General features: G+C 42.9%; 2 protein-coding genes across 3 annotated transcripts; one reads left to right on the forward strand and one right to left on the reverse strand.

Moving 5' to 3' along the window:
• The first annotated feature begins 28,527 nt into the window (after positions 1-28,527).
• LOC137348193 (SH3 and cysteine-rich domain-containing protein 2-like) lies at positions 28,528-132,865 on the forward strand. 2 transcript variants are annotated; one of them, XM_068013528.1, is made up of 12 exons: positions 28,528-28,706; positions 82,738-83,038; positions 92,514-92,611; positions 95,424-95,505; positions 102,363-102,475; positions 104,738-104,816; positions 105,392-105,453; positions 109,408-109,505; positions 115,888-115,939; positions 121,152-121,289; positions 124,865-125,003; positions 127,382-127,448. In XM_068013528.1, exons 1-11 carry the CDS (start codon positions 28,617-28,619, stop codon positions 124,979-124,981), a joined length of 1,230 nt encoding a protein of 409 aa, XP_067869629.1. In that variant the 5' UTR covers positions 28,528-28,616; the 3' UTR covers positions 124,982-125,003; positions 127,382-127,448. The 2 variants fall into 2 exon arrangements, with proteins under 2 accessions (XP_067869629.1, XP_067869630.1); XM_068013529.1 differs by lacking the exon at positions 124,865-125,003 and having other exon boundaries at positions 127,382-132,865.
• An 89,610-nt stretch (positions 132,866-222,475) lies between these two features.
• Positions 222,476-260,789, reverse strand: LOC137347997 (P43 5S RNA-binding protein-like). Its single transcript, XM_068013068.1, has 8 exons — positions 260,676-260,789; positions 260,490-260,590; positions 253,305-253,378; positions 252,397-252,477; positions 250,681-250,916; positions 249,515-249,568; positions 244,673-244,834; positions 222,476-222,601 (listed from the first exon to the last, which is right to left on the reverse strand). The coding sequence occupies exons 1-8, from the start codon at positions 260,787-260,789 to the stop codon at positions 222,476-222,478; spliced, it is 948 nt and encodes a 315-aa protein (XP_067869169.1).
• Positions 260,790-276,925: the final 16,136 nt, after the last annotated feature.

The raw sequence follows: 276,925 nt of genomic DNA on the forward strand, positions 1-276,925 counted from the left end.
AGGTTAATACTGTTACAATTCAGAAAGCCAGGTGGTGAAGGACAGAACCAAACTAATATTTACACACTTTTACACACATTCTAAATGTGCACCTCTTAAACCCACAACCACAGTTTCAGTCTGTTCCTATTTATAGCAGCACAAGTGAATCTCCAGTTAATACCCACCACCTGCATACAATTAAATACAATTAACAAATAATACATTTATATAATTTTGAGTCAAATACACAGAGCTCCACCAATGGATAATTCCACTGGCCCGTGTAATACTGTATCATACAGACCAGGAAAGTCCCAAGTTCAATTACCAGGCTGTGCTGAGTTAGCTCCTCCTGGGCAGTAGAGAGGTAGAAGTGCTAATGTTGGCCTCAGTACCCTCAAACATTACTGTTCTGCTGATTAAGTCCCACAAGAAAGTGTGAGAATGGGGGTAGGGGTGTATGTGTGGCATACATATGCATAACATAAGAAATAGGAATAGGAGTTGGCCATTCAGCCCCTTGAGCCTGCTTCACCATTCAATAAGATCATGGCTGATCTTTGACCTCAGCCCCACTTTCCCGCCCTATCCCCATATCCATTGATTCCCTTAGTGTCCAAAAATCTATTGACCTCAGCCCTCTCAGAATCTTACCTCTCATCCTTCTAAATTCCATTCTTCTAAACTTCTACACTGTGCATATGCGCGTGCATGTGTGTGAATGTGTGTGCACGCAAGTGTAGACGCATGTGGTGTGCATGCAATTGCACATTTGAATGTCATGTGTGGGTGTGTTCAGGCATGCATGTGTGGCGTGAGCGTGTGTGGCGCATGCATATTCTGTGAAACTCCTCATGATCCAATAGTTGTCTTACACCATCTACACTCTCAAATCAAGGATGGACATGATCCAATAGCATATTTGAACTGTGCCCCATCAGAGGTCACTTCCTGTAGGGGTTAAAATACTTCTTAAAAAAATAGTTCTCAGCATTGTCAAAGGCAAAAATCCAACCCTGAGCTTGGAATGGGTGAGCTACACATAAAATGAACAGTTAGAGGAAATCTGCCAACCTGCTGTCATCTCAGTAGAAAAACATAAATATAACCTTTTTTTTCATCATCCTCAGAAATAATCTTCACTCTTTGTATGTACATGGCTTTGCATTTTCTCTCTCTCTGTCTCTCTTTCTCACACACGCACTATCTCTCTCCTTCTCTGCCTGTTTGACTTGCACTGATTTTGGTGGCTGCATCAGAATAATTTTTTTATAAAAAGACACTGGCGTTGCTATAAAAAGCAACACCGGTTTGGTATTTTTAACTCCGCCATCTCTCTGCATCATTGGATACTGGCACGGTTCCATTCCTCAGAGATATCAGCACAGATGACAAGAAGTCTGGAGGTTGCAGCAAGACTTGAATCCTCTGCCTCCTTCATTTTGAAGTGAAATTATTTAACACTAAGTTGTCCCATCAATTTAAATGATGCACAGGTTAAGCCTGGTTACATTTTAGTAATCACACTTGCTGCATTTACATATACTGCACTTATAAATGAGCAACAAAGACCAGGGTGTTCAGGGTGTGGTCAAAATGCTGGATCTCCCTCCCTAACAGCACTGTGGGAGTACCTTCACTATACGGACTGCAGTGGTTCAAGAGGTGGGTCACCACCATCTTCTCAAGCGCAACTAGGTAGAGGCAGTATGTGCCGGCTTTGCCAGGATTAGCCGTATCCCAAGAATGAATTTTAGAAGAACTACATATAACGATCAAAGCAATTAATGCTCCACCTCCCATTCTCCCCCTCTCTACCCGGGCCCATATCCCACATTCTACCCTCCATAAACTTGAGGTCATCCAAAACGCTACTGCCCATGTCCTGACTTGCACCAAATCCCATTCATCCATCACCCCTGTGCTCGCTGATCTACGCAGGCCAATTGGTTAAACAATACCTCAGTTTTAAAATCCTCATCCTGGTTTTCAAATCCTCCCCCACCCCCTCCATAGCTTTGCCCCTCCCTATCGCTGTAATCTCCACCAGCCATACAGCCCTCCAAGATATCTGCACTCCTCTAAATCTGGCCTCTGAGCACACCTAATTTTAATTTTTCCACCATTAGTGGCTGCACCATCAGCTGCCAAGGTCCTAAGCTCTGGAATTTACTTCCTGTACCTCTCCGCCTCTCTACCTCTCTATCCTTCGTTGATAAACCTTAAAAACTACCTCTTTTCAGTCACACGTCCGAACATCTCCTATGTGGTTCAGCATCAAATTTTGTTGAAAAATGATCCTGTGGGACATTTCACAATTTTAAAGGTGCTATATAAATGCAAGTTGTTGTTGTTTTCTTTGTAGCCTGACCTCCCACCCACACTCCTGTTAGGTAAGGCTCCCCATTGTGAGAAAATGATCACAAAGTTTATCCTTTATTGTCAATTAGCACCAGGAAGGGTAGTTTGGTGCATAAGCTGGCATGGAACTGTGGTGAACCTGCCAAAACCTATTTGTAGTAGAACTCTGATGGCCAGGAGATAAAGGAGAATTCATCCCATTAGTCATGGCTAGATCTGAACCCTATCTAGGAGGGTGACATACTTAATCCCTCCTTTCATGCCATTTTCTTGCTCTCCAATCTCTAGAATAACAAGCAGGAGCTGAATCATCTCAACACTATCAATGAATGCTGTCTCATCTGCTTCTGTATATGAGGCGTGTGTGAAAATTGTTCCGGCACAATGGAGGGAGGATCTGACTGCTCCACACTGCCAATAAGAAATAGAACTGATATACTGCCCTTACTTTAATGAGCACAAACGCTCCTTTTAAAATTGAACCCATATAAATGTAAAATGAATACAGCACTTTGCCAGGATGGAACCAATACTCCAGTGATATCAAAACTGCTCGATTGTCGTGACAATGATATTCACTTCTTAGGCCAGATGGTGAGGTAACTTATTCCGACAAGACTGAAAGTGACGACCTCTCGAAAAGGTCACAGTTTTGCTGAGTCACAGAACATGATTCAGGACCTTACACAGGCTTAAAGATGGATTACTTCCTCAGATTCCTCTGAAACAAGCACACACGGTATTTTTACACTTTCATAATTAAGGATCTTTATTTAATCTTTAAGCTCTGGCTTATTTGCCTGCTTTTATATTCAGCAAGCCAAGCACATTGTGAAAATCACAGGCACTATCTGCAAACTCCAAAGAAAGCCAATATTTGATCTGTTTTTCCCCTACTGCAGCATAATTATTTTGTAACTCTTGCATTTTTCATGCAAATTTCAGCCTGTAATCATCACAATTCATTTTGTCAAATTTAATCTGAATTGAGTCCATCCTCGACCTGGGGTTCATTCTGAGTGCCCTCACCTGGCGTTAACAGGGCTGTAATGACCCCAAAATGGGATCAGTAGCCCTACCGCCTCAGTTAACACTGGCGATGTGGCCAATACCATTTTAAAAGGAGCCCACTGCCAGCTGTCACAAGTACCCACCTGATTCAGGTAATTGGTCCCTTTTTTTTTAATGGGAAATGGGGTTCAATGCAATGTCCTTTCAGATTAATGGGTGCAAACCAGAAACAGCAAAGAGAAATTAAAGGTAACACAGGACTCCTATGATGCAAATAGGAGCCCGATTGCTATTTTAGGTTGGGACTGGTTGAAGTCTGCATGTTGCTGGATTCAATCAGCAATGGAAGAGGCCGAGCAAAAAGTAAGATTTGAATCATTTCTGTGATTGTCACAGAAATAATCTGGGTCACTACCAGACCGGGACCCCTGCTCTCCACAATTGTGACCCTCTGTGACCTACCTTGCTGGTGGCAGCCCCGGCCTGATTTTCAGGCTACAACCTAGCACGCTGTGTCAGGATGCCTGTGGAGCCCTGCAGCTCGCCTGCTGTACTTTACAAAGGCGAGAGCCTCTACGTCACTGGGGGCTGCTTCATCATTGGGATGGGGTATCCATTAGCGCATATTACCCTATTCCCCCCACAACACCTCCAATCGTCAAAATCTATCCCCACGCCCCCACCACCACCTCTCTTCTTGCAAGCCTACTCCTGGGAAGAAAAAGCAGTTTCTCTGCAGTTCCAACTCATTACCCTAGAATGGTTGTCACATTCAAGGAGAGAGTCAACATTCAGGAAAAGGGGAGAGAGTTACAGCTTACTCGACAGGCCAACTGTATATGAGATGCAAGAACCTGTGGGAGATTAGGATAATGTTAATGAATGCTTTGCAATTTCTGCTATCCTTTGGGTTATTTTGCAGTATGTATATATTATATTGCCGTGTCAGCTGTGGATCAGTCAGTAGTAGCCTCAGAGTCATGGGTTCATGTCCCACTCCAGAGATTTGAGCGCATAATCAAGGTTGACACTCCAGTGCAGTACTGAGGGACTGCGACACTGGCAGAGGAGCCATCTTTTGGATGAGACGTTAAACCGAGGCCCCGCCTGCCCTCTCAGGTGGACGTAAATGATGCAATGGCACTATTTCAAAGAAGAGCAGGGGAGTTCTCTCCGGTGTTCTGGCCAATATTTATCCCTCAACCAACATCAAAAAAACAGGTTATCTGGTCATTATCGCATTGCTGTTTGTGGGACCTTGCTGTGTGCAAATTTATACAGTGACTTTCACAACATCGGGATGTCCCAAAGTGCTTGATTACTCTTTGAAGTGTAGGAAACATGGCAGTTAACCTGCACACAGCAAGATCCCACAAACAGCAATGAAATAAATGATCAGATCATCTGTATTAGGTGTTGGTTGAGGGATAAATATTGGCCAGGATACCGGGTGTCTTTAAATATTGCCGTGGGATCTTTTATGTTCACCTGAGAGGGCTGACGGTGCCTCGGTTTAATGTCTTATCCAGAATATAGCACGCCTGACAATGCAGCACTCCCTCAACAGTGCACTAGAGTTACTGCAGGTAACGCTTTTTTGTTCAAATTGTGTGTCTCAGTGCTATTGCTGATCATGTTCCTCCAAATGCACTGACGTACCTTCACGTGTCAACGAGTTTTCCCAATGAGTGCCCCCCAGCCACACCTCAACACTCTGAGAAGGCACAGTGCAAATATAACAAGTTTTAATCAGCTTCTTATATCATTTCACACTTTTGGATAAGGTTTAAGGAAGAACAACTAATTAGCTATTTTAAGAAGTGCGGGAGCTCATATTTGGAACCGATTTCATGCTTTAAAAATCTGTCTCCCATGAAGTGCTGTAAATGTTTGTAAATGGAAAATCAGACAAAATGGTTGAAGTTCAGTTCCCGTCTATATGTTGAGAGAGAGGGAAAGAAATATTTTATATCACAAATTTGTAAATTCTACCCCAAAACTTCTCCTTTAAAATAGAAGGAAACTTGAGGTAGTGTTTTACAACAGAACAATACAGCAAAAAACAGGCCATTTGGCCCATTGTGCCTGTGCCAGCTCTTGAACTATCAAGTTAGTCTCACTGCCCCGCTCTTTCCCTATTGTCCTGCAAATTCAGTGACTGCCAGCAGGAAATTCGAGGCTGACCCTGACATTTTTTTTTATTCGTTCATGGGATGTGGGCGTCGCTGGCCAGGCCAGCATTTATTGCCTATCTCTAATTGCCCTTGAGAAGGTGGTGGTGAGCTGCCTTCTTGAACCGCTGCAGTCCATGTGAGATAGGGACACCCACAGTGCTGTTAGGAAGGATATTTCCAGGATTTTGACCCAGCGACAGTGAAGGAACGGCGATATAGTTCCAAGTCAGGATGGTGTGTGACTTGGAGGGGAACTTGCAGGTGGTGGTGTTCCCATGCATTTGCTGCCCTTGTCCTTCTAGTTGGTAGAGGTCGCGGATTTGGAAGGTGCTGTCTAAGGAGCCTTGGTGCGTTGCTGCAGTGGATCTTGTAGATGGTACACACTGCTGCCACTGTGCGTCGGTGGTGGAGCAAGTGAATGTTTGTGGATGGGGTACCAATCAAGCGAGCTGCTTTGTCCTGGATGGTGTCGAGTTTCTTGAATGTTGTTGGAGCTGCACCCATCCAGGCAAGTGGAGAGTATTCAATCACACTCTTGACATGTGCCTTGTAGACAGGCTTTGGGGAGTCAGGAGGTGAGTTATTCGCCGCAGGATTCCTAGCCTCTGACCTGCTCTTGTAGCCACGGTATTTATATGGCTATTCCAGTTCAGTTTCTGGTCAATGGTAGCCCCTAAGATGTTGATAGTGGGGGATAGTAGGGCAATGTTAATGCCATTGAATATCAAGGGGAGATGGTTAGATTCTCTCTTGTTGGAGATGGTCATTGCCTGGCACTTGTGTGGCGCAAATGTTACTTGCCACTTATCAGTCCAAGCCTGGATATTGTCCAGGTCTTGCTGCATTTCTACATGGACTGCTTCAGTATCTGAGGAGTTGTGAATGGTGCTGAACATTGTGCAATCATCAGCAAATATCCCCACTTCTGACCTTTGGATTGAAGGAAGTTCATTGATGAAGCAGCTGAAGATGGTTGGGCCTAGGACACTACCCTGAGGAACTCCTGCAGTGATGTCCTGAAGCTGAGATGATTGACCTCCAACAACCAAAACCATCTTCCTTTGTGCTAGGTATGATTCCAAGCAGCAGAGAGTTTTCCCCTGATTCCCAATGACTTCCGTTTTGCTAGGGCTGCTTGATGCCATACTTGGTAAAATGCTGCCTTAATGTCAAGGGCAGTCACTCTCGCCTCACATCTTGAGTTCAGCTCTTTTGTCCATGTCTGAACCAAGGCTGTAATGAGGTCAGGAGCTGAGTGGTCCTGGTGGAACCCAAACTGAGCATCACTGAGCAAGTTATTACTAAGCAAGTGCCACTTGATGGCACTGTTGATGACACCTTCCATCACTTTACTGATGATTGAGAGTAGACTGATGGAGTGGTAATTATCCGGGTTGGACTTGTCCTGCTTTTTGTGAACAGGGCATACCCGGGCAATTTTCCACATTGCAGGATAGATGCTAGTGTTGTAGCTGTACTGGAACAGCTTGGCTAGGGGCACAGCAAGTTCTGGAGCACAGGTCTTCAGTACTATTGCCGGAATATTGTCAGGGTCCATAGCCTTTGCAGTATCCGGTGCCTTCAGTCATTTCTGGATATCATGCGGAGTGAATGGAATTGGCTAAAGTCTGGCATCTGTGATGCTTGGGACTTCGGGAGCAGGCCGAGATGGATCATCAACTGGGCATTTTTGGCTGAAGATTGTTGCAAATGCTTCAGCCTTATCTTTTGCACTGATGTTCTGGGCTCCCCCATCATTGGGGATGGGGATATTTGTGGAGCCACCTTCTCCAGTTACTTGTTTTATTGTCCACCACCATTCACGGCTGGATGTGGCAGGACTGCAGAGCTTCGATCTGATCTGTTGGTTATGGGATTGCTTAGCTCTGTCTATCGCATGCTGCTTATGCAGTTTGGCATGCAAGTAGTCCTGTATTGTAGCTTTACCAGGCTGACACCTCATTTTGGGGTATGCCTGGTGTTGCTCCTGGCATGCCCTCCTGCATTCTTTATTGAACCAGGGTTGGTCTCCTGGCTTGGTGGTAGAGTGGGGGATATACTGGACCATGAGGTTACAGATTGTGGTTGAGTACAATTCTGCTGCTGCTGATGGCCCACAGCACCTCATGGATGCCCAGTATTGCATTGCTAGATCTGTTTGAAATCTATCCCATTTAGCACGGTGATAGTGCTACAGATGTTGGATACTGATCAGCAACAGGGATTCCAAGACTAATATTTACTCTCCTTGGCCCAGGAAAAAGGGACATCCTCACTGACACACCTGTCTGCTAACAGTGAACTAGGCCCTTGTTCGGAGAAGTTCAGGTACTCACCACCTTTACACAGGAAGCAGGTAGGGTAGATTGGGAGAAACTATTTCCACTGAGTTTAGATGAGGGGGCACAGTCTAACAGTCATGCATTTCAGGACTGAAATTAGGAAACATTTCTCCATGCAAAGGGTGGTAAAGGTTGGGAACTCTCTTCTGCAAATGCCAATTAATGCTGGATCAATTGTTAATTTTAAAATGAGTCAGACAGACTTTTGTTAACCTAAGTTATTGAGGAATATGGAATTAGATGGCAGATCCGATATGGGGTGGGATTTTAAGAGCCCGCTGCCGATCTCAGCGGCGAGCTCAAAAAATGGCAGCCCACCCACATAGGCCACACGCCAAAGAGCGACGGCGATCTTAAGCGTGGAAGCTCATTTAAATAGCAGGGGCGGCCTGACACCGCCCCCCCCAGTCACATGGAGAGGGCGGGCTGTCGATACCCGGCAATGGTGCAGCTGCCTGTGCTCAGGCGCTGGTGCCATTTTTAAAGGGCAGCCATCCTGGCTGGCATATTTAAATTTTTTTAAGAAAGATCCTACAAAATAAAATAAATAAATTTCTTATGCTCCTTTCCCACCCCCCCCCCCCCCATAAAACAATTACAATATCTTTTTGCCCTTTCACCTCCCAAAACACTTGCCTTTTACATCTGACCTTCCCCACCCACCCCACAAACTGCACAACGTTTAAGGTTCAACCCTTCCCTTGGAGCCTCACTGCCACCGGGAGGATCGGGCCTGGCCCTCGTGGCGCGAGGTCCATGGCAGACCTCATCCGGAGCCATCTTCAGGCCCCCCTCCCCCACCCCGCCACAGAACCAGACGCCTGGGGGAGAACAAAATCCAGCCCAAGATCTCATTGAATGGAGCCGGATTTGGCTCGAGGGGTTAAATGGCCTCTTCCTGTTCCTATGTTCCCAACTGGGACCATTTACATAATGTATCATGTGGGAATATGATGTAATGGCAATAATGGAAACATGGCTTAAAAATGGTGAGGACTGGGCACTTAATATACAAGGATATAAAGTGTTCAGAAAAAATACAGAAGGAAAAAGGGAGGTGGGGTGGCAGAACTGATTAGGGAAGATATTGCAATGCTGGAAAAGGATGATATCCTTGAAGGGGCAAGGACAGAGTCCATTTGGTTAGAGTTGAGGAGCAAAAAGGGTATGATCACGCTACTAGGGTTATTCTATAGGCCTCCAAATAGTGAGAGAGACATGAAGGAGCAAATCCGCAGGGAAATCACAGAGATGTGCACGACTGGGGGACTTTAATTACCCACATATCGATTGGAATAATTTTAGAGTAAAGGGTAAAGAGGGGGAGGAATTTCTAAAATGTGTTCAGTATGTTCTCAGCCCAATTAGAAAAGAAGTATTGCTGGATCTGGTGCTGGGAAATGAGGTGGGCCAAGTGGACCAAGTTTCTGTGGGGGAACACTAAGGCAAGGGTGATCATCATATCACAAAGTTTAGACTAGAAAATGCAGAAAATCAAGGAATGAAATAAGGTAGAATGTCTAGATTGGAAGAGGGCTAATTTCAGAGAAGGGATCTAGCCAGGGTAGAATGGAACCAAAGACTGGCAGGAAGAGCTGTATTGGAACAATGGGTTATCTTTAAGGAAGAGATGCTTCAGGTACAGGCTAGCAACATTCCAACAAGGGTGAAAGGTAGGGGAACCAAGAACAGGGTTCCTTGGATGGTGAGGGAGATAGAGATGATGAAACAAAAAAAAAAAAGAGGGTGCATGATGCATGTCAGATGAACTCATCAACTGAGAACCAGGCCATATACAATATGTTGAGAGGGGAGGTGAAGAGGAAAATAAAACTGACAAAGAGAGGATATGAAAATAGAATGGCAGTCTACATAAAAGGGAATGCAAAGATCTTCTACTGACATGTAAATGGCAAGCAAGTAGTAAAAGGAGGAGAGGAGCCTATTAGGGACAGAAAGGGTAATATATGCTTAGAGGCACAGGTCAAGGCTTAATATATAATATTCTTAATGAGTATTTTGTATCAGTGTTCACTAAGGAAATGGAGACTGACAAGATTTCAGTAGAAGCAGAGAGAGTATCTGCAATGGATAGGATAAAAATTGAGAGGAGGGAGGTACTAAAAAGGCTGGCTATGCTTAGGGTAGATAAGTCACCTGGTCTGGATGGCTTGCATCCCAGGTTGCTAAAGGAAGTGGGGATGGAGTTAGCAGAAGTGCTTGTCATAATCTTCCAATCTTCCCTGGAAACAGGTGAGGTACCAGAGGATTGGAGAGTGGCAAATGTGACACCCTTATTCAAGAAAGGGTGTAAGGACATTCCTAGCAACTACGGGCCAGTTAGTTTAAAATCAGTGGTGGGTAAGGTTTTAGAAACAATAATCAGGGAAAATATCAACGGGCACTTAGAGAGGTTCAAGTCAAGTAAGGATAGCCAACATGTATTTGCAAAAGGCAGATCATGCTTAACAAATCTAATTAAATTTTTTGATCAAGTAACAGAGAAGGTTGATGAAGGGAATGAGGTGGATGTTGCTCATATGGATTTTAAGAAAGCATTTGGTAAAGTACCGCAAAAAGGCTGAGTAACAAAACTGAGGCTCATGGAATAGGAGTCAGTGTCCAACTGGATAAAAAAAAAATTGGCTTAAGGACAGAAAATAGTGAGTCGTAGTAAATGGTTGCTTTTCAGACTGGAGAATGGTAGACAGTGGTGTTCCCCAAGGGTCAGTGCTGGGACCATTGCTTTTTTTGCTAAATATAAATGACTTGGATCTTGGAATAGAGAATAGAAGCTCAAAATTTGCTGATGACACCAAACTTGGAGGTGTGGCAAACAGTGAGGATGATATGAACTGCCTGCAACAGGACATAGATAGACTAGCAGAATGGGCAGACAGGTGGCAGATGGAATTTCATACTGACAAGTGTGAGGTGATGCATTTTGGCAGAAGGAATAGGGAGAGGCAATATATACTTAATGACATAGCTTTAAAGAGTGTGCAGGAACAGAGGGACCTGAGTTTTCATGTGCATAGATCTTTGAAGGTGGCAGAACATGTTGAGAGAGTGGTTAGTAAAGGGAACTTGGGCTTCATAAATAGAGGTATTGAGTACAAAAGCAGGGAAGCTATTCTGAACCTTTATAAAGTTCTGATTAGGCCCCAACTAGAGCATTGCATCCAGTTCTGGTCACCACACTTTAGGAAGGATGAGAGGGTGCAGAGGAGATTTACCAGAATGGTTCCAGGGATGGGGGATTTTAATTACAAGGTTAGGTTGGAAAAGCTGGGTTTGTTTTCCTTAGAACAAAGGAGATTGAGGGCAGATTTAATAGAAGTGTACAAGATTATGACAGGCTTATATAAGTTAGACAAAGAAAAACAGTTCCCATTAACAAATGGTACAAGAACTGGGGGATACAGATTGAAGGTTTTGGGCAAAAGATGCAGGAGGAATGTGAAGAAGCACTTTTATGCACAACGGGTGGTAATTACCTGGAACTCACTGCTGACAAGGGTGGTGGAAATGGAGATGATCAATAACTTCAAGAGGAAGTTGGATGGCCACCTGAGTGAAATAGACTTGCAGGGCTGTGAGGATTGAGCCAGGAAGTTGGATTGACTGCATAGCTCTGTGGAGAGCCAGCATAGACTCGATGGGCTGAATGGCCTCCTTCAGTGCTGTAAATGATTCTGACTCTAGAACAATACATATATTTATTCACAGGCTCAAAAGTTTCAATTTCTTATTTTTTTTGGCCTTAAACTAAAACTAGGAACTTGATTGGTTCTCAGAGGGTTAAAAGTCACACTCCAACCTCATATTGTTTTAATTAATTAATTAATTTTAATTAATTAAACAATTGGAATTAGTTTAAAGTCTCATCTGAAAGACAACACCTCTGATAGTGCAGTATTCCCTCAGTACTGCACTGGAGTGTCAGCCGAGGTTGTGTGCTCAAGTCTTTGAACCCAGGAATCATTTGTTCCAATTGCACAATCACATAGTGAAACTCCTGGGGGCTGTTGTGCTTGAAAAATGGCTCCAGTTTAAAGGCCTGCTCAGGTCTGCAAATGAAACCTGACCCAAGCCCGACAGAACCACATCCGACCCGAGCCCGACCCGGCCCGAGTCATTTCATTTTTTCCCGGGCCCGACCCAACCACTGGAATATAATCAACTTTATTGAAGAGGTTGTGCTCTACCTTGGATGGAATCACTCACTGCAGACTAGTGCGTAGTGTTTCCCGTCTCGACGACCTGGCTGTCACTGTGTCTAACCCGACCCGAGCTCGAATGCCGGACCCGGAAGAGCGACCCGACCTGACCCAAACCCGACACATGTTGTCGGGTCCCATTGGGTTTGGGTTGGATAGCCATGCTCTACTCCAGTTACATTGTGGCTGGATTTCAGTGCTCGGCAACACTGCACAAATAACTGTGCACTGGTGGGATTGCGTTACAGCTAGATAGCAGAGCTAAGTGCTGATTACTCCCTCTTAAAGAGTAAACCTTAAGAAATCCAGATCAGCTTTACCTCCATGGAGTAAGATTAATCTCAAACGGTGCAATGGATCTTTGTTAGTTGACTTAAGCGCACCATCTTATACTTGTATAGAGTTATGCTTTATGTTGAGTTTTGAGTTGTAGATAAAGATCTCACACCATTGCTACTGTGACATCCTGGAGATGCTGGAAGTTGCAGCACCATTTCATGATATAAGAACTGTTGAGAACAAGACAGCTGAAGAACCATTGACATATAAGACAATTATGACTTAGTAAGGTGACATGTTTGAAAGCCTGAGTTGCCTAGAGCACATCACATCAAAGTCGACCGAGGTGTGAATCCAGCAATGCGTCTTCTGCACAGGGTTTGGGTTCTATTGAAGAAACCTCTGAAGGAAGCAATTGATGAACGAGTCACATCAGAGGTGCTACCTCCTGTGAGTCAGCCTATATCCTGGCTATCAAGAATGGTGATAACTGCAAAGTCAAGCTGAGAATCTGCACTGATCCTGGAGATTTAAAAACAAGCAATAAGCAAGTCTCGCTGTCCACTAGCAACAGTTAAAGAAATTGCTACAAGCAGAACAAAGCCAAGATTTTCTGTTAACTAGAGTAGATGCCAATGGTCACAGTTTGCTTTGCCGAACCTCCAGGGTCTTCCATATTCAACCATCAACTCTGCCAGAGGCCGGGGAACATGTCCAAATTTATACAAATGACCAGGAGGTCATCTGGGGTCAGTGGTGCAACCTTTCAGTGAGTAGAATCTGTGTGTCACCTCATCATTTACACCAATGTAACAACTGAATGGGAAATCTCGCCTATTATATCCTACAAAAGCAAGGAAGTTATGATGAACCTTTAAAAATCACTGGTTCAGCCTCGAATGGGCATTTTGTCCATTTCTGGTCACCACACTTTCGGAAGGATGTGAAGGCTTTAAAGAGAGTGCAGAAAAGATATACAGGAATGGTTCCAGGGATGAGGAACTTCAGTATGTGGATAGATTGGAGAAGCTGGGGTTGTTCTCCTTAGAGAAGAGAAGGTTGAGAGTAGATTTGATAGAAGTGTTCAGAATCATGAGGGGTCTTGACAGAGTAGATTAAAGGCCTGCTACCCGACCCGAACCCAACGGGACCCGACGACACGTGCCGGGTTCGGGTTGGGTCCGGTTGCACTTCCAGGTCTGGCGTTCGGACTTGGGTCAGGTCGGGTCGGACACGCTCTATCACAGGTAAGTGGCTCCACTGTTAATTTAATTTTTGGACTACAAAGGTGGTTTTGTTACAGTTATTTTAAGCTTATGCAGATCAGCAAGAAAGTGAAAAATGGAAGGTAAGTTAACTGATGGTCGGGTCGGGTCGGGTCGGGTTGGGCTGGGCGCGGGAAAAAATGGAAGGACTCGGGCCGGGTTGGGGTTGGGGTCGGGATCAGATGTGGTTCTGTGGGGCTTGGGTCGGGTTTTTATTTGCAGACCCGAGCAGGCCTTTAGAGTAGATAGAGAGAAACTCTTCCCATTAGAGAAAGGGTCGAGAACCAGAGAACACTGATTTAAGGTGATTGGCAAAAGAACAAATGGCAACATGAAAAAAACACCATTTTAGGCAACAAGTGGTTAGGATCTGGACAGCACCGAGAGTGTGGTGGAAGCAGATTCAATCAAAGCTTTCAAAAGGGATTTGGAGAAGCAACTGAAGAGAAACAAATTGCAGAGCTATGGGGACAGGATGTGATAGTAGGACTAGCTGAGTTGCTTTTGCAGAGAGCTGTTATGCATTTGACAGGCCGAATGGCCTCCATCTGTGCTGTAACCATTCTACGATTCTATGACTCTATCCTGCACTATGTCCTGCTGACTCACCACATCTGTGCTCACTGACCTACATTAGTTCCCTGGTCACAATGCCTCAAATGTAAAATTCTCATCCGCCTCTCCCTATTTCTGTAACCTTCTCTGGCCCTACCACTCCCCACCCTCAAACTCTCAAATGCTCTGACTCTGCCCTTTTGTGCATCCCCAATCCACCCTGGTCCCTTCCCTCATACCATCTGTTGTCCGTGCCTTCAGCTGCGTAGACCCCACGCTCTGCAATTCCCTCCATAAATGCGTTTGCCTTTCCACCTCCCTGCCTTCCCTTATTGCTCTCCGTGAAACCCACATTTTGTGACCTAGTTTTTGGTCACTCTTCCTAATGTCTCCTTCTCTGGCTCAGCAGCCAATTTTTTGATTATGCCTCAGTGAGGATGTTGCAAGTTGCTGTTACTTTTCCGCCAGCATGGGTACTTGAAGTCTATGTCACCGACTAATAGTGTGGAGAGTAAACCCACACTGGATGCAGAGAATGAGTCAATTAGTGAAAGATAACTCACAAGGCAGCCCTGCAAATTCATTCTATACTTAAAGCATATGGTAGAATATATATTCCAATGACGTCAGACCATTATGATTCTCAGATGATTGTACCAATATTGTTACATTTGCATGCCTTTAAAACATAAAAAAAATTCTGTCTGAAACAATTTAGGGTTTTTTTGTAAACTTCCAAATTTTCTTCAACCAGTCCTTTTAAAGCTTTCCATTAATTATTTATTTACTGTGAATCAGATGCTACAATGTATGGTCCTGCATCTTCAGCAGAGGTTTGATCAGTCAACCCTTTAATGATGTCTGTTCTTCTATTTCAGCAGCTGGTGATTCCAAGCATTTCCTCAGCATTGAGTTTTCAATTAACACCAGTCCTTGCTGAGGTGAGTTTGTGTATTCCTGCTGAGCCAGTATATAACATCTCAGACTTTGTGACGATATGTTCAATTCCAACAGGAGCAGAGTGAATTTTCTGCAGTTGAATTTGAACTAATTCACAGGGGCACTAATTTGACACAAAGTTGGTAAAGGCACTCAGACAGACCCCACTTGGCTGATTGGAAAATCAAAATGTCACAATACAACAAAGTGAGAGATACTTTTCTGAGATTTAGGTTAAGGGACATAATTGGGACAGAGCAGAGGGATTTGACATTAATGCATGCTACACCTGACTTGAAGATGCAGCAGGGGGTACAGTTGAGACAGGGGGAGAGGGCAATTGGGAGGGATGGAAGGAGCAGGGCGATTGGGAGGCAGGGGATGACCAGGAGGGATGAAGGACTGTGATTGGTGGAGCAATTGGGAAAAGGTAACACACCTCAGGCCCAGAATGCACACCCACGCCACACAGCATGTTGGCACTTAGCTACCTGTTTTCCACCTGTAAAACAACTCCCGTCTTCAAAATTGTAGGCGTGTGAATTGGAAAAGAAACAAACCAAGATTCATCAAACACCTGTCTCTTGCAAATGATGCCCCTTTAAATGCTAAATCACAAAGCATGAGCTCATTTACAACAGCTTCCTCCCGTGTTCTGGCAGCAGGACATTCACCAGCTGTTTGCCATAAATAATCATTTCCTACAATCTTTAGCCTGATACTAATTATTTTCCGTTACATGGTTATTTTACTTATTTCAGGAAATGTGCTCATCCAGGGCGGAGGTGGTCAATTTTCCTTTTAATATAGTGACACACATGTGAATGCCCAAAGCCTATAGTCCAAGATATTACTAAGGTTAAAAACAGTCCAAGTGGGAGACTAGGTAGATTAATGATGAGCTAATGCTAAATTTGGAGTTTTAAGGATTTTAGGCAGTAAGGAAACATGTGTAAAGTACATAAATCCATAGCAGGAAAGAGTTAGTTAGAAGAGGTTCATTCAACACAGTGAGGATACAGGGAGGTAGAAGAGCAGCAAAAGCCAACATCATTGCAGCTTCAGAAGATCAAAAAGCAAAACTTCAGAGAAGCACTGACCATAGCACTGATTGAGAGTTTGGAAAAAAATGCTGGAGAGAGAGGGATTGGGCCAGATATGAGAGAAGAATAAATCTGTCAGCTGACAGGCTTGCATCTGTACACTGTTCAGAAAGAAGAATGGAAGAACTTGCATCTTCACAGGGGCGGCGCAGTGGTTAGCACCGCAACCTCACAGCTCCAGCGACCTGGGTTCAATTCTGGGTACTGCCTGTGTGGAGTTTGCAAGTTCTCCCTGTGTCTTCGTGGGTTTCCTCCGAGTGCTCCGGTTTCCTCCCATATGCCAAAGACTTGCAGGTTGATAGGTAAATTGGCCATTATAAATTGCCCCTAGTATAGGTAGGTGGTAGGGAAATATAGGGACAGGTGGGGATGTGGTAGGAGTATGGAATTAGTGTAGGAGTAGTATAAATGGGTGGTTGATGGTCGGCACAGACTCGGTGGGCCGAAGGGCCTGTTTCAGTGCTGTACCTCTAATCTAAACTAAACTGTGTTTTTCAGAACCTCAGGACATCCCAAAGCATTTCACAGCCAAAAAAATACTTTTAAAGTGTAGTCACTGCTGCAACATAGGGAAATGACCAATTGCCTACAGCAAGGTCCCACAACAGTGTTGAAATAAATCACCAATTAATCTGTTTTAGTGATGCTGGTTGAGGGTTAAATATTGGCCAGGGAAATGGGGAGAAATCTATTGCTCTATGAATAGTGACATGGGATCTTTTACATCCACCTGAAAGGGCAGAGAGGGCCTCGGTTATCATTTCATCTGAAAGTTGGTACTGCTGACAGTGTAGCCTTCCCTCAGTTACTGCACTGGAGTGTCAGCTGAGATTATGTGCTTATATCTCTGGAATTGGGCCTGGTCCCACAGTTTTCTGACATACAGATGACAGGGCTAACACTGAACCAAGAACTGTGAGACTGAAGCTTTTCCGTTGATTTTTCCTCTAACAGAAGGTTCAATAAGTCTTCTGTAACTTTCCTGCATTTACCTTCACAAACTAGGAAGGCGATTTTCAGAACTTCCCTCGGGTAGTTAAATGGGTTGGGCCAGATGTTCTCTGAATGTACATGGTCTGCAGAAGAAATTGGGCTGGATGGACATTGCCTAATTTCTAATGCTTCAAAATGCCTTAATCCCAATCTCAAAGCAGGACTCTGTTTACTTTGCTATTGTCCATTATATAGCCTTTCTGACTGAAAGGAAACATTTAGCCTCAATTAGCACAGAACTGGGGAGACATACATTCTGTCCACTCCCAGCTATTGGAAGCCGTGTAGGGAGTGTCCAACCTCATTGCATATAGCCTTTGCAGCTGGAAATAAAGAATGTACCTTACACCTTTTAGGACATCCCAAAGCACTTCTTGGACAATGAACATAAATTAGCAGGCAGAGAAAGGATAACTGGTATCCCATAAAGTGGCTGGATTCAGCACAGGTCCCAAAGGCAAAAGAATCATGCCACCCACTAATGATCTGTGCTCGGTTAGCAAGACAGTAGTTGGAACGTACATTTTAAGGACATTGGGCATAGGAACATGGGAACAGGAGCTGGCGATTAGCTCCTCGAGTCTGTTCCTCCGTTCAGTAAAATGATGGTTGATATGTGACCTAACTTCACATGCCTGCATTTGAACCCTATCCCTTAATATCTTTGGTTAACAAAAAACTATTAATTTCAGTTTTAAAATTAACAATTGATTTAACATTGATTGCTGTATGTGGATGAGAGTTCCAAACTTCTACCACCTTTTGAGTGTAGAAGTGTTTCCTAATTTCACTCCTGAAAGGTCTGGGTCTAAATTTTTAGACAATGCGCACCCCCCCCCCCCCCCCCCCAAATCAGTCCTAGACTCCCCAATCAGCAGAGATAGTTTCTCTCTATCTACCCTGCCTGTTCCTCTTAATATCTTGGAGATTTCAGTCAAATCACCCCTTAACATTCTAAATTCCAGAGAATACAACCCAATTTGTGTAATCTCTCCTCATAATTTAACACTTGGTGTCCAGGTATCGTGCTGCCACTGCTTCAAAGGCCAAGGGACAAGGCAGTGGGGAGGGATTCTTGATTGTGATCTACCTGGTTCCTGCTGGAAAGTTTTTATGTGACATAAAATGACTATGCTGGGCTGTGATGCCATTCATCAGTTGAATAGCTTGTCCCCCTTCACTATCTTGGCTGGCACAAGAAGATGCAACACTGAGGCGAAGTATTGGAGGATTGTCGGTATGTGGAAACACAATCCAACAAGGGTCAGTGCCTTCAGGAAAGGAGACGTGAAAAGTGGTGGATAAAATCCCTACATCTCCATGCAGTGCCCTGTATTTCTAAGTTCCTCTTTATTAAGTGCTTCAATGTTACAATACTCCACATCATTCTCCCAGAGAATAGGTCATGGAAAAATTGCCAGCAGTCTGGACAGCCGAGAGCAAGGTCAATCCCCCGGGACTTCTCAGCAGATTCAATTGCAACTTTAAAAATCGAATTGAATATCTACTTGAAAAGGAAATACTTGCAGGACGATGGAGTAAGAGCAAGGGAAGTGGGTCTAATTGGATAGCTCTGTCAAAGAGCTAGCACAGGTGCAATGGCCTCCACCTGTGCTATAAGATTCTATGGGTAGTGCAGTGGACAGAGACAGTCCTTTCTAGGATCTTGGTTCCAATCCAGCACAGACATTTAGAGTTAAAATCTCCTTACTGATGGCTATAATGATTTCAGATGCTTTGAATTTTAAAACAACACAATGTTAGTTTGTTATGATCAGTATACTTCATAGCACAAAATTGGTCATAATTTGGCACAAATCACTGGAGTGCTAAAATTGGTAGTCTCACCAAGATAGGTTCTAAAAAGGAATAACATGTAAATTCATAATCTTATAAAAGGGCTGACATACTGATGAAAAACCAAACAGGCTTGGAAAATCTTTTGACTGGATAAACAGAAAGGTTGTGAGCCATTCTCATCATTGTGGCATGACCTGCAAGCAATGCGATGGTATGTTTTGGTTCCAAGTTGTGTGTTGATTAATAAAGAATAAAAGGTTTGGCAGGCATAGTTTAATGAACATGCTTCCACTTTAAACAGGGGACAGTGGTGGCACCAAGGGTTGTCATGAGCCAATCATGGGGTTATGGAGTGTGTGCTTGCTTACGATTCACTACCTGCTTATTGATCGATCTCAGTAGGGTCAATAATGTGGCCCCCGGCAGGGCTGCTGGGATCACTGGATGTCAGACCCTAAAGAGGCCTGTGCACAAATGAGATGAGCCCACCCAATAACACAAGCTAAGCACATTTACACAATTTCCTTGCACTCTTAGTAAAATAGTTTATGATGTGTTAGAAATGTGAGCGGGAATAAGACAATGGAATTTCAAGTGCCAGCAGCAGTGAAGTGCTGTTTTGTTTTCAAATTGATTTCAATTGCTCCACCATTGGCAGTCATGCTTTCAGCTGCCTTGTCCTTAATCTCTGAAATTCCCTCCCTAAATCACTCCATCTCTCTCTCCTCCTTTAAGATACTCCTTAAAACCTACCTCTTTGACCAAGCTTTTGGTCATCTGTCCTATTATCTCCTTCTGTGGCTTGGTGTCAACATATTTTTATTGATAAGGCTCTTGTTCAGTGCCTTGAGATGTTTTACTATATCCAGTATTGGATGAGCAGAAATTTCCACCAATTAAACATTGGGAAGACTGAAGCCATTATTTTCAGTCCCCGTTCCAAACTCTACTAGCTACTGACTTCATCCCTCTCCCCGGCAATTGTCTGAGACTAAAATAGCCTGTTCACAAGCTTGGTGTCACATTTGACCCCAAGATGATCTTCCAACCACATATTTGCTCCATTACTAAATCCACCTATTTCCATCTCCGTAACATTGCCCGAATTCACCCCTGCCTCAGCTCATCTGCTGCTGAAAGTCTCATTCATGCCTCTAGATTTGGCTATTCCACCACACTCGTGGCTGGTCTCCCACATTCTACACTCAGTAACCTTGAGGTCATCCAAACCTCTGCTGCCCATGTCTTAACTCGCACCTAGACCCATTCACCTGTCACTCCTATGCCCGCTGACCTACATTGGCTCCCAGTCAAGCGACATCCTTATTTTAAAGTTCTTATCTTTGTTTTCAAATCACTTCCTCCCTATCTCTGTAATCTCCTCCAGGCCCACAACCCTCCAAGATACCTGTGCTCATCTAATTCTGGCCTTTTGGCATCCCCAATTTTAATCCCTCCACTGTTGGTGACCAGGCTTTCAGCTGCTGAAGCCCTAAGCTCTGGAATTCCCTCCCTGCACCTGTCCGCTTCTCTACCTCGCTTTCCTCCTTTAAGACACTCCTTAAATCTACCTCTTTGACCAAACTTTTGGTCATCTGACCTAATAACTCCTTATTTGGCTCGATATCATATTTTCTTTTATAGTGCTCCTGAGAAGTGCCTTGGGATGTTTTATTACATTAAAGATGCTATATAAATATAAGTTGTTCTAATTAAAGTCACTATATAAATGCATGTTTTTGTTGCCTGTTGACAAGGGGAGGGGAGGACAGAAAGATCACTAAGTGGAGAGTCATTCCTTTTTCAATGCTTGTTCCAAATGAGTGCTATGCAACAGCACAGGTACTCTGATTGCATTATGGTGAGAATCCTTCATTTAAATACATTAGGGAGTCTGTAAAGAGTTTCTGCATGAACTCCCACTGCCCTGTGAATTGGCTAGATGCCTTCTGCTGCTCTGAGTGCTTCGGTTTTGTGCCTGATAATGCCAGTGTGCCCGTCTTCACATTATTGGCCCCTCGCATGTTGCCATAGGGAGGTCAGGCCCTTTCGTACAGGAATAGTAGGAAACCCAGTGTTTGTCTCTCACCAGCCTTGTGCCAGTTCCATCAAATTGTCTCCTTCCAGAGAGTATCTCAGGCTTCTAGGAAATGTAAAAAAGGAAAGGTTAATAAGTTAAAATGGGATATAGAGCACTTAGGAACAGTTAATTTGCTCATGATGTGTGTGTGTGACCCAGGTGAGGCCATATTTATTTCCCAGCCTTCACAGCCCTGGGAAGGTAATGGTGAACCCCCTTCTTGATTTGCTTCAGTCCTTGTGGTGCTGATGCTCCCACGATGGTGAGGAATTTCAGTCTTCTATTCCCCGATCTGTCCTAATTGTAGGATTGTATCCGCCACATTGATTCCTTCCAATATAGCGCAAAGACTGCTAAAATTAGACATGGAGAAATAGTTCTTAAAGGGATGGTGGGCACAATGCACACGAGTACTGAAGCGAGCCTCCCAAACTAGCCAGATCCACTAGATAATTGGACTGGGACACATAAATTTAGTTTAGTCTCCATTTTAAAGTCATATATTCTGTTCTTATATTTCCATTGAACAATCCTAGGTCTACATTTATAATGGAAATTGTCAAAGTATAATTACATTCCACCCCAGTAGAGGCACTGCAGTACCCCACTGGTGGGCATATATAATTACAGAGTGGCATGTTTACATAGACAATTTCGATTATAACTTTTTTTTTTAATAGGTATTTATAAGCGGAAAAAGTTGTCAAGAAGTGCATGTAAGATTTTTAACATGTCAGTAGATAAGGCAGAAAATATGACTTTAAAATTGCACAAACAAAGTTTGCACAAATTGGCCCAATATACCGCTATCCACCACCCACCAAATCCCACCCAGTTTTCTAATTCTGTTGCATCTGAGAACCAAACATGACCCTGACTTCCTGCAGGCAATACCACAAACAACTCACTAGTCTGATTTAGACTCTAAAGGTCATATCCATATTATTCAACATTTAAGTCTTAAGTCCTAATTTTTTTTAATCAGTCATGGGATGTGGGCATTGCTGGCAAGGGCAGCATTTATTGCCCATCCCTGATTGCCCTTGAGAAGGTTTCTTGAACCACTACAGTCCATGTGGTGAAGGTACACCCATACTGACGTTAGGGAGGGAGTTCCAGGATATTGACCCAGTGACAATGAAGGAACAGTGATATATTTCCAAGTTATGATGGTGTGTAACTCAGAGGCGAATGTAGAGATGGTGGTGTTTCCATGCGCCTGCCACCCTTAACCTTTCAGTGGAAGAGATCACCGGGTTTGGAAGGTGATGTTCAAATGTACCTAGTTTATACTTGCAAATTAAGTTCAATAGCAAAATTAAATAATTTATTGCTAGCAGGCGATGATTACAGCAGACAAGTTTTATTTAAAAAAAAGTGTTTTGTTCAAATTATGTATGGCAAAGTCTACTTTCTAATTAATCCAATTTGCATATACGTATAAGGTCTCATCAGCATAATTCCTTGATAAGCTATGCCTAATGGAATAACAATTAAATGCTGTATTTTTTGTAGATAGGGCACAAGCTTCTAATCAAAAATAAACGCCTTTTTAACAGTACTTTTAACTACATTTTCATACATGTATGAAATTTAATTAGAATACTTCAAGAATATGGTATGTATGTTAGCATAATCATCTTGGGCCAGTTCTTGCCTGAGAAATAATGGCACGTTAATGACACACAGCATTATTAACGTAAAAATTGACCAGCAAATTCAAGGGATTAAGAGGTACAAAGAGTTGTGAATCTCTATAACTCCATCATTTGCCTTTCACAAATGGCATCTCTCCCTTAGTTTCCCATAATGTGCTGAATTTACACATGAGTTGTTCATTAAACTCACCACAGAAAGTTAGGCTAGTAATTAATGGCACAAGTATCCTTTCAACAATGTGATAATTGTTAATGGCCAGGAAAGGAACAATTTAAACTGTTCAATCTCATTCCTGCACATAGTAAATTCTTCTCAGAGGTATTTAAATTTTTTTTTATGCTTGTTGCTTCCTTTTCCCTTCTGTCTCGTTGCTCTCTCTCAAAATCCAATTTTTCTTTCCCTCACTTTATTTCTCTTTCCCTCCCTGATTTGACTTGAATAATTCTATTTTATTCTCTGTTGTTCCTGTTTCTTTCTCAATGCCCAAATCTCATTGGTTAAGGAGACAAATGTCATTCACCAAGCTCCCAGATGCCTTGTTGCATTGTTATCAGCACACATTTCCAGCAAGTTATGGAGTGAAGATTTTTTGAGCTGAAGGGTGCAGAAATAAAGTCTAACTAATGCATGCATTCAGTGAGATGCATGTCCACCCAGTGAGTGGACCTTGCATTTATAAAGTGTATTATCTCATTGTCAGGTCCAGCAAGATTTGTCCCCATAGTTTTTCCATTTTCTGGAGATGGGCTTTGTGGTTTGATGGAATTCAAGAAAAATTTATTTTTCCAAGCCAGCCTAATTTTCTTATGCAAATTAGATCTGATAAATATAAGTAATTAATCTATCACTCTGATATACTATATACTAATACCCTTAAAAGATCATAAAGACAAGACTGTTTTGTTTTCCAACAGGTGTGGGAGTTTAAACTGTGATTGCCAAAATGATGAGTTCCCTATCTCAGCCATACCATTCTGGGGAGACAACTGAAGCATTAGCACAAGGCCACTATAAAAAGACCACCAACTCATTGCCATTGTGGTGGATCCATGCTCAGGTCTATAATTCACATAGCACAATTACTCATAATATATATTTGAACATTGCCACAAGGAAAATCACCTCCCTAAAACATGTTAAAGAGGTTGTCAGGTATGATATCTATGCCAAAACTAAGTCTGTTCTGGATGAACTGGAAAGAAGCACCCTGAGTTCAGGCCCCTACTCTCACATTGAATGCCAGTCCTAAAATCGCAACAAGTCCCATTCACCCATCACCCCTGTGCTCATTGCTTAACTGGGAGCCAATGTCTCAATTTTAAAATTCTCATCCTTATTTTCAAATCCCACCATGGCCTCACCCCCCCCCTCCCTATCTCTGTAATCTCCTCCAGCCCTACAACCATCTGAGATATCTGTGCTGCTCTGATTCTGGCCTCTTGGGCATCCCTGATTTTAATTGCTCCACCATTAGTGGACGTATCTTCAGCTGCCAAGGCCCCAGGCTCTGGAATTCTCTCCCTAAACCTCTCTCCCTCTTTTTCCTCCTTTAAGATGCTCTTTAAAACTTACTACTTCAACCAAACTTTTGGCCATCTGCTGAATATCTCCATTATGTGGCATGATGTCAAGCTTTGCTTTATAACGCTCCAGTGAAGTGCCTTGGGGAGTTTTATAACATTAAAAGGTGCTGTATAAATACAATTTGTTGTTGTCACTTACACAGACATCCCAGCTATGGTCTATTACCTCACTCTAGGTTGAGCTAGGATGGAAACTGAGCATGGGGAAAAGGAAAGGGAAGATTAATATACATTACAGATGACAATAAATTTGTATTTTGAGCAGTTGTGGGAAACTTCTTTAGCTCACTTTGGTTTTAATTTAGTACATTATAAAATGTTATTAAGATATATTTTCATCCATAGAGGACAGATGATTGCAGAATATACATCCAAATATTTGGTTTACATTGCTGCCAAACAAAACTCCGTCTTGGATTGTTTAAGACAAAAACTTACCTGTCAATATCTCTCAACAGGTACACAGTAAAAGAACATTTTAAAACTTTTTTTTAAGATACAAGAAATGACCTATAAGTGCCCCTAACATTTCACATGCTCATCAAGACTGTGTATGTTCAGCATACAGACACAGATTAGCAGTTCCAATACTGACAATGCTGTTTCTTGGTAATCGACTGTGGGTTAGCACTCAATAAACCTGCAGTGATTCCACTATAATCAATAATCCTTCAGCATAGCCCTTGTCATGCATCAATAATACAGAGCTCAGCAGCTCTTAAGAACTCCCATTGCACTGACTCCTTGCAAAAATAGAAAACCCAACATGAAATATAATCAGCTCACTGAATTGCGCAGCAAATATCAATCTTCATCACTTATATTAAGCTTATCACAGGCAGATGCCTATATCAGGCAAATCAAACTAACCATTCACCATTACCAAAGAAGTCAATTACAAAGGCATTGCTTATTAACATATTAAGCGTGACGACTACTTTGGGCCATTCAATAAGCTCTTCACACCTTATTAATCCCTGTACTTACTGATGTAGTAATACATTTTCTGTTTTTCTTAAAACTACAGAGGGGACTGTATAAAATGTTAAACTGCCCAGTTTGCACAGATGGATTCCTGTTAATGAATATGCATGGCTCATTGAGACTAAAAGAGATGACATTTGTGCATTGACAAAAGCTCTGTAATCATCTATATTGGCAATGTTTCTGAGTTATCACTTGGAAAGCAGCAATGGTGAATGTTCCCAGTTCAAAATGGACAGTTCAGCTCATGTTTCGCAACAGAGAGCAACACATAACCACAACACATGAGAAACCACAACTGCAGTGTTCAAAGAAGCCAGACACTGAGATTACAAGCTACACTCATCAGAAGTGCAGATGTGTTTCATGCTGTTTCATTGCTGTAACCTCTTACAATTTTACTGTTCATCCCATATAATAGGCAAATTGCATTCATGCCAACATGCCTGGTATGTGCATTGAGGACTATAGCTGAAACACAGCAGGTAGATGGAGGTGATAGGCTTTTTACAACCTCAGGTCATTCCAAAGCGATTCACAATCAGTGAATTATCTTGAGGTGTGTTCACCTTTGCAATGTTGGAAAGGCAGTCGCCTATTTACACAGAGCAAGGCCCCACAAATACAAATGAGATAAATGACCAGTTATAAAAGCAAAATACTGCGGATGCTGGAAATCCGAAATAAAAACAAGAAATGCTGGAACCACTCAGCAGGTCTGGCAGCATCTGTGGAAAGAGAAGCAGAGTTAACACTTCGGGTCAGTGACCCTCCTGGTCAATGACCAGTTAAACTGTTTTAGTGATGTTGGTTGAGGGATATATGTCAACAAGGATACCAGCAGACTCCCGCACTCTTGTTCAATTGGTGCCACAGGGTCTTTCTTATCCATCTGATTTAACGCCTCATCTAGAAGAAGACAACTCCAGTAGTGCAGCATTCCCTCAATACTGCACTGGGGCTGGTTAGATTGTATGCTCAAGTCATGAAGTGGGGCTTGAACCTTCTGACTCCAAGGCAAGAGTGCTACCAACTGAGTTATGGCAGTCAACTTCAAAACAAAAATCCTCCCCTTTCCTCACTTGGCTGTCCTTGTGCCATGACCACCCATAGTTTAGAAGAAGGTCTCTTAACCCTAGCCCTTTGTTAATGCTGAAACTGGTTTTCAAGTGCTGACTCTGCGGATTACAGGTGAAATCTCATGTTCTATGGCTCCACAAGCCAATAATCTCATCTCAGAGTTTAGAAGATAATTAATGAAGGCATTTGAGATACCTGATAAGGTTACTGTCTTGTATTTGCTCCCCATATGTTTTATTCTTTAAGAAATGTTATATAATTCCCTTAATCATTGTGTAACAGAAAGTTACTTTAAAACATGTATCATAGAAAAAATGTAATGTTCATATTTGGACTAGACAAACACATTGGATGTAAAGATGGGGAAAGAAATGTATATGTTACAGTAAGGTTCTTTCTTGGATGTACATTCCTACTAAGTGTTGGATTTGGGTAGAAAGTACTTCAAGCCTTTGTTTTTTTTAAATTAATCAACCAGCTGTTTTTGTCTTTTCTCCATCTCCCACTGAAGGCACTGATTCATGCTGAGGAGCAGGGGTTCCAGCTCCCCCTCCTGTATCTTACCCAAGTTGTCATTCTTTAAGGGTCAGCCTAGTGAGTGTTAGCAGCCCGGTTGAGTGTGCAGTCAACTGATCCTTTTTTCGACCTATGTCCACACACAAGCCCCTTTCCCCCTGAATACAGAACGGGAGCAGGACCCCTGGTTTCAGTCCATTAGGCCAAAAAATCTGATCACAATGATCCAATCAGAACTATTCTGACCAAGGATAGCCCTGAAATGTTAAGCTGGTACCTGTGGAACTGCCTCTCACCACCAGCTAGTGCTTGCAGGAGGAGGCGGGAGATAGAAATAAACAGGTATTTGTTCAAATGGCAACGAGGTACTTCAATGTAGCTTTGAAGGCTCTGGACTATGGTGGACAGGAGGAGGGAGTTCTTGTCCCCTCCCTCCTGGGAGAGAGGAGGTAGAAGCCTCCCCTCCACCTCAGAAGACAGTGGGAAGAAGTCACTAAGGAGGTCAATGCCAGGAGCTTAATGCACAGGTCATGGCTTCAATGCTGGAAAAAAATTAATGGCCTCACCAGTGATATCAAGGTAAGAATTTTATCTCTCACCTCAATTACTCTCTTCTCAGACCTGCAGGCTTACAATACTCCCCTCCCCTGCTTTCCTCACTCTCATAAAATCATTCCACCACATTTTGTTCCTTCTCTTAGGAGTCTTATTGTATTATAATGAGGCTTTTTAATACTTATGGCATGTGCTGTATATGTACTGAGCAGCCTGATGCAATACTTACGGCACAGGACACCATATTGTGCCCTGAGGTGCCTATTTTACGCCTGCAAAGTGGGCACACCACGATCACATTTCTAGGCCATATAATAAGTTATCTAGGAAGTCAATTGAAACAAATGTCATAAATAGGGTTATCAATGATTTAAAAGACAATTAGCTGTGTTTATAGAAATAAATAATGATCAAGAACTAAGGTGTGATGGTGGAGTTGAGATCAACCCGAAATGGGCAGACTCATTAAGCCAAATCCACAGATCTTGTGATTCATTGCTGCTTAATTTAAAGATATGGCAAGCTCAGTTTCTCTCTCTTGAAGATGCTGCATCATGCTGGCAAACTGTTCCACAGCTGTAGTATGTATGGAACTCAATAGTGACCCATCTTAATTCATTTAGTGGAACCATCACAGCCAGCTTGATTCAGTGCAATGCTCACACAGAGGACCGTCCAGCAGAGGTCAGTGGATAGTGATCGAAAACAGGAGCCCATGGCCAATTCCACCCCTGTTTAGTAGTTCAGAGGCACTAAGGCTGTAATACCCCAATTGCTGCTGCCCCCAAAAGCCCCAGCTAACATTACAGAATCAGCGCCAGAAACAATACAAGCGAGATAACAGGACCAGGGCACCTGCCCCCATTGGCTCCGCCCACAGTCCTGAGTGGCCCCGCCCCAGCCTATGATGAGCGTCGCTCCCGACGCCGCGTGCGCAGAGGCATATGCTAATAGGCGCTGGGGACCAATCAGCAGTCGAGGGGGCGGGGACGGGAGGCTGGTTTGTTACATTGGAAATGTATCAAAGTTGTAGAGTGGGGATGTGAGTTGATCGGAGTGAAATTACGTGCAGCGGCCGCCTCTCCAAAACTCACTGAGAGTAAAGAGGGGATTTACAGCCCACACTCGCTGGATCATGACAGAAAACAACGAGACAGAAAACGACCCACAGAATACAGAACTCCAGAGATCACCTGGTTCTGTCTGTAGTCACCAAGAAACGAAGGTGAGACAATTAACAGCAGGTTTATGGGGGGGGGGGGGGAAGCTGAGGTGTGGGTCTTAAATTGGACCGATCTTTCAAAGAACCGACACAGGCACGATGGGCTGAATGGCCTCCTTCTGTGTAGTATGATTCTAATCCCAATACTGGGTTTAAAGTGACTGTCACACCGGGTCCGTGTGTTATATGCAGCGTCCTAGTTTTAACTAAGACCGTTCAATTTTTGAACTTGAAATTGCATCGAATGTTTTTTTTTGCAATGATTCAGAATTAAAAGCTACAGCAAAATGCAGAGTCAGTGGGCGGGAGATCTTGTTTTGTTCTAAATGACAAATTATCCGGCTGTAAGGATTCTATTGACTTTTGTAACGTTGGTGATCTGAAGCTGGGAGGTTAGGTGGGGACCTAACCTCTCTTTTTAACTCTCTCTTCGAAGATTGCGATTTATAACGAGAGCGAAAGGGGAATGTGGAAAGGAGAGGAAGATCTGCGTGTCTTTCCTTCCCCCCTTCCTCTCACTTACTTTGCAATATCTAGCATCTTCAGAAATTCGCACATCAGATGTGCGAGAAACTAATGTACGTATTCTGCAAGCGGTGGGTGATGACGATTGCTGGAAGGGTTTATTTACATGGGCACTGCAGTTTATTTTGCTGATGCCTCAGAGAGTGGCATCACAGTCCGTCCCGATTTTCACTCTCCCTGCAGCCACTCACCCCACCTTGTAAGCAAAGTGTATACTGGACCGTGTCAGAGTCTTTATTGTTCACCTATATTTAAACTAGATACCTACCAATCGGTCTGCACGACTGTCTCTGCGGGATGGACAAAATGCACTTGGCACTGGATGTTTCTCCGGTGTTCAGTCACAGCACCCAGTTAGAAGTATACTGAATTTCTCTCAGTTCGACAGCTATGCTTGGCAGAATTAAAATGCTTTTGTGTACAGCCATGGTTTTGGGATATTTTGAGAGAATCACACATATTCAGACTTGCTATTAACCAGTGCTTTTGCAATGCTGAGCTTTAAACAGCTGAAGATCATTCTTGTTCTGGAATCACTGAGTATTGGCTGGCAGGCAAGTTACACTAGAAATGCTTTTAATTAAAAGTTATGATGTTTCTGTAAGGACAGGATCTGATCATGTGACACCAATTTCATTAAGTCATTATCACGTGCAACAAACCATTGATGCCCATTTAAAAATTCTACATTGAACTTTCTAATGTGCTTTTCAAAGTGTGACTTTTTATGTATAGTTCTACCCAACATAATCTCTGAAACCCTACACTTGAAATAGATAGTTATTTTAATATACCATCAGTGTTTATCTTTATCAGGCCTATTAAACATTTGCAGGTATGGGGCACCAGTTACTGAGTTGTGAATTAAAACGCTTGCAAATTTAAATTAAGTGAAAGGATGTTGCACTTTTTTATTTGAGATTTAGATCAAAGATGCATTCTTAATCTTTAGTGCTCACATGCTGTAGTGTTAGGTTTGTCAACCCTCCCGGATTGGCTTGGAGTTTCCAGGAATTGGAGATTAATTTCCAAGATGTTGCTGTGAGCAACCGAGGAGAAAGATCATAAGGGTATTCAAATTTATTTTTCACCATTGTCTTTGAACACTTTCGTTTATAATATTGAGTGGGGAGAGGGGTGGTGGGAGGAGGGGAGTGTTTAACTGGGAGTGGCATTGGAGGTACGAGGTCTTATGATGAAACCTCTAGGAACATGCCAGAACACAGATCACAACCCTGTGCAGTGTACTCCACACTTTAATCTACAGAGGTTAACATGGTTCATAATGGTAGTGAGGGTCTCTCAATGTAAACATTTCACTGTGGTGGTGAAACACTAAGGCCAATGAATCAGAGTAATTACATAAGTCACATGCTCAATTGTGTGTGAAATTTCTTCCCTCCTCCTAAAGGTGCTAACTCTTGTTGGATCACCTTTAACGGGACTGGCAACCCTGCATTGACACTCTTCATGAGTCTAGATGGTGAAGGTCCACAGACTATTCAGCTGTGGAGGGCGCTAAAGCTGAGGTTGATCCTGTTCTAATCTGACATTCACACGTGCACAACTTCCAGTTGTAATGAGTGGTAGGAGATCCGAAGTAGGATCCCTGATATTTTTTTTTCTCTTTCTTAACGCTGGAGTAGTGAGACCAATTGTCGAACCTTAACTCGGATGAGCTGATTCAAATTTGACCAGGAATGTGACCTGGAGTCCGAGTGGTTTTGTGCTAAATTTAAATCATAACTTTACCCACTTGAAGGACCTCCACTTGTCGTTCTTAAGATAAGCACATAAACACATCTGTTTCAATGAGTGTTTAATACAATCTTCGATTCCTGGTCTGAGCTGTGTTCACCCATTTCAGCAGGGGCAGTAGTTTGGGTGCTATAAATGGTTTCTGTTCCTGGACAAGGAAGGTGCAAAATCAGTCAGTCTTGCTGCTTTTGATCTCTATCCAATGATTCTGTTGGGAAACTGTGTGTATGGATGTTGGGTGAGAACAGTTAATATTACTGTCAGTACTGTTATCACTGCACCTATCCTGCTAATGATTCCTTTATGCTGACACGTCTTTTTCTACTTTTTTTTAGTTCATGTTTTAACTTGCTTCTTTCCCTCTCAGAATAATATGAGGTTGCACAAATTCAAACATTCAGGATATGCTCATCCTCCAAGTGGTATAATGTGATTTACAATGCAGAGACTCATTGCACGAGAGGTACTTGTGGGTAAATGAGGTACACGGTGCAACAGATGGAACAACCACTTTTCTTTAGCATAATACCAGAACAAGTGCACTCTTTGTAATAGTTTTCCTGATATTTTTCACTCTTGTGATCACATGGGAAACAATACAGGGAAGTCATTACAGATCAAGATGATCTAGTGCTTGATGGAATATCATCTTTCTTGAGCTGCTGGGATTGTGAAATTGTCATTCCAAAGAAGGTAATTGCCCCATGAATGAAAGATGTACAGTTGCATAAGTATTCTGAAGTTCATTTTTCTTTTGAGGGTGGGGGAAATGAAGACAATGGAAACTATCCAGGATCTCTCCTCCAGAGGCTTAGGAATAGGAACAGGCCATTTCAGCCCCTTGAGCCTGCTTTTCCATGGCTGATCCTTATCTCAATTCTAATCACCAGCTTTAATTCCATATCCCTTTCTATGCTTATCTCAGGAAAAAAAAGCAATCAATCTCCGTCTTGAAAGCTGCATTATCCAAACTTCGGCCAGAATTCCGCTGCTATTTTACATGGGGCGGAGGCAAAAACCGGCTCGCCTGCCCAGACCAATCAAGGCCCTTATGTGGCCAGTCAACAGCCACTTTAAGGGCCTCCGCCCACCGCCATGGGGATTTTACCCTTGATGGAGGGCCACTTCCGATGCCCCAAGCACCTCCAATGCCCAGAGTACCCTCCCGTCCCCCCAAATGACCCTGCTTGTCTCACCAGGGTCCAACCTATCACCCCTAGCTAGGCCCTAAAAACTTGCCTTTCATTCGGGGCCTTCCTACCTCTTCTTGTGGATGGTGGGTTGCAGTCCCAGCAGTGGCCACCTTTCCTGGTGGCACTGCTGGGCCTAAGTGCTGCCAGCCCACTGATTGGCTAGCAGCTCCATTAGGTGGCCGTCCTGCCTCAGCCCAGTTAAGGGCCTGGGGACTGTAAATTCCGGACTGGATCCCCAGGCTCATTGGGGGCAGGATTGCCACCGACTTTTCGGTTGGTGGACGGTTCCCGTCTGCCAAGGGAAAAATTCCTGCCAGCGACATAATTTTTTGGCAGATAATTGCAGATTTCTGATACCCAATGTGTGGCAAAGGTGGTTCCTGATTTCACTGGTAAATAGCCTAGCCCTAATTTTAAGATGATGTCCACTTGTTCTTAGTTTATATGGGTTGGATAAATGATTAGTGGAAAGAACAGCCTCGATGGGTTGAATAATCTTATTTTATTTACAGAAATGTGTGAAGATGATTTGGGCATGGTTACTGGCAATACAGTGTTGTCTTTAGAATTTGGCACATGTTCTACAGGAATTAATGGGGAATTAGAAAAACACTTCAAAATGAAAAATATCAAGAGCAAGAAAATAGGATTAAAGTAGATAGTTCCACACTGGAATGTTGGCAGGAGTGTGCCTTCCTCCTGTGCTGAAATTTCTATGATTCTGTAATGAGAGATGCAGTTCTAACTAGGATTTTGACTACAAAGACACTGCAATAATCAAATCTGAAAAAATATTATATGCAAATAACATCATTGTGGTGTAAAATCACTCTAGGCAAAGCAGAAATGAGTGGATTTACATGTATGGGCCTAGCCAGCTTTAAAAACACACAGAATTTTAATTGTAGGTAATTTTAGTCTATAGTCAAAATAAATGCTGCTTAACTTAAAGGGGAGGCTTTGCCAGATTTGTGTTGCCATAGTAGGAATTTTTCAAGCAGGAGCTTGGTTCCTGGAATAACTTGCCTGAAAGCTCCACTGCAGTTTTTGTGTTGGACAGTTTAATGCAGTAAAAAATACATCTGGTGAAATCATATCTTTCATATAAATTTCATATTTTTGTCTTTTTAATGAGTGTGCTTGCAATGATGGGCAGGATTGGTGTTTTGATCGTATCATTGCATCAATTGTGATTTTCATTGTGACACAGTTTATTTTTTGAGGTTAAGGTGGTGACACTGCCTTTAGTACATAATCTTTCTATATAAATTAAATATGCGGAAAATTTGGCGTTTGAAAACCTGCATTTAAAACTGAAAAATTAAGCTGGACTTTACATGTGATGAACATTAGGACTTTATTATTTCTGTCATCCAGTGTCAGCATTAAATGTCCTCTGGTCATGTATAGCACAACTAGATGCAAAGCCCTGCTCCCTCCTCTTTGCTCTCCCACTGTATTTCAACCTACCCCAGAAGAGCATCTCTTTGTGTCTCCCATAATAGCCACTGTGTGGCCCCTCTGAGTGAAATTGCTAATTAAAAGCAGTCTTGTGCAATAAGCCTGGGTTTTGCAAGGAACTGAATAGACAATGCAAACTAATTTCATGGACAATCTTGCAGCTAACCGGAGACTTACACTCCTATCTGCATTAGAACCCAGATTCCAGAGCTGAAAAGTCCGTCTCTAACCCTTTGGCTCATCAGATCTCTTTATCCATATATTATTTGAGATAAGGGATGGCTAGTGGCCCTGGGTGTTGACATTTCATTGTCACTGTCAATATTTCTCTATGATTGCCCAACAACTTGGGCTTTCATAACAGCGCTAGTGTGGGTGGGGGTTACCAGGACACTTTTGTATTGTAGATAACAGAACCTGAAAAAAATGGATTTGAGAGAAGTGTTTCACAGCCTCTACTTCTCCTCCCTTAATGTATATTTTTACCCCGTAATATATATTTTTCAAAATCATTTTTGAGTTGTCAGTAGCCAAAATCTATTCCAACACAAGATGATTCATAAAGTGACTTGCTTTGCATGAGCATGGACTTCTCTACATGAACATTAACTGGGTACAAGTGTTGGCTTGAAATAAACTCCAGGTAGAGCAAGAAGAGAAATGATTATCTCACCAGTGGTCAGGTTGGTGACCTGAAGCTGATATCTTAATTTGTATATGGGGGGATTAAAATGTTGTGTTTATCTATAAGTGTGCACTATGTGTAGATGATCAAATCCTGGTAATACAATAAGAGAACTGAGAAAGTGGGCAACCTCAGCTCCACTTGTAAAAGGTGACAGTGTAAATTAACAAATCAGTGAGTAGTTTGATAATGTAATTTAACAAAAAAAAACTCGCAAGGTACAATGGCATGTGCCATTTGCATGGGCCAAATTAGATACTGTCCTTTTTGAGTTTTAAAACATTTGAAGTGAGATTAATCTTTTGATGCCTCTGGGAGCATATCTGTTCAGTGTACTGTAATTAAGGGATAGCCAATAAGATTGAATTCTTGGATATTGCCTCTTTCAAAGCTGCACACTTCTACAATTTCATCAGCAAGATATTAATTGTCGAGAAAAACAGGCATTTTCCTGCTTTGTGAATTTTGAGTCCTTGGCTCCAAATCCAAGGAATTTCCAGTGAATACAAATCAGGGCAACACAGCTTCTCTCAATTGAGCATTTAGGGCGGCACAGTGGCGCAGTGGTTAGCACCACAGTTTCACAGGTCCAGCGACCCGGGTTCAATTCTGGGTACTGCCTGTGTGGAGTTTGCAAGTTCTCCCTGTGTCTGCGTGGGTTTTCTCCGGGTGCTCCGGTTTCCTCCCACAAGCCAAAAGGCTTGCAGGTTGGTAGGTAAATTGGCCATTATAAATTGCCCCTAGTATAGGTAGGTGGTAGGGAAATATAGGGACAGGTGAGGATGTGGTAGGAATATGGGATTCGTGTAGGATTATGGGTGGTTGATGGTCGGCACAGACTCGGTGGGCCGAAGGGCCTGTTTCAGTGCTGTACCTCTACACATTAACTGGATAATCGAACCTGGAGAAGCTCTAAGCCATTTTATGGCAAGGAAATAGGAATGCCCAGCTGATGCAGAGAGATGTCCTTGTGAAATTGAAATCACCTCAAATTATTGGGGTGTGTTCAGCAGGCTGTAACCCACACCATACCTGACCAACAGACGTGTCGTCCCATTGGAAAAGTAAAAAGAAAAAATGCCCATTTAAGCTCCCTAATTTGCACTGAATAGAAAGCTAAAACTGAGAATCAAATTATAATGCGTGATGCAGGCTTTTGGATTGAGTATGGATAAGGTGTTAATGGTATGCTGAGTGTCACTGTTTAATTTGCTTAACATCCGATGCTTCTGAATACACAAGCAGGGAAGATTGGAGCTCAGGTCAAGAGGAATGAAAATGGCCATGACAAAGAGTTAGGACTTGAAGGCTTGCATCAGTAAATGAGAAGGTTTTTGACTCTTGCATTGCAGTCGCCTACTTGCAATCTGGCCAAATTCCGAAGGCAATTAACTCTTTAATTTTTAATACCTGACATTGTGAAATCCTGCATCAATCTGATCCCAGTGGAAATACTTCTGCTAAAATATTGACTGAAGTTTATAAAATATTCTTCACTCTTCTGTGTATATTTGCCAAGATACATCAACGACTTCCCAGGAGCATTGGTAAAAGAAAGAAAGACTTGCATTTATATAACACCTTTCACAACATCAGGACATCCCAAAGCAATTTACAGCCAGTCAAGTAATTTTGAAGTGCAGTCACGGTTGGAAAGTAAGAAACACGGCAGCCAATATGAGCACAGCAATCTCCCATAAACAGCAATGTTATGATGAGCAGATTTAAAAAAAAAAAAAAAATTTTTTTTTTATTTGTTTCATGGGATGTGGGCGTCACTGGCTAGGCCAGCATTCATTGCCCATCCCTAATTGCCCAAGAGAAGGTGGTGGTGAGCTGCTGCCTTGAACTGCTGCAGTCCATGTGAGGTAGGTACACCCACAGTGCTATTAGGAAGGGAGTTCCAGGATTTTGACTCAGCAACAGTGAAGGAACAGTGATATAGTTCCAAGTCAGGATGGTGTGTGGCATGGAGGGGAACTTGCAGGTGGTGCTGCCCTTGTCCTTCTACATGGTAGAGGTCGCGGATTTGGAAGGTGCTGCTTGAGTAGCCTTGGTGTGTTGCTGCAGTGCATCTTGTAGATGGTACACACTGCTGCCACTGTGTGTCGGGAGTGAATGATTGTGGACGGGGTGCAAATCAAACAGGTTGCTTTGTCCTGGATGGTGTCTAGCTTCTTCTAGTGTTGTTGGAGCTGCACCCATCCAGGCAAGTATAGAGTCATAGAGTTTTACAGCACAGAAACAGGCCCTTCAGCCCAACTCGCCTGTGCAGACCATCAAGCACTCGTCCAATCTAATCCCATTTTCCTGCACTTGACCCGTAGCCTTGTATGCTATCGTGTTTCAAGTGCTCATCTAAATACTTCTTAAATGTTGTGAGGGTTCCACACCCCTTCAGGTAGTGTGTTCCAGATTCCAACCACCCTCTGGGTGAAAAAATTTTCCCTCAACTCCCCTCTAAACCTCCTGCCTCTTACCTTAAATCTATGCCCCCTGGTTATTGACACCTCCACTAAGGGAAAAAGTTCCTTCCTATCTAACCTATCAATGCCCCTCATAATTTTGTATACCTCAATCAGGTCACCCCTCAGCCTTCTCTGCTCCAAGGAAAACAACCCCAGCCTATCCAGTCTCTCTTCATAACTGAAATGCTCCAGCCCAGGCAACATCCTGGTGAATCTCCTCTGCACCCTCTCCAGTGCAATCACATCCTTCCTATAGTGTGGGGACCAGATCTGTACACAGTACTCCAGCTGTGGCCTAACCAGCATTTAATACAGCTCTAACATAACCTCCCCGCTCTTATATTCTATGCCTCGGCTAATAAAGGCGAGTATCCCATATGCCTTCCTAACCACCTTATCCACAGTATTCCATCACACTCCTGACCTTGTGCCTTGTAGACGGTAGACATGTCTTGGGGAGTCAGGAGGTGATCTACTGCGGCAGGATTCCTAGCCTCTGACCTGCTCTCATAGCCTGGTATTTATATGACTACTCCAGTTCAGTTTCAGGTCAATGGTAGCCCCCAGGATGTTGATAGTGGGGGATTCAGCAATGGTAATGCCATTGAATGTCAAGGGGAGATAATTAGATTCTCTCTTGTTGGAGATGGTCATTGCCTGGCACTTCTGTGGCGCGAATGTTACCTGCCATTTATCAGCCCAAGCCTGGATATTGTCCAAATCTTGCTGCATTTCTACACGGACTGCTTCAGTATCTGAGGAGTCGCGAATGGTGCTGAACATTGTGCAATCATCAGCAAACATCCCCACTTCTGACTTTATGATTGAAGGAAGGTCTTTGATGAAGCAGCTGAAGATGGTTGGGCCTAGGTTACTATCCTGAGGAACTCCTGCAATGATGTCCTGGAGCTGAGATGATTGACCTCCAACAACCACAACCATCTTCCTTTGCGCTAGATATGATTCCAACCAGCAGAGTTTTCCCCCTGATTCCAATTGACCTCAGTTTTGCTAGGGCTGCTTGATGCCATACTCGGTCAAATGCTGCCTTGATGTCAAGGGCAGTCACTCTCACCTCACGTCTTCAGTTCAGCTCTTTTTTTCCATGTTTGAACCAAGGCTGTAATGAGGTCAGGAGCTGAGTGGCCCTGGCGGAACCCAAACTGAGTGTCACTGGGTAGGTTATTGCTAAGCAAGTGCCACTTGATAGCACTGTCACTGACACCTTCCATCACTTTACTGATGATCGAGAGAAGACTGATGGGGCGGTAATTGGTTGGGTTGGATTTGTCCTGCTTTTTGTGTACAGGACATACCTGGGCAATTTTCATACAATTGTGTACAGGACATACCTGGGTAGATGCCAGTGTTATAGCTGTACTGGAATAATGGCTACCCTGATCAGATAATTTCTCGCTGTATATTGCACAAACTTATGAATGGACCTAAGGCTGTCATTTTCAGCCCTGAAAAGTGCCCAGTCTCCCTCAAATTACCCTGGAAAGGTAATGCATCGCATTAATTTGAGCAACAGGTAAAACTAGCTGTTTCACGCTGCTGCTATGCAGTGGCAACACGTGTGGTGTTCGCCACGAATAGGATGCTGTCGTCAAGGCAAAAAGACGTTCCGCCTATCACACAAATGAGTAATATGATATATGAATTTCAATGCCAGTGTTATGCTCAATACATAGGCCATACATCCCAAAGACTGGCAGATTGTATCAAACAACATGTCCCTTTTGCTGTTCGCAACAGGCAAGGTACAGGCCTTACCCAACCAGCCTGTGCTTGCAAAACTCAAAACACAGTGTCCAGCATTAGATGTGATTCTGTGATTGGACAATATTTGCTTAATAATCCACAGTGTGCTAAGAATTACACTGACAACCAATTTAAGATTGTCAGTCGGGCTCGCAGTGTGGCACATTTGCGCGTACTGGAAGCTACATATATTATTACACATGAACAAACATTGTGCCTGTTTCAGCTGAACAAAATAAGTGACAGCCATTCGCTGGTTCATTCCTCAGGGCAATGCCTTGACCAATTAGAGCCAAGCTGCCTGGTTTAAATTTCAAACAAAGCTTGGCAGTTAACTGTCAGTCACCGTAAACTGGTGCATTCTCCATGGCAATGCCTCTACCAATCAGAGTTCGCTTGCCAACCAATCAGCACTCTCTTCTCATGCAGTATGTTGTTCTCCCTTTACATTGGTTATTCTTGTGTATTGTCCTCATGAGTGCAAGACGAAAAGCTTCGACAACATGTCTCTATTTTCAGCAATACTCAAGTTCTGTACTACCAAGCAACTATTTACTTGTTTTCATTAAATTACTGTACCTAATGCTTATATTTAGTGGGTGTGTTACTGGACTAATAGTCTAGAGAATGAGTTTTTGAAAAGGAAATAGGGAAAAAAAAACTTGTCACATTGTTGTTAAAAACGCAACTGGTTCATTAACTTCCTTTTTAGAGAAAGAGATCTGTTGTCCTTCCCCGGTCTGGCCTATGTGACTCTAGTCCCATACTGATAGGGTTGACTCTTATCTATCCTCTAAAGTGACCGAGCAAGCCGCTCAGTTGCATCAAACGGCTGAGGAGAACGTGCACCACCAACTTCTTGGGGCAACTAGGCATGAGCAATAAGAGCTGACCTTACCATCGATGCCCACATCAAGAGAATGAAGAAGAAAAAAACAAAGATTAAAGCAGTTCTATGCTTCAATTAAAACTAAACTTACTATCTTTTTTTTCTGATTGTCTCCCCTCATTGCCCCTCATGCTGGTACCTCACCCAGGTGTCCATTCTTAAATGCTCAAGTCTGTTGTTAGGTTCTTCTATCATGGTGAAGCTTGAGACCTCACACTTTGAATGGATTGTTAGAAAACCACATAGTACAATTGCTGGCTATGCCACTGGGGGAGCTTCAGCTTAAGTTACTGATGGGATACTTACGCAAAGCATTTTCCATTTTGTTTCCAATAGCTTTCTAAAGTATGAGCAAGGCGACTGGTCTTAGGAGGTTGGAGAGCAATGAGTAGAATCATGAAAAGTGAATCCCAAAACAAAATTAAAAATGCCCGAATCCCGTAATTAAAAATAGAATTTGACTGAATCGTCCTGAAATGAACAACTTCAACAAAAAATAAACATATGTATTACAGGAGTGCCCTACTAACCTCTTTTCGTCACAGGATGACTTGAGGTAATATTACAGATAATCAATGTGATTACATAATTGTAGCAGTTTTCCCAACAACTTGACAGGAGCCCCTTTGATTGTAATTGCTGAGTTTTATGTTCAATATTTATTTGATTCTTGCAGCCAAATGATGTGAGCAAGCAGCATGCACTGCAGAAAAGGTCTCTGCCCATTTCCCACATCTTCAACATAGAAGCTGCATGAGTTCACAGTCTGGTTATTTTTTAATTGAGTGATTGGTATCGAAGCCAAACTCCTTCACTTGAAATTTTGTTGGGGGAAGATTTCCTCTGTGCAGCATTCATAACAAAATCCTAAACCAATTTATAAAGAGGGGTTTACAGTTTTGTTATACATAGCACACCTGCCACCACTGAACATCTGTGGCTTACCCATGTTGGCAGGACATGAGATAAAACAATCAACCAGAGCTCTCCAACATCACTGGCAAAGAGTGTGATAAACTATTTCATATAGAAATGAAACCTGATCAGGGGGCAATTATAAAAATAGGAACATTTGCATTTGTCTTGTCACATTTTTCTGACATTTATTTATCGGCAAATTTTTTGCAACTGACTGATGAAATGTGCATAAAAATCAATTAAAAAAAAAAAATAGCCAGTCACGTTGGACTGTTCAGAGGAACACCTCCTCAACCAACAGCAAATAGTTTATTGACACAGGAGTCAGTTTATCTACAGCCCGTGACTTAAACTTCTTTTTAATCATCACACTCAAAAGCAAGAAAGCCAACAGTTTTATAGAGAGATACAGCACCGTAGCAGGCCCTTCGGCCCACCGAGTCCATGCCGACCATCAACCACCCATTTATACTAATCCTATATTAATCCCATTTTTCCCTCTCACATCCCCACCTCCCCTCAATTCTCCTACCTACACTAGGGGTAATTTTTTACAATGGCCAAATTACCTATCAACCCGCAAGTCTTTGGCATGTGGGAGGAAACCGGAGCACCCGGTGGAAACCCACGCGGTCACGGGGAGAACTTGCAAACTCTACACAGGCAGTACCCAGAACCAAACCCGGGTCGCTGGAGCTGTGAGGCTGCGGTGCTAACCACTGTGCCACCCTTTCAGACTTGCAGCCTGAAAAGCAACCAAACTCTGTCCCATTCCTCATCGTTCTCACACCAAGTAATTAAACTTTGACCTAGGGTTGTGCTTACTTCCAGTGATTAAACTTTATAGACTTAACAAGATCAGCCACCTTAAACAAAGCTCCACCATAACAGCAGAATTGTGCGTTAAATGATAATGTGTTACAAGGCATTGTGCTACATGATATAATGTTCCTGCCATTATAAAATAACATATCATCCAGTTTACCCTAAACAATGGAGTAGATCCAATAGTAGCACATTTAAAAAATGGTATTTCTAGTATTGAAGCTGTCATCCTCTCTTCCGGATGCAAAACAATCTTACAAGGCTCGATGGCTCTGAATTGCAGCTTGAAACTGATGACTGCAAATTTCCCTTACTAATGAGAAATTATACCTTGAGTGATCACGAGCTATTTTTATGTATAGCATCTAGACTTTGCAGCCTTGTTGAGAGTCGAGCTTAAACAGACCCCACCTTAGTGACAGCTTAGTACATTGTGCATTATATGGTACAATGCTCCTGTCGTTATTAAGTAGTGTATAATCGGATTGACATAAGCAATGCCACAGGAGATCTGCTAGTAATATATCAAGAACAGTACATCATTGTAGTCCAGGTGTCTGTTTTGCATCTGTAACAAACTATCATAAGACTCATTCCTACCTGCAAAGTTCCCTGATCAACCAACAACTAAATTGGGATTGATTTATGCTGAGTTTAATTAGTGATAATTTGACTTTATGGCTTCAAGGGACTCTGCTTCACTCAGGGTCAGAATAACACATGGCATAACACGCATGTCCAAGATGCTTTGTAAAGGTGTAGACACCGAGCCAAAGAAGGTATGTGGATGGTGATGATCACAAGCTTGGAAAATTGGTGGGTTTTAATGAGGAGAGTGAAGTGGAGAGTTTTAGGGAGGAAATTCTAGACTGAAGGGCATATACAGCTGAAAGCATGCCCACTAACTGTGTGGTTGAAAGGAGGGGGAAGGGGGATTGCTTGGTTCACCAGAGTCAGAGGAACACAGTTCCTAGGGGTTGTAGGGTTAGAAGAGGTTATGGATAGGAAGGGGCAAGACCATGAAGTGATTTTAAACAGAGGATGAGAAATTTCAATTGGAGATATTATGGGAATGGAAGCCAATGTAGGTCAGCAAGATCAGAGATGATAGGTGAGTGGGACTTAGTGTGAGATAAGATATTGGCACTGTTTTGGATGGGCTGAAATTTATGGAGGATGGAGGCTGACTGGAATAGGTGAGTCTGGAGGTGATAAAAGTATGGATGAGGGTTTTAGCAGGAGATAGACTATTGCGGGGCAGAAGTGGGTGTTGCTACAGAGGTGAAAGTGGCCAGCCTTTGTGATGGAGAAGACATGGGGTTGGAAACTCAGCTTGGGATCAAATAAAATGCTGAGATTGTGAACAATCTTAGTCAGAGGTGACGGTACAAATATCCACTTCACTGCAATTATAGTTTTTGTTCTCAAAGTGACAGGCCTGGTTAAATATAATGCACCTTTTAGGAGAAAAATAATATTATACATTACTCATTGTAGTATTATATCAATCACTGAGCAACACAAAGGGAGATTGACTTTTAGACGCTTTTGTTTGATCTGTGTGGATACACATTAATTTAATGTTCACAGTTGTTGAATGTGATCGATCTAGACAATCAAGCATTACTTCCTGCATCCAATTGGAAATGCATGCTTTGATATCCAGTTATTTGCTGTTGCAGCTGTATCCCTGATGCCAATTAAAGGTTCTTTTTTAAAACAAAAAAGAATTTGGGCAGTCAATCCTGATCCCCAGTGGACATCAGTTCACGGTGCAGAACTTCCCTTATGATTAGCACTAATTATCATTTAAACATTACATTTCTGTACAATTGCTGTTCCCTATTAATTGGAAAGGCCTCCCATTTATAAATGATTAATAGATATTACAATTAATTCTGCTCCATCATTTTGGGGAATATGTTGAAAAGGCCTTAGCTTTCTTCTTGTTGTTAGGCTATCGTAATAACAATATCCAGCATTAACAGTGCAGGAAAGACATGCAATCCAGCCAGGCAGAAGGGGCTGAATTTTGTTTGGAAGATAGGGGTCCCAGTGCTGGGCTGGAAGGTGCGTTTAGACCCCACTTTGGCCGTCTGTAAGACATCTGTATCTATTTAATGGCGGGCAGGCAATTAATTGCCTGCCTTTTGGGAGGCCGGCAGCTCTGCAGTACCGGCTATGCCACTGGGAACAGTGCTGACTGTCGGTACTGCAGGAAGCCCTGCATACTGGGGACCCCGGAAGAGGTGAGTGGGGTCAGGCAGGCCTTGGCGATGGAGTGGGGTTAGTGAGGGTGGAGGAGGATCTTCCCGGGGGTGGGGGGGGGGGTGCGGTGGCCCCCTGGATCGGCCCAAAGGAGGGACTGCCCTCATGACCATGCTAGTAGGCTGCCAGGTCCCTATGGTGGCAGGCCCCTCCACTTCAGCAAAATTGAGGCTGAGGCCGGAAGAGGCCCATAAGTAGCAATTAATTGGCAACTTAAGGGCGTCAGTTGGCCTGGGTCGGGAAGGCCATCCTCCGCCTTCCCTGGCTCAAACTAAATTGGAAGGTGGCGGGCACTGCACCGCCCCCCCCCCCCCCCCACCACCTTCCAATGCAATTTTATGGGCCCCTGTGCCTCTGTTCCCATCCTGAGGTGGGCCTGTAAAATGCAACCCAAGGATTTCTAAAGGCTTTGTGATGGAAATCACACCTACTAGATGGAAATGTATTAATTTCATTATATGGAACATTATTTGAACGCTTACTGGACATTGAACATAACTTGTTTTAAAAGGACCACAGAACAGTGGTTGAAAACATGGCTGCATATTTGCATTCAAAAAGACAGTTGCATGGAGAGACAGTGGGAGTACTTCCTGATTTCAATTAGCCAGATTGGTTTTGTCAATAGTGATGGTCAAGAGACATTGAGAGTCATTGAATGTGTAAGAGCCAGCATTCCTCCCTCCCCCACGACCACTGCCCCCCCCCCCCCACCCCCACCACTGTGCAATGTGGGAAGTCAGGGACACTTCCAGTGTCCAGGGCAAACACGTGTGCAGGAAGTGTCTCCAGCTGCAGCTACTCGAAATCCGCATTTCGAATCTGGAGACACTGTGAAGCATCCTCGAGTCTGAGGTCATCATGGATAGCATGTACAGGGAGGTGGTCACACCGCAGATAAAGACTGCTCAGGGCAGAAAGGGAATGGGTGACCACCAAGCAGAGTAAAAGAACTAGACAGGTAGTGCAGGAGTCCCCTGGGTCCATCTCCCTTTCTAACAATTTTCCACTTTGGAAACAGTTGGGGGAGATAGCTTCTCAGGGGAATGCAGCAAGAGCCAAGTCTGTGGCACCATGGGTGGCTCAGCTGCACAGGAGGGGAGAAAAAGCAGTGTAAGAGCTACAGCGATAGGGGATTCTATCGTAAGGGGTACAAATAGATGTTTCTGTGGCCACAAATGTGACTCCAGGATGTTATGTTCCCTCCCTAGTGCTAGGGTCAAGGAGGTCATGGAACGACTGCAGGACATTCTGACGGGGGGGGAGAGAACAGTCAGAGGTCGTGGTACACATTGGTACCAATGACATAGGTAGAAAGATGGATGAGGTCCTGCAACAAGACTTTAGGGAGCTAGGTAGCAGATTAAAAAGCAGGACCTCAAAGGTTGTAATCCCTGGATTACTCCCGCTGCCACATGCTAGTGAGTATAGGAACATCCTTGCTGGGAGGTTTGCTAGTGCTGTTGCGGGGTGGGGTTTAAACTAATTTGGCAGGGGGATGGGATAGAGAGTGGAGGTGCAGTAGGGGGTGATGCACAGTCAAATACAGAAGAAATACTGAGTCAGTCTGGAAGACAGAGCAAAAACAGACCTGTTAAGTCACAAGCGAATAATGCAAGGCTGGATTGCATTTATTTTAATGCAAGGAGTCTTACTAGTAAGGCTGATGCATTAAGGGCACTGAGTTATACATGGGAATGGTTGAGAGCTCCACAAACCTCGCAGGCGAGGCTGTTCCAAACAAGGAGCTAGTCATGACTAACCTGCTGGCCAACCTGGGGCTTGTTGAATTGTGTCTGACACAAAGGAAAAGACTGCAATTGAACTTCAGGGAGGAAGATCTCCCTCTGTCTGTCTGTGTATTTCTCTCTGTCTCTGTCTCTCATGCAAAGTTTCAGGGACCCACGGAAGTAACTTAAGCCTCAAGACAGAAGACCAGCGGAACAAGTTTGAAAGTGTGCAATGGGTCCTAACGAGAATTGCAAGACTTAACTTCAATCAAAGACTGACATCCAACCCAAAACCAGTAACTGAACTCCATCTATTACTTCAAACCTTTCAGCTTTAATTCTTTCTCCTCCTCTGTCTCTATTTGCGTGTGTGTTTATTGCATATGTATGCTAATGTGGTTGCGTATTTTTAGTAGTTTCAACTGAGTTAGTGTTTTAAGGTTAGTAAACTTACACCTTTCTTGTTTAAATCAGAGAAAACCTGTCTGGTTGGTTGGTTTTTTTTTTTGCCATTACAATTAGAAAACAGTGAGCAAGGACTCACTGAGGGGAAGCTAAAAAGACTTTTAAAAGTTAAACCCTGTTACAACCAAACCAGGAAAAGGCTGAGATGGGAGCCCTAGACCCCTTCCTCACCTGGTCATAACAGCTTCAAATGATCTGTATTCTGTGAGGCCACTTTCTCTGGGCCTAAATATGTTTAAGTAATGATGCAACTTTTAGAGTGCAAACCAGACAACCTAATGCTGGTGATGTCACCCCAAACATTGGCAGAGCATCTGTAACAGAAGTGAGGTGATACAAAGAACACAGTACAGCACAGGAACAGGCCATTCGCCCCTCCAAGCCTGCGACGATCTTGATGCCTGCCTAAACTAAAACCTTCTGCACTTCGGGGGACTGTATCCCTCTATTCCCATCCTATTCATTAGAATTAGAATTAGAACATTACAGCGCAGTACAGGCCCTTCGGCCCTCGATGTTGCGCCGACCTGTGAAACCATCTGACCTACACTATTCCATTTTCATCCATATGTCTATCCAATGACCACTTAAATGCCCTTAAAGTTGGCGAGTCTACTACTGTTGCAGGCAGGGCGTTCCACGCCCCTACTACTCTCTGAGTAAAGAAACTACCTCTGACATCTGTCCTATATCTATCACCCCTCAACTTAAAGCTATGTCCCCTCATGTTTGCCATCACCATCCGAGGAAAAAGACTCTCACTATCCACCCTATCCAACCCTCTGATTATCTTACATGTCTCTATTAAGTCACCTCTCCTCCTCCTTCTCTCCAATGAAAACAACCTCAAGTCCCTCAGCCTTTCCTCGTAAGACCTTCCCTCCATACCAGGCAACATCCTAGTAAATCTCCTCTGCACCCTTTCCATAGCTTCCACATCCTTCCAATAATGCGGTGACCAGAACTGCACGCAATACTCCAGGTGCGGTCTCACCAGAGTTTTGTACAGCTGCAGCATGACCTCGTGGCTCCGAAACTCGATCCCCCTACCAATAAAAGCTAACACACCATATGCCTTCTTAACAGCCCTATTAACCTGGGTAGCAACCTTCAGGGATTTATGCACCTGGACACCAAGATCTCTCTGTTCATCTACACTACCAAGAATCTTCCCATTGGCCCAGTACTCTGCATTCCTGTTACTCCTTCCAAAGTGAATCACCTCGCACTTTTCCGCATTAAACTCCATTTGCCATCTCTCAGCCCAGCTCTGCAGCCTATCTATGTCCCTCTGTACCCTACAACATCCTTCGGCACTATCCACAACTCCACCGACCTTCGTGTCATCCGCAAATTTACTAACCCACCCTTCTACACCCTCTTCCAGGTCATTTATAAAAATGACAAACAGCAGTGGCCCCAAAACAGATCCTTGCAGTACACCACTAGTAACTAAACTCCACGATGAACATTTGCCATCAACCACCACCCTCTGTCTTCTTTCAGCTAGCCAATTTCTGATCCAAAGCTCTAAATCACCTTCAACCCCATACTTCCGTATTTTCTGCAATAGCCTACCATGGGGAACCTTATCAAACGCCTTACTGAAATCCATATACACCACATCCACTGCTTTACCCTCATCCACCTGTTTGGTCACCTTCTCGAAAAACTCAATAAGGTTTGTGAGGCACGACCTACCCGTCACAAAACCGTGCTGACTATCGCTAATGAACTTATTCTTTTCAAGATGATTATAAATCCTGTCTCTTATAACCTTTTCCAACATTTTACCCACAACCGAAGTAAGGCTCACAGGTCTATAATTACCAGGGCTGCCTCTACTCCCCTTCTTGAACAAGAGGACAACATTTGCTATCCTCCAGTCTTCCGGCACTATTCCTGTCGACAATGACGACATAAAGATCAAGGACAAAGGCTCTGCAATCTCCTCCCTAGCTTCCCAGAGAATCCTAGGATAAATCCCATCTGGCCCAGGGGACTTATCTATTTTCACACTTTCCAAATTGATAACACCTCCTCCTTGTGAACCTCAATCCCATCTAGCCTAGTAGCCTGAATCTCAGTATTCTCCTCGACAACATTTTCTTTCTCTAGTGTAAATACTGACGCAAAATATTCATTTAACACTTCCCCTACCTCCTCTGATTCCACACACAACTTCCCACTACTATCCTTGATTGGCCCTAATCTAACTCTAGTCATTCTTTTATTCCTGATATACCTATAGAAAGCCTTAGGGTTTTCCCTGATCCTATCCGCCAATGACTTCTCGTGTCCTCTCCTTGCTCTTCTTAGCTCTCCCTTTAGATCCTTCCTGGCTAGCTTGTAACTCTCAAGCGCCCTAACTGAGCCTTCACGTCTCATCCTAACATAAGCCTTCTTCTTCCTCTTGACAAGCGCTTCAACTTCTTTAGTAAACCACGGCTCCCTCGCTCGACAACTTCCTCCCTGCCTGACAGGTACATACTTATCAAGGACACGCAGTAGCTGCTCCTTGAATAAGCTCCACATTTCGATTGTTCCCATCCCCTGCAGTTTCCTTCCCCATCCTACGCATCCTAAATCTTGCCTAATCGCATCATAATTTCCTTTCCCCCAGCTATAATTTTTGCCCTGCGGTATATACCTGTCCCTGCCCATCGCTAAGGTAAACCTAACCGAATTGTGTTCACTATCACCAAAGTGCTCACCTACATCTAAATCTAACACCTGGCCGGGTTCATTACCCAGTACCAAATCCAATGTGGCATCGCCCCTGGTTGGCCTGTCTACATACTGTGTCAGAAAACCCTCCTGCACACACTGGACAAAAACTGACCCATCTAAAGTACTCGAACTATAGTATTTCCAGTCGATATTTGGAAAGTTAAAGTCCCCCATAACAACTACCCTGTTACTCTCGCCCCTGTCGAGAATCATCTTCGCTATCCTTTCCTCTACATCTCTGGAACTATTTGGAGGTCTATAAAAGACTCCCAACAGGGTGACCTCACCTCTCCTGTTTCTAACCTCGGCCCATACTACCTCAGTAGACGAGTCCTCAAACGTCCTTTCTGTCGCTGTAATACTCTCCTTGATTAACAATGCCACACCCCCCCCCTCTTTTACCATCTTCTCTGTTCTTACTGAAACATCTAAATCCCGGAACCTGCAACATCCATTCCTGCCCCTGCTCTACCCATGTCTCCGAAATGGCCACTACATCGAGATCCCAGGTACCAACCCATGCTGCAAGCTCACCCACCTTATTCCGGATGCTCCTGGCGTTGAAGTAGACACACTTCATGTATTTGTCAAGATGCCTCTTAAACGTCGCTATCGTACCTGCTTCCACCACCTCCCCCGGCAGCATGTTCCAGGCACTCACCACCCTCTGTGTAAAGAACTTGCCCCGCACATCCCCTCTAAACTTTGACCCTCTCACTTTAAACCTATGTCCCCTAGTAACTGACTCTTCCACCCTGGGAAAAAGCTTCTGACTATCCACTCTGTCCATGCCGCTCATAACTTTGTAAACCTCTATCATGTCACCCCTCCACCTCCGTCGTTCCAGTGAAAACAATCCGAGTTTATCCAACCTCTCCTCATAGCTAATGCCCTCTAGACCAGGCAACATCCTGGTAAACCTCTTCTGTACCCTCTCCAAAGCCTCCACGTCCTTCTGGTAGTGTGATGACCAGAATTGCACGCAATATTCTAAGTGTGGCCTAACTAAAGTTCTGTACAGCTGCAGCATGACTTGCCAATTTTTATACTGTATGCCCCGACCGATGAAGGCAAGCATGCCATATGCCTTCTTGACTACCTTATCCACCTGCGTTGCCACTTTCAGTGACCTGTAGACCTGTACGCCCAGATCTCTCTGCCTGTCAATACTCCGAAGGGTCCTGCCATTTACTGTATACTTCCCACCTGCATTAGACCTTCCAAAATGCATTACTTCACATTTGTCCAGATTAAACTCCATCTGCCATTTCTCCGCCCAAGTCTCCAACCGATCTATATCCTGCTGTATCCTCTGACAATCCTCATCACTATTCGCAACTCCACCAACCTTTGTGTCGTCTGCAAACTTACTAATCAGACCAGCTACATTTTCCTCCAAATCATTTATATATAGTACAAAGAGCAAAGGTCCCAGCACTGATCCCTGTGGAACACCACTAGTCACATCCCCCCATTCAGAAAAGCACCCTTCCACTGCTACCCTCTGTCTTCTATGACAGAGCCAGTTCTGTATCTATCTTGCCAGCTCACCTCTGATCCCGTGTGACTTCACCTTTTGTACCAGTCTGCCATGAGGGACCTTGTCAAAGGCTTTACTGCTGGCTCCAGACAAGAAAAGATTACCCTCAAGATAGAAAGAAAAATTTGTATTTATATAGCACCTTTCACAACCTCAGGACACCCAAAGTAAAGGCCTGCTACCCGACCCGGACCCGACAACATGTGTCTGGTTCGGGTTGGGTCGCTCTTCCGGGTCCGGCTTTTGGGCTCGGATTGGGCCGGGTCCGGGTCGGGGACACACAGCAAGAAGCGTTAAAATTAAAAAATCTGCCTGAGCTGGGAGTCCGGGACGTCAAAGAGGGAAACTCTGAGAGTATGCAGTGAGTGAGTGAGGTCTCTATGACGTCTTCACGCTCGTGCTGCAGCTTCCTGCAGATTGGGAGTCGCAAGATAAGCAAAGGGAACATTCTGGTGGTTGGGTCGGGCTTGGGTTGGGTCGGCCGTGGGAAAAAAATGGATGGATTCGGGCCGGGTTGGGCTTGAGTCCGATGCAGTTCCATCGGGTTCGGGGTTGGGTTTTTTTTTGTGTGACCTGAGCAGGCCTTTAGCCCAATGTGCTCACAGCCAATGAAGAACCTTGGAAGTGTAACCACTGTTGTAATGTAGGAATCATGGCAGCCAAATTTGTGCACAGCAAAGTCCCAGAAACAGCAACGTGATAATGAGCACAGAATTTGTTTGTTAGTGATGCTGACTGAAGAATAAATATTGGAACGTAGGAACAGGAGTCGGCCATTCACTCCCTCACCTGTTCTGCCATTCAATTAGATCATGGCTGATCTGTCTCCCATCTCGATTCTGTAACCCTCAATACCTTGCATAACAAAAATCTTATCGATCTCTATTTTGAAATTTTTAATTGTCCCGCTCTTCAAAATAGTGACATAAGATTACTTACATCCACCTGAGAGGTCAGATGGGACCTCATCTTTCCTTTAAACTGGCACTCCTGACGGTGCAGCTCTGCCACAGTGTCAACCGAGATATTGCACTTAAGTCCCTGGAGTGGGACTTGAACCCACAGCTGTATAAACTCGGGTGAAATTGCTACCAGTAAACCATGGTAGTTGTTTTTCCACGCCTCCCCCTCTCTTTCCCACCCCCCCCAACCCCAGGTTCCTCCAGGGCCAGCAGTGCCATGGCAACAAACGGGAACCGTTGCCACTGGAGGACACTGGTCATAGTTTCGTCTCGCTACAGGGCGAGCAGAGATTATAGAGCAGCATTGCAGTTTCAACATTCTTACCCGTGTTCAATTCTTCCCTCTCCATCAGGGAAGTTTCAATGGATTGAAGTCAAGGTGAAGTGATGTGTAAACAACTATGCCTGCTGTTTTACTTCTTCCTGAGCCCATTTGACTTATGTTGGTGTTGGCCTTGGCTCAGCTCTCACCTCTGAGTCAGACGGTAGTGGGTTCAAATTCCACTCCAGAGTTTTGAGCATAAAATCCAGGCTGACTCTCCAGTGCAGTAGTGAAGGAGTACTGCACTGTCGGGTGCCGTCTTTTGCATGAGATATTAAACACTGCCCTCCTTTTCAGGTGGATGCAAAGGATCCCATGGCACTATCTGAAAGAATGGCATGCAGTTCTCACTGGTGCCTTGGCTGATATTTATTTATTTTGAGCCAATTTTACTAAAATAGATTACCTAGTCATTATTACTTTGCTGTTTGTGGGACCTTGCTTTGTGCATATTGGCGGCTGCGTATCCTACATTACAAAGTGACCAATATAGTTCTTTGGCTGTAAAGCATTTTGGGATATCCTGAGGTTGTGAAAGGTGCTATATAAATGCAAGTCTTCCTTTCTTCGGGTGGGAACAAAGTTCAAGTCTTAAATGGATTAAAGTTTTGATACAGTACCACACAACAGACTTGTGAGCAAACTTGTAGCTCATGGAAACAGAGAGTAGTGGTTAATGGATGTCTTTTGGGCTGGAGGAAGATTTGTAGTGGTGTTCCTCTGGGATCAGTGTTGGGACCCTTGCTTTTCCTGATATATATTAATGACCTAGACCTTGGTGTACAGGGCACAATTTCAAAGTTTGCAGATGATACAAAACTTAGAAGCATTGTGAACTTTGAGGAGGATAGTGTAGAACTTCAAAAAGATATAGACAAGTTGGTGGAATGGGCAGACAGGTGGCAGATGAAGTTCAAAGCAGAGAAATGTGAAGTGATTCATTTTGGTAGGAAGAACATAGAGAGACAATATAGAATAAAGGGTACAGTTCTAAAGGAGCAGGAGCAGAGGGACCTGGGTGTATATGTGCATAAGTCATTGAAGGTGGCAGGACAGGTTGAGAGAGCAGTTCATAAAGCATACCGTTTCCTGGGCTTTATTAATAGGGGCATAGAGTACAAGAGCAAGGATGTTATGTTGAACTTGTATAAGTCACTAGTTCGGCCTCAGCTGGAGTATTGCATCCAGTTCTGGGCACCACGCTTTAGGAAGGACATGAGGGCATTGGAGAGAGTATAGAAGAGATTCGCGAGAATGGTTCCAGGGATGAGGAATTTCAGTTATGAAGATAGATTGGAGAAGTTAGGCCTGTTTTCCTTGGAGAAGAGAAGGCTGAGAGGTGATTTGATAGAGGTATTCAAAATCATGAGAGGTCTGGACAGAGTAGTTAGAGGGGAACTGTTGCCACTCATGAAAGGATCGAGAGCGAGAGGGCACAGATTTAACGTATTTGGTAAGAGAAGCAAAAGTGACATAAGGAAAAACTTTTTCACACAGCGAGTGGTTAAGGTCTGGAATGCTCTGCCTGAGAGTGTGGTAGATGCAGGTTCAATTTAAGCATTCAAAAGGGAATTAGACTGTTATATGAGAAGGAAGAATGTGCAGGGTTACAGAGAGAAGGCAGGGGAATGGAACTGAGGGAGTTGCTCTTTCAGAGAGCCGGTGTGGACACGATGGGCTGAATGGCCTCCTTCTGCGCTGTAACAATTCTGTGAAGTTTTAAAGAGTTAAGAGTTGGTCGGCGGAAAAGAAGAGTTTGACATGATAGGAAAAAAACCTGAGCTTCTTGGAGGGGGGAATGGGGTCAGCACCCAAGCAACAGGGACAGAGAATGGTTTGAGTGACTCCTGAGTATTGATTGACTGAGCTGAGCAAAGTCGGCCAAGTGGCCTTTTCCTACTTCTAGCTGTTTGTTGCATTTTAATTTAAATCCTTCAAAAAATTTGCCTGGCTTATTCATTCTTGCAACTGCAATTAAACATGAATCTTTAAAAATGAAAGGCATATTTTCTGAGAAAACTTGATAGAATCTGAAATTGCAATGCTGGTAATTCTGTTAAAGGAGCCAGCTGTTACTCTGAACTCTTGTGTTGGATTGTTGTATCATATCCGTTACCTCTACAAAATATTAACATGCAGGCAAAATTGAAGTGTGTAGAAATAAATACAAGCACACCCTAAAAAGGGGACATTGGGATTTCGTTTTTTTCCCTAATGATCCATCAATGGGCTTGTTCGGCAAAATGATGCTTTCACATTCTGGTGCAGCTTCACTATCAGTTCTCATTACATAAACAAAAATGTAAAAAAAGGCAGAAAGAAAAGAACATTAACTTCAAAACATGTGTACTTGTCTCTTGAAACCATTTATACGGTCTGCTTCAGTGATTTTTTTTTTTCTGGTAATGTATTCCACGACTTCTCTCTGCGCAAGAGTTCCAACTGGCTTCTCTTCATGGTCTTGCTCTCTAATTTTTAACATGTGTCCCTGACATTTGAAGCCCTTGCTACAGTCAACAATTTGCCCAGATAATTCCTCTCACCTTCCATGCTCATTCCTCATGTTTGGAATTACATAGGATTTACAGCACGGAAACAGGTCATTTCGCCCAACTAGTCTATGCCAGTGTTTATGCTCCACAGAAACTGACTTCCATGCTATTACTTCTCACCTCATCAGCATTGCCCCCTATTCCTTTCTTCCTCCATGTGCTCATGTAGCTGCCCTTAAATGCTATTCTCCTGAATGACTCCATGTTCTACTCTTGTATGTATTTCAGTGGCAAAAAATACACTACGTTATTGAGGCACATGCATATGTTTAATGATCTTGTTGCTGTCTGAATGCAGTTTTGCTGGGAGGAGTTGAATGTGAAATCTCTTCCAGTCTCAACTGGACTGCAGGAAGTCTTGAGCTGTCTGCCTGAGCGTGTAGACAGGGCCTATAGAGGATTAGCTGAAGGTTTTAACATCTAACTGGGGCTGTTGAATGATGGTGCTGCATTTCATCTCCCTGTCAGTTTAGTTTAGTTTAGTTTAGAGATACAGCCCTGAAACAGGCCCTTCGGCCCACCGAGTCTGTGCCGACCATCAACTACCCATTTTTATACTAATCCTACACTAATTCCATATCCCTACCACATCCCCACCTGTCCCTATATTTCCCTACCACCTACCTATACTCGGGGCAATTTATAATGGCCAATTTACCTATCAACCAGCAAGTCTTTGGCATGTGGGAGGAAACTGGAGCACCCGGAGGAAACCCACGCAGACACAGGGAGAACTTGCAAACTCCACAGGCAGTACCCAGAATCATTAATATATATTGTGAAGTACTACAGGCAGTACCCAGAATTGAACCCGGGTCACTGGAGCTGTGAGGCTGCGGTGCTAACCACTGCGTCACTGTAAAATTTCTTGAAAGCCAAACAGTTGATGTGTTTTTTTTTTGTGTGACTTAAATAGTGCTTCAGTTTTCTTTTCTAACTCTATAGTAGCATGAATTAGTCTCAATATACAGGATCATAGGAACACAGGAAATAGGAGCAGGAATAAGCCATTCAGCCCCTCGAGTCTGCTTCACCATTCAACGAGATCATATCTGATCTACCTCAACGCCATTTTCCTACACTATCCCCATATCCCTTGATGCCTTTAATATCGAGAAATCGATTGATCTCTGTCTTGAGGCAGCTTCTTGACTGCTCATTAAACTTTGGAGCTATTTCTCCCAGGATCCTCAATGGCTAAATACACTGCCCAAGGTAGCAAAGCTATTAAGGCCAGATGGGTTGAATGCCCACTTGTAATGAGTTAATGATTAAAGCCGGAAGACTACAGTTGGCTTCAGTCTCCTTTCAGAAAGGGGAAAAAAAATCAGCCAGTGTCACTGCTTCTCATCACTTTCCAGAGTCACCTGCTGGAGTTTTGCTTGTGGACATTGGGTAAGGATTGGACTGGGTTCAACTCTGATGTCCTGTATAGCAAATAGCTGGCTGATAGTCTATGTAGGCATGCATATGAAGCATTGGGCAAGATACTGGAGAACTGTACCCCAGCATGAGCCGATACCAGTGTCAGCCGTGGCTCAGTTGGTAGCACACTTGCCTCTGAGTCAGTGGGTTTATCTCCCATTCCAGAGATTGAGCACATAATCTATGCTGTCACTCCCAGTGCGGTACAGAGAGAGCACTGTACTCTTGGATGTGCCGTCTTTTAGATGAACTATTAAAACAGAGGCCCTATCTGCCCCCTCAGATAGACGTAAAAGATCTCGTGGTGCTATTTTGAAGAAGAGCAAGTCAGTTCTCCCCAATGTTTTGGCCAATATTCATCCATCAGTCAACAACACTGATTACCTGGTCATTATCACATTGCTGATTGTGGGACAAATTGCCTTCTCCGTTTCCTGAATTCCAACAGTGACTTCACTTCAAGTGTATTCCATGGGCTGTAAAGCTCTTTGGGACACCCTGAAGTGTGAAAGGTGCAATATAAATGCAAGTTCTTTCTTTATACCTGAAACATAGAAACATAGAAAATAGGAGCAGGAGTAGGCCATTCGGCCCTTCGTGCCTGCTCCGCCATTCATTATGATCATGGCTGATCATCCAACTCAGTAACCTGTTCCCGCTTTCGCCCCATACCCTTTGATCCCTTTAGACCCAAGAGCTATATCTAACTCCTTCTTGAAAACATACAATGTTTTGACCTCAACTGCTTTCTGTGGTAGCGAATTCCACAGGCTCACCACTCTCTGGGTGAAGAAATTTCGCCTCATCTCAGTTCTGAAAGGTTTACCCTGTATCCTTAGACGATGACCCCTGGTTCTGGACACCCCCACCATCGGGAACATCCTTCCTGCATCTACCCTGTCACGTCCTGTTGGAATTTTATAGCTTTCTATGACATCCCCCTCACTCTTCTGAACTCCAGCAAATATAAGCCCAACCGACTCAATCTCTCCTTATACGTCAGACCCGCCATCCCAGGAGTCAGTCTGGTAAACCTTCGCTGCACTCCCTTTATAGCAAGAACATCCTTCCTCAGATAAGGACACCAAAACTGCACACAATATTCCAGGTGTGGTCTCACCAAGGCCCTGTATAATTGCAGCAAGACATCCCTGCTCCTGTATGCAAATCCTCTTGCTATGAAGGCCAGCATACCATTTGCCTTTTTTACCACCTGTTGCACCTGCATACTTACCTTCAGCGACTGGTGTACGAGAACACCCAGGTCTTGCTGCATACTCCCCTCTCTCAGTTTATAGCCGTTCAGATAATAATCTGCCTTCCTGTTTTGCTACCAAAATGTATAACCTCACATTTATCCACATTATACTGCATCTGCTATGCATTAGCCCACTCACTCAACTTGTCCAAATCACCCTGAAGCCTCTCTGCATCCTCCTCACAACTCACCCTCCCACCCAGTTTTGTATCATTTTGCAAATTTGGAAATATTACATTTGGTTCCCTCATCTAAATCATTAATATATATTGTGAATAGCTGGGGTCCTAGCACCAATTCCTGCAGTACCCCACTAGTCACTGCCTGCCATTTGGAAAAGACCCATTTATCCCTACCCTTTGTTTCCTGTTTGCCAACCAATTTTCTATCCATCGCAATACACTACCCTCAATCCCATGTGCTTTAATTTTACACGCTAATCTCTTACGTGGGACTTTGTCGAAAGCCTTCTGAAAGTCCAAATAAACCACATCCACTGGCTCCCCCTCATCAACTCTACTAGTTACATCCTCGAAGAACTCTAGTAGATTTGTCAAGCATGATTTCCCTTCCGTAAATCCATGCTGACTCTGCCCGATTCTACCACTGTTCTCTAAGTGCTCTGCTATAAAATCTTTGACAGTGGACTCTAGAATTTTCCCCACTACCGACGTCAGGCTGACTGGTCTATAATTCCCTGCTTTCTCTCTACCTCCCTTTTTAAATAGTGGGGTTACATTAGCTACCCTCCAATCTGTAGGAAGAGTGAGTCTGAAGAGAGAAGGGGGAAAAAGTAGAGGATTTATTGATTTTACTGCCAGGATTAAGACAGCAGCTTGTTGAGGGTGAGATGGATGCTTGCTGCTAGGCCTCTGAAGTGCTTCTGGATGTCATTTTCTATATCAAAGGTTCAACATAAAGGGATGCTGTTCAAGATGCCGACTGACCAGCTGTGTTTTTCCAGCATTTACTATTTACTGCAGGAGCATTTTTTTTTTTTGTTGCTGTTTGAGAGAACGTATTCCTGGAGCACGGTCTGCTGCAGAGAGAGGTTCTGTTTACAAGGCCTCAACATTGCAACTTTACGCTAGTTTCAGAAATTTTTGCCACATATTTAGATGGAAATGGTCAACTCCAAGTGAGTACACCACCTCTTTAGACTGGTGGGAGGAAAATGTCAGTGCAGTGAGTTGCAGGTTCCTTTCTGTTGCGATTAGGGAGGAAGACAAGATGACTGGGGGTTTCTACTAATACGCTCTACAACATCTGATCTTCTGGCTGTTCACCTTTAACGAGCAGAAAATCACAGGCCATCAAACACAGTGGTTACAATCTCACAGCCAGTTCACCCTTTGAGTCGCTGCGCTCCTATTGCACTTTTTTGGCGGTAAGTAGGTGTTTCTTGTATTTTTTTAATTGATTCTCTGGATTTGGGTGCTGCTGGCAAGGCTGGCATTTATTGTCCATCCCCTGTTGCCCTGGATAAGGTGGTTATGAGCCTTTTTTTTCTTGAACCGTTGTGTGAAGGAATTTGACAAACTCAAGAAACAATCTCGCCCTTTAATGGAAACAAACTATATTATAAACCCTGACAATCTGATGGGAGTGGCTGTAGCAGGCTGATTTTTATAGGTGGGCATTGTTCTCTGTGAAGTAGAAAAGGTTAAGCGGAGATTTGATAGAGGTGTTCAAAATCATGAAGGGTTTTGATAGACTAAATAGGGAGAAACGGTTCCCACTGGCAAAAAGGTCTGTAATCAGAGGACACCAGATTTAAGATGATTTGCAAATGAACCAGAGGTTGGCGGAAGCAGATTCAAAAGTAATTTTCAAAATCTAATTGAATATATACTTTAAAGGAAAAAAAAAATGGAGGGTCGTAGGGAAACAGCAGGGAAGTGGAGAGCTTTGCCAAAAGGCTGGCACAGGCATGATGGGCTGAATGGCCTCCTGTGCTGTATCATTCAATGAACGTGCTTATTCACATGGTGGTGCATTATGAGGTCTTTCTAAGGGTCCCAGCAGAGATCAGAAAGTATTAGAAATCCACATTAATGGGGAAACAATGGCTCATTATAAATGGATGCTTTGCGTATTTTATTCATGCAGTTTTTACATTCAAAGGTACAATACTGAAACTGGAACACTGAAAATGTGAAATATTTAAGACAACTGTAGATAAAGGGTTTAACTCACCAAAGGAGAGTGAATTGTAGTGGATTAGCAGATTGCCTTTTTAACCTGGCATGTGAACACTGCCAAGAACAAAGTCTCTCTGCTAACTGCGAGTTCTGTCTTGTGAGTTTATCGCATGAATCAGCAATACAAAGTTTCCTCACAGTTCAGTAGAAATTAATATTAAACTGGCATGTCAACTCAAAGAAGGCTGGCAAGAGAACCAGAAATAGGACACTGGCTCAGTAGTGGGTAGATTTCTGAGACCGGCATTAGCAGCATTGCTGGGACCGTGTGTATACAGAGCACCAGACCATGCTGTAGGAATGCTTGGTGCTGTCAAAGATTTTTTTAACAAAACGCTCCTGCTAATGCACCTGCAGTAAAGAAACACAAAACCCTGGAAAGGCACAGCTTGCCATACAGCAGCCAAACAAAGATAGGATAATGTTTATCTCCCTGTCCCTGTGACCTCTTCCAGCCCATCTCTGCACTCCTCCAGTTCTGGCCTCCAATGCATTCTGATTTTCTTCGCTCAACCTGTGGCAGTCGTACCTTCAGCTGCCTTGGCCCCGAGTTCTAGAATTCTTTCACGAACCCTCCCCTCCTTTTCTGTCCCTTTTTTTAAACCTACCTCCTGGTCACCTGTCCTCATATCTCCTCATGTAGCTTGTTGCCAAATTTCATTTGATGTTCCCGCGTTAAAGCTGCTATATAAATGCAGGTTGTTTTATGGGGTGACCCTTCAACAGAAGCATCAAACCCAAAACCCAACTCTGAGAAAGGTCTTCAACCCAAGACATGAACCTCTCTTTTTGTCAAATGCTCAGCCCCCAGCCTCCATTATTATTTTGCACTGAATGTATCAGCTCCTATGGGCTTCTCTAATTCAGCTCTATAACATTTGAGGTTTTAAAAAAATCAAGCCACACAGACGCATGTAATTTTGCAAAAGTTATATAACTGCAAACCAAGCTTTATTTTACTTTAAGAAGGAACGTTGAATATTTTGAAGATTTTGAGCGCACGTAAATCTCTGTATATAATTGGTTAATCGCATACTTACTGTGGCATTCCAGATTACAGTCAGCTTCTCAAAATTCACCGCAGAAAAAAGCCAAAGTGTTTGACCATGCTTTTAATCTGCTATCTCCTTTAATGCGGTAAAGATAAACTGTGTTAACCTGCTACTGTAGGTAGCATTAATCAACTCTACCAAGGAGCTTGCATGGCACAGAATGTGGTTATCCAAGATGAAGCTATCGCTTCAGGCTGACATTGGCAGTAGCTCATGCTAAAACACGCAAGGCTAAATTGTAAAAACACACACAACTTTCTCAGCACTCTGTGAAGAAAAGTGCCCTTTGAGGGGTGTGTTGACATTTATTGTCCTAAAAGTAATGTGACGTGCTTTCAATTTTTTAAATAATCGCCTCAAAACATGTATTCAGTGTCACTGGCATTTTAAAATTCAAGGAAGTATATTCAACTTTTTAATCTGACAAGTATGGGCTTCGTTAATGCTGCAGCTACACTTTATAGTCACATTCCTGGAACGACTAAATATCAGAGATCCACAACAATGTTAATGCTACTTGCATCAATGTTTTCTCTTTCTCCATGATATTTTTGGGCGCTTATCAAGCTCTTGGTGCAGAGAAATGGAACAATTCCACTTTTGATACCAAGTATTACTAGTCAGGTGTAGTAAGACTAGATTTCACCTCCACCTCAGTAACACAGCCCGTCTCTGCCCCTGCCTCGGCACATATATAACTTTACCCCCCAAACTCGACTCTCCCAACACTCTCCTCTCACCTTGCATTCTCCATAAATTTGAGTTCATTCAAAACTCTGCTGCCCTTATCCTGATTTGCACCAAGCCCTGTTCACCCATCACCCCTGCAGTGACCTATGTTGCTTCCTGGTCCTCAGTATTTAAAAAAAATTCTCATTCTTGTTTTCAAATCCCTCCATGGCCTCATCCCTCGCTATCTCTATATCCACCTCCAGCCCCATATCCCTCAGTTCTCTCCTCTCCTCCAATACTAGCTTCTTGCACATCTGTAATTTTTGTCGCTCTGTCATTGACAGCTATGCCTTCAGCTACCAAGGCCCTAAGCTCTGGAATTCAATCTGTCTGTCTGTGCGTGAAAACCTACCTCCTTTCAACCAACTTGTGGTCACTCGTTCTAATATCTCCTCGTGTGGCTTGCTGCCAAATTTTGTTTGATAACACGACTTGGGATGCTTTTAGAATTTTTAAAGGCACTAATTAAATACTTGTTGTTGTTTAACTCTGCAGTTCCCTCTGCTCTGTTCCAATAATATTCACCTCAACCTCACTACCTACACTACCATATTCACAGAATCACAGAATAATACAGTGCAGAAGAGGCCCTTCAGCCCATCGAGTCTGCACCGATGCATTAAAGACACCTGACCTGTCTACCTAATCCCATTTGCCAGCACTTGGCCCATAGCCTTGAATGTTATGATGTGCCAAGTGCTCATCCAGGTACTTTTTAAAGTATGTGAGGCAACCCGCCTCTACCACCCTCCCAGGCAGGGCATTCCAGACTGTCACCACCCTCTGAGTAAAAAAGTTCTTCCTCAAATCCCCCTTAAACCTCTCGCCCCTCACCTTAACCTTGTGACCCCTCGTAACTGACCCTTCAACTAAGGGGAACAGCTGCTCCCTATCCACCCTGTCCATGCCCCTCATAATCTTGTACACCTCGATCAGGTCCCCCTCAGTCTTCTCTGCTCCAGCGAAAACAACCCAAGCCTTTCCAACCTCTCTTCATAGCTTAAATGTTCCATCCCAGGCAACATCCTGGTGAATCACCTCTGCACCCCCTCCAATGCAATCACATCCTTCCTATAATGTGGCGACCAGAATTGCACACAGTACTCCAGCTGTGGCCTTACCAAAGTTCTGGACAACTCCAACATGACATCCCTGCTTTTGTAATCTATGCCTCGATTGATAAAGGCAAGTGTCCCATATGCCTTTTTCACACCCTATTAACCTGCCCTTCTGCCTTCAGAGATCTATGGACAAACACGCCAAGGTCCCTTTGTTCCTCAGAACTCTCCAGTGTCAGGCCATTCATTGAATACTTCCATGTCACAATACTCCTTCCAAAGTGTATCACCTCACACTTTTCAGCGTTAAATTCCATCTGCCACTTTTCTGCCCATTTGACCATCCCGTTAATATCTTCCTGTAACCTAAGACACTCCACCTCTCTGTTAACCACTCGGCCAATCTTTGTGTCATCTGCGAACTTGCTGATCCTATCCCCCACATAGTCATCTATGTCGTTTATATAAATGACAAACAATAGGGGACCCAGCACAGATCCCTGTGGTATGCCACTGGACACTGGCTTCCAGTCACTAAAACAGGAAATTGCCATTTCCTTTTCCATTAAACTTCCCTGAGGTTTCCAATTCTGGGCAGGTTTCTTAAATGGACTTAAGTCTACCCAATCCTGATTTGGGAGCTCTTCAATTTCATTCGTAGAATCATGGAATGGTTACAGCACAGAAGGAGGTCATTCAGCCCATCAAGCCCATGCAAGTGCAATTTAGCTGGTCCCCCTTTCCCCAAAACTCTGCAATTATTTTCCATTCATAGCCTCACAGTTGGCACAAAGTGAAGGGTACTGAGGTTGCGGTGGCTAAAGACTATGCCTTTGATCTTCCCTCTTCCCAATGTCTAACTGGAAGGAATTATGGCTCATTTAAGATGAGATTTTGGACATCACAGAACCAGAGGTTGAGAGAAGTGGTGGAGAGGTAGAGCTGAGTATTGTCAGCATATGTGTGGAAGCCGATCCTATGTCTTTGGATGAAGATGGTGAAGCTTGGTCAAAGAAGTAGATTTAAAGGAGCATCTGAAAGGGGGTGGGGGGTTTAGGGAGGTAGGTGCTACAGCATCACCAGTGGTAGGAAGGTGAAAATACAGTATGACAATTGCACACAGTTCCCAATAGAAATGTCGAATAGGAACTTGAAATGCAAAATAAATGCACAAGTAACATAATGTATGACAATAGGAATTAAAGTTTTGTAGTCAGGAAATGATTCTATATATTGTCATAGGAATTTTAAAAAAAAATCAGCACCATTGCTGACTCAGACACCATTACATGACACGAGGGGAGTTATTTGGACTTTGAGTGATAGTGTGAAACAGGCAATATCAGATCAGTTGCCTGTTTTACATCTCTCCCAAATCATCTTCCTATTGATTTACGGGAGAGGTGTATAATGGACAGCCAATCAGATATTGCCATTTTACAGCTAAAGTCAAAATGCGCCATTCCAAATTTTGTTGTTTTCAACCTTCTGATGATATGGTGCGTGGAGTAATTTTATACAAGGCCAACTATCCCTTTTTAAAATGCAATAAGCTGTGAGCTGTTTGTTTTACAACCCTGTATTATAGTGAGGGGTTACACAACTTTACATATGTTTGTGTGGGAGTTTGCTATGACAGGTCTGGTTTTCACAATAAAAATGTAGTTCTCTGAAATGTAAAAAGAATAATGTCAACAGCTATTAACTTTTTGTCCTGAGGGCTGGCATAGCTTCTTCAATCTTATTGTTTTGAATTGTAAATTCTTCATATTACAAAGCGTGATACAATATTTACTTTAGAGCTGGCGTGGGCAAAAGTGTTCTGCCTCAGGGAGCTAAATAGCTCCAATATCTGAGGAGGCTTTTCCCACTCTTTTCCTGAATGGCCATTATTCATGTGTGAATTTTGGAAGTGAATTGTTAATATGCTATTCACACATAGCAAGCATCACAGCCAAGTCTGGCCCTAGAAAGTGTTTTGCCATTAACCCATTGAGTATTCTTCCATCAGATTAATTTTAACTTGGCTCTGTAACAGTCCAACGTTATTTCAATATGCATTTATACAATGTAATGTCAGCCCCATACTGCGATTTATTTAATGCAGCTGTCTTTATTTCATAGTGTGCGATGAGCCAATGAGATCCAAGGATTGCTTTGTGTACACACTTGTGGCTTGTATTACCAGAGGATACTATAAGGAAAGGGATGGTTATCCAGTTTCACACTGAGAACATAAACTGTGCTGATTAAAAAGAGCAGCATTATTGACTCATGCCTCAGGCTGAAGGACACTTGGGCCTTCTACTCTTTCACTTGAAAGCTTACTGGCTCCTTTTTTATTGCTTTAAAGGATGTGTCCTTTGACGTCAAAGCCATCAGGAATAATATTGAAAAGAGAGCTCTCATCTCAATTGAGTGGTTCCAAGTCAAACTCTGCAGGATTTATCCGTGCAGCGACCTAGAGCGGAATCAGTGCTATGGAGTTCCAAATCTTTTGTTAATAGCATATTATGAGCTATCTTAAACTCAGCAACCCAGCACCCAGAGCTGAATTTTTTTTTCCAACCAGAATCAATACACCATGCAGATTGTGTGCCATTGCCTAAACATCTGAGACCAACAGTGAGTGTGTGAAAAAAGCCCCTCTCTTGGGTACATTTAACGAGCATACTGTGTTGCTGCACGCATGCCAGATGCAGTGCACTGTCGACTAGACACCTGCCAAGTTGGACATCGCACTAGTCTGTTAAGCAGCAATGCAAGTCTTGTATGCTTGCCTAGACCATGCTACACATTGACCATGCCACTGTGCAAGTACTTCCATGCTTTGCTTCTTTGAGGCAGCTAAGGTATCAATTTTACATGGAAAAACGTGTCTTATATCATCAGGATGTCAATGAAGCTAAGGGCAAGCAGTCAGTTTGCTCTTCTTGCTTATCTCATGCACTTAAAGAAAGAACCAATCTGCATTTATATAGCACCTTTCATCACCTTAGGACATCCGAAGTATTTTACAGCCAGTGAAGTACTTTTAAAGTGTGCTCACTGTTGTATTGTAGGAAACGTGACAACCAATTTGGATCCAGCAAAATCCCACAATTAGCAACGTGATAATGACCAGATAACAACCTGTTCTGTTGATTTTTAGTTGAGGCATAAATACTGGCCAGGATAGCGGGGATAACTCCCCTGCTCTTCTAAGAAACAATGCCATGGGATCTTTTTGCCTACCTGAGAGGGCAAACGAGACCTTGGCTTAGCATTTTATCCAAAAGACAGCACCTCCGACAGAGCAGCATTCCCTCAGTACTGCAGTGGAGAGTCTACCTGGATTATGCACTCGGGTCTCTGGAGTGGAACTTGAACCCTACAACCTTCTGACTCAGGAGCGACACTGCTGCCAACTGAGCCTTGGATGCGTTTGCATTTCCGTGCTACTGCTGACTGTGGTCTTGGTTTCAGTGATGCGAGGTAAATGCGATTCAGCTGTTGTCTCCTGTACTTACTGATGCCCAGCTGACGAGATGATCCTTGCTGGCATTCGTAGAGACAGCTCTTCCAACCCAAAGGCTCCGGTCAGCATTATTCGCTGCCAAAGTCAATGCCTCCATTGATATCGTTTCTGTTTGCTGGTATCTCCAGAAGTGGAAAGAATCAACATACTCAGCAAACCTGGGGCCTCCTTGGTCTATGTAGCCTATTGCCACACCACTGCATTTACCCTTGAGCCAGAAGAGTTATGGATGTGTGCGAGTATAAGGACGATCTTATTGATTGAACAATATGATGTAGCCTAATTACAGACCAGAATAATACATACAGAGTTACCCGCTGAATTTTTTTTAAACCACAAAATTTCAAAGGATGCCAGCACTTGAAGGATAATCTTATTATGACTAATATTATGGATGTCTTTTAAAAATCACTGTTTGATTAGCAGGGATCTTGAGATTTAAATTTTTCTGTTAGAATTAGCAATGCCACTAATTCTTTGAATATTTAGACTCTGTTCTAATATTCATAAATATTCAAACATTGTCCATATTCATGTTGCACATTTATTTTAGTTGCAGCTGCTAGTGCAGTAGCGTGTGTCTTGTGTCAGATCTAAACTCAACCTATTTGTCCAATGATTCAGATCGGGTCAAAATCAAACTTTTTTTTAAAAGGTAAAAATTAAGCCAGTTGAAAGAACAAATTTGAATTTAAAAAGAACATTTTCATGCTCTCAAGAATCACAAAGCACTTCATTGACTATTTAATTACTTTTGCAAGTCTAGTCATTGCTGAATTGCATCCATCCAATTTGTGCACAGCAAGATCCCTTAAAAAGTGAGATAAGTGACTGAAAATACTCAGCCGTCCAGACAGCATCTGTGAATCTGGTAGGATGTTTGTAGTGGTGATTCAGGGATGAATACTAGCCAAGGCACGAGGACAATTCCCTGCTATCCTGAAAAGTTGTCCTGGGATCAACAGATTGAATTCTGCTCACTAAGCAGGGACTGCAAAATATCAAGAAAATATAAAGGGCTCAGTTGGTATCTGTAAGAGAAAGAAATGTTGATTGGTTAGACTGACTGAGTGAATGGTAGGACAGTGTGGGATGGAGGAAAACACATCATCAGTTCAGTTCTGCTATCGTCTTGGTTTTTTTTGTGGAAGATGATTTTTAGAAGGTTGTACCATCAGTTGCCGAACAACTGGTGGCTAGTCAGGCCTATCTGTGACCGGCAGATTCTCCCACAGCAGGTGCAAGTGAAGGTGTAGTCACTGCTGGGGGCAATTGGATCTATCCTTCTCCTCCTTTTCTCTTTCATGTTGGTACTTTGTTCAGTCTTAAAGGTGTCTGTAGCCCTCCTGATGTAGCAGCTCCAGATATCACGATCCATGGCCTACGCTTCCCACTGGCGATGGTCGATGTGGCACACAGAGAGGGACTTCTTCAGGGAGTCCTTGAAACATTTGCATGGGGCCCCTCTGTTCTGTTGACCATTGGTCAGCTCTCCATACAACACGATCTTGGGCAGGCGACAGTCACCCATCCGGGCAGCGTGACCCACCCAACGCAGTTGGCTTTGTAGGGGGGGGTGGCCTCGATGCTGGTGATGTTGGCTGTTTCCAGGACTTCAATGTTTGTGATGCGGTCCTGCCAGTGGATCTTGAGGATGCTCCGGAGGCAGTGCTGATGGAAGCCCTCTAGAAGGCATACATGATGGCGGCATAGGACCCATGACTCGGTGCCATATAGAAGGGTGGTGAGCTCTAACTACTTTGATAACACAAGGATTGACTCTGCTAATGTTTTATTTTAGATCCATTCTTTGTCACCTTCTGAATGAAGGAAGATTGCACTTAAGTGTAAATACATCCCTAATGTTTCCAGCACATTTCGTGCCTTTTGTGTGTGAATGAAACTAATGGAGCAAATTCTTGCAATTTGGTTTCAAGTTTGGTGTACTCCTTGTTCAATTCAATCACACCATTGGCTTTAGCTAGTAATTATTATTAAATATTGATTTCCCAAGCTAGGCAGGTCAGATTTAAATTCATTTTAGCTTGATGAATAATAATAACCCACAGGGTTCGCAACAGAAATTTATATGGCTTACTATTAAGTAAGACCAAGGGTTTTTTTAAAAAAAAGAAAAAACACATCCAGGTTAACCATTTTGAACCTCTTTCTATCATTAACAACAATAACTTGCATTTACATAGCATCTCTAACATAGCAAAACATCCCAAGGCATTTCACAGGAGTGATTTATCAAATGAAGTTTCTGAGCCACTTAAGGCGCTATTATGAAAGGTGACCAAAAGGTTGGTCAAAGAAGTAGGTTTTAAGGAGCGTCTTAAAGGGATTGAGAGGCAAACAGTTTACGGAGGGAATTCCAGAGTTTGGAGCCTAGGCATTTTGACACAGCCGCCAATGGCACAGTGAAGAAAATTGGGAATGTACAAGACAGGCACACCGACCTTTCACTACCATTTACAGACACTCTCACATCACACTTCAAGTCACTTTAGCCTCGCACTGCCATTAACAGGCAAAAAAAAAACATTCACTAGACTTACAAAGAAAGGCACTTTAATCTGTAATTGAAAACTTGGTACAGACATTCTTTTATATTTTGCTGAATTATACAGAGTGATTGGTGTCTACAATTGATCTGGCTACTAGTAAATCTCCTCGGCCTTCCTTGTGGTTAATGAGGAAATGTCTTTTAACTGTGTTTGTTGTGACAGGCCAAAATGGTGGGCAGACCTAGATGGCTGGCAGCACCAGTGATGAAAGGACTGAATAGCAAGCTTTACAGTGTTACTTTCTCAGTTTCCTGGACAATATTTATCCCTCAACCATTATTACTACAACAGATGATCTGGTCATTTATCACATTGTGGTTTGTGGGACCTGATTGTGCTCAAATTGGCTGCCACTTTTCCTACTTTAACAACAGTGACTACACTTCAAAAATATTTAATTGGCTCTAAAACATTTGGGATGTCTTGAGTTGTGAAGGGCACTATCTAAATGTAAGTCTTTTCTCTGTCTCTTTTCTCTTTTGCTCCCTTTCATGCTCTCTCTCTCTCTTGCTCTCTCGTTCTCTCTTCTCACTGGTATCAGACCCACCGGCCGACCATGTCTCCGCTTTAAAGACGTCTGCAAACGCGACATGAAGTCCTGTGACATTGACCACAAGTCATGGGAGTCAGTTGCCAGTGATCGCCAGAGCTGGCGGACAGCCATAAAGGCGGGGCTAAAGAGTGGCGAGTCGAAGAGACTTAGCAGTTGGCAGGAAAAAAGACAGAGGCGCAAGGAGAGAGCCAACTGTGTACAGCCCCGACAAACAAATTTTATCTGCAGCACCTGTGGAAGAGTCTGTCACTCTAGAATTGGCCTTTATAGCCACTCCAGGCGCTGCTTCACAAACCACTGACCACCTCCAGGCGCTTACCCATTATCTCTCGGGACAAGGAGGCCAAAGAAGAGGAAGAATCCTAATATGTGCACACAGCTTGTGCCTTGTTGGAATGTAAAATAGCAGGATTATTCCTTTTCTTCTGCTGACAGTTCCAGTTGGTTGAGATGAAATGGGCCAAAGTCTCAGCTGTAATGTAGTACAAGCCACTGGACAGGAGCACATCAGACCATTGACTTAGTCATTGAAAGGTTAATGGAGGAGACAGCTGCTGCTAGCAGTCCTGGTGCTAACACTTCCTCTGATTGCTTAGTTGAATTTCATTCCAATTTTTTTCACTCATGCCATCAGATTCAGTCCAGTCTGACAATTCAAAACTATTGGGCTCTCACTGTTAATCCTGATCTGCTCTTTATGGTTCCTGCTGTGATTCTTTACGACAAACTCCAGTTGCTTTGTGACATTTCTATACTGTATAGCTTATTGTTATTGGTCACATATTACAGGATAAAAGAGAAAAGATGAATGAATAAAGGGTGAAAATATGTGCAGACTCAAACAGTACGTCTGTGTGCCTACAAATAGGAGAGGCATTGTCAGATCCAGTTCTGAGTAATGAGAGAGATCGAGTGGATCTGGGTGAGTACCTTGGAAGTAGTGACTATAATATAAAAAGCTTTAACTTCCAAATAGAAAGGGGAAATAATACAAAAAACAAGAGCGACAGTTTTTAGGGCAGCTTTTGGAAAGATAAGGAGTGAACCATCTGAGATGAGGTGGAAAGAGATTGTTCCACAACACAGTGGATCAACTATGGGATTTTTTGTTTTATGAAGATATTTGAAAAAAACAAATTTTTGAATGGCATAGACAAATAGAGGTTAGAAACAGACTGAAATTGAAGACAAGCGAACGCAGGACCTATAGATAAGAAAATACAAGAAAATAAGGGAAAAGATTAAGAAAGAAATGAAGAATGGAAAGACAAGTACAGGGAGAATCTCCAATATATTAAAAGGAATAGTAAAGTATTGTACAAATATATTAGTAAAAAGAGAACTGAGGTCTTTAAGATTATGAAAAGGGTTTGATAAGGTAGACAAAGAAAATGTTTTCACTTGAGGGTGAGACCAGAATTAGGAGCCAAAAATATAAGATAGTCACTAATAAATCTAACAGGGAATTCAGGAAAAACTTCTTTACCCAGAGAGTGGTGAGAATGTGGAACTTGCTACCACAGGGAGTAGTTGAGGCAAACAGCATTTACGCATTTAAGGGGAAGCTAGATAAGCACATGAGGGAGAAAGGAATAGAAGGATATGTTAATGGGGTTAGATAAAGAAGGGTGGTTGTAGGCTCATGTGCAGCATAAATAGCAGCATGATTCTTATAGCCGGAATGGTCTCTTTCTGTGCTGTTAATACTATGCATTCAATTAAATAGATCTGTTGATGTTCATCGGTTCACACTAAGGAATGGCGACATGATAAGGAAGCTGTGGACACCTGTGGAATTGTATCCAAGCAAGAATTGGCACATCTAGAAAAGAGGGTAGAAAATTAAGGCAAATTAAAAGAACATAATATATGCTGTACAATTGTATGTAGTATATATTATAAGCTGTGACTTTAACATGCAGCGCAGATTCTTGAGTGCACAACCCGAGGTTGACGATTCATTGCATGAAATTGTTGTTGGCAATGCCATTGTTAAAATGGGATGTTTGAGTTAAGTGATGTCTGCTTGTTCCAGTAACTCAAATTAACATTATAGATCTAACTGTGCTGTTTAAAGGAAGATGGGGAGCTTTCCCAGTGACCTTACCTTCCTGCAACCAACATCACAAAAAAAACAATAAATTTTCCTTTTATTTCATTGTTGTTTGTGGGACCCTTGCAATGCATAAGATTTCTGCTGATTTACTTGCATTACAAACGTCTCACTTCATAAGTTATTGTAAGTGAAATAGTTTGGGACTTTTGAGATACTGACAGTTTCTAGACTCTGAGAAATGTCCAAAACTCTTTCGCTTACAATTACCTTGAAGCGTAGCTCCTGTTGGATCTCTAATGCCTGAGCTTTGTTCTCTTACTTCATGATTAATCAGAACTGCTCAACTGAATTTTTGCCTTGTTGATTTTCTTTTTTTTGGCCGGGCCCCTGAGATCTGAGGTGCATTTCTCTTGTCCCTGCATAAAATTTCCTGTGTCACGCTGGCTGATGAAGGGGAACTAAAATCTCTCTTGCCAGCAGCTCTCAAAGTGGCTGATTTGGGAGGAGAGTGAAGGATGGAGGTTCATGGTAATCACCTCCCCACCCCACCCCCATTCCTCATTTAGACAGGCTTGGCTTAGCTCCACCCTGTGCCTCTCTCTAGGCTCCACAGGCCAGATAGTATAATCCTGAGCTTGCCCTGATATGCAGCTAGATGGATGAGGGCTATAGACTGTGTACTATTGTAAAGTTCTATGAAATTTACCTCAGTCAGGCTAATCTGGTACAAAAAGTTTGTAAATCTTTTCTGTGTTCTCTGTAATGCCTTTACATCCTTCCTACAGTGTGGTGCTCAGAGTATTGGACACAATACTCCTGTTGAGGCCAAACCAGTGTTTTATAAAGGTTCCTTATAAAACTTCCTTGTTTTTGTACTCTATGCCTCTATTTATAAAGCCGAGAGTCCTGTATGCCTTGTTAAGTTCTTTCTCAGCCTGCCCAGCCACCTTCAATGATTTATGCTCCTGCACTCCCTTTTTAGGATTGTTCCTTTTAGATTATATTGCCTCTTCTTGTTCTTCCTACCAAAATGTATCACTATACTTTTCTGCATTAAATTTCATCTGCCATGTATCTGCCTATTCCAGTAGCCTGTACTTTTGAAGTCTATCCTTCTCACAGTTCACAATACATCCAAGCTTTGTGTCATCTGGACATTTTGAAATTGTGCCCTGTACACCCAAGTCTAGGCCATTAATATAGATCAGGAAAAACAGGGATCCTAATGCAGACACCTGGGGAACCCCACTATATACCTTCCTCCAGTCCAAAAACCACGGTTTACCACTACTGTTTCCTGCCACTCAACAAATTTCGTATCCATGCTGCTGCTGTCCCATTTATTCCATGGGCTGTAACTTTGCTGACAAGTCTGTTGTGTGGCACTTTATCAAATGCCTTCTGGAAGTCCACATACACCACATTAACCACATTATCCTCATCAAGCCTCTGTGTTACCTCATCAAAAAACTCAAGCAAGTTAGCTAAACATAAATTTCCCTTAACATACATGCTGGATTTTCTTAATTAGTCTACATTTGTCCAAGTGACCATTAAATTTTGTTCCTAATTATTGTTTCTAAAAGCTTTCCCACCACTGTGGGTTAATCTGATTAGCCTGTAGTTGCTGGACTTATTCTTACAACCTTTTTTGAACAAGGGTTTAAAATTTACAATTCTCCAGTCCTCTGGCACCACCCCTTTATTTAAGAAGGATTGGTAGAATATGGCCAGTGCCTCTGCAATTTTCACCTTCACTTCCCTCCTGTATCCTTGATGCATCTCATCCAGTCCTGGTGACTTATCAATTTTAACTACATCCAGCCTTTCTCTATATCAATTTTCAGCCCATCCAGTGTCTTGCCTACCTCCTCTTTCACCATGATTTGGGCAGCATTTTCTTCCTTGGTGAAGACAGATGCAAAGAACTTATTTAGTACCTTAGCCACTCCCTCTGCCTCCAAGCATAAATCCCCTTTTTGTCCCTAATCAGCCCCACTCTTTTACTACCCTTTTTACTATTTATATGCCTATTATTTCACTGTGGGATTCTGCTGTGCACGAAGCTTTTGCTGCATTTTCTATATTATAACTCTGACTACACTTCAAAATTGGTTGTAAAGCACTTTGAGATGTCATGAGATAATGACAAGAGGTAGAAACATGACATAAGTACATTAGGAGCAATAAAGGACATACATTACTGGGATATTGCTGAAAACAGAGACATTTCGTCAAAGCTTTTCATCTTGCACTCATCAGGACAATTCGCAAGAATACCAATGCTTTCCCTTACATTTGTATTCTTGCGAGTTGTCCTGATGTGTGCAAGACGAAAAGCTTTGACAAAATGTCTCTGTTTAGAGCAATACTCAAGTTCTGTACTACCAAATGACTATTACTGGCATAATTAGATTTCTATATATAGTGACATTGTAAACAAATATGAATTGGCATCCGTGGGCTAACTTTGTGTTAGAAATAACATTCAGAAGAAACTATGCCCGAGGTGAGGAGAGGACATTATGCCCACATGTTTTTAAACCTCCCAATGGATGAGAGACAGGTGAGGGAAAGACAGATGAGAACAGTAATTTATCCCCACAGGTGAGGAGTGGAAATCCTTCCTACAGGAGTGACGCAAGTGAGGAAGAGAGGGGTAAGAAGAGAAAATCATCCCCACAGGTGAGCAGATTGGGTTTGGTTGTAACTTACCCATCACCAGAAGATCAAAAAAACTGTCGACATTCACAGTCTGGTTTCATGAGTTAAGAACAGGCATTTGAGATGCACGATTGGCCAGTTGAAATCTCTCACATTCCAGAATGAGTCACACACATCAGAAGAGAAAAAGGGGATTTTTATTTTAAGAAAGGAATTTCCCATTGGTTGCATGACCAGCCATGATTATGGCTTTGCTACCCGGTAACTATTTCTAGTGTGGCATTTGAAGCAATGCAGACTGAATGGGATTGGATACTGTGGACATTATCATTCGGAGGCCAGAGAACCACTTTGATTTTAAAATGCAACATTCAACAAGAGGCAAATTTATTTCCAACACTGCAAATTCTGGTTTAATTACATTTTACCACCCATTTGGTCAACCAATCCACCAGGACCGTGGGTTACTTTATTGGTAAATATTATAAACAGTGGCCCCAAGACTGACTCTTGTGGTATTCCACAGTTCATAGTTGTCCAATTAGAGCTATTATCATGGATCATTACCCTTGTTTACTATTATTTAGCTAATTGATTATCTAATTTAGCATTTCCTCCTTTATTTAAAGAGATTTTATTCTAAACCAGTTATTCACTCAGCTCTGCTTTCATCAGACTTGGTTACAATGGGTGAACACTTGTACCAGGAAGTGCCACAACCAAACAGCAAATCTGTGGCTGACAACAGATGCTCATGCTGATTTAATTGGACATTTAGTAGTGTTGTAAGCAGCTGCGTTGGGTTTGGGATTTGAGGGTCAATACAATTAATGTTAAATTGCCAGTCACATTTATTCATATTGTACATTGAAGGATCAGCTACTCGCCAGGCTACATTTGCCTTCCTGTCAAGGTTTCTGCCACTGTCTACGCACATTGAGTTGTCTTTTTTCTTAGAAGAGCAGGGGAATTTCCCCCGCCCCTCGGTGTCCTGGCCAATATTTATCACTCGACCGATGTCACTGATAAAGATCATCTCATTGTCGCATTGCTTTTTGTGGGATCTTGTGGGTGCAAATTGGCTGCTGCATTTCCTGCATTACAATGACCATGCTCAAAAGTACTAATTGGCCATACAAAACTTTGGGACGTCCCGAGGTCGTGAAAGGCGTGATATATATGCAAGTACTTTCTTTAAGGAATTCCACTACAATCTGTTATCCCAGCTCCAACAATATTCCAGATCTATGAATGTAAGCACACAGATGCGAGCAGGAGCAGGTCTACTCACTGTTACGGGGGCTGGCATTTGGACAGCAAGACACAACAGCCTATTTACTGCAAGCAGCACATCTGATTTTTGTAAAGGTTGTTGGCTTGGAGTTGTGGCCTTTTCTTTTTTAATGTTGTCTTTATACCAGTCTTGGGAAAGTACAACAACCTATGCTTACTAACATATGAAACTGATGGGCAGGAAAAGACGAGCCGGTCCATCAAGCCTGCCTCACATCGTGATGACTGAAGAATCATGAGTCAACACCTTCCTCCTTTCAAAATAAAAGCAAAATACTGCAGATGCTGGAAATCTGAAATAAAAACAAGAAATGCTGGAAATAATCAGCTGGTCTGGCAGCATCTGTCGAGAGAGAAGCAGGGTTAACGTTTCAGGCCAGTTCTGATGAAGGGTCACTGACCTGAAACGTAAACTCTGCTTCTCTCTCCACAGATGCTGCCAGACCTGCTGAGTATTTCCAGCATTTCTTTGTTTATATACCTTCCTTCTTTCCCTCTCCTTCCTGCATCCATGCAGGCTTCAAGCCCGCTTTCACCAGTCAGCACCTTTTTAGCTCCTTCAGTTATCGATGTTGACAGACACTGAGTTATTGTGCTTGATGTGATATTGTTACATTCTGGCTCAATTGTACAAGGTCAGTGAGCTAGAAGGCAAGGTACAAATGGCTTATAACAGCACTTCCCAATAGCCTCAACTTCATTGCAGTGTGGTGTCGGGTCTAATTGTACACGAAGGAAAAGCCCCAAAAAAACACCATTTTGGATTTGGTTCAGGTCTCTGAGCCTATTGCTCTCGTAGTATTGTGGTAATGTTATTGCACTAGTAATTTAGAGGCCTGGACTAATGCTCTGGAGACATGAGTTCAAATCCCACCATGGTAGTGGGGGGAATTTAAATTCAATTATTTAATAAATTTGGAGTAAAATGCTAGTCTCATTAATAATCATGAAACAACTGGATTGTCATAAAAACCTATCTTGTTAACTAATGTCCTTTAGGGAAGGAAATCTGCCATCCTTATCTGGTCTGGTCTGGTCTACATGTGACTCCAGACCCACCGCAATGTGGTTGACTCTTAATTGCCCTCTGAAATGGCCTAGCAAGCCATTCATAGAAACATAGAAAATAGGAGCAGGAGTAGGCCATTCGGCCCTTCAGGCCTGCTCCGCCATTCAAAAAAGATCGTGGCTGATCGTCTAATTCAGTATCCTGTTCCTGCTTTCTCCCCATATCCATTGATCCCTTTGGCATGAAGAAAAATATTTATCTCCTTCTTGCATATATTTAATGACTCCACTGCCTTCTGCGTTAGAGAATTCCACAGGTTCACTACCTCTGAGTGAAGACATTTTTCCTCATCTCTGTTCTAAATGGCATATCCCGTAGCCTGACACTATGACCCCTGGTTCTGGGCTCCCCAGCCATTGGAAACATCCTCCCTGCATGTAGCCTGTCTAATCCTGTTAGACTTTTATAGGTTTCTATGAGATCCCCTCTCATTCTTCTAAACTCCAGTGAATCTAAGCCTAGTCGACCCAATCTCTCCTCATACATCAATCCTGCCATCCCAGGAATCAGCCTAGTAAATCTTCTTTGCACTCCCTCCATGACAAGAACATCCTTCCTCAGATAAGGAGACCAAAACTGCACACAATACTGCAGATGTGGTCTCCCCAAGGCCCTGTATAACTGCAGTAAGACATCCTTGCTCCTGTACTCAAATCCTCTCGCAATGAAGGCCAACATACCATTCGCTTTCCTAATTGCTTGATGCACCTGAATGCTTGCTTTCAGTGACTGGGCATACAGGGACACCCAAGTCTCGTTTCACCTCCCCCTTTCCCAATCTATCATCATTCAGATAATCTGCCTTTCTGTTTTTACAATCAAAGTGGATAACCTCACATTTATCCACATTATACTGCATCTGCCATGTATTTGCCCACTCACCCAACTTGTTCAAATCACATTGGAGCCTCTTTACATCCTCCTCACAGCTCACATCCCCCCGCCCACCCCGCTTTGTGTCGTCTGCAAACTTGGAAATATTACATTTAGTTCCCTCACCCAAGCCTTTAATATATATTGTGAATAACTGGGGCTCAAGCACTGATCCCTGTGGTACCCCACTAGCCACTGCCTGCCGCCCGGAAAAAGATCCGTTTATTCCTACTCTCTGTTTCCTGTCTGTCAACCAATTCTCAATCCATGCCAGTATATTACCCACAATCCCATGTGCTTTAATTTTGCACACTAACCTCTTTTATATGGGACCTTATCAAAAGCCTTCTGAAAATTCAAATACACCACATCCACTGGTTCTCCCTTATCTATTCTACTAGTTACATCCTCAAAAAATTCCAGTAGATTTGTTAAGCATGATTTCTCTTTCGTAAACCCATGCTGACTTTGTCCAATCCTGTTTATGCTTTCCAGGTGTTTTCTGCTATCACATCTTTTATAATAGACTCTAGCATTTCCCCCGCTACTGATATAAGGCTAACTGGTCTGTAATTCCCTGTCTTTCTCTCCCTCCTTTTTTAAATAGTGGGGTTACATTTGCCACCCTCCAATCTGTATGTAGGAACTGCTCCAGAGTCTATAGACTTTTGGAAGATGACCACCAATGCATTCACTATTTCCAGGGCCACTTCCTTTAGTACTCTGGGATGTAGATTATCAGGCCCTGAGGATTTGTCAGCCTTTAACCCCATTAATTTCCTTAGCACTATTTTTTTTTTACTAATACTGATTTCCTTCAGTTCCTTCCTCTCATTAGTCCCTTGGTTCCCTAACATTTCTGGGAGGTTATTTGTGTCCTCCTTTGTGAAGACAGAACCAAAGTATGTGTTTAATTGTTCTGCCATTTCTTTGTTCCCCATTATAATTTCCCCCATTTCTGACTGTAAGGGACCTACATTTGTTTTCACTAATCTTTTTCTCTTCACAGATTTATAAAAGCTTTTACAGTCAGTTTTTATGTTCCCCACAAGTTTACTCTCATACTCTATTTTCCCCCACTTAATCAACCTCTATGTCCTCCTTTGCTGAATTCTAAACTGCTCCCAATTCTCAGACTTGCTGCTTTTTCTGGCAATTTTATATGCCTCCTCTTTGGATCTAATACTATCCCTAATTTTTTTTGGTAAGCCATGGTTGAGCCACCTTTCCGGTTTTATTTTTGCACCAGACAGGAATGAATAATTGTTGTAATTCGTGCACACGTTCTTTAAATATTATCCATTGCCTATCCACCATCAACCCTTTTAGTAAAGTTCCCCAATCTGTATAGCCAACTCGTGCCTCATATCTTCATAGCTTCCTTTATTTAGATTCAGGACCCTAGTTTCGGATTCAACTACTTCACTCTCCTTCTTAATGAAGAATTCTATCATGTTATGGTCGCTCATCCCCAAGGGACCGCACACAACAAGATTGTTAATTAATCCTTTCTCATTGCACAGTACCGAGTCTAGGATAGCCTGTTCTCTAGTTGGTTCCTCAACGTATAGATCTAAAAAACAGTCACATACACACTCCAGGAAATCCTCCTCCACAGTATTATTGCTAATTTGGTTTGACCAATCTATATACAGATTAAAGTCACCCATGATTACAATTGTACCCTTAATGTATGCGTCTCTAATTTCCTGTTTAATGCTATCCCTTACATCTCCAATACTGTTTTGGGGGCCTATAAACAACACCCACCAACATTTTATGCCCCTTGGTGTTTCTTCGCTCCATCCATTCAGATTCCACATCATGATTTTCTGAGCCAATATCCTTCCTCAATATTGCATTGATTTCCTCCTTTACTAACAATGCTACCCCACCTCCTTTCCCTTTTTGTCTGGTCCTTCCTAAATATTGAATAACCCTGGATGTTTAGTTCCCATCCTTGGTCACCCTGCAGCATGTCTCTGTAATCGCAACCATATCATAACCGTTTATATCTATTTGCGCTGTTAATTCATCTACCTTATTGCAAATGCTCCACTCATTAAGACACAATGCCTTTAGACTTGCCTTTCTAACATTGTTAGTCATCTTAGCTTTATTTTGTACTATGGCCCCATTTGTTTCTCGCCCTTGTTTTCTCTGCTTTCCACTTATTCTTCTTACCTTTCTGTCTTTAATTTCTATCCTTGTTTCCCCCTCCTGTGTCTCCCTGCTCAGATTCCCATCCCCCTGCCATTCTAGTTTAAACCCTTCCTGACAGCACTAGCAAACACCACCCCTCCCCACCCCCCCCCCCCCCCCCCCCACTCCGAGGAAATTGGTCCCGGTCAGTTGTAGGCAGCTCACCACCACTTGCTCGACTTGGAGAGGCAGGGATTAATCAGGGATAGTCAGCATGGCTTTGTCAGGGGGAGATTGTGTCTTACAAACTTGATTGAATTTTTTGAGGCAGTGACTAGATGTGTAGATGAGGGTAAAGCAGTTGATGTAGTCTACATGGACTTCAGTAAGGCTTTTGATAAGGTCCCGCATGGGAGATTGGTTAAGAAGGTAAGAGCCCATGGGATCCAGGGCAATTTGGCAAATTGGATCCAAAATTGGCTTAGTGGCAGGAGGCAGAGGGTAAAGGTCGAGGGTTGTTTTTGCGAGTGGAAGCCTGCGACCAGTGGTGTACTGCAGGGATCGGTGTTGGGACCCTTGCTGTTTGTAGTGTACCTTAATGATTTGGACATGAATATAGGAGGTATGATCAGTAAGTTCACAGATGACACAAAAATTGGTGGTGTCGTAAATAGTGAGGAGGAAAGCCTTAGATTACAGGACGATATAGATGGGCTGGTAAAATGGGCGGAGCAGTGGCAAATGAAATTCAATCCTGAGAAGTGTGACGTGATACATTTTGGGAGGACTAACAAGGCAAGGGAATATACAATGGATAGTAGGACCCTAGGAAGTACAGAAGGTCAGAAGGATCTTGGTGTGCTAGTCCATAGATCACTGAAGACAGCAGCACAGGTAGATAAGGTGGTTAGGAAGGCATATGGGATACTTGCCTTTGTTAGCCGAGGCATAGAATATAAGGGCAGGGAGGTTATGATGGAGCTATATAAAACGCTGGTTTGGCCACAGCTGGAGTACTGTGTACAGTTCTGGTCACCACACTATAGGAAGGATGTGATTGCACTGGAGAGGGTGCAGAGGAGATTCACCAGGATGTTGCCTGGGCTGGAGCATTTCAGTTATGAAGAGAGACTGTAAAGGCTAGGGTTGTTTTCCTTAGAGCAGAGAAGGCTGAGGGGGGACATGATTGAGGTATACAACATTATGAGGGGCATTGATAGGTTAGATAGGAAGTAACTTTTTCCCTTAGCGGAGGGGTCAATAACCAGGGGGCATAGATTTAAGGTAAGGGGCAGGAGGTTTAGAGGGGATTTGAGGAAAAATGTTTTCACCCAGAGGGTAGTTGGAATCTGGAATGCACTGCCTGAAGAGTTGGTGGAGGCAGGAACCCTCACAACATTTTAAGAAGTATTTAGATGAGCACTTGAAACGCCATAGCATACAAGGCTACGGGCCAAGTGCTGGAAAATGGGATTAGAATAGTCAGGTGCTGGATGGCTGGCACGGACACGATGGGCCGAAGGGCCTATTTCTGTGCTGTATAACTCTATGACTCTAATTAGAGATGGACAATAAATGCTGGCCTTGCCAGTGATGCTCACATCCCAAAAACAGTTTGAAAAAAAGGTTCACAAGTTGTCGCTCTGTCTCATGTCATTGTGACCGGTTCCAATACCCCTATCATCACTGCTTGCTGTCAATTTTCTGCATCGACCCCTGTCATTACACTAAACAGGAAAGATCTATCATCTCTATTTGAATGCTCACAGGCCATGCAAATGGTTAACTGCACCACTATGTTATTATTATTATTATTATTATTACAACATGTCAGAACTGTTGTATCTATAAGATTTTTAGCTCCAATATTAACCTAACCCGCCCCGTGGGAATAAGCCACGTTTGGGGCTGATGCCTGATATTACACCCTGTCTGATTTTACTCTCCTTGAAGTCAATGGAGATTGAAATTGGGCAGGGTGTGGAACTGGTTCCCGACCTGAACCCACCCCATTTATATCAGGCCAGTTAGCTTAAAGTCAAGACTGTATTTCTGCTCTACATGACCTGTTACAAATGAATAGATTCACTTCTGTATTAAAATCCAGAGAAACAAAAAGCTGTAGGAATGCAGTGTTATGATGAATTTCTGCAAACTCATGAGAAAAACATATCTGGCTTCCAGGCTTGAGACCTATGGGATTTGCAGCTTAAAATGAGGCTGAACAGTGGTTCGCCTGCAGAACTGCACGCAACACTTGTAATAGTTAATTTTGTGAAGCCCTTGAGACATTCAGCATGATAAAGTACTATATAAATGCATGTTGTCATTTTTATTTTTAATTCCATTTTCATCTATTCTGTCTTGTGTGAAATGCTCGAGGGAAAGGACACTGCCAGGTAATGACCATCTCCAAAAAGAGAGAGTCTAACCACTGCCCCTTGATATTCAGCAGGATTACCATTGCTGGATTTCCCCACCATCAACATTCTGGAGATCACCATTGACCAAAAACTTAACTAGACCAGGTACATACAAGAGCATGTTAGAGGCTGGGAATTTTGTGGTCACTAACCTCCTGATGCCCCAAAGCCTTCAGCCATTTACAAGGCATAAGTCAGGAGTGTGATGGAATACTCTCCATTTGTCTGGACGAGTTCAGCTCCAACAACACTCAAGAAGCTTGACAACATCCAAGACGAAGGAGCCCACTTGATTGGCACCCCATCCAGCACCTTAAACATTCACTCCCTCCACCACTGACTCACAGTGGCAGCAGTGTGTACAACATTCAAGATGCACCACAGCTACTCACCAAACCACAATCGTCAGCATCTTTCAAACCTACAACCTCTACTACCTAGAAGAATGAGAGCATCAGGCACATGAAAACACCACCACCTGCAAGTTCCTCTCCGAGTAACACGCCATGCTGACTTGAAAATATATCGCTGTTCCTTCAATGTCGTTGGATCAAAATCCTGGAACTCCCTCCCTAACACCACTGTGGGTGTACGTACACCAGTGCAGAGGTCTTAGAAGGTGACTCACCACCACCTTCTCAAGGGCAGTTAGGGATGGGTAACAAATACTGGCCTCTTCTTTGTCCATATCCCATGAACAAATTTTAAAAAACATAACTTGTAATTCCTCCTTTTTGTCTAGTATCTATATACAAACCATCTGAATCTCCTGTTGAGATTATCGCAGTTCCTCTTGGGTATCCGTTAACCTAATACATAACCCATTAGAATCCTTCACTTCAAGTTATTACGTTGTGATAACTATTGGCGATCTATTGCTCTCCACTCAGATTGAGGTATTTTGTCCTTACCGTATGATGCAGTACATCACTCAATTTAATCATCCATGTGGCTCGTAGTGAGGATCAGCAAGCTATCCAATGGCAGAGGTATCATAGCCAAGCACACTGATTCTTTTTTCTCCCCCTCCAGAGGTATTGAGGCCAATTGTGGTGCTCCTGTCAAATCTGACCTGAGATTGGGTATCTCAACACATCCCAGAGATTGGATCTGGGGCCTTCTTGTTCCTATGGCTCAGCAACTGACGCTTAAGGGCGGTACAGTGGCGCAGTGGTTCGCACCGCAGCCTCACAGCTCCAGCGACCCGGGTTCGGTTCTGGGTACTGCCTGTGCGGAGTTTGCAAGCTCTCCCTGTGACCGCGTGGGTTTCCGCTGGGTGCTCCGGTTTCCTCCCACAGCCAAAGACTTGCATGTTGATAGGTAAATTGGCCATTGTAAATTGCCCTAGTGTAGGTGTAGGTGGTAGGAGAATGGTGGGGATGTGGTAAGGAATATGGGATTAATGTAGGATTGGTATAAATGGCTGGTTGTTGGTCGGCACAGAAGGGCCTGTTTCAGTGCTGCATCTCTCTATGACTCTAAACTACTGGAGATGTTGAAAATTATAAAGGGTTTTGATAGAGTGAATACAGAGACACTGTTTCCACTGGCATAAGGGGCAGTAAGCAAAGGACATAGATTTAAGGTGATCAGCAAAAGACCCAGAGGGGAGATGAGAATTTTTTTTTTAAACACTGCATGTTATGATCTAGAATGTACTGACTGAAAGTGTGATGGAAGCAAATTCCATGGTAACTTTCATTATTGGATAAATAATTGAAGGTGGAAAACATTTCTCGGGCTATGGGGGAAAGAACAGGGGAGTAGGACTAATTAGTAGGGTTTTCAAAGAGCTGACGTAGATACGATGGGCTGAATAGCCTCCTCCTGTGCCGTATGATTCTACTGACTACATTTTTGAGCTGGAAAGGGAGAATCACTTGTCTATATAATCAGCCCCTGTCATCTGGGGAATAAAGGTATTTTTTTGATCCTGCTTTTTCTGTTCATATTCATTTAAAGAAAATTAACCTAATCTCTTTAACCCATTTGATAACTTATATATATTGAGTGATTTTGATTATTGCCATTTTATATAAGTTATCAGAGGTCTATTTAGTAAAAATGATGCCGGTTCTGTTTTCATTCTGTAGCTTCAACGGTTGAAGAGATCTCTGTCCTTCAAGACGATCCTCAGAAGCAAAAGTGTTGAGAATTTCTTTCAGCGATCAAACAGCGAGGTGAAATTCCCAGCAGAGATACTACCTCCTCCACCCACTCTGCCACCAACTCCACCCACTGCTTTCCTGCCAGAGGGTCCACCCATCAATGAACCACCAGCAAGGAAGTCCCACCAAGTCTCTTTACCTCTCAAACCAGTAAGGACGCACAACTTTCAAGAATTTGTCTTCAAAAAGCCTACATTTTGTGACATCTGCCATCACATGATTGTAGGTATGTTTCATGTTAGTTGGGACACGCATCACCTCAATGGTACTCACTAACTGCTGGATTTTGAGATTCCTTGCAACATTTTTGGTCCATCGATGAACCATCATTGCATCTGAAATTCATTAACATTAATAGTTTTGCAGTAGTAACTTGGTAGCTACAGTGCTAGAGAGTTGGATTCTTTCCTCCATCACCCCCTTCATGATTGAAGACCAGCATTTGATTTCAGATCTAGGTTTGCTTTACCATCCAGGCTTCACTTGAAGGACAATGTGATGTTGCACTCTTAAATATACAAATTTGCATTGTGCACCCATCAGTGGAACTGTCATATGTATCCTTGGCATATCCTTTCCTCTTCAGTTTTCCCATACTCCTGGATCTTATATAGGAAATGTATTAATTGTACTTGCATAGAAAGTACAATGCAGAAACCGACCATTTGTTCCCAACTGGTCTGTGCCAGCATTTATGCTCTACACCAGCCTTTGCTCACCATATGTCATCTAACTCTAACAGTTATACCTTTCTCATATGATTTATCAAACTTTTCCCTTTAATGCCTCTATGCTATTCACCTCAACTACTCCTTGTGGTATTAAGTTCCACATTCTGGAAGAAGTTTCTCCCGAATTCTTTATTGGATTTATGAGTGACTATCTTTTATATTTATGACCCTTAGTTTGAAACTCACTCCACCCCTCCCCCACCACTCACCACCACCAACCCCTCTTCCCACACCCCCCCCCCCCCCCCCCACCCCTCAACAAGTGTAAGTTTCCTCTCTACATTTACCCTATCAAATCCCTTCCTAATTTTAAAGACTTAGATTAGGTTACCCGTCAGCTTGTTCTTTCCAAGATACAAGAGCCCTAACTTGTTGAGTCTTTCCTGATGGTTGCAATCTGTCAGTCCTGGTTTTGTCCTTGTAGATCTTTTTTCACCTTCTCCAGTGCCTCTAAATCCTTTTTGCTATATAGAGACTAGAATTGTGCATAGTTCTCCAAGGGTGGTCTAACCAAGGCTCTGTATAATTTTAACAAACATTTCTTACTGCAAGCTTGGTGCCAGATATTCTGCAAAGCCCACTTTGGATCAAAGACATCACTTTGATGTTCACTCTCTTCTAACTGCTAACAGCAGAAATGCTGGCGTAACACTTCTAAAATGGTGACGCACAGAGATAAATCATGGAGATTGATTGAACTGTCCAACTTGGTGCAGATCCTTAAAAGGTACATTCGCATCTGAAACATCGGAATATGCCTAAAATTCATACTTTTGTCTAATTAAATCGAAGTTACTGCAAATTGGAATTGATTGGAATCCTGGTTATATTTGTAGATATTCAAAGGTATCTCTTTATGAACCTTCCAAGGAAATTAGGAGTTTATAAATGTCTTCCCCTTTTCACAAACGATCCAGATAGAGTGGATTATACTGATATTGCAGAATAAATTTTCCTGACGCAAACCTTTTGTATTATAGCACTGCAGGCATTTAAATGCTGACGATGGCTCACTCGCTGCAGCTGCTGGAAAAATAGGATCAAAGTCAACAAGACAAGGACATGTCTTGAGGACGAGTATGCTTTTCTAGCTCACCAATATTTTAAGATAACCACAGATGTCCTGACTTTCCATAGTTGAAAGACAGAACGGATGCTCCCCTTCAAGAAGGCATGGGATATCAGCTCCAGGAATTCCCTCCCTAAACCTCTTCACCTTTCTACTTCTCCCCTCCTCAAATTTTATCTCTGAGCAAGCTTTTGGTCTGTTCTGATATCTCCTTAAGTGGGTTGTTGTCAGATTTCATCTGATAACGCTAGTGTGAAGCCCCTTGGGAGGTTTTACTACATTAAATGTGTCGTAGTAGTTTCCACTTTCAGAGTCCTTTTTTTTTCATTCAGAATAACAGATCAGTTCTGCATTTCCTTTTGGGCTTCCATGTCCAGTGTTTGAGAGGTTTATTATAGGATTCCTGAGTCAAAGTGAAAAAAGAATAATGTTCTTCCCCAGTGCATGGTGAGTCACCTTTTCTTAAGACTATGTGATACAAAAGTACATGAGTGAAGAAACATGCAGTGAGCCGAGCCTTGCTTGAGGGAATATAGACTGGACATCAGGAGCACTGGAAATCAGCCACACTGATCTGTGCACCCAATTCTCCAACTCTCATTCCTGTTGAGATAGATAGTGCCTCAGTAGTTTGTTTCCCCTACAGTATTTACTGCATGTGCTAGTGATACAGTGGATAGGGAGCAGCTGTTCCCCTTAGTTGAAGGGTCAGTTACGAGGGGTCACAAGTTTAAGGTGAGGGGCGGGAGGTTTAAGGGGGACTTGAGGAAGAACTTTTTTACCCAGAGGGTGGTGACAGTCTGGAATACCCTGCCTGGGAGCGTGGTAGAGGCAGGTTGCCTCACATCCCTTAAAAAGTACCTGGATGAGCACTTGGCACGTCATAACATTCAAGGCTATGGGCCAAGTGCTGGCAAATGGGATTAGGTAGGCAGATCAGGTGTTCTAATGCATTGGTGCAGACTCAATGGGCCGAAGGGCCTCTTCTGCACTGTATTATTCTGTGATATCTAGTGCCACCACAGCAGCACTGCGCCATCCTTTCCTCCTCCAATTTAAAATACCACTGACCAGAATAATAGTTCTTTTTGATTCCAAAACTCCTTCAAATTAAACGATTTCAATGGGAACAGAAATCAATTGATGGTAGGTTTTTGTGGCGGTGTGTGGGGATTATAATGGTGGCTCGAAGTTTCTCTTGGCAATTGCCTCGCTCATTCCCATTGGTTGTATCTCCCACGTCCGTCATTCCTCAGCATTGCTGCCATGTTGGATCAATATACACACATACAAAACAATGATTAGATAGGTGACCGCAGCCTGGGAATCTACTGTGAATTTAGTGCTCGGACTACACTCCCTGAAAAATTCCAATAAATTTGGATTTTACAACTAAACTCAGTAGCACCGCAGCCTCACAGCTCCAGTGACCTGGGTTCGGTTCTGGGTACTGCCTGTGCAGAGTTTGCAAGTCCTCCCCATGACCGTGCGGGTTTCCGCCGGGTGCTCCGGTTTCCTCCCACAGCCAAAGACTTGCAGGTTGATAGGTAAATTGGCCATTGTAAATTGCCCCTAGTGTAGGTAGGTGGTAGGAGAATGGTGGGGATGTGGTAGGGAATTTGGGATTAATGTAGGATTAGCATAAATGGGTGGTTGTTGGTTGCCACAGGCTCAGTGGGCCAAAGGGCCTGTTTCAGTGCTGTATCTATCTAATCTAATCTAAATAAAAAATTATCGATATTTGACGAAAAAGTTTTTTTTTTTGCTTGGGCAAAGAGATCTAGCAGAGTTCTTCACCATTTATGGTTGCTGCTGAACTGTTTTTGGACTAGACAGTCCAATATTCAAGTGCAATGTCTGGAAATTTCCAACATGTTAACTGGATGACACATCTGACTGATCTAATCAGCAGCAAAGAAAACAACTTAATGGACTTTTCATATTTATTTGAGAAGGGCAATGAAACGATATCTGCCTGTTACCCGCACACATTTAACATTACTTCAATGATCAGGGAACTAATATAGCCAAAAAAAATGGAAGAGTATCTGTATGAAAACAAACTCATAAGTGACAACCAGTTGGTCTGGCATGGAGAGTGTTTCACTCCCAAAATCATAGATCTTTATGAGGAGGTGTATCTACACTTCCAAAATGCCTTTTGATAAAGAACTGGGTGAGAGTACAAACTAAGATTGGTGGGTATTCAGAGTAGGACTTAACTGGCTGAAAGGAAGGAAGCAGAGGGTTGTTGTAAGGGAGCTCGGATACAATGAAGGGTTGGATTGAGTGGGATGGCCGAGGGGTCTGAGCTGAGGCCCCTCTTGCTTGTGGCATTATGAATTATGATGTATTTACAGTACAGAAACACGGCATTCAGCTTGACAGGTTTATACTCCATGTCAGCCTCCTCCTACTCCTTTTACTGCCAACAGACCCTTCACATCTTTTCTCTGTCATGTGTTTATCCATCTTCCGCTTAAATGCATGTATGCTATTTACCTCAACTACTCCATGAGCTAGCGCTCATCCTAACCGCTCTCTGGGTAAAGAAGTTTCTCCTGAATTATTTATTGGAATAATTAATGACTATCTTGTATTTATGGCACCTAGTTCCAGTCTTGCTTGCAAGTAGAAATATTTCTATCTACCCTATCAAACCCTTTGATAATCTTAAAGACCTGTATCGGGCCATTCATCATAGAGTCATAGCATCATTTACAGCAATAGAAGGAGACCATTCGACCCATCGAGTCCATGCTGGCTCTCTGCAGCGCAATCTAGGCAGTCCCACTCCCGCGCTCAATTTCCCCATAGCCCTGCAATTTTATTTCCTTCAAGTTCTCATCCAATTTATTTTTGAAATCATTGATTGTCTCCGTTTCCACCACCCTCATGGGCAGCGAGTTCCAGGTCATTACCACTCACTGCATTAAAAAAAAAGTTCTACCTCATATTCCCCTGCATCTCTTGTCCAAAATCTTCAACCTAGTCCTTGCACCATCAGTTAATGGGAACAGGTTTTCCTTGTCTAACTTACCTATGCCTGTCATAATCATGTACACCTCTATTAAATCTCCCCTCAATCTCCTTTGTTCTAAGGAGAACAAGCCCAGCTTTTCCAACCTAACCTTGTAACTAAAATCCCCCATCCCTGGAACCATTCTGGTAAATCTCCTTTGCACCTCTCAAGGACCCTCCCGTCTTTCCTAAAGTGTGGTGACCAGAACTGAACGCAATACTCTAGTTGGGGCCTAGCCAGAGCTTTATAAAGATTCAGCATAACTTCCCTACTTTTGTACTCTGCACAGGGGAGGAGTAAAAAGTGTGGGAATTCAATAGTTACAGGGGATTCAATTGTGGCCGCAAAAGAGACTCCAGGATGGTACGTTGCCTCCCTGGCGCTAGGGTCAAGGATGTCTCAGAGCAGTTACAGGACATTCTGAAGGGGGAGGGTGAACAGCCAGTCATGGTACACATTGGCACAAATGACATCGCTAAAAAAAAAAATGAGGTCCTAAAAGCAGAATATAGGAAGCTAGGAAGTAAGTTGAAAAGTAGGACCTCAAAGGTAGTGATCTCAGGATTACTACCAGTGCTACGTGCTAGTCAGAGTAGAAATAGCAGGATATGTCGGATGAATACATGGCTGAAGAGATGGTGTGAAGGGAGGGTTTTAGGTTCCTGGGGCATTGGGACCAGTTCTAGGGGAGGTGGGACCAGTACAAAATGATGTCCTAGGGGGAGTATTTGCTACAGTGGCTGGGGAGGGTTTAAACTAAAATGGCAGGGGGATGGGAACCTTTGCAAGGAGTCAGAGGAGGGGGGGATCGAAGACAAGAACAAAAGACAGTAAGGGGAATAAGAAAAGTGATGGGCAGAGAAATCAAGGGCCAGAATCAAACAGGGCCACAGTGAAAAATAGTGGGAAGAGGACAAGTAACGTTAAAAAGATCAGCCTTAAGGCTTTGTGCCTTAACGCGCAGAGCATTCGCAATAAAGTGGATGAATTAATTGCGCAAATAGATGTAAATGGGTATGATATAGTCAGGATTACAGAGACATGGCTGCAAGGTGACCAGGAATGGGAAATGAACATCCAGGGATATTCAGTATTTAGGAAGGGCAGACAAAAAGCAAAAGGCGGTGGAGTTGCATTGCTGGTTAAAGAGGAAATTAATGCAATAGTGAGGAAAGATATTAGCTCTGATGATGTGGAATCTGTATGGATAGAGCTGAGAAACACTAAGGGGCAAAAAACGTTAGTGGTGGTTGTATATAGACCCCCAAACTGTAGTGGTGATGTTGGGAATGGCATTAAACAGGAAATTAGAGATTCATGCGACAAAGGAACATCTGTAAATATGGTTGACTTTAATCTGCATATAGATTGGGCAAATCAAATTAGTCACAATATCATAGAGGAGGAATTCTTGGAGTGTATACGGGATGGTTTTCTGGACCAATACGTTGAGGAATCACCTAGAGAACAGGCCATAATAAAAACAAGAAATGCTGAAAATACTCAGCAGGTCTGGCAGCATCTGTGGAGACAGATGTCTATCCCTTTTGCCAAAATGCATCACCTCACAATTCAATCTCCCATCTTTCTGCCCATTCTGCTAGCTTATCTTCGTCCTGTTGCAGACAGTTCTTATCATCCTCACTGTTTGCCACTCATCCGTATTTGGTATCCTCGGCAAATTTTGAAATTCTACTCTGTATTCGAAGATCCAAATCATTTGTATATAGCAAAAGAAGCAATGGTCAGCACTGACCCTTGAGGAACACCACTGTCTATCATCCTCCAGTCTGAAAAACAACCATTCACCACGACTCACTGTTTTCTGGCCTTAAGCCAATATTTTATCCAATTGGACACTGACCCTCCTATTCCATGAGCTCCAATTTTGTTAACCAGCCTTTGATGTGGTACTTTACCAAATGCTTTCTTGAAATCCATATAGACAACATCCATTACATTCCTTCATCAATTTTCTCTGTTACTTCATCAAAAAATTCAATTTGATTAGTCAAGCATGATCTGCCTTTTACAAATCTGTGCTGGTTATCTTTAATTCATTCAAACCTCTCCAAGTACCTGTTGATTTCACCTCCCCCCCACCCCCCCCCCCCCCACCCCGATTATTGTTTCTAAAACCCCACCCAGCACTATTGTTAAACTAACTGGCCTGTAGTTGCTAGGACTGTCCTTACACCTACTTTCCAATCCTTTGGCACCTCCCGCATATCTAGGGAAGATTATGGTAAGCCCTTCCATTATCTCCTCCCCGCATTTCCTTTAGCAACCTGGGCTGCAAACCATCTGGACCAGGTAACTTATCTACCCTAAGCATAGCCAGCTTTTCCAGTACCACCGTCTCAAATTTTACCCTATCCATTGCCTTTGCTCTCTCCACTTCTACCAATACAAAAGGACTCATTAAGTATTCTAGCCTTTCCCTGTGCCTCTAAGCATATATTACCCTCTTTGTCCCCAATAGGTTCCACTCCACCTCTTAATAGTTACCAACTATTTATGCTGGTAGAAGAATTTTGGGTTCCCTTTTCTGTTGACTGCCATTCTATTTTCATATTCTTTCTTTGCCAGTCGTATTTTCCTCTTCACCTCCCCTCTCAACTTAATGTAATGTATCAGGTTTCAAATATCTGTGCAAATGATCCTGGAAAAACAGTCTAAATGCCCCAGGATGGCACCAAGATAATGCACACTGTGAACTTAAACACTGCAGCCAAGATCTTGTAAAGCTCGATTAGGTTTTCACTTGAGCTAACCAATAACAAATGACCTTCAATCCAAACCATGCAAGTTATTTTAAATCCCGGAGGGAAGTGAATGGCAATCCTGTGGGATCCATGTGATGTCATCGCAAGTGTGGCAGGTTTTACCCATCTATTTGAATGTGGTAGCTTCATCCACCCCCAGAAATCTCCAGCATTAAAACTGGGGAATTGGAGGGACTGGAGTGGAAAATGGAGCAACTTCAATTTAACTGCTCCCTCACTCCTTTCCCACCAATTGGGGAAGAATTTAAAAAGTTCCCCCTCTGGTGTTATTTAATCCGTTCACCATATCTGAACAGTGAGAGGCGGCAACAAACCAAGCATAAAGGATGTTAGATTCCATCCCCCAAGGTCGTGCTGATGCTGTACAATGCCTCGATCAGCCTGCACCTGGAATACTGTACACAGCCTTGATCATCACCCATCCAAGCCCTGAAAATGCAGAGGAGAGCAATAAAATTGATCCCTGATGCCAAGCCAGTACAAACAACACTAAGTTCAGCCTTGAAAAGAGGAGAGATGGCTGGAAACATTTTCTTCTGCTATACCAGTGAAACAAGTGGGACACTGGATTAGTTTACAGTTGTAACAGGGAAAAGGACCGTGCTGGTATTTTAGAAGGATGAGATCAAATAATCTGAAAGACTTTTAGTTTTTTTTAATCCCAATTGATCTTTTGAAATCATGAGAGTTCAATCTATAGCTTCTTACCTTGTTCCGACCCCATCCAGTGTGAACTTGATGAAAGGTGGTAACCGTAGTGATATTAACAGCTTGCGTAAGGGATGCAAGGCCAGGTTTGAATGAGTTCTATGGTCATTGGACCAGCCATGCAAAAGGCTTTCATGAGCTAACTTATTGCAACAGAATTCAGGTTCTTTTGGATTAAAATTTAAACTTCCCACATCAATGAAGGGGACGGCAAACAAAGCAAGGGAATACACAATAAACGGGAGGATATTGAGAGGGGTAGAAGAAGTGAAAGACCTTGGAGTGCATGTCCACAGATCCCTGAAAGTGGCAGGACAGACAGATAAAGTGGTGAAGAAGGCATATGGAATGCTTTCCTTTATTGGCTGATATATAGAATACAAAAGCAGGGATGTAATGCTGGAACTGTATAAAACGCTGCTTAGGCCACAGCTGGGAGATTGTCTACTGTTCTGGTCACCACATTACAGGAAGAACATAATTGCTTTGCAGAGAGTACAGAGGAGATTTACAAGAATGTTGCCGGGCTTGAAAGTTGCAGCTATGAGGAAAGATTGGATCGGCTAGGGTTGTTTTCCTTGGAACAGAGGAGGCTGAGGGGTGACTTAATTGAGGTATTAAATTATGAGGGCCCGAGATAGAGTAGTCAGTAAGGACCTGTTTCCCCTAGCAGAGAGGTCAATTACCAGGGGGCACAGATTTAAGGTGATTGGTAGAAAGATTAGAGGTGACATGAGCAAAAACCTTTTCATCCAGAGGGTGGTGGGTGTCTGGAATTCACTGCCCGGATCAGTTGTGGAGGCAGAAACTCTCATCTAAAAGGTAGCTGGACATGCACCTGAAGTGTTGTAACCTGCAAGGTTACGGACCAGGTGCTGGAAGGTGGGATTAGATTGGGTGGCTCGTTTTTTTCAGTTGGCGCAGACATGATGGGCTGAATGGCCTCCTTCTGTGCCATAACTTTTCTGTAGTTCTATGAACCAATCTGGGGCAAACCTACAGCAGCCTCTCAACTTGCCCTGATATCGCAATATTAATATAGCATGAAAATGGCCCTAAATGATTCACAAAGTTAGGAGGGCGTCAGAGCCAAGCAGGAGGAGGGAGGTGAGTTAGACTTCATGGCCAAAGAAGTAGATTGAAATGAGGTTTTAGTCACTGGGGAGAGCTGCAGGAAGCAGAAAGATTAGACAAGAACATTTGCACGTACAGGATCTACAATTGGTGATGGAGATGGTTGGTAATAGGAGGATAGAAGGTAAATCGGAGATTGCATTGTACAGGTAGAGATGTAAGGCAGCCAGGTGATTGCAGGGGTAGAGAGTGGAGGGAGACGACGCAAGGCTCAGCCTACAGATGTTTATTTTACTGTTTTATGCTTTCAGGGTATTCTAAACGAGGATGGCGATGCAAACTCTGTAAAATCAATGCTCACCCGCAATGTGGAGAGGATGCCTTTGAGCAGCAATGCGTCGGAAAACTGGTGAGTGGGTGTTTTAGAGCTCACTTGAGTTGCTGCTGAATCATCTGTCTAAGCCAATGGACAGTTGCTGCAAATTTGGTGTTTCAAAACTTCAGGACCTTGCACAGGAAACATCTCAGTCTTCTGAAAAAGATTTGCAGCGTTGCTTTTTATAGTCATGTGTGCAGAGAATTTTCATTATAAACATATCCTCTCTCTATTATATATCACTCGTGAGAAAGAGAAAACAAACAAACCTTTATTTATAAAGCACCTTTCATGAATTCAGGCTATCCCAAGGCACTCTACCAGCAAATGAAGTACTTTTAAAGTGTAGTCACGTTGTAACGTAGGAAACCCAGTGGTCAGTTTGAGCACAGCAAGCTCCTCCCACAAACATGCAACGTGATAATGACCAGATCTTTGTTTTTTTAATGAATGCTGGTTCAGAGCTTAACTCTGCTGTGACCTAGGAGGGCTTTGTGTCGATACTCAAAAACAACAGTGTTTTAGTGTTCAGGGCTACCCTTCCTTGCCCTAATAAGCCACATTAACCTTTTGCTGAACGATTAGGGCATAGCTATACGTTGTCAAAATTGGAAAGTATTTGAGTCAAGTGACGAGATGGTGAAGAAATCTTTACTGAGTTTAAGGTATCCGTTCATGAGATATTGCTGTCTCTGCCTGCAGTAAATATTCATCTACATAACCAACCATTAATATTCCACCATTCTAAGTATGAAATATGAACAAGCAACCTTGTAAATCAGGGTATTATTTACATCTATCACAAATAAATAGCAGAAGTGTGCCGCTGAATATTCAGTCAAGTACAAGACATCAAATTTAGCTCAAAGGATCTACTCGCGTGTTGGTAAATACAGTTATGATAAATTAGTACAGATCCAGTGAGAAAACAGAAGAGATTACAGTGAGCCAACTTTGTCTATGTCAAGACCTGACGTTGCCTGTTGGTGTCTCATTTAATGTACGAGCTTGTAGTTCCACCCCATGCTGTCATAATCATTATACTACCCAGGGACATTTATAAATCATGCCACTTCTAATCATTATGTAAGACCTTTTATTATGGGCTTTTTTTTCACTTAAAGTGACACGAACATCAGTTTTGACCTTTTTTGTAGGGCATGTTCATTTTCTTAGCAATTCTGCCTTTGGCAGAAGGGATTTACGTGACTGGTGTGAAGGATGAGGGAGAACTGTTACAAACTGACTTGCTGTTTTAAAGTGGGTCAACCTTGTTTAAGGCAACAAAGTAAATGTACTCAGTGGCAGTGCTTCCAGCCAGGTTAGTGGGAAATGAAAATGCCATTCATCAAGGAATGTGGGCCTGAAAGGATAAATTGACCCTAACAATTTATGCTAGCTTCAGCCAGCTAAATGCAACTGTATCTACAAGTGGCATCATGTATGAATATGTAAGTGCATATGTATAAGTGAGATTTAGATATAAATCGAGTGTGTGTGTGTGTATACATACATATATATAGATAGATCGATGAGTAATTTATACAAATTTTCACTCCTGTTATAAAGCTTTACCTACCAGGAGCATACATCTGGAATTTGAGCACTAACGTCAGCAAGGTTTTTCTCACTCATCAAATTCCCACACCCTTTAGAGATTGCCAGTGGACAAAGCTGTATGCCAGCAGCTCAAGGTTATGTGCATAGGCACTGTATTAAAACTCAAATGTTTAAACGTTCTTATTTCTGAATTCAGCATCTGAAAGGTGCTGCATGCAAAATAAAAATAAGACCTGCTTCAGGCCTTTTTAGCTTAAAAGATTGCTTTCCCTTGCCATTTCCAAACAACTCTAAGTAACGTTGCTATTGTACCAGTTGTATCAGCACTGTCGGTGTACCTACACCACATGGATTGCTGCAGTTCAAGGCGGCAGCTCATCATCACTTTCTCAAGGGCAATTAGGGATGGGCATCAAATTCTGGCCTTGCCAGTGACGTTCGCATCCCGTGAACGAATTTTTGAAGAAAAGTCGCAAAATGGGCAAGCATAACCTGATTTCAAAATGGCCATTTTAGCAATCAAACACATGGGTCAAATCAATAAAACAATACATATTTTTTATCATTAAGTGAAGATTGGGACATTTAGATCAACGGCATTGTAATCATTTATGGTTCTGTTCGAATCAAGTATCAAAATGATGTTACTCAACACTTCTCTAATGATCTGTCCCACTGACCAAGTCCTACATTGAACACGTAACTGAAATGATTACCAGTGAGGGATTAGGTATTCTCCGTTTCCATTCCATATGTAAGTCAACATTTTCTGGAAGTTTTACCAGTGTGACAATCACTATAGTGAGAGAAAATCCCAATAGCTCTCAATATATTGAATATATAAGGGGGTAAAATCCAACTTTGGTGCAAAGTGAATGGTGTTGGATCCACTGTCCATTATACAGTATTTTCCTTTCTATCTGACCCAACCAGGTGAGGTGTATAATGAATTTTTATTTCTCATTTTGCTTCCTTCATCCACCACGCCCCCCGACCCGCCCTGCCAAAGTTGAACTTCTCTCCCATAACAGAGAGAGATGAGACTGGCCAATGATTAGCTTACAAAAACATTAGTTCATAGAGATAATGGAAGCAGCAAACATGACGATACAAGGCAAGATGATAAACTTGATGGTTTTAATGCAGGATCTCTTAGTTGTCTGTATATGCTTCATATTGTTAATCAATCAGTCATTTAACTTCAAAATTGTAAGAAGATGCCAATAATCACTGTCCATTTTAACCACCATACTCTTCCTTCCTTATTTCATGTCATGATGGAAAGCCAATGGGATTCCGTCGGAATTTCAGCTCTCCACTTCTCATCCATGAACAATATGGATTTGTGAAGGAAGCCATGCCAATTGGTGAGTAAATAGCCACATATTAAATGCATCCAAACCATCATCTTTCACATGATCTTTTGCTACCTATTGTGGGATCATAAGAAATGGGTAAATGCAGTAAGAAGATGGTTGATATGGAAGGAATATTCTAGATCCGATTGTGTGGGGACTTTGTATTTCCCCATTCCACCAATTTACATTTTTTTTTTGTGTGGCCAAATGAAATGTGCACGAATGTCAATGTTGCTACTCGTATTATTACAGCTAAATTCTGTTTATTTCCCTCCTTTTTTCAATTTTTATCTCCCTCTCCAAGCAAACTACCCTTTCCTGACAACGAGTTTGCAGTGGACCTGTATACAGGACTTTATCAATCCTAGACATTAACCAATCGAGCCCAAGGCTTAAGAGGGAGGTGCAAAGTCAGTGGGTCTAATTTTGATTTTGACCAATAGTAGAAATGCTCAATATTGACTTTAATGGGAACATAAATCAGGAGAGCTATATAATGGGCAACTGGTCTGATTTCACCCATTTCACACTATTTCCCAAAGTCCAAATTACCTCCATATCTTTTTCCATCTAATTTGCTCCTTCCTGATTAACTCTTTGCTGGAGCACAATTCCATGGTCATTAGTGACCCTCCAGTTCTTCGCTTGATTGGACATCCCCTTTGTGCAAGCAGAGATGTGTGTTGGCTTGCTGTGGAGGAACATCATGATCCAATCCTGATCCCGTCCACATCTGGTATCCAAGCACACATTTTTTTAATGACCTTTTCTCCTCACCAAGGTGGATGTCGGTGCTGGGGAATGGAGGCTTTGTCGCTCATTGCCAGCATTAAGCGTTCCCAGGTTAATTACAGTGTGGTTTAGATGTAAAACAACACTTTCCAGAGTCAACAATGCACCAGTCTATGATATCAGAAGAGTATTCTCAACTGCATCAGTTCACCCATATTTCTCTCACTTGTTCGGTGTTTGGCTTTGTGTTTAGTGTCAAGTCAGCAGCAAAATGGTGCACACTCATTGGTTTGTAGACACCGAGATGGGGCAAGTTTTCATCTGTTGCTTGTAGTAACAAATCGTGACTGAATATAATGAATGGTGGAAATCATTTCCTGGTTGTATGAGCAGCTGGAGATTGCACCAGTACATTCTTTTCTTTTTCTTTTGGGCCTCCTTATCTCGAGAGACAATGGATACGCGCCTGGAGGTGGTCAGTGGTTTGTGAAGCAGCGCCTGGAGTGGCTATAAAGGCCAATTCTGGAGTGACAGGCTCTTCCACAGGTGCTGCAGAGAAATTTGTTTGTTGGGGCTGTTGCACAGTTGGCTCTCCCCTTGCGCCTCTGTCTTTTTTCCTGCCAACTACTAAGTCTCTTCGACTCGCCACAATTTAGCCCTGTCTTTATGGCTGCCTGCCAGCTCTGGCGAATGCTGGCAACTGACTCCCACGACTTGTGATCAATGTCACACGATTTCATGTCGCGTTTGCAGACGTCTTTATAACGGAGACATGGACGGCCGGTGGGTCTGATACCAGTGGCGAGCTCGCTGTACAATGTGTCTTTGGGGATCCTGCCATCTTCCATGCGGCTCACATGGCCAAGCCATCTCAAGCGCCACTGACTCAGTAGTGTGTATAAGCTGGGGATGTTGGCCGCTTCAAGGACTTCTGTGTTGGAGATATAGTCCTGCCACCTGATGCCAAGTATTCTCCGAAGGCAGCGAAGATGGAATGAATTGAGACGTCGCTCTTGGCTGGCATACGTTGTCCAGGCCTCGCTGCCGTAGAGCAAGGTACTGAGGACACAGGCCTGATACACTCGGACTTTTGTGTTCCGTGTCAGTGCGCCATTTTCCCACACTCTCTTGGCCAGTCTGAACATAGCAGTGGAAGCCTTACCCATGCGCTTGTTGATTTCTGCATCTAGAGACAGGTTACTGGTGATAGTTGAGCCTAGGTAGGTGAACTCTTGAACCACTTCCAGAGCGTGGTCGCCAATATTGATGGATGGAGCATTTCTGACATCCTGCCCCATGATGTTCGTTTTCTTGAGGCTGATGGTTAGGCCAAATTCATTGCAGGCAGACGCAAACCTGTCGATGAGACTCTGCAGGCATTCTTCAGTGTGAGATGTTAAAGCAGCATCGTCAGCAAAGAGGAGTTCTCTGATGAGGACTTTCCGTACTTTGGACTTCGCTCTTAGACGGGCAAGGTTGAACAACCTGCCCCCTGATCTTGTGTGGAGGAAAATTCCTTCTTCAGAGGATTTGAACGCATGTGAAAGCAGCAGGGAGAAGAAAATCCCAAAAAGTGTGGGTGCGAGAACACAGCCCTGTTTCACACCACTCAGGATAGGAAAGGGCTCTGATGAGGAGCCACCATGTTGAATTGTGCCTTTCATATTGTCATGGAATGAGGTGATGATACTTAGTAGCTTTGGTGGACATCCGATCTTTTCTAGTAGTCTGAAGAGACCACGTCTGCTGACGAGGTCAAAGGCTTTGGTGAGATCAATGAAAGCAATGTAGAGGGGCATCTGTTGTTCACGGCATTTCTCCTGTATCTGACGAAGGGAGAACAGCATGTCAATAGTCGATCTCTCTGCACGAAAGCCACACTGTGCCTCAGGGTAGACGCGCTCGGCCAGCTTCTGGAGCCTGTTCAGAGCGACTCGAGCAAAGACTTTCCCCACTATGCTGAGCAGGGAGATTCCACGGTAGTTGTTGCAGTCACCGCGGTCACCTTTGTTTTTATAGAGGGTGATGATGTTGGCATCGCGCATGTCCTGGGGTACTGCTCCCTCGTCCCAGCACAGGCATAGCAGTTCATGTAGTGCTGAGAGTATAGCAGGCTTGGCACTCTTGATTATTTCAGGGGTAATGCTGTCCTTCCCAGGGGCTTTTCCGCTGGCTAGGGAATCAATGGCATCACTGAGTTCCGATTTGGTTGGCTGTATGTCCAGCTCATCCATGACTGGTAGAGGCTGGGCTGCATTGAGGGCAGTCTCAGTGACAGCATTCTCCCTGGAGTACAGTTCTAGGTAGTGCTCAACCCAGCGGTCCATCTGTTTGCGTTGGTCAGTGATTATGTCCCCCGATTTAGATTTGAGGGGGGTGATCTTCTTGATGGTTGGCCCAAGAGCTCTCTTCATGCCATCATACATTCCTCTGATGTTTCCGGTGTCTGAGGCCAGCTGAATATGACTGCATAGGTGTTGCCAGTAGTCGTTTGCGCAACGTCTAGCTGTTCTTTGTGCAGTACTTCTGGCTGCTTTAAGTGCTGCGGATGTTAAATCGCTGGGGGCTTTCTTGTAGTTCAAAAGTGCAATGCGCTTAGCGGCTATGACAGGTTCCAGCTCTTCATTATGAGATTGAAACCAGTCTGCATTTCTCTTCGCACTTTTGCCGTAGGTGGTCAAAGCTGACTCATAGATGGCGTCTCTGATGTGGGCCCACTTGGTCTCAGCATCCCCTGTGGGAGTGTTTTGAAGGGCTGTTACAAGTGAATTTAGAAATTTTTGTAACAGCTGTGGGTGAGAAATTCTGCTCGTGTTGATGCGCGGGTGGCCCTTCTGCTTGGAATGATGCAACTTCTTTGGTCTGAGTCTAACCTTGCTGCACACCAGGGAGTGGTCGGCGTCGCAGTCCTTACATTTGCTTATGTAAACCTGTACTCAAACGTGACTTATGCACCATATTTTATGGTAATGCATAAATGCAGGCAGTTTTGTCTGGGACGTCCTGTCCTATGGGATTGGGGTTGAAACTGCTGCAAAGGCAATGCATTGAGGACCCAAACAGCTGAGAATATCTTTGAGCCTCAACTGGACTCCAGTTCAGAGTCCAGAGGTGAAAGGTCACCCAGTCCTTGATATCACAAGCACTTTTAATAAAACAGCAATCGTAAAAGTCCACAAGTTTCGAGTATTAAAGAAAACACTGGTGGGATGGTAAGTACAGAGCAGTAGCAAAGCAAGAAAATTAGGTATGTCAGCGGGGAGATTATTATATAAATGGGGGATGTCAGCTTTAGATTATGCTTTCACCTGACCACTTTCCAGTTAAGATGAGTGACCTTCACGTGTCACACTCTCTTCAATTTATATTTGTCGTTCAGTTGTAGTTTCAGTAGCCAGTTGGGCTCCACTGTGAAATATAGAGATTCGACTGTCAAGTGCACTATGGGGAACAGATACGTGGGAGGAGCTCCAAGTCTTTAACGCCCTAAAACAATCTGATGGTGAATTTACAGATGTAGACCAGTGGGTTATTTTCTGCTTTCAAGAACAGACATCAAAGGAGAACCAGGTGTCGGCAGTCAGTTACCCTTTTCTAATGTGAAAATGATGAGATGGAGGCTGGCCTCTCCACAGTGAATAAGACAGTTGCAGAAACGATGGGGGCGGGAGAGGCAGTTGGCAATGCTGGGATTGAACATTGACTACTCATTGGACTGACAGCTGATAAAATATAAAAGAACTTCAGATCGCAGGCTACAAAGAAGCTTTTCCGAGAGTGACAGCAAATGGAATATCAGAGGACAGGATCTCCATAAACGTAACTTCTGGGAAAAATCACTTTTTTTATAAACAACATTGAATAGTTGTGGTTTTATCGCGATTGTGTTCCTTTTGTGGTCTGTCAGATATTCCTCATCATTGAGGGATTAGAAAAACATTCAATGGTTTCAAAAGGCAGAGGAAATGTGGAGAAACTATTTCCATTGGCAGGAGGGTCAGTACCCAGAGGACACAGATTCAAGATAATTGGCAGAAGACCCAGAGCAGGGCAACGAAAATTTTCTTCTTAGGCAACGAGTTATGATGATCTGGAATGCGCTGCCTGAAAGGGCGGTGGAAACAGATTCAATATTGACTTTCAAAAGGGAATTGAATAAATTCTTAGTAGTTCATTGCACAAAAATCAGGACAAATCCAACCGGGCCAATTACCGCCCTATCAGTCTACTCCCGATCATCAGCAAAGTGATGGAAGGAGTTGACAACGCTATCAAGCGGCACATTCTCAGCAGTAACCTGCTCACTGAAGCTCAGTCCACCCCAGGACCTCATTAAAGCTTTGGCCCAAACATGAACAAAAGAGCTGAACTTCACAGGTGAGTTGAGAGTGACTGCCCTTGACATCAAGGCAGCATTTGACCGAGTATGGCATCAAGAAGCCCTAGCAAAACTGGAGTCAATGGGAATCAGGGGAAAACTCACTGCTGGTTGGAGTCATACCGAGCACAAAGGAAAATAGTTGTGGTTGTTGGAGGTCAATCATGTCAGTCCCAGGCCATCACTGCAGGAGTTCCTCAGGGTGTCCTAGGCCTAACCATCTTCAGTTGCTTCATCAATGACCTTTCCTCCATTCATAAAGTCGGAAGGAGGGATGTTAGCTGATCATTGCGCAATGTTCACCATTCAGGACTCCTCAGATACTGAAGCAGCCCATGTTCACATGCAGCAAGACCTGGACAACATCCAGGCTTGGGCTGATGAGTGGCAAGTAACATTCGCACCACACAAGTGCCAGGCAATGACCGTCTCAAACAAGAGCCATCTCCCCTTGACGTTCAGTGGCATTACCATCCTGGGGAGCCACCATTGACCAGAAATTGAACTGGACCAGCTGCACAAAAGCTGTGGCTACATGAGCAAGTCAGAGACTAGGAATTCTAGTGTGAATAACTCACCTCCTGTCTCCCCAATGCCTGTCCACCATCTATAAAGCACAAGTCGGCGCAGGCGCGTTGGGCCGAAGGGCCTGTTTCTGTGCTGTAAAACTCTGACTCTAAGTCAGCAGTGCGATGGAATACGCTGCTCTTGTCTGGATGGGTGCAGCTCCATCAACACTCAAGAAGCTCAACACCATTCAGCACAAAGCAGCCTGCTTGATTGGCACCCCATCCACCACCGACACACAGTGGCAGCAGTGTGTACCATAGCAACTCACCAAGGCTCCTTCAACAGCACCTTCCAAACCCACAACCTCTACCACCTAGAAGGACAAGGGAAGCAGATGCATGGAAATACCATCACCTGCAACTTCCCCTCCAAGCCACATACCATCCTGACTTGGAACTATATTGCCATTCCTTCATTGTCACTGGGTCAAAATCCTGGAACTCCCTTCCTAACAGCACTGCAGGAGTTCAAGAAGGCAGCTCACCACCACCTGCTCAAGGGCAATAGATGCTGACCCAGCCAGCAACGCCCACATTCCATGAATGATTAAAAAAAGATTGAAAAGGAAAACTTTGCGGGGCTATGGGAAAGGTGTGCAGGCAAGTGTGTTTGATTGGATTCCTCTTTCAAAGAGCCGGCATGGGCACGGTGGGCCGAATGGTCTCCTTCTGTGCTGTATGATTACACAAACTAGGGTTGTATTCCCTGGAATTTAGAAGGTTAAGGGGTGATCTGATTAAAATTTTCAAGGTATTATGGGGAACAGATTAGGGTAGATTGGAAACTATATCTGCTAGTTAGGGAATCTAGGACTAGGGGGCATAGTCAAAAAATTAGAGCCAGACCTTTTCAGGAGTGAAATTAGGAAACACAAAGGGTGATAGAAGTTTGGAACTCTTTCCCGCAAATGGCAGTTGATGCTGGATCAATTGTACAATTGATAGATTTTTGTTAGCCAAAGGTGTTAAGGGATATGGGGCCAAAGGCAGGTATATGGAGTTTGTTCATAGATCAGCCATGATTTCATTTTATGGCGGAACTGGCTCAAGGGGCTGAATGGCCTCCTCCTGTTCCTATGATTCTAATGAAGGTGATTTGCACACATCAATCATGTGAGGTAAGTACAGAGATTTCCCTGTGTCTCCGATACATTCTAATCTCTGTCGTCTTCCCCTCTCTGTTTCAGCCACGAGCAGTAAAGTGGACCCAGTGTACGAAACGCTTCGATTTGGGACATCTCTCGCCCAGATGAGCCGGTCGAGTTTTGGCAGTTTCTCCGAATCCCCGACAAAGCATTTGGTAAGTACGTGAGCATGGTCCAGAATCACCGTGATGGACATCCATTCAAGATGGATGAATGCCTTCTGCGGTGGCTGTAACTGTCCTCAGTGAAATAGGTTTAGAATAGTGAAGTGTGTGAGGAATGATTCTCCCTCTGTCCCCATGTAAATTGCGTTACATATTTTGAATCTGCATTGGAGTTTCTCTTGGGTTCCGCTTCATGTAAGCAGACTCTGCATCCCTATGGTCTGGAGTTTTTCTTTACTGCCAAACATCTAGTTGTATCTGAGCTGGACCTGGGGGCTGTAACAATGAGGCCCCCTCACTGTGTGCGCTGGATACTGTAATCTCACATGTGCCCCGACATGTGTTTCTCCTATCTTATGAGCAGTGGACTTAAAAACATTCTAGTGACACAGAGTACATTGTAAACCAAGAAATTGGGATAAATGAAATAAAGGACTGAAAATTGTATTCCGTTCAGCAAAATTCAGTCTATTTCATATTGTTTTTCATAAGCTGGAAATTGAAAAAGTACATCACTCTATCCTTTGTAATCTGCTGACATTTGCCCTTGAAACTAATTAACATTAACTTTGAGAGAAATATAAACAGTAAATGTTGGAAATGCTCAGGAGGTCAGGCAGCATCAGTGGAGAGAGAAACAGAGTTAACATTTCAGATCAATAACATTTCATCAGAACTGGAAAAAGTTCGATGCAACAGATTTTAAGCAAGTATGGAGGGAGGGGAGGAACGAACAAATGGGAAGGTCTGTGATAGGATGGAGGGCAGGACTGATTAAGTGGCAAAAGGGATGATTGTGCAAGGCAAAAGGGGATGGTAATCGGAAAAGTAAAGAAACTAAAAATGGATGTAGAACAAGTGTAAATGGCAACAGCAGAATTAACCAATAGCTGGCATCCACAAAAATGGGGGCAGAGGTTATGATCTGAAATTGTTGAACTCAATGTTGAGTCCGGAAGAAATCAAAACAAGAAATGCTGGAAATACTCAGCAGGTCTGGCAGCATCTGTAGAGAGAGAAGCAGAGTTAACGTTTCAGGTCAGTGACCCTTCAACAGAACAGTTCTGCTGAATGGCACAGAGAATTAAAATGACGGGCAACCGGGTGATCAGGGTCACACTTCCAGACTGAATTGATGTTCCGCAATATGATCGTTTAATCTGCATTTGCTTTCTCCAATGTAGAGGAGACTGCATCCCTTAAGAGAGAGGGGTGTGTGAGTGTGTGTGTCTCTCTCTCAGCCATTTTCCAACTTTTAGGCATCTAGGCAGCCACCTAAAATAGGCGCTAGGCCCTTTGTATCTATATCCTTTTGTTCTGGACTCTTCTGTTATGTCCCATCGCATCATAAGTTTAAACACCGTTATCACATCAGACCGTGATCTAATGAAAACAGTCTCATTTTTTCAAATCCATATTTGTATTTTTCCATACTAGGTGGTATTGTAATGAGTCTGCACTGTACTCTCTCTCTATGGTTCCAACATCCTTCCTATAGTGTAGGTCCCAAAACGACTCTCAGTACTCCAGCTGAGGTCCTACTCAGGTTTTATACAGAATCCCTAGTACATCTCCAATTTTATAATCTACACCACTTGCCATCAAATCCAGTATTCCATTTGTTTTTCTTTATGGCCCTATGAATTTGAGATGCTACTTTTAATGTCTTGTGATTGTAAACCTGCAAATCCCTCTTCTCTTCCACATCACCCAGACAATCCCGTTCTCCATCTTTATCTATATCTCCATGCAGCTTCCTTTGGTACACAAAATTATTTACTATTTTAGTATGCTTTGTAAATTTGGAACCACTCCCTCCAGTCCGATATCCAAATTACCAGAATCCCTCCTAGGGCAAATAAGCAAAAGTCTTGAAATGTGGCACTGTGTCAGGAATAAAGCTCCCCACGAAAAGTCAATTAGGAGCATGTCTGTCACTGTTCTTGAAGTAAATGTGGTCAGGATCAAATCTTCTGGAACCCATGTAAAGCATGTGAGGAGTGAGGCCCCCTTGTATCTAATTTAAAATGTCAGGAATGAGTTTCCCCTTTACCTCAATATCTGGACTGCACGAGTTAACTGTCCAGTATCATGACTGGAACACAGCTCTGTGGCATGGAATTGTACACACAGATCTGTGTTCCACTGCGCCTCAGTCCAGCACTCCTGAGAGTGGCTTGAGATCTTTGGCAAAGAGTAAATGTGTAGCACTGTGTTTGGTCAGTGACTGTTGCTTGCTCTTATTCGATGCAGGGTGAAAATGGAGACATCGCTGAGGAGCCAGATCTTAGCACAAGCTCGTCAGAAAAGAGTGAGAGCCAGAAAGACGTCGGTGAGTTAACAACCAATGAAATACTTCGAAGCAAAGTCACTGTTGTAATGTAGGAAATGTGGCAGCCAATTTGTGCACAGCAAGCTCCCATAAACAGCAATGTGAGAATGGTTAGGTAATCTGCTTTTATTGATATTGGATGAGGGATAAATATTGACCAGGGCACAGGGAAGAATTCTCCTGCTCTTTTTCAAAATAGTGTCATGGAATCTTTTGCGTCCAGCTCAGATGGCAGATGGGGCCTCAGTTTAATGTCTCATCCAAAAGACAATACCTGTGACAGTGCAGTACAGCACTGGATGTCAGCCTAGGTATTGTGCTCAAAGCTCTGGTGTGGGACTTTGAACCTACAACCATCTGACTCATAGTGCTACCCATTGATGTAAGGTAGACATCTGGTGGTGTGTGAGATATCAAATAACCCAGTGCTACACTTGGTCATGCTTTTACCTACTGATCTGTTGCAAGTTAAACTGCCTGGAATGGATCACTCTGAGCATAGCTTCTCTCTCTCTCTCTCTCTTACATCCTTTTACCTGTCACTGATTTTCTATATGCTTTTCTTTTCCTTAAAGTACCGTTGGAGAATGGAACAGTTGAGACAGAGGAAAAGAGAGACAATGCTGTCCCCATTCAGGTAAATCCAGCTGACTTATTGAAATTGGAAGGAGCTATTAATATGTGGATGCCAGGTGAGGTGCCTGTGGAAATGAGATCAGCAGAGAAAGGGCAGCAACTATAAATGCAGCTACTGTAACCGCAACAGAGAAGCGAGGAACTGAGGCACAGCCAGGGTATTCCTGGGGCGATCAGCTCTGCTCTCATGAATAATTGTCATGGCAGGGCACATGGCCTCATCAGACTGATGAACAGAGAGGTCATGACCAAGCTTATATAATGGGATCATCCTTCATGCTCAGGGCTCTTTTCCAGCAAATTTCTTGCTAACAGTAAAAACACAAATGAGGTTATTATCTGCATGCTGCTCAGTTTGTCAAGCTTTCATGTCTGCAGATATCTATTTGTCTTACTACTAATTAGAGCTTCTCACTGCAAACATGGAGGTTTGTTACAGTCTATCCACGGGGCAACTTACAATCAAAGTTATAGTTAAAAGTGACTGACAAATCCTTCCTTTGCATCTTTACAAGCTAATAACATTATCACAGAATTGACTGCAGGGGGGCATCTCGCAGCCTGTCCCATGATTTCAGTTTTGTTTTCTCCTTATCTTCAGTTTTCAAAGTTTTAGTGCCACAAATTGCTGGAAATGCGAGCTGATAATGGTGCAGTGAGGGCAATGGGGCACCTGGGACCTTGGTCAATGATGAGACCAACAGGCTATCTCTTATTAACAAAGGAGATTTAAGGATAAAGAAACCGAGGATCAAAGGAGAAGGAAACTGACTGCATTAGAATCAAATTGGATACAGAAACTGAAATAGAGCGGGAAAGATTGGATTGAGAGAGAGAAAAAATGGACAGTAGGAAAAAGGACAGTGGAATGTGGAGAGTTGTGGTGATGCTCTGTGCTCCGTTGGGGGCTTTCTATGCGATCCTGACCTCAGCTGGATTTGAAGAGCAAGCAGAACCTCAGGTGGAGCCATTGAGCAGAGTCTGGCATCTCCCAGCAGGCAGGGCTGGCGGGGGGTGGGGGTAATAAACAGATGGGAGTGTTATCTCTGGGGTGGTCTCCCATTAGTTGGCTACAGAGGAACATTGATAACCTGAGCTGCACTTGATCACTTATCAAGCCAATGAAGTACAAAATCAATAGTGAACTCCTCTTCCCCCAATGCTCCAGCACACTCCATGTGGGAGGTGATATTAATTGCAGAAGGAGGGACATCCACTAGTTCTCCAATTAATCTTCTCAGGGGAGATGACAATAGTAAAATGACCCTTTCCTACCACCAAACAATGTATTATACTGGTTGATTTATGCGCATGTGACAAAGCTGCTCCTAAGAATGCTGTATATTAATAGTCGTTTGGTAGTCCAGAACTTGAGTATTGCTGAAAATAGAGACATGGTGTCGAAGCTTTTCATCTTGCACTCATCAGAACAATCCACAAGAATACTAATATAAGGGACAACAACGACTTTATATCAAACAACATGCCCCTTCCGCTGTACGCAACGGGTAAGGTACAAGCCGTACCCAACCGGCCCATGCTGTATATGTGCAATAAGGGGGAATGGTAGCATAGTGTTTATGTTACTGGACTAGTAATTCAGAGGCCTGGACTAATAATCTGGCGACGTGAATTCAAACTCCTCCATGTCAGCTGGGGAATTTAAATTCAGCTAATTCAATAAATAATGCAATGTGGAATAATATTTTTTTTAAACTAGTCTCAGTAATGATGACCATGAAACTACCGCATTTTCATAAAATCCATCGAGTTCACTAATGTCCTTTAGGAAAGGAAATCTGACGACCTTACCCAGTCTGGCCTATATGTGACTCCAGACCCACAGCAATGTGGTTGACTCTTAACAGCCCTGTGAAATAGCCTAATAATTAGTTGTATAGGGATGGGCAATAAATTTTGGCTTTGCCAGTGATGCTCACATCCCATGAATGAATAAAAAAAAATCTGGTGATGTGATAGGTATTCTTTTTTAAGCATTTTTAATGAAAAATAATGTGATTGAAACATAAAGCTGTATGCTTACTGTGCAGCAGTTCATCTGCAGTAATGCAACTTCACTCAGCCACATCCCTATAAGTACTTATTTGGAAAGTAAAAGGATATATTGAGGAAGAGCAGGGAATTGGGATTATAAAGATAACCAGCTGCCATGGGCAAATGAAATGCCACAGCAGACTTAATGTGTCAAAAGACCTTTTCCTATGTCTTAATAGAACTAATTCCACAATCAGTTCCTCCTACAAGGGTAGCGTTCCCAGGGAAATAGCAATTGGAATATGGGTGATCAATATATTGAACTTTGGGTGAAATCTTCTATGCTGCTGTATGAAATTAAGCAAGCTAGTATGTCCCGTGAGATTACAATCTACCTTTTAGTAATGAAGGGGGTTGTCAAAAGGAGCAACCCTCATCATACATTCCCATTAGCTCCAGTGTGGGCAACACTATTCAGATGTATTCTAGTAATTCCTCAGGTCTACATTCAAACACAACAGAGCACAGAAAAAGAAAGTCTTGCATTTATATAGTGTCTTTCATGACCACCAGACAAACCAAAGCACTTTACAGCGAATGAGATACTATTTAAAGTGTAGTTACTGTTGTAATTCAGAAAACACGGCAACCAATTTGTGCACAGCAAGCTCCCACAAACAGCAATGTGATAATGATTGATAATCCCTTTTATTGACATTGATTGAGGTATAAATATTGACCAGGACACCAGGGATAACTCCCCCTGCTCTTCTTCGAAATAGTGCCAGGGGACCTGAAAGGGCAACAGGGCCTGTTTTAATGTCAGGGGAACACTGATGTCTATCATAAAAGCAAAAGACTGCAGATGCTGGAAATCTGAAACAAAAACAAGAAATGCTGGAATCGCTCAGCGGGTCTGGCAGCATCTGTGGAAAGAGAAGCAGAGTTAACGTTTCGGGTCAGTGACCCTTCTTCGGAACTGACAAATATTAGAAAAGTCACAGATTATAAACAAGTGAGGTGGGGGTGGGGCAAGAGATAACAAAGGAGAAGGTGCAGATTGGACCTGGCCACATAGCTGACCAAAAGGTCACGGAGCAAAGGCAAACAATATGTTAATGGTGTGTTGAAAGACAAAGCATTAGTACAGATTGGTGTGAATACACTGATGTCTATCATCCTGGGATGAAAGCATATGGGAGCATGATGAGTGATTAATTGTTGTTGAAAACTGTTGTGCTCTCTTTTGTATAGAGGAATTAGGAAGAGCTTGAAACTCAGTGTTCAAGGTTATCCAACCCAACGCCCTTGGGCCACACATCACAGAAGATCTGGCCAGGCAACTCAGCTCCATGTGTGCTTTTCATTTATTGGTTGATTTGTCTTGTTTGAACGTTGTAGGCCTGTGGATGGGTAAAAGGCTGTCGCTGGCACTGTTGCCTCATTAATGGGTAAATCTTTAATCAGAACATCAAGATCTGTTTGTATCAACAACTTGAGATAATACTAATTAATGGGAGTGTGGATTTAAATTTTGTCTGATCCCTGAGCCTCCATAATGCGTAACTAATTGACTCACATAGACAAAAGCTTAAACATGCATGGCCCAAGCAAAGTAGTACAAGTACAACTCCTCCAGTCTGATTAAAAGATTTGTTGTTTTATTCATTCCTGATGCAGCCATTAATTTGAGAGTGAAAATCATCGGCTTATTTTATTTGAAGACACGGAATAGAATTATAGCATAATATTGAGAATGAACTAGAGCAGCACGAAGTCAATGGAACTGAATATTGGGCAGAGCGTTCCTGTTTTCCACTCATGCCACGACCAAAATCTAAGCCTCTCTGCCCAAGGATAAATATCCTTTTATCTTTGTTGTAACTACAGGGAGTCAAACATTTTTATCTTTCCTCAACCGGATTAAAGCTCACACTCTGAATTCCTGTCTGTCCTGCAGGTTAGGAAGCCCTCAGTGCGTAAGGACATGCTGCAGATGCACACATACGTGGCACTCTACAAGTTTATACCACAGGAACACAATGACTTGGGGCTGCAGTAAGTACATCGTTAGCTGTATCATGTGATGCCCGGCTCAATAAAGCATCAAAAATCACTGTCTCCTCACAGCAGGAAAAGCTAGTGACTTGTGACAAAACTCATCCAATTTTCTTACCTCCCCAGGCTCTGGAAGGCACTGACTTTCTTTCTGTAGTATCCTTGTACAGGCACCATCAGCACTTCATTTAAATGGCTGTTCTCCATTGCTGAGCATTAACAGTATTGACAAGGTTTTCAACCGTGCTCAATCCTGTATCCAAAGTCTTGCATTTGCATAGCGCCTTTAACATAGTAACACATCTCAAGGTGCTTCACAATGATTGTCAAACAGAATTTGACACCGAGCCACATAAAGACATATGAGGACAGCTGTCCAAAAGCTTGTCACCTATACTAGTTTTAAACAGCATATTAAAGGAGGAAAGAGAGTTATAGGGAGGGAATTCCAGAGCTCATCCATTATCCCAACATGCACATTTGCTAGCAGTGGTCACTGGATAGAAATGGAGAGGCAGGAACCCAGCTGATATTACCCCTCCCTATGTGGGGGTGTTGAGACCAATTGGGTTGGACTTTGTTCTCCCCAAGGCATCAGGTTCCATGACGGGGGCTGGTCTGAAGATGCCTCCGGGTGAGGGCCACCACGCCACCGATGCCAGGAGGATCCTGCCCGATATTACCGACGGGCAGGGCCTCGTGGCGGCACCCCCCGCTGCTCGGTGATGGGACCCCAATTTGAATTATTTATATAAATTAAAATGAATGAATTAATGACACTCATATCTGATGCCACCTGATGCGATCTTCAGCCTGGTGGCCGGCACTCCCCCGCCTTCGGAACCCTGTTCAGGGAAACCAGGTGCCACGCTGGTGGGGAAGGGGGAGGAGGTAAGTTTATCAGTGCGAAGGACTGGGGTCATATTAACGTCATGGGTGTAGGGGATGGTGGAAGGGTTGAAGTTTAAAGTTTGTGCAGTGTGTACACCTGATGCCATTTCTGGGGACAGACAGCCCGCCCCCTCCACGTGGTTGGGGGGGGGTGGCTCACCCCGGCTATTTAAATGAGCCGCCGAAAGGAGGACTGCGGTGGCTCCACAACACACGTGCGCTGTCGTTTTTTTCGGTGGCTGGCACAGAAAATTCAGCCCATTATAGCGACACTGTTGTTGCCCTGCATGAGCTCATCCACCTCAACACAGTCGGAATATCAAACCTGGGACTTTTTGTTATTAGTTCTTGGGATGTGAACATCACTGGCCAGGCCAGCGCTGGTTGCCCATCCCTAATTGCCCTTGAGAAGGTGGTGGTGATCTGCCTTTTTGACCCGCTGCAGTCCGTGTGGGGTAGGTACACCCACAGTGCTGTTAGGAAGGGAGTTCCAGGATTTTGACTCCGTAACAGTGAAGGAACGGCGATATAGTTCCAAGTCAGGATGGTGTGTGACTTAGGGGTTGTGTGGTTCAGGCAGTGCCTTTACTCAGCTTCATTTTCAATTTGAAAACTTTTTTATTTGCAGCAGGAATGTAAATTATTTCTTTGTGTTCTATGAATAGTGGGTGGAAGTTTTTCCATAAAATTTCCAGGGGCTGTGGCTTCCAAAATGGAGCTGTCATTCCCTCTTCATTCCTGACTGGCTTGGATATGATATCAGTCTGCTAGGTGTTTGACAACACTCCACCTCCCTAATAGCTTATCCTGTTAGAGTCTTGATTCAGTTCAATTTTCAGCCTCCTAGGAGATGACTCAGGCACTAACTGCATTCAACATGAATTCTATACTCATTTCACTATATATGTGTCATATGATGTGTCTGTCATGTACTGGCTGATCTCTTCCGACGTTACTTGAGGCATTCTGGAGCATATTTTCGATGTTTAATGTTAATATGGAGATGTGTTTATCATAGCCTGCCCCTTTAGTTTAGTTTAGTTTAGAGATACAGCACTGAAACAGGCCTTTCGGCCCACCGAGTCTGTGCCGACCATCAACCACCCATTAAGGACACTGATCATGTGTTTCCGCTGGGGAGGGGTCTAAATGGGCAAATCAGTGTAAACTGGCTTGTAAACTGCTTGGAAACTGCAGAGGTCAATTAAAGGGCAACTGGTCACTTGTAAATTTTGGACTCCAGGTCAAGACTAACAGAATGAAAAGTGTGGATCACTGACAACGCCCTCTTTTTCTTAAAGCTTGTTTGGCATTTGGAGCAAAGGACTGCAACTCGCAAAACAATATCTGGAATATGACAGGGGCACCAGATCCAAGACACTAATATGTATATATGTGTATGATAGCTATAATAACCAATCAGAGGCCACCATGCACTGAAATAATTTGTTAGTAATGACTATGGCCTGGATTTTATTTGCAGCTACTCCTGCTATACTGCACTGGAGGTGCGGCAGAAAGTCTGCTGATGTGTATTCTAATCCAGCCACATGATTAAGAATCTTATCCTGGAGCATTCCTTGTATCTTTTGTGCTCCTCCAATTCAGGCCTCTTGCGCAGCTCCGATTTTCATCATTGGTGGTCGTGCCTTCAGCTGCCGAGGCCTTAAGCTCTGGAATTTCCTCTGCACCTCTCTCCCTCTCTCTAAGATGCTCCTTAAAACGTACCTCTTTGACCAAGCTTTTGGTCATAGAACATAGAACATTACAGCGCAGTACAGGCCCTTCAGCCCTCGATGTTGCGCCGACCTTTGAAACCATCTGACCTACACTATTCCATTTTCATCCATATGTCTATCCAATGACCACTTAAATGCCCTTAAAGTTGGCGAGTCTACTACTGTTGCAGGCAGGGCGTTCCATGCCCCTACTACTCTCTGTGTAAAGAAACTACCTCTGACATCTGTCCTATATCTATCACCCCTCAACTTAAAGCTATGTCCCCTCGTGTTTGCCATCACCATCCGAGGAAAAAGGCTCTCACTATCCACCCTGTCCAACCCTCTGATTATCTTATATGTCTCTATTAAGTCACCTCTTCTCCTCCTTCTCTCCAACGAAAACAACCTCAAGTCCCTCAGCCTTTCCTCGTAAGACCTTCCCTCCATACCAGGCAACATCCTAGTAAATCTCCTCTGCACCTTTTCCAAAGCTTCCACATCCTTCCTATAATGCGGTGACCAGAACTGCACGCAATACTCCAGGTGCGGCCGCACCAGAGTTCTGTACAGCTGCAGCATGACCTCGTGGCTCCTAAACTCGATCCCCCTACTAATAAAAGCTAACACACCATATGCCTTCTTAACAGCTCTATTAACCTGGGTGGCAACTTTCAGGGATTTATGTACCTGGACACCAAGATCTCTCTGCTCATCTACACTACCAAGAATCTTCCCATTAGCCCAGTATTCTGCAATCCGGTTACTCCTTCCGAAGTGAATCACCTCACACTTTTCCGCTTTAAACTCCATTTGCCATCTCTCAGCCCAGCTCTGCAGCCTATCTATGTCCCTCTGTACCCTACAACATCCTTCGGCACTATCCACAACTCCACCGACCTTCGTGTCATCCGCAAATTTACTAACCCACCCTTCTACACCCTCATCCAGGTCATTTATAAAAATGACAAACAGCAGTGGCCCCAAAACAGATCCTTGCAGTACACCACTAGAAACTATACTCCAGGATGAACATTTACCATCAACCACCACCCTCTGTCTTCTTTCAGCTAGCCAATTTCTGATCCAAAGCACTAATTCACCTTCAATCCCATACTTCTGTATTTTCTGCAATAGCCTACCATGGGGAACTTTATCAAACGCCTTACTGAAATCCATATACACCACATCCACGGCTTTACCCTCATCCACCTGTTTGGTCACCTTGTCAAAAAACTCAATAAGTTCTCAATAAACTCAATACTGGTCATCTGACCTATTAGCGCTTTAGGTGGCTCTGTGCCTGTTTTTTGTTTGATTACCTTCAATTTGAAGCACCTTGTGACGGTTTATTTGGAGCCATGGAAGAGTAGCCACGTTGAGATTTATTTTTATTAATTCTGGGGATTTGTGTAACACTGGCAACACCAATATTTATTGCCCATCCCTAGTTGGACTTGAGATGGTGGTGGGTCACCTTCTTGGACTGCTGCAGTAAAGGCCTGCTACCCGACCCGAATCCGACGGGATCCGATGACGTGTCAGGTTCGGGTCGGGTCGGGTCGGGCTCGGCTTTCGGGCTCGGGTTGGGTCGGGCCGGACACACACAGTAAGTGCTCTGCTGGTAAGTATTGAAATTAAAAATCTTACCTGAGCTGGGAGTCTGGGACGAAACTGGGTCTGTGCAGTGTGCGAGTGACGTCACTATGACATCATCACGCATGCGCTGCAGCTTCCTGGAAGTTCCAGGTCGGAAGGTAAGTAAAGGGATGGTCGGGTCGGGCTCGGGTCGAGTCAGGCTCAGGGCAAAATCAGAGGGACTCGGGCCGAGTCCGGCTCGGGTCCATTGTGGCTCGGTCGGGTTCTTTTTCCCGACCTGAGCAGGCCTTTATGATGCAGTGCACGTAGTGAAAGTACTCCCACAGTGTTATTAGATAGGTAGTGGTTGTATTTTGACCCAGCAATTTTGAAGTAACAGTGATACAGTATCTAAGTCATGATGATGTGTGGCTTGGAAGATATCTTGGAGGTGGTGAAAGTCGCTGGTTTGGGAATCCCTGTTGAGGAAGTCTTGGCGAGCTGTTCGAGTGTATCCTGTAGATAGGATGCACTACAGCCAGGGTACACCCGTGGTGGAGGGACTAGATGTTGAAGGTGGTGGATGGGCCGCCAATCTAGAATTTTCCTTCCTCTACCAGGATCCGAATGATCTCCAATCATGTCTCTGTGCAGCAGCATAGCTGAGACAAGGAGCATACTATTAGAACATCAAACTATTGTGAACCTCTGCATATTGCATTGCAATGCTCACTGCCACAGTGTCTTCCTGTTAACTAACCTCCAATCAGGGATTCGAGGGCGAAACTCCGCTTGTCAGTAACTGTAGTGAAAAAAATCGAAATGAGCTTAAACTGTATTTCCTGCTCGAGAGGAGAGATGTCACCATCCTGGGCCGCAATTGAAAATCAGTGGGCTGGAAATCCTGAGTGAGATGTTCAACATTGAGAGCAAGTTATCATTCTCATCTTAATAACACAGGAACACATGAAGCTACAACTACCTATAAAGGGTTGATGGAGGGACGTCTGGTGCACTTCTGGAATAAAAACAAGAAATGCTGGAACCACTCAGCAGGTCTGGCAGCATCTGTGGGAAGAGAAGCAGAGTTAACTTATCGGGTCAGTGACCCTTCTTCGGAACGGCACAGAAGGTGTACTTCTGGGTTTTGGGTGGGGGCGGGATGGTTGTCAATGAAGGTTATAAACAGTTTTAACCCCGCAAGTGGATGTTCCCAGGCATAAGCATGCAGCAGCAAACATGCATTTAGATAGCACCTCTCACAAACAGGGAGCAAATGAGAAGAAAAGTCAATTGAAACCAAGCATTGGGGAAGGAGGAAGAAACGGAGCAGCTAGGTTGTGACAGCAAAAGCATGGTCAAGGAGGTGTGTTTTTAAAGTGAGAAGGAAAGTGACAAGGCAAAAAGAACAGGCTATAGAATTTTAGCCGGCAGGAGCACAATGGCTGGATAAGCAACTGCTGTTGGGAGAGTAGCGGGAGTAAGGGGTGGTGGAGAATCTGGTGGTAGAGGAACAGAGAGTGCATTCAGATCTCATGACACTGTAGATAACCCTCTGAGTGTATGGTGTCGGGTTCATTTTTTTCTGATGGAAGTTTACTAAATCTCACAATTGCCTTATGCCCAAATAAATTGTTGGGGCCCCAAAATGGAGCGACGGGGTAATGGTTCCACACATGCCTCACCACACAGTAAGTTCCTGATCTCCACTGTTCAGTTCACTTCACTTCACTAACCCTCAGGTCCAAAACCAGAAGGATGGCAACCATCACCTGGGAACTGTGGTTCATTAAATGAGAAGTAGCAGATCTGCTTAGAAAAACTTCTAAAGTGGTCTCAGCTGCATAGTGAGCTATACAGTGACAACAGACTGTGAGCAACAGGTTCTCCTCCACTAATGAGCTGTCCGTTTTGGTGACTGCACCACGCCTGTCACAGTCCATTGTCGTCAAATATATTCTTATGTGAATCGCCCTCCTTTTAAAATTATTTATTTATTCTATCTTCTCATAAAGATGTCTGCTTTTGAAACCACTGACGTATTAATACCTAAACTTATCAATTAAGATTCGGATGTTTTTGCCTAATTATTTTACTGGGCCTACAGTGTGAATCATTTCTTGAGACGAGCTTGGAATAAAGTAAAGCACCACACTGTGAGGTGTCTTTTAACAATCTCATTATTATTTTACTAGGCAAGGAGACAGAATTGTGGTCACAGACGACTCCAATGAAGATTGGTGGAAGGTAAATATCAGATGGCTTACTCAGGTTCAGTCTTGTCAATCATATTGTTAAAGTGTCAAGAGCTGGTACAGAAACAAGCTTGCAAATGGGATCTGTAGGAGAATAGGCTGGACCACATCGACCTCATTGATTTAAGCCCGATACTGGGCCACTTTATTACAAGTACTAACTTCCTTGATGTGGAGTTTACATCACAATGACTTAAAAATAGAAAGGCTTCTTTTTAAACCTTAGTCTATTGAAAGTCTCTACAAGTTTGCAAACTGCAAGGGTAGTAAAATTGTCTCCTGTGCCAGTAGGACAGAAATACATACAATAGGTTTAAATCATAGAATAGAATCATACAGCACAGAAGGAGGCCATTCAGCCCATCGTGCCTGTGCTAGCTCTCTGAAAGAGCTACTACTTAGTCCCGTTCCCCTGTATTTACCCCATAACTGCATTTTTTTTTTCTTTTAATGTATACTGTGAGTCCAATTCTCTTTTTTGAAATTTACTACAGAATCTGCTTCCCTTTCAGGCAGTGCATTCCAGACCATCATAACTTGCTGCATTTTTAAAAAAAAACTCATCTCTCCCCTCCTGGCTTTTCCCGCAATCACCTTAAATCTGGTTACTGACTCTCATGCCAGCTGAATCAGAGTGAATAGAAACTATCAAAACAGCTTGTGATTTTGAACATCTCTATTAAATCTCCCCTTAACCTTTGCTTAAACAAGAACACTCCCAGTTTCTCTAGCCTCTCCACATAACTGAAAATCCCTCATTCCCAGTATGCTATTGAAGCCTTTAAATTTAAGAAGAGAAACACATTTGGTTGTCTTTGTTGTTCTCATAGCGGATACTCGGTATTTGCAGCGTTGTCACTGGGTTCATTTGTTGTATTTGTACCAGTGGATTCTAAAACGATTATGCTTAAAGTAATGCGATGCTCTTAATTCATCCCCACAAACTACTCCCATTGCTGTCACACCAGTGACAGACCTGTAACCACCGGTAATCCAACCCAGTGTTGCTCCGCTCAAGTTGCTGTCTCCAAACACAATCAAGTTTGGAAGACCAAACTCTGTAATCAGGCCCTTTGCATACAGCGACTGCATAAATTAGACTTTTTTTTAATTATGGGGGGATTCTAGAATCTTTTTCAGTGACTCCATTTGTTTTTGATCAGGTTTATAGTGACTGAATGAATGAGTCATTCTAGTATTTTGCTCCACAGGACTGCAATGTTTTTACCTGTTTGATCAAATATCTGTCCCTCTTTTTTTTCATGAAAGCTGTCAATCACAAGATGTCTTTTTAAAATAGTATGAAAATTTCACGCACCTGATTACATAAATAATTTTAAAAGAGAGTTGGAGAGGTACTTCAGGATGTGGAACTTACAGGTTTACAGGCATAAAGCAGGGTTGAGGACTAAGCATGACTGCTTTGTCATTGAGCAAGGTCACAATGGGCTGAATGGCCTTCTGTGCAGTAAGTTTCTCTGATCATTACATTTTACTGAAATCCCAGTGACAACCACTAATTCAAGGATTATGCAGTTTCTAAAACAGAATATAATTCCTTCTGTGAATTAGTGCAGTAGATATCCTCCAGTTTTCCAACGACATGCTTGCAACATGGAGCATCCCCGCCTGAAGCATTTTCCCAAACATTACGGGTGCATTCGCCATGATTTTCCGTTCTTCATGGAACGTGCTCCCAACGGATGAGGCTCTGTGCTGGGAGTGAACATTCAGCACCATCGTCTGTCTGAACTTACCATAGCAACACCCCTCGGTATCCAACCCTGTGAAGCCTCCACACCTTCCTGAGCCAGAAATCCTTCAAATCTCCTCTTGACAGAAAGTTACTTCAGGCTCTGTTATCGTACGTTCGCTTATCTCATGGTCTATTTTTAGCAGCTGATTCACAGTTGGAAATCAGAGGAAAAATAACTTTTAAAAAATGAACTATCAAATTTTGACTTGGAACTATAAACATTGCAAACATCGCAGAATCAAAATTATTGTGCTACAACTAACTTTTTTTAAATTCCACTATATAAACACCTGTTTTTATATAGTCACTTAACACCACCACCACACCTACCCCCCTGCCCCCAACCCTGATCTGGCTACCTTCCGCCATATTCCAATTTTAATCTTTTTAAGCAGGTGAATGGGTCACCCACAGGAGTTCAGTGAGGTCCTGCTTTAAATATGCAGATCAGCTCCAATGATATCACTGGAAGCCAATGTATTATTTTACTTGGAGGCCTGAGCAGGGGAGCAGTGACTACCCCCTTCCTCACCCCTGTAAGCGTGGCCGGGCCTCCATGTCCTGGCACTGCACAGGAGCATCACCTGCTTCATGGCTTGCATGCAACATACCCACTCCCCTCCCTGGGGTGACCAGAATAACCTCAATCCCAGACGAAAAATCAGAAGGCCTATTTTTTTTGTAAGTGATTTTCTTTTGTTCTCTTCGAACACTTTCATTTATTAATTATAAAAACTAAAGTAAATTGGGGGAAGAAAAGGTGTTACAGCATGAGGATAGACACTTTCGGCAATCAATGGTGGAAAGTTGAGGGCGGATTTTGGAGGCACTAGGGGTCATGTGATGAATCCTCCAGGAAATATGTCCAATCAGAGTTGACAACCCTACTCACCTCCACCACATCCCCTCCTCTGCTTTAAAATCGGGGCCTAACTTGTTATTTGTTCTGTTACTTTAGAATTCCAGGGAGCTATTATGATCCCAACTAACAGTGACTGATTATTTGAATCTGATGCCTAATTAATCCTCCAAGAACCGTGATGCTGGGTGAAGAAGGCCTGACATTTATTTCAAATTATTCAGAGGGAGATGCACAGACAGGTCGAGACATGTCCCACTAGCATGAATAAGTACTGCTCTGATCTACAGAGAGCCCATTAGTTCAGATGACAATATAAAAAAAAACCACAGGGAGGTCTTTTTATCTTCTCTAGTCCTTTACTGTTGCATATGTTATATTGCTTTGTGGCTCCTAACAACCCAGCATTGCTGGATTCATCGCCATTTACAACAACACTGCATGCTGCAAGCTCACTGCTAGGTTACACAAACTTCCTCCTGCTAGACTATCTCATTGATTTAGATTTAAGCAGTTACTTCTGTCAAGCATTAACTGGAATTAAGAGAACATCTCTAAATTTTCATACTCCTACTGATGTTACACTACATCCATTGGTTGTTTATGCAAGTAAGATTTTTTTTATTTTTCAGGAGCATTCCTAGGACAACAGGACTGGGAGTGTTCCTCCAAGCCCTGGAAGAAATTCCTAAATCTGCCATTCACCAGCCCTCTATGCACCAGTATCTTTTTTTGGAACACCCTTTCCTCCCTGCCACTAAGCCTTTATCTTGTGCTGGGCATCATTTTATTGGGTCCCCAACAGCGATCACCTCCCACCCTGTTTCCTGCTCCCGTCTGTTGACCGTGACCTTATTCCCACCAGCTTTGGGCAGGGAGACTGATTTCAGATATTAAAATCGGCCTCGAGATTTCAGAATTCCAGGCGCGATACCTGTTTTGGAACTCCTATCCCTTCGCTGTACTAATCCTGCCCAGAATTTAAATCGGTTCAGACGTGTTTATGGCACGTTTGGAGAGTCAACTGAAGACATAGCTTGTCCAAGACACTTCCAGAGGCAGCAGAGTCAGAGAATTGGTTGGCAGTGTCATGAGTATGCAGCTAAATGCTCAGTGCACTTTGCTGAATAAATCCTTCCTTATCCTGTATTAATAACGGATTTGAAAAGCTACACACAGTGCTATGTCCACCAATTAACTTCAGTTATTAAGACCACATGGAGAACAGTGCACACAGTTCCTAAGTCTAAAACTCACATGTAGAGAGCTTCCCAAAAGTCCAGAGTGCTGCTTATTCAAAGTTTGTTCACATTAGCTCACTTTGAAATTCCTACTGAGCGAATCTTTTATCTCCTTCTAATACTGTTTTCTTTCATTGTCCAGTTCATGCTGAGTTTAACTTCTTATTGGGTGTTTTATGACCCTTAAATCATTGAACAAATTGTGCGACAATAATGGGTGACCTTTTGTCTAGTTACCTTGTACCTTTGCTTCCCATCTTTGCTATTCCTGAATTATAGCCTTTGTTGTACAAGCCTTTGATGTCTTATCTCTTGCAATCCCTATTGTAAAAGGAACCTATTCCCTTATCTATACCGCAGTATTTTTGTTCTTTCAGACTCTCCCTGCTGTGATGAGATGCATTTCTGATATGGCTGAGTCTTTCAACCTAATAACCATTTTAGCTCCATATTATATTATTTATTCCAACTAGCTTATTTAATAACTTATACATGCCTATCCTCAATCGCTGGTCTAGATACTGGGGCAAAAAATAAAAGACAGCCTTGCCTCAGCTTATCCCAAGTGAAGTACCTTTTGAAATGTAGTCACTGTTGTGTGGTAGGAAACACGGCAGCCAATTGGCGCACAGCAAGATCCCACAACAATGTGATAATGACCAGATAATCTGTTTTTGTAATGTTGGTTGAGGGATAAATATTTGCCCAAACACTGGGGAGAACTCTCCTCCTGCTCTTCGAAATAGTGTCATAGGATTTTTTTACGTCCATCTGAGAGACTTGAAAGACGGCACCTCTGACACTGCAGCATTCCCTCTGTACTGCACTTGATTGTCACCCTAAATTATGTGCTGAAATCTCTGAACCCATGACCTTCTGAATCAGAGACGAGTATGCTACCGACTCAGCCAAGGCTACAGCTCCTGTGGAATTTGCCCCACAGAATAAATAGGTTGAATTCCATAGAATAAGAAACCTGAGGTACTAAAGAGCTGCTCCGACTTCGAACAGTTTTACAATATAAAGGAAATGGAAGGCGGCTTTGGACATTTACTATTTCAAAGGGAATTTTCACAGTGCACCTAATTGCCTACACTTTAGATGATGCAGTGATCGTGTCATGTGGGAGCTTTGTAATTGGACTATCTCTTACACTGATGTTATTTTGGACGTTAAAGGATAAACCACATGTAGCACCCTGTCTATAATTTTGTGCCTGCTGTTTAATGCTTCATTTTTATTCAAAAGACTGGTTGGAAAAATGTGATCAACATTGTTCGAGAACTGCTCAATGTGTCTTTGGCAAAGAATCTAAATTCTTATGCTGCTCCCTTCTGCTTTGTTCTAGGGTAAAATCGGGGACAGAATAGGATTCTTTCCCGCCAATTTTGTTCAGCGCATCCGGCCTGGAGAAAGAGTTTGGCAATGCAATAGAACATTTCAAGGCAGCAAAGAGCAGGGTCAGTTGCCCCTGAAAGAATTACAGGTCAGTAAAAGCCTTAAAAAGACAAGGGAACTAGAACTTCCTTATGGGCACAGCCTTTGCCTGGTACGGTACTAAGCTATGCAGCCCAGGTGTGTCTTTAACTCCTGGCCTGCCCCTGGCTTTGTTGATCTCAGGCGAGAGATGGTGAGGGTACCACAATTCGCGACAAACTCTGACATCTATACTGTGGAATAGAAACAGCCTCTTCGAAGATTATCTGTGTTTTTAACCAATAGAATCTGAGCAGGTTAACATCATGCTAAACAATGTATCTCCTCTCAATGGTGGTCACATCTTTTGAAAAACCAACACTAGGTAGAAAGGACATTGTTTAGGGTATTATCACATTAATAATTCACATTGAGTAGCCCGTGTGGATGATCCCATCAAAAGAACCAACAGGCCAAGGTTTAGATAACCAGGCATGGGTATGAACAACAAATTTAGGATGGATATCTACATTGAATAAGTTGACTAGGGCTAATTGCCTGCACTAACCCATGCTTATTAGCTATCTATAGAGTAACAGAACAGATAATGTAGAACCAAAGCTTGCTGATGCCATTTTGTAAATAAAGATTTATCATAAGTACTTAAAATCAAAGATGGGAAAAATCCAATATTTATGGCAAAGGGACTTCAATCTCCAGAAGGTTGTTATGAGTCATTCTCTTTCTCCCAAATTGACTTTACAAATGGGGCAAAACAGACAGGCTTCCTCTTTAGAATTTCTACTTTTCCCAAATTTCTGTCCGTCCCTTTTATCTTCTGCTTATTAAGATGGAAGCTCTTTTATAAGCACAATAATTTTCCTACAATTTTCCTTCATTCCGATATAAGCAAGAGTTCCCACGCTTCCAGGATGGTTACTCCTGAGTGGTGACCCCATTGTGCTAATTTATGGGTACATTTCATCAGGGACACACATCCATTAGGTTGAGACTATAAACTCTATTCTGCTTAGATTCCAAATGTTTTCATCTGGGCTGGATTTGGTAAGCAATACCTTAAATGTGAGGAGTTTTTCCAACACACAAGTCACTTTTAACCTAATCTAACCCACCAGGTGGGAAACTGATCAGGTGAGAGGTAAAATGGGTGATGGGTCCATTTCCATCAGTTCAGTGGCAGGTATGTTGATATTGATATGATATAGCACCTTTTGTATTAGTTTAGTTTAGTGATACAGCACTGAAACAGGCCCTTCGGCCCACCGAGTCTATGCCGACCATCAACCACCCATTTATACTAATCCTACACTAATTCCATATTCCTACCACATCCCCACCTGTCCCTATATTTCCCTACCACCTACCTATACTAGGAGCAATTGCTAATGGCCAATTTACCTATCAACCTGCAAGTCTTTGGCATGTGGGAGGAAACCGGAGCACCCGGAGGAAACCCACGCAAACACAGGGAGAACTTGCAAACTCCACACAGGCAGTACCCAGAATTGAACCCGGGTCACTGGAGCTGTGAGGCTGCGGTGCTAACCACTGCGCCACTATGCCGCCCACTGTTAGGTTAAAATGAGCACCATTGTTCTCATCCAGTCTTTGTTATTACATTTTACTCTCATTGTACCATAGGAAGTTGGGACTTTTCATTACATTAAAGGCACTGTATAAATACAAGTTCTTATTCATAGAATAGTACAGCACAGAGGCCATTTGCTCCATCGAATCTGTGCTGGAGAACTAACCAGGCCTGACTGCTTAGCTTCCAAGATCAGACGAGATCGGACATCCCCATAGTAGACTTACTGTTGTACTTCAAGATCCATCTTTCTGTCAAGATTAGAGGCTGTTAAAACAAAAACATAAATATCCTCTGGCATTCTTTAGCCAATCAAATCAGTGGAGTGGCTGGTCCCAATTGTCACACGAAGTATAATTTATAAAATAGGAAGTTTATCTGCACAGATAAAATAGATTTCTATCTGATTTTTGATTAATATAGGTTGCCAGGGCTCAATACATTTTCTGAAGCCAAAAATCTACTTTAAGGCATTTTTGCTATTCTGTCTCCAATAAAATCAACATTAAGCTTCCAAAGAAAAATCAGAATTGCTGTCAAGTGAAAAATTGAGTGCAAAGGTGAACCACACCTTCAAGGCCAAGTAAAGGAGAATGATTGGAGTTGTCATTTCCATTTTCTTCAAGCAAATACAGTAATAAATACTCAATGAATTCATTTTGTAATTTATGTTAGATGAGTAATGGTGGATCAGAGGGACAGAATTGTTACGATATATAGTCCATTAATAAGCGGACTGAGGTTGAGCCATATAGTAAGGTTGATACTGCAACACAGATTATATTTGTAATTTATATGCCTAACCAGTGACTTTGGACAAGAAGCTGTGTTTAACAGGGCACTGCAGCAGATGGTCCATTGCTGTTTTATGCAAATGGTTCTGGTTCCTTGCCAATTTCAGCTACGTGGTGATATCACAGCCAAACAGTAATACTGACCCAACGTCCTGCTGTGAACACAATTGGTTATGTATAGAAGATCAGGACTCGATGTATCTCCTGCTCTCAACTTCGGTCCCAATGGAAATGCAGCAGAAATACCACTGATCTTCCTTGGTATTAAGGACTATAAAATAACCATGTAGAATGTTAAATGAAAAATAATATAATGTCAGGACTAAATCACACATTGGGCTTTAGTTATATGTATGTGAGCTCCCACATAGCGACAGTTGTTGAATGCAAGCCTTCTCTACGTGGGTACACTTCACAATAGTCCTATCTAGGATTGCCAACCCTCCAGGATTGCCCTGGAGTCTCCAGGAAGAAAGATTAATCTCCCGGCCGCTGCTGCGGGAAACCCAAGAAAACTATTATGAGGCATTAAAAAAATGGTGTTCTTTCATCTTCTTCAAACACATTTTTATTAGTTATTGGATATGGGGGGGGGATAGGGTTTTTGCATAGAATGTTTGCATGATTCTTGTGTCAATCAATCAGGTGTGAAGAGTTTGTTCACTTTCCAACTAGCATAGGAAGGCAGGGCAGCGCTGGGATAGGCGCAGTCGACCCAATAGTGGGAGTGTGGAGGTGTGTGGTTGGAGGGGGTACTTCAGTGACAAAACCTCCAGGAGAATGCCCAACTGGAGCTGACATTCCTATCCACATCTGCAATCTTTATACCGGTTGCAATACTCCTCATCTTGCATCTTCATGCTGTCTGTTGCCAAACCAATTGGATCAATTTGGCTGAACATGATTTTGAAATGAATTTATGAATTTTTCCTGGTCACATTATTCCTCAGAATAGTAGTTTGGATGCAGGGCTTCTCCTCACCTATTGTTTGTATGTTAGAGTTACAAGGGAACTGTCACATAAAGGACAACCGTTAAGAAAAGCAGGGAATATTCTCCTTGGAGCAGTGAAGCTTATGAAGGGATTTAATAGAGGTGCTTAAAATTATGAGGGATTTTGATGAAGAGTAAAAGGGAGAAAGTATCTCCACTGGCAAGAGGGTTGGAAACCAGAGGACTCAGATTTAAGGTAACTGGCAAAAGGACCAGAGGGGAGATGAGAATTTGTTTTTTTTCACACAGCAAGTTATGATGAGCTGGAATGCACTGCCTAAAAGTGTGATGGAACCAATTACAATAGTAACTTTCAAAAGGGTATCGGATAAATGTGAAGAAAAATTTGCAGGACTAACTGGATAGCCCTTTCAAAGAGCTGGCACAGGTATGATGGGCCGAATAACCTCCTTTTGTGCTATATGATTCTATAATCTAAAACTTTACGATGTAAATCTCTGCACGTGCTGGTGCCTCTCTATTTGTTCCTGTTTGCATTCCTTTTCGGCATGGATTTTGTGTTACTAGCAACCTTTTTGGTTAGGCTTTCAGTCATAGAATGATACAACACAGAAGGAGGCCATTCAACCCATCGTGCTTGTGCCAGATCTGTGGTAGAGCTACTCCATTAATCCCAGTCCCCTGCTCTTGCCCCATAGCCCTGTAAATGTTATCCCTTCAAGTATTTATCCAATTTGCTTTTAAAAGTTGCTACTCAATCTGCTTCCACTGTCCTTTAAGGCAGTGCATTCCAGATCACACCAATTCACTGTATATTTTTTCCCTCATGTCACCTCTATACCTTTTGCCAAGGACCTTAAATCTGGGTTCTCTAGTTATTGACCTTTCTGCTACTCGAAACAGTTTCTCATTATTTATTCTTATCAAAACCATTCATGCTTTTGAACACCTCTATCAAATCTTCTTTTAACCTTGTCTGCTCTGAGGAGAACAACCTGCACTTCTCCACATAACTGAAGTCCTTCATCCCAGTACCATTCTAGTAAATTTCTTCTGCATCCTCTCTAAGGCCTTGACATCCTTTCTGCACCCAGCATTGAACACAATACTCCACTGAGGACCAGTCAGTGTTTGACAAAGTTCTAGCATAACTTCCTTGCTTTTGTACTCTCTGCCTCTAATAAATCTAAGGATCTCATATGCTTTCATAACAGCCCTCCCAACTTGTACTGCCACCTTCAAAGCATTGTACACATAGACCTCAGGTCTCTCTGTTCTCGCACCCCTTTAAAATTGTATTATTTAGTTTATATTTCTTCTTCTCATTCTCCTATCAAAATGTATCATTTCACATTTCTGTGTTAGATGTCATCCATCTGCCCATTTTACCAATCTGTCATCCTGAAATCTATTACTATCCTCCTCATTGATTACTACATTTCTTCTTTTTGTATCATGTGCAAACTTTGAAATTAAGTCCTGTATGCCCAAGTCCAGGTCATTAATGTACACCAAAAAGAGCAGTGGTCCGAATTTTGACCCTCGGAGAACACCTTTGTATACTTACCCCCAGTCCAAAAAAAAATGCTCACTATTGTTCTTTACTTTGTCCCTTACCCAGTTTTGTATCCATTCTGCCACTGTCCCTTTTAATTCCATAGACTTGTTAGCAAAATTAAAGCCTATTTTGTAGTACTTCATGAAACACCTTTTGAAAGTCCATATGCACAAGGCCAATCGCATTACAAACTCTCCCTATTACTTCATTAAAGAATTCAATCAAGTTGGTGGAACACTATTCGCCTTTAACAAATTTGTGCAGACGTTCACTTATTCGCCAATACTTTACCAAGTGACAATTAATTGTGTCAAGGATTATTAATTAAGTTATTAAAATTCCCCCATCACTGACATTAAATTTACTGGCCTGTAATTGCTGGGTTTATCCCCCTTTCTTTTTTTGAATGAGGGTGTAACAAAATCATCCAGTCCACTGGCACCATCCCCATATCTAAGGAGGATTGGACGATCGTAGCCAGAGCCACTGCAATTTCCACCCTTACTTCCCTCACTAACCTAGCATGCATCTCATCTGGCCTAGGTGACTTTTCTAGTTTGAGTTCTGACAGCCTTTTAAGTACTTCCTTGTTATCCAATTTTAGGCAATCCAATATTGCTAATATCTCCTCCTTTACTGCTATATTGGCAGCATCCTCTTTCCCAATGAAGACTGATGCAAAGTACTCATTTAGTATCTCAGCTGTGCCCACTGCCTCACCTTTTTTGTCCTTAATTGGCCCCACCCGTTCTTTGGCTAAAGTTTTACTACTTATATTTTATAAAAAGACTTTTGGGTTCCCTTTTATGTTAGTTAATCTATTCTTATATGCTCTCTTTGTCCCTATTCCCTTTATCAGATCGCCTCCATACTTGCTTTATTCAGCTTTGTTCTCTGTTATATTATGAACCTTACATATGTCATAAGCTTCCTTTCTCTGTTTTATTTTAATCTCCAAATCTTTAGACATCCATGAAACTTTAGCTTTGGATGCCTTTCCTTTTCCCCCTCATGGGAATGTGTCTACTTCCTACCTGAAGCATCGCCTCTTTGAAGATCTCCCATTGCTCAATTACTGTTTTGCCTACCAGTTTTTGAATCCAATCCACCTGTGCCAGATCCCTTTTCAACTCCCTGAATTTTGTCCTCCTCCGACTGCTCCTTGGAGTTTGAGCCCAACTCCAAAGGACGTTTGAGAAGTTTCGTCACACTAAAGATGCTGAACAAATGTGTTTTCCCATTTTTAGGTTTGTGTCGGACGAGGGGAGGAAACCAACGGCTTTGTCAAGGTTTGCAGTGGGAAGAAGAGAGGAGTCGTACCAGCGGATGTTCTCATAGAAATATGACTTTTTTTTAATTTCTAGCCTAAGCACAGCCCTGATCTCTTCTAATAGAATATTTGCAGAAGGTTATATACTGAACATTTAGCTCATCTATAGCATCTGTGTCCCACGCTGTCTCTTCACTACTGCACCACATTGGAAAGTTGGAGGTTGGTGGGCCCGGAATAATACAAAATGGTGGCCCTGTCCATGTAACGTACATACACTCTTGGTCATCATATACACAAACTCGTAGCACAGAGCCAAAATACTCTCCTTGGATTCCGGTTAAATGGTGGTCAAGAGACTTTTTGCACCAGCCTTCACTGTGTTGCTTTCTCTGCCCTTCTCTGAAACATGTATTTTTTTTTTTAATCACCAGTATAGTGCTCAAGTCCTAAGTCCACTTGCTATTTGCCCACTGTTTATTATTAAAACACTTTGGGAGCTACAGAAAATTGAACCAATTCTTCTAACACAAGATGACAAATATCTAGTTGTTAATGAGTCAATTTTTTTGGAACTTTTTGTTTTACCAAAACTTGGTTATTTTGACTTTGTGTGATAATGTAAAATAGGTGATAAGGAATCAACCGCCTGGCTTCCACTATCACCCGATTTACACTGTCGCGCATTGTTATTAAAATTACTCCTCTAGCTAACTTTAAATGCTGCTAGTCCACTTGCCACACCGAATGGGCATGAAGAGTACAGAGCAGGCACCTGCCAGCTTCCAGATAAGTGGCAGGGAGAGGGTTCCTGGAGGGTTTAAGTGTCAGCTGTGGATCAGCTGATTGCACTCTCGCCTCCGCGTCAGAAGGTTGTGGGTTCATAGTCCCTCTCCAGGACCTTAGCACAAAAATCAAGGCTGACACTCCAATGCAGTACTGAGAGAGTGCTACATTGTCAGAGGTGCCTTCTTTCAGATGTGATGTTAAACTGAGGCCCCGTCTGCCCTCTCAAGTGGACATTAAAGAGCCCATGACACTATTTTGAAGAGCAGGGGAGTTATTCCCAATGTCCTGGTCAATATTAATTCCTCAATCAATATTACTAAAACACATTATCTGGTCATTATCACATTGCTGTTTCTGTGCACAAATTGGCTGCCCTGTTTCCTACATTACAACAATGACTACACTTCAAAAGTACTTCATTGACTATAAAGCACTTTGGGACATCCAATGGGCGTGAAAGGCGCTATATAAATGCAAGACTTTCTTTTAGTGTCTTCCTGCATGGAAGGTAGGAATGGAAGGTATCTAGGACTTACCTAGGGATCGCTACAGTCTTCAGACCTGCTTCTACCTATCATGGTACCATTGTAACCTCTTCACTCAGGCCCCAGTTAATATTGCAGAGGGGTCCTGTTGATATGATAGGACCCACAATTTGTATAGCGTTACCAGGCTCCTATCGGTTTTAGCCCTGTGCCTCATCCACTTGAAGGATAATTTCAGGTTAAAATTGTAAATGGTTGGGATCTGAGTGGATGAGTAACCTGTTCATTTATAACTGTCTACCGCTCGATAACCACCAGACAGGTAGGGTTAAAATCAACCCCAATGTCAGGAAGTGTCTCTAGATTCAGCCCAGGCAGCTGGAAGGAAGGTTTCTTCTTTCTGTTGGCAATCCTGTGGTGTTGCTGGAAACCATGATCAGTATATTCATGGCTGTCTAATACAGTTGTTGCTTTTCGCAGTTCTAACTATGATAGGTTTGAATACAACACGGGGCATGTGTGCCATGTCTCGAGTCTCTGTTCCAATTTACTGTTGCAGCACTTTAATAGTTTCTTTTTCCAGTGTACTTACAGCTACTCCAAGCAAGATTGTCAAAGTAGGAGCAGGTAACAGCAAAGCTGTGAGTAACTGGATGGAAATTTCCCAAATTCATTTCATTTATGCCCTGGAGTACATTCAAATCGAAGTCCCAGCTGTGAAATAACATTTCAGCTGACGTGGACATTTGTTGCTTGTTGCCCCTGAAATGAAAGAATCTGGGGCCAGGTTTAGTTTTGGTTCTCAAAAATCTTAAAGGTTATGAACTCCCTTTATGTTTATCCCCGGCATGAGGGTCCAATTTGACGCTATTGCCTTGAGAGCAACATTACAGTCTGCGAATGTTTCAAGCCCAGAACCCATTGTCAACACTTTCCACACACACACCTTTCTGCTACATTAACAGCGGCATTAACCCATTTCAAATGAAACCGTGGTGGAAATATGCAAGAGGGGAATTTGATGTCTTGTTAAGCATCAATATAATAGCAGTGCTTACAATAAGTTCCAGACTTCAGGCACTTAACTTAATGGGAGAGGGTTACCACCCGAGGAAAACAATGGCCAGCTCATCGAATGAAGTAAATTTCCTTGCACATTAAAAAGCAGTTTCAACAATTTATAACTGAAGATTGTAAATATCATTGGCTTTCCCTAATTAACATTTCATTTTTCTGACAGAATGAAGAATAGTACTTTTAAACTTTTCTTCATCTGTAACACAGGTTGTTTAGCTCACAGTTTATAGTTAGTAGTGAATGCCAAGCCCTGAGATCGGTTTTCACCTAACTCCCTCCTGCAAAGACTCCCAAACAGCTCATCTTGCACTTTGCAATTAAAAAAAATCTTGCACAAGTCCCTGTGTAGTTATTATAAAAAGAAACAATTACAATCGGATGGTTTCTATAAGATTGACAATGAAAAGAAAATTGTATGTGTAATGTGCAAACATGTTGTGATAGATTGTGCTGGCATAAATCAATGTTTTGGGAATACTGTAAAAGTGCCAAGGGAACCAACTTACTTCGCTCCAAACAGCCCACCCCTCTCTTCCCTCCCAAAAAAGTGTTTGAAGATTTGGCCATAGGTCAAAGCATCTAATCTACGGCCCCTAGCCTAGAGCTAAACTGATTTCACTGAACTTCTGTAATCACTATGAAACGAGGACATTTTACGACAGCAGTCTGAATGCAGGGTATAGGAATATGGACAATAAATAATTATTTGGTGCGTTGCCTAGGAAATGGATGGGAGTGAGACTGCCGTATTTATAACTTCGCTTACTCAATTATTCAGTCAGCTAAGGACCCACAACCCTGGAGAAAGCTATCCTCGTTCCTGAGGGACTGCCTAAGAAGGGAGAAGTAGTATAATGTCGCTACCTGAAAGCTTTCAAAAATAGTTCAATGAGTTCCAAATTTCAATCATAGATTGAAGAAAGGCATTGAAATGGTGCTTTGATATTGGTGATAAAAGCCCTCATATATTCATATGAAAATCCTCTGTCTTCTCCTGATAAAGGCATCAAAATAAATGGGTAAAACTCTTGCGGCTGGAAGAACTTTATGGGGATGTGCAATATTGATATTTCCCAATTTAATTTCAATCACAAAGGGTCAGAAAAACAATTACATGTAGAGGTATTCAGGTTCTGTAGAATTGAGAGCTCATATAACAGCTCACATTTATATCATGCTTTTAATATAGAACCATGCCCCAAGGCCTGTCACAGAGGTGTGAGGGGAAAAAATGGGTGTCAAGGAAGATGTTAGCAGGGGGTGACCAACAGTTTGGTCAAAATCATGGATTGTAAGAAAAGAGGAGAGGGAAGTTGAAAAGGGATGGCGTTCATGGAGGGAATTTCAGAGCCTGAAGCCTATGCTTGTCCACTAACTGCAAGTACAGACCTTGAAAAGTGTTGTAAACGCAATTGAATCTGAAGTGGTTGAAGCAGATTCTGACCATTTCAAAGCCACAGTCATTGACTATATAACATGTTCTCATATATGTGCATTTTGTAACAGTAGGACAGGCAATTCCTGAGTTACCTCAAAAACTCTATGGTGACCAACCTATACACCTCAATGAAACTGTTTATTTGAATATTGCTGAAAAGAGACATTTTGTCGAAGATTTTTGTGTTGCATTCATCAGGACAATTTACAAGAATACCAATGTAAGGGTAAGCAACAAATTTATACTGTATGAGAAGAGAGTGCTGATTGGTTGGCAAGTGGACTCTGATTGGTAGAGGCATTGCCATGGAGAATGCACCAGTTATGGTAGCTGACAGTTAATTGCCAAGCTTTGTTTGAAATTTAAACCAGGCAGCTTGGCTCTGATTGGTTAAGGCATTGCCCTGAGGAATGGACCAGTGAATACTTATTTTGTTTCGCTGAAACAGGCACAATGTGTGTACATGTTCTTTCTGTCTGCAAAAAACAGGGACCTGTGTTTTAATATATGTAGCTTCCAGTATGCGCAAATGCGCCACACTGCGAGCCCGACTGACAATCTTAATTGGTTGTCAGCTTAATTCTTAGCACATTGAGGATTATTTAGCAAGTTATTTGGCAACATCTCTACCAACCAGTCAGCACCTGATGTCCTGATGAGTGCAAGGTGAAAAGCTTCGACAAAATATCTGTTTTCAGCCATACTCAAGTTCCGTACTACCAAACGACTATTTGAAACTGTTTATTTTGAATATAAAGAAACGTTACCCAGCATTTTATCTTTCTCCCATTTATACATCAGTGGAGTTAAGGTTAATTATTCCTATCACAGAGTTGCCAATAAAAATAAATTTTCCTGGTGTCATTTTAATGTTATGCTTGTTAGAAAATCGTTAAGTCTGGTGTCTTGCTGTTTTCTGTAACAATCTGCTCTATTAGCCCCAAAAGCTCACTTTTGGATGCCCTCCATCTATCTCTTTGAGCATTGGATGATAACACAGTTTTTTCAAGCTTTGAGCAAATGTAAGGCTCAGAGCAGGCAGTACAGGAAGACATATGCGAGTGAGAAACGACAGTCAGCAATAGCAAAGAGAAGGATTGGGTTGTTGCCCAGAGTCTACATCTGTGTCTAGAAGATTGGTGTCTGTACCTAAATTCCAGGCGTGCACAGTCAGGTGGTGAGGCAGAAAGGATCTGTACAAATGTCAACATGATAGCTAGGCCCTTGGTTTCACATGGAAAGCTGAAAGTGCTTTGAGAATTGGTACAAAAGGAAAAGCAAAAACAAGGCCCTGGGCAAATTGATGGCAATTGTGAAAGCCCACGCCACATATCTTTGCAGCATGTAATTCTTCTATCTGTGCTCCCTGCAAGGATTGCTCTGACTGTCGCTGTTACAGAACCTAATTATGCCACAGGGAAGCATAGGTAATGCGTGTAGAGATACCCCAAGAGTCAAGATTGCCCTGTTGTCCCAGGAAGAATGACCTGTGGTGAGGAAAAGTCAGCAGGAGTCGCAAATAAAATACTTTAGCAACCGCCACTTCAAACAAAAATACACACTAGCATATACACTTGTAAAAAGAAGTTCTTTTCTGTGTGTTTATCGTACTGATCAAACAAAAGCAATAATAGCAAAGAGAACTGAGAATGGTCTAGAAACACTGTTGTAAATGGACATTTAAATGCTGCATGCTATAAAGAGTATTTAAGTATATATTTATTTTATGGAATCATTTGAATTATTAAAAATTTAGTGTTATCTAAATATTGATGTTGAACGTGATCATGACCCATATTGAGCACACATACCTCATCTATTTCCTACAAAGTCACATGCTGTTCAGAAACTGCATGCCCCTTATGCTAGCCGATTCATTACGTCATTACAAAGCTTTAGAATGATCTGAGAGGATGACAGGTTATAGATTATTAGGAACATGGGGAAAGGAGAAGGCCATTCAGCCCCTCGTACCTGTTCCGTTAGGATCACCATAAAGAGTCTATTCGTGAGCTCTTCAATGCCTTATATGTCTAATCCCCTCCTATTGTTATGCCACACCTAGCTCAAGTCAGTTTTCAATCCTTCTCAGATATGTTTTGCCTAATCCATGCAGTTCCTACAGCTGGTTCTAGAGTAGAATTTCAGGAGCCATTACCCACTGACCTTCCCTACCTATTTTCTTTTATATAAAGATCTCTGCTTGATAACCGTTTCCATAAACAGACCTCATTTCGTACTAAAATAAAAGCAAAATACTGCAGATGCTGGAAATCGGAAATAAAAACTGAAAGTGGTGGAAATACTCAGCAGGTCTGGCAGCATCGGTGGAGAGAGGGGCAGAGTTAACGTTTCAGGAAGGTCACAGACCTGTAACATTAACTCTGTTTCTCTCTCCACATTTGCTGCCAGACCTGCTGAGTATTTCCAGCACTTTCTGTTTTTATTCCTCATTTCTTACTAACAGCAATCTGCATATTTTATTCAGGGCCTGCGGAGCCCATGTTCAACAGTGAAACCCTGATGACTGGAGATTATGTAGCGTGCCCACTATCTCTCGGTCAACTAGGAAAGCGGAAAACATCATCACTGCGAAACCACTTTGTACAGGTTAAAGTACTGTCTGGATTTATTTACAAGTAACATTTCACAGAAGCAAAAACATAGGACACCATACAGTTTAATCTGTCATTTATACTATTTACATCTATGCTATTTGTTTAAAAGCATTTATTGCTCATCCGACTCTAGTAAGCTTTTTGGAAGGTGTCATCTCTGGTGGTACATTTAAGTGCTACTTTTGGAACTCAAGTGGGCAAAGTTTTGGCAGATGGAGATCAATGTGGGGCAATGTGAGGTCATCCACTTTGGACTGAGAAAGTCAGAACGGAATACTTTCTTGATGGCGAGAGACCAGGAGCTATGGAGGAACAAATGGATTTAGGTGTCCAATCATTAACAGCTAGCGCACAGCTCCAAGAAACAATCAAAAAGGCCCATGAAATGCTGACCTTTATCTCAATGGCCATTGGAATACAAAAGAGAGAAAGTTATGCTTCAGTTGTACAAAGCCCTGGTCAAACCTCATCTGGATTCAAATTTGAGTGCCACACCCAAGTAGAAGGGATTACAGGTTCACCAGAATGATACCAGAGTTACATTATGAGAACAGGTTGCCCACACTTGGTGTATATTTCCTTTGTGTGTAGGAGGTTGACAGAAGATCTCATTGAGGTGTTTACAAATGATAAAAGGATTTGTTAGGCTAGATATGGAGAAACAATTTCCTCTAATGGAGGAATCCAGACATAAAAGAATAATCTTAAAATTGGAGCCATGTCATTTAAGAGTGAAACCGGGAAGCACTTTCTCACATAAAGAGTAGTGGAAATCTACAACTCCCCTTCCCCCGCAAAAGGTTAGGGGATGCTCAAAGTCAACTGAAATGTTCAACTGGATTGATAGATTTTTGTTAGATAAGGGTATCAACGAATATGAAACAAAAGTGGGTTTTTGGAGTTGAGGTAAGGATGAGTCATGGTCTAATTGAATGGTGAAACAAGCTCTTGGGGATGAATGGCCTACTCCTGATCCTATGCTCAACACACCCATGTGTGCAATGAAGATGTAAAGAAACTAACTTATATTAGGTGATTCTTCAGTTCTAGTGATATTTTTCCATCTGAAGTTCAAACAAATTCCTTGAAGAAGCGAAGAGGCTAAAATGTTAACAATTGTAAAATCTTAACAAGCAATGTGATAATAGCCAGTAATAGTTGTAACTCCTTCCCTGTATTTCAACCTGGCTGTACGAACATATGATAAAAAATTACATTTTAATTTGTTCCATTACACTAGTAAGAATGGAGGTTACTGACCTTATAGATCAAAGATAGTTCTGCAGTTGAGAATCAAATATACTGCCATATTATCTTCCAATAAAGCATTAGGAGTCCATTTTTGAAACATGTTACTACCACATTTAAAAGACACATCCATCCAACATATACCTGCCCAAGCGGGATGAAAATTCTATTTTCATGACAATCTCATTAGAAAACAAAGAAAAAAAGTTTGTTGAAAGGTTTGTAATAATTGGTCTCTAAAGAGTAAATTGTATCCTTTAGCACTCCTGGCACTGAGCTTTACATAACAGGAGTGCAAATTATTGCCATATCTCTACATTATTCTTCTCGTAAAAGGGAGTGGCCTTAACCACAATTCAACCAAACCTGGCTGTCAATGACATGCCGCAAGAACTTGACAATCTCTCAGAAAACTGCAGCATTGATGGTCTGCTGGAACAGTCTGCTCACCATGGCTGTGAGCATGAGGAAAATGTGGACAACCCCTTCTATCAACCTGACATTTTAAAATTCCTTCTCCTGAGAGCTGAGAATGATCCTACTGATCTCTCATCAAACCGCAATGATTATGAGCAAATTACATTGTTTGTGCTATCTGTTGGCTTTCATTATGCACTCTGTTTTACCCTTCAGCTCGACAACTCAGAGACAAGCTATTAACACAGAGCTGACAATGCCTGAGAGCTGAGCTAGAAAGATAACTTCAAAGGGCTCCGCACAAATTAAGATACTTTTTAAAAAAAATATGCCTCAACAAAATTAATAATTTTTTAAACAACTTTCACTTTTTCTTTGGGCCTCCTTATCTCGAGAGACAATGGATACGCGCCTGGAGGTGGTCAGTGGTTTGTGAAGCAGCGCCTGGAGTGGCTATAAAGGCCAATTCTGGAGTGACAGGCTCTTCCACAGGTGCTGCAGAGAAATTTGTTTGTTGGGGCTGTTGCACAGTTGGCTCTCCCCTTGCGCCTCTGTCTTTTTTCCTGCCAACTACTAAGTCTCTTCGACTCGCCACAATTTAGCCCTGTCTTTATGGCTGCCCGCCAGCTCTGGCGAATGCTGGCAACTGACTCCCACGACTTGTGATCAATGTCACACGATTTCATGTCGCGTTTGCAGACGTCTTTATAACGGAGACATGGACGGCCGGTGGGTCTGATACCAGTGGCGAGCTCGCTGTACAATGTGTCTTTGGGGATCCTGCCATCTTCCACGCGGCTCACATGGCCAAGCCATCTCAAGCGCCGCTGACTCAGTAGTGTGTATAAGCTGGGGGTGTTGGCCGCTTCAAGGACTTCTGTGTTGGAGATATAGTCCTGCCACCTGATGCCAAGTATTCTCCGAAGGCAGCGAAGATGGAATGAATTGAGACGTCGCTCTTGGCTGGCATACGTTGTCCAGGCCTCGCTGCCGTAGAGCAAGGTACTGAGGACACAGGCCTGATACACTCGGACTTTTGTGTTCCGTGTCAGTGCGCCATTTTCCCACACTCTCTTGGCCAGTCTGAACATAGCAGTGGAAGCCTTACCCATGCGCTTGTTGATTTCTGCATCTAGAGACAGGTTACTGGTGATAGTTGAGCCTAGGTAGTTGAACTCTTGAACCACTTCCAGAGCGTGGTCGCCAATATTGATGGATGGAGCATTTCTGACATCCTGCCCCATGATGTTCGTTTTCTTGAGGCTGATGGTTAGGCCAAATTCATTGCAGGCAGACGCAAACCTGTCGATGAGACTCTGCAGGCATTCTTCAGTGTGAGATGTTAAAGCAGCATCGTCAGCAAAGAGGAGTTCTCTGATGAGGACTTTCCGTACTTTGGACTTCGCTCTTAGACGGGCAAGGTTGAACAACTTGCCCCCTGATCTTGTGTGGAGGAAAATTCCTTCTTCAGAGGATTTGAACGCATGTGAAAGCAGCAGGGAGAAGAAAATCCCAAAAAGTGTGGGTGCGAGAACACAGCCCTGTTTCACACCACTCAGGATAGGAAAGGGCTCTGATGAGGAGCCACCACTTTTTATAGCACCTTTAATGTGGTAAAGCATCCTAAGGCCCTTCACAGGAGCGTTATCAAACAAAATTTGACACTGAGCCACATAAGGAGATATTAGGACAGGTGACCAAAAGTTTGTTAAAAGACATAGATTCCAAGAAGCATCTTAAAGCAGCAGAGCGAGGTAGCGAGACACAGAGGTTTAGGGAGAGCATTCCACAGCTTAGGACCTAGGCAGCTGAAGGTACTGTCGCTAATGGTGGGGCGAAGGAAATCAGGGATCCATAAGATTAGATGAGAGTCACTTAAGGAATTAATAGGACAGGTGACCAAAAGCTTGGTCAAAGAGATAGCTTTTAATGAGCGTCTTAAAAGAGAAGCAAGGGAGAGTACAGAGGTGAAGTGGTTTAAGGATGGAATTCCAAAGCTTAGAGCCTAGACAGCTGAAGACATGGTCGCCAATGGTTAGGCAAAGGGAAAAGCGGAAACAAAAAGACTTGTGCTTGTATAGCGCCTTTCACAATCACCGGATGTCTCAAAGCACTTTACAGCCAATGAAGTACTTTTGAAGTGTAGTCATTGTTGTAGGAAACATGGCAATCAATTTGCGCACAGCAAGCTCCCACAGAGAACAATGTGATAATGGCCTGACAATTTGCTTTTGTGATGTTGATTGAGGGATAAATATTGGTCAGGACACTGGGAATAACTCCCCGGCTCTTCTTCAAAATAGTACCATAGGATCTCTTATGTCTACCTGAGAAGGAAGATGGGGCCTCAGTTTAATGTCTCATCTGAAAGACAATACTTCTGACAATGTAGCACTCCCTCAGTACTGCAGTGGAGTGTCACCCTTGATTATTGTGCTCAAGTCCTCAAGGAATGGGATTTGAACTCACAACCTTCTGAATCAGAGGTAGGAGTGCTATCAACTGAGCCACAGCTGAGACAAAGGGATGGACAAGAGGCCAGAATTGGAGGAACACAGAATTCTCGGCATGCTTTTGGGCTGGATGAGGCTGCAGAGATAGAGACCTCCATGTGTGGCCTGTGTCTGTGCAGATGGCATACATTGCTCCTGTAATTCAATTCCTCACTACTTCCAAACCCGTTATTAGCAAAACCCTCAAAGCAATTGATGGATGTAATGATATTTGGGTAACCTAAACTACAAGTTATGAACAGGTAATGTCCATAAGAAATGTCAAACTTTCAGTAAATACAGGCTGCATTGATCAACTCCTTATTTATCAACTATAACCTTACGTGGCCTTGTCAGAAGAATGTATGCAACCAATCCAGTGCTCATAAACCCAAAGCTGATAAATCATCCAACCCTGATCACTGGTGCATCAAGGAGATTAAAATGCAAGAGGTATGCACTCAGAGAGCTTCAGAATACAACACACTGTTTGATACTATTGTAGATCTTGCAAGCACTTAGTGGATAAATACACCACCTGACATTGAGATTTCCTCACTGCATTTATAACTTTACACAAAGCAAACCTGCCCCCATTGTTAGGGCAGAGTAGAGAGAGCTTCAAGGCATGTGCTCACTGGAAAACAGGCTGAGAGGAGGTATGATTGCTGTTTTTTAGGTTTCTAAAGCAAATAGATAACATAGAAGCAAAATACTGCAGTTGCTGGAAATCTTAAACAAAAACAAGAAATGCTGGAAACACTCAGCAGGTCCGGCAGCATCATAGATAATACAGACCCTTGTCCAGAACAGGAGATGAGGGCACAGCCTGCACAAGATGAGGAAGGATAATTGAAAACTAACCTGTGGAAACAATATTTCAGTGAGCAGGTGATCAATCTATGTAACAGGCTCCCTAGGAAGACAGTGAAGGCAAATGATATTGATTATTCAAATGCAAACTAGATTTCTTTCAGAAAATAATTTTTTGGGACATGGAATACGACTAATTTGAGACATGATATGTCAGGCGTAGCGTGCTTGGGAGGAAAAAGATGACTTTAGATCTGTGGTTTCCAAACCTCTCCAACACTGGGGCTTTCTTCAAGTCGTGTCGGGGTCTTCTGTAGACTAAATGAGACAGATCGATCGCTGTGTCTTGCCAACAACTTCATTATCGCTGTATCATACAACTACCAAGATGATGGAATGTGAGCGAGTTGGACTTGGCTTTTCTCTGTTGAGCATGTCCTCCATTCCTAAAGCATTTAACCCATCCCACACCTGACCTGGACCTTCATCCAAAGTGGAAATGTTGCATTCTCACCAAGACTCACCACACATTGATGAAATCTTAATTATAAATATGACAGAAAATACCATTACAATATTTGCTTAAGTTGCAGCAAATAAAAGTTTATGCTGAGCAATCAGTTTCGTATTTGAAAAACTGGATGCCATTCTTTATCTGTGTTATGCAATGTAATGACAAAAATGTTTGACAGGTTTGACTATAAGTTACCCAGAAATAAAAGCAACTGTGTTAATTTGTAAATAGGAGTCTAAAAGGAGAAAGGGATCTAGGCAGACAGATCCACAAATTATTGAAAACAGCAACACAGATTAACAAGACCATAAAAAAACAAAGCACTGGGGTTCATTTCTATTAGAATAGAATTGAAAAGCAGAGAAGTTATGTTAAACATGTATAGAACTTTGGTTAGACCACACTTAGACTACAGCTTTGGTTTCCATATTACAAAAAAGATTTACAGGCATGATATCAGGACAGAGAGATTATATCTATCAGGAAAGATTGAACAGCCTGAGGATATTTTCTCTAGAAAGGAGAGGGCTGAGGAGTGATCTAATAAAAGTCTATAAAATTATGAAGGAGTTTGATATGGTTAATGTAAAGACGTCTTCTCCACTTGTGGGCAAGTCCAAAATTTGGGTTCATAAACAATAAGATAGTCACTAATAAATCCAATAGGCAACTCAGGTGAAACAACTTTACCCAGAGAGCCCTCTCCTTTCCAGAGAAAATAGCCTCAGGCTGTTCAATCTTTCCTGATAGATATAAACTCTCTGTCCTGATATCCTGCCTGTAAATCTTTGTATTATTTGCTACAACATGAGATCATTGAGGTGCACAGCACAGAAGCATTGAAAGGGAATTTAGATAAGTACATGAAGGAGAAAGGTATAGAAGCATATGCAAATAGCTTTGGTGGAGTAAGGTGGGAAGAGGCTCCTGTGGAGCATAAATACCGATATAGATCTTTTGGGCTGAATGGCCCAAACCTGTGAGGTAAATTCTATGTAAATTGAATTCACAAACACTTCCTTCATATTTCAAAAACAAAAGTGTCAGATATCTTTTGTTTTTTTTAGTGACAACTTTGAAGAACAAATGTATTTTAGCTCCCTTAATGTCTCGGTAGATGTACTAGATGATGTGGTACTGAGTATGGCAGCTCAGGAGAAAGTCTTAAGTTTAATCACTGCTCTGTGCTGATAGGTGATTTCAGTTTACATTACTGATCCAAAGATCAAAGAAAAAGTTGACAGAATTTTACTGGTGCTCACTCAGCCTATTAATCTCCTTCCCACCTTTATTCCCTTTTTATTTCCAAGACAGCCTGTTTGTTTTAGAGTTGTAATCGTTCATGCCATTTAGGTCTAAAGTTTTCATCTCACCTCCTTCTCCTCACCATTACACACGCTGATCTATTTGTTTATCTCCTGGAGTTCAGCCAGTGGAAATATCATGTGTTAAGCTCTTCAAGCTGTCCCAGAAGTTAAATACAAAATGGCATCTTTCTAAATAAATTTAAAGTTACACTAAAGCATATGGTTATGGAAAATCAATTACAACCTAAATAGAAAGAACAAAATAACTTGCATTTTTACAGTGCCTTTCACAACTTCAAGATGTTCCCAAGCGTTTGAGAGTGAATGAAGTACTTTTGAAGTGTAGTCGCTATTATAATGTAGGAAACGCACCATCTAATTCGAGCACAGCAAGATCTCACAATCACCAATGTGCTAAATAACCAGATAGTCTATTTTGGTCACGTTGGTAGAGGAATATATTTGGCCAAGACACTGGAGAGAACTTCCTTACTCTTCTTTGAATAAAGACATGGCATCTTTTATGTCCACCTGAGAGGGCAGAAGGTGTCATTGTGCAGAGAAAAATATCTCTCCAATTCGGTTGTTACTGAGCTTGTTTTAATACAAAATATGTTGCCTTTATTTGCCTTGTCAGTCAGCCTTATGAACATGGTTAGAATAATAAAATCCAATCTGAATCTGGTCATTGCTGACCAAAAGCTCTTAAGAGAGAAAACATATACTACAAACTTGACATGGACTGAGGAGTCACAGAAGTTTGATCAAATCAGAAGTGATCAAGTCCAATTTAGAGTAATAGAATCATATAATTGCATAGATTGTACAAGACAGAAACAGGCTATTTGGTCCAATAGGGCCATGCCAGTGTTTATATTCCACACAAGCCTCCTCCCGCATTACTTCATTTAACTCCAACATCATATCCTACTATAATAAAAGCAAAATACTGCAGATGCTGGAAATCTGGAATAAAACCAAAAAAGTGCTGGAAATATTCAGCAGGTCTGGCAGCGTCTGTGGAGAGAGAAGCAGAGTTAACGTTTCAGGTCTGTGACCTTTCATCAGAATAAATTACAGGAAGTATCAGCTCCTCAACTAGAGCTACCTAAATCTCTTACATCAGTTGGGTAGATTTAGTTTGTCTGGCTAGGACTGCAGAGTAGACTCTTGTGGTGTCAGGGTGTCCTGTTTCCAGGGAGAGGAGGAAAACAAATACAAGTTTTCTTGCTTCCTAGGATCCAACCAAGGAACAGTTATCAATTGCGGCAAAAACCCTTAACTCTTGGTCTCCCAACTGAAATAGATTCTAGATGGGATATGCGCATCAAAGAGGCAGGAATATATAATATAAATGTTTAAAATTATGGACTAACTTAATTTCTTAAGTTAGTTTTGTGCTTTCGGGGATTAAATGATGTTAGCAATGGAAAACACTTCTCCATTTTAGTCTCCCAGTGCCAGATTCAAGCAGATTCAGCTCAAGTATCAAATGGTTTGTTGTTTTGAAAAGCTTCCTCTGCTCTGCGTCTCTTACTACACTACAAGAACATATTTTAATTTACAAGATCAACCTTCCTGTGACCTCTCCGAATGAGATTGCCAATTTAGCGGCAGTTTTAAACTGCGGTTGAGACTGTCTGAGCTCATTTACATATGCAAATGTATTTTAATTATCTTTAAGATGAATTGTTATTTGCAATTCACACAATTTTACCTTTAAAAATCATAACATGGAAATGAGAGTTATCCTATTCGTGACAAATAATATCTTTGTTAGACTCTCCTCTGTCATCACAACTTTAACCTAGCACCATTTGCAGTATAACTCCAGTGAAGTGTGAAGCAAGGTGTTTTGTGTTATGCATCTACAATGGGAAAAGGCCTTCAGACCCATATGCACTCACCCCATTTTTATCATCTACCAATACTCCTTCCCCGAATGCCACAACCACCCCCACCCACCACCATCTGTTGGGAGAGCCAAAGGAAAGAGAACTATGGAAAATTCAGGAATCCTGTCTCCAAAGTTCCTACCTGACCCTTCACCTGCAGCAGGTAAGTCCCAGGAAGCTGCAGACCCATTCGTTATTTCCTGGAATAATTAGTCTTGCCTTCCAAAATGCTCAAGGGTTTCTGTTGGACTTTTAGCCATTTTATAAACCTACTGCAGTCTTCGCATTAGAACATAGGAACAGGACTAAGTCATTCAGCCTCATGTGCCTGGTCACTTTTCAGTTAGATTGTGGCCGATCTGTATCTCAACAACATTTACCTCCAATAGTTCCATATCCCTTGATACCCATATCTAACAAAAATGTATCAGTTTGGGAATTTTCAATTGATCTATCCTCCAAAGCTTTTTGGGGGGAAGGAGTTCCAGATTTTGACTACACTTTATGTGAAGAGGGTTAGAATTAGAATTAGAACATTACAGCGCAGTACAGGCCCTTCGGCCCTCGATGTTACACCGACCTGTGAAACCATCTGACCTACACTATTCCATTTTCATCCATATGTCTATCCAATGACCACTTAAATGCCCTTAAAGTTGGCGAGTCTACTACTGCTGCAGGCAGGGCGTTCCACGCCCCTACTACTCTCTGAGTAAAGAAACTACCTCTGACATCTGTCCTATATCTATCACCCCTCAACTTAAAGCTATGTCCCCTCGTGGTTAAGAAAAGATTTGATAGAAGTATTCAAAATCTTGAATGGTTTTAATAGAATAAATAAGAAACTGTTCCCAGTGGCAGAAGGGTCAATAACCCAAAGGATAGTTGAGGTGACTGGCAAAAGAACCAGAGGCCACATGAGAAAACATTTTTTTAAGTAGTCAATCACTGTGATCTGAAATGCATTGCTCAGAAGGGTGATGGAAGTAGATTCATTGATAACCTTTAAAAGGGAATTGGATAAATACTTGAAGGGAAAAGATTTGTAGGGTTATGGGGAAAGAGCAGAGGAGTGGGATTAATTGGATAGCTCTACCAAAGAGCCAGCATACGCCTGATTGGCCAAATGGCCTCCTTCTGAGTTGTTTCATTCCGTGATTCTAGGTGCTTCCTGAAATCACCCCTATACAGTTTTAATTTAAAGGTTATGTCCCCTTATTTAAACTCTCCCATCAGAAGAAATAGTTCCTCTCCATCTACCCTGTCAAATCTTCTAGTCATCTTAAGCACTTCAATTGTATCACCTATTCGACTTCTATACATCCATGCAAAGTGCCCTTGCAAATTAAATCTTTTGGCTTTGGCACTATTTTCAGTGTTATGGGAACACCTACACCTTCAAAACACAACAAAATTGTATCTGGCAGGGTGTGAGGGCACAGTCTCCCCCTCCCCCTGACCCCACCCCCGACAAGTATTGTGCAACTCGCAGCCCGCAGTATAACATGGGTCTTACGCGCTAGGATCCTCTCCCTACAGCAATTGGCCCCAGCCCAGTCATGAAGTTGAACTGCTCACTTTCAGCAGAGCCTTGAATGGTTTCTCAATCACTGCAAGTCACCAGCAGCTTCCCAGTGTGTTTTAGGCAGCACTGCAATATCACTGACAGCGAAAGGTTATTAATGTCAGTAAAGAAGTTATTGCCTTTTGTCATTCTGAAACTGGTGAGGAAAACAATAAAAGTCAATTGGAGTGGCCTGATAGCTCATGTTGATGGATGCTCCTCCCAATATGGTTTCTGGAGCCAACAGGCCAAGTCTGATCACTGGCTGGTGTTGTTGAGTCTGTTGATTTGAGCCAGGCCAACAGCAGGAGTATCACATCTAGCCTCAGCATCCTTAGGTTAGGTACAAAGGATTGGGGGGGGGGGGGGCGGCGGGGGATGTAGGGGGGGGTGGCGGGGGAGGGTGTGGAGACAACCTCAAATCAGCCAAGGTTCCTGCTTATTTTTGCCATCCAGTGGTGCCTGCTCATGACCACAAGTGAGTGCGACCTGATCAGACCTGACCTGGCCCATGGTGACCTCCATGCTCAAACAGTCTGCTGTTACTCGCTGTTGAAGGGCTATATGTAAATTATAGCCTGCTGGGGGGTGGGGGGGGGGGCGGGGGTGGTGGGGAGGGGTGCAGAATACTATAGGGAAGCCAGGAGCATGCAGCTATATGCCAACATAAGCCATGCCTTAATCAGAAGAAGAGGAGTGAACACTGAATGTACTGGAAATAAAATGGCCACTGCTGCAAACGAAAGGAAGAACTGGCTTCATATTAAAAAGTTTTCCATTGCACAGTTTAATCGGAAATTCAAGAAGTTAATTGCTCTTGCACTTTGCAATTCTGCTGTGGCTACAATGGGATAGGATATTGAGGCCCATTCTGAATTCATATACAATAAACAAAAGTAATTTCAAAGCACATTCAGGACCTTTCTTTTTAATCACCTCTCCTAGCAAGACAGAAGTGGTTTAGCCACTGAAAGTGGAAGGAGATAATAACTGCAATATGAGCTATTCGTTAATTTATTTCTGTCTCTCCCCTTTTTGCTGACAGAAACTCATTAAACTCCCTCAGTAACCCCCGAAGTGAACAGTACTATGTACAGTCCTAATTAATGCATTGTCAGGCGAATAGCATCTACATCACCTGCTGCCTGAGTGCTAACCTATCACCAGCCCTTGCGTTGACCAATATATGGTACATGTTAAGGCAAAAGGATTCTGAATAAATAATTTTTTAAAATTTCCCTCTCGCTGTGATAATTATTAATCCTAACATTTCCCTAATGCTAACAGCTCTGTTTAGTGTACAGCAATTTACACTAAGTACATTAATAAGGTAATTTCAAAGCATTGTAATCTCTTGGTTTGAGAATGTTTCATTGTCTAGATTTCTTTCCTAAGGCAAGCTATTTTTAAATTGAAACACTTAGGTGCAAAGGCCAAGGCTATTGTTTAGGACATCATGAAAATTAAAGAGGGTAGGAGAAAAGGGATGAGCAATAAACGCTGACCTAGCCAGTGACGCCCACACCCCATGAACGAATAAAAAAAAGATGAATTAAATCAGAAAGTTTGATTGCAGCGTAAGAATATACAGGACTCAAGAAACAGTTGCAGGTCCATTGGGCTGGTGCCAAAGTTTAAAAATCCTAAAATTATGGAAATGACAGCCCAGATTGTGAACCAACGCCAACTCTTCAAATAGAATAAAAGCAGAAAATGCTGAAAATACTCAGCAGGTCAGGCAGCACCTATGGAGAGAGAAACAGGGTTAACATTTCAGATCAATGACCTTTCATCAGAACTCTTCAAATGGAGCTATCCTCGTTCCCTCTCCTTTTTCCGTGTCACTTAAATTCTCACTTTACAAATATTTATCCAATTCAGTTTTCATTAATGGTACAGTCTGTGCCTCGGTAACTGTTGGCGATGAATCACTCGATGTCCTAATGATGTGAGTGAAAAATGGTTTCGAAACACCCCCTTTGATGCACCCATTTTACTCGTAGTCAGAACATATTTAACATAAACATTACCAACTTTAAACTTGGATGATTTCTAAGCCTGTTCGATCTGAAATCCTTTTCAATGAATTAACCTGGGTTAAGTCCCATTTCATCTCACCAATATTAAAAATTTCAGGTCCAATAGCTTTATCTTTAGCTCTTCCTATTGGTTATTTACATCAGTGTAAACCTACTTCAGTTATGGTCATTTTCCAAGTGTCCTGTCTTCAAATTTTTCCGGCTTTGCTACTCCGAACTAGATAAAACACTTCAAACTTCCTTGTTAGGCTGCAATGTGCTGATTAAGGAAACAGCCTTGGATGTATTATAGGCATCTCTCCCCATTTTAACCACAAATAGTTGTCTTATCCCAGTCTACCTTAGGGCAGCTAAAGCCCTCATTATCAGAACTCAGTTAACACTGCAAGCGTCTACATCATCTCAATTTCTTTTGGTGGTCTATAACCAACTCCTAAACTTATTATTTCTTAAGCACTGCAACACGATTCAGTCATTCACCTCAGTATGTTTTATCACCCTTAAAGTGATTTTAATCTTTATCTGAACTCCTCAAACTTTCTTCTATAAGATTAACATCCCACTCTTTCCTATGTCACTGGTTCTTATGCAAACCAAAATATGTTGGCTCAGTTCTATCCCCTTTTTCCAGAAGTTTTAGACCTGCTCTGTTCTATTTTTAGATTGGCACTGATCAAAATTTTAAAAAGATATTTTATCTCTCATATCCTTCAGTCGCTTTCTTGGTCATATACTTGGCCAGTTTGATCTTGAATTTGATGACACTATTTGCTTCTACTGATTATGCAATGCAAAGCTTTGGCTTTAAAGGCCAGGAGGATTGTAAGTAGAAGGGAGGATTGTGCAGAGGCGTTAAGGCTTGTCACATTTTTAAGGTCAGAAGAAAGATTGAATTAGAGTAGAAGAAAGAGATTTATGTTTCAAGCGTTATGTGTGTCTTTTAGACAAAATCTTAAATCAAGGTCCCCTGTTTCCCTATTCAGGTCGATGTAAAAAATTCCATTGCACTATGCCAAGAAGCTAGGGAATTCTCTAAACATCCTGATTAACATTCCTCCCTCATCCAACAATACCTCTATTGCAGTGCTGCATTTTTGTGGGTGCCATCTTTCTGCTAAACTGAGACCTCGTTGTGCTGCATGGTCATTGTGCTACCAAAACAGAGCTGTTAGCATTAGGGAAATGTTAGGATTAATAATTATCACAGCACGAGTGATATGAATATAAATCCTGTAAAACGTGTGGACTTGGGTGTTAAGAGAATCGTACTTCAAAATATGTCACATTTTAAAACAAAATGAGTGACTGTCACTCCTACTGAGCAACACTGAGTAGACCAAGATAAATACCAGATACTGGATAGATAATTTATTTACATCGGAAATCAAAATGGCTGAGTACTGACCAACTTTAGTCCTGGTAGATTTTATTCCCTAATACTAGCCACATTCTAGGAATATATTTATAATTCTACTGTATGTGATCTAGGGACTGGAATAATGTTGAACTTTTAGAATGGTGCACATGCCAAACATTCAATACTGTACATGAAAGATGTAGAGTAAGGCTTCATCTATTTTGTCCTCAGTTGGATTGAGTGATCTAGGTTGTCATCTGTGGGCCCTTGGTAAACCAGGGATTCCCCCATTCTGGTCTTATGTTCTGGAACTCATTTGAACTATCAACAAGGTTCATTCAAACAGAATGTAGCTTCAGAATGGTCATTTTCCATTCTTCATAGATAATACTGTGGTCAGAACTATGCTGTAGCTCATGAATGGGCAACAGAATACTGATCATTTGAACTAACTGCAACCAGATGGTAATCTAAAGACAGTTTGTTCCAGTAACCCAACACTATTGAGGGAAAAATCTGCCAGGACTTTTCTTTTACTGTGGTAATGTAATTCACATTTGGTCTCGGTGGAAATATTGGTTGATCCCATTGTTGTGCTGTTCTTTCTGGCTGTTGCCAACCCTGGCCATGTACTTCAAAGCAAAAGAGATAATTATTCTTGCTCAAAATGACATGTCTCCTGAGGACGGATAACACAACCAACCATTACACTCAGAAAAACTCATGTAATAATCAGTTAGAAGCAAACATATTATTTGTTAGGAGCAAGCTAGTTTCTCTCACAATAAGTTTGTATAATTGCAAGTGATGTTAGGTGTTCCTGGAATTTAGAAGAAATAAAAGTTGATGAGGCTGCTGCTAGATTTGGACAATCAATTTTCCAATGATGATCAGTAGCAAGGCTACAGCAGTGGACTCCGAACACAGAGAGACAAGCTAGAATCTTAGTCTTGATTGATTGAGCTAGGCAGTCTTGTGCCAGTAGCGATAAAGTGTTGTAATGACAAAAGAAGCCTTTGCGTATAAAGTGCCTTTCATGACCTCAAGATATTCCGAAAGTACTTCACAGTCAAAGAATTACTTTCGCAGTGTAGTCGCTGTTGTTATGTGGCAAACACATCAGCCACTTTGCACACAGCAAGGTCCAAAACAACAGCAAATGAATTTGAACAACTAGTTATTCTGTTTTTGGTAGCATTAATCAAGGGAGAAGTGTTGACCAATACACTGTGAGAAATTCTTCCTCTTCAAATAGTGCAGTGCGATGTTTTATATCTACCTGAATACACAGACAGGGTCTCGGTTTAATAACTTATCCGAAAGATGCATCTTCAACAATTCAGCCACTCCCTCAGTACTGCATTGGAATGTCAGCCTGGATTATGTGTTCACGGCTGCAGTGGAACATGAGACCCACAATCTCTGCCTCAGTGATGAGAGTACCACCAACTTGTAATAAATCATTTGTCTCTCTACTAACATAAAAGGAATATATTTGCAAATCTGCTTTAGGTTGTTCCTATTGTGCTCTGCAAGTGTCTACACACTACAGAATGCAGTTTCTGCTCAGAAAGATGACAATGTGTTCAAGAGGTAGAAGAACATAATTTTAAATTATGACTATCAAGTAAAAATAATTGACTGAAATATTTTTCCAACTATATATAGTTATAATGCTCAGTTGCTGAAATTGGAAAGAAAAACTGAAAATACAGGTAAAGTGAGGATATTGTTAATCACCAGGGAGCTCTCTCCAAACACCCACAAGACAAGTTCTGTTTTCTGATTTCTTTGATGTTGAGCTGATAGTCATAAACGATAGGATATAGCTATGTTGATTATGATGCCAGTTAGGAAGAATTTATTTTGTAAAGACAGCATTCATCAAACTGAGCAACTATAGTATCAAAGGAGGTGAGCACTTCCAACTGACAGTGTCAGCTTTCTAAATCATTCACATAAGATGTATTACCAATTTATATTTTTATATCATTGCAGAAACTCATTCTGGTCATGTCTAACTCTTAGCGAAGTTTCTCTCCCTTCCCAATGATGATTGTATATAGAGAACCAATTATTAATGTAAGGTGAGGTATAGAGACCATTGGAGTTTTTATCCAGGCAATAGTCATTCCCAAATACTTGGAATCAATGAATCAAGGAATGACCTACAGGAAAGTGGACACTTCTGTTATACTTAATTTTTTTTGATGCAGTTAAGAGCAGCTTTAAGAGACAATCTAAAGCCAAGGCAGTACCTGTGCATGGTCATAAAATATTCCATATTCCATGGCAATGCCATTTAATTAAAGAACTGATAAGCACTCAGAAGAAATGTTTCATTATATACTACTTGAAGGATTGAATTTAGACTCCATCAATCAATATTTATAGCATCTTCATTTTGTGACCTGAATCATCTTGGTAACCAGTCAAGAGGGTTTTACAAAGGACTGACAGCAGAGGTTAATTGATGACAACCAGCAATTAGTGCTTATCAGGCATAACATTAATATACTGATTGCTGTCCTCAGAAAACTAGACCAGGTGAATGTCAATATTGCTTTCACTTATCTTACTAAATATCCTGGATGATATTTACTTAGTACAATAATGTTTCAGGGGTTGATTGGTTCTCTCTCCCTAATCATTTGCCTAACCCTAACCCTAGTCATGTGGCAAATGCCTAGTAATAAAAATATGCTCCTTATCGATATTGCTAATCACCAGAATTTTCATGGGACAAAGCCTTGCACAGGATGCCGTTCCACTGATGGTTCCTCTGTTATTTGCACTCTACTTATTTTCATTCACATGGAAGGGTCATTTTACAAGTCCATGCTGCTGACTGGGCATATTGGAAATTCAGGCATGCACGAGCCCTTATTTTGTGCCCACTGAAATAAATGGTTGCCATGTTTTGGGAAGTGCCACCTGAATTTCCAATGGGCATTGTCCGGTGACAAGGCTCCCCTCTGCAGCGCAGACTCATTAAATAATGCACTATGTGTAAATCCAAAATTTAAGGACTTTTAATTATCCACCAATTTCCATTCCTGGGGATCTCTTTCAATGTGGTGGGTATGGAAGTTCTACTGTTTGTGGTCACCCTGGTGTCACTGTGTGTGTTTTCAATCAGAAAATTGAAGCTTTGAAGACTGGCTTTTTAAACAGTAGTCCGATTTTTCTATTTCTTGTGTCTTATGATATGAAGCCATTAATTAAATAAACATTATTAAAGTTTCCAAAAGATTTTCATCAAAACAAACAACATAACTCTGGCTGCAAACCCATTCTTTACATGCACCTGCATTCTGCCTCCTGTTTAGTTTTGGGTTTCACAAAGGTGACGCTGTCCATATAGTTGTATTAAATGCTTTTGGTTCCTATAATGGTGCCTTCAACCCATTAATCCTGGGGACAATTGTAATGTTGAACATAGAGAACTACAAATACTCGTTAATGAATTTTACAGACACAAAACCAAAATCTATTGAAATTTGCCAACAATGATTGTAATAAGTACCATCATCTTGCTACTGTTGTCCTTCTAGAATTCTCTAGAAGGATGATAAATCAGAAATCTTGTTCTGTGATAGTAAACACACTTTTAATGCATTTGACTTTTCAATTTCTCGGGGTAGATTTTAGTCTTCATCAGCTAAGTGGTCATCTGATAGAACAGATCACCCATTCCCATTGTAGAACCCACATCATTTCCACTCCATATTACTTTGTGAAGCCAGAGATTAAAACTCCCTCTATGTCTAGCTGGTAAATCAAGTTCCCTTTGGAGTTGAGACAGTCAACAGTAGTAGGAAGACATCCTGAAGTGCTTTACAGGAGCAGTCTCAAAATTTGACACCGAGCAATTTAAGCAGGTATTAGGGCAGATGAACAAAACCTTGGTCAAGGAGGTAGGTTTTAAATCCAATCAACTTAAGGTGTTATACTTATCTCAAGTTATGGGAGAGTGAGCCAGGTCTAGAATTAACCTCCTACAGCAGGTCTACAGGGAGCAGAGGTACGAAAGAAAAGAGTCCTCTTTTCTCTACAAGAAGTTTTCAATTGAACTGGCGGGTGGGTCAGGGACAAGAGTCAACCAACCTAGTGTATCATATGCATTTGCATCATGGTTTAAGCATGCTGAAACATTGAACTTGCTCCATCCTTATGGGACAACTACGGAGTTCCCTTTATCAGCAGCAGTGCAGGATTACAGCAACAGCACTGGGCCAAATAGCATTAGCTACCTTACTCTTGCACACTTAGGTTTTTATGTTTTTGCATGGCAAGTTGCTGAAAGTGTGAGCTGACCATATCATAGCAAAGGAAACGAGGCATTTCAGACCTGAGTGACCAGGCCAATCAACTGTGTATCTTCTTAACTAATCAGACTGAAGGATTGTGAAATTAACAGCGCAAGGGCTGAGAAGGAAGTGAAAATTAGAGTGGATAAATTCAATGTTAAAACAGTTACAGAAAGAGAGATAAAGAGAGGGAAAGAAAGAATGGATTAAAAGAGAAAAGAGACAGAAAGGAAAAGTTGAAAAAACTTATTAAAATCTCTGACAATTAAAACCTAAAGGATTGAGACTCCACACGTGTAACAGTTAATTTTCAGTGTCAGTGAGGTTGACTGACAGCAACCTTTGGATATTTATATTCAACCACACATTTGCCCCTTGCCTGAGGTTGCGAGTACCACTAGCCTCACTGTTAATTTGATAGCAAAAATCTGACCCACAATCTCTAATGTTAATAGATGAAACAGATCAGTAGATTTACAGTTGTTAATTCTGGGTCAGAAGTCAACATCACTAATGTTAAGCAAAAGTCACTTTGGTCAGCAATTGTGTGAGCTTAACTGGAAGGTCATCTCGGCAGAGGTGAGGGAGAGAGTGCCAAAGTTAGTGAGTTTCAATGAAGAGACTTAGCAGTTGGCAGGAAAAAAGACAGAAGCGCAAGGGGAGAGCCAACTGTGTAACAGCCCCGACTACCAATTTTTTCTGCAGCACCTGTGGAAGAGTCTGTCACTCTAGTATTGGCCTTTATAGCCACTCCAGGCGCTGCTCCACAAACCACTGACCACCTCCAGGCGCTTACCCATTGTCTCCCGAGACAAGGAGGCCAAAGAAGAAGGAGAAGAAGAAGTATGCAAAGGAATCCCCTGCAAATACTGACACACTCCTGCCTTCCCCTTATTTTAAAACTTCTAAACAAATGTAACTCAAAAGAGGTTCAGAAACTGAAAGCAGTGTTTTGACTCCAGAGATGGAATTTATAAGTTTGCTTGCAGAACAGTGACTCGATGTCAAAAGCATTCCATCAATTATAATGTACTTTGAGATATTTTAAGGACAGGATATAAATGCACATTCTTTCTTGCAAGGAAAACAAATTCAGGCACATAAGATGAAAAAATATGTACAGGTTGATCCCGAGTCAATTCAGTACTGAGAGGGTTAAATGTGTGGATGTCTTATTGAAATGTACAAGGTTCTGAGGGGGCTTGACAAGGGTAGATGTTGAGAAGATGTTTCCACTAGTGGGGGAATCTTGAACTAGGGAACATAGTTACAGAATAAGGGGAAACTCATTTAAAACTGAGATGCAAAGGAATTTCTTCTTTCAGAAGGTAGTGAATGTCTGGAATTCTCTACACCAGAGAGTTGTGGAGGCTAGATCACTGAAAGTATTTAAAGAGGAGGTAGATAGATTTTTGAATTATCGGCCGTGATCTTATTGAATGGCGGGGCAGGCTTGAGGGGCCGAATGGCCTACTCCTGCTTCTACTTCTTATGTTCTTATGTCCCTATTCAGTCATTCTGACTAAAACTTACGTTTAGCTCATCACTGTATTTGATGCCACATAGTTAGGAAATCCCAAAAAGGGCAAGAAATGGGTAGAAAAATTAAACTTTTTATCTTGCTGTCAGTTTAAAGGGTCTGATAATTCTCCTCTCATTGAAAACCAATCATTTGAATTTCTTGCTATGCAGCTCAAGAATCAAGGAATGGCAGTAACTACATGAAAATTAAATTAACTTTATATATGGATGCTTCTCTGAAGTGTATGCTTGATGTGAATATTAAACGCTCATCATGAGCTCATACAATCATCATGAATTTTCATTCATATTTTCATTTCTTCCAATTCTCTGCACTCTATATTTTCTCTTCACCTCAATTCCAAATCCACTTCACCTTACTTCTGGAGCAGTTTTGTTTAGGCAGCTGAATCCCCGAGAAGATTGAGTTAGAATATTGAGTCGTGGACCTGAATTGGAAGCCAGACCTAACTGTTGGGGTGAAAGAATCCAGTGTGTGTCTGCCCGACAAGTCTCAAATCTGTGCAAATACATGCAGCACAGAATTCTCCTCATTACCGGTTAAAATGAATGCTGGAAATGTAGACTCAATGTCAACAATCTCTTTTGACATCCATGTTGCTTAGAAACAAAACTCCATTACAGATTGGTGAACAATGAAGTCGAATTAAGGTTGTTGAATCAACTCCAGTCCTTGGACAGCCATATTTAGTTCACTGCATTTGGAGATCAAGGAAGGATAATGACCACAGCAGAGCAACAAGAACAAATTGCATTTATAAAGCGCCTTTAACATACCAAAATGTCTTAAGGTTCTTTACAGGAGCGTTAACGAACAACATTTGAAACCGAGCCACATATGAACAAACAAATATATAAATTAGGAGCAGAAGTAGGCCATTCGGCCCCTCAAGCCTGCTCAGCCATTCAATAAGATCATGGCTGATCTGTTTGTGGCTCGAATTCCACACTTCCATCTACCCCTGATAACCTTTGATTCCCTTGCCGAACAAGAATCTATCTACTTCTGCCTTAAAAATATTCAATGACCCCGCCTCCACCACCTTCTGAGGCAGAGAGTTCCAAAGTCACACAACCCGCAGAAAAATTTCTCCTCATCTCTGTCCTTAAAGGGCGACCCCTAATTTTAAAATATTGCCCCCTAGTTCTGGACTCACCCACAAGAGGAAACATCCTTTCCACATCCACCTGGTCAAGACCGTTTAGGAGCTTATATACTTCAATCAGGTCTCTCCTCACTCTTCTAAACTCCAGTGAAAACAAGCCCAGTCTGCCCAACCTTTCCTCAAAAGACAACCCACTTATCTTCTTCTTCTTTGGCCTCCTTGTCTCGAGAGACAATGGGTAAGTGCCTGGAGGTGGTCAGTGGTTTTGTGAAGCAGCGCCTGGAGTGGCTATAAAGTCCAATTCGAGAGTGACAGACTCTTCCACAGGTGCTGCAGATAAGATTTGTTGTCGGGGCTGTTACACAGTTGGCTCTTGCCTTGCGCTTCTGTCTTTTTTCCTGCCAACTGCTAAGTGTGTTTGACTCATAGAGTCACAGAGAGATACAGCACTGAAACAGGCCCTTTGGCCCACTGAGTCTGTGCCAACCAACAACCACCCATTTATACTAATCCTACATTAACCCATATTCCCTACCACATCCCCACCATTCTCCTACCACCTATCTACAGTAGGGGCAATTTACAATGGCCAATTTACCTATCAACGTGCAAGTCTTTGGCTATGGTAGGAAACTGGAGCACCGGGTGGAAACCCACGCGGTCACAGGGAGAACTTGCAAACTCTGCACAGGCAGTACCCAGAATCAAACCCGGGTCGCTGAAGCTGTGAGGCTGCGGTGCTAACCACTGCGCCACACTTTAGCCCCGCTTTTATGGCTGTCCGCCAGCTCTGGCGTTCACTGGCAACTGACTCCCACAACTTGTGATCAATGTCAAAGGACTTCATGTCGCGTTTGCAGACGTCTTTAAAGCGGAGACATGGACGGCCGGTGGGTCTGATACCAGTGACGAGCTCGCTGTACAATGTATCTTTGGGGATCCTGCCACCTGCCATGCGGCTCACATGGCCAAGCCATCTCAAGCGCCACTGGCTCAGTAGCATGTATATGCTGGGGATGTTGGCTGCCTCGAGGACTTCTGCGTTGGAGATACGGTCCTGCCACCTAATGCCAAGGATTCTCCGGAGGCAGCGAAGATGGAATGAATTGAGATGTCGCTCTTGGCTGACATACGTTGTCCAGGCCTCGCTACGGTAGAGCAAGGTAATGAGGACACAGGCTTGATACACTCGGACTTTTGTGTTCCGTGTCAGTGTGCCGCTGTAATACTCTCCTTGATTAACAATGCCACACCCCCTCCTCTTTTACCATCTTCTCTGTTCTTACTGAAACATCTAAATCCCGGAGCCTGCAACATCCATTCCTGCCCCTGCTCTACCCATGTTTCCGAAATGGCCACTACATCGAGATCCCAGGTACCAACCCATGCTGCAAGCTCACCCACCTTATTCCGGATGCCCCTGGCGTTGAAGTAGACACACTTTAAACCAAGCTCTTGCTTGCCAGTGCCCTCTTGCGTCCTTGTAACCTTATCCCTGACCTCACTACTCTCAACATCTTGTACACTGGAACTACAATTTAGGTTCCCATTCCCCTGCTGAATTAGTTTAAACCCCCCCGAAGATAACTAGCAAATCTCCCCCCCAGGATATTGGTACCCCTCTGGTTCAGGTGAAGACCATCCTGTTTGTAGAGGTCCCACCTACCCCAGAAAGAGCCCCAATTATCCAGGAAACCAAAACCCTCCCTCCTACACCATCCCTGCAGCCACGTGTTCAACTCCTCTCTCTCCCTATTCCTCACTTCGCTATCACGTGGCACGGGCAACAACCCATAGATAACAACTCTGTTTGTTCTCGCTCTAAGCTTCCACCCTAGCTCCCTGAATTTCTGCCTTAAATCCCCATCTCTCTTTCTACCTATGTCGTTGGTGCCTATGTGGACCACGACTTGGGGCTGCTCCCCCTCCCCCTTAAGGATCCCAAAAACACGATCCGAGACATCACGAACCCTGGCACCTGGGAGGCAACACACCAACCGTGAGTCTCTCTCGTTCCCACATAACCTCCTATCTGTTCCCCTAACTATGGAGTCCCCAATGACTAATGTTCTGCTCCTCTTCCCCCTTCCCTTCTGAGCAACAGGGACAGACTCTGTGCCAGATACCTGTACGCCATTGCTTACCCCTGGTAAGTCGTCCCCCGCAACAGTATCCAAAATGGTATACCTGTTGTTGAGGGAAACGGCCACAGGGGATCCCTGCACTGCCTGCTGGTTCCCTCTCCTTCCCCTGATGGTAACCCATCTACCTACTTCTTTTACCTGAGGTGTGACTACCTCCCCATAACTCCTCTCAATAACCCCCTCCGCCTCCCGAATGATCCGAAGTTCATCCAGCTCCAGTTCCCTAAAGCGGTTCTCGAGGAGCTGGAGTTGGGTGCACTTCCCGCAGATGCAGTCAGCAGGGACACTCTTGGCGACCCTTACCTCCCACATTCTGCAGGAGGAACATACAACTGCCTTAACCTCCATTCCCAGAAAGGACGTTTGAGGACTCGTCTACTGAGGTAGTATGGGCCGAGGTTAGAAACAGGAGAGGAGAGGTCACCCTGTTGGGAGTCTTCTATAGACCTCCGAATAGTTCCAGAGATGTAGAGGAAAGGATAGTGAAGATGATTCTCGACAGGGGCGAGAGTAACAGGGTAGTTGTTATGGGGGACTTTAACTTTCCAAATATTGACTGGAAATACTATAGTTCGAGTACTTTAGATGGGTCAGTTTTTGTCCAGTGTGTGCAGGAGGGTTTTCTGACACAGTATGTAGACAGGCCAACCAGGGACGATGCCACATTGGATTTGGTACTGAGTAATGAGCCCGGCCAGGTGTTAGATTTAGATGTAGGTGAGCACTTTGGTGATAGTGATCACAATTCGGTTAGGTTTACCTTAGCGATGGGCAGGGACAGGTATATACCGCAGGGCAAGAATTATAGCTGGGGGAAAGGAAATTATGATGCGATTAGGCAAGATTTAGGATGCGTAGGATGGGGAAGGAAACTGCAGGGGATGGGCACAATCGAAATGTGGAGCTTATTCAAGGAGCAGCTACTGCGTGTCCTTGAAAAGTATGTACCTGTCAGGCAGGGAGGAAGTTGTCGAGCGAGGGAGCCGTGGTTTACTAAAGAAGTTGAAGCGCTTGTCAAAAGGAAGAAGAAGGCTTATGTTAGGATGAGACGTGAAGGCTCAGTTAGGGCGCTTGAGAGTTACAAGCTAGCCAGGAAGGATCTAAAGGGAGAGCTAAGAAGAGCAAGGAGAGGACACGAGAAGTCATTGGTGGATAGGATCAAGGAAAACCCTCAGGCTTTCTATAGGTATATCAGGAATAAAAGAATGACTAGCGTTAGATTAGGGCCAATCAAGGATAGTAGTGGGAAGTTGTGTGTGGAATCAGAGGAGATAGGGGAAGCGTTAAATGAATATTTTTCATCAGTATTTACAGTAGAGAAAGAAAATGTTGTTGAGGAGAATACTGAGATTCAGACTACTAGGCTAGATGGGATTGAGGTTCACAAGGAGGAGGTGTTAGCAATTTTGGAAAGTGTGAAAATAGATAAGTCCCCTGGGCCAGATGGGATTTATCCTAGGATTCTCTGGGAAGCCAGGGAGGAGATTGCAGAGCCTTTGTCCTTGATCTTTATGTCGTCATTGTCGACAGGAATAGTGCCGGAAGACTGGAGGATAGCAAATGTCCCCTTGTTCAAGAAGGGGAGTAGAGACAGTCCTGGTAATTATAGACCTGTGAGCCTTACTTCGGTTGTGGGTAAAATGTTGGAAAAGGTTATAAGAGACAGGATTTATAATCATCTTGAAAAGAATAAGTTCATTAGAGATAGTCAGCACGGTTTTGTGAAGGGTCGGTCGTGCCTCACAAACCTTATTGAGTTTTTCGAGAAGGTGACCAAACAGGTGGATGAGGGTAAAGCAGTGGATGTGGTGTATATGGATTTCAGTAAGGCGTTTGATAAGGTTCCCCACGGTAGGCTATTGCAGAAAATACAGAAGTATGGGGTTGAAGGTGATTTAGAGCTTTGGATCAGAGATTGGCTAGCTGAAAGAAGACAGAGGGTGGTGGTTGATGGCAAATGTTCATCGTGGAGTTTAGTTACTAGTCGTGTACCGCAAGGATCTGTTTTGGGGCCACTGCTGTTTGTCATTTTTATAAATGACCTGGAAGAGGGTGTAGAAGGGTGGGTTAGTAAATTTGCGGATGACACGAAGGTCGGTGGAGTTGTGGATAGTGCCGAAGGATGTTGTAGGGTATAGAGGGACATAGATAGGCTGCAGAGCTGGGCTGAGAGATGGCAAATGGAGTTTAATGCGGAAAAGTGTGAGGTGATTCACTTTGGAAGGAGTAACAGGAATGCAGAGTACTGGGCTAATGGGAAGATTCTTGGTAGTGTAGATGAACAGAGAGATCTTGGTGTCCAGGTACATAAATCCCTGAAAGTTGCTACCCAGGTTAATAGGGCTGTTAAGAAGGCATATGGTGTGTTAGCTTTTATTAGTAGGGGCTTCGAGTTTCGGAGCCACGAGGTCATGCTGCAGCTGTACAAAACTCTGGTGAGACCGCACCTGGAGTATTGCGTGCAGTTCTGGTCACCGCATTATAGGAAGGATGTGGAAGCTTTGGAAAGGGTGCAGAGGAGATTTACTAGGATGTTGCCTGGTATGGAGGGAAGGTCTTACGAGGAAAGGCTGAGGGACTTGAGGTTGTTTTCGTTGGAGAGAAGGAGGAGGAGAGGTGACTTAATAGAGACATATAAGATAATCAGAGGGTTAGATAGGGTGGATAGTGAGAGTCTTTTTCCTCGGATGGTGATGGCAAACACGTGGGGACATAGCTTTAAGTTGAGGGGTGATAGATATAGGACAGATGTTAGAGGTAGTTTCTTTACTCAGAGAGTAGTAGGGACGTGGAACGCCCTGCCTGCAACAGTAGTAGACTCACCAACTTTAAGGGCATTTAAGTGGTCATTGGATAGACATATGGATGAAAATGGAATAGTGTAGGTCAGATGGTTTCACAGGTCGGCGCAACATCGAGGACCGAAGGGCCTGTACTGTGCTGTAATGTTCTAATTCTAATTCTAAGTGTGCCATTTTCTCACACTCTCTTGGCCAGTCTGGACATAGCAGCGGATGCCTTTCCCATGCGCTTGTTGATTTCTGCATCGAGAGACAGGTTACTGGTGATAGTTGAGCCTAGGTTGGTGAACTCTTGAACCACTTCCAGAGCATGGTCGCCGATCTTGATGGATGGAACATTTCTGATGTCCTGTCCCATGATGTTCGTTTTCTTGAGGCTGATGGTTAGGCCAAATTCGTTGCAGGCAGCCGCAATCCTGTCGATGAGTCTCTGCAGACACTCTTCAGTGTGAGATGTTAATGCAGCATCATCAGCAAACAGGAGTTCCCTGATGGGGACTTGCCGTACTTTGGTCTTCGCTCTTAGACGGGCAAGGTTGAACAACCTGCCATCTGATCTTGTGTGGAGGAAAATTCCTTCTTCTGAAGACTTGAACGCATGTGAGAGCAGCAGGGAGAAGAAGATCCCAAACAGTGTAGGTGCGAGAACACAGCCCTGTTTCACGTCACTCAGGATAGGAAAGGGGTCTGATGAGGTGCCGCTATGTTGAATTGTGCCTTTCATATTGTCATGGAATGAGGTGATGATACTTAGTAGCTTTGGTGGACATCCGATCTTTGCTAGTAGTGTGAAGAGACCACGTCTGCTGACGAGGTCAAAGGCTTTGGTGAGATCAATGAAAGCAACGTAGAGGGGCATCTGTAGTTCTCGGCATTTCTCCTGTAGCTGCCGAAGGGAGAGCAGCATGTCAATGGTGGATCTCTCTGCTCTAAAGCCACACTGTGCCTCAGGGTAGACACGCTCAGCCAACCTCTGGAGCCTGCTTAAAGCGACTCGAGCAAAGACTTTCCCACTATGCTGAGCAGGGAGATTCCACGGTAGTTGTTGCAGGCACCACGGTCACCCTTGTTCTTATAGAGGGTGATGATATTGGCATCGCGTATGTCCTGTGGTACTGCTCCCTCATCCCAGCACAGGCAAAGCAGTTCATTGAGTGCTGAAAGTATAGCAGGCTTGGCTCTCTTGATTATTTCAGGGGTAGTGCCGTCCTTCCCAGGGGCTTTTGTACTGGCTAGAGAATCAATGGCATCACTGTGTTCTGATTTTGTTGGCTGTTCGTCCAGCTTATCCATGACAGGCAGAGACTGGGCTGCATTGAGGGTGGTCTCAGTGACAACATTTTCCCTGGAGTACAGTTCTAGGTAGTGCTCCACCCAGCGGTCCATTTGCTTGTGTTGGTTAGTGATTGTGTCCCCTGATTTAGATTTGAGGGGGGCGATCTTCTTGATGGTTGGCCCAAAAGCTCTCTTAATGCCATCATACATTCCTCTGATGTTTCCGGTGTCGGAGGCCAGCTGAATACGACTGCATAGGTGTTGTCAGTAGTCATTTGCGCAGTGCGTGGCTGTTCTTTGTGCAGCGCTTCTGGCTACTTTAAGTGCTTCAGATGTTAACTCGCTGGAGGCTTTCGTGTAGTTCAACAGTGCAATGCGCTTAGCGGCTATGACAGGTTCCAGCTCTTCAAAGTGAGATTGAAACCAATCTGCGTTCTGCTTCACACGTTTGCCATAGGTGGTCATTGCTGAGTCATAGATGGCATCTCTGATGTGGGCCCACTTAGTCTCTGCATCCCCTGTAGGTGTGTTTTGAAGGGCTTTTTCAAGTGAATTTAGAAACTTATGTAACAGCTGTGGATAAGAAATTCTGTTAGTGGTGATGTTGGGTGGCCCTTCTGCTTGGAATGATGCAGCTTCTTTGGTTTGAGTTTAACCTTGCTGCACACCAGGGAATGGTTGGTGTCGCAGTCCGCACTGTGGAAGCTGCTTGTGATTTGAACGCTGTTTAAAGAGGCTTGCCTTGTGACGATGAGGTCCAGCTGATGCCAACGACGTGATCTTGGGTGCCTCCAAGAAACCTGGTGACAGGGTTTAGTGTGAAGGAACGAGTTGGTGATGCAGAGGTTGTGATAGGTACACAACTCCAGCAGTCTCTGTCCGTTCTCATTCATCCTTCCAATGCAATAGTGCCCAAGGCAGGAGGGCCAGGTATCAATCTAGTAAACCTCCTCTGAACCGCCTCCAACGCATTTACATCCTTCCTTAAATAAGGAGACCAAAACTGCACACAGTATTCAGGATATGGTCTCACCAATGCCCTGTATAACTGAAGCATAACATCCTTACTTTTATTTTCAATTCCTCTTGTATTAAAGGTTAGCATTCCATTAGCCTTCTGTGTTACTTGCTGTACCTGCATACTAACTTGGTGTGACACATGCACTAGAACACTTAGATCCCTCCGCACCTCGGAATTCTGCAGTCATTCTCCGTCTAAGTAATACTCTACTTTTTTTATCCTTCCTGCCAAAGTGAACAACTCCACATTTCCCCACATTATACTCCATTACATAAGGAGATATTAGGACAGGTCATCAAAAGCTTCATCAAAGATGTAGATTTTAGGGATTGTCTTAAAAGAGAACAGGGAGAAAGGCAGAAAGGCTTAGGGAGAGAATTCCAGAGTTTAAGCATGTTTGCCAATGGTGGCGCAATTAAATTCAGGGATGCGCAACAGGCCAGAATTGGAGGAGCGTGGAGATCGCAGAGGACTGTATCGCTGGAGGAGGTTGCAGAGATGGGGGGGAGGCCGGGGAGAAATTGGTAAACAAGGATGAAAATTTTAAAATCAATGTGTTGCCACACAAGAAGCCAATGTAGGTCAACAAGTACAGGGGTGATGGTTAAATGGGACTTCGTGCGAGTTAGGATACGAGTTGCAGAGTTTTGAAGTTTATTGAGCAGGTTAAAAATAGGATGTGAGCTTGGGTAGGGTGGCCTAGTGGTTGTGGTACTGAACTAGAAACCCAGAAGTTGTGAGTTCCAATTACACCATGACAAGTTCTGTAAATGAATTCAATAAAGCTGGTTATTTGTGGCATCAGGTAAAATGATCATGAAAGCAGCTGGATTTTTGTATAATACCAACTGATTCACTATGTTCTTCAGAGAAGGAAACCCACCCAGTCTGACCTGCATGTAAATCCAGTCCCACACTGCATGGCTGACTGTTAACTGAGTAACAAGGCTTGGACAGTAGATTCTGCTGCCCACGTCCTGTGAACTAAGAACAAATACTGACTCTGCATCACTATGTATCTGTTCTGATTCAGATTCAATCTGGATTTCTTTGCAGCTGGAGTGGGTTTTAACCAAGTTTCATGCAGAGGTCAGACGTAAATACATTTTCCTGTACAATGTAGAGAAAGTATATTACCTGATAGGAAACAGTCATCTCGCATGATATTCATGCACATAATTGCTTATATCAGCCTATCATTGTCAGTGAGATTCCATAAAAATGCATTGAGACACTCTCTGATGCCACTGAAATGGCTGGAGTTGAGAATAATTTGTGACAGTGTGAGGTGCAGAGAAATATAGCTACTGTTTCACACAACAAATCAACGAGAGGCAGTGAGAGTTGGCAGGTCTGATGACATGTGTGGGATCTTCTCACGTGTACATTCCTCAAGGCTCATGCCAGTTGACTAAATAAACCATTGGCACTGCACAGGATGTGCCTTTGGAAATGTATTTTGCAGATGAGATAATGAGGGAGATTCTCCCGTGCCCCACCCCACTCAACTCTTGGCCTTGAAAAAGCACAATCGGGAATCGAGAATGCTGTCTCTCAACGGCCCTTCCTCCTCCCACGCATTAACACCACCAACCCCACCCATCCCACCTCCACCATTCATACATTCCTGGAGGCCTATTTCGTATCTGGCAACTGAAGCATGAAGCCCTTGGTTTACCAAATTGCGGGTCTTGCAATCTCTGGGTTGATCTCATATCAAATTATCCGTATCATCATCAATTCATCTCAATCCGTAAAGGGGATACAATCTGCATGCATTGAGTTGCTGCCATAGCATTCTACACTTATTAAAGTCATCTTCTTCTTCTTTGGCCTCCTTGACTCGAGAGACAATAGTTAAGCGCCTGGAGGTGGTCAATGGTTTGTGAAGCAGCGCCTGGAGTGACTATAAAGGCCAATTCTAGAGTGACAGACTCTTCCACAGGCGCTGCAGATAAAATTGGTTGTCGGGGCTGTTACACAGTTGGCTCTCTCCTTGCGTTTCTGTCTTTTTTCCTGCCAACAGCTAAGTCTCTTCGACTCGCCACTCTTTAGCCCCACCTTTATGGCTGTCCGCCAGCTCTGGCGATCACTGGCAACTGACTCCCACGACTTGTGATCAATGTCACAGGACTTCACGTTGCGTTTGCAGATGTCTTTAAAGCAGAGACATGGATGGCCGGTGGATCTGATATCAGTGACGAGCTCGCTGTACAAGGTGTCCTTGGGGATCCTGCTATCTTCCATGCCAAGCCATCTCAAGCGCCGCTGGCTCAGTAGGGTGTATATGCTGGGGATGTTGACCGCCTCAAGGATTTCGTGTGTTGGAGATATGGTCCTGCCACCTGATGCCAAGGATTCTCTGGATGCAGTGAAGATGAAATGAATTGAGACGTTGCTCTTGGCTGACATACGTTGTCCAGGCCTCACTACCGTAGAGCAAGGTACTGAGGACACAGGCTTGATACACTTGGACTTTTGTGTTCCGTGTCAGTGTGCCATTTTCCCACACTCTCTTGGCCAGTCTGGACATAGCAGCGGATGCCTTTCCCGTGAGCTTGTTGATTTCTGTATCGAGAGACAGGTTACTGGTGATAGTTGAGCCTATGTAGGTGAACTCTTGAACCACTTCCAGAGCGTGGTCGCCGATATTGATGGATGAAGCATTTCTGACGTCCTGTCCCATGATGTTCGTGTTCTTGAGGCTGATGGTTAGGCCAAATTCGTTGCAGGCAGCTGCAATCCTGTCGATGAGTCTTTGCAGACACTCTTCTGCGTGGGAAGTTAATGCAGCATCATCAGCAAAGAGGAGTTCCCTGATGAGGGCCTTCCGTTCTTTGGTCTTCGCTCTTAGATGGGCAAGGTTGAACAACCTGTCATCTGATCTTGTGTGGAGGAAAATTCCTTCTTCTGAAGACTTGAACGCATGTGAGAGCAGCAGGGAGAAGAAGATCCCAAACAGTGTAGGTGCGAGAACACAGCCCTGTTTCACGTCACTCAGGATAGGAAAGGGGTCTGATGAGACACCGCTATGCTGAATTGTGTCTTTCATATTGTCATGGAATGAGGTGATGATACTTCGTAGCTGTGTGGACATCCGATCTTTGCTAGTAGTGTGAAGAGACCACGTCTGCTGACGAGATCAAAGTCTTTGGTGAGATCTATGAAAGCAACGTAGAAGGGTATCTGTTGTTTGCGGCATTTCTCCTGTAGCTGGCGAAGGGAGAACAGCATGTCAATGGTGGATCTCTCTGCTGGAAAGCCACACTGTGCCTCAGGGTAGACACACTCAGCCAGCTTCTGGAGCCTTCTTTCTTGGCCTCTCTCTCTTCCCCATCTCTGTAACCTCCTGCAACCATCCCAAAACTGTGCGTTCTTCCAACTCTTGCAAAATCCCTGCATTCTTCCCCGCACCCCCCCCCCCACCCCCCCCCCCCACCACCACTGGCGGCCACTCCTTCAGTTGGCATCGTCCTCAGCTCAGCAACTCCCTCCCCAAACTCTTCGCCTCTCCACCTCTCTCTTTCTCTGTCTCCTCCTTTAAGATGCTGCTTAAAACATACCTCTTCAACCAAGCTTTTGGTCACATGTCCTAATGTTTCCTCCTTTAGCTCAGTGCGAATCTTTGTCTGATTATGCCTGTGTGCAGCACTTTGGATGTTTCCCCCACTGCTGCCCGGGGATGTGTCACAGGGATCTGTGCTGGGGCTTCAACTTTTTACAACTTATATAAATGACTTAGATGAAGGGGCTGAAGGTATGGTTGCTAAATTTGCTGATGACACAGTGATAGGTAGGAAAGTAACTTGTGAAGAGGACATACGGAGGCTACAAAGGGCTCTCGATAGGTTAAGTGAGTGGGCAAAGACCTGGCAAATGGAGTATAATGTGGGAAAGTGGGAAATTGTCCACTTTGGTAGGAAGAATAAAAAAACATATTATCTAAATGGTGAGAGATTGCAGAGCTCTGAGATGCAGAGGGATCTGGGTGTCCTAGTGCATGAATCGCAAAAGGTTAGAATGCAGATACAGCACGTAATTAGAAAGCTAATAGAATGTTATCGTTTATTGCGAGGGGAATTGAATACAAAAGTAGGGAGGTTATGCTTCAGCTATACAGGGCATTGGTGAGACCACATCTGGAGTACTGGTCTCCTTATTTAAGGAAGGATGTAAATGCGTTGGAGGCAGTACAGAGAAGGTTTACTGGACTAATAACTGGAATGGGCAGGCTATCTTAGACAGGCTAGGCTTGTATCCGCTGGAATTTAGAGTAAGAGGTGATTTGATTGAAACATATAAGATCCTGAGGGGTCTTGACAGGGTGGATGTGGAAAGAATGCCTCCCCTTGTGGGAGAATCGAGAACTAGGGGTCACTATTTAAAAATAAGAGGTCGCCCATTTATGACTGAGATGGGAGAAATTTTTTCTCTGAGGGTCGTGTGTCTTTGGAATTCTCTTCCTCAAAAGGCAGTGGAAACGGAGTCTTTGAATATTTTTAAGGCAGAGGTAGATAGATTCTTGATGAGCAAGGGGATGGAAGGTTATCAGGGGTAGGTGAAAATGTGGAGTAATCAGTTCAGCCATGAACTTATTGAATGGCGGTGTAGGCTCGAAGGGACGAGTGGCCTACTCCTGCTCCTAATTCATATGTTCGTAGGTTTACCACATTAAAGGTATTACATAAATGCAAGTTATTGTTGTTGTAGACATCAACTCAAAACACAATGGTGCTAGACTCTCAAACCACACCCCAACTACACACTCCCACCTTCCATATGGTACAAGAGATCACTAACACTCACATAGGAACAATATAGGAATGTAGGAAGATAAGTAGGCTATTCAGCCCTTTGAGTTTGTTCACAGTCTAAGTTCACAAACGAAGAATGGGAATGGACAAGATACCAGAGAATTCCAAGCTGCATCAAACTGTACAACAGCAAAATCCTCCAGCATTAGAAAAGGGCATTAAAAATCCTCACTCAACAAGATTACAAGAAATTCCATATACATTAATAAAAATCTATTATTTAGCAGACATCTGCATAAACAAATTGCAACAATATCAGGTGACAAGCCCTCAGTTGAATCACCACAGGAATTCACATTTAAATTGAGAGTACAATAATGTTCTGATGAAGGACACACAAGCAAAATGTTAGCCTGTCCTTCCTCTTCACAGATGCTGACTGACATGCTGTGCCTTTCCAACATTTTATTATTGACCTAGGCTTTCGTTACACAGACATAAAATCCTGATTCCAACTCTCAGACCGAGCCCACTCAAATGACTAAATATGTTTTGCTGACTGCAAAAGTGTGAAGTGTGATTCCAGAATTAACATGAAAGTAGAATCTCCTCAAAATACCAACTCCAGTGTAAACAATGAGCATGAGTCCCAAGGGAGCACAAAACATTTTAGCATTGTTGATGCACAGTTCTAATCTCCATGTTATACAAAAAATACAGAACCGCTGGAGAAGGTGCGAAAAAGAATGAAAAGGATGATGCCAGAACTGAAAAGCTAAAACCATCAGGAAAGGTAGAGCAGCTTGGGCTCTTTTCTCTCGGAAGGAATGGCTGAAGGTGACCTGATAGAAGTCTTTCGGATTATGAAAGGTGAGAAGATGTTTCCAGTTCTGGAGGGACCATCAATAAAAGATAGTCACTAATAAATCCAATATGAAATTCAGAAGGAACTTCTTTCCCTAGTGGGTGGTTAGAATGTAGAACTCACCACCACCACAAGGGGTAGTGGATTTAAGGGGAAGCTAGGTTAAGTACATGAGTGAGAAAGGAATGGAAGGACATGCAGATAGGGTTTGATGAAGAAGGGTGATAGGAGACTCATGTGGAGCATGAATGCTGGCATGGTCGGGCTGAATGGCCTCTTTCTGTGCTGTACATTCTATATAATTCTATGTAACACAAAGACAGAATGTTACATATACACAGATATGATCCAATTATTTTTGAGACACTGAGGGGAAAGTTGGCCTATGTCACACCTACTCGTAAAATAAGAGTTGGGTGGGGGTGAATTTGAGTGACGGACTCTTGCATCCGATCCCCTCCCGGAAGTCCACCATGTGACAAACTGGAATAACAGAAAATTGAGTATCCAGGGCACCCATCTGGCACAAGCATTAGGCCTCTTGAATATGCTAATCAGGTCTTAAGACCAGCTGTCGAACCACACTCCCAAAATCAGCATAAATTGGGCAGTTTGTTCTTTTATTGGAATGGGTGTTTCAGGTCTACTGCGGCCTAACAACTCTACAAAAGTACTACAGGCCAATTCTAGCCAAGGCTGTTTGAGTGACAATTGAGAATAATCTAATTGGATAATAAAGAGTCGGATCTCTTTCCGATTGGTGGGGCAAGGTGATGCACCACAAGGATGAACATTATTCATTTATTTACTCATTCACAGGACTTGGCAACATTTATTGCCCATCCCGATTGGTGTTGGGCGCTTGGAGGTGGGAGGTCATGTGATGAAACTCCAGGAATATGTCCAACCAGCAACCCTACACCAGACAGCAGCCTTCCACAAGAAGCTGCTCATTTTTTTATTCGTTCATGGGATGTGGGCGTCGCTGGCGAGGACAACATTTATTGCCTACCTCTAATTGCCCTTGAGAAGGTGGTGGTGAGCTGCCTTCTTGAACTGCTAAGTGCATTGAGTAAATATAAATTACAACAGAGAGCTGTAAACTTTTCTTTTAAATTACAAGCATGACATAAACAGCCAAGGCATGTTGCAGTCATTTCAATATGAGCCACATTGAAGCACCTTGGAATGTTTTACTCCATTAAACACACCATATAAATGCAACTTCTTGTTGTTGAGAGGTTTGACCTAATATTCCATGTGTAACAATCACACTGTCTTATAATTGTAATTATAAACATGACTCCAGCAGTGTAATTTTTATTCCACTAGTGAATGCATTGAAAATGACTGTTCCTGGAAAACTAACAGCCATCTTACATATTGAAGGGTGTTCATTCTTGAACAATTCTGGCACACTAACGTTGAACCATGACCAAAAGAGGCACTGTTTGTTCAGCGATCCATTCCTTCAGAAGGTTTCATCACTGAGAATGAGATTAATTACATGGACATTAATAAACCCTAAAGGTCCGATTTATCGGAACCAGTCTCTTCTGCTTTGAGCAGCAGAGGCAGATTTTTTCTGATAGCATGCTGCAGCCACATCAGCCTCCTCTCAAGCAGCAGAGTAGCTCGCTCATTAAACAGGAACCATATTCACCTGAATTATCAATCTCATTGTTCAAAGTAAATCTGTATGCTTGCCAGTGCCTCTCGCTCTTCGTTTAAACATTTTATGCTTTTAAATTTTCAAACGAGGCAGCCTGCAAGCAGACATTTGCTCAGAACTATCTCGCATATATAAAAAATGCAAATAAAGCACTGGGGTATTTCTAGAGGAATAGAATTGAAAAATAGGGAAATTATGTTAAACTCATATAGAACCTTGCTTAGATCATACTTACAGTTCTGACATCCATATCACAAAAAGGATATAGAGGCACTGGAGAAGGTGCAAAAAGGTTGATACCAGAACTGAAAGGGTCAAATTATTAGAAAAGGCTCAACATGCTGGGGCTCTTTTTTTCCAAAAAAAAAGGGATGTGAAAGAGATATTTAAAATTATGAGGGAGTTTGATAGGGTAGACATAGAGAAGATGCTTCCACTTGTTGGGGTGTTCAAAATAAGGGGCCATCAATACAAGATAATCATTAATGAATCAAATAAGGAAGTCAAGGCAAAATTTTTTACCCAGAGAGTGATAAAATATGGAAATTGCTACCACATGGAGCGGTTGAGGCAAACAGCACAGATGCATTGAAGGGGACACTAGATAAGTACATAACGGAGAAGGGAATAGGAGGATATGTTGATAGGGTTATTTATTCATTTTTATTTAGAGATACAGCACTGAAACAGGCCCTTCGGCCCACCGAGTCTGTGCCGACCATCAACCACCCATTTATACTAATCCTACACTAATCCCATATTCCTACCACATCCCCACCTGTCCCTCTATTCCCCTACCACCTACCTATACTAGGGGCAATTTATAATGGCCAATTTACCTATCAACCTGCAAGTCTTTTGGTTAGATGAAGTAAGTTGGGAGGAAGCTCATGTGGAGCATAAACACTGGCAGAGACCTGTTGGTCTGTTTGACCTGTTTCTGTGCTGCAAATTTCTATGTAATTATATGTCCCAGTTATCAGGTCTATTTCAGTAATATTATGAATGGGAATGAAATTGACTTGATTAACTCTCCACATTCAGTGTACCACCCTTTAGAATATTTACAGTTGTCTGCTGATTCATTCTATTAAAGCTCCATATCATCACTTTTGTACAAAAGCTGAAAAGGTCAAGCTCCCAATGCGGCGCAGTGGTTAGCACCGCAGCCTCACAGCTCCAGCGACTTGGGTTCAATCCTGGGTACTGCCTGTGTGGAGTTTGCAAGTTCTCCGTGTCTGCGTGGGTTTCCTCCGGGTGCTCCGGTTTCATCCCACATGCCAAAGACTTGCAGGTTGATAGGTTAATTGGCCATTATAAAATTGCCCCTAGTACAGGTAGGTGGTAGGGAAATATAGGGACAGGTGGGGATGTGGTAGGAATATGGAATTAGTATAGGATTAGTATAAATGGGTGGTTGATGGTCGGCACAGACTCGGTGGGCCGAAGGGCCTGTTTCAGTGCTGTATCTCTAACCAACTAATTAATAAACATTAGCTCAATGAGTATTCAGTCTAATATACATTTACCAGAGCTGCGAACGGACTTTATTTTTCATTTTTATTCTTAATGACATAATACATTAAAATTACACATTGCTCCCTCGTGACAATAATGGAAACAGAGAATTCCTTTAGTAGCTTGCACCGTGAACATATTATCTAACCTGAGGAATGAAAATGGATACATTTGATACTTCTTCATTTTATCCAATTCGTACACGAGACAGATTAACAACTTAAATCTTCCCTCCTCCCTTGGCTCATGTTGTGATACAGTTTCTTGTCCAACTACCGACCTCCATCAGTTATGTGGAAGAGAAGTGCTGATAGGTTAACAACGGGAGAGTGGTTAACAGTGGGAGAGTGGGGCAGGACAACCGGCCGTACTACTCTTCCTCCTCTGACAAGCAAACATTTTTCTATTGAGACATACAAGCATTTGACAAATGACAGACTTGAGATTGTTATCCTGATCCTCTTGAAACTATTTAATTGGACAAACTGGCTACACAAACACAACCTACACCCTTCATCATCTTATACAAGCTGATCAAATCACCCCTAAGTCTGCACTTCTCTGAAGTGTCGAGTCCCTGCTCTTTGAGCCTATTTGGGTAACTAAGATGCTTTAAACAGGGAATTAATCTTGTAGTCCTCCTCTGCAGTCTTTCAAAAAGCCTCAATATCACCCACTATTTGAGGAGATCAAAACTGGACATAAGACTCTAACTGAGACCTAACTAAGGCCTTGTAAATAGTAAGTTTTGTTTTATACTTAATTGTCCTATAAATACATCCTAGCTCTATATTCATGCTAACTTCTACTTCATGGCATTGATCATGAACCTTTAGCGATCTCTGGTACCATTCCATTTACTAAGGTGTATTTACACTAAGTATGGAATAATGTAGATTAATTCCCAGTTTAAAGCATCTTACATCAAGTCTACAGCACAAAAAATGTCATTCAGCCCTAGAAGTTTATGCCAATGTTTATGCTCTACACCAGCCTCATCCACCCATCGTCATCTAACCCTATCAACATATCCTTCTCTTTTCTTCTTCCCTCATGCACCTATCCAGCTTCCCCTTAAATGCATCTATGCTTTTTGTCTTAAATACACCTTGTCATAGCGTGTTCTACATTCTTACCACTCTTTGGGTGAAGAAGTTTCTCCTGAATTCCCCATTGGATTTATTAGTGATTATTTATATTTACGATCTCTAGTTTTAGTCTCCCCTTCAAGTGAAAACAATGGCCGGGATTTTATCCGGGCGACGGCTGGTAAAAGTGATGCTGTGAACCCTGCGTCACCTCTTCCTGTGGGAGGCCTGCTGAATCAATGCCAATTAGGCAGTTAAGTGGACAGTGGCAGACCTGCCACAGGATCAAGGACCCTGGCAACAGAAGACCCTGCCCTCTGAGAGCTACCGGCCAATCAGAGGCCTTCCAACCCCGGACTTAATTTTGGCGGAGGAGGGAAGGTGGCGGGAAACGCCGCCACAATCGCACCCGATTATATGCTCTTCCTGCCTCCAAACCCACCACAGGGGAGAACACAAAATTCCCCCTATTTTCTCCATGTCTGTTCTGTTAAACCTTTTAATTATCTTAAATACCTCTATCAGGTCACGCTTAGTTACTTAGATAAGTTCAAAAAGCTGGGACACTACACTTTAGAGACTTAGGGGTTATTTTTTCAGGGTTTATACGATGATGAACTGGGACCATTTAACGCAAAACAGAACAGAGGTTGAACTTAACACTTTCCTGGTCTGCATGACTCAGTGCACACTATGTCATATATTTACCAAGCCAGCCACCTGAGAGACCTTATATCACATCTCCTAAACTGTTTGCACAATATTTGTGACTTTACGATCACTGCAATACCTCGCACTCAAAGTTCCCAAACATATAAAGTAGACTCACTTGTAATCTTAGTAATTGGGCAGGGGACACAGGCTGAGTCAGGAGTCTTGTGTGAATAGTTGTGAAAAAAAAGAGAGTCTATTATTGAAAACTGAAGAAATTTCTGAGGCAATTGTAGCTGGGGCCATGATAAAAGGGGTTTCAGCCTCATCAAAGGAACACTTTCTCTTTCATGTCATACTGTGTAAGAGAGATAATAGACTTCCAACAATGACAATTTCAAAAAAATTCCATGAAATATTCTTCAGTCAGACTTTTCTGAATACTGGTGTAAGCTGCATCGTCTGATGTAGATGCCTGCCTGTTTTGACAGTTTCAATTTCACACCAGTCTCTGCCACCTTTAGCAGCTGATGAAAGCTTCATCGAGCCAGGAGCTATTCCCTTGCAGCAGCATGCTTGCAAATGTACCAGGTACAAGCAGTTGTGAATAATCTCACAGCTGTGCCATAATCTAAAAACCCCAAAGGAATCAAGAGGGAAAATAAAGGGGAGGGAGAAAAGGTTATATTTTTTAAAAATGCTGCTCTGATTCCGAGTGCAGATGGTGGCAGCCAGGAAGGAGTTTGGGGGAGGGGAAAGAAGTAAGGGCAAGGCGGGGGAAGGGTTGTTGATAAACAGCGTTGTGTGTTGTTGTTGTAGTAGCAGCATTTTTGAGAAAGTCTTGGAGACTGGATAAGATCAACTAATAACTCTTTTAGTATTTACACATCACTATTTACACTCTCCTCAAGCCTCCTTAGCTATCATCCTTTGAGCTCTTTTCCAGCCCATTACTCTGTGCTTGTTACATTATAAACCTTTACATTCTTTAAGAAAGGATATACTTGCACTGGAGGCAGTGCAGCAAAGGTTCAGTATTTGGCCCCTGAGATGAGGGGGTTTTCCTATGATGAGAGACTGAGTAAATTGGGTCTGTATTCATGGAAGCATAGAAAGTTTAAGTCACAGCCCAAAGTGTCTGTGCCGGCCGAAAAACCATCCACCCATTCTAATCCCACCTTCCAGCATTTGGTCCGTAGCCCATGCATTTTTAGAAGAATGAGAGGTGATCTCATTGAAACATATAAGGTTCTAAAGGAGTTGGATAGGGTAGACACTGAGAGATTATTTCTGCTGGTCAGGGAATCTAAAATATGGGGGCACAGTCTCAGGATAGGGGGCCGGTCATTTAGAAATTAGATTTTAAAAAATTTTTTATTTAGAGATACAGCACTGAAACAGGCCCTTCGGCCCACCGAGTCTGTGCCAACCATCAACCACCCATTTTATACTAATCCAACATTAATCCCATATTCCCGACCACATTCCCACAATTCTCCTACCACCTACCTACACGAGGGGCAATTTACAATGGCCAATTTACATATCAGCCTGCAAGTCTTTGGCTGTGGGAGGAAACCGGAGCACCCGGAAGAAACCCACGCGGTCACAGGGAGAGCTTGCAAACTCCACACAGGCAGTATCCAGAATCGAACCCAGGTCACTGGAGCTGTGAGGCTTCAGCGCTAGCCACTGCGCCAGTGTGCTGCCCAAATGAGAAGAAATTATTTCAAAGGGTTGTGAATCTTTGGAATTCTCTAGTCCAGAGGGTTGAGGATGCTCCATCATTGAATACATTTAAGGCTGGGATAGATAAATTTTTGGTCTCTCAGGGAATCAAGGGGTATGGCGAGCGAGTGGGAAAGTGGAGTTGAATCCTAAGATCAGCCATGATCATTTTGAACGGCAGAGCCAGTTCAATGGGCCATACGGTCTACTCCTGCTCCTATTTGTTGTGCTCGTGTTCACCTTTACAGTGGGAGGGGTTGCTCTCACTGTCTCCAGCATTAACCCTTATACGATAAGCGTTTTCTACTTGTACACTGAAAAACCTTCTTTCAAGAACATGGTTGGATATTGGAACATGCATCACTTGAAAAAATACAGTGAATCGCATGAGATCACTGTCGAAGTGGAGTGAGGAACTGAACAATAACTGACAACATTTAAAACATTGACATGAAAAAGCAACGGTGTAGTGAGCGCACAGTTGTATAAGAAGAGCCTGCTTGTTATTGCTGAGACACTGCATGGCGCTGAAATAGCAGTTCTCTATATACTGCTCACTGCAGTTGCTTGATGCAATTAATAGACTAGTTTTTTTTCTTCACTGCCTCCCATGCCTGCACCAACACCTTCATCACCAAATCTTTCCCATAGGGTCTGACTTACCCTGGACTCTGGTTCCATGGACACCAGCAACCCTCTGGTAGCTCATTCAAATGTTCATTCTTCATGTATAAGTTAGTGTTGCCAAGCTAGGCAATCACAGAAGGCAATGCTACAATGCCAGATCCTATCCTCAAGAACAACTTGCGTTTACATAGCGCCTATAAAGTAATAAAACGTCCCAAGGGCTTCACGGGAGGATTATAAAACAAAATGAAACTGAGCCACATAAGGAGATATTAGGACAGGTAGCCAAAAGCTTGGTCAAAGAGGTAGATTTTAAGGAAAGTCTTAAAGGAAGAGAGAGAGGTAGAGAAGTCGAGAGAGGTTTGGGGAGGGAATTCCAGAGCTTAGGACCTAGGCAGCTGAAGGCACAGACACCAATAATGGTGCTCACCCAACATCTGAGTGCATGCACACAGACACACATGCATACGCACAACACAAATACACACATGCATTTTGCAGCTCACAACACTGGGTAACTATCAGAAGCAGTTACCTTGGTTAACTCCCTTCTCCAACCTTGGGGCTTTGAGGCCAGTAATAACACTCCAATTGCTGCCTTGTGTCCCATTGGCTAACTCTACACAGACTGGGGATCAAGCCTTGGGTCTCCTGGTTTGTATGGTTCAAAGTCACATTGTCGGCCACTTCATGTGAGCATAAAAGATCCAACAGCACTATTTGAAGAGGAGCATGGGAGTTCTCCATGTGCCCTGGCCAACATCTATTACTCAATCAACACTATGAAAACAGATCATCCAGTCATGTAACTCTCTGCTCTTTGTGGGACCTCGCTATGCAGAAATTGTTTCCCTACAAGACAATGGTGACTGTACTTCAAAGCATTTTATTGTCTGTCAAGTACTTTGTGATATTTTGAGGATGTAATATGTGTTTTATAAACTCAAGATTTCATCCCACAGACTTAAAGCCATTTAGCAATACAGAAACAAACACTGGTTAGTGAACAGTCCTGCCTCATAGGTTAACCTATTTTTTGCTTTATTGGCTAAAGGCGCTTTGTCGGATCTTTGCAAGTGTTGATGGAACTGCTTTTTTTCATTTTAAATTGACTTGGCAACCGGCAAAATGATGTATAAAATGCTGAAAATGGTTGTATGGTGTGCAAAAGGCCAATATGGATTTGCAAAGACGTGCCTCCAAAATACTGGGAGAGCAGCGGGGCATGAATGAGAAAATTCAGCAGAAAAGCGGTCAGCATTGTAACCCCTTACTGCTTTGGGAAGGGTCTCTCAAGAGAGATGTATTGGAGGAAAAATGTATCTTGAACATTAGTGCCAAATGACTGTATCGCACTGGCTGCCTGTTATCAAGTTCCACTTAAGGACATACAAGGAGCAAGTAATGCAATACCTCAGTATCCTTTTTGCAGTTTTAGCTCGTTAACCCCTTCCCAGAATCAATTATATTGGCTATAGAGTCATAACAGCACAGGAGGCCATTCGGCTCATTGTGTAGGAGGTAATGCAGAACTCGCCAAGCTTCTGTCAACAGCATCTTCCAAACCCGTGACATCTACCGCCTAGAAAGACAAGGGCAGTAGGCTCATGGGAATGCCACCACCTGCAAGTTTCCCTCCAAGCCACACACCATCCAAACTTGGAACTATAACACTGTCCCTTCACTGTCACTGGGTCAAAAACCTAGAACTACCTTCCTACAGCACTGTGGGTGTATCTACACCATATGGACTGCAGAGGATCAAGAAGGCAGCTCACCACTCAACAGCAATTTAGGGATGGGCAACAATTGCTGACCATGCCAGCGACGCTCACATCCCAGGAACGGATAAATCAACTTTAGCCACAAAATATGTTTCCACCCTACTTATTTCAGTAACAGATTTACATTATTCCACAGTAACAGTTAATGGAGATCTTGCTATTGGGAATATATGTTGATCGGTTAAATTTAGCAAAAGTAATGGTCTGATGTTCAGTTACGTGAAACCAAGTATGATGAGTCTTTGCAATGAGTGATTAGGATTTTAATAAACAGGTCAACCATTGTCAGCACAACTATTTGGGACAACTTTACACAACAGGGACAATTCATTGGGAACCTTTGAAATTATTGGAATCAAAGAATGCCACATCACCAGCAACTTGCCCACAATTTTCCAATATGAGCAGGTAGCGGGTGGAATCTGGAAACTCACCCTTGTGGTGTCATCGTAAAGAGCCCAAGATAGACACCTTCTAAACTCACCTAACATAAAACCTCTGTTAGAAATGGATTACTAACCAACTGCTGCTATGGACAAAACCATTCTGAATCAGGGGAGCTACAGGTGGAAAATCTGTAGAACTGATCTCGGCTCTAAGTGTACCATTAATTTTCATCTGAACTTCATCCCACAGACTCAAAGACACTTAGCAAAGCAGATACAAAACATCAATTAATGAAGGGTCCTGCTTCATCTGTTAACCACATTTCTCTTTCAAATGCTGACCAACTGTTGGGTTTATTTAGGATATTGTCCCATATCCCTATTGTCCTTATATGGAGTTATTATAGAATACCATCATAAACCCTGTACCTCTGATACAAATTCGAAGACTATTTTTTATTCTTTCATGGGATGTGGGCGTCACTGGCTAGGCCAGCATTTCTTGCCCATCCCTAATTACCTTTATGAAGGTGGTAGTAAGCCACCTCCTTGAACCGCTGCAGTCAATCTGATGCGGGTACACCCACAATGCTGTTAGGGAGGGAGTTCCAGGATTTTGATCCATTGACAGTGAAGGAACGGCGATATAGTTCCAGGTCAGGATGGTGTGTGACTTGGAGGGGAACCTGCAGGTGATGGAGTACCCATGTGTTTGCTGTCCTTATCCTTCTAGATGGAAGAGGTCACAGGTTTCGAAGGTGCTGTCGAAGGTGGCATGGTGCGTTGCTGCAGTGCATCTTGTAGATGGTACACACTGCTGCCACTGTGTGCCGGTGATGGAGGGAGTGAATGTTTAAGGTGGTGGAGGGGGTGCCAATCAAGCGGGCTGCTCTGTCCTGGATGGTGTCGAGCTTCCTGAGTGTTGTTGGAGCTGCACTCATCCAGGCAAGTGGAGAGTATTCCATCACACTCCTGACTTGTGACTTGTAGATGGTGGACAGGCTTTGGGGAGTCAGGAGATGAGTTACTTGCCACAGGATTCCTAGCCTCTGACCTGCTCTTGTAGCCATGGTATTTATATGGCTACTCAGTTCAGTTTCTGGTCAATAGTAACCCCCAGGATGTTGATAGTGGGGAATTCAATGATGGTAATGCCATTGGTATGGTAAAATTCTCTCTGATTAGAGATCGTCATTGACTGGCACTTGTGTGGCGCAAATTTATTTGCCACTTATCAGCCCAAGCCTGAATGTTGTCCAGGTTTCCTGTATATGGACCCTGAGTGCTTCAGTATCTGAGGAGTTGTGAATGGTGCTGAACATCATACAATCAGCAGCGTACATCCCCACTTCTGACCTTATGATGGAGGGAAGATCATTGATGAAGCAGCTAAAGATGGTTGGGTCTAGGACACTACCCTGAGGAACTCCTGCAGTGATGCCCTGGGACTGTCATGATTGGCCTCCAACAACCAACTTTCTTTGTGCTAGGTATGACTCCAACCGGTGGAGAGTATTCCCCTCGATTCCCATTGACTTCAGTTTGGCTAGGGCTCCTTGATGCCATACTCAGTCAAATGCTGCCTTGTTATCAAGGGCAGTCATTCTCACCTCACCTCGAGTTCAGCTCTTTTGTCCAATTTTGGTCCAACGCTTTAATGAGGTCAGGAGCCGAGTGGCCCTGCCAGAACTAGAAAACACTAACATCTGATTAATACTTTTCATTATATCAAATCAGTGATATAATAAAACGCAACCCCTTATACACAGTGCATATGAGATCAGTATTGATTATAATGGATTATAACTCACATGTAAAAGACTCATCGGGGGGACGGTGGGGGAAGGTCACAAGCGCGTTGTTTTGACTACTTACACTAGTCTCAGCAAGTCCAGACTGATGCTCTTCAGAAGCTCCATTGCATTGTATTTGTTATAGGTTTAATTATGTAGGACAAATGTGGATCCCACGTCACCAGCTTCTGTGTGCATTCTGTTGATACATAAGCACGTTTAGTGGTAAGGTTTGCTGCTGACATTCATTGTGCTTGCCTTTGATACTTTAGGTTATTTATTACACTTCAGCCATGCCATATGAGTGCTCATTTGTTCCCTGTAGTATTTCAAGTCACATATAGCCATTACTGATTGGGTACTATCACATTGGTATATACTTTAATTGCTTGTTATGACTATTCTACCTGTTACACTTACACATACACTGGCCTGCTGTTCATTTTCAGTACTATAATTTCATTTTTCAACACAGCTTGACAGCCTGTTGTTGGCTGCTTCACTGCGGAAGCTGTTTTGAAAAGGTGTGTGGGGAAGAGTGAGGATGTGTTGGAGTGATGACATTAGTGTGTTTGAGTGCATGCATGGTCATGTCCATGGCTATGCACTCACATCAAGATGCAGCTATCTTGTTCTACGAAGGTTACTGTATGGTCATGCTTATTATTAATTCCATTGACTATATCTGTAGCCATTCTGCTGGTACCATAAACAAACACTTCCCACCAGCCCCCCTCCTCCCCATCATGTGAACAAAAGTCAGCTTCGGTTCTCCTGTCTGCCATACAGTCTGTCAACAGCTGATAACCTATAGCTCTGACAAATAACTGCACTCAACAGCAGCCAAACATTAGCAAGTATCTGACACAGTACCCCCAGAAACTGAGTTTAATAGACAACATGAAATAATTGATTGAAATTGTCTCTGAACAGGAGTAATTTGTGACTGCATTATTGATAGAAACTTTTAAAAACTATCCGTCTTGACCTATGAATCAGTGCTAAGAGCATCAATCATTGTGCAAAGATGGAGAATGACGTCAGTTCAAGACAGCCTAAAAACACCGCCTGCACAAAATGAGTAGCCTTATTCATCAGGTTTGGACTTCTCGGCTGACACGTTAAACTTGTGTTCACACATCATACTCTGTCAACTTGACCGATGTCAATACAATTTCTGTGAAATGACTAAAAACTTAAAAATCTAAAAGCTAGTTTCTATCCACTGACTATTCTCCCTCAAAACTAACCCAATTTCTTCTCCTTACCCTGCTTCCCTACAAGGTAATGACTTATCCAGAACAAAGCAGTCCGCTTGATCAGCTTCCATCCACCCACTTAAATTCGGTCTACCAGTGGTGTACACTAGCTGTAGTGTGTGCTATCTACAGAATGCATTGCGCCAATATTGCCAAGGCTTCTTTGATAGCCCCTCTCAAACCCAGGACCTCGAGCAAATAGAAGGATAAATGTAGCAGTTATGTGGGAACACCAGCAGATCTAAGTTTCCCTCCCAAGTCACACGCCATCCTGACATGATCATATATCACCATTCCTTCATCAGCACTGGGCCAAAATCTTGGGACTTCCTACCTTACAGCATTGTGGACTGCAGTGGTTCAAGAAGGCAACTCATCGCCACCATCCCAAGGGCAACTAGGAATGGGCATTCATGGGCATCAACAACCCTTTAGTGGTTTGTTTAAGAGGATATTTCTCATCTGTGAGCCGAGACAAAAAGTGCCAAGGAGACTATTCCATCAGTACCACCTGATCTTGTCCTCACATGTTGTCAACACACATGAAGCTTCCAACAGAGAGTGAGCAGCAGCAGGAACTATTTTTTTGGAACTGCTTTTTTTTCCTCAATCCCCAAACTGGGCCCACTGAATCCTAATGTAGCACCCGCACCACTGCCATTGCTGAAATCAAAGGAGGCGGTGGCGTAGTGCAAATGTCACTGCACTAGTAATCTAGAGTCCAAACTAATGCTCTGGGGACATGGGTTCGAATCCCACCATGGCAGATGGTGAAATATGAATTCAATTAATAAATCTGGAATTAAAAGCTAGCCTAATGGTGAACATGAAACCATTGTAATTGTTGTAAAAACCTATCTGGTTCACTAATGTACTTTACAGAAGGAAATCTTCTGTTCTTATCTGGTCTGCATGTAACTCCAGACCCACAGCAATGTGATTGACTCTTAAATGCCCTTGAAATGGCCAAGCAAGCCAATCAGTTCAAGGGCAATTCGGGATGGCCAATAAATGCTGGCCTAACCAGCAAATCCCACAAACAAATGAAAACAACTTCTCAGTATAGAACCAAGTATCAAACTGGGGACATCTCCTGGTCTGTATGTACAACATGGTGCAAATTGAATGATGTCACTGTCCCAGCCAGGTAGGATCAATTTCCTGATACACAATTCTATTCAGCAAACCCCCTCGTCCCAATGAGAGGGCAGGATTACTGAAATTATCCACCAATACTTCTCTATTAGCCACTGGGGGATCTCCAACATGATGTTAAGGCCAATTGACTGCACAGATTGAAACTGAGTCCAATGCACCAGAATGGAATGAGGTCACCTTGGGCTAAAGGCCTGCTACCTGACCCGAACCCGACGGGACCCGACGACTTGGGTCAGGTCGGACACGCTCTATCACAGGTAAGTGGCTCCACTATTAATTTAATTTTTGGACCAGAAAGGTGGTTTTGTTACAGTTATTTTAAGCTTGTGCAGATCAGCAACAACGTGAAAAACGGAAGGTAAGCTAACTGATGGTCGAGTCGGGTCAGGCGCGAGAAAAAATAGAAGGACTCGGGCCGGGTCAGGCTTGGGTCGGATGTGGTTCTGTCGGGCTCGGGTTGGTTTTTTTTTTGCAGATACAAGCAGGCCTTTACCTTGGTCCCCAACATTCATACTTCAATAAGGGTTAAAGCTGGATTAATTCATTTCTTTCGTAAGTTAACCTAGGATGGGGGGAGGGTGACTCCAGAATCAGGAATAGTAGAACTGTCGCCCTTGAGTATGTCAGTAATCTCCTCAAAGATGTCAGATCATTGACAATTCAAAATCAATAGCATTTGAGTGCAGTTGATTTGTATTGTTAATAATTAACAGAGTTGCAAAGATGCCACAGTCTGAAATATTCCTTGTGAAAGCTACTGGCATGAAAATTGTACAGTACAATGTGAAAATACATTAGACTCATAAAACTAAAGGTGACCGTGATGTCTAATTTAACAAAGGACAATTTCTTCAGGAATGGCGAGGGTGACATAAATAACCTTCCTTTAGGCCCATATCCAAACTGTCATTAATATTAATAGTTACTGTCTCCCCTGTGAATGTTTCCAGGTATTGCACGTGCTTAGAGTTGAGGGCCCACTAGAGATAGCTTTGTCCTTCTTAATTCGGGCAAGCGTCACATACTGGTATAACATTATGTGTGACCTCTTTCATCTACATCTCTACTTCAGATGCCGTTCCCAGCTTATAGAGCTGCCTTGTGCTCAAAAAGGACACACAATCTGTACAGTCTGAGCTGCACACTTCCAAGGTAAATGCCAGCGATGTGCAGCATTAGTGGGCAAACACTTAACAGGTTTTCTATGATATTCTGCCGTCCACTCTTTCGATAAGGGAGTGTGGCAACCCATTTAGAATAAATAAGCCGACACCCAGTTAAAGCAGCTGATCGAGAAAAGCCATCCAAACATGTCATTTCATGGCTACAGATGTTAACACATCTCGTATGGAGTTCCTCAATGGTAATCTGGGGATGAAGTGGGAATGTACAGCAGTTGAGACAGAAAAGGACCAGCCACTGATGCATCTATATTAATGTGGCTTGTTCAGTGTTTTACCATCTTCATTCAGTCTACAAATGAAGTGCTTTTTGAGGTGTAGTCAATTGTAATGTAGGGAAGTGCTGCAGCCAATCTGCACACAGCAAGCTCCAACAATCAGCAATGACCAGCCACTCCTCATTTTTTTCTTCAGTGGTGATTGTTGTGGGATAAATATTGGCCAGATTCCCAGGATAACTCCCTTGTTCTTCTTCAACATTATACCATGGGATCTTTTACACCCACCTGAGAGGGTAGACAGGGCCTTAGTTTAACATTACACCCCAAAGGCAGCACTTCCACCAACACAGTATCCTTCGTACTGAACGGAGGTGACAGCCTGGATTATGTAATCAAGTCTATGAATGAACCCATGACCTTTTCATCAAAGGCAAGAATGCCAAGGTAAAAATTATGAGCCTTAGCCCTTCATTTAGGTCTCTCCATGATAAAATAAATCCCTCTTTCTGCTCAGAGGTTGTATAAAATCTGTATGGCAATTAGCTTGAATTATTTGCACTGGGTTCTCACATAGGATGTTAAGCCAGTGAGGTTGCCAAGCAGCACAGAGCTACTGGCTTCAGTTTCTAAACAGATGGCAAAGTCTAGTACAGAATGGCCTGCAAGGGAGTCAGTGTGTCCTTAAACTGGCGATTGCATGCAGTCCATGAAATAAGTAGCCATTTGGGAATTGCAGGCTGTGAGAGCTGTTTTATTTCTGAGCTTATTTTGGACCTGGGTTGGTGTGGGGAGGATGATTCATAACAGGATAAGCATTAAACCAGGTGATCCAGAACCTCTCGTGATCTGGTCATTCTGGCAAATATGTTCAAAGCATAAACGATAGAGTGTTGTGATTGTTGAAATCTGAATTCGCACGAGACGTTAAACCAATGGCCCTGTCTATCCTTTCAGGTGGATGCAAAAGATTCCATGGCACTATTCAAAAAAGAGCAGGCAAGTTTTCTCTGGCGTCCTTGCCAATATTTATCCTGAAATGTTTATCTGGTCATTATCACATTGCTGTTTGTGGGAGCCCGTTTGCCTGTATTCCAACAATGACTACACTTCAAAAGCACTTCGCTGGCTGGGAAGAGAGACCATGATCAGTGGCCTTTGATCCTGTTCCAGTTAGGTTTTGAGTAAAATGACTGTAAGCAATTGTAGAGCTTCAGGCCGGAGAGTGCGTAACACCTTTCGGGTGGTGGTGAAGGATAATGAAGGAGATGCACCGGTTGACCGCACCTTCTTCATTAAGAAAATCCTTATTGATTGCTGTGGATTCCAAGCTACGGACACCTTCTGCCTGCAGGACTTCCCCAGCAGTGGATATTTTGACGTGACATTCAAGAATGTGGCGGGATGCATGAAGTTCACGAAGGTGTTCAAGGAGAGGGGAAACCAGGTGCCACTGTCGATCCTCACAGTGGAACCGCTCTTCACACTGCCGTTGCAACACGACCGGGTGGTAACAATCCACCTCTATAACCCTCATGTTCCGGTGGTGGATGTACTCACCTTCCTCACCAGGTACGTCAAGGTGGCCGGCAGTAGTCCTGATGTCAAGGACCCATTTGGGATTTGGACCAGCAAGCGGCAGGTCAAGGTGACCTTGAAGGTCGATGCCAATGGATCCATCATTCATCCGCCCTCCAGCTTTGCTATCGGGGGAAGTCGAGGCTTCTTGATCTACGCAGGGCATCCCAGAGTTCGTCGCACCTGTGGCAAATCTGGTCACGTGGCAGCTAACTGCAGCACGGTCGTCTGCAAGAACTGCAGGAAGGAAGGCCATCAGACCAAGGACTGTAAGCAGAGTAAGTGCTGCAACCTGTGTGGCGAGGCCGGCCACCTCTACAAAACCTGCCCCAAACGCTACCTCAGTTATGCTCAGGTGGCAAGGTCCAAGGAAAGGCCGGGAGAAGGAATGGTGAATGCATCTGGTGCTGGGAGGGAGACAAGCAACCCTCTGCACAGTGAGGAAAGTCCACCTGAGAAGGAGAAGAAAGGGGGGGGCAGCTGCAACCAGTGACACAACACCTACCCTGTGCCCGGAAACGCCTCCTCCACAGAATCAATGGAGGAGGAGGCAGCAGATGGACAAACAGGCCAGTGGCAAGTGGTACAAATGAAAACCACAAAGAAGAAGCCTCCAAAAAAGGATCAGGCCATCACCCAAACCAGTGGCAAGAGGAGACTACTGTCTGAGACAGACTACAGCAGCTCCTCCTCATTGGACGAGGAAGGGCCGGAAAGACATCACCTGGAAAAGTAACGGCAGAGTTCAAAGGAGCTGGAAGAGCAAGGCCCCCCAGTTCCAGGGCACTGGAAGCTGTAATGGGTCCAGTGCGCCCCAACCTTAAAGTGCTGAACCCAGCAAGATGCCCAGAGCACCCCAGCTCCAGGAGACCAAGAGCAGTGAAGCATCTGGCGCACTCCAGCTCCGGGAAGCTGGGATCAGTGATGTCTTCGTGGAGGAACAGAGGGGAAAGACACCACCAGCAGAGGACAGCCCAAGCCTTGCTGCCTACAAGACCCCACTACCCCTCCCCACTATGTCACCCCAGCAGAACAAAACCCCCATGAGTAACCAGGAGGGGTTTCTGAGCCCAACGAATGTGAAACAGCTTGTGTACACTATGGGTATGCAGGAACGTACCCAAGGACTGGGACTAGCAAGGACACCTGATGTGGTAAGCAACACCCAACTTTAAAATGGGTGTAAAGATTGCTGCGATTAACGTGAGTATCGTTAAATCCACTACACGATGTGTTTCGACCTTGGACTACCTCACCAAGGACAAAGCCGACCTGCTGTTTCTGCAGGAGTGTGGAATCCCACACCTCATCACCTACAGGCAACGGTCGTGATGGTGGTCCCACGGGCCATTGATCTGGTCAGGGGGAAATGATTCACTTTCCTCCGGCCTGGGTATTCTGCTGCGGAGAGGCAACTTCACCATCTCCGAGGTTAAAGAGGTGGTGGGCGGTCACCTCCTCGTAGCAGATGTAATGTACAAAAATGCTCCGCTCTGGTTGATCAATGTCTACAGCCCGGTTCAATGCAGCGAGCGATTGACTCCCACTGCTGCTGGCGACATCCAGGTTGGTCATTCTTGGCGGTGACGTCAACTGCATCATTGATGCAACTGGACGATCCGGCAGTGACGACAGCAAACTGGACGCTAGAGCATGGTTACCCAACCCAAACCAGACAGGACCTGACGACGTGTCGGATTCTGGTCGGGTCAGGTCGCACTTCCGGGTCCAGCATTTGGGCTCGGGTTGGGTTGGGCCAGGTCGGACACAATGACAGCCAGGACGTCAAGGCGGGAAACATTCCTCATTTGTCTGCAGTGAGTGATTCCATACAAGGTTGAGTACAACCTGTTCAATAAAGTTGATTATATTCCGGTGGTTGGATTGGGTCGGGTTGGTCACAGGAAAAAATGAAAAGACTCGGGCCGGGTCAGGCAACGATCGGATGTGGTTCTGTTGGGCTTGGGTCGGGTTTCATTTGCAGACCCGAGCAGGCCTTTACTGGATGCTACGTCCAAATTCCTAATGGAAACAGTAGAAGATGCCAAGCTGCACGACGTCTTCAGCAACCCTGCAGACGGAGCGCAGCGTAGATACACCTGGTCAAGACCGGACGGGTCAGCCCGTTCCAGGATTGACATCCTGTTTGTGTCCCGTGCTTTCATGGTCAGATCAATCGAAGTCAAGCCGGTGTTCTTCTCTGACTACTGCCTCTTACTTGCCGACTGTCACTTACAGGATGATCAACAGGTTGGCAGGGGGACATAGAAGCTAAATTTTATACTGCTAGCCCCAGAGAACATTGAGGCACTCAAAAGGGATTACAAAGGTTGGAGAACCGTGAAACCCCTCTTTGAGTCTCCAGTTCACTGGTGGGAAGTGATCAAGGCGAACATCAAGAGGTTCTTTATCCTCAAAGGTCTTCAGAGGGCGAGAGAGAGACAGAGGGAAATGTCCCGATTCCAGAAAAGAATGCAAAATCTGTTTTGGCTGCAGTCGATGGGGGTTGAGGTCAAGGAGGATCTCTAAGAGGTGAAGAGCCAGCAGGCCTCGCTCTTTGCCACAGAGGCCTCCAAGATCACCTTCTGGTCCAAGGTCCATTCCGTTGAACAGGATGAGATGTGCTCATGTTTCCTCTTCCAAAAGGTACACAGAGAGAGCTCTGTGATCAGCAGCCTGAAGGAAGAGGATGGCTCGGTAACGTCTTCGCAGTCTGACATTCAAAGGATTAGCAAATCCTTTATACTGTGCTGTACAACGTGAAGCCCATGGACAGCATAGCCTCCCAGTCCTTCCTGTCATTTATCACGGAGGTCTTAGATGACAGCATGCAGGAGAGTTTGGACAAACCACTAACTCTGGACGAACTGACAAAGGCCATCAGGTCCTTCGAAATGAGTAAAACTCCCAAAAGCGATGGCTTACCGGTTGAGTTGCATTCGGCTCTGCGGGACTGGATCGGCCCAGACCTGCTGGAAGTATACGAGAGTATGCTTCTGGCCGGCAGCATGTCAGAATCCATGAGGAAAGGCATCATCACCCTCATCTACAAGCGGAAAGGGGAGAGGGCGGAAATCAGAAACTGGCGGCCCATCTCACTGCTTAATGTTGACTAAAAGATTCTGTCCAAAGTCATCGCCAGTCGGGTCATGTCTGCTCTGGAGTTGGTGATTCACCCTGACCACAGCTGTCCTGTACCCAGCAGGAAGGTCTCTGATAGTCTTGCGCTACTCAGGGATACGATCGCTCAGGACAGGAGGGTGGACACCTGCCTCATCAGCTTGGACCAGGAGAAAGCTCTAGACAGGATATCACACACCTACATGATGGACGTGCTTTCCAAAATGGGATTTGGGGAGGGAATCCGCAATTGGATCAAATTGCTCTACACAAACATCAATAGTGCAGTCACAATCAATGGGTGGGAATCAGAAAGTTTCCCGATCAAATCTGGAGTCAGACAGGGCTGTCCTCTCTCCACTGTCTTGTTTGTTTGCTGTATCAAACCTTTTGCTGAGTCCATTAGGAAGGATGCGGGCATAAGAGGGGTGACAATCTCAGGCAGCGGAGGCACTCAAGTTAAAACCTCCCTGTACATGGACAACATCGCCGTCTTCTGCTCGGATCTGCTGTCCGTTGGCAGACTGATGAGCATCTGTGAGCAGTTCGAACTGGCCACGGGTGCCAAAGTAAATCGCAACAAGAGTGAGGCCATGCTCTTTGGGAACTGGGCCGACCGATCCTTTGTCCCCTTCACCGTCAGATCAGACTACCTGAAGGTGCTAGGGATATGGTTCGGAAGGGCCGGGGCGTGCGCCAAAACCTGGAAGGAGCGAGTAGCCAGGGTACACCATAAGCTGAGCATGTGGGAGCAGCACTCTCTCTCCATTGTGGATAAGAACCTGGTCATTAGGTGCGAGACGCTCGCATTGTTGCTGTATGTGGCGCAGGTCTGGCCCATACCCCTCTCCTGCGCTGTGGCGGTCACCCGAGCTATTTTCCACTTTATCTGGAGATCCAAAATGGGCCGGGTCCGGAGGGACACAATGTTCAAACCTCTGGATAAAGGCAGGTAAAACATACTCAACGTTGCCCTCATCCTGATGACCACCTTCGTGTGCGGCTGCATCAAGCTGTGCGTAGAGCCCCAGTATGCAAACACCAAGTGTCACTATGTGCTGAGGTTCTATCTGTCCCCGGTGTTGTGAGACGGATACAAGTTTAGTCAGTGGTAATAACACCTGGGCAAACAGCAACAAAGTATCCTCGGAAAAATACCACACAAAATGCTGAGTTTAGGATCGGGAGGCGGAAAAATGGCGAAACCATCTTTCGTGTCTTACGTTTCACCAGAGGAAATTAAAAGAAAAGAATGGGAATGGGTCTGGTCACATTGCCGCGGAACGCTCCATCCAGTTGTACCGTCCCGTACCACCTATCCTTCGTGGAAAAGTTTGTGCAGAAAAACCTCCCGCCATAGTGAACTGAGGTGCTGGACCCATGAGAAACCCCTCGGGCTGTATACACAAAATATGGGCTTGCTGTAAAATGTACATGGCTTGTAAAATGGAATGGAAGCGTTGTGAGGCAACTCACTCCTGTATTGAAGAAAATGATTTCCTTTACACTTCCTGAAATGTCAACTTGGTGCTATTTTGAACTGTTTTGTAATGGGGTTTTTTCGAGATTTTTATGAATAAAGCATATTTTTGGGGAAAAAAGTCCTGAGGCCATTAAGGCATTATGTAAATATAAATGACATAGAATTACATTGAAAATGCTGCACAGAAATAGGCTATACAGCCCAATTAGTTGCCACTCGTGTTTATATTCCACACAAATCTCCTTCCGTTCAATCTACCTCATCCCAGTCTTTCAGCATTTCTTTCAATTCCTTTTTCTCTCATGTATGTGCCCAGTTTCCTTTTGAAAGCATCTAACTTTTTGTTCCAATACTTCCTGTGGTAGCATTTTCCACATTCTAAACACTCTCAGTAAATAGATGTTTGGGGGCAACTCACTATCTCACATTTTCTGTTCCCCTGTCCTTAGTGTAGATAAAGGTGCTGTGCCTCTTCATGACTGATCAGGGGTTCAGTTTGGGGAGATGCAACATAATACTCAACAATATAATAAAAGCAAAATACTGCGGATGCTGGAAATCTGAAATAAAAACAAGAAATGCTGGAACCACTCAGCAGGTCTGGCAGCATCTGTGGAAAGAGAAGCAGAGTTAACGTTTCGGGTCAGTGACCCTTCATCCGATGAAGGGTCACTGACCCGAAACGTTAACTCTGCTTCTCTTTCCACATAATACACAACATCCTTGCAGCATTGCACTATGTACCAAAAGTGCTCAAGAATGTAGCGAAAACCCCTAATGTACAAACACTGCTTCATTAGAAAGCCATAGAGGGTAGAGTTTGGTCTTGGGCAGTAGTGAAAAACCAGTCAATAATGAATCAGTTGCTCAATGCAATGAAAATCAGACAGGGGGTAAAACAGGTCACTGATTCGCCACTGACCACTTTGTACTATCTAACAAGACCAACTTCTACCTCATACGATGGTTTACATACTGCTGCATTTTTTTCAGTACACAGATATGATACAATGGGGTAGATTTTTAATTAGCCATTGGGAGTAAAATTGGCTCAGACATTAGCCGTCCATTATGGAAAGTGCCGCTATAGAAATAAGTAGTTTTCTATAACAGGCAGACAACCCACAACACCAAATTTATACCCAGGCAGCAATTTCAAAACTTATCACAATGAGTCTGTCCAATGGCATGGTTGGGACTCATGGTACAGGCTTGGAATCATACAACAAAGGAGGAGGCCATTTGGCCTATCGCGTTTGTGCCCACTCTCTGAAAGAGCTGCCAATTAGCCCCTCTCCCCTGCTTTCTCCCCCTAGCCATGGAAGGAGGTGATTAAGAGTAGACCCTGTAGAGGTAGACAAGTTGGTAAATAATAGAGAAAAGGTAAATCTAGAACATTACTTCAAATTGAACTGCCTGAAGAGAACAAGGAAGTACAGATTCAAGCTAGTGAAAGGACTAATGTCAGAAAGAGTGATCAGTAAATTTACTAAACTTTTAGATAAAACAGTGAAAACAAAACACTTGAAATCTAAGAAATATTTAAATGGGTGTCAGAGGTGGGGACTGTAGAATCTTTCTAAATAGAAGAGGTAGGATGGGCTGAATGGCCTTCCACATTCATGTGTATCTTGCAACATCAGGGTGGCTACAGCAGAAAGGGTTATTGACCAGAGATGCACAGGGCAGTTTGGTGAGGGAGATGAGGGTCATTGATCAGGCTGGTTACAGGGTCAAGGGTCATTGACGTGGGATGCACAGGGACCGAGCCTATCTTAGAGAGTTTTTTTTGGGGTTGGATACAGCGTTTTGCTTTATTGAAAAAAGCTGCACATTTTACAACGTTCAGTCCTCAAAGCGTTAATCGACGTTACAGTAACAGTAAGCCAAATTAATTTTATTTAAATGTGATCTTTAAATTCAGGAATCTGGCTTTTCAGCATTATTAAATTTATGATTTATTTATTTTGTCATCAGTGTGTGTAACACAATAATGATGCATAAAATTAAAATACCCTAGGCACCTCAAGTGATTTGTATCATGTATAATAATTAAGATGCTCTGTACCTGCAGAAAGTAAGTCAATAAAGATCCAAGTCCTGTTAAGACTGGATAGTTCCACATCAATAATATTCACTTAGTACCCTCAAAATTGATTTTTTTTTTGAGCTGATATAGTTAACAAACACAGTTTAAAAGCAACCTAAAACTAGGAGTTTAGTTCAGCGTAGAGCATCTGATTGCAGGTCAAGAACTCCCTGGTCTGAATTCAGGTGACCCTCAGACCTTTTCCCAACAAAGAAAAAGGCATTGACTCATGATTCTATAACCTCCAGAGGAAGGTTGACTCAAATCAATGCTCATTGGGATAAACAGTGAGATATTTTGGTAAAGGAGTGGATGGGGAGGGCAATGCTTGCTGTGTTTTTTTAACTTTGGGACCAATTAGATGGACTGTAATGGTTCCCTCTGGAGCTGTGTGTCCCTATTAAAACCATAAGGAATCTAGATAGAGTAGAAACTGTTCCTATTTGTTATATATTTGGTTCTTTATGCTGCCACTGTATAGAGTCTAGCTAGAGAGGTTCTTAAATATTAATCTTTATTGTATAATAACTACGTACACTCCACACAAGCCTGTGTGTCTCCTTCAAAAGCCGCGCTGTAACTGTTCTTGAGTCTCTCCCACATGATCTCTTACCTCATCCTGGTGGGCAGTAATCTTTACATTCTCTTAATATTAACCCTTTGATACCCTAATACAACATCTCCCCCCAAGTCTTTCTTTCAAGATTAACCCTTTGATACCCTTATTCGGCACCTTTGGCATAGGGTCAAGAAGTAGAGGACACTTAAGGTGACTGGGAAAAGAACAAAAGGTGATATATGGAAAAACATTTTTATGCAGTGGATGGTTAGGATTTGGAATGCACTGTGGAAGCAGATTCAATCGTGGCTTTCAAAAGGAAATTGGATAAACTCCTGAAGGGAAAACATTTGTAGAGCTATGGGGAAAGGGCAGAGGAGTGGGACTAACTTGCAGAGAGCCGGCACAGGCCAAATGGCCTTTTTCTGAGCTGTAACCATTCTAGGATCGTATGATTCTGTTGTTCTGGTCAATGTACTGAAGTTACCAAGGTGCACACCAAACCCTCTGACATTGGACAAACCCAGCTGTTTAAAGTTCAATGTTTAAAAAAATAAAAGCAATATAGCCCACACTGTGGGTGATGGCAAATGCCAAATATGACTGTGAAAATGCACAGATAAAATCTCACACACAGAAGCAAAGAAAGGGAGGTGACTGAAGTGGTCCTGATGCAAATATAGAAAATGAAGTGATTATTCATGTCTCACTTTCTGGCAGCTTACATTACAGCAAAATAAAAATATGGGAAATTCAATGGGAATTCAAATTCTTTTCCGATGATCAGATTTTTTCCCACAAAGGACTCTTTTTCCCCCTATTTGTGCTGTTTTTCTTATGTAATCTGCTGTGTAAATACACAAGTGTGAACGCTCCAAAACAAATACAGGAAATTGAAGCTGTGGACTTTTCTTTACACTCAAATGCACAGATTTTTATAAGAACATAGAGATTTTTAAGAAATAATAAGGCTGAGTTTCCTCAGCTGTTCAGCAAACAAGAAGAAACCCCCCCCACCACCACCACCCCCCCAACTGATATTCACCTCCATTGCTTCTGGCTGCCTATTCATAGGGTTTAAAAGGGGAGGTGCCTTTGTGGGAATAAAAGCATTTGACAAAACTTTTGCCGTTTGGTCGTGAGGTGGGTGGGGAGGGGAGAGCAGGCATGGTGGCAACGAGCTGTGGAAGGTTGTTTTACATCTTTGCCTTAACAGAACGGGAAGCAGTCTTTTGGTAGTACAGAAAAGACGTCCTGCCTATCACACAAATGAGTAATGTGATATATGAATTTCAATGCCAGTGTGATGCTAGGTATATAGGTCACACGTCCAAAGACTGGTGGATCGTATCAAACAACATGTCCCTTCCGCCGCACCCAACCAGCCCGTGCTTGCAAAACTCAAAACATAGTGTCCAACATTCGATGCAATTCTGCAATTGGACAACATTTGCTAAATAATCCTCAGTGTGCTAAGAATTACACTGACAACCAATTTAAGATTGTCAGTAGGGCTCTCAGTGTGGCGCACTTGCGCATACTGGAAGCGACATATATTAATACACAGGGCCCTGTTCTTTGCAGACAGAAAGAACATGTACACACATTGCGCCTGTTTCAGCTGAACAAAATAAGTGACAGCCATTCACTGGTTCATTCCTCAGGGTGATGCCTTAACCAATCAATCAGAGTCAAGCTGCCTGGTTTAAATTTTAAACAAAGCTTGGCAGTTAACTGTCAGTCACCATAAACTGGTGCATTCTCCATGATGATGCCTCTACCAAACAGAGTTCACTTGCCAACCAATCAGCACTCTCTTCTCATACAGTATAAAGTTATTTTCCCTTACATTGGTATTCTAGCAGATTGTCCTGATGAGCGCAAGACAAAAAGCTTCGACAACATGTCTCTATTTTCAGCACACTCAAGAATGGGAAGTGTAATGCTCCCTGGTGAGCTGGGTGTGGGCAAATAGAATCTTCTAGTCCTCCATTTAATCAGATTGCCAACTCTGGTGTGCCATATTCCTGGAGTTGTCATCACATGACGTCTTGCCTCCAACCATCCTGCCCCCACAAACCTACCATTCGTCACCCAGCATGTGTACCCTCCTGGCACACTGCCTTCCCATGGCCAATTGTGAAGCGAACAGACTCTTCTTTACTTGATTGGATGATTTATGACAGTCAAATAGCATTTTTTCCCCCATGACCAATGTTTTTATAACTAGTAAATAAAAGCTTTCAAATCAGTTTTTATCCCAATTTTCTCCTGAGTTGCTCACAGCAGTGTCCAGGAGATGGGTCTTTAATTCCTGGAGATTCCAGGACAATCCTGGAGGATTGGCAACCCTGCCATTTGACCTGAATCTTTAACGCTTGATGAATGGTTAAAAAAAAGGGAAGGTGTTAAGTTTCCCAACTCCGTCATCCCTTGACCTGCTGAGCACAGCGAGAAGCATCTGGATATAGAGAATCCTGCTTTGTACAGTAATTGAAATAGCTTCATGGACTGCTGCAGTAGGGGAGGGATACTGTTGGTAACTGGTTAAAATGGTGTAAAAGCTAAGGAAGCAGACTAATGAATTCAGCACGAATATCATACAATCAGGTGGTGGTCATTAATTATGAAATTGTGATAACTTTGAGGAAACAACAGCCAATTAATGAAGAAACCAGCTGCATGTGCAATCAGGTATTTTCAGATTGAGTAATCATATTTATAGGCCAGAGGGGGGAAAAAAATCAGAAAGTTGCACATATGCAAGAGTCAGCGTTATCAGACGCTATCCTTCTGGACCTTTCGCACTTTAACAGTTTGGAAGTGCACCCTTTAACGGTGATCAGTCACACTGGACTGTTCCAAGAGACTCTTGACAACTCACTCCAGCCCGACCTCATCATGCCCCAGGATGACGTGGGGAGAGAGAATGTTACACTGGTGATTTCTAAATGCCCCTGCTTTGGTTTATTTCTTTCCTCCCGTCCCCACAGAAAATAGAATTACCTGATTTCCAAAGCTCAACTCTAATAAATCTGTTCAAGATGAAAGGCGTTAAAGATCCGAAATGTGTTAACTCTGTTTCTCTCTCCACAGATGCTGCCAGGTGTGCTGAGTATTTCCAGCATTTGCTGCTTTTATTATACCAATATATCTGTATCTGTTGAACAAGCAGTTTGGCAAGATCCTGATAAGCACAAGGCATCATCTACCAAGCTGCGTTCTGCTTAAATCAGGATATTTGAGTTCCAAGGATAACAAAGTGGCAATTTGCAGCATTTGCACATTCTGAAACTAATTCTAAATCACAACAGTGCTTCCAGTATACTAGAAGCCAAATGTTTCTCACCTAAAAAGCATTAACATTAGGCTAATGCGAGCTGAGACCTTTTGAGCACATTAAGGAACAATTTTTCTGCAGTGCTTCCTGCAATCAGCACCAAAAATATGAAATAGATTAATGTTGTAAATACCTCTTGCTGTGCCCATGTTAGTCACTCTCAGCTGGAATGCTACAATTCGTCTCAATGCCCCTCATTGTGTAGAGGGGGGAAATATTACTCAGAGTGCCAGGTCCTGATTGCTATCCAGTAACTCTTGTTGGAAAGAAAGAGAGCAAACAGCAGAAAGAACTTGCCCAAAGTTCTTACGGTTGGTGCTGTCACAGCAATGAGTCATGTATTCAAACTGCTTTCTCCGAGACCATTACATTTTTCAAAACTCCTAGGCTGCCATCCCTTTAAGATGCTGCAGACATCTATTTCCTGTAAGAGTGGCTTTTTCCTCCATGCTCTTTAACCAGGAGGGGCATCACAGCTGAGCTCAATTCTATCCTGTTCCCACCTGATATCCAAAGTCATACACATTCCTGCAGGGTTGACTAGATAATGATAAAGCAATTGTATTGTCCCACCACCACCCAAGCCTAAACCAGCACGGACCAGAGGTTGAACCTGCATCCTTCCTATGGCTTAGTAGGATTAAGAGCAGCAAACTCAGAATTTGACCAGTTTCTGTGTTTAGTGCCTAGAATTCACACTGAAATCTTGTCAAGCAGGGAGAAAAGCAAAGAGGAATCCAAAACAGAACAATTAACTAAATCGGATCAGAGAGTGGTTTTGCACGCGGTAGCAGTGAATTTGGCAATGCCCATCGAACTCTCTGCAGGTGGCAGAGCTCAGATGAATGGGCAATAGGATTTTTGTCACCTCACATCATAGGATCAAGCCTTTGGCTTTGTGATAGCATTCCGGTCTTGGGTCATAGGTGCAGGGTTCAAACCCTGTGCCAGATAGTCCCAACGAATGGAAAATGGACCTCTGGCTCCGAATTTTGGAGTAACATACGTGTCCAGGGAATGTGGATGTGGGAGTCCATAAAACCCTCTCACCGTCCTTTGACTGTTGCAAAGATGGTTACTTTCCATGGAATGTGTCAAATGACCCCAATTCAGACACCATTGTTAGAGGTCTGTATTGCATTTCCAGTACCACGAAGTTCTAGTCACAATGTTCTGGCAAAGCTCCTTTTCAAAGGCATCATTGCACTCAAACATTCCATTTTCATAAGACCCAAGTTCAGGAATGATTAATGTATCAAGGTTCAGATCTCTAACTTGGACGTTAACCATTTATTTATCAAAAGTAACATTCTTGGTAATGCAGTAATTCCCCCCATCACATGGTGGAGAACACCACCCTAAGTTTAAACGAGGATTGAAGAAATCTCTATCTACGTGTATGCAACTTCAAAGTTTTAAATAGAATCTTAAATCACTGAAGGAGTCTATTTGGCCAATTGTACACTGTTGATAAATGATCCTACTCACACCTTCAGCTCCAACCCCCTCCCACTCTGCTCCTTTGAATTTCCCTGCCGTGCTGCTCCTAAGCTCTAAACATGCTATCCTTCCTCCTTCTACGTAACAGCCGTTGCACTTTAAAGTAATCAGTCACATGAAGTGCTTAGAGATGTTTGACACAATAGAGCATTAAATAAATACAGGCATTAAGTTTATTAATCACACCAGGCTGAATTTTACAGACCCCCGACGTCGGGGAGTGGGGGCCTGAAAATGCCTCCGGGAGAGGGCCGCCATGCACTCCGATACCGGGAAGGCCCGATATTGCTCACAGCGGCAAGGCCTCATGGCAAACCACCGCCCTCGCTCCCCCCCACCGCCTGGCAACTGGACCACCATTTAAATATTTAAATAAATCAAAAGCAATTAATTAATGAGACCTTCATTTCCACCTCCCCCCGTCTGTTCCGGTGCGATCTTCCTGCCGCTGGCTGGCACTCCCGTGCATTCGGACTCCCGTCCAGGGAACCAAGGTGGGGAGGGGGGAAACGGGGTCAAAATGATATCATTGGTATAGGGGATGGTGGGAAGGGTTACAGTTTAAGGTTTATATACTTGGGGGGGGTAAAGTCAGGTGGACAAGGTAAGTGTTATTGGGGCGGGGGGGAGAGCAAGTAATTAATTTAATTGCTATTGGGGGGTGGGAGAGGGGTAGAATAAATGTATTTAATTATTTTCATTAAATGTTCCTTTTAATATTTAAATTGAACGATAGGGCTCATAGCCCTTTAAAAACGATGTCAGCGCCTACACACAGGCAACTGACGCCATTGCCGGGGACGGAGAGCCCGCCTTCTCCATGCCATCGGTGGTGGGTGGGCGAGGTGGGGGGGGGGGGATGTCCACCCCGGCTATTTGAAGGAGCCGCCGTGCTTAGGATTGTTGCGGCTCCGCGACGTGTGGCCCACATACGCGGGCCGCCATTGTTTTCACCCGCCGCCGATTTTGGCAGTGGGAGTATAAATTTCAGCTCACCGTGTTCAAATCAAGACACATCGCACCATCTCCTGCTGTGGTTGTTGAACTCCAGTCTCTCCTTCCTTTGTGTTTTCATCCTCCTGCAATCTACAGCCCATTAAAATCTAAATATTAGGCATCACCTAATGGCTACATCTTAAATTACCTAATCTCTGCTATTCTTGTCAATTTTGGTAGGTGTCCTGCACAAACAGGTCTTGCTGTCTTGAATTCTTTTTAAAATGTTCTAATTACTGTCCTACGCAGTTAGAAATAAAAGGCAGTGGTGGCTGTCACAGCAATGAGTCATACATTCAAAACATACAAAGCAGCAAGCAATGGTACAACTGGAATCACATTGTGCTTTTTGATGCAACTTCAACCTGCTGTTTGTACTAAAGAATGAATCACGGTTATGCACCTCTCCCCAGTATGATACAAGTTTTTCCCTCCACACACAAACACACAGAGAATTTAGAACCCCAAGAACTTTCCAGCATAATTTTAGTCAAGAAGAAACGATTTATGGTGCAATTTAACGCACTCAACTGTTGGAGTCCGATACGTCATTATCTTCCTGTCCTGCTTTGGCTGGGGAATAAATATTACTTTTTCATTAACAGTAGTTATGTATCTAGCTTTCTTTTCCTCCAAAAGAAATAAGCACAGCCTTTTGGATTTAAATGTGGCTTGTCATCTGTCTCACTCACTCTGCTCATAACCTTCCCTTCTGGCAATGTTGTCTTCTTAGCACTCATGCCCTGAACTGAAAAAGAAAATAATAAATCTGGAAGCTATCTAGTCTTTTCTGTTATTTGAATGGACTGGACGGACAGGGGGCAGGGAGCAGAGTGGAGCTGCACACTTTTCTGAGATTTGTCCTCTGCCCCGATTTTTACCGGTGTGTCTGATCTCTTTCTGCTTTGACCTCAAAGCACAAGTAGCCCAAGTAGATAAATTTTCCACCAGTGCCACTAACCCAGCCCTCTACTGATCGCACCAAACAAATTTTGTCCCATGGTACATTCAACTTAAGGACACAAGGTGGGTGTGAAGTGCCTCCTCTTGTCATTAAATTTACCCCCAAAATGGGAAGTGCTGTTTATAACTCCTGTTGAATTTTTTTCCCAGTAGATTTATGAAGACGAATTTCATCCCAAAGTGATCATTCCTGACCCCTTCCCATCAAGATTCCACCACCCAGTCTTGCACACTTGGTTAGCTTTGAAACTGTGCATTTTGCAGGATTCAAGTTAAGCAACGCCACAGGCAGATATTAGACCTGGGGCATCGCTTCATAAACTGCCTCTCCTCTAGAAGCTACTAGGAAATGGGAAGAAGCCCAGCAGGGCAGTTTTCCTCTACAAAATGGATCAATTATACACAAGGCTCTGAGCAAAAAATGTAACCTAGGAGATAGTTTTGATTTTTGTGCAAATATTTTATATTTGTTAGCTCATCACAATTTCATTTACAGAATCAGATTTGAAGCATTTTTTCAGATGTAAAATTCTTCATTCAATTCAAGCTGGTTTACATCCTATCCCAAATGCCATTCATACAAACATACATAAATGACGGGCAGGAATAGTCCATCAAGGTCCATCAAGGCTGCTCTATACAGTGATGACGGTCCAAGCACCATGATAGACTCTTCCGAACCCTCCCTGTTTTGTTCTGGAAAGCCAGTTGGTGAAGGATGATACCGGAGCCAATCTTTACTCAGTCTTACATTTATTTACAGAGTGAAGTATTACAAGCGTGGGTTTCCTCCGGGTGCTCCGGTTTCCTCCCACATGCCAAAGACTTGTGGGTTGATAGGTAAATTGGCCATTGTAAAAATTGCCCCTAGTGTAGGTAGGTGGTAGGAGAATTGAGGGAAGGTGGGGATGTGAGAGGGAAAATGGGATTAATGTAGGATTAGTATAAATGGGTGGTTGATGGTCAGCACAGACTCGTTGGGCCGAAGGGCCTGTTTCGGTGCTGTATCTCTCTATGACTCCTAACTCAATCATGTAACAGTTTCAATAAGTGTCTATTTATGTATGATCAAGTGAAATCCCAGTTAATGCAGATCACCTGCATATAATTAAACACTATGCAATTAACATTCCCACCTTCTTTCCCTGCAACCAAAAGAACTTCCTGGGAGAGGTAAAAATAAGCAGGAAAACCCAGGGCCAATAAAGGGAAAAACTAATCTGGAAAATTCCTCTGTGACATCCTCAGGTGATCAAAACTAGTCCAGGAGATCACATGGACCATGTGTTGTTTGTTAGTCCACTTGCCTTCAATATAATGCACCCTCCAACCTAGTCAAGGACCATATCAGTTCCTTCTTGAAGGCGAAACAGTCAGCACCAGCCAGCAATGCATTCCATTCCTCATGTTCAGCCCAGAAAATGGCCATAACTGCACCTTGTGCTGAATGTAAAGTAGCCATATGGCACTGTTAAGATCCAGCTGATGCCAGTAGTGCTCTCACCTTTAGATGGAACTTACAGCCACTGCCTGCATTCAGTATGGAAGAACATGTGGACCCACTGAGGGGGCCAAGAATGAAGTTGTGCACTGAATTATTAACCAGTTAAATGCTTAGAAACAGATGGTAAGTGAGGGAGTGGCAACAGTCTCCTTGTCCACAAAAGCCCCTAGACCACCCATGATCAGTTCTTCAAGCTCCCACACCTCCTGTGTACAATATTTATGAAAGACCTTGACAAGGGCATTATAGTAGAATTACTTCAGTTTGTACGTGTGACAAAATTGTACAGAAAACGAGGGTGTTCAAGAGAATTCATGGGCGTCCAGGGATTCAGAGGTACATGGTGAATGGACGAATGGAACCTGTGAACTGAGAAAAGGTATGAACTATATTTCTGTGTTTTTTTTAAATAAGCCAAGGAGTGATCCACTGAGCAGGGCTCAATTTTCTTTCATATGACTTCACTTTAATCGCCCATCAAAACACAAGAAATAGAAATAGACCACATGGCCCATCGAGCCTGTTCCTCCATTCAATGTGATCATGGCCCCTTATCCTGAGACTGTGCCCCCGCGTTATAGATTCCCCGACCAGTCGAAACAATTTCTCAGCTTCTACCCTATCAAGCCCTTTCAAAATCTTGTATCTCTCAATGAGATCACCTCTCATTCTTCTAAACTCCAGAAAATATAGGCCCACTTTACTCAGTCTCTCTTCATAGGACAACCCCCCCATCCCATAAAAGACAAAGAGGTGAAGAGTACATGGCTTCTAGAATATTTGCTGGCATCGTCTGCCTTTCTTTACTTGGAGAGCCCCCACCTATTCCCTTGGTCTACTGTCAGGTGTTGATCATCACGTGCACTCAGATCTCCCTCCAGCTTGCCCCTGCACCTCTAACACTTGCTCTTCCTGTTATATTAACCTGGTCCCTATGAGCAACATGGCAGAAGGTCTGCCAATATCATACAACGACACTGCTCTACTTGACACCATATAGATGGTGAGAGGCTGTTTCAATCTGGCTGCTAAGTCTAGAACTAAGGGTCATAGTCTCAGGATAAGGGAACAGCCATATAAGAATGAGAGGAGAAATTGCTTCACTCAGAGGGTTGTAAATTTAGATTAGATTAGAGATACAGCACTGAAACAGGCCCTTCGGCCCACCGAGTCTGTGCCGAACATCAACCACCCATTTATCCTAATCCTACACTAATCCCATATTCCTACCATATCCCCACCTGTCCCTGTATTTCCCTACCACCTACCTTTACTAGTGACAATTTATAATGGCCAATTTACTTATCAACCTGCAAGTCTTTTGGCTTGTGGGAGGAAACCGGAGCACCCGGAGAAAACCCACGCAGACACAGGGAGAACTTGCAAACTCCACACAGGCAGTACCCGGAATCGAACCCGGGTCCCTGGAGCTGTGAGGCTGCGGTGCTAACCACTGCGCCACTGTGCCGCCCTAAATCTTTGGAATTATTTGCTCTAGAGGGCTATAGATGTTCAGTCATTGAATATATTCAAGACTGAGATCAATAGATTTTTGGACATGGAGGAAATCAAGGGATATGCGGCTAGGACAAGAAGTGGAGTTGATTGAGGGAGAAGATTAGCCATGACCTTACTGAATAGTGGAGCAGGCTCAAAGGGCCATATGATGTACTCCTGCTCCCATTTTCTTATGTTCTTATGAAATATTTATTGACAATTTTAAAGCACTCACTGACCAATTCTACCATGGATAATGCCACATGAAAGAATTTTATTCCTTTGCTGCTGAATGGCAGAGATTACACAAACTAGGAAAATGCTGCAATCTAATCTATCACGCCCAGCCAACTGTCAGTGCAGGTGCTGGGTCAGATATAAATGTATGCTCTATTTATTATACGAGCTGCAAGAGAGGTTAAGGCAAGACAGCTCACTATAACTCAAGACTAACCACAGAGCTGCAGTCCTGGAAATGTCTTGTTTTATAAGCCCAAGAAAATGATGAACAGGTGAAACTTTTCATTATTTTATTTATTTATTCCCCCCCCACTCATCCCCTTTGGTTTAAAGTGAAGATCATTTTGCTGATTCCTGTCCCATTGAGCAGTATTTCCACAAGTAATGAAATCAAATCAGTGGCATCATTCGATCTGAGAGCTGTCGGATGCAATATAAATGTACAGCATGTCAACGTGGTCATGGACTGAGTCAATTGAGATGATGCTCACTGAAAACACATTTTCTTCCCAGGCTCCTCGTGTAAATCAAATCTTCTACACTTCTGTTCTTGGCAGTGTTCTCACTCTGTCCGTCAGAGAACAGGGTCAGGTCGGGAAATTCACAGAGCAAACGTGACTTTAACCTGGGAAAGCAAGGGAGGAGGTCGAAGCACTGCTACACAAATGCTTTCTCGAGCACTAAAATCACTTTACTAACATCGGACAGTGAATCTTGAGCAGGTCTGCTTCAGTGGCAGTGCCATTACTGCGGTGATGTGTGCTGACATTTCATGAAACACTACAGCGTAGCAGCATAGTGGGCAGGAGAATATTGTGTACATGTTCACCCCAAGTCTGTTCACCCATCACCCCAATACACACTGGCCTACATTGGCCCCTGATTCTAGCAACACCTTGATTACAAAATTGTCACTCTGATTTTCAAATCCTCTTCACTCCCTATCTCTTTAACCTCCACCAGTATGACAATCCTCTGAAATCCCTCATTTTCATTGCTCTACTATTGGGGGCCCTGAATTCTGAATATCCATCCACCTCTCTAACTCTCTCTTCTCCTTTAAGATCCTCATAACCAGTGGGCATGGAACTGTACCATAGCAAGGCTTCACGGCCTTCAGGCGTGGAGGAAATAACATGCATCATATCAAGTGCATGCACATTAGCTAGAGTTGGTCATCTATAGCTGCTCTACCAGACTAGCAGGAGATTAAATCTGATTTACTGCTTTATCCTGGTTCTGAACAGTTGCAATTTCTCTTCATCTTTTGTTTTCTTAGTGGTTCATCGTTGACAAAATCCCAATGGCCTTCTAGTTACACATTTAATAAAACAAAATTTGAGCGAAGCTGCTGGAAATTATTTTAATCAGAAATGATATTTGGCCTAAGCTATATGATTTTCTAAATGAGTTCAATGGTTTAAGCAAGGTATTGCTTAGTGAACACTTGCCTAAAGTATTTGTTAAGTCCTGCTTTATCTATGTCATGTGGACTGTGTGAGTTCACTGTGAAGCCACTATATTCAGGTATATAACCGGCATAATCTATTTCACCACTTAATTTACAGCGTGTCTTTGAAAAGCAAAAAATTAAATTGCCAATAAATATTTGTTCAATAAAAGCTTGCCATCTCATTCATCCCATTCAGTAGCTAGTATGTGTCAGATAAGGTAGCTCTGGAGCAGGTCCCATTAATTTGAAATTTTCTGGGACACTGGAGCAGCATACAGCTCAGGCAGGAGAGTTTGGTATAGTTGAGTTTGTTTGTGTGTTAAATGAACCTAGATTTCACAGAAGCCGAGAAGTGACTGCAGGCTATATTAGTAGTGAACACTTAATCCATTTGTCTGATAGTTCCCCGTCCACTATTTTAACACAGGTGTTCATCCCTTTATTTTGCATTGATTTGTGTCTCAGGTAAACTAGTGGGCAAGGAATACAGTGCAAAAGTGATAAATTTCATCAGCTAATGTTAATAGACATTTCTAGGCTTGCAGCCAGAATAGGGCAAGTGTATTTTGAACAAGTAAAGAAACACATGAAGTAGCAATTTTCAGTCTTCTGTCATATTTGCTTATTGTGGGAGGAGAAATCAGGAGCGTATTCTTCCATAAACTAATTTTAATTCTTTTGCTTTTTTTCCCTCTGTATCTCAGCCTTTTCTCTGTTTCATTTTCCTTCAGTGCAATGGAATAAACACTCCAGCAGTCAGATTTTCTGAATCAAGCATTTGTAAAAGGAATTGAGCTTAATTTAAAAGAAAGACTTAAATGGTCACTCGAGCACCTGACAACAGTAATGTTCAAAATCAACAAGCCCCTCTTTGCTGTAGTGCACAATTGTTATTCGCTCTTCCTGTCGGAGGGCAAAATGCACAGTACAGACGTGAGATTTTAGCCAATTTTTATTTTATTAACACTCTACTTCCAAATTTAAGAATTACTATTGGAAAGCACCATCATGGCAGATGGAGATCATTATGATGGAAGTACATGCAAGATGACAGTGCTATTAAAGTGCTTTCTCCCTGTACACGTGGAGAAATGTTTTGTCAAAAGACTTTGCTCAATGAGATGTTATGCACCACTCAGAATTTTACATTTTGATGTAAATTATGTCCTAATATTGTGATGTTGTATACACATATAAAGGCTTGGGAAGAACTTTAATGCATTTTAATATATTCAAAATGTGCAGTTTTACTGTTCATTTTTCTGTGAAATAAAATATGCAAAATTATTCCGTCGCTCTCAGTGTGTTAGATCACGACACCTCTTCTATTGAGGGTGGTTAGCCAAATATTACTAATTCTCAGTGTTAGTATTTGTAATACAGGGAGCATTAGTAATAATATCCTGGTCAAAGTTTATCCCTCAGATTATCTGTCTGTGGGACCACAATGACCAGTTGCTACAGCAGCTTGGCAACAGGCACCAACATCAAAAACAACTCACACCATTACTTGGCAGCTTCACGTGCAGCACTTGTGGCAGAACCTGCATCTCGAGGATTGGCCTTCACAGCCATCAGCAAAGGTGCACCAAGCGAAGACACCCCACCTAAATGAATTGTGTGCTGCGTGTCCATCATCTTTCATAGCTGGAAGGATGCCAACCATTGGGCCCTTACTGTGTTCAAACTGACTGCCGCCTTTCCTACATTACAACAGTGAGTACACTCCCAAAGTCTGTAAAGTACTGTGAGTCGGCCTGAGGTTGTGAAAGGTGCTATATAAGTGCAAGCTCTTTCATTTTTTGGGTATGATTTACATAGGCACAGCTTCCACAAAGGCATCTCAGGATGATTTCCTCCTCTGCACTGTTTCCCAATAAATTTTTATTTGTAAAACATTGTAATGAATGAAGGTTGCCGTTGAATTATAGTTGAAATGAGAGGATAGGTTGCAACCAGAGTCTGATCCCAACTCGACCTACACTTGCCGTTGGAACTAAAAAAAAAAAGAGTCCACAATTTCCCTTTGACTGGGAAATCCCACAGCCGGAGATGCTGGGAAGACAAAAACACATGACTCCATATCAAAATAGGACAATGTTAAGAGGATGCAAACCTTACTAGCTCCTTAATTCTCTCAACTTTCACAGAACACTAAACAGTGCAGAATCCATTAAAGGCAGGTTACATTTTATTTTCCCATGACTTACATTGATTTGTAAATAGCATCTGAGAGAGTCTCTTCTCTACACACTGCCTCCCAAGGGAGGATCTCAAACTGGTTGGTTTCTTCAGAGGTAAAAAAAACTTCAAACCCCTGGGAGGTTTTTTTTTCTCTTTCCCTCGGACACAACTGAATGTATAAAGTAGGCTGAACACCTCAAGCAGTGATTACACAATGATTCCGCTACTAGCTGCTCCCTAGGACAAGGTCAACATCTTGTTCCTCTGAGAAAGACACGGGCTCAATATAGCTCTGTCTGTGGTTGGTAGCGATTTGCAACTTTGTAATATTTGATCATTTACTTCTGAAAGAAGCAAAAACAAGCTGCTGCCTCTGCAGAAATGAACCCTTTGAGGACCACAGGAGTCTTCATGTACCAGTTGCACCCTCCTGCTTCCAAACAAGATACTTGTGCGATCTTGTAATGACAGCAGGAATTGTTCTAGTTGTCGATCATTTTTTTCTTTCCACGATAGCCGGTCTCCTGTTCACTCAGGAAGCATGACGCTTACAGGAAATGCATATCATATTTTCACCGGACTGTTACCAGGGCTAAAAAGGTTAAATTATGAGGACCGTTTGCATAAAGAAGGCTTGTACTCCCTTGAGTAGAAGATTAAGGGATGGCCTAATTGAGGTGATTAAAGATTTTAGGCAAAGAGAGAGAAACTATTTTCTCTGGTGGGGGAGAGCAGAATAGCAGGGCATAACCTTAAAATGAGAGCTAGGCCTTTTCAGGGATGATGTCAGGAACATGAGCATACGAATTAGGAGCAGGAGTAGGCCACTCGGCCCTTCGAGCCTGCTCCGTCATTCAATAAGTTCATGGCTGAACTGATTACTCCACATTTCCACCTACCCCTGATAACCTTCCACCCCCTTGCTCATCAAGCACTTCTTCACACAAAGGGTAGTGGACATCTGGGACGTGCTCTCCCAAAAAGCTGTTGAGACTGGGGGTCAATTGAAAATTTCAAAACTGACATTGATAGTTTGTTGTGAGGCAAGGACATTAAGAATTACAGAATCTAGGTGGGTAGATGAAGCTAAGATACAGATCATACACGCTTGAGGGGCTGAATGGCTTCTCTCCTGTTCCTGTTTTCATTCCTATGTCTGCATACACCATTAAAGGGAGATCTTACTATTAAACTAGGAGAAGTATGAGACTTGGTAGGGGAATTTTAACGGGAGTTGTGTGACTGGTGGCAGTTTCCTAATACTCCAATACACCATTGGTGGATAAGTCTATTTCACTAGTTCCCATTACTGAGAGCTGAGATTCTTCCAGACAAGTAGAGGAAATTCCCAATATGCAAAGCTAATTCCTAATTTCTAAGGGTTATGGTAAATGGGGAATATCGCTACAGGAAGGAGCTATGCTCCGCACATCAGGAGAATGGAAATCCTCCCTATGTGGATCTCACAGTAGTTAGCGTCTTTCACATTCATTTTTAAAATATTGGCCCTTTGGAGGACGTTAAGAATCAATCCCATAATGTGGAGTCACAGACGGGAATTTTTACGTTGCTGCAGAGGCCCCGCCCACCAGCTGTAATTTTACATGGCCCAGGTCCGTAATTGGCCCAGAGAGTCTCCTGAAAACACAGAACATGTGCAGAACGATTGCTGACGTCATCAGTGCGTCCGATCATTTGCCAGTATGAATCTGCCTATGTGTGTACCAACATCACCACGCAATGACATTCAAGCATTGCCTCACCCCTCAACGGCTGTAATTGAATTGCCATTACATTCTCCCACTCAGCAGGATCCCGCTTCAGCCTCTCGCCACTTTCCACACCTGGCCAGAGGGGGGGGGGGGGGAAGTGGCGAGGCCGATCATTCTCTACTTGATTTTATGCCCCCCAAACCCTGCCCCCGCATCCAGTCCGCTCCCGGTGGGGTGTGTAAAATTCCAGCCATAGGCTTACAGGAATTCATAGAACCATACAACACAGTCGGAGGCCATTTGGTCCATCACGTCTTTGCAAGCTATCCAATTAGCCCCACTGCCGTGCTCTTTGTCCATAGCCCTGATCCTTTTCAAGTTTTAATCCAATTCCTTTTTGGAAGTTACTATTGAATATAGCTCAGATTGCGATGGGGAGCAGGATCCTTTCCCTGAAGCATATTCATGAACCACATTCATGAACCACTTGATTTTTTTTAACAAAACAGTGGCTTTTACAGTCATTTGTTTCCATAGTGCCAGCCCACAAATTAGCAGATTCATTGAACAGACTCTGGTTGGACTTAAACAACCATTGGACCGCAAGCCCAATATTTTTATAACATTTTTATTCTGTTACACCACAGCCACTGTGCTACCACATTGGACATGGCGGACTAAAATACTAGATTTAGCACCAAGTTATTTTATCTAAATGTTTATAAAACTTAATGGGGTATAGAACGTAGCTAATAGCAACTGAACAGAGACAGATCTCCGGTTTGACACAGCAGGATTCTATATATGGGAGAATGGCCATAAAGTGGATTCATCCACTAAATGAATTCTTTCTGAAGGAACTAGAATTTTTTTTAAAAAATGTATACAAAAGGTATGGCAGGAGAGCTCCCAGGTCTCTTGTTACTGTTGCTCTTAGCTGCCACTAGAATGCAAGAGAGGGTATTGGACACAAATCTTCTCTAATTTCTTCTCTCTGGTCTCCATTTTCTTTTCCTCGATAAAAATCTGCATTTACACAGCACCCATCACAACCACCAGACACCTCAAAGCGCTTTACAGCTAATTAAGTATTTTTGAAGTGCACTGTTGTAGTGTCGGAAACCTGGCAGCCAATTTGCACACAGCAAGCTCCCACAAACAGCTTTGATAGTGACCAGATAATCTGTTCTTGACATATTGATTGAGGCTAAATATTGGCCCAGGACACCAGGGAAAACTCACCTGCTCCTCTTCAAAATAATGCCATGGGATCTTTTACGTCCACTTGAGGGGGCAGACAGGACCTCTGTTTAACATCCGAAAGATGGCACCTTCAACAGTGCAGCACTCCTTCAGTACTCCACTGGAGCGTCAGTCTTGATTTTTGTGCTCAAATACTAGAGTGGGACTTGAAGCCAAAACTACCTGACTCACGGCTGACATTAACGATGGGTGAATCATTAACCCAAAGTCCCATCCGTCTGTCAGTTCAGGTGGACATTAAATATCCGATCCCTTGCTTCAAAACAGAGCAGGGAGTTCTCCTGGTGACCCTGCTAACAGATTAACTGGTCCTTTCTTTTTGGGGTACATTATTGGGACAGTCATTCCACAAAGTAAATCGTTGAATGAAGCTTATTGATGTGTTTTGATTACGTAATAAGATGTTACATGCAAATACATTTGTTCGAGTCCCTGCTGAGATGGAGAAACTGTTTGTGACCCAGTGCTGCCGTAACGTTGTTCTTTGGGGCGTCCAGCACACGATATCACTTTGCATGAACCATTTTGTAATTGATTTTGACTGAGAGTCATTCTATCACTTTCCTCTTGCAGAGACAGATGCTCCAATTGTGTCAGGGTTGGATTCCCAACTTGTCATTTAGGAGCAGCTGTGGAATGTTTGCATTAGACTGATACGTCAAGAGAAAGAGAGAGAAAATGATTGATGATATGTCCAGGAAAATATGCTGTTCATTTTGAAAAAGCGACAACCAACCAGCACTGTAAATAAAAGTGAAACTATCGAGATAAAAAGATCAAAATTGGAACAAATAAATTGCTGACAATGAAGACAATGAAATTGGGCTCTTGACATGAACAAGTCAATGGTGGGGGTGGGCAGGAGGGAGTGGGGGGGTGGTGGTGGGAAATCACTAACTTTGGGAAATATTGGATCATCCGCCTGTACAGCATCTCTCTTGATTTCAAATTTCAAATTCCAAAGTGGCCATTTTGCACTTAAGTCAGAATGACCGCCCTCTCTCCACCACCACCCCCCTCAGCGTCATCTTAAAATGAGACTGGTTGGCAGTGCGAAGTAGAAGTATCCATAGAATCTTGTAGCACAAAAGGAGGCCATTCAGCCCATCGTGCCTGAGCCGGCTCTTTGAAAGCTATCCAATTAATCCCAATCGCTCACTCTTTACCCATGGCTCTGAAAATGTTTGCTTTTCAAATATGTATCCAATTCTTCTTAAAAGGTTATTATTGGATCTGCTTCCACCACGCTCTCAAGTACACATTCCAGTTAATGGAATACTCCAATGCTAACAGTGGTGTTTTTTTTTTTAGGTATAGCATTACATGCTGCATAATGTTCTTCACTTTTATTCATGTACAGATGAATATTACTGTGCCTTCACAAGTCACATGGGTGTAGATGTCACGGAGTATTCCCACCTGCTTCCTAGTTCCAGCCTGTTTCTTATAAAAAAAAATCCCAGGATTTCCACAGCCTCCCTTACCTAGTCTGGGTAATTGAGCAGGTGCGCCTCACATTCTGTCTCCAATCACTCAAGCTGTTGACTAATTTGTGGTTTAATCCCAGTATTCGTGCACCCTTCCCATACCCACCTTTTTTTTTTCACCTCTGGAACTGGGGCTTTAATTTAGTCTAGAATAGTGTATCGAAGGCTTGTATTTCTCTGCTGACTAGAACAGGTCCCATAAAACAACATTAGGTGATTTCAACTCAATTCAACAAGCTTGAAACGCTATCTTTAAACCCCTGTGGCACTAGACTGTCCATAATTTAGCATAGACAGACATTTTTTAGGCTCGAGTCTCCATCCAGTGACATTAGGCTTTGTAGCTCCGCAGCCTCACAGCTCCAGCGACCCGGGTTCAATTCTGGGTACTGCCTGTGTGGAGTTTGCAAGTTCTCCCTGTGTCTGCGTGGGTTTTCTCCGGGTGCTCCGGTTTCCTCCCACACGCCAAAAGACTTGCAGGTTGGTAGGTAGATTGGCCATTATAAATTGCCCCTAGTATAGGTAGGTGGTAGGGAAATATATAGGGACAGTTGGGGATGTAGTAGGAATATGGGATTAGTGTAGGATTAGTATAAATGGGTGGTTGATGGTCGGCACAGACTCGGTGGAACGAAGGGCCTGTTTCAGTGCTGTATCTGTAAACTAAACTAAACTAAAATTAAAAAGGCTTTCTCTTGAAATGCAGTTGAATGAATTTAGGCATTCTGAATTTAGCTCCCAACAAACATGTACCCACAGAACATGATTCATAATCAGCACCAATTTTGGAAAACTGAGAAGCCATAGATGAGACTGAAAAATGTCCAAGATAAACTGATGCCAGAAGGGTTATCTCTTCAGAGGTGAAAATTGAGACAAGAGCTTCACTCTGCATCTAACCATATTTGATCAGGACATGTTTGAGGCTGACATCAAGTGCCCTAACTGGAAAGAGATTATCTCCAACACTGACATCCTTCAACTCGATGAGCACAAAACTCAAACAAAACTAGAAATGCACTAGAATTCTGATAATTACTGAATGACTCTCTTTTGAGCAGATCAGCCAGCAATTGCTAGTCCTTTCCTATGAAGTAACAGTGAAACGAAGTGAATTTACCCGAGGTGCGTCGTACCATTTCAAATAGACACAATCTAACTTCGAATCAATGGAGCATTTATCACAGTCATTTTCTTTGCCACATTTGAACAAATAGGAATTAAATTTAACAAACCTCTGATAAATGCAGATAATTTAAGAAACAAACGATTAGGTTGAGGTGCAGTTATTCTGATACCCTCAAACAGTCCATTCAACACCTGGAAACACCTGGAAAAATTCTGAGCTCTAATTTACCAGCATCCAGGGAATGGCGTGGGGGGTCCTGACATTCCCAATTTCTTTCAAAATCACAGCTTCTAGAACTGCTTCCTAAGCGAGGGTAAACAGAACAGGCTGAATTTTACTTCAATATTTTGGAGGAAATGTTTGCTCGTCTGAACGGTTTCCTTCAATCACCATAAATTACTCTTCAACCTACGCTGGTGGGAATCAATGCAGCACCACGTCTCCTTGCTTTTTTCAAGAATATTGGATGCCTCCCAGCAAATTACAATGTAATGATTCAATTGAGAGGTTCCAATAACATCATCTCAGATCAGAGACTAGATTACTGTCTTGTAATTCACGGAGGTATCCAGTGATAAGATATTGCATTGCAAAATTTTCATACATCAAAAATAAAAATGGATCTTCTGTTGCAGTGTGCGCCTAAAGAATTCCATATTTAGGGCAGTTTCAGTTCTTTAGTGACAGTTCCATCACATCTCTTGAAAGTCCAATTAAAGCTGGTCGGCTTTTATTTTGATAACTTCACCCTTAGTCCCTCCTTATCTATAAGCATTTCTAGCCTCAATATCCCCTCTGATCTCAAATTCTTTGTCTCAAATTCCCGCCAGCATTAAATTTGCCTTCGAGAAACTCCCTTTCCTCATTCATTTTGAGCATTTATTTTCCCTTCAACAGCTCTTAAGACTCTATAAAGATCATAGGCCTGAAAATCCTGGCCCCAGAGTGAAGGAGGTTTGGGTTGGAGTGGGTGGGGGTAACAGAGCACAGCCCAGGAATATAGATTAGGATGCCCCTCCTCCAAGCCTCCACCTGTATTCTTTTACAATGGAATATCACAGCAGAATTGGAATAGGTGGGTAAAAGTCCATTAAAAAACTACCCACAGTGCTGTCAACAGCAACCACAATGTTAAGCACAGCTGCACCAGATTCTGGAGGAAGTGGGGTCCACAACAGCATTAACTGTTAGGAAATCCTTATTTAAAATCACTGTTGCTATTGGGAAAGTAGTAACTTTGAATTAGTGTCATTTTTATAAAATCATTCATCGTTTCCCAAAATAATTAGCCCATTAACATAGCAACAAGCTACCAATCTGAAATTTGCCACTCCTTCCCAGCCAGAGAGGATACCCCAGTGATGTCACCAATGATGTGGGCTACCTGTGTATCCTTCTGCACCCCCACCCAGGCTACCCCATGCCCCCATACTCACTGCCCCCACACCCCATCTACACCCAATGCAAAAACAACTCTGGCCCAGGATCTGTGACGAGGTCAGTGCTGCAATATGTTGGCAGCCGGAAGTCCCCATTCTTTGCACTTCCAGCAGTGGAGCAGAACTCCCCAACCCAGGAATTTTGGATACTAATTCCATTCATATACACAAATCTTTGAAGGTTGATAAAACTATTTAAAAAAAAATGCATTCGGATCCTTTGCTTTATAAATAAAAGGCATAAAGTACAAAAGCAAGGAGGTTTTGCTAAATCTTTATAAATCACTGGTTAGACCCCAGAAAGAGTACTGCATCCAATTTTTGGCGCTGTAGTTTAGAAACCACTTCAAAAGCATTGGAATGGTTGCAAAAGAGGTTTACCAAGAATGGTACCAGCCACGAGGGCCTTTAGTCATGTGGAGAGACTGGGGAAGCTGGGATTGTTCTCCTTAGAGCAGAGAAGGTGAAGGGGAGATTTAACAGGTGTCAAAATTATGAACAGTTTTGATATAGCACATAGGGAGAAACTATTTCCAGGAGGGTCAGTAACCAGAGGACACAGATCTTAAATCATTAACAGAAAACAGGGCAATAGGATATTTTTTACTCAATGAGTTGTGAAGAATTGCAACGCACTGCCCAAAGGATGGAAGAAGTGGATTCAGAAGTAATTTTCAAAAGAGAATTGCATCTCTATTTATAAAGGAAATAATTGCAGGGCTATTAGTAAAGAACAGGGGAGTGGGACTAATTGGAGGCTCTTTCAGAGAGGTGAATGGCCTTTTTCTATGCTGTACAACTTTATCAATTTAATACTGCTGCTGGAACTTCTCTTATTTCACTCAGTCACAGCCTCCAACCTTTCTCTCTCCATCACAACCTTAATTTGGTTCTATATTAAATCAATACTGGAATGGTCATTGCTCCACCAAACTTGCACTCTCATTTGTCCTGGTTTCCAAACACACAGAAGCTCTTCTTACTCCTTGCAACCTCGTGTTGGCAAACTTGTACTCATCAGGCAGGGAGAGGTTTGCTATGGCAGAACAAAGGTTTTTTCATTTCAGGCACCCACTGTCAGTATGAAGGAGTCTTATCCTGTATCTCCTGCAGGTCAAGCACAGATATAAAAAAAATGCTCCATCAAGCTCCATCTATCCTACCGCAACTATGTGACATAGCCCCAATCTCAGAAGAATATTCTATTGGACCAAGCATAACATTTTTCTATATGCCACATCATCCATCATGATCTCTCTTGTGAGCATTCCAATCTAGAGTCAAAAGTAAGTTGCATGCCGTGTATACAAACAGAATCACAGAATTGTTACAGCACAGAAGGCTGCCATTCGGCCCATTGTGTCTGCGCTGGCTCTCCTAAAGAGCAATTTACCTAGTGCCACTCCCTTGCCTTCTCTCTGTAGCCCAGCACATTCTTCCTTTTCAGATAACAATGATTCCCTTTTGAAGGCCTCGATTGAACCTGCCTCCACCACACTCTCCGGCAGTGCATTCCAGATCCTAACCACTCGTTGCGTGAAAGTTTTTTCTCATGTCGCCATTGCTTTTTTTGACAATTACCTTAAATCTGTGCCCTCTGGTTCTCGATCCTTCCACCAATGGGAAGGGTTTCGCCCCATCTACTCAGTCCAGACACCATGATTTTTAGCACCTATATCAAATCTCCTCTCCACCTTCTCTTCGGCAAGGAAAAGAGACCCAACTTCTCCAATCTACGTAACTAAAGTTCCTCATCCCTGGAACCATTCTTGTGAATCTTTTCTGCACTCTCTCTCTCTGCAGCGGGACTACCACAGGATCAAGGACCTTGATGACGGATGTCCCGCCCTCAGAGCTGCCGGCCAATCAGAGGCCGGCAGCTCTTTAACTGAGCAGTGCCACTGCAGAGGTGGTGGCTGCTGCTGGTGGATCACCCACTCGAGCCCTAAGAGCAGCACTGGACCCAGGCCACAGGTAGGTCAGGGCAGGAAGGGGTCTTGCGGAGTGGAGATCGCGAGGGAGCAGGGCGTGGTGGGGGAGGGGGGGTGGTTGTCTCTCAGCAGGCCCCCACCCTTCTCTATGCTTGGTCCCTTGGTCAGGCACTAAGGGCCTTTTAACGGGACTCTCCCCCGGAGCCAGCATGCAACCCGCATGGTTTTTCTTGCCATGTTTCCCCTGCAGCAACAGGCCTGCCCACTGCTGGTCTAATTGCCCACTTAAGGGCCTCAACTGGCAGGGCACGGCCTTCCGACCCCAGACCTAATTTCGGTGGAGGCAGGAAAGTAACGGGGGAGGGACACCACCACCTTTCCACCCAATTTCCATGCTCTCCCCACCTCCAAACCCGCCGGAGAGAACATAAAAATTCCCCCCTTAGAGCAAGTCCAAGCCTGAGGCCTAGTGCCAATTCTTGGCCCAATGCCAGGCCTAGTCCGAGTTCCAGACCCAGACCGCGCCACAAATATTTGAAAGGAAAACTTTTTTTTTTGTTGAAAATCAGTTTTCTTGCCAGTAAGATCTCCTGCCCTGCCAAGGCACTCTGATAACATGAACTACAGGAAGCATCCTGGAGCAGCTCCATGATAAACAGCACAGAGACAGCAGAGTGTGGGAAACCATGCTGTAGGCTGCGACATTTTCAGTATTTTTTTTAAACCATTGTAGAGTGTCTTCAATTACAGGTACCACGCTCCGACTCTAAACATAAATGACTCACTCTCTAGAATAAAAGGCACCAGCTGTTTGTCAGATACAATTTTTATTTTCCAGCTCTTCAGATTTGAAAGATTGACCATGTCTATACGAGATAGTCCCAACTCAATCACCTGCTTTCAAAACAAAAACAGCCAGGTTTTCCTCAACTCCGTGCTCAGACACCAGCTCTGTGGCCCTTCCCCATACATTCACAACCTGAAAGTTTCCTTTACGTCTTGATAATCAAATATAAATACTAAGCAGTATGCCTTTAGCATATCACCTGGTTGACACGCAATTATAATCCACCAACATAGTTTAGCATTGTATTCAATTTGCTATTTGTCAGCCGTGGCTTAGTTGGTAACACTCTTGCTTCCAAGTCAGAAGGTTATGGCTTTAAATACCTCTCCGGAGACTTGAGCACCAAACCTAGGCTGACACTCCAGTGTGGTACTGAGGGAGTGCCTTACTTTCAGAGGTGCCGTCTTTTGGATGAGATGTTAACCAAGGGCCTGTCCATCCTTTCAAGATGGAAAAAGAAATCTCATGGTGCTGTTTTGAAGAGCAGGGGAGATAGCTTTGATATCCTGGCCAATAGTTATCACTCAACCAACAACACTAAAACAGATTATCTAGTCATTATCTCATTGGAATAATTGGGATCTTGCTGTGTGCAAATTGGCTGTTCTGGTTCTTACATTCCAACAGTGACTATACTTCAAAAACTCTGAGGTTGTGAAAGGCGCTGTATAAATGCAAGTTTATACTTACTGCTTTTGCACAATGATTAGATTAGATTAGAGATACAGCACTGAAACAGGCCCTTCAGCCCACCGAGTCTGTGCCGAACATCAACCACCCATTTATACTAATCCTACACTAATCCCCTATTCCTACCAAACATCCCCACCTGTCCCTATATTTCCCTACCACCTACCTATACTAGTGACAATTTATAATGGCCAATTTACCTATCAACCTGCAAGTCTTTTGGCTTGTGGGAGGAAACCGGAGCACCCGGAGAAAACCCACGCAGACACAGGGAGAACTTGCAAACTCCACACAGACAGTACCCGGAATCGAACCCGGGTCCCTGGAGCTGTGAGGCTGCGGTGCTAACCACTGGTAGGATGATAATGGCATCCTACCTTCACCCCCAAAGCAGTTTCAACTTTAACTTTAGCAAACTCTACAATATACAGTTGTATAAATATTATGGCCATTCACCTTGTGTAGTTTCATCTGTCTGCTTTAGATTTCATTTATCACTTTACATTCATTTACAGATTTTATCCAGTTCCTTCTTTATGTCCCTAGCAGCTTCCGACTTGAATGGTCCTTCCCTATTTTAGAAGGAAATGTGGAACTTAACTAATTTGTGTTGAGTATCCGAATCTAGGTTTTTATCGTGGATTAAGAATAGTAGCTGTGTCCCTACCCCACTCTACATCACACAACTAACACTCACCAATCTCATTGCTAACACTTAACTCTCAACCAGATAGCACATTGCTGTTTGTGGGAGGTTGCTATGCGCAAATTAGAGTCAGAGAGATACAGCACTGAAACAGGCCCTCTGACCCACTGAGTCTGTGCCGTCCAACAACCACCCATTTTTATACTAATCCTACATTAACCCCATATTCCTTACCACATCCCCACCATTCTCCCACCACCTACCTACACTAGGGGTAATTTACAATGGCCGATTTACCTATCAACCTGCAAGTCTTTGGCTGTGGGAGGAAACCGGAGCACCCGGCGGAAACCCACGCGGTCACAGTGAGAACTTGCAAACTCCGCACAGGCAGTACCCAGAACCGAACCCGGGTCACTGGAGTTGTGAAGCTGCGGTGGTAACCACTGTGCCGCCCAGTTGGCTGCTAAGTTTCCAACATTGTGACAGTGAATACACTTCAAGAGTACTTAATTGGCTGTAATGCACTTTGGGACAAGGTGCTATACAAAAGAAAGTCTCTTGTACTTCTTTTTTTTTTAAATCTTTAATTCCTATTATTTTCAGCCATAGTGGCAGCCTGTGTGAGAACTCTATTGAAGATCTTCTGGGAATCAACATGCACTGTGACAGATGGCTTTCCACAGTCCATCTGGGAGTTCACCTCAATGACATTTTCATTTTTTTTGAATTAGCAGCCCAAAGTGGACAGTGGAATTAACATACACTTGTGTAATGCCCAATTTCTTTTTCCCTCTACAAAAGTTGAGATCTCGAATTTAAAAATAGTCCCCTTTTGATTTTAAAGCACTTTAGTTAAAACTTAAGACGCATAAGCAAGGTTATTAATAAAAAAAAGGTCACAGATCAGTTGAACACTTGATATGCCTGCAGCAATGTTGGAACAGAGCAATTTGACAAGCTGTAGAGAATTGTATGCTTAATATTTAATTGGTTTTATATCTTGTAGCATCAGGGACTGAGTGTTTTCTAATTAATATTTTTCTTTAATTCTACAGTTATTAATAATCTTAATCACTAATGAGTCGTACTTCCATTTTTCAATGCTGCATATTCAAGAATAATGTCTAACCGTTGTGTCAGCAGTGACTCAACAACAACTTGTTAGTGCCTTTAACATAAAATGTCCCAACGTGTTTCACAGGAGCACTCAAACAAAATAAGACACCAATCACACAATAAGATATTAGGTCAGATAACCAAAAGCTTGGTCAAAGAGGTAGGTTTTAAAGGAGTGTCTTAAAAGGAGGAAAGTGAGGTAGAGGCAGTGAGGTGCAAAGAGAGGAAATTCCAGATCTTGGGGTTGAGGCAGCTGAAGGCACCAATGATGGAGCCATTAAAGTCAGCAATGCTCAAGAGGCCAGATTTAGATGAGTAGAGACATCTTGGAGGGTAGTGGAACTGGAGGAGATTGCAGAGATAGGGAGGGGCAAGGCCATGGAGGGGATTTTAAAACAAGGATGAGAATTTTATCATCAAGACATTGCTTGACCAGGAGCCAATGTAGGTCAGTAAGCACAGGGGTGATAGGGAATGGGACTTAGCACAAGTTAGGACATGGGCAGCAGAATTTTGGAAGACCTCAAGTTGAAAGTGGGAGACCAGCCAGAGTTGCATTGGAAGAATCAAGTCCAGTGGTAACAAAGGCATGAAATGAGGGTTTCAGCAACAGATGAGTTGAGTCGTAGAGAGATACAGCACTGAAACAGGCCCTTCGGCCCACCAAGTCTGTACCGACCGACAACCACCCATTTATACTAATCCTACATTAACCCCATATTCCCTACCATTCTCCTACCACTTACCTACACTAGGTTACAATGGCCAATTTACCTATCAACCTGCAAGTCTTTGGCTGTGGGAGGAAACCTGAGCACCCAGCGGAAACCCACGCGGTCACAGGGAGAACTTGCAAACTCCGCAAAGGCAGTACCCAGAACCGAACCCAGGGTCGCTGGAGCTGTGAGGCTGCGGTGCCAACCACTGCGCCACCCGAGACGAGGTGAAGTCAGGCAATGTTACGGAGGTAGAAATAGGTGGCTTTACTGATGCCGCAAATATGTAGTCAGAAGCTCATCTCAGGGTCAAATATGATACCAAGCTTGCAAACTGTCTGGTTTAGCCTCAGACTGTTGCCAGGGAAATGAATGGAGTCAGTAGCTAGGTAATGGAGTTCAGAGGGGGAAATCGAAAACAAATGGCTTCAGTCTTCCCAATATTTAATTGGGGGAAATTTCTGCTCCTCCAGTGCTGGATGTTGAATAAGCAGTCTGATAATTTAGCAACAGTGGAGGAGTCAAGAGGTGGTGGTGAGGTAGCGCTGGGTGTTGTCAGTACCAATGTACATGTGAAAACTATCGCTGTGCTTTCGAATGATGTCACCAAGGGGCAGCATGTGGATGAGAAACAGGAGGGGGCCAAGGATAAATCTTTGGGGGACACCAGAGGTAACTGTGCAGGAGCAGGAAGAGAGGCCATTGCAAGGGATACTCTTGACTATGATTAGATAGGAATTTACAAAAATGTTGCCAGGGCTTGAAAGTTTCGGCTATGAGGAAAGATTGGATCGGCTAGGGTTGTTTTCCTTAGAACAGAGAAGGCCGAGGGGTGACTGAATAGAGGTGTACAAAATTACGAGGGGCCTAGATTGAGTAGACATGAAGGACCCGTTTCACCTAGCAGAGAGGTCAATTACCCGGGGGCACAGATTTAAGGTGATTGGTAGAAGGATTAGAGGGGACATGAGGAAAAGCTCTTTCACCCAGAAGGTGGTGGCTGTCTGGAATTCACTGCCTGGATTGGTGGTGGAGGCAGAAACCCTCAACTCATTTAAAAAAGGTACCTGGACCTACACCTGAAATGCTGTACCCAGCCAGGCTACAGACCAGGTGCTGGAAGATGGGATTAGAATGGGAGGCTAGTTTTTTCAGCCAGCACAGACATGATGGCTGAATGGCCTCCTTCTGTGCTGTAATTTTTCTATGGTTCTAATGGAACCAGGTGAGAGCAGTCCCACCCAGCTGGATGATAGTGGAGAGGCAATGAAGGAGGATGGTGTGGTCAATCATGTCGAAGGCTGCAGAAAGGTAGAGATGGACAAGGAGGGAAAGTTTACCTTTGTCACAGTCACATAGGACGTCATTTGTGACTTTGATAAGAGCTGTTTAGATTCTGTGGCAGGGGCCGAAACCTGATTGGCGGGATTCAAACATGGAGTTCCAGGAAAGATGGGTGCAGATTTGGGAGGTGACAACATGCTCAAGGACTTGAGAGGAAAGGGAGGTTGGAGATGGGGTGGCAGTTTGCAAGGACAATAGGGTCAAGGGGTTTTTTTTTTTTTAAAAGAGGGGTGATGGTGACAGATTTAAAAAAGGAGGGTCAACACCCAAAAGACAAAACAATTAATGATATTGGCTAACAAACGGGACCAGGAGGTGCATCCCATGGACAAGATAAGTTCGGAGAGAGCATGAGGGGAGATAGAACAGAAACTAGAGTAGGATGCCGGTTCAGGAATAGGGAGCTGGAAAATTTAGAGGTAGTTTGGCCCGGTGGGCTAGTGAAAGGGAGGGACATGGCAGAGGCAGCTGCTCAGATAGTCTCGACCTTAGTGACAAAGAAGTCCACGAGCTCCTTGCACTTATTGTTGGTGGTGACGGTCAAGGAGACAGGGAGAGGGATTTAAAAATATGGTTTGCAGTAGCAAAAAGAAGCTGGGTGTTATCTTTGCATTCCAGGATGATCCTCAAATAGTGAGCAGATTTAGTAGATGAGAGCAGGACCTGCTCGTGATGTACGTGGTCCAGCCAGAGCCTGTGGTGGATGGCGGATCAGTAGCTGAAGAAATGTTGTGGTGAATGGAGGGCCAAAGACTAGATAGTTTGGATTTTGAAAATGCAGTTGTTAGTGAATTGGAGGATAGTTTTATCCAGGGGAAGATACAGGAGGAGGTAGGGTTCGAGCGTGGAAAGGGGATGTAAGTGGAGAATGATACAAGGAAATAATCAGAGATGGCCATATCTGTGATTGATAGGATAGAACCAACAAGCATATGAGAGATAATTAGCAAGCTTGTCTCTTAGTCAGAAAGTTGTGGCTTCAAGTCCTGCTTCAGTGAGTTAGGCACAAAATTCTAACATGCACCAGTATCGCATTGTGGAAGTGCTGCACTGGTGGAGGTGTGGTCTTTTGGATTAGCTGTTAAACCGAGGCCCTGTCTGCCCTCTCAGATGGATGTAAAAGATCCCATAGCACTTTTTGAAGAGCAGGGGAGTTCTCCCTGGTGTCCTGTCAAATATCACCTCAACCAATATCACTAAAAACAGATCAGGTTGTTATCATATTCCTGTTTGTGGGAGCTTCCAAGTTGTCATCCATGTTTCCTACATTACAACAGTGATTACACTTCAAAAAGTACATCATTGTGTGTGAAAGCAAGTTCAACATTCTTACCACAAAGACGACTGTTCTGAATTTCTTATTGGATTTATTAGTGACTATATTTGTGGTCCCTAGTTCTGGTCTCCCTCCAACTGGAAGCATCTTCTCTATATTAAAAAAAAAATCGACCCTATCCAATCCCTTCAGTATTCTCTTTTGTAGGAAAAAAAAGAGCCCACTTACTGGTGCCCTCCCCTCAACTCCGGGTGACTAATTAAAAAGGAAAAAAAGACTAGCATTTACATAGCTCCTTTCACGACCACAGGATGTCCCAAAGTGATTTACAGCCAATGAAGTATTTTTGAATTGTAAGCACTGTTTTAATGTGCACAGTAAGCTCCTACAAACAGCAATGTGATAATGATCAGATAACCTGTTTTTGTGATGTTGACTGAGGGATAAATATTGGCCAGGACACCAGGGAGAACTCCTTGCTTTTCTTCAAAATAATGCCTTGGGATCTTTTACATCCTCATGAGCAGGCAGATGGGGCTTCTCATCTGAAAGACAGCACCTCCAACCATGCAGCACTCCCTCAGTACTGCACTGGAGCATCAGCCTTGATTGTTGTGCTCAAGCCCTGGAGTGCGATCGGAACCCAGAACCTCATAACTCAGAGGTGAGTGCTACCAATTAAGCCACAGCTGACACTATATACTTGAAAAAAATAATTGAGACACAACACACCTAAAAGCCTTGCACATATTCATCAATTTCATTTTATTCCTGCCTGATTTTCTCTTTAATGAGTCATAAAATTCACTAAAAGAGAAACTAACTGTCCTCTTTCCTTCCCATTAATTCAGGTCTGTTTATAATTGATGGATGCTGCTCATGTCTCATTTCTTTCTCAAGGTGGCACTGTACAGATGTAGCCGGTCATCCCAATTACCATACCTTGAAGATTATAAATTTATAGTCGGGTGTGTATTGGAGTCCTAACATTGCTGTCTCAGTAATTTCCTGCAGCATATCTTGGCATGTTAGAAAGCAGGTGTGATGACTGAATTCATCTACTGGATTGCATCAGTTAGAACTCCAATATTTTAAACCTCTAACCCATTGTAACTATTTCTCCTTCAGGCCTGGGGTCTTTTTTTGCTCTCTTTAACAGGAGTGCAGACTGGCTTTAGAAATGTCCCAACATCCCAGAATAAGTCAGAACCTCAGGAAAGGAAGGGAAGAAATTGAGGGGGGGGGGGGGGGGGGGTAAGGCATTAGGGAGTCCCCACCCTCTAGACAAGAGTAAAATCGACCCTCACAACTGTTCCCCAGCCTAACGTAATAAATCTCTACAATCACATCAGGAAAATATCTGCTCAAGCCTCCACCCCTTCCTTTCATTCATCTCCTAGGAGAAAATATGATAAGCATTAGGAGAAACAATAAAGTCACTAGTCCACAGCAAGACATGACCAATCCTCCAGCAGCACCATAGAAACTAAATATGAACACCTTGGATTCTATACCGAATGCTCACTGAAAGTACTTTGCAAATGGCTTCCCAGGGCAGCATGACCATCCATTAATCCTTTGGGCCAGTCACACTACCACCAGTGATCCATCAGTCTGGCAGTTAAATTCCCCCCTCCCACCCCCTGAGGTGCAGGCCACGTAGTGATACAATCCTGCCGTCATCCAACATCCACACACAAACTATTTTCATCAATAACTTGCATTTATACAGTGTCTTTAACATAATAAAACATCCCATGGCACATCAGCAGCTACCACTGCCCAGCAATCAGGAGCATGAACACCAAGCAATTTCCCCCCACCCATCACAACCCACCTCCACCACCCCGCTCCCTAACCCAGGAGTATTGAGACCAGTTATGTAGCCCGAAGGTTATGCATTGTGCAATACCCAGTAGACTGACATGATGCATTCCCGTGTGCTAATGCTCGATTTTATACCCCTATCTCTTTGCAATGAATATATTTGTTTTCAACTGCAGGCCGTGCTGTTTCTTTCCATTTGAAGATTTTATCTCCCCACAACAGCAAGAGAATCTCCCTCTCGATTGGTTTCATTTTGCCAGAGGTTGAAGGAGAAATTACAGAGCACTGCTGGTAAAAGGCCTCGCTTGCAAATGCTCAATTCATGGCTGACCTATTTTGAAAGAAAATTTAATTAATGGCACTAGAAGTCTTTTGGTGTAATATAAATGTTTAAACTCTGTACAATTCTTGCATCACTTCAGGGCTAGCAGGCATTCGCTCAAGATTATCAGGAGCATCAGCGAATTGGAGCATGAAGGAAGGCCAACCAATCCAATCTTGCAACACTGGAATTTCAGGAGAGTAGCCCACACCAGCTAAGTTGTGTTTTACGTACAAAGCTGATCCAGTGAGCAGAGGGATGAAACAGGCTGAGTCGCCCCCTCATGGAGCTTTGCACTGTGGCACATGCTCCAACTACCCTGCTGTCTCCGTCAAGGATAAAAGTGCATTTATATAGCAGTTTTAACATAGAAAATCAAAGCCGAGTAAAGCATCGCCAAAGCATGATCGGTCAAAACATGAAAGCGAGCCACATATGGAGATACTAGGACACATGTTCGAGCAAGATATAGATATATATATTTAGGGGAGGGAATTCCACAGCCGAGAGGCTGGCAGGAGGGCCATAAGGACACACAGATTTAAGTAATTGGCAAAAAAAAGTAGAGGGTAAATAAGGATACTTTTTTAATGCAGCAACTTGCAATCTAAAATGCACTGCCCAAAAAGGGCAGTGGAGGCAGATTCAGTAATAACTTTCAATGGAGAGTTGAATAAATATTTGCAAATGGAACATTGAAAAGGGCTATGGGGAGTGGGACTAATTGGATAGATCCTTCAAAATGCCAGCACCAGTACAAGGGGCCGAAAGGCAACTTGCTGTGCTTGAAGGTTCTTCTCAAATCATAGATCAACATTAGCAATTTTGTTTTTTCTTGCTTTTGGTGGAGAATTCTTTGTGAGAAGACCAGCGACAAAGCATTTTCACTACAGAACAAGGTCTTTAATCGATGCAAGAACGCTGATCAAGAATAGGTTAGCACTTGAAACTGAAGCACACACACTGCGGATAGATACAGCAACTCCCCCCTCCCTCCCCACTTCCAAATCACAAGCAACTCAGCAAGGCTGCATATCTTTTGAATCTAATTTGCAAGATATTTATGCTAATTCCTACATTTCCACCTGGGCAGGAAGATTGGGAGAGTGGATGACATCAGCAATTTTTCTGTGAAATTAAAGATAATTAGATGTTATTAATCGAGAGGAGCAGGCGACACAGAGAATAAGCTTAGTTCCAGATGACTGATTTCCACTGCTCACTGACAGGGCCTGCTGATAATTTACATTAAAAGTGATGCTCAGATATAATTATTTAAAAATTGAAAACCCACAAAGCTATGTGAATTAGGACTATGCATTTGTCGATTAACAGCTGTGCAAACCACAATAGATACTCATTCAACCACACTGCTTCCAACTATCAGTATTTCATCGTCCAATAAATATGTAAAGAAATTGAGAGCATTGTTAAATCGGGAATCTCAGGCCACAGGAAAGATGGGCTGAGAAACAGAAAAAAAAAAATCACAGTAGTGAGGGGAGATTTTAATTGTGTATAAAGTTATGAGGGGCCTACACAGACAGAGTGGCTAGGAAGGGCCTACTTCCATTAGCAGAGAAGTCACTAACCAGGGGGCACAGATTTAAAGTAATTGATACAAGGATTAGAGGGGAGTTGGAGAAGCTTTTTCTCGAGAGCATAGCGGGAGTCTGGAATTCACTGCCTGAAAGGGTGACAGAGGCAGAAACCCTCATCATATTTTAAAGAACACCTGAACATGCACTTGAGATGCTGTAACCAACAGGGCTACAGACCAAGCGTTGGAAGATGGGTTTAGATTGGATAGGTCTTTTTTGGCAGGCATGGACATGATAGGCCAAATGGCCTCCTTCTGTGCTGTAACTGAGACATTGTAGGGGAAAAGTATAAAGAAAAAAAAATGTACATTTATATAGCACCTAATGACCTCAGGATATCTCAAAGCTCTTTACAGTAAATTTTTTTTTGGAGTTACTGTTGAAATCTAGGAAAGGTGGCAGCCAACTTGCACACAGCAAGGTGATAAATGACCAGATAATTTGCTTTTGGGTGTTGGTTGAGGGGGAAAAACATTGGACACTCAGATGACCTCTTTTGCTTTTCAAAATAAAGGTATAGGATACTGAAACCCACCAGAGTTGGCATATCAAACTGCATTGCAGTTTCAACCTAGACTTTATCCCCTAATCCGTGTGTAGGACATGAAACCAGCAACCTTTGGGCTCAGGGACCAAATTGCTACCAAGTGAGCCAAAGCTGATATTACGGGACTGCTCTGCGTCCAGGTATATATCTGATCAGGGAGTGCTGATACTGGGTGCTCACAGTGCTTAATTCCCAGAAAAGCTCCATTTAAAAAAAGTCAAGGAAAGGCTACTAGAAATTACAATTTGCAAGACAGCTCACATTTCCCCCACTCGTGTTATTTTAAAAACGATTAAAAGAATATTTTCCAACAACGGGTTTCTTAAGAACCCGAATGGTTTTAATGTGACTCATTCCAGTCTGGAGCAACTGGAGATTTGACCAAGAAATTACATGTATTGAACAGAAATGTCAGCGTGGCTTAGTTCCCTGGATATGTGCAAGAAGGGCCATAAAGCCTGGCTCTTATTCTACCAGCCTGGGTTCCAGAGCAGGGGAAGTCCAGAGGGTGCAGTTTTCCCAATAACTATTTAACTCCTAGCACTCCTCTGGTGAATCAATAGTTAAATCCATAGTTCAATATGAAACCAGGTTTGATCCCTTTCCATTCTGATTTTAACTGGGACAGGGGTTATGGTGCTAAAATAGTCTTGATCATCTTTCGGATGTAAAAATTCCCAAAATCCTACTTCAATGGAGAGAGCCACAGTGCCCTGACCAATATTTATCACTGAATCCACATCACTAAAACAACTTATCTGGTCAATATTGCAGAACTGTGTGGCAGCTTGCTGTGTGCATTTTAGCTGCTGGAGTTCCTACATAACAGTGACCGAGCAGCTAAAGTACTGCAGGACTTTGTGAAATGTGCTGTACAAATACTTTCTTTAATATCCCTTGTTTGGGGAAGGGCTGGGTTGGAGGTCACTCCAAATTTCTGATCAGTAATCATTGGCCCCTGTTGGAAAGGGAATGTGCGTGCATCCAGAGGGAAGAGAGCACCAAGGATGGCTGTGCCCCATCCCCTCTCCTTTTCAGAGGTCGGAGCATGCTGATGAGTTCCAGGACCACACAAAAATGAGCTCCTGCCAAGGTGCCAGAGGGCAACCTGTGCCCATAGAACAGTACCCCACCATCAATTAATGCTTTCATGACAGGCAGTGGGGGGGGGGGGGGGGGGGGGGGGGGGAGAGAAAGAGGAGGAGAAGAGAAGGGAAGGAAATTGGTTTAAGTTGAATTAGAGAGGGAGAGAAAGGAAAAAGGGAGAAAGAATGAAAAGGGAGAGAGATTATCACTCCATGAATTGCATTCCATGCTGGATGTCTGGACAATTAAATAGGGCAACCCTGACATCAGAACTGCTTAGTTACTGGGTCAGTTTTCTCTTCCCAAGGGAATTTTTGAGCCTAAAGGGGTTTAATTATGGACAAACTAAAGACACAAGTTTCTGCCTCTATAGTCTATAAATCACTGTGCCTATGCTCTTTGCCAAGTTGGTGTCTAATTTTGCTTCAGTTTAAAAATAAGACTTTACTTTTGTAAAGTCATAAATCTGCCTTAATGTGCTCCATCAGAGATCTCTAATAATACCTTCAGTACAATTAACACTATGTTCCCACTGGTCTGCTTATTTTGGGAACAGAATAGCTCATTATAAAGTAGAAATGTCCCAGGCTGGCAACCTGTAATCTCAACCTATTAAAGTGTAATTCTAGGAACAGCAAGTCCAAATCCATATTTACTTGTGTACAATGGTGTGTTAGACACAGCAACAACCAATGGCAAGAGGCCACTGCTTCAGTGGACAAATCCTAAAGTGGCATTTTGATGCTCAATGCTGCAAATGGAGCCTCCCATTTAGTCTCATTGGCTCAATTGAAAATATACTGCCCGCAGTGCAATTGAGGCACACTCACCAATCTGGGCCCATATTCACAGAATTGTACAACACAGGAACACATTCAGCCCATCATGCCTCTGCTGACTGAAAGTTATTCAATTAGTCCCACTCCTGGTTTTTCCCATAGTTTTCTCCCCACCCACTCCACCCCCATGCGCTTTTCCAAGTCACAGCAGAGTTAGCTGATCACAGTTGTGACCAGCAATGGAGATTTTTTTAGATTTAGAGATACAGCATTGAAACGGGCCCTTCGGCCCACTGAGTCTGTGCCGACCATTAACCACCCATTTATACTAATCCTACACTAATCCCATATTCGCACCTCTCCCTATATTAACCTACCACCTACCTATACTAGGGGCAATTTTATAATGGCCAATTTACCTATCAACCCGCAAGTCTTTTGGCTGTGGGAGGAAACCGGAGCACCCGGAGGAAACCCACGCAGACACAGGGAGAACTTGCAAACTCCACACAGGTAGTACCCAGAATTGAACCCGGGTCGCTGGAGCTGTGAGGCTGCGGTGCTAACCACTGCGCCAAGGAGCAAGCCGGAGAGAGAGCACAGAGAGATTGGCAGCAGTCTAAAAGGAGTGGGACGAGGGGGAGCACAGAGAGACCAGCAGCAGTATAAAGGAGCGGGCCTGAGAGCGCACAGAGAGATTGGCAGCAGTGTATGTTACAAAAGCGCTTCTACATTTTGTTAAGTATATGTTTGAGAACTTATATTTAAATTGTCAAGATGGACACATTGGAAGGCTGAAGATTTCATCAAAGTTGGACTTTGCTTTGTTGTTGACAATTCATTAAAAAGGACACAGATGTTGTTTTAAAAACAGCCTGGCTGGAAGTTATGCACTTTAAGCAACACAGAAACCTTGGTAACCTGGGGAAGATGTTTACAGAGAAGTGATAGATTTGTAGGAGTCAGGAAGCTTGACTCTGGAGATATTGTTTTTGGTTTCACTTTGGACAGTGTGTTGGGGTGCGAACTATTTAGAAGAGAGTTGGAGAAAACCAACCAAGAGAGCAGTCACCATCAGCTCACCCTCTTCCATCTCTGAAGGACTTAGAGAATCAAGTGAAAGAAATAGAAAAACCGATGCCGCATTTCTCCTGGAAAGCCTGCCAAAAACTAACCCTCAACATCGCCTGAAAAGAACTGCTCCAGAACCATCCAGTGACAGCCATCTACACAGATTTAGGAACTCAGATCAAACAGGACAGCCAACATCTTTCCATTCTTTTTTCCTTCAAGAATTAGCAAGTATTTGGCCAAAGTATTCCTTTCAGTGTCTGTGTATTTGGGTGTGGGGAATTTAAAAAAGGAGAACTTTCATATTTCAATCTGTGTGTTCATGTTTTGCTTCATTACTGGTTAAGTCTTGTTTTATAATGCTAAGTTTGTTTATTAAAGAAGCCTGGTTGGTGTATTTTATTCTGGGAGGAAAACAACAGAGTACATGATTGACTGCATCGGTAACTGGGTAAACATTTTTTAAAAATGTTGACTTGTGGAGAAGTGGAACTAGAAAAGACAGCGCAATCCTGTCACCTCAGTCGTAACATGTAAAAAGGAGCAGGCCTGAGAGCACAGCGAGATCAGCAACAGTATAAAGGAGCAGACCCAAGATGGAGCACAGCAAGAGCAACAGCAATGTAAAGGAGCAGGCCTGAGAGAGCACAGCGAGACCAGCCACAGGATAAAAAGGAGCGAGCCTGAGAGAGAGCACACAGAGACTGGCGGCAGTATAAAGATGCAGGTTGAGAGGGAGAGAGAGCGCATGGCGAACCTGGCAGCAGTATAGAGGACCAGGCCAAGGAGCTGACCGGCTGCAGTATAAAATAAATTAAAGTGTGACATCACAGCAAAGTAGTTAAGTGATTGGTGAGTATTTTTCTCTCTCCCCTTTAAAACTAGGGTGTTGGTTTAAATTTGGAGCTGGGAAATTAATTTTCAATTGGGCTAGTGTAACCGTGTTGTAATGAGTATACGCACAGCAGGACTAGAGGTATTAAAATTGATAGATTAAACACAGCACTAAAGATTGTTAAAGGAATAGAGCAGGTTTGCTTTTCGATGAATGGACAGCTGAGACCTGTTGCTTGCAATTCCTGCACCATGAGGGAAGTTTAGGACAATTCATATGTCTTGGGCGACCATGTGTGTAGGAAAAGTCTCCAACTGCTTCAGCTGGAGATCAGGATTTCCAAGCTAGAGAAGCAGCTGGAGGCACTGCGGAGCATAAGCAAGCAGGAGAATTTCCTGCATTGTATGTTCCAGGAGGTGGTCACCCCACAGGCAGTAGGAGTTCAGGATAGTTAAGTGGCCAGCTGGAAGAGGCAGGAAGTGCAAGAGTCTTTAGGGTGTGTACCACTCAACAGGTCCATAGCTTTGGAGACTGTGGGGAGTGATGACACCTTAAAAAAAAAAAAGGAGTGCTGTCCAGACCATGGCACCAATGGGCAAGGGGCTGTACAGGAGGGAGCAAAGTGCAGAAACGCAGTTGTAGGTGATTCCATAGGCAAGGGGACAGATGAGCATTTCTGTAACAGTTCGAGAATGTGTTGCCTCCCTGGTGCCAGGGTAAAGATAATCAGAGAGGGTGCAGGATATTCTGCAGGGGTGGGGGGCGGGGAAGAAAGGGAGTGAGCCAGAAGTTGTGGTACATGTTGGTAACATAGAAAGGGCAGATAATACTGTCCTACAGTCAGATTTTCAGGAACTAGGAAGGAAGTTAAGTGTAGGACCTTAAAAGGTAGTAATTTCTGGATTACTCAGTGCTATGCACTCTTTTGGGCCTCCTTATCTCGAGAGACAATGGATACGCGCCTGGAGGTGGTCAGTGCTATGCACTAGTGAGTAGAAATGGGATGATAGGGCAAATCAATGTGTGGCTTGAAGCATGGTGCAGGAGGGAGGGCTTCAGATTCTTGGGGCATTATGATCAGTTACAGGGCAGAAGGGCACCTCAACAGGACTGGGACCAAGGTCCTCATTGGGAGATTCACTAGTGTGGTTGTGGACAGTTTAAACTAAATTGGCAGGGGGATAGGCACCAGCATATAGAAGTAGAAAAGAGGAATAAGGTACACAATGAGAGAATGTTGGACAATATTAGAGGGGAGAATAATTCCTTATTAGATGATAGGAGTGGACTAAGGACTACTGGGAATGCAAAGATGGGATTACAATGCATGTGTGTAAACAGTGTGGTGAATAAGGTTAGTGAATTACAAGCACTAATAGTATGGAAATATGATGTAGTGGCAATAATGGAAACATGGCTTAAAAATAGTGAGGACTGGACACTTAATATGCAAGGATATAAAATGTGTAGAAAAGTTAGCAGAAAAAAAAAAGAGGTGGGGTGGCAGCACTGATTAAAGGAGGACATTGCAGTGTTGGAAAGGGATGATGTTCTTGAAGGAGCAAAGACAGAATCCATCTGGTTACACTAGAGAAGCAAAAAAAAGGTATGATCACAACTGGGGGTATTCTACAGGCTTCCAAATGAGATAGAGGAGCAATCTGCAGGGAAAATAAAAATCACTGAAATGTGCAAGACCTATTGAGGAAGTGGGGGGGGGGCGAGAAAAAAAAGATTTCGGAAATGTGTTCAGGAGAACGTCCTTGATCCATATGTTCCCAGCCCAACTAGAAAAGGAGGCATTGCTGGATCTGGGGCGGGCCAAGTGTCTGTTGGGGAGCACTTGGGCAAGAGTGATCAATTTATCAAAGTTTAGAGTAGTAATGCAGAAAAGCAAGGAATGAAAGAAGGTAGGATATTTAGATTGGAAAAGAGCTAATTTCAACGAGATGAGACAGAAGCTAGCCAGGGTAAAATGGAACCAAAAGACTTACTAGAAAGACCAACGGGTTAAGAGATGCTTCAGGTACAGGCTAGATAGATTCCGAAGGCAAAAAAGGTAGTGGAACCAAAAAAGGGCTCCTTGGATGATGGAGATAGAGATTATGAAGAAACTAGGAGGAGGGTGTATAATGCATGTCAGGTGAATTCTTCATGAGAAACAGGCCATATACATAGGTTGAGAGGGAAGGTGAACAGGAAAATAAGACTGGCAAAGAAAGAAAGAATGAGAATAGAATGGCAGTCAACATAAAATGGAAATCAAAAAATCTTCAACCGGCATGTAAATAGTAAGCAGGTAGTAAGAGGTGGAGTGGAGCCTATTAGGGAAAAAGAGGATACTATGCTTAGAGATGCAGGGCAAGGCTAGAAAATTTAATGAATACTTTGTAGTGTTTACAAAGGAAAAGGAATATATGATAAAATAAAATAAATAGAAGCAGAGAGTAGAGGCAATGGATAGGGTAAAAATTGGGAGTGGGGAGGTACCAGAAAGGATGGCTATTCTCAGGGTAGATAAGTAATCTGGTCTGGATGGCTTGCATCTCAGGTTGCTAAAGGAAATGGAGTTGGAGATAATGGGAGAGATCACCTTAATCTTCCAATCTTCCCTGGATATGGAGGAGGTGCCAGAAGATTGGGGACTGGCAAATGTAACACCCTTATTCAAGAAAGGGTACAAGAACTGTCTTAGCAACCACAGACCAGTTAGTTTCTCAGTGGTAAGGTTTTAGAAACAAAAGGTTGGGGGGGAAATTGACACTTGGAGAGGTTAGAGTTAACAGAGAACCAGCACAGATTTGTAAAAGGGAGATCATGCTCGACTAATCTAATTGAATTTTTTGATTCAGTAACAGGGAAGGTTGAAGGGAATGCAGTTGATATGGTTTATATGGATTTTAAGAAAGCATTTGGTAAGGAACCACAAAAGGCTGGTCAACAAAATTGAGGCTCATGGAATAGAAGGTCAGTGTCCAATTGGATAAAAGGTTGGCTCAAGCCAAAACAAGTCATGGTAAGCAGTTGCTTTTCATACTGGAGGATGGTAGACAGTGGTATTCCCAAGGGTCAGTGCTGGGACTTGGATCTTGGGATATAGAATAGGATTTCAAAATTTGCCAAGGACACCAAACCTGGAGGTGTGGCAGTGAGGATGATATGAACTGCCTGCAAAAGGACAGATAGGCTAGAATAACAGGCAGACTGCTGACAGATGGAATTGAATATAAATAAGTGAAGTGATGCATTTTGGCAGAAGGATTAGGGAGAGGCAATATAGACTTCATGGCACAGTTCTAGAGTGTGTACAGGAACAGAGGGACCTGGGAGTGCATATGCTTCAATCTTTGAAGTTGGCAGGACATGTTGAGTGTGGTTAGTAAAGGGATCTTGGGCAGAGTACAAAAGCAGGAAAGTTGTGCTGAACCTTTATAAAAAGGTCTGGTTAGACTTCAACTGGAGTGTTGTGTCCAGTTCTGGTCACCACACTTTAGGAAGGATGAGAGAGTGTCCTTGAGGGTGCAGAGAAGATTTACCAGAATGGTTCCAGGGATGGGGGAATTTTTCTTACAAGGTAGGTTAAAAGATGGAGCGGTTCTCCTTAAAACAAAGATTGAGAGATTTAATAGAGGTATACAAGATTATGGCAGGCTTAGATAAGTTAGACAAGGAAAAACTGTTCCCATTAATGGTATGAGCAATAGCAGACACTAATTGAAGGTTTTGGGCAAGAGATTCATGGGGGAATGGGAAGAACTTATTTTTAATGCAGCGATTTGTAATGACCTGGAACTCACTGCACACAAGGGTGGTGGAAGTGGAGACAATGATTTTAAGGAGGAAAGTGGATGGACGCTTGAAGGAAATAAACTTTCAGGAGAGAGTGGGGAAGTGGGACTGCCTGGATTGCTTAATGGAGAGCAGGTATGAACTCGCTGTGGCAAATGGGCAGTGGGAAGAATGGAAGATTATGGCAAGCCCTCCCATTATCTCCAACCCCATTTCTTTTAGCTTGCATCCCAGGTTGCCATCAGGACCAGGTAATTCATCTACCGAGTATAGCCAGCCAATTTTTACCTTATCCACTGCCTCTACTCTCCAATTCTACCAATATTTTGTCAGATTCATCTTCCTTTGTAAACACCAATACAAAAGTACTCGTGGTGGCAGCTAAACCATAAATAAACCACTTGTTATTTCGAGCCAGTGGCCCTTGCTGGAATGCACATGTGCGTGGATGCTAAGTGAGGATAGGATCAGGTTGAACTTTGGTGCTCTCCTCCCACCATGGTGGATTAAACTATTATCCATTCCCAGTTTCTTGAGACAATGCAGCAGTTTTTATGGGAATTAACATTGAACAATCTCTGAACTGTTAACCCAACAGGTAGCAGAGAGCTCCTGCTGGTCAGGGAACTGCAGGGAGTCAACACTTGCAGGCAAACAGGAAAGGAAAGTGAAAATTAGTACTCAAGGTGCATGACTAGCATTGCCAACATGGTACAGTATGCCAAGAAGCAGATTTCAGAAATGTTTGTGTTTGAGTAGCCACTACAAAACTAAAATATCTTCTGAATATTGTTTTTAGCCAGAGCTTAATGTTACTTTTACTCAGCCTATGCATCTTCCCAATGCTGTTAAAGACAAAAATTCAGTTTTCCGAGCCATCTAGGTGAAATGTCATGAGACACAGCTAGGTATAGGAGTGAAATCTCAGATTCTCAGGCAGGGAGTAGACAGAATTAGCACCCATTAAATGTTATTGGGATCTCCTGGCTGGTCTCCCATGTTCTACCCTCCATAAAGCGGAACTCATCCAAAACCCTATGCCCTAACTCACTAGATCCTGTTCACCCATCACCCCTGTGTGCACTGAGCTTCATGGGCTTCCAGTTAACACCTAAATTTAAAAATTCTCATCTTTGTTTTCAAGGCCTCCTTGACCACACCCCTTGCTATCTGTAATCTCCTCCAGCCCAACATCTGTGCTCATCTAATTCTGGCTTCTGGAACATTCCCAATCTTAGTTGCTCCACCATGAGGCTATGCCTTTAACTGCCTCAGCTCCAAACTCTGGAATTCCCTCCTCAACCTTGCTGCCTCTCCAACTCTTTCTTCCTTTAAGATGCTCCTTAAAAACTACCTCTGACCAGGCCATCTGCCCTAATATCGCTTTATGTGGCTCAGTCTGATTTTACTGTAGCACACTTTTGGGATATTTCATGACATTAAGGGTGCTATATAAAGCTAGTTATTGGATTATAAGCATGGATATTATAAAAAGGGAGAAAAAGTGAACAAACCATTTAAACTGAGTAAAACAAATTAGTGATGTTGTCATAATGTGACTACTAGACACTCGAGGTTTCACCTACTTGTTTCTGAAGGAAAAAGGATTTTATAGGAGCAAGTTAAACATTCATGTGTATTTTCTACCTACAATAGGTTTCAATAAGTTTTAAAGCAAGAAGTGGAGTGAGGAGGAGAGAGTCTGGAATACTGAGTGCATGAGTACAAGTGACGTATCAAATTCACGTGGTGTCAATGATGGGTGTATGATTGGGCAATAGATCAATAAACAAGGCAGACTTAAAAATTAAAATCTGTTCTTGAACTTCAAGAACAGATGACAGAAACCAGTGTGTATCCATTCCAAGGCCCCTCCAGAGTCACATATCCAATGATCTTTCCATTGTCTGCTTCACTTGCCCCAAGTTAGATTCATCCATCATCCCAGTACTTACTCACCATTGAAATGCTGTTGGATTAGAAGCCAATTTTAATATTTTTAACAGACCAATCCCTCCATGGTTTTTACACCCACCCCCACTTCATCATCCAGGCCTATAACCCTGTTAAAAAAAAAAAAAAAAATTTGTATTCCTCCATCTCTGGCCTCTTGTACAAGCCCACTGCTCTCGATCTACCTTTGGTGACTATGCCTGGAGCTATCGAGGTCCCCAAGCTCTGGCATTCCCTCTCCAAACAGCTTAAAACCAACCATTTTGATCAAGCATTTGACCACTTGTCATAAAGTCTCCTCCTTTGGCTCAGTGTACATTTTGGTCCAATAATGTTCATGAAGTGCCTTAGGATACATTATGTTAAAGGTGCTATATAGATACAAGTAGCTGAAATCCACTCAAAGAATAGACACATGGGTGAGGTTATCAGCCTTTATATAGAGCTCATGCCACAGCAGGGAAGGAGGAGCCCAAAAAAAAACAAGTCTCAGGCAGAGACAACCCTTCAATTCTACCTCAAATTTATGTGGCATCTCCAGCTGCTTTTTAGCATTCAGCTCAGCCTCCATCAGCAGAAAATAAAACAAGTCTCATGCAAAAAAAAAAAAGACAATTCTTACTATGAAAGAAACCAAAAGAGTCCAATTGTTCTTCTGAAAATGCACAAACAATAATAATTGTACACCTGACATTTTAATCCCAGAAAATTTGAGTGCCTAATTAGACAGGCAAGACCACAGGCTTGGCCATGTTAGAGGTAAATAAGGGGAGAGCACAAGCACATTTGGAAAAGGTTAAACCATCTACTTTAGTCTCCTGCAAAGCATTATGAAAATCTCACCTATGGTAGCATCATTCCATCTAGTCCAAATGCCACCTGGATTTCTCAGAGGAAGCAAAATGGCTGACAGGTCACTGCATCATTGGGTTATTAGTGCAGGAAGCAGCCATAGAGTACATTTATGTGATGGCATGCAAATTTGCATCAGAGCTAAGTGTTGTAGCAGCATTTGGATCATAGTTGCAGGTACAAGACATCGAATAGGGTTAAAATGGACATAGGTCAGAGGCAAGTTTGGTGGTTGTTGCAATCACGGAGCACAGAAACTTTTCCTGATTGTGAAAAGCAAATTTAGAAATGATATGCTGCTGTCTAGTATTATTGGCATACTTCAATAATTTGGGCTGACTATTTATACACATTTAATGCTTCATTTCTTTGTGAGGTTTTCCCCTTGATTACTGTCTTTCTAGGTGGTAAAGCCAAAGCTTTTCTAACCTGACAGAACACAAAAGTCCACGTGTATCAAGCCTGTGTCCTCAGTACTTTGCTCTACGGCAGCAAGGCCTGGACAACGTATGTCAGCCAAGAGCAATGTCTCAATTCATCCCATCTTTGCTGCCTCCGGAGACTCCTTGGCATCAGGTGGCAGGACTGTATCTCCAACACAGAAGTCCTCGAGGCAGCCAACATCCCCAGCTTATACACACTGAGTCAGTGGCACTTGAGGTGGCTTGGCCATGTGAGCCGCATGGAAGATGACAGGATCCCCAAGGACACATTGTACAGCGAGCTTGCCACTGGTATCAGACCTACCGGCTGTCAATGTCTCCACTTTAAAGATGGCTGCAAACGCAACATGAAGTCCTGTAACATTGATCACAAATCGTGGGAGTCAGTTGCCAGTGATCGCCAGAGCAGGCAGGCAGGCAGCCATAAAGGCGGGGCTAAAGTGTGGCGAGTCGAAGAGACTTAGCAGTTGGCAGGAAAAAAAAAAAAGACAGAAACGCAGGGAGAGCCAGCTGTGTAACAGCCCCAACAACCAATTTTATCTGCAGCGCCTATGGAAGAGTCTGTCACTCTAGTATTGGCCTTTATAGCCACTCAGGCACTGCTCCACAAACCACTGACCACCTCCAGGTGCTTACCCATTGTCTCCCGAGACAAGGAGGCCAAAGAAGACAGTCTTTCTAGGTGGCAAAGCCTGAGCTTTTCTAACCTTTCACAAATGTGATTCAACTTATTAAAAAAAGCTTCTTAGGCTGTGCAATACTGGAAAAGGTCAGACATTCATTCTTCACTGTTCAGAGAAAGCTGTAGTGGTGGGGACCTCTATTTGAATGACTGCAGTCCTCATCTTAATGGTACTCCTGCAAAGGCATCAGATGGGAATTCTAGGATTTTGACCCAGCTAATTAAAAATGGGACACACTGACAAGATCAGCCATCATGCCTACAACCACACTTAAAATATTTTATAGTCAATATTCAAGCTCTCCCCACCCAAAAAATGAGAGTTCCTAGGAGAATTTGAAAAACCAGATAAACCCCAGGCCAATTTGAATGGCTGACCAGGTCAGAATGGAGAGACTCGGTAGCTTGGAGGTAATGGTGACATTGGTTCTCAAGTCCTAATAGGACAGATGTGCTATTGAAGCAAACTTGGGGAATTGGCAGTGAATGCTGTAGATAACACATACTGCAGCCACTCTGCATTTCTATCAAGAAGATTGCAAGATATACACATGACTGGCAACAAAGGAAAGTTAAATATACTGCACATGATATGCAAAGACATTGTAAAAATCTAAAATAGAATTATGCAGTTTTAATAGTTTTAGGAAGACTCATCTCTTTTGCAGATGTTTAATCCATCACAATAGTCACTGGCAGGTTTTTTTTTCACACTTTGCAGAATAATCCTACACATTACAAGGTGGATTTTGTGAATTAGCATTGCCATCATGCGATGCTTAAATGCCTGGAGCGATAATTTGTAAATTCCAAATTGCAAGTGGCAAAGCAGATCAATGCAGTGCTGGAGTCTTAATGAGATTGTTTGCATTATTAGTTAGAAAATAACCACTTCAATTTTGACAATGCATATTGAAAAATGCTAGAGATAGGAAAAGGTTGAAATTGCTCCTTTTGTTTTTCCTTCTAAATCTCAAATGCCATGATTCAAAGCATGTAAATTTTATTAGCTGGTTAATTAGAAAACATGCATATTACCACTTCCCTTTGAAAGGGAAATTCCAGCCCTGGAATACATGGTCAAAAGGGGTTATGGTCCAGTTTAAAAGGCAGTCATTTGATCCACTTCAAGTTTTCATATTGCCCAGTTTTGTTGTGTTTGAAAACACAGAAGCAGGTACCTATAAAAAGGTACAGATGTGACTGAAGATGTGCAAAATAACTGGTAGGAAAAGTCACTCAGACATTTGTATAATCAAGATACCTTGGGAATTTTCCCTTTCCTGCCACAGAAAAGGCCATCACTGTTCATTCCAGTGGCTTCAATCTTATTGAGAGAGACCAAGAATGAACAAAATGATAATTCCCTCCAAGGTTTATACACTGATTTTGCTCCCTGCCCCACCATCAATTGTGCACTTCCATGAGGGCCCTCCATCATAAAGTTCCCCCAGTAAATCACATATGCAAGAATCAAATTTCCCTCATTCTTTCCTCAACAAAAAACTAGCATTTATCTAGGGTCTTTCACAACCTCAATGTTCCAAAGCACTTTACAGCTAATGAAGTGCTTTAAGTCACTGCTGCTAATGTAGGAAATGCAGCCAATTTATGCACAGCAAGCTCCCAGATCATATGACCACCAGATAATCTGTGGTATTGGTTGAGGATCCTAAATATTGGCCACCATACCAGGGAAATCTTCACAGCTCTTCAGATAGTGCTATCTGAACTTTTACATCTATTTGATGAGATAGGGCTTGATTTAGAATCTTGCCTGAAAGATGGCACCTTGGACATACAGCACTGATAGTATTGAGGCCATCAATCTAGGCTTACTTTAGAGAGAGACTCAAACCTGATAGAGAATGCTTTATATCACTCCAACATTGGAGAGCTAGCAGTTGCCAGATACTGGACTTAGATTGGGTGATTATTATATACATATATATATTATAATCACCCAATCTAAGTCCAGTGTATATATATACACTGTTATTTCAGATCTTTATGCTGGTAACCAAGGTTGCAACACTAAGGTTTCCTGTAAACTGCCCTGCATGATTATCTTTCAGCTTAAACAAAACTGCACACCTACACAGCAACCCCTTTCTCACCCACTACATGAGTTAGACAAAAGCCAGAAGTAACACAGGAAGGGAGGGGGAAAAAAAAAAATTGGACCAAAATGGTGATGGAGATGTACTTTTCTTTCTCCATAGAAAACATGCACCTCAGTCTCAAATTCTCATTTCACCCCCATGTTAATCTCAAATGCTCAGAGGTTGATTGGATCAAAAAATACTAGTGTATCAGTCAAGATTCAGTGTTAAAACCTCAACTGGACACAACTTTGATCATGAAACAAAATTTGCAGCAACTACTGCAAATATCAGTTGACCCATTCTCACTTTAGTTCCCCAGCTAGGCCTCTCAGGGAATCAAGCTGGTTACGAACAGGACAGAACAGTTTTGAATTTTTCTAGCCTGGCAAGGGAAATCAATGGGGAAAATATTACAGCACTGTACTTTGGCAAAACTAGGCAGCAAAACTCCAGGAAGGATAGACTGGTCTTGTTAGAGGGCATGCATTGGAGAGAATTACAAGAATAGCTGTACTCCAACAGCTAAATAGGAGATTATTCAAATGTTAACTCTGCTTCTCTTTCCACAGATGCTGCCAGACCTGCTGAGTGGTTCCAGCATTTCTTCTTATTTCAGATTTCCAGCATCTGCTGTATTTTGCTTTTATTATTCAAACTAGGGTTGCATTTCCTCAAATTACAATTAGGGGGTAATTTGATCAAAAAGGTTAAGAGGGACTGAAACTAAATTTCTGCTGCTCGAGTAGCTTAACAACTAGAGCCAGACCTTTCAGGAGTGAAATTAGGAAATTTCTAGCTACAAAGGGCTGCACAAAAAGTTGGAACTCTTTGGCAAACAGCAATTGGTCAAATTGGAGTAATAAAAATTAAAGGCTTAGGAGGACAAAGTTGGGTGTATGGAGTCAGGTCACAGAAGACTCAACAGCAACTGTCAAAAGCTATTAGTTGGAAAAGTTTGCATGGATAGAGAAGAGAAAACAGAAGGACTAAATGGATACTCCCTTCAAATGAGCAGGCATAAACTATGTAGCAAATAGTTTCCTTCTGGATTCATAGGTCCCAGAATTTTACACTAGGGGGCTGGGAGCTGACTGAAAAAAAGTCAGTGGCGAATCTGTGGCAAACCCACATTCGTCTTGCCTGGGAATCTGACCTTTTGCAGGTCCTTGAACTTCAATTGGAGGCAGGACTTCCCATCTAACAGAGCTGCTGGCCAATCAGTGGGCCAGCAGCTTAGTCCCAGTAGTGCCCCTTAAGTGGTGGCCACTGCAGCCCAGCATGAATAGAAGATGCCTGGGAGCCAGGAAGGAAGGCAAGTCTTGGTTGCTTCACCAGGGGTAAAATCAGTCAGGCCCCAGCAAGGCAAGGGTGGTTGATAGTGGGGGTTGGGGGCAGTGTTGGGTCTTGGTGGTTGGGGTAGCAGGGGCAGTCCTCCATCAGGCACAAGGTACTCAACCATGAGGGTCACCCTTGGAAGCTGCCTGGTTTTGTTAAATAGCTTTTCCCAGCTCCAGGACACCCCACTTGCCATGTGTTAAATCTTCATGGAGGTGGGTGAAGGCCCTCAAGTGCCCACTTAAAAGCCTTGATTGGCCTGGCAGGCCATTTTTCACCACTGTGCATAAAGTGATGGAGGAGTGAGGTCAGGAAAGTCTCCCACTGCATCCTGCTCCACTTTATGCTACCCCTGCCACCACCTTATTAGTCAGTGTGGCATAAAATTCCAGTTGTAGTATTTTAGGATCTAGTAATAGAAGTCAGGTAGGAGACCTAAAAAAGGTGAATGGTTTGTTTTCACTTAACTGTTGCCTGGTCTGCTTAGTATTTATATCTGCAATATTTGCTTTAAAAAAAAAGAGAAAATTAAATTCTCACCTCCCTCCACGATTTCCTAAAAAAAAAAATGGAAGGAAGAATTAAGAGAGTGTGGTTTCAGACTAGAATGGATACAGCACAGGTGGTCATGTCTGTGCCAGCTCTCTGCTGGAGCAACTCACTCGACCCACTCTGACCCTTACCCTGTAGCCCTACAATTTTTTTCTGTTAAGACAATTGAAGGCTTTGCTAGATCTGCCTCCACTATACTCTGGCAGTGCATTCCAGCCCCAGCTTCTTGAATCTACCCATGACACAGAAGTTCCTCTTTCCAGTGCCCTCTGATGCCTTCACATCCTTCCTGAAATGTGGTGCCCAGAATTGAACAGTACCCCATTGAAGGCTGAACTAGTGTTTTACATAGGTAAATAACTTCCTTGATTTTGTACTCAGGCATTTATAAAGCCCAGGACCAATCCTGTATGCTTTAACAGCTTTCACAACCTGCCTCACCACACTGGGTGTCAGTCCCAGCCTAGACTATATAAAGCTATGAAGTCAGAGTGGAGGGTGGCGAGGAATAAGGGGTGCCAATCTGAACCCAGTTTGTGGATAGAGACAGCAACTGCCCATGGATGTACAGCCAATACTCAATTGGCAATTCAAGGCCACAGATACTTGACGAGCAGAGGCTCTGCAAATATTGGTGTAGAGCAGTGAGTGAAGAAAGGGCAAGTGAAAAAAAAATCAATAGCAATTCATTAAGAGCACATTGGTGGCTGGCTCAGATCTAAATCACCAAGGCTGTCTTTTAGATCCCTTCAAATCCAAAGATAGTATTTAACTCCAGCAACCCAACTGACTTTATATTAACAGCTACTTCTCAAACCAGTACAGGATAGTGGACTTAAGCAACAGCTGTTTGGAGGTAACAGAGCAGGAGGATGATCAGGAGAAAAAACATAGAAGTTACAAGTCTCTTGCTTATTTATTGATTAAGTTTTAATTGTAGGGAAAACAGTAGCATGATGAGGGGAAGATGCAACTGAAGGCTCCATTGGCTACTGATGGTAGAAAGCTTTGGGAGAAAGGTGAAATATAAAAAAGGGATAGGAAACAAAGCTTTATTGGGAAAGTATACATTAGGAATGGTGCAGAAAAGCCAGAAAGTAGAACCCAGAGGGGCAAAATTTTAATTTTAAGCCACAAGACCAGCATCGCTGAATTTGAAAGTTCAGAATGGCTTTAGAGATTTGCTTAAAGCAAGTGGAATGAGAGGACTCCATTCCCAAGTTAAAAGTTAATTTAACATTACTGAAATTACCTGGAAGAAAAATATGATAAATATGATCTGGCATCATAGTGATCCTTCCAGTACAGGCAGTCATTACTGAATCACATCCTTGAGTTTTGTAAATCAGATACAAGCAGCAAGCTTCAGATAGAAAAAGTGGGAGAAAGGACAAAGCATTTGATAACCAAAGCATTCATGAAACAGTTATGCAGCTAATCACTTCCACATTGTATGAAGCCATCAATAAGCAATTACAATATTGAGTTTAGGAGTAGACAGGAGCTGTAATAGAAGCACTGCAGCCCCCTCTACTGTCCTGTTGAATGTAAACAAGTTAGAAATCAGCACAGAACAGAAACAAACTTTAAGTTAATGTTGGATGCCCAGGGTCACTCCTTCCTCCCTGTTGGCACTTCAGGTACCTCTGCTCTGACTGCAAAACAGGATATAGCAGCGATGGAAGGATTTGTGATGTTCATCGATACCTAAAGACTGGTCAGGCTGTTACTTGACTTGTCTGAGTGCTTCCAAATTTTGGCACAAGTCTACAAATGCTAGTGCCAAGGGCATTGTAGGGTCAACTTGACTGGGACCTTCACTGGATTGAGTCCAGGCCTCAATTACTAGTCTAGTAACAACCACTGCTACTGTACCCAATGTTTGCAAGTTAACATTTGCTCACTGCCTACACAGAATTATAGGAGCAAGTCCATGTTCCTAAACCATCAGCAATAAGGAGGAAAAAAAGTCAATTATTCTACTGTTAACTTTTTATACACTGCCAGTGGTTTAGCATTTAATGCTCAAAGCTATTATGGAAATTTATTGACCCAGAAAAAAAAACTACTACAAGTTAGAAAGTTGCCCTTTTCCTAAGTAAGCAGATAAGAGGTGCACAAGACGAGACCATAATAAGTAGACTATGAATAAATTGAAAACTTCACAGCAAATCTAAAAATCCTAGCTTGCTTCAAGTTCAGATCTTCTTGGCCAAAAGGCAAAACATCCACAATTAAATAAATGGCCACATGGTGCTTTGATAAAAGCTGTGCCTCAGGTTTAGCCTGGTATTCACTTCATTCAGTAAACAAGGCCTTCAACCCCATGGGCCCAGACTGCACTGGGCCACTCCTACAAAAAAGTTCACAAACTAGGGATTTAGAGTCCTAGCCAACTGATTTGAATGGCCACACCACAATATTTCTAAAATTTATGGAATATGCTAAAAAAGACTTGAAATATTTACAACTATAAAACAAAAATGAAAAATCAACCCCAAAAGCAAACCAAAAACACTGTTCAGAACCAATTGTTCAGAGAAAATCAGACTTGCTACAATGCACTAGGTCAGCCAGTTGTGATGGTCACGCCTCTGCCTTTTCCCCCCCATAGCCCTCTTCAGGCCCTTGTCCCTTTTGAAAAGAGAACTGGATAATTCTCCAGACACTGCATTCCAGATTGTAACTACTTGTTGCACAAAACAGTTTCTCATGTTGCCATTGGTTTTTTTTGCCAGTCATGTAAAAAAAAAGTTCTCACTAGTTCTTGATGCTTGCATCAGAAGGGTTTCTCCCCATCCACTCTGTCCAGCCCCCTGATTTGAGCACCTCTACCAAAACTCAATCTCAAGAACACCAATCTATCCATATAAAACTGAAGTCCCTCATCCTTTGACATTCAAATATTTTCTACACCTGCTCTAGCCTTCACACATCTTTCTTAAAGTGTAGTGTCCAGAATCAGACAATACTGCACTTGAGGCCAAACCATAAATTCCTTATTTTTGTAGTCTCTGCCTTGATTTGAGGCTCAGGATTCTATGTCTGTTTCACAGCCTGTCCTACCACCTTCAATGATTTGTGCTCTGTATACCCCCATGTCCCTCTACTCCTGCACTGTTCGGAATTATATCCAAATGCCCTTCATTCTTTCCTACCAATAAGAATTGAATCATATTTCTCAGCAAATTTCATCTGCTGTGTCTGCTCATTCCACCAACCTGTGCCTTATTGAAAACAAACACTATTCTTTCCAGTTCATAATGCTTCAAGTGTTGCTATTGTGCCCTGCACACCAAAGTCTAGGTCACTGTGGTTCAGCACGGATGTCTGAGGAACCTCTGTATACCTTCCTCCTGTGAGATGGAAACAACCATTCACTATTTCCAGTCACTTCAGCAATCTTTGTATCCCTACTTCCTTTTAGTCTATAGGCTTCAACTTTAAAGGTACCGCCACACAACTGACTTACCAGCAAATGCTTTTTGGAAATTGAAAAAACTACAACCATCCATTACCTCAAAAATGAAAGCATTTGTGGTTACAATAGATGGAGATTTGCAGATTTAGTGAAAAGTAAGATTACCAGCTGTACATGAACACTGTTCTAATGTAATAGTTTGTACATTTATTAGCACAAGAGCACATCACAATGCATTTCATAAATCTTGTAGAGTTTTACGACAGAAAAAAAACAAGCCAGCCTTGGCTCAAAAAACATGTATCGGACATTTTTTTTTTTTTTTGCATGCTCTTGGTACTTTGTTAACCAGTTTGAGACAGACAGCCTTGAGATTTAGCCTTCATTTGTGCATAACTTTTTAGGAATGCACAACAATCCAAGACCATATCTTGAAATCGTAGGTACTTTGAGGTTGGCAGGGGTCCAGACATGAAGCTAGAGGGTGCAGCTTCAAATTCTACCCAGGTTTCAGAACCTGTCATTTTAGATTGTTAACCCCCATCATTGGTTGGTTACTAGAAGGCTCAATACACACATTGATTGTAGCAGTTCAAGGCAATATTTTGACCAATTCCAAACTCAATTTTCCAAGATGTTTCCAAAGTCCATTAAATTCTTTAGTCATCAAAAAAGTCTACACTTCAGGTGCAATTTCGAGACTCAAATTGTAAAACAAAAATACTTGGTATATTAACTTCCAGATCCATGTCAATGTACCAGCAACTTAAACTAGCTATTCAATAAATCAAAAAAAAAGTTAAAAGGAAAGCTACAATCGCACTTGCTCTAGAACTTAGGGAGTTACCCAATCCAGTTCAGTGCTCACTTGGTATCTAGGCCAAGTCATTTTAGTTACAAGTTAAAACAAAATTAGGTCCACTTCTGAAATTCCATTGTAAAACAAAAAAAAAAAAAAAGTTAAGCTTTTTTTCCTGGTAGAAATAGCTGGTTTTCAAATAGATGTGTCAGATTGACTTCAGTGCTCACAGGATGTGTAATTTTGCGTTCATTGAAGAGACCAGAGAGGTCACACTCAATCTTGCTTTTCAATTTGAAAATCGGTTTCTCTTTGAAGAGTCTAGTCAGCTTCTCTTCTATAACCAGATTTCTCTGGCCTTTGCTCCATTTTTGTCTACAGTCACGATTGATCTGCAATTAGAGTTTTAATCCAAGTTTCACAGTAGGCCCAAACAAGCTTGAATGAACCAGAATTATATCCTATTCAGAATAGTCAATGGCCATCACTTCTTGCCCTATTGACCTCGAGTAGTATACAAGACTGCTTTTACACAACTAAAATGGTGCTAGCAAATCAAGGCCCCAAAATACTACTATTTTCTATTTGAAAACACTGGCTAATGCATATAAATTTAAGTGTAGGCTGAAATTACCATCCAGGAATGTATATTTGAAGTTATTCTATTGTTGATCACTGGAGTATGAACCCAAAATGTAAATGCAAGTATAGTTGAAATAATGACCAGTGCATATGATCACTAATTTAGTGTTCAATATTGAAACAGAAGACTCATGTAGCAAATGCAACCTATTTGCCATTACATTACAGCATGAATAATCTCATCAGGACAGATGACAAAACGGTCAAAAAAAGGTTTTAAAAGGAGCATCTTAAAGAAAGGCAGAGATTCAGGGATGGAATTCTGCAGCTTAGGGTCCAGACAGCTGAAGGCAGGGCCAATGGCTGAGTGATTAATGTTAGAGATGCTCAACTAAGAGGTCAGAATTAAAAAAAAGGAGTGAAGATATTGTGCGTTGTGGCACTGGAGGAGATTAGATGGGGAGGGGTTAAGGCTATGGAGGGATTTGAAAAAAAAATGCTAACTTTGAGGGGTTGTTTATCCTGAGGCCAATGTGAGTCAGTAAGCACAGGGTGCTGAGTGAACAGGACTTCGTTGAGCTAGGATATGGGCAGAGTTTGGGATAACTTCCAAGTTTAGAGGGTAGAACAGGGGTGTTGGAACTGTAGAGTCCAGAAATAACCAAAGTATAGAGGAGGGCTTCAGCAACAGGAGTTGAGCCCAGGCAGAGCAAGGTGATGTTAAGAGGTGGAAATAAACAAAGTCTTAAAATACGCAGATATTGGTGGAAACTCATCTCAGGGTCAAAAGTGACATCAAGGGCATGAAGAGTCTGATTTAGCCTCAGTTGCCAGAGAAAGGCATGAAGTCAGTGGTTAACTTTTATGGTTCTATGTGGTGGGCACACAGACAGCAATGACTTGTCAGTTGGAAGAAATTTTTGCTCATCCAGTACTGGATGTTGGACAAGCAATCTGAATTTAGAGACAGTGAAGGGTCAAGAGAGGTGGTGGGATAGAACTAAGTATTGCCAGTGTATATATGGAAGCAGATGGTGTTTGATATTGCTGAGTGGCAACATGTAGATAATAAAGAGGGGGCTAGGATAGATCCTTAGGGACAATAGAGGTAATGGTGCAGAGTAGGAAGAGAATAGAACTAAGTGAGTGCAGTCCCACCCAGCTGGAGGACAGTGAAGGGGTTTTGGAGGAGAATGGTGTAGTCAACCATGTCAAAAGGCTACAAACAGGTTGAGAAGGGATAGTTTAGTCTGCCACATAGGGTGCCATGTGTGACAGTTATTGTGGTACTTTGGTAGGGCACTCCCTGTAAATTGCACAGCAACCCAAATGCCCACAGGCCATGCACAAGTTGGTCCCTTTAAAATACCACACAAAAAAGGTGTAGTGGTATTGTCACTGGACTAGTAACCCAGTGTATTCCTCTGGGGACATGGATTCTAATCCTACCACAGCATTGGAATTCAATTAATAAATCTGGAATTAAAAAGCTAGTTTAATGATGGCTATGAAACCAGTCAATTGTCACAACCCATCTGGATCACGAATGCCTTTTAGGGAAGGAAATCTGCTGTCCTTACCTGGTCTGACCTACATGTGACACCAGACCCACAGCAATGTGGTTGACTCAAAATGCCCTCTGAAATGGCCTAACAAGCCACTCAGTTGTACCTAACTGCTAAAAGGTCAATAAGCAATGAAACCAGATGGACCACCTGGCATCAACCTAGGCACTGGAAATGGCAAATGCTGCCCTGCAAAGTCCTCCTTACCAACATCTGGGCGCTTGTGCCAAAGTTGGAGAACTGTCCCACAGACTAATCAAGCAACAGCCCGAGAGTCACTCATGGAATCATACCTTACAATGTCCCAGACATATCACCACCATCCCTGGTTATGTCCTGTCCCACCAGCAAGACAGACCTAGCAGAGGTGGCAGTGGTATACAGTCAGGAGTGTTGCCCTGGGAGTCCTCAACAATTGACTCCAGACTCCATGAAGTCTCATGGCACCAGGTCAAATACAGGCAAGGAAACCTGACCACCTACTGCCCCCCCCACCCTCAGCTGATGAGGCAATAATCCATGTTGACCACCACTTGGAGGAAACAGGGTGGCAAGGGTACAGAATGTACTGTGGGGGGGGGGGGGGGAAGAGGGGGACTTCAATGTCCATCACCTAAAGTAGCTCAGCAGCACCACTACTGACCAAGCCCTAAAGGACATAGCTGCTAGACTGGGTCTGCAGGTGTTGAGGGAAACAAGAGGAAAAAATATACTTGACCTCATCTTCACCAATCTGTCTGCAGCAGATGCATCTGTCCATGGCAGTATTGGTAGGAGTGACCCCAGCACAGTCCTTGGAGACAAAGTCCTATCTTCACATGGAGGATACCCTCCATTGTGTTGTGGCACTGAAGCCTATCCCATTTAGCATGGTGTAAACAGATCTAGCAATACAAAACTGGACATCCATGAGGTGTTGTGCACCAGCAGAATTGTACATTGTGCCCTTACCACCCTCTAACCTAATGGTCTGGTATATCCTCCACTCTACCATTACCAATTTCATGGACAAGACTAGGTTAGAGAGCATGAGGGGATAAGACAAGTTAACGGTGAGAGTTAAGAACTAGAGGAAGTTGGCCTGATGAGCTAGGGGGAAGGGGAGGTGCCAGAGGCAGCTGGTCTTAATCTTGAAGATGCCCATGGAAAAGGACAAAGCATTTGGGGGAGGAAAAAAAAAAAAAGTGTTAAAGGAATGGAAGGCATAAAAAGTGCAGGCAAATAAAGCCATTAAAACATTTCCATTTTAACAAATGGCTGCACAAAGTTAAAAAGGAGAATATAATTGAATTTAAAAAAAAAGATACTGGATAAAAGATCTTCCCCAATTCATTCATGGTTGGGAGTCAGTAATATGTCAACTTGAGAATGTCAAGTTAGGAAAAATTAGTATGGAGGTTTATTAGAATCCTTTTCTACATGGAGACAATTACATCTTGAAGCGAGAGAGACAGGGCGATGAGGAAATAGAGTAGTGGAATTTGTCTCGTACATTTGAAAACTATTGGTTAAATGGCTTTGAGGTGCAATAATGGAAAGTTTATATTGATTATGACATGGTTTATTTAAGCAACTAGATCTCACTATAGTTCAGTAGGCATGATCAAACTAGAGACTACTTAATTCAGTACTACGGAACAGGATAAAGTAGTTAGACAGCATTCCCCACTCCTGGCTCCCTTTTGAATGTTTCCTACTGGAGAATGCACACAAAGTGGACATTAAGACAGATTGGGCTTAGCTGTGATTTTTCAATGGTAGCATATCCCAGTGGTTCTCAGACAAGCATTTTTGGATTAGTAATCATGGATTTTCTAAATTATAATTTATGTGCCAATGCTCGAATGGATTTATCTTGGCACCCCCAGGTCTACCCAACAATCTCCCTGCTGCTCAGCCTTAGAGATTAGACAGCCAGCTGTCTGCACATTAGAGGGTTACACCCAGCTCGCACCAAATCTGCTACACATACTGCTTGAGCATTTTGCAGACCCTGTGCAAAGTCTCCATTGACCAAATTTGAAAAACACTGGTTATAACCCACCAAAATCCCATGGCACTATGAAATAGCATGTTCTGGCTAGTCAACATTTCTCAAGTCAACAGGATTACACTGGTCATTAGTAATGAGCTTTGTGTTCAAATAGACCCCAAAGATTTGGTTACAAACCAGCAATTGCTAATTAGCTAGCTACCTTTTTGAAGTGCAACTTGCTGACTGATCTAGCTTGCATTTCTATAGTGCCTTTCACAACCTTAGGATGCTTTAGAGCCAAATATTTATGCAATGCAACAGTCTGTACAGCCAAGTTCACACGATGAGATAGTGACCAGATAATCTGTGGTAGTGGTTGATAGAATTTGCTAGGACCTGGGGTGAGGAAGAGCTCTTCAGAATAAGTGGACAGAAGAACTCATGGACTAAGGGAGTGGGAGAAAAAAAAAAGAGAAGCTTTTGTTGCAGATTGTCTCATCTGAAGATGAGGTGTCATCTTCAGTAGAGTGCTTGAGTGTCAACCTAGATCATGCTCCACTTGATCCAACTTGTCTGACAGTTGGATGTGCCATGCAACCATATACTAATGCTTTTACTCAATGGCATCACCATACAAATAAGTTGATGAATGAAGCAAATTGCTTCAGACTTCTCCACCATTGGAGATATAAACAGATCAATTGTATTTAAGGGCACTAAAGCAGCAACCTTGTGTATTCTTGCAGACTTTTTAAAAACTCAATTTATACATAGTTACTAGAGATTCCCCCTCCTGTTCAGTGCCCCTGCAAATGTTAAAGAACATCCAATCCACAGTTCCTTTTACAGACAAAGGAACTTGACATGAGGCATGTTGGATGCCAAGTTAACATCTCAAATTTAATCCTTAAGCCATAACCTTAAACTTTGCTTTTGATTAAGTCACTTACATTCAGTCGCTTCCTTTCAGGATCGTGCACCACAAGATGGCGATGAAGACTCTCCTACAAAAGGAGAAAGTTGGATGCAATTGCATTAAAGTGCAGCACATTAGTCATCTGATTTGAAACTCCGATTTAGAGGGTGCAGCTTAGTAAATGTCTTAAATTCACTCCCAACTTAATTCCCTGCTAGAAGAAATAGGGTCAAAACTAAAGGAAGATTCTTATTTCTTGTATTGAGCCACAAGCTTAGCAAATATGAAATTACTACGCTGCCTAAATTTGAGGGGAATTTCTTAACACTCCCTAAAATGAATTAAGAGCATTGAGCCAAAATCTACTTCATTTAAAAAATTAAACTCTACATTGTAGACTTCATTGTTCATACTCCATTTAAAAAAAAAAATCATTCAGGAGGATATTCTGAAGCTATGAGGTATACTTCCAGACTTGAATGACACCAAAAATTGAGGGAAGCTCTTTGGAGGGGTTAGCAGCAAGAAAAGCGTTCATGGAATTGGAGTGCTGTGATCTTTGGAATCCTTTACCCCAGGAGGACTGGATGCTCAGTTGAATATATACTAAATATTTGACATTAAAGGAATCATGTGATTATGGAAATAGGGGTTGGGCAGGAAAGTAGAGCGAGGAAGACCAGCCATGATTTTATTGATAGATCAGGCTACAGCAACTTTCCCAGCACTGACTCCAGCAAGATGTGCTTGGTTACTGCATCCAAATTCCACACAACTTTTGCTCAAATGGGCATTTTTCAGTTTCCAATCTGGCTTTAAAAAAGTTTCCCCAAGGAGGTGGCAGTTCATATTCATTCCTTACATGGCTTTAGTAAAACTAAACCAAAAAAAAAAATAATCAAAAGCATGTCTGCCAGTCAACCTGCTCTCAATATAGGATTGCAATACAGAAACAAGCCATTCGGCTCAATTATTCAGTGTTGATGTTCATCCACACAATCAGCCCCAATTTCTTGTGCCTGCTCTCTATCCCTTTAACCACCCAACTGGTTAGTCTCAAATTAACAACTAGTAATGCATTTCACAGCATCAACTGTCAAAATATCATTTATCAAATCTAAATTTAAAATAAACCCAAGATTATGAATGTTATTTTTAGGCTGCACCAACTAACACCCTGTCATACCCTGGATTACTTACTTTCATTGCAAAAGCCTTCTGGCAATCCGGAAAGTAGCATTTGTATTCAAGGATCTTGAAATGGTCTTTTCGAATGTGATGTTCCAAGTTAAAGGCCATTCTGAAATTCAGTTTGCAATCTTCCATTGGACACGTCCGTTCAAATCCCTGAGCAGCATGGATCCGCTTGTGTCTACGTAGGGCACTTGAGCATTTGAATTTCCTTTCACAACTGGTACAGCTGTATTCAACTGAAACTAGAAGCAGACATCATTCTGCAAACAGGTATGTCAATAAAGATTCTCTAGAGAGAGTGGAACTTCATAAAATAGTCCATTAAAATTATTCAAAAACCACAGATGAACATGTGGGTAAAGTTTTCATCTTATTTGAAGATCACTACCATAGAGTGACAACACACTTACTGATGGGTGCATCCAGCACAGGAGGCTGCAATTGGACCAGTGTGGGTGAAGGAGGGGCAAAGATAGCCTGGCACAAGGCTTCCAGGAGCCAAAAAGTGTTTCTCCTCTGGTTCAGGAACCAGCTCCTGACAAGTTTGCTTGACCAGGGAGCTGATGCTGCCTTGCTGCTCTGCATGGATCAAAACCACCAACTGGATTCTAACTCATTTGCACCCTACCTTCCTGTTGGGAAGGTTAAATCGAGATAGAGGGATAGGGCAAACAACTTGCACTACTTTAATTGTCCCCGCTGTTTCTGCCAGGTAATGGTTAAAACAGGAATGTTCCTTGGTACAATTATGGTTTTGTAGCTTGCAGCAACTTCAGATCTATGCAAAAGAAAAAAAAAACTCAATGCTAGCTAGAGCATAAAAGTGACCAAATATTCCATTTGTGCACTGATTCAAAATGTAAACTCCCATTGTACTTGTATAGTATTTATGTCAAAACACTTGACAACTTTTATAGCCAGTGAATTAAAGTGCACTTGCATAGGCATACACTAAATTGAAGTTTAATTCTCCTGTGCCCGAAAGAGGGTTGACAAGGAATTAAAGTCAACAAGTTGCTGTAATGGTTCTTCTCCATCAAGACTCGTTGCAATGGAATCGAAGCTTTATTGTCCCTCTTCAAGAGAGAGTCTGAGCCAATTGAGCAACACTAGAGAGTTTACCCAATGCCTCCATAAATGGCTCAGTAATGCGTCACCAGTCAGATTGTAGGCAGAGATTCAGAAAGTTGTGTGGTCTGTGAAGTTAGCCAATTTCAGCAGTAGTGCTGCTATAATTGGCCATAGCACTAGGGACAGAGAAAAAAAACATCCACTACGAAGTGATCTAAAAGGACTTTTTCCAGTACTAATCAGAAACACTCAGCCTCAACCACAATACATGAAAAGCCTTCACATTGCTGCACTGAATTTAAATTGTGCAGAGCAAAATTGAAACAAATACCAAGTTTATACAAACCAAAAAGAGGGGGGAAAAAGTATTGTTATATGGAAAGTTTTCTGCAATGGGAGTGCAAGTTCATCCAAGTTGGCAACAAGTTTAACCAAGATCAAAAAGGTATTGTGCATTCAGATTATTCTTAAATATGTCACTGACTGGAAATGCTAGATTAAGTTTTCAAAATCATGTACAGGTCGAGACAAAAATCCAAAAAGAGAGAAGCTACTAACTATACTTCAGTTAAGATTGTAAAGTTAATGCATTCTCTTCAGGGAGTCTTTACTGGTGTCTGATTTATAGCTGAAAGTCACTGGATCTCTTACTTGGATGAGTTTTCAGATGCTTCTGCAGTTGTGTCCATGTAGTAGCAACAAGCTGGCATTCTTTAAAACTGCAATGGTAGCCTGAGGGGGGGGAAAAAAATACTGTTGGAGATAGAAGCTAAACAAAGGCTTTAATTCTCAGTTCTAGTGCATTAAAAACTAGGTTTTTGTACAGGTTGAACTCAGTTTTAGCAAGGCAGCAATTTTTTTTTTGAAGAATCTGAAGTTCAGATTAGGTCATGCAATTAAAACAATTTGGCAGCTCCTAATCAATTGAAAACATCCCCTTACAATTAGGAAGGAGTGAAAACATTGGTTTAAGTAGCTCAGTGGTTAGCACTGCCAAAGTCAGAAGGTTGAGGGCTCAAGTTCTGCTCCAGTAAAGTGCTGCACTGTTGACGCAACATTAGAAGCCCCATTATTCCATGGCACTATTTCAAAAGAGCAGGGGGATGGGGTGGGGTGTTCTCTGAAGTCTTGGCCAACATTTATACTTGAAAACATTTTGGTCATTTATCACATTGCTGCTATTAATTAGTGGCATGGTACTGCAAAAATTGTCATGTCCTGAAAGGTAGATATGACTAGTCCAAATTCAATAGCAGTGTAGTAATTGAACAGGACTTCCCCACCCTTCTGAACTTCCTTTACCCAAAATGCATATTTATGAACTTAATGTGGCCAAGAAAATAAAGCCAGGATAACAGCCAGCAGCAGAAAAATTTCTATCCTTCATCACTAAAATAAGAGCTTTGTTGGGCTGGGGTAGGTACATGGGAATGGAAAATAGGCCACGGAACCAGACTGGTCAATAGCAAGGAAGGTACTTGAGTAGATGAGAAATTACACCATAAAAAGTAGAAAATTTAAGCTATGCTCAGTTTAATCATCAGCCCTAGTGTCTTTACCATCATGCTTTCTCTCATGAATCTTGCGTTGATTTGGTGTCTTAAACTTCATCTCACATCCTTCCTTCTGACACCTGGTGCAGAAAACAAATTTGGCAGATGCTAATTTCCTCCTCAGGATTTCTTCACATCAGTTATTGGCAATGGTAGACAAGATCAGTGGAAGGTACAAACATGTGGTCAGTTGTAAACATGTAGAGTAACATACTATAAAACCAAACATACTTTGGTATACCATGGTGATTTTGGGCACTATTACTCAGTTTTTGATACCTTGGCCTAGAAGAAATAAAGTGGATGGCATTGGATCGCAACACTGCAACACAAGGCCCACCCTTTACCTTTAATACAAAATACTGCAAAAAAAAAAAAACAAGAATGCCTCAAGGCAACAGACTTGAAAACAGTAAACTCTCAGCAGCAAGCCTGGCAGCATCTGTAAAGTATTACCAGCAATTTTTAATCACCATTACTTGTGCCCGTGTACAGTTTGCACCCAAGTGAATAACCAAAGTTCACTGGATTAAAGTTCATCTCAGTGACCCTATAACAACTGTACTACAAGAGTAAGAAATTTACTCTTGCAGATCTTTTCCATGAAGTTGGTAGGTTTTAATACAAGTGCAGATTTTACTGTACATAAAGCCAAGGTTCCAAGTGTCATTGCTGATCCACTTGTCAAGTTAGCAGATCAGATCAGTTTTAAATTGGCAAAAAAAAAAAAAAGGATCTGAAAATATAGCTGAAGTTTGAAGATTTCATTAAGGAATTTCAGCTTTCCAAATCTGCTTCCAACACTTGCACTAACTTGGTAACTAAAAACAAAACAAAAGATCAGTCATCCTCAGCATGAATGTATGGAGGAGCAGTCAAGTGCATTTCAGTATTAAATCTATTTCAATGTATTTTTGGTTACTCACACAAAAACAGGCTCATTGATGTGCTCACAACAATGCATCTTAAAATCTCGACGCTTCTTGAAAGTTTTTCCACAAGCTCCATAAGGACACTGCAAAAGATGCAGCACCAGTTAATAAAAAAAAGTTTCTGGACCCGAATAGTGACTCCCTCTCTTTGCCCATCATTGCATACTAAGTAGTCCAAGCTTAAAACACACATCCAAGTGTATAATGATCTCAGTGCAGCCCTCTAGTTACTGAAGGCTTCAAGCAAACTGGTGGTGATCACATGATCTCATGCTCCAGAGTCACCCAGTCAATACCCTGCCAGCAATCCTGGACTTGGATAGAAGAGCTGCCAGGAGCTTCTCCAACCTTCTTCCCACTTTGCACACCGAGTAAAATGTACGAGAGAGGAATGCCACCTAGGTTGAGACAGAGATCCTTCAAAGAGGCTGCAACTTGATTGTAAATATTGAAATAATTCATCCTAGCCATGTGCCAATTTTGCAACCAAGAGCGGAGTGACTTAAATACAACAATCACTGCACTATGCAGTATTCTCCCAACCCAGATCTCCAGAGTTGCCAAGAGGATCCCTGATCATTTCTACTGGGCAACATGTTCTACCATATTGTAAAAAGGTGGAAGATTTAAAGCAAAAAAAAAAAAAAAAGTTTATAACAAATAAGAAATCCCTCTACTCAGGAGAAGGGGGAAATTCCCAGCCCAAGCAACAAGGTGGAGGTTTATGGCTTTGCACCAACAACTCCCTCCAGGTGGGATGATTAGGGCTCGGTCAGTAATGCTGCTACTAAAAGGACATAGCTGCTAGACTGGGTATGCAGCAGGTGGTGAGGGAACCAAGGAAAAGCATACTTGACCTCATCCTCACTAATCTGCCTGTTCCAGATGCATCAGTCAATGACAGTGGCCACCGTATAGTCCTTGGAGATGAAGTCCTGCCTTCATTGAGGATACCCTCAATCATGTGTAGTACTACCACTGTGCTAAATGGGATAGATTTCAAACACATCTAGCAATGCAAAACTGGGCACCCATGACATTCTGTGGACTATCAGCAGCAGAATTCTACTCAACCACAATCTGTAACCTCATGGTCCAGTATATCCCCCACTCTACCATCAAGCCAGGAGACCAACCCTGGTTCAATGAAGAGTGCAGGAGGGCATACCATGAGCAGCACCAGGTATACCTCAATGGAGGTGTCAACATGGTGAAACTACAACCTAGGACTACTTGCATGCCAAACTGCATAAGCAGCATGCAATAGACAGAGCTAAGTGATCCCATAACCAATGGATAAGATCCAAGCTCTGCAGTCCTGTCACAGCCAGCCATGAATGGTGGACAATTAAACTGGAGGAGGTAGCTCCACAAGTATTCCCACCCTCAACAATGGGGGGGGGGGGGGGAGGGGGCAGCACAGTGCAAAAGAAAAGACTGAAGCATTTGCAATAGTCTTCAGCCGGAAGTGCCGAGTTGATGATCCATCTTGGCCTTCTGATGTTCCCAGCATCAGATGCCAGACTTCAGCCAATTTGATTCACTCCACGAGATATCAAGAAACAACTGAAGGCACTGGATACTGCAAAGGCTATGGGCCCTGACAACATTCTGGCAATAGTACTGAAGACTTGTGTTCCTAGCCTAGCTGTTTCAGTACAGCTACACTATCATCCACCCTGCAATGTAGAAAATTGCCCAGGTATGTCCTGTACACAAAAAGCAGGACAAGTCCAACAGGGCCAATTACCACCTCAGTCTACTCTGAATCAGTAAAGGGATAGAAGGTGTCAGTGCTATCAAGCAGCACTTGCTTAGCAATAACCTGCTCAGTGATGCTCAGTTTGGGTTCCACCAGGGCCACTCAACTCCTGATCACATTCTAGCCTTGTGTTCAGCCTTCTGTTTGTTTGAACCAAGGAGAGAGTGACTGTCTTACCATCCAGCATTTGACAGAGTGCAACATCAAGGAGCCCAAGCAAAACTGGAGTCAATGAGAATCAGGGGAAACTCTGCTGGTTGGAGTCATACTTAGCACAAAGGAAGATGGTTGTGGTTGTTGGAGGTCAATCATCTCAGCTCCAGGACATCACTGGAGGAGTTCCTCAGGGTAGTGTACTAGGCCCAACCATCTTCAGCTGCTTCATCAGTAACCTTCCTTTAATCAATGTCAGAAATGGGGACATTTGAACAATGTTCAGCACCATCAATTCCTCAGATACAGAAACCAGTCTGTGTAGAAATGCAGCAAGACCCAGACAATATCCAGGCTTGGGCTGATGAGCAGCAAGTAACATTTATGCCACACAAGTGCCAGGCAATGACCATCTCCAACACGAGAGAATCTAACCATCTCCCCTTGACATTCAATGGCATTACCATTGCTGAATCCCCCACCAACATCCTTGGGGCTACCATATAAATACCATGGCTACAAGAGCAGGTCAACAGCTAGGAATCCTGCAGCAAGTAACTCACCTCCTAACTCCCCAAACCTTGTCCACTATCTACAAACCACAATTCAAGAGTGCAATGGAATACTTTCCATTTGCCTGAATGGGTGCAGCTGAAGCTGGACACCATCTAGGATAAAGCAATCCACTTGATTGTTTGTGGATGAGGTGCCATTCACTCCCTCCAACAGTGGCAATGTGTACCATCTACAAGATAAACTGCAACAATGCACCAAGGCTCCTTAGACAGCCCCTTCCAAACCCACAAGCTCTACCAACTAGAAAAAAGGACAAAGGCAGCAAATGCATGGGACCACCACCTGCAAGCTCCCCTCCAAGTCTCACCATCCTGACTTGGAACTAGATTGCCATTCCTCCACTGTCACTGGATCAAAATCTTGGAACTCCCTAACTGCATTGTGATTGTACCTACCTCACATTGACTGCAGCAGTTCCAGAAGGCAGCTCACCACCACTTTAAGGGCAAATTAGGGATGGGCAATAAATGCTGGCCTAGCCAGCAACACCCACATTCCATGAATGAAAAAAAAGCCAACACATCCAAACCATTAATATAAGTCAATGGCATCAAGTTGGAGTGCTGATTTTAGCTCCCAGATGGCATGGGCTACAACAGATCAGGTAGCCAATATCTGGTAATATTCATCCCACTCTCCAGTATATTCCAGTGCCATTATTTTTGTAGCAAGAACTACTCTCTAGACCAAGTGCTGTTGATCCTGGGGGTTCAGTAATGCCAGTTACTTCAGATTAGGCTAGAGCCCTTGCTGGAATAAGCAAAGTTGCTTCCTCAAGACAGGCACCTTGAACAGTGACAAGTCATAATGCAGGTCATGGGGCTAATGGAATAGAAAACATTTGCCAGCACCATTTTAGAGAACCCTCATTGTAGGAGTAGCTATAGGACCTGAAGGTGGGTCAGCAGAGTGCATAACCACCCTTCAAGAGGGACTGAGTGCCTCTTCACCCAAGATGAGTTGCTGCTGAAAATTCAGGAGATACCAAAGCAGTGTCCACACCGGATATGACTACTCACCCCTCAACAGAAACACTTGAACAATGCTGTCCAACAGCTGAGTGGTCTCTAGCCAGGCATACTCAGTAGACTGACAGGTGATAGATTTGATAGGCAAGGGTATTGAAAGTTCTAGAATCAAGTAGAAGGAGTCAAGATGCCAGTAACCCATCTTTGAAATGCAGACCAGGCTTGAAGGGTTGACTAGCCTACCTGGGTAGCACTCCAGCTGAAGAGAGTAGATTCTGAGTCAGTCTAGTTTAACAAAGACTTTTTTCCCCTCTTCCCACTCCACCCAAACTAAAACTCCATTGTTTCAGAAAGTCCAAAAACATTAAAACTGGTCACTACATTTTGTAATATGCAGCTATGTCACTTTTGAACAATCAAGTCTGAGAAGCCTCAACAAGCTATAATTACACCAGTTTACTTTCCATTTCTCAACTTGCCTTGAAGTATTCTTTGTTTCCATGCAGATACTTCATGTGTTTCTTTAAACCGTCATTGCTAACAAAAGCTTCTGTGCAACCCTCAACTGAACATCTGTTAAAAAGTTAATCACATTTTTTTAAAAAAAAATGATGTTTTCCATAAAAAGTGTCTGTTTTCTACAGAAAGTGGCTTAATCACATTGAAATTAGTCTCAGTAACAAAAACTCAGGAAATCCAGGCTGTCCAATTATTGGATTTAAGTCTGAGACAGCTGTTCTCAACCATAAAGGGCAGTTAGAGTGACATGGACAATCAACCTTAGTCAAAAGGAAATGGTTCAAATCCCACTTTAGTACAAAATCCAGGCTGACACCAGCTACAGAAGTGCTTTTTTTTTAAAAAATATAGACAGGACATTAGAGTCTGCCCTCAGATGGGTGTAAAGGTTCCCACATCACTATTCTGACATGTAGGGGGAGCTCTCAATGTCCTGGCAATTTATCCCTCAACCAGATCAAGTTATTCATTACCTATAGTATCTTGCCTTGGTTAAAATGGCTATCATGTTTCCCTAAATTACTTGAAGTCACAGTTATATTTAAAGGGGAAGATGGTAAGTGGAGGAGAGAGATACTAGGTCAAGGTTGAGATGAAGCACGAGGGAAGAAATAAAAACAAAGTGCAGGAAATACTCGGGTCAGGCAGCATCTGTGGGGAGAGATGTAGAGTTAACGTTTCAGGTCTGACCTTTCATCAGAACTAGCAAAGGTTAGACAAGAATTAAGTTTTAAGCAAGTGAAGGAGGGGCAGGGTTAGTGGGGAAGAGACTAAAGAGGGAATGTGTGTAATAGGGCAGGGGGCAGGAGATTTAATAGCAAAGCTGTCCTGGGACAAAAAGGCAAACAGCATGTTAATGCTAGTGGTGAAAGACAAAGCATTCGTCCAGAAAATGTTAACGGCAGAATAATGAGCAGCTCTGTCCACAAACAGGCACATGGTTTAAAAAAAAGGTCAAAATATATAAAAGGCCAGTTATGCTCTGAAATTGTTGGCCTCAAGGTGGAGTCCGCAAGGCTGTAGAATGTCTCGTCAAAAGATCAGGTACTGCTCCTCGAGCTTGTATTAATGTTCACAGGAACACTGCAGCAGGCCAAGGACAAATGTTAGCATGAGAGAAGGGGAGGGGTTGTTGAAAAGGCAAGCAACCAGGTCAGGGTCATACTTTTGGACTGAGTGGAGGTGTTCTGCAAAGCAATCACCCGATCTGCATTTGGTCTCCCCAATGTAGAGGCAACCACATTGTGAGTAGTGAATATAGTATACTGAATTGAAAATAAAAGCAAATCCCTGCTTCTCTTGGAAGGAGTGTTTGGGGCCTTGGATGATGAGCAGGGATGTAAAAAGGGCAGGTATTACCCCTCCTGTAATGCCACAGGAAGGGGATGATGATTGGTTTATGCTCCAGACAATCAGGTTATGGTCAGTTTGTGCTCCAATTATTTAATACTTCATGGCTGTAAACTAGGGCATCCTGAAGTTATGAAAAGATTTACATTTGTACAATGCCTTTCTTCACACAAAGATTTCATATTCTCAATTGATAAACAGGTGAAATGCTACTTTAGGACTACAAGCAGTTAAACGTTTCAACGTACTGTACAGCTCCTGTTGGAGACTACAGGAAGATGTAGTTTTAGTAAAACAGCATATTGCAAGCTTTAAGTACTCATTTTCATTTATTTTCCCTTGGGAAATAGTAGCAATGACCCGAAAGGGGCTTGTTTTATACGTCAGGCACTCGGCCACCTTTTCTATATCCAAAGACAAAAGTCGGTCGGACACACAAATGACAATACTTCCATCTAGTGGGAAGCAAAAGCTTACAGTTGCCTCCTAAATTCTAAGGGATTATTCAGTACCAATCCAATTCATGGGCACAGTTGATAGATATCTATAAATCAAATTTTTAGAAGCCCATTTAAAATTAGTGCTTGGAATGAATTTGCCTTCATTAGAATAGGGCGTCAAGTGGATTAAAAATTGGACTTGGAAATGTTTAATGGGCTCCTAAGATTTAAGGGATTTAAGATTCTTGTTCATTTTGATCCTAGGTAATTAGCAACTTTAACTGGACTAAATCAAAAATGGTTTAACTTATAAATCTATTCATTAAGAAAAAGATACTTCCCCCCCCCCCCCCCAAAAAAAGAAGTTTTAACTTATGCTGCAAGACGAAAATGCTAGAAAACGAAAAGATTCCTAAAGGTCCCAAAACAGCCTCAATTACCTAAACAGTCCACACTCAGTCCCAGGTTATCTTTTACCATCCAATTCTTACCCGAACGGTTTCTGTCCCAAGTGTTGGCGTGTATGTCGCTGTAAGTGAGATTTTCGGGTAAAAGTCTTCTGACATTCCTCCTGATCACACTTGTAAGGCTTCTAACAAAGAGAGGATTTTAATGGGTACAATAAGAGAATCGAATGCGGACTTTCAAAAGGAATTCTTGTTCAACTGATGCCTCACCTGCCCCGTGTGGACACTAAGATGTTCCTTCATTTTCCAAAGTCTGGTGAACTTGGCTAAACAGCCGGGATAATCGCAGAGAATGCGTTTTGGCAATTCATTCTCAACCTCCATACTCCTTCTCAAACTAAAGTAAAAGCTACACAGATGTATTACTTATACATTTACAGAGTCAGCAGCATATTAAACACAGCTGTACTTCGACTCGGCTCCAATAATTGGACAAACCAAGGAGCTGCTTAACTAAGTAGGTTGGAATTGAAAGCAATGTGGTGAATAGTGGTCAACTTTTGAAAGGCAGCAGCTGACAATCTGTGGTTAGGGTTTTTCATGTCTTGGCTAATTCATCCAGATGAAAATTCGCGATCAGTAATCTTCAGACAGCTGCTCAAAATCTTCCTAAAGACTTTTCCTCTATTGGGATCAGGAGGCTAGTTACTATTTCCAACACAGCTTTTCGGAATTATTTTGTTTCACAAAGTGAACCACCCCGCGATTATTTGAGTCTTTTTACAGGGTGAGTTACACTGTTATTTCAGAATATTTTCTGTTTAACGTGATTATATCGCAATGGATATTGAAACAGAATTTCACTAGGATCAATCTCGAGATATTTCTTGTAATGTCAAAACTGCATAAAAGTTGTCATTCCCCCCCACAACAGGTTTAAATGAGCCATTTCATCAAAACAACCCTGCTAGAGAAAGGTAACTTTTGGGAACTATGAAATTCTGCAGTTTGCAAACAATTCATTTGTTTCAGCATTCATTAATTACAAGATAATTGCAGATAAGGAAAACCTTCAGGCATCCTTTCATCCACCCTGAATCAGTTTGCAATCTGCCCATCCCTAATTGCCCTTGAGAAAGTGGTAAATGAGCCACTTTCTTGAATACAACTGAGTGGCTTGTTAGGCCATTTTAGAGGGCAGCTATGGGTCTGGAGTCACATATAGGCCAGACTGGGTAAGGGCAGAGATTTCCTTCCTACAAAAATATTAGTGAACCAGATATAGCTCTATGGTCACTATAGCCTTTTATTCCAGATTTATTTAATTAACTGAATTAACCAGCTGCTGTGGTCAGATTTAAACACACATCTCCAGAGCATTAGTCCAGACCTCTGGATTACTAGTCAAGTGATATAACCACTATGCTAACACACCCCTTATGCTTTGTATAAAGAAAAACTTTCTGATAGTAATACAATAGGACAAGATTAACAGCCTGTTCCCATCCATATTACAGTCTGTTGTGATGATTTAAAAGGATGCTAGCATCATAGAGAGTAGAGTTTCGGTACAGGTTATGCAAAAAACAGATCAGATTAATGAGTTTGTCAATAACCATTTACCAAATAAGACAGATTGTGTATTTTTATAGTATAATATTCCAGTGTACTTTACAACCATTGAAGTGCAGTGATTACTCACTTAAGGCAAATATAGTATCCAATTTGCCAGGCCAAAAGAGAGTAGATGAGATGAGTCATCAGTTAATCTGTTTTTAATTATGTTAATTGAGGGATAAACATTGAGAGAATCCTCTGCTCTTCAAACTGTCCATTGGATCCTTTATGTTTTATGTCAATCTGAAAAAGTGAAACCTCACTTTAACATCATCTGAAAAAACAGTATCTCTGAGGTACTGCACAGAAATTGTAGTCTACATCAAGTGTTCAGGTTCTAGAATTAAGGTTTGACTCCACAACCTGGTGACTCATGTAAGGGTGCTATCAGCAGAGCCAATCTACTAGCTGTAGCTGATGATATAGAGTTTTTATGACATTAAATAAAAATAATGGATGATTTTTTTTATTCGTTCATGGGATGTGGGTGTTGCTGGCTAAACCAGCATTGATTGCCCATCCCTGATGGCCCACTGAAGGCATTTAAGAGTCAACCACATTGCTGTAGGTCTGGAATCACATGTAGGCCAGACCAGGTAAGGAGGGCAGATTTCCTCCCCTAAAGGACATTAGTGAACTGAATAGGTTTTTACAACAATCGACAATGGTTTCATGGTCACCATTAGACTAGATTTTAATTCTAGATTTATGAATTGAATTCAAATTTCACCATCTGCTGTGGTGGTATTCGAACCCATGCCCCCAAAGCTTTAGCCTAGGCTAATTGTTGCCAAATGCATTTGACAATGTTATTTTTATTTATTGATAAAACAAGATGAAGGAACATGGAACATAGGAGCATAAGAAATAAGAGCAGGAGTAGGACATTTGGCCCTACGGGTATGCTCCACCATTCAATAAGATCACGGCTGATCTATCTCCACTCCACCTTCCCACACTATCCCCATATCCCTTGGTATCCAAAAATCTATCGATCTTAGTCTTGAATATACTCAACAACTGAGCATCCACAGCTCTCCGGGGTGGAGAATTCAAATGATTCACAATTCTTTGACTGAAGAAATTTCTCCATCTCAGTCCTAAATGGTTGACTCCTTATATGGAGACTATGACCCCTAGTTCTTGGCTGCCCAACCAACAGAAACATCCTCCCAGTATCTGCCCTGTCAATCCCCTTAAAGAATTTTATATGTTTCAATAAGATCACCTCTCATTCTTCTAAACTCTAGGGAATATTGGCCTAGTCTTCTCAATCTCTCTTCATAGGTATCTCTCTTCTGATCCCAGGTATCAGTCTAGTGAAACTTTGTTGCACTCCCTCTAAGACAAGGTAAGGAGATCAAAAGTGTACACAATACTCCAGGTGTGGTCTCACTAAGGCCATCTGTAATTGCAGTAAGACTTCTTCACACTTACACTTCAATCCCTTTGTAATATAGGTAAATATACCATTTACTTTCCTAAATGATTGCTGGACCAGCATGTTAACTTTTTACGATCCATGTACAAGGACACCCAGGTCTCCTTGAACGCAAACATTTCCCAGTCTCTCACCATCTTAAAAAAAAATGTTCAGCTTTTATATTTTTCTTCCAGAATGAATGTCTTTGAACTTCCCCACATTAGTCTCCATCTGCCATGTTCTTCTCCACTCAGTTAACTTGTCTGTATCCCTGGCAGTATCTTTGTGTCCTCCTTGTAGCTTACTTTTCCAACTAAATTTGCATCATCAGAAAACTTGGATACATTACACTCGGTCCCCTAAGATACATCGAATGTTGAAAATTGTTAAGGGAAGATGAGGTAAATCAGGAAGCAGTGAATAGGTGATTCAAAACTTGACCTTCAAAAGCCTGAAAATTCTCAGCAGAAAGATGAGTTCTGTTTTGAGTCCCCAGGAAAGAATGAGTTGGAAAGGATATTTATGCAATGAGCCTTGATTGCAAGAAAGTAAGGATGTAAGTAGGAGAAGTAGTAAATGTAGAGGAATATGTTTGCACGTTATGAGGAGGCAAGAGGAAAGTTCAGAGAAGCACTTACCCCAATATGGATAAATAGAGAAAGGCAAGGCAGGTAGTGTGGGTGACTCTCTATGGGGTCACCCATCAGCCAACAAGTTGCTCTTGTATCCTTTCCAGGACTGAAAAGGTGTGTGACACTTTACTCCATTACTATTGCAGGTAACTTCTTTTGGATGAGTCATGACAATAATGTCTGGCCTGCCTATCTAGGTGGAGGATAAATATCCCCTCACATCATTCAAGTAGCAGTATTTGAAGAAAGACAGGGAGTGCCCCGGGTCTCCAGGCTAATGTTCTTCCTTTCATCACCAAATATAATAGATTAGCTGATTATTCATCTCATTGTTGCTTGCAAGAACTTGCCGTGCACAAATGGCTTCTATATTTGTTTACATAGCAATAGTCACTGCAAATCAAAATTATTCTTTGTATGTGAAACACTTTGGGATATTCTGAGTGATATATTTCACTGGGATTGCAGTGGTCTTTTCCCATCTTGTACATTTCTATGTTCTATTTAAATGCAAGTTCTTTCTTTACTGGAGGACTGCTGCAGTGTCAGAGGTGCCAACCCTTTGGATGAGACATTAATCTAAGATCCCACCTGAATGGAAGCTAAAGTTCTTTTGAAGAGAAGCAGACAGTTCTGAGTGTCCTGCCCAATATCCCGCACTCAATCAACATCACCAAACAAAATCCAGTTTAAATGGTTATTCATCTCACAGCTGTTTTGTGAGATATAGCTAGTGCAGAATTGTTACTACATGGGCAAACACATCAGTGCAGAAAATGCTAAGGTATTATTAATAATTTACTTAATATTCTGGGCATTTTGCTTCTGTGCTTGATGACCAATCTAGAGTATGTTAGTGCAGTGATTAAATTTCTGGTCTAGTGATCCTGAGGCCTGGACTAACACTCCAGAAAACTTGGGCTGAATTTTTTTTTTTTGCTGAGGAGGCAGGACTGGAGGCAGGTGAGGCCACAATTTGGCATCCCTGAGTGGTGTGTTGGCTTTCTGACATGGTCCCACCTCCTATCGATTTTGAAAGAGGTATTGGGTCCTATATACTGGCTGCCCACCCAAACATGGCAGATAACGGCTTAAGCCCCTTGAGGGCTTAATTAAGGGCACTCTCCCAACCCCGATCGGATTTTCAATCTGGCACACAGGCACACATCGCATCAGGAGGCCATCTGCGAAACTGTGGTGGCCTCCCACTGGCAGGGTGGGTTGACATCAGAGCCAGAGGCTCCAATCTACTTGGAAGGTACCGCTACAAGAAATGGCGCTGCTGACAGTGCCCGTTACTGCGGGGGGTGGGGGTGCGAGGGGACTTTCCCCCTGATGTCCGAAGGCCAAAACCCTCCTGGCCCTCTTACTTACCTAATTTGTGGCCTGCGACGGGGAATGGAAGTGCCCCACCCACTTCAGCTTCTCCCATCTCTGATGGTGGGGCTGCTAATCTATTAGTGCTGGATGATCTCCTATTGGCCCTCCAAACTCAGTAGCCCCAGGCTCTCGGAGGCAGCTGCTTAATTCAGCCCCTTCTTCAAAATTACCCTCTGGGTCCTGCGTTGACATTTGTGAGTTCTCAACCCGGTTTTTATCCTAACGGTGGGAACAGCACCTGGGAACCAAAATTCAGCTCCATGAGTTCAAATCCCACGATAGCAGTTTCTGAATTTGAATTCAGTTTTAAAAGAAGACATGAAAGTAAAAAGTTAGTGTCATTAAATGTGACCATGAAGGCGTTGGATTGTTGTTAAAACCCCAAATGGTTCACTAATATCCATTAGGGAAGGAAATATGCTATCATTGCCTGGTTGATCTACATGTGACTCCAGTCCCATAGCAATGTGGTTTCCTCTGAAGTGATCTAGGAAGCCACTGAGTTGGTTCCTTGCTGCTTTCTCAGGGCAACTACAGATGGGCATAAATGGCAACTTTACTAGTAACTCCCACATTTTGAGAATATATAAATTCCAATCCATCATGGGCTGGGAGCATAAAAGTGGAAAAGACCAGCTATACTACCAGTCTAAGTATCATGCACAGTTCTTACTTCCACAGGGTGACATTGCACAACCTGTTACTATACACCCCACCAACCCATAAGGGCAATGTAGGTCCCATAAACAAGTAAACAAGTGTCTACGAGCCCCAGGCAGCCTGTTGCTAGAACTTTTTCAAGGCATAAAGTATTGAGATGAGGGAAAAATTCAAGGTGTTTCTGGTGCTAAACTTTCCATTTTGGTGATAACATTTAAATTTTATTTAAAATGCAGCAAAGAAGGTCAGTTAAAGGAGCATTGTATTTCTTTGTCAAATCTTTTAGATTATTTAGAAACATAAACAGATAAAAGTTCTTTGAAACACATTAGTGGGTCATTTGATTGTCATGAGGACAATAATGTGTACAGTTTCTGTTTTCCCAAACCAAAGGACATTTTCACAAAGACAGTCCTTGTTTAGTGCTATTATAAGTAAACTTCAGTTTTGTGAAATTATAGAACAGATATAGCCACAGTTTATATCAAGAGCATCGCAGACAGCAAGCAGACAAACACACCCACATAGGCATATTTTCCCCTGCTTTCACACCCAGTTCTATTTTTCTTCCAATTTCCTTGACCACGCAACCATTTTATTGCTGCCAGACTGCCTGTCTGACATTAAGTTGTGGACCAGCCAAAATTTCCAAAGCCACCATTTCCAGCCTGTCAAAAACTTTACAGCAACTCCTTTCCATATCCCTGGCCATGTGCAACTTTGACATTCTGTTTGAAGCACACGTGAGCTTCAAACTCCATATTCTGTCCATTACCCAGATCACTCACTAACACCTCTGCAATATTGTCTGCTTCCATCCCTACTTTACCTCCACCACCATTGAAACCTTTATCAGTATCTTTGGCACCTGTTGCCATAATGATGAAACACAAAGTCACTTCTTTAAACTGGGTTGGGGAGGAGGGCAATAATATTCTTTAAATCTGGTACCAGCATTCAATGTTTGTTTCATTAAGCCAGACCCCTTTAGATATTGGGTTTTGCACGTCACAGGCCAATCTTCTTGGTGAAGGGCAATTATGCTTCTTGTGTGCCTAACAAGGCAAGGGAATATACAATGGATGGTAGGATCCTAGGAAGTACAGAGGGACCTTGGTGTACTTGTCCACAGATCACTGAAGGCAGCAGCACAGGTAGATAAAGTGGTTTAGAAGGCATATGGGATACTTGCCTTTATTAGCCGAGGCATAGAATATAAGAGCAGGGAGGTTAGGATGGAGCTGTATAAAACGCTAGTTAGGCCACAGCTGGAGTACTGTGTACAGTTCTGGGCACCACACTATAGGAAGGATGTGATTGCACTGGAGAGGGTGCAGAGGAGATTCACTAGGATGTTGCCTGGGCTGCAGCATTTCAGCTATGAAGAGAGACTGAAAAGGCTAGGGTTGTTTTCCTTGGAGCAGAGAAGGCTGAGGGGGGACATGCTTGAGGTATACAAAATTATCAGGGGCATTGATAGATTAGATAGGAAGAAACTTTTTCCCTCAGCGGAGGTGTCAATAACCAGGGGGCATAAATTTAAGGTAAGGGGCAGGAAGTTTAGAGGTGATTTGAGGAAAAATATTTTCACCCAGAGGGTGTTTGGAATCTAGAACGCACTGCCCGAAGAGGTGGTGGAGGCAGGAACCCTCACAACATTTAAGAAGTATTTAGATGAGCACTTGAAACGCCATAGCATACAAGGCTACGGGCCAAGTGCTGGAAAATGGGATTAGAATAGGTAGGTGCTTGATGGCCGGCATAGACATGATGGGCCGAAAGGCCTGTTTCTGTGCTGTATGGCTCTATGACTCTATTAACTTCACTTACTGAAGAGTCATTTTTTTGTTGATGTTCCTTTTATTTGCCACAGTCCTAGATTGTCGATTTGATCTTTCCCTTGGCAGGATTAACCAAAAGAGAAATTTAAACATTTTTTAATCATGTGACTATTTTCACAATTATTCCTGTTTATTAAAGGAATTCCATAGAAACATAAGGCAACAACCAAACATTCTGTTTAGCAATTAAATTCCAAGGATCACTCTATTAGTTACCAGCCTTGGGAGTACACGTTAAACAGGGGAGCACTGTCATCTATGGGATGCTGATGGAATGAATCCTTCAGCTAGGTGAAAAGGCATTTAACATAGTGAAAAAAAATCGATGCCTTCAGCTGAGCAGTAATCACTAGTTTCATTTAATCCTACTCCCCACATCCTTTAATATTCGTCTTTTCAAGCAACTATCTGATTTTGTTGCCGAAACCATTCATGGATTCTACTTAAATGATGGTTTGTGGAAAGGAAATCCACACACTCCATGCAAAAAATGTTTTCCTAACCTCAAATGCTTCTTGTGCCTATCTTAAATCTGTGCCCTCTCGTTACTGTTTCAACGACCAGTAGAAACAATCTATCATTATTTATCCTCAAGTAATTCTTTATAATCTTGAAGATAAGGTCTTCCCTTTGGTTTCTCAGCCTCTCCTATTTCTTTGTAACTGTAACTTCTCCATGCTGGTAACATCCTTGTTAACTTGCACCGCATTTCATCCATTGTTTTTATATATTTTCTGTATTGGAATGCCAAAACTGTATGGAATACTCCAGCTGAGGCCTAATTAAGGTTTTGCAGAAGTTTAACATCACATCCCCTATTTTAATCACTCCACTATTGGTGGTCGTGCTTTCGGCTGCCTGCAGCTGCAGTTCCCTCCCTAAATCTCTCCGCCTCTCCACTTCTCTCTCCTCCTTTAAGATGTTCCTTGAAACCTACCACTATGCCCAAGCTTTTGGTCATCTAGCCTAAAATTTTCCTAACTGGCTCACTGTCAAACTTTGCTTAATAACGCTGCTATGAAGGGTCTTGGGAAGTTTTACTAGATTAAAGCTGCTATATAAATGCAAGTTGTTGTTATATTCGATGCTTCTGGATATTGAACTAAGGGTTTCGTTTACCTTATATTGTGGCCTATCTACATGCTGCTTTGTCTACATAAGAACATACGAATTAGGAGCAGGAGTAGGCCACTCGGCCCTTCGAGCCTGCTCTGTCATTCAATAAGTTCATGACTGAACTGATTACTCCACACTTCCACCTACCCCCGATAACCTTCCACCTCCTTGCTTATCAAGAATCTATCTACCTCTGCCTTAAAAATATTCAAAGACTCTGCTTCCACCACCTTTTGAGGAAGAGAATTCCAAAGACTCACAACCAGCTGAGGGAAAAAATTCTCATCTCTGTCTTAAATGGGCAACCCGTTATTTTTAAACAGTGACCACTAGTTCTGGATTCTCCCACAAGGGGAAACATCATTTCCACATCCACCCAGTCAAGACCCCTCAGGATCCTATATGTTTCAATCAAGTCACCTCTTACTCTTCTAAATTCCAGCGGATACAAGCCTAGCCTGTCCAATCTTTCCTTGTAAGACAGTATCTGTAGTTTCGAGTTCTGGACAGTTTGGTTTGTATACTTCAATTCTAGATTGGACAAAAAAGAACATTCCTGTGACTGGATGTTGGTAATTCTGTGTATTCCTCTATTACCCATTCTAAAACATGGGTATCAGCAAACCAAGGTCCCTCTTCCATTTAAAACATTACCATTTAAGGTGTACCTCTTTTCTCCACTCTTACCTCCAAATGTATTACTTCAGCCTATTGCTAAAAATTGGTACCTAATTTATTGCAAAAATTGGATTTAGACTGTGTTCTTACCCATTGTAAAAATTCATCTGGTTCACTAATGTCCTTTAGGAAAGGAAATCTGCTGTCCTTACCTGGTCTGGCCTATATGTGACTCTAGACCCACAGCAATGTGATTGACTCTTAACTGCCCTCTGAGAGTGGCCTGGCAAGCCACTCAGTTGTCGAGGGCAACAAATGCAGGCCTGGCCAGTGATACCCACATCCCATTAAGAGAATTTTAAAAAAGCATGTTACTCATTCATTTTTGTAAATATCCAGGGTTAATGTGAATTATCCCTTTTTTTAAAAGCCAATTCAATAAATGTCCTCATTTATTCATTGTCGGTGCAGTGTCTCTCCACCCATTCAGTATAATTCCAATCAATGCCAGTACTGTTCAAATGCCACTGTAATTGCTTTCGGTCCTTCCTCAGAAACTTACAGGACAGAAGGAGGCTATTCAGCCCATCATGCTTGTGCTGGCTCTTCGAAAGAGCTGTCCAATTTAAGAAGTCGACCATACAGCTCCTTGAGCCTGCTCCACCATTTAATATGATCATGGCTGATCTGCCTCAACTCCACTTTTCTGCCTGCTCCCCATATCCCTTGATTCCCTGAGAGATCAAAAGCCTATCTATCCCTGCCTTGAATATAATAATTTAGTATAATTTTTCAATATACTAATAATTTACAATAATTTAGTCCCTCACCCCAGCTTTTTCCCCCTACCCTGGAAATTAGTCCTCTTCAAATATATGTCCAATTGCCCATTGAAAGTTCCTATGGAATCTGCTTTCTAATGGCAACCTAATTAGATGCCCCTTTAGATTCCAATCATGTAAAGCTCCTCACCAAATCTGAGCCAAGCTGTTCCAGTACAGCTACAACACTGGCATCTACTCGACAATGTGGAAAATTGCCCAGGTATGTCCTGTCCACAAAAAGCAGGACAAATCCATCTGGCCAATTACCCTCAGTCTACTCTCACTCATCAGCAAAGTGATGGAAGGTGTCGTCGACAGTGCTATCAAGAGTCACTTAAACAGCAACAACCTGCTCACTGAAGCTCAGTTTGGGTTCCGCTTGGGCCCCATCCAGATCCTGCACTCATTACAACCTTGGTCCAAACATGGACAAAAGAGCTGAACTCAACAGGTGAAATGAGAGTGATTGCCCTTGATATCAAGGCAGCATTAGACCAAGTGTGGCATCAAAGAGTCCTAGCTAAAATGAAATCAATGGGAATCAGGGGGAAACCTCTCCACTGTTTGGAGTCATCCCTAGCACAAAGGAAGATGGTTGTGGTTGTTGGAGGCCAATCATCTCAGCTCCAGGACATCACTGCAGGAGTTCCTCAACATAGTGTCCTACACTCAGCTATCTTCAGCTGCTTCATCAATGACCTTCCGTCCATCGTAAGATCAGAAGTGGAGATGTTTGTTGATGATTGTACAATGTTCAGCACCATTCACAACTCCTCAGATCCTAAAGCAGTCCGTGACCATAGGCAGCAAGACCTGGACAACATTCAGGCTTGGGCTGATAAGTGGCAAGTAACATTCATGCCACACAAATGCCAGGCAATGACAATCTCAGAGAGAATCTAACCATCTCCCCTTGACATTCAACGGCATTACCATTGCTGAATCCCCCACTATCAACATCCTGGGGGCTGCCATTGACCAGAAACTGAACAGGAGCAGCCACAAAAATACAGTGGCTACAAGAGCAGGTCCAAGGCTGGGAATTCTGCAGCGAGTAACTCACCACCTGTCTCCGCAGTACCTGTCCACCATCTACAAGACACAAGTCATGAGCGTGATGAAATACTCTCCAGTTGCTTGGATGAGTGCGGCTCCAACAACACTTAAGAAGCTTGACACCATCCAGTATAAAGCAGCCCGATGATTAGCACTCAATCCACCACTTTAAATATTCACTTGTTCCACTACCGACGCACAGGGTCAGCAGTATCTACCATATACAACTTGCACTGCAGTAACTCACCATGCCTCCTTCGACAGAATCTTCCAAACCCACGACTTCTTCCACCTAGAAGGAAAAGGTCAGCAGAGGCATGGGAATACCACTATCTGCAAGTTCCCCTCCAAGCCACACACTATCCTGACTTGGAACTATATTGCCGTTCCTTCACCATTGCTGGGTCAAAATCCTGGAACTCCCTGCTTAAAAGCACTGTGGGTGTACCCACACCAGATGGATTTCAGCGGTTCGAGAAGGTAGCTCACCATCACCTTCTTAAGAGCTATTGGGGATAGGCAACAAGTGCTTGCCCAGCCAACGACACCCACATCCCATGAAATGAATCAGAAAATATCCATTGCAAAGGTCTCTTTGATTAATTTACACTCTTCCTATATATCATTTGGGTGCCAAGGTAGCAAATAATCTAACCTTTCCAATATCAATCCAGTTATTTTGCCAAAATCCACTATTAATATTGCTCTATAATCAGCCATTGTGGTTTGGTACTTGACCATCTACCAACAGGGGTGACTATTCCTTACCCTGCCACTTTTTGCCAGTCACTACTATATGTGTCTGTAATATTTTTCTCTGTCCTTCTGTGCCTCTATGGTTTTCTTGTCTAAAGCTTTTTTTTTAGAGATACAGCACTGAAACAGGCCCTTCGGCCCACCGAGTCTGTGCCGAACATCAACCGCCCATTTATACTTTTCTTTCTTTTTCTTTTGGGCCTCCTTATCTCGAGAGACAATGGATACGCGCCTGGAGGTGGTCAGTGGTTTGTGAAGCAGCGCCTGGAGTGGCTATAAAGGCCAATTCTGGAGTGACAGGCTCTTCCACAGGTGCTGCAGAGAAATTTGTTTGTTGGGGCTGTTGCACAGTTGGCTCTCCCCTTGCGCCTCTGTCTTTTTTTTTTTTTTTTTCCTGCCAACTACTAAGTCTCTTCGACTCGCCACAATTTAGCCCTGTCTTTATGGCTGCCCGCCAGCTCTGGCGAATGCTGGCAACTGACTCCCACGACTTGTGATCAATGTCACACGATTTCATGTCGCGTTTGCAGACGTCTTTATAACGGAGACATGGACGGCCAGTGGGTCTGATACCAGTGGCGAGCTCGCTGTACAATGTGTCTTTGGGGATCCTGCCATCTTCCATGCGGCTCACATGGCCAAGCCATCTCAAGCGCCGCTGACTCAGTAGTGTGTATAAGCTGGGGATGTTGGCCGCTTCAAGGACTTCTGTGTTGGAGATATAGTCCTGCCACCTGATGCCAAGTATTCTCCGAAGGCAGCGAAGATGGAATGAATTGAGACGTCGCTCTTGGCTGGCATACGTTGTCCAGGCCTCGCTGCCGTAGAGCAAGGTACTGAGGACACAGGCCTGATACACTCGGACTTTTGTGTTCCGTGTCAGTGCGCCATTTTCCCACACTCTCTTGGCCAGTCTGAACCATTTATACTAATCCTACACTAATCCCATATTCCTACCAAACATCCCCACCTATCCCTATATTTCCCTACCACCTACCTATACTAGTGACAATTTATAATGGCCAATTTACCTATCAACCTGCAAGTCTTTTGGCTTGTGGGAGGAAACCGGAGCACCCGGAGAAAACCCACGCAGACACAGGGAGAACTTGCAAACTCCACACAGGCAGTACCCGGAATCGAACCCGGGTCCCTGGAGCTGTGAGGCTGCGGTGCTAACCACTGCGTCACTGTGCCGCACTATTCATTTCTGCATTCATGTGACTTTGTCCCTCAGCATCTATGGCTCTCTCCTACTTTTCTGTATCTCTGTCTCTTCTGTGGGTCTGTAGCTCCCTTTGTCTTCCTGTTTATCTGTGGTTCTTGTTCTTCCTATGTGTCTATCTGTGACTCTTCCTCTATCCTTGTATGCATATTTGTATATGTCTGTATGTCTGTGAATTTTATTGTCTGTCTGATGTGTCTGTATGTTTTCTGTTCCTGTGTATATCTCTGGTGCTCGCTGTCCTGAATATCTGCAATCCTCTGTCTATCTCTGTCTTTCCACTGGATGTACTGCAGCAACTCGTCAAAACTTCCTCAGCAGCACCTCCCAAACTTTTGACCTCTACCACCTAGAAGGACAAGTGCAACAGGTGCATGGGAAAACACACTCCTCCAGGTCTCCCTCCAAATCACACACCATCCAGACTTGGGAGTTTATCGTTGTTCCTTCACTGTCACTGGGCCAAAATCCTGGAACACCCTCCCTAAAAGCACAGTGGGTATATTTACACCACACAGACTGCAGCAGTTCAAGAAGACTGTCATTTTCTCAAGGGCAACTAGGAATGGGCAGTAAATGCTTGACGCCCACATCCCAATGATGTCCTGTTTCAGCTTCACAGCAAGAACAGGATCCATTCTCAAAGTGCAATGTACGAAACACCTTGGAAAATGTTACTAAAATAAAGGCACTAAATGAATGCAAGTTGTTGTACATTGAAAGGTAGCTCGGGAAATTTCTTTATTATTTTGATATATCGAGGAGGAAAGGAAACTCTGTAAATTACAAGAAAGCCACTGTTTTGCCCTAAATTCAGTTAATTTATCTGGTATGTTGGTTTACAGCCTGCATCTCAGTCTGATAATTTGCCAACTGAAGATGAGGAGAGTCAGGTGGTACATTATTATAACCTTGAGTAAAGTGGCAAAATTATCTATTCAGTCTCTTGGTCTCATCATTCACCTAGATATTAGGAAGATAAAGGCACACTCTGGACTGTAGGTGACACAAGGTCCACCTACAAACGTAGTTCTATGGCTTCACTCATAGAATATTGAGCATTAATTCTAATTGTTGTGTTTGAGTCAGGCAAGTATTTAGGACCATGCATCTGCACAAGGTTTAGAAGATTCAACTCTTGATTCTGAAATTATGCTGTGGGATACAAATGTAAGAATTGTCTGAAGTTTCCTATCTGCTATTTTAACAGTAGTTTTTAGCTCATGTATTTCAAGTAGGCTAATATATTTATCTGAAATGGGAGAAAATTGGATAGGCTCTGTCTCAGACATGGGATCAGCCCCACCAATTTTCTTCTCAGCAATCCACTCAGACAACACTTTATGTCCAAGCAATGAAGACAAATCTCCACCCTTAAACAAGTTCAGTGATCCTTCACTTCCAGAGTGCACCCTTGACAGACAGGAGTGTGGTAAGAAAATCAGGAATATATTGTCCGTCTGGACGTCCCTCCCTAAACCTCACTGGCTCTCTCTACTCCTCAAAACCTACCTCTTTAACCAAGCTTTTGGTCATCTGCCCTAATATCTCCTGCAGTGTTTCAGTATCACATGTTGTTTGATAATGCTTCTGTGAAGCGGCATGGGATGTTTTATTATGTTAAAGGCACTATCTAAATGAAAGCTGTTATTGTTACAGCCGTATATCTGATTTGAACTTCTGTTTAGCTAGGCTTTGCTCCAAGAGCCTTCCAGAGCTTGACCCCCTTGTTGCAACTATTAAAGAATGACACACTTATAATTGTGTCTTATGCTGTGAAATTGTAAATGGGGTAAATTCAATCGCTGCAGCAATGCTGGATGATGGAACTATTTCTTTTTGGAGCCATCCTGTGGTGTGAAGGAAGAACAAACACACTTAAAAAAAAAACAATGCTCCTGGACTGAGAACATCTCTCTCCTGTCTGCTGCCATCTCACTCTCACCAGCTTTGGAAACCATTGAAGACGTATGAACCCCAAGACAGAAAAGTCTCCAACAGTGAACAAGGTTTAAGAAGAATACCACCGAAAAGCAAGAAATACCTACAAGAACTACCTACAAAAGGACTACAGTGAGCTCAAAGCACAGTAACAAGAAACTCTTCTGATATTGCCTCAAACTCTCTACTTTATTTTTTCTTCTGCTCTTTTCTGTCTCTATTTGCATGTGCGTATCATGTATGCATGCTGGCGTGGGGCGCGGTGTGTGTCTGTAGGCATTAACTGATTAAGAGTTTAAGTTTAAATTTAATAATATTTCACTTTTCTTCTTTAAACCTAAGCCTGTTTATGCTAATTTCTTTGCCTTGTAATTGGAAGCCTGTGTCCTCAGTACCTTGCTCTATGGCAGCAAGGCCTGGACAATGTATGTCAGCCAAGAGCGACGTCTCAATTCATTCCATCTTCGCTGCCTCCGGAGAATACTTGGCATCAGGTGACAGGACCGTATCTCCAACACAGAAGTCCTCGAGGCGGCCAACATCCCCAGCTTATACACACTACTGAGTCAGCGGCGCTTGAGATGGCTTGGCCATGTGAGCCGCATGGAAGATGGCAGGATTCCCAAAGACACATTGTACAGCGAGCTCGCCACTGGTATCAGACCCATCAGCTGTCCATGTCTCCGCTTTAAAGACGTCTGCAAACGCGACATGAAGTCCTGTGACATTGATCACAAGTCGTGGGAGTCAGTTGCCAGCGTTCGCCAGAGCTGGCGGACAGCCATAAAGGCGGGGCTAAAGTGTGGTGAGTCGAAGAGACTTAGCAGTTGGCAGGAAAAAAGACAGAGGCACAAGGGAAGGGCCAACTGTGTAACAGCCCTGACAATCAAATTTTTCTGCAGCACCTGTGGAAGAGCCTGTCACTCTAGAATTGGCCTTTATAGCCACTCCAGGCGCTGCTCCACACACCACTGACCACCTCCAGGCGCTTACCCATTGTCTCTCGAGATAAGGGGGCCAAAGAATTGGAAAGTGGTGAACAAGAATTCACCATGGGGGAGCTCAAAACACAGTGTGTTTAAAAATTAAATCCTGTTACAATAAGACCAGATGAAGGCTGAAAGAGACCCCTAGACACCTTTCTCACCTGGTTGTAACTGTGTTTAAAATTGCACACTAGTTCACATATTGGTGGAGTGGTACACTTTGTTCCCAGTATTCCCAAAATGTTCAGAAAAGATAGGGAAGGCAAAAAGGGAGGTGGGGTGGCAGTACTGATTAGGGAAGACATTGTAGTATTGTAAAGGGAGGATGTCCACGAGGGGGCAAGGACTGAATCCATTGATTAGAGTTGAGAAACAAAAAGGGTACAAACACACTACTTGGGGTATTCCATAGATCTCCAAATGGTGAGACAGAGATAGAGGAGCA

Source organism: Heterodontus francisci, chromosome 33 (genome assembly GCF_036365525.1).
Source record: "Heterodontus francisci isolate sHetFra1 chromosome 33, sHetFra1.hap1, whole genome shotgun sequence".
Classification (NCBI taxonomy): Eukaryota; Metazoa; Chordata; class Chondrichthyes; order Heterodontiformes; family Heterodontidae; genus Heterodontus; species Heterodontus francisci.

Bases quoted from the DNA above. Each gene is read 5' to 3' on its own strand.
- LOC137348193 (XM_068013528.1), top strand. From the start codon at position 28,617: ATGACAGAAAACAACGAGACAGAAAACGACCCACAGAATACAGAACTC. The intron at 95,506-102,362 runs GTGAGTAAATAG...TCTCTGTTTCAG, and splicing joins GAAGGAAGCCATGCCAATTG to CCACGAGCAGTAAAGTGGAC. The intron at 104,817-105,391 runs GTGAGTTAACAA...TTTTCCTTAAAG, and splicing joins TGAGAGCCAGAAAGACGTCG to TACCGTTGGAGAATGGAACA.
- LOC137347997 (XM_068013068.1), bottom strand. From the start codon at position 260,789: ATGGAGGTTGAGAATGAATTGCCAAAACGCATTCTCTGCGATTATCCC. The intron at 252,478-253,304 runs GTAAAGACACTA...CCCCCCCCTCAG, and splicing joins TCATGAGAGAAAGCATGATG to GCTACCATTGCAGTTTTAAA. The intron at 249,569-250,680 runs GTAAGTAATCCA...CTCCTTTTGTAG, and splicing joins AGAAGGCTTTTGCAATGAAA to GAGAGTCTTCATCGCCATCT.